Genomic DNA, 260,942 nt, shown 5'->3' with positions numbered 1-260,942 from the left:
GAAGCTCAAACTGCAGAAATGCCAGGATCCCTGATGCCACCGTATGTGTACCACTTAATGACTTACTCCCCCTTGCTGATTATACCCCTCACCGCTAACCCTCATTGCCCTGTTAAGATAATGTGGCTAGTCACTGATGCTAGCACAGGGACAGTGCTCAACCGGACCTCTGGAGTTCACCCTAAGGGTACTTGGTTCCCGGAGCTCATAGTCGACCTACATAATCTGATAGGGATTAGACCCTGCCCCTCAGGGTGGCAGTCATATTAGTCAAGCAATACTATAACCAGGTACTTTTATATCTGTCCCGGTCACCTTCCTAATAAATGTGGAGGAGCAAGTTATATTTCTGTAACTCATGGAACTGTGTTTCCACCGGGCAGTTATGGTGGAACCCCCCGAGACAAGGAGACTTGATCCAAGTAAAGAGGAAGGGTGTTTGGAGAGGGCGCTCCTGTGCAGGAGGCCCCAAACCTGACACAGTCAGTATCACCTTTATGGAGAAAGGAAAGTGAATGCTGGATTGGGAACTCGGCAAATGGTGGGGCATGAGACCGTACGACGCGCACGGTACAGACCCGGGTAACGTTTTCCAACTCGAAATCTTATACACTGCTGTTAATAATAAGCCTGCTGCAGTGGGCCCCAATTTAGTGCTTAAACCTCCCCCTGTAGTCACTCCTAAGCTCCATGACTCCCCTGACTCCCCAGATCAAGCATTCAGTACCCAAAGTCTGATTCTAAACCCCACACCTGTGCCTACCACAGATCCTGACCCACTTTGGAAATTGGTCATTGCTCATACCAAGTCTTTTTTTTTTAGAGACAGAGTCTCACTTTATGGCCCTCGGTAGAGAGTGCCGTGGCCTCACACAGCTCACAGCAACCTCCAACTCCTGGGCTTAAGCGATTCTCTTGCCTCAGCCTCCCAAGTAGCTGGGACTACAGGCGCCCGCCACAACGCCCAGCTATTTTTTGGTTGCAGTTTGGCCGGGGCCGGGTTTGAACCCGCCACCCTCGGTATATGGGGCCGGCGCCTTACCGACTGAGCCACAGGTGCCGCCCCATACCAAGTCTTAAATACTTCCAGACCAGACCTTACTAAGTCCTGTTGGTTATGTGTAGAATCCAGACCCCCATACTATGAGGGAATTGCCCTAATAAGCAAACCTAGGATCAGCTCCCAGGCTAGCGACTACCGTTGGCAACAGTCTAAGCCCCGAATCACCCTATAGTCCATTATAAGACAAGGAACCTGTATGGGTCAGACACCCCCCACCCCCACCCAAATACCAACATCTATGTAATCAAACTCTCACCTGGAATAGAACTGGATATATAATTCCCACCAACAATTCCTGGTGGGCTTGCTCAACAGGACTCACCCCATGTCTACATGGGGCAGTCCTTGATTTAACCGGGGGCTTTTGTGTCTTAGTGCAGCTAATCCCCAAACTGATCACTCAGAGGAGGACTTATATCAGGCATACGAGTCAGCTGCAGGCACACTTACAAGAACCAAGAGAGAACCAGTCACAGCAATAACTCTAGCCATGCTCATGGAACTAAGTATAGCAGCAGCAGGCACAGGAATCTCCTCCTTAGTCCTACAAGACAAGAACTACTGAGCTCTGCACGCTGCAATAGACTTAGACATAGAAAGAATAGAAAACTCCATTTCCCACCTTCAAGAGTCCCTAACTTCCCTCTCTGAAGTAGTACTCCAAAATAGGTGGGGGCTAGACTTACTGTTCCTCCAGCAAGGTGGATTATGTGTAGCCCTAGGAGAAGAATGCTGTTTTTATACTGACCACTCAGGAGTAATCAAACAGTCCATGGAGTTAGTGAGAGAAGGTCTCCGCAAAAGAAAACTCAAGCGGGAACAGTCTCAGAGCTGGTATGAATCTTTGTTCAGCAAGTCACCCTGGCTCACAACTTTGATTTCAACCATAGCAGGCCCACTTGTAATCCTATTACTGCTATTAACTTTCGGCCCCTGCATAATAAATAAATTACTGGCTTTCATCCGAGCTAGAATTAATACTGTTCAATTAATGGTCTTACAGGCACAGTATACCCGCCTCACCACTGAACGCACCAGCAATGGCATAGAGCTAGGGCTCGTAAAATGCACTGAAGACCCATGATTGGATCATCTAGGCACAAGATAAGGGGGGGAATGTAAGGACCAAGTTAACTCCATTTTGTTAAGACTAACTTCATCTTGTCCCTCAGTCTTCATTTTGCAGCTGCATACCAAAGGTGTTAGGCAACCTGCTTCCTCCCCCACCTCGCTGTCCTTGCCCCATGATCCGCGCCCTTGCACAACGTCTGCTCGGAGAGATAGCAACCCTCTCCCAGATAGCCAAGGACAAATACTGCTCGGTCCCCTAGACCCCTATCAGCTCACCCCAGCCGCTCACCTCACATCCCCTCCCTTTTCTTTCCTTCCTGTACCCTTAAAAACCTCCCTCCTTTTCGAGATCGGGGCTTCTCTGCTCTCCTGTTGTGCCAGGACCAAGAAGCCCAGGCTGGAGCTTGTAAATAAACAACCTCTTGCTTTTGCACTGGACTTGGTCTCCGGTGATTTATGTGGGGGATCCCGTGACTTGGGCACAACAAACAAATGTATGCCTTTCCTACATTTAATATAGTATAATGCTGACTTTGTCAGAGGCCATTCAAATGGCAACATCAACTGTTCAGAACACAACTGAGGACCAGAAGAGACTTTCAAAAAGACTTCTAGGGAAGCACCTGTGGCTCAGTGAGTAGGGCGCCAGCCTCATATATGGAAGGTGGCAAGTTTGAACCCCCGGCCCCAGCCAAACTGCAACAACAACAACAACAAAAATAGCCAGGCATTGTGGTGGGCATCTGTAGTCCCAGCTAATAAAGAGGTTGAGTCAAGAGAGTCCCCTGAGCCCAAGAGCTAGAGGTTGCTGTGAGCTGTGACACCACAGCACTCTACCAAGGGTGACAGAGTGAGACTCTGTCTCAAAAAATAAATAAATAAATAAAATAAAATAGGGCAGTGCCTGTGGCTCAAGGAGTAGGGCACCGGTCCCATGTGCCGGAGGTGGTGGGTTCAAACCCAGCCCCAGCCAAAAACCACAAAAATAAAATAAAATAAAATAAAATAAAAAGACTTCTAGATAAACACAATTTGTGTTACAAAATGCATACATCATGGATTGTAGTCTTGCCTTGTATGAATAAAAGAATCATTCATCCTTTTGCTCAGGAATAAGCCATAGCATGGTAAAGGGTCAGGTAGCAGGAGGACAAGTCGTGGTTCTCCTACTTACTAATGGTGTGACCTTGGGCAAATGAGGTGAGTTAAAAGGCAGCTTAAAGGTGGAGAAGGGGGAATCCATGACTGAGCAATTTCCATATCAGAAATAATATAAAATATTTATTTTCTCAATAAATAAATAAAGTAAAAATAAATAAATAAAGTTAAAGCGAGTATGTAAAGAGAAGGAGGAAGTGGAGGAGGGAGGTGGCCGAGGCTGGGGTCAGGGAGTTATCAGGCCTCAGCGTGTGGCCTTTATCCAGCTGAAGAAAAGCAGTCCAGGCCCACAGGATGGCTTCCCTGAATATGAGGGACTGGACAGGCAAGTCTGACTCACCAGGGTTACAAGGCACGAACCACTAAACTTTTTCAGCCCTGAGTGGGGAAAGGGAAGAAAAGTTTTAAAAAGGTGAGAGAGGAGCTATATACAACTGCTTATGAGGCCCAGAGATGGAGGGAGAGGGAAAGAGGACTTGGAGTGGGGAAAAAGACAGAAAAGTTAAAAAAGATCAGAAAGAGGTTCTAGACAAATGTTCACCTCAGCATTAAACGGATGAATTTTCGGCAGGGGTCCGAGGGTTTCCCCTTTTCCTTTCATCTCTTGGAACAAGAGTCTGTCTAGTTGAGTCCCACAGGATGTATCTCGGCCACCCCCAGGGGGATTTTTTTCCAGTTCCAGGTTCTCAGCACCAAAATGAGAGGTCAAAGACCAAAATTAAAAGGTTTTTCTGAAACGTAAATGAAAGGAAGTAGAGTCCAGGTTCTGTGTGGGCAACGTGGACTTTATTTCCACCCGGGTGTGGGCCAGCTAAGTTCCAGAATGAAGTCAGCACGTGGGTTAAGGTGGATGGTAATTTAAAGGGTCGGAGGGGTAGGGATTGGTACATTCACTCTTTCATGGGTGGGACGGTTCTGTTTGGGAGGAAGGGTGTCTCTATTTGGGCCGGTTGGTTCTATTTGAGTGGGTCCCTCCATTTGACTCTATCATTACCATCAAAGCAAATCCAGCTCCCCAGAACCTGAACTGAGTTGGGGGAGAAGGAAATGGATTTGAGTAGTGTTCAGACACCATGGCCATGTGTTTGTTTGTTAAGTTCCCCAGGATGCTGAGACCCTGACTCCACCTGTATGGGAGGTTTTCAGGCCTCCTTGTGTTTGTGGCATCAGTTTGGGAGTGGAAGCCCTGAGGTTGAGTGGAACTAGGGAACCTGGTTTGGATTGAGCTCATCTGTGGCTCCTAGGTAGTGATAGGGGTGGGGTGGGGAAGAACTTGACTACCATTTGGGGCTGGTTTTGAACCTTACAGCCTTGTGTTTCACAGGGCTTTTGGGGTGGCATCTGTCTCCTTTGGATTCCCATTTGTTTGTGAAGGAGCTAAGGAAATTTTACCTCAAAACATCACTACTTAACATAAAGAATATTTTGAATTAAAAACCATTCATAATCAGAAAGCACTGGAGAGGCCTTCCCTCTATCTGCCTAAAACTCGACTAACCTGATTGGGGATCAAAAAGGGCTGCTGACTTCCTTTTCTGAGTGCTAGCTGACCTGGCCCCAGATCATTTAAAACAAAATACCTGTCTGTCAAGTTAATTTACAAGTCAATCTGTTTCCTTCCCTCTATACATCCCCTCCCCTCCAGCAACCTCTTCCTGCACCTAACTTTTCCACATTCCCCATCCCCTTTTTTTTTTTCTTGCATTTTTGGCCGGAGCTGGGTTTGAACCTGCAACCTGCAGCATATGGGGCTGGCACCCTACTCCTTTGAGCCACAGGCACTGCCCTCTCTACATCCTTTTTAAAAGGCATTATGGGGGGGGGGTGCCTGTGGCTCAAAGGTGTAGGGCGCTGGCTCCATATGCCAGAGGTGGTGGGTTCAAACCCAGCCCTGGCCAAAAACTGCAAAAAAAAAGGCATCTATGAAAGTCTTTGACCATTATTGAGACATGGGTAATCATTCTTATGGTTCCCCCCATGTGCATGCTATTTGAAAATAAACTTTTCTCTTATTAATCTGCTGTAATTGTGAGTAGATCTTTCAGTGAACCAACCAAAGGAAAAGGGTGGGTGACTCTGTGATCCCTACAGTTGATAGGCCTGGCATATTCTTCTCAGAATTCTTCGTAGCATCTGTGTTTGTTATTTTTTAGTTTTGTTGCAACATAAGGAAGCTTTATATAAAAGTCCCTTGGGGAAAATTTTGGCTGTGAACTAACTCCGAAGAGAATGGTTTCATTGTAATCTGAGGTGGTACTGTGTCAGGGCCCAGGACTGGCCAAATCTCGAGCCCGGCTTAACTAAGTTCCGGACTTGGACCGCTAAGCTACCTTGTTCAGGAACAATTTCTCTTAGGTGCCTGAGGTCTATCTACTTCAGCAGGAGAGAGAGAGAGTCTTAGAGAGAGTAAAGCAGTCTAAGAATAGATAGATTTTAGTCTTTAGTAGAGCTTGGTAATCTTCAGCAGAGAGATGCCATACTGGCGTTCTGTAGGCAGGAGAGGAGACAGAGTCAGAGTAAGCGGGTCCGTGATAGAATGTGCATCCTCCCGGCTGCCTTCTCCTCCAGCCTAATATAAGGCTGATCGCGTGCCTCTCACCACAGGTGTAGAGACTGCCAATTCACCAATGCTCTCATCTCACAAGCGTCTCATGCTTTTTAGGAGAGCTAAATCCTTCTCCCTGCCCCTTTCACCAAGGTGTTCCATTATTGAGCTATACAGATATTTCTTTTTTTTTTTTTTGCAGTTTTTGGCCAGGGCTGGGTTTGAACTTGCCACTTCCGGCATATGGGGCTGGCGCCCTACTCCTTTGAGCCACAGGCGCCACCTCAGATATTTCTTGTAATTCTCACTCCTCCTAGCCATAGGCTATATGGGCTGCTACAGTACTGGAGTGTGAGAAGCCTTATAACTGAAATTTTATTTTATCAAAGATCAGGTGTAAATAGGACAAGATCCTGTATGTATTGGGCAATGTCTAATTTCCTTAAGTTTGATTCAAAGTTGGATATTTCCTGTTTAATGACCTGATACAATCTTACAGGCCTAGGATAAAGTTCATGCTACAAGAGAGACCTCTACTGGTGGTGGGTGGGATAGTCACGATACTTTGTTTTCATTAAACATTTTCTCAGGTAGGACACCAGTTCTGTGCTGGCATCCCTGCAGCTAGGATGATCCACGGACAAATATGTGCTTGTGCATGCACTTATGGGTCTCCCCCACACCCCACTAAAGGCTCGCAGCCAGCCCAGGACAACTGCCACTCACCACCACCATCTTGTCACTGGGGAGGGTGCAATCTGAATTTGAAGAAACCCTAGACTGTGGTTCTGTTGCAGGAAAACGAGGCCCAAGGGAGAGAAAGAGCACCAAAACACCATGTTTATAAGAGGAAGGGCTTTATTCACCGGCCAGGAGCCTACTGCGTAGAAGAATTCCAAATGGCTGCGCTCCCCAACTAGCTTGGTCCTTCCCTTTTTATCTATAGTCAAAAAGTTCCAACCCGGGCGGCGCTGTGGCTCAGTTGGTAAGGTGGCGGCCTCATATACCGAGGGTGGCGGGTTCAAACCCGGCCCCGGCTGAACTGCAACCAAAAAACAGCCGGGCGTTGTGGCGGGCGCCTGTACTCCCAGCTACTTGGGAGGCTGAAGCAAGAGAATCGCTTAAGCCCAGGAGTTGGATGTTGCTGTGAGCTGTGTGATGCCACGGCACTCTACCAAGGGCCATAAAGTGAGACTCTGGCTCTACAAAAAAAAAAAAAAAGTTCCAACCCATAGGTACCCTTCTCATTAGCCAGTTTGAATCAAGCCGAAGATGCTATTCCAGCCCTCACAGAATTACAGGATTTCACAGAAGTGGAAATTTCCAAGTTCCATGAAGTTAAATTTACAAATTCCCAAGAGCTGAGTCACCATGGAGAGGACCCTGCAGGTGTATCCTTGTGGCTTCCTTAAGAGCACTTGTCCTCCTAGCCCTCACCCTTCTTTCTCAGTTCCTTTGCTTCTTTTAAAAGGCAAATGGGGCTTGGCACCTGTGTCTCAAGTGGCTAAGGTGCCAGCTACATGAGCTGGCGAGTTCGAATCCAGCCCGGGCCTGCCAAACAACAATGACGGCTGCAACCAAAAAAAATAGCCAGGTATTGTGGCAGGTGCCTGTAGTCCCAGCTACTTGGGAGGCTGAGGCAAGAGAATCGCTTAAGCCCAGGAGTTGGAGGTTGCTGTGAGTGGTGAGTTAAGGCACCATTCCCAGGGCCACAGCTTGAGGCTCTGTCTCAAAAAAAAAAAAAAAGGAAAATGGAAAGCAAATCCTTTTAGAAGGAGGAAAAACAAAGAGAACAAGTTGTCTGTGATTTATGATGCATACAATTGCAAGTATCTGTGTAAATGGAAAGGTTCAAAGGCATGCCAGGTTTGCTAGGAATCCAGTTGGTTATGGCCAATTTTTTTTTTTTTGTAGAGACAGAGTCTCACTTTATGGCCCTCGGTAGAGTGCCATGGCATCACACAGCTCACAGCAACCTCCAACTCCTGGGCTTAGGCAATTCTCCTGCCTCAGCCTCCCGAGTAGCTGGGACTACAGGCGCCCGCCACAATGCCCAGCTATTTTTTGGTTGCAGTTTAGCCGGGGCCGGGTTTGAACCCGCCACCCTCGGTATGTGGGGCCGGCGCCTTACCGACTGAGCCACAGCCAATTTTTTTTCCTTTGAGACAGAGTCTCACTTTGTCTCCCTTGATAGAGTGCTGTTGCATCATAGCTCACAGCAACCTCAAATTCTTGGGCTCAAGTGATTCTTTTGTCTCAGCCTCTGGAACTCTAGGCCCCCACCACAAGGCCCGGCTGTTTTTTAGAGGTGAGGTCTCTAGCTCAGGCTAGTCTTGAACCTGTGAGCTCAGGCAATCCACCCGCTACAGCCTCCCACAGTGCTAGGATTACAGGCATGAGCTACAGTGCCTGGCCCTCTATTATGGCCAATTCTTGTGCATAAATTTTTACTGACGGGCAAATTGCATCAGGAAAATTCAGAGCTCAAATGGTCAATCTGCCACTATAGAGTTAAAATGTTAAGTCTCTCAAACTCTCTCTATTTTTCTTTTTTTGGTAACTTTTTCTAATATTGAGACAAACTCATTGTTTATGGTATGGACAATTGAAGACTACCTGGAGATATTATAGCCAGGTCTAGCTAAAATGAAAACTCATTTTAAACTGAAGAGATAAAACCGATGATGGTGGTGGGGTGGCGTAAAAAAGGTTTTCTTTTAAAATCAAACTGAAGGTGTCTTTGAAAAGCAAAAGGCAGCCTCTGTCTATTACTCAGAGGGAACTCTAAAGCAGAGAGCAACCCTGAGGGAAATTGTTAAAATTGACAAAACAATGCATAGGGCCAGAGAAGATTAAGTAAGAATGAAATTATTCAAAGACAGACAGAACTCCAGGGCAGGGGGCACCTGTGTAGACTGAGAGAGAGTTGTGAGAGAGAGAGTTGTGAGAAGGTGCGGCAAGTCCTTTCTCTCCCAGAGTGAATGATGCAGTGTCTGAGACTGATTCCACACCAGATGTTGATCTTGCACCAGAGTGAAAGCACATGTAGTGAGAATTAGATGGAGCTAAGGCCAACATGATACACCTCATCTGGCCAGTTTAGGTCCTGCCTGACTGTTACAAGATGAAGAGGGTCCGGCTGCCTGTCCCTTTCAGCCATTATGTGGAGACAGGGTTAGCTCCACCAAACTTTATTTGTCAGAAGGTCAAGATTCTGGAGAACAGTGAAAGGAGGTTCTCCAAGACCTTTCTGTTCTTCCATTTCCAACATTACAGGGCTTTTTTTGTTTGTTTTTTTAGAGACAGAGTCTCATTTTGTCACCCTCGGTAGAGTGCCTTGGGGTCACAGCTCACAGCAACCTCCAGCTCTTGGGCTTAGGGGATGTTCTTGCCTCCACCTCCCGAGTAGCTGGGATTACAGGCACCAGCCACAACACACAGCTTTTTTTTTTTTTTTTGTAGAGACAGAGTCTCACTTTATGGCCCTTGGTAGAGTGCCGTGGCCTCACACAGCTCACAGCAACCTCCAACTCCTGGGCTTCAGAGATTCTCTTGCCTCAGCCTCCCGAGTAGCTGGGACTACAGGCGCCCGCCACAACGCCTGGCTAACAGCTATTTTTTTATTGCAGTTTGGCTGGGCCAAGTTTGGACCGGCCACCCTTGGTATGGGGCTGGTGCCCTACTTGCTGAGCAACAGGTGCAATGAAGATCAAGTTAACCCTTATCTTATACAATAATCAGCAAAAGAACCCATGACCCATAGTAAACAACAATCAGTATTAACTCATGACCCCAAACAACATTCCAATTCAAAAGTTATTCTCCTAAATTAATACCTAAACTACTTAAGATAGGCATCATTTTTTTTTTTTGAGACAGAGCCTCAAGCTATAGCCCTGGGTAGAGTGCCGTAGCATCACAGCTCACAGTAACCTCCAGCTCCTGGGCTTAAGGGATTCTCTTGCCTCGCCTCCCAAGTAGCTGGGACTACAGGTGCCTGCCACAGTGCCCGGCTATTTTTTGATTGTAGTTGTCATTGTTTGGTGGGCCTGGGGCAGATTCTAATCCGCCAGCTCTGGTGTATATGCTTGGCGCCTTAGCTGCTTGAGCTATAGGCGCCACCAAGATAGGCATCTTTAGGGTAGGAGCTAAATTTACAAAACAGTAGGAATGGGAGACAGAGCATAAAGGTCAGGCAGAACTTAAACAGCCCAGACCAACTATGTCCTGTCTGCCCCAGCCTGACAGACTCCATCTTGTTCTCACTACATGTGCTTTCAACAGGATTGCCTTTGGCTGAGATGGGACAGCAGAATTATTATCTACAGCTAAATGACAATAGCCTAGAACTGAAACACCTCCCTTTAAAAGTTCTAGATTTCTGGGTGGTCCCTGTGGCTCAGTGAGTGGGCCACCAGCCCCATATACTGAGGGTGGCGGGTTCAAACTCGGACCCTGGCCAAACTGCAAAAAAAAAAAAAAGTTCTGTATTTCTGCTCAAGTTTAAGATAATGGCACTTAGGAGTCTCCACCTTCCTCATTTGCTGGCAAATTAATAAACTCGTCTCTCCTTCTCCTCAAACCACTTGTCTTCATTCTTATGCCACCTTGAGGACAAGCACCAACCTTTCACTAACAAAATGACAGCAAAGCATTTAGAATAGACATAAACTAACAGCAGGGTTTGAAAGATAAAGTAGCAGCAGGTTCTAAAGACATTCCACTGTGGGTAAAATGCTATCAAGCGGCATGACCCGCTACAAAGAAATCTTTCAGGAAGTGGAGACTCAATCGATGTGGCAGACTTCATTGATGTTTTATTTTAAAAAATTGCCACAGCCACCCCAGCCTTCAGCAATCACCTCCCTAATCAGTCAGCAGCCACCAAAATCTAGGCAAGACCCTTGTCAACAGAAAGAACCTAAACTCTGTAAAATAATTTAAAGAGGTTTATTTTGAGCTGAGTATGTGTATTCATTGCCTGGAGCTGCTGCCCCAACTCCCAGGCCTCTTGTTAGGAAAAGGGCCACCCAGCAGTCGGTGAGTGGTGGGCAAGCGAGTGAAGTTTCACCTGTCTTTACAGCCGTAAGAGGTAGAGTGGAATGAAGTCAGGGTATCTCTCCCTCTGAGAAATAAGGCACTAGTGGAGGCACTTTTCAGAGTGTGACAGAGTTACAGAAACTTCATTAAGGACAAGAAATAGAGATGGTTAGAGCTATCAAAATATCACAGTAGATAAATGTATACTCAAAATACGAATTCAGAGCAATAGCAGAGAGACTAAGAATTGTCTAAAAATTGTTTTTTTAATGTCTGAGCAGGAGTGTGGCCATTTCAGCTGTCTGATCTGGGATGGCCAGATCCGATGAGGAAACAAGGCCCAGCCATGATTATGATAGAAGGAAAATCCAGAACAGACTGGGACAGAAAAGTTTTACTTCAAACCACCTAGATAAGGGCTTCATTAGTTTCTAGAGGGTAAGAATCAGAAGTTAACCCCATAAGGCAGGGGTCCTCAAACTGCGGCCCGCGGGCTACATGAGGCGGTGTGATTGTATTTGTTCCTGTTTTGTTTTTTTTACTTCAAAATAAGATATGTGCAGTGCGCATAGGAATTTGTTCATAGTTTCTTTTTTTAAACTATAGTCCGGCCCTCCAATGGTGTGAGGGACAGTGAATTGGCCCCTTGTCTAAAAAGTTTGAGGACGCCTGCCATAAGAAGAGCATAGCACTTGTACTTTGTTAAATTTCAATTAAAAAAATCTTTCTGAGGCTTACACAACCTAGTCATGAACTGCTTTGCTCCTTTCCCCACTTCAGTGGTAGTGGAGAATAAGAAACCCCTTGGGAGACTACAGGGTTCCTCTTAAAGCTTGGGGTACTCTGGTACTCACCTGGGGGCCAGAGTCTACCACAGACACAAAAGAACATCTTAGCAGCTGGCTCACTCACACAAATATCAACCAGTGTGACAGGGAGAACAATGATGTAGCCCTTCAAAGCATCGTCCAACTCAAGCAAACAGTGTGAGGCTAATTGACACAAGTACCATCTGCCATCACCAAAAGTAAGCTCGGGGACCTAATTCACTACCCACTGTTGAGAAGAGGTGAAGTCAATAGGTCAGAGGTAATCTGAGAGGTTCATTACACCCTCTGGAGTAACCCAAAGGCAACTGAAGACCAGCATTCTTCTCCCTGACACAGTCAGGGACTGATCTTCAGGGTCTCAGAGACAGGCCTATAAACCACCCTTATACCCTTGGCTCTCAATTGAGAGGCCAGATGAGAAACAGTGAGAAAATTCCAGAAATACAAAAAATCAAAGTGAAAGGTCAACCCCTAGAGAAAATAACTCCTTACCAACAGATACCAACCTAAATGAAAATATCAAAATGACAGATGAAGAATTTTTAACATGGGTTGTGAGAAACTTCATGGAAATACAAGAGAAAATAAAAACCCAACACACAAAAAAGCCACAAAGACAACGCAGAAAATGAATGAAAAATTTGTTTAAAGAAATAGAAGTATTAAAGAAAACCAAACAGAATGTCTGTAAATGAAAAATTTATTCAAGGAATTACAAAGCACAGTGGAAAGCCTTAAGAATAGGCTCAATTAGGAGAGGATAGAATCTCAGAAATTGGGCGGTGCCTGTGGCTCAGTCGGTAGGGCGCCGGCCCCATATGCCGAGGGTGGCGGGTTCAGGCCCCGCCCCGGCTGAACTGCAACCAAAAAAAAAAAAAAAAAAAAATAGCTGGGCGTTGTGGCAGACGCCTGTAGTCCCAGCTACTAAAAAAAAAAAAGAATCTCAGAAATTGAAGATAATGCCTTTGTGGCAAACAAGTCAGTTGAAGAGGAAAAAACAGAGGAACAAGAGGAACTAAGAAAACCTATGAGAAATGTGGGACTATGTAAAGAGGCCAAACTTAAGAAACATAGGCATTCTGGGTGGCGCCTGTGGCTCAAGGAGTATGGCGCCAGTCCCATATGCCAGAGGTGGTGGGTTCAAACCCAGCCCTGGCCAAAAAAAAAAAAAAAACACAAAAAAGAAACATAGGCATTCTTTTTTTTTTTTTTGAGACAGAGTCTCACTATGTCGCCCTCAGTAGAGTGCTGTGGCATCACAGCTCACAGCAATCTCAAACTCTTGGGCTTAAGCGATCCTCTTGCTTCAGCCTCCCAAGTAACTGGGACAATAGGCGCCCACCACAATGGCTGGCTATTTTTTTATTTTTTTGCAGTTGTCATTGTTGTTTTACCTGGCCCAGGCCAGGTTCGAACCCTTGGTGTATGTGGTCGGAGCCCTACCCACTGAGCATGGGCACTGCCCTATAGGCATTCTTTTTCTTTGAATGTTTTATGATGAAAAAAATATGAAATGCTTCATGAATTTGCATGTCATCTTTGTTCAGGGGTCATGCTAGTCTTCTCTGTGTTGTTCCAATTTTTGTATATGTGCTTCCAGAGCGAACACAAGAATCCTAGGCATTCTTGAGAGTGAAGACAAAAATACACAAGGTTTGGATAATTTATTTTGGGGAATTATTGAGGAAAATTTCCCTGGCCTTGCTAGAAATCTGGATATCTAGGTATAAGAAGGACTCCTAGGGGATTCATCATAAAGAGGCAATCACCACGACACATAATCATTAGGCTGGCCAAAGTAACACAAAAAAGACACTACTGTGAGCAGTAAGTTGAAAATAACAGGTAACGTAAAAAGGAAAGCCCCAGTCAAACTAACTGTAGACTTCTCAACTAAAATCATGTAAGTTAGTAGGGAGTGGGGACCTATTCTCAGCTTTCCAAAACAGAATAATGGCCAGCCTAGAACCTTGTATCTTGCAAAACTAAGTTTCTTATACAAGGGAAATATAAAGATTTTCTCAGGAAAGAATCACTATGGGAATTTGTGAAGAACAGACCTGCCCTGCAGTACTAGCACAATAGATACCAGTTTAAAACCATTCAAAAGCTGAAGTTCAGAGCCCAGGCACCACAGTGGATCAAGAGATAAAACAAAGTAATAAGAATCTACCCAACAGGGGCGGCGCCTGTGGCTCAGGTGGTAAGGCGCCGGCCCATATACCGAGGGTGATGGGTTCAAACCCGGCCCCGGCTGAACTGCAACCAAAAAAAAAAAATAGCCGGGCGTTGTGGCAGGCGCCTGTAGTCCCAGCTACTCAGGAGGCTGAGGCAAGAGAATCGCTTAAGCCCAGGAGTTGGAGGTTGCTGTGAGCTGTGTGATGCCACGGCACTCTACCAAGGGCCATAAAGTGAGACTCTGTCTCTACAAAAAAAAAAAAAAAAAAAAAGAATCTACCCAACAGGGAGAACAGAAATCCACCACATACATCAATAAACAAGAATGACTTGGACTCACTACTGAAGAGACTGGTTGAATGGGTAAAAAATAGAAACCAAGTATTTGATATTTCCAGGAAACACATATAACCTGCAAGGATTAATTTAGACTCAAAGTAAAAGGATGGAAAACAATATTCCATACAAATGGAAACCAAAAGAAAGCTGGTTTAGCCATTCTTATATCATAGAACATAGACTTCTCAAATCAACAGAAGACAAAGATGTTCACTGCATAACAGTGAAGGGAACAATTCTACAAGAAGATTTAACAATGCTAAATATTTATGCACCTAACAGGAGTGTCCAGATTTATAAAGCAAATTCTATTTGATCTGAACAAAATGATAAACAGCAGCATCGTAATTGCCAGGGACTTTGACACCCCACCGATGGAACTGGATAGATCCTCCAAACAGAAAATAAAAGAAACAATTGATTTAAACAGAACTCTAGAACAAATGGGCCTAACAGGTATTTACAGAACATTCTATCTCCAAACTACTGAATATTCTCATCATGTCATGGAACTCTAAGATTGATCACATCCTAGGTCACAAGACATGTCTTAACAAATAAAAAAAAAAATAGAAATTATAACATGTATCTTCTCGGACCACAGTGGAATAAAATTAGAAATCAATTCCAACAGAAACACTCATTCCTACACCAAGTCACGGAAACTAAACAACCTATTGCTGAATGATAGTTGGGTTAATAGAGAGATAAAGATGGAAATCTTTGAACTAAATGATAAGGGAGACACAAATTATAAAAAATCTGTGGGATACAGCAAAAACAGTGCTTAGAGGAAAACTCAAAGCCTTAAATAACCACGTCCAAAAGACAAAAAGATCCAAATCAACATTCTAATGAATCATCTCAAGGAACTGGAAAAGGAAGAGCAATACAATTGCAAACCCAGTAGAAGAAAAGAAATAACCAAGTTCAGAGCAGAATTAAATGACATTGAGAAACAAAAAACTATACACAAGGTTAATGAAGCAAAAATTTGCTTCTTTGCAAAGAAGCAAAACAAACAAAAGAAACAAAATTGACAAGCCTTTCATTACATTAAACAGAAACAGAAATTAAAAAACTTTAATAAGCTCAATTAAAAATGAAAAAGGAGAGTCAGCATGGCAGCTCATTCCTGTAATATTAGCACTCTGGGAGGCTGAGGCAGGAGGATCACTTGAGCTCAAGAATTTGAGACCAGGGTGGCACCTGTGGCTCAGTGGATAGGGTGCCGGCCCCATATACCGAGGGTGGCAGGTTCAGACCCTGCCCTGGCCAAACTGCAACAAAAAAAATAGCCGGGTGTTGTGGCAGGCGCCTGTAGTACCAGCTACTTGGGAGGTTGAGGAAAGAGAATCGCCTGGGCCCAGGCGTTGGAGGTTGCTGTGAGCTGTGTGACGCCATGGCACTCCACCGAGGGCCATAAAGTGAGACTCGTCTCTACAAAAAAAAAAGAATTTGAAACCAGCCTAAGCAAGAGCAAGACCCCATCTATACATAAAAAGAAAAATTAGGGCAGCGCCTGTGGCTCTGTGAGTAGGGCGCTGGCCCCATATACCGAGGGTGGCGGGTTCAAACCCAGCCCCGGCCAAACTGCAACAAAAAATAGCCGGGCGTTGTGGCGGGCGCCTGTAGTCCCAGCTACTCGGGAGGCTGAGGCAGGAGAATCTCCTAAGCCCAGGAGTTGGAGGTTGCTGTGAGCTGTGTGAGGCCACGGCACTCTACCGAGGGCAATAAAGTGAGACTCTGTCTCTACAAAAAAAAAAAAAGAAAAATTAGCCGGGCATGGTGGCAGTCACCTGTAGTCCCAGCTACTTGGGAGGCTGAAGCTGGAGGATTGCTTGAACCCATGCAGAAATAAAGAAAAAGGAGAAATCACCAAAGATGGCAAGGAAACACAAAACATCATCCCAAAATATTTTAAAAATCTCTATGCTCATAAACTTGAAAAGATGGAGTAAATGGACAACTTCTTTGAAACACACAACTTCCTAGGCTCAATCTGGAAAAAATAGAACCCCTGAATAGACCAGTATCAAACACTGAAATTGAAGTGGCAATAAAAAATCTTCCAACAGGGTTGGTGCAGTGGGTCATGCCTGTAATCTTAGTACTCTGGGAGGTCAAGGTGAGTGGATTGCTTGAGCTCAGGAGTTCTAGACAGCCTGAGTTAGAGTGAGACCCCATCTCTAAAAATCGCCAGGTGTTGGGCAGCACCTATGGCTCAGTGAGTAGGGCGCCGGCCCCATATGCCAAGGGTGGCGGGTTCAAACCCGGCCCCAGCCAAACCGCAACAAAAAAATAGCCGGGCATTGTGGCAGGCGCCTGAAGTCCCAGCTGCTGGGGAGGCTGAGGCAAGAGAATCGCTTAAGCCCAGGAGTTGGAGGTTGCTGTGAGCCGTGTGACATCATGGCACTCTACCGAGGGTGGTACAGTGAGACTCTGTCTCTACAAAAAATAAATAAATAAAAAAAATAAAAATCGCCAGGTGTTGTGGCAGGTGCCTGTAAACCCAGCTACTTTGGAGACTAAGGCAAGAGAATCACTTGAGCCCTAGAGTTTGAGGTTGCTGTGAGCTATGAGGCCATGCCACTCTATCAAGCTGGGACCAGACAAGGTTATCCACTTTTCAACAGCATTCAACATAATGCTGGAAGTCATAGCCAGAGCAATCAGACAAGAGAAAAACATCAAGGATTAACAAATGGAGAAAGAAGAGGTCAAACTATTGCTCTTTGCTGATGATATGATCTTCTATCTAGAAAACTCCAAAGATTCAACCAAGAGACTCCTGGAATTGGTAAATAAATTCAGCAAAGTTTCAGGTTACAAAATCAAGGTACACAAATCAGTAGCTTTCATGTACACCAACAACAGTCAAGCTGAGAATTAAATCAAAGATGCCTTTCATAGTAGCAACAAAGAAAATCAAATACCTAGGAATATATTTATCTAAGGAGACGAAAAACCTCTATAGTGAGAACTGTGCAACACCGAGGAAAGAAATTGCAAAAGATGTAAACAGATGGAAAAGCATACTGTTAGAATCAACATCATTAAAATGGCTATACTATGCAAAGTGGTTTGCAGATTCAATGCAGTCCCCATTAAAATACCAATGCCATTTTTCACAGATATAGAAAAAATAGTTCTACACTTTGTATGGAACCAGAAAAGGCCCCGAATAGCCAATGCAAACTTATGTAACAAGAATAGAGCAGGAAGCATCACTTTATCAGACTTCAAGCTATATTATAAAGTTATAGTAACCAAAACAGCATGGTACTATAACAAAAATAGAGATACAGACTTACGAATCAGCACAGAGAACCCAGAGATGAAATCATCCTCATAATCCCAACTGATTTTTGGCAAAGCAGATAATAACATACACTGGGGAAAATGATCCCTATTCAATAAATGGTGCTGGGAAAAGGATAGCCACATTTAAAAGACTGAAAATAAAAAAAATAAATAAATACACACACAAATAAATGAAAGACTGAAACAGGATCCACACCTCTCACCACTCACAAAAATCAATTCATGATGTATAAAAGACTTAAACCTAAGGCATGAAACTTAAACCTAAGGCATGAAACGCTAGAAGAAAATGTTGGAAAAACTCTTACTAAGGTTGGCTTAGGGTAAGAATTTATGAAGAAGACCCCCAAATCAATCACAGCAACGACAAACAAACAAATGGGACTTTGATGAAATGGAAAAGTTTCTGCACAGCCAAGGACACAATCAAAATAGTAAATACACAACCTATAGAATGGGATAAAATATTCGGATCAACTTTCCAGGCCAGGCGTGTGGCTCACACATAATCCCAGCACTTTGGGAGGCTAAGGTAGGAGGAGTGCTTGAGCCCAGGAGTTCCAGACCAGCCCGAGCAAAATAGTGCAACTCCATTTCTACAAAAGAGTAGAAAAAATTAGCCAATGGTGGGGGTGCATACTTGTAGTCCCAGTTACTCCAAGGTTGAGACATGAGGATTGCTTGAGCCCAAGAGTTTGAGGCTGCAGTGAGCTTTGACAATGCTACTGCATTCTAGCCCACCAGGAAAGCAAAATCCTATCTCCAATTAAAAAAAAAAAGGAGGGCGGTGCCTATGGCTCAGTCGGTAAGGCGCCGGCCCCATATGCCGAGGGTGGCAGGTTCAAACCCAGCCCCGGCTGAACTGCAACCAAAACATAGCCGGGCGTTGTGGCGGGCGCCTGTAGTCCCAGCTACTCGGAGGCTGAGGCAAGAGAATCGCTTAAGCCCAGGAGCTGGAGGTTGCTGTGAGCTGTGTGATGCCACGGCACTCTACCGAGGGCCATAAAGTGAGACTCTGTCTCTACAAAAAAAAAAAAAAAAAAAAAAGGAACTAGGAATCCAGGTGTAGTGACTTCTGCCTGTAACCCTAGAACTTTGGGAGTCCTAGGTGGAAGGACTGCTTAAGACCAGGAGTTTGAGACCAGCCTGAGCAACTCGAACTCGTGAGCTCAAGCTATCCACCTGCCTCGGCCTCCCAGAGTACTAGGATTATAGGCGTGACCTACTGCACAGGGTCAAGAGTGTGACCCTGTCTCTAAAAGTAGAAAAATTATCTGGGTGCACTGACAGGCATCTGTAGTACCATCTACTTAGGAGGCTGAGGCAGGAAGATTGCATGAACCCAGGAATCTGAGGTTGCTGTGAGCTAGACTCATGGCCATGATATTCTAGCCTGAGGCTCTGTCTCCTTTTTTTGTTGTTGTTTCTTATTTTGTTTTTTTGTGAGACTTTGTCTGAAAAAAAAAAAAAGAGAGAGAGAGAAATAATTATAACACACACAAGAATGTATACACAATTTAAGAAAGGAATTGTATTAAAATTGTAATAGTCGGGCGGCGCCTGTGGCTCAGTCATTAAGGCGCCCACCCCATATACCGAGGGTGGCGGGTTCAAATCCGGCCCCCAGCTGAACTGCAACCAAAAAATAGCTGGGCGTTGTGGTGGGCGCCTGTAGTCCCAGCTACTCGGGAGGCTGAGGGAAGAGAATCGCTTAAGCCCAGGAGTTCGAGGTTGCTGTGAGCTGTGTGATGCCATGGCACTCTACCGAGGGCCATAAAGTAAGACTCTGTCTCTACAAAAACAAACAAACAAACAAACAAACAAATTGTAATAGTCGGCCAAGTGCAGTGGCTCATGCCTGTAATCCTAGTACTCTGGGAGGCCGAGGCAGGTGGATAGCTTGAGCTCACGAGTTCGAGACCAGCCTGAGCAAAAGTGAGACCCCGTTTCTACTAAAAAGAGAAAAACTGAGGCAAGAGGATCACTTGAACCCAGGTTGGAGGTTGCTGTGAGCTATGATGCCACAGCACTCTACCCAGGGTGACAGCTTGAGACTCTGACTCAAAAAAAGAAAGTACAATAGTCAAGTCATATTTGACTTCTGCATTTACAAGAGATATAAGATACACATAAAAGATAATAAATATTATTAATACATAATAAGTGTGTGTCTGGGTGTGTATAAACATGGATTGATTTTTGAATCTTGATCCAACCTTAAATTCTCAGAGAAAACCCACTTCTTCATGATGTGTTATTTCTTTCTTTTTAGAGACAGAGTCTTACTATGTCGCCCTCGGTAGAGTGCCATAGCGTTACAGCTCACAGCAACCTGCAGCTCTTGGGCTTAGGTGATTCTCTTGTCTCAGCCTCCCCAGCAGCTGGGACTACAGGAGCCCACGGTAACGCCCAACTAGTGTAATTCTTTTATATTCTTTTTTACATTGCTGGATTAGATTTGTTAATATTTTAGGGATTTTTCCATTTATGTTTATATGAGATATTGCTCTTTAATTTTCTTTTCTTGAAATGTCTTTGTTTTATAGTAGAGTTGCCTCACCCAATAAATGATATTCTTTTGTCTATTTTTTGATGAGTTTTTGCAGAATTGGTATAATTTCTTTCCTAAATGCTTGGTGGAACTCACCATTGAAATCATATTGGCTTAGAGTTTTCTTTATTGGCATTTTGAATGAAAAATTAAAGTTTGTTAAAATGCAACTATTAAAAATTGTCTGTTTTGAACAGGCTTTGTTAGTTTGCTTTTAAGAAATTTATGTATTTCACCTGCGCTATCAAATTTATTAGTATGTATTTTTTTCACAAAATTATAGGATCTGTAGTGATGCATGTCCTTCAATTCTGGATATCTACACATTATGTTTTCTTTTCTTCTTGAGCCCCTTGGCTAGAAGTTTATAAATTTTCTAGATCCCCCTGATAGAATCAGGTTTTGGTTTCATTGCTTTTTCTCTATTACTTTTCTCTTTTTCTGTTGCACTGAGTTCTTCTTCTCTTTATATTTTATTCTTATGTTTGCTTTGAGTTTACTATGTTCTTTTTTTTCTAGTTTCGTTTTTGTTGTTGTTGTTCTTACCCTTGGTAGAGTGCCGTGGAGTCAAAGCTCATAGCAACTTCAGACTCTTGGGCTCAAGTGATTCTTTAGCCTCAGCCTCCCTAGTATCTGGGACTACATGCACCCACCACAACACTTGGATTTTTTTTTTTTTTTTTTGTAGAGACAGAGTTTCACTTTATTGCCCTCCGTAGAGTGCCGTGGCGTCACACAGCTCACAGCAACCTCCTATTCCTGGGCTTAGGCGATTCTCCTGCCTCAGCCTCCCGAGTAGCTGGGACTACGAGCGCCCACCACAACGCCCGGCTATTTTTTTTGTTGTTGCAGTTTGGCCGGGGCTGGGTCTGAACCCGCCACCCTCGTATATAGGGCCGGCGCCCTGCTCACTGAGCCACAGGCGCCGCCCCTGGATTTTTTTGTTTGTTTGTTTGTTTAGCAGGCCTGGGCCAGGTTCTGACCCAGCAGCCCCAGAAGCATGTGGCCGGCACCCTAACCACTGAGCTATGGGCACCCAGCCTCTTTCTTTTACTTTACTTCTTTTTTTTTTTTTAGAGACAGTCTCACTTTGTTGCCCTCGGTAGAATGCGGTGGCATCACAGCTCACAGCAACCTCCAGCTCTTGGGCTTAGGCGATTCTCTTGCTTCAGCCTCCCAAGTAGCTGGGACTATAGGTGCCTGGCAGAATGCCGGCTACATTTTTTTTTTTTTTTGAGACAGACTCTCACTTTGTCACGCTCATAGCAACCTCAAACTTTTGGGCTCAAGTGATTCTCTTGCCTCAGCCTCCCTAGTAGCTGGGACTATAGGCACCTGCCACAAGGCCCGGCTATTTTTTTTTAGAGACAAGGTGTCATTCTTTCTCAGGCTGGTCTTGAACCTGTGAGCTCAAGTCAATCCACCTGCCTTGGCCTCTCATAGTGTTAGGACTGCAGGATAAGCCACCACGCCTGGACTTATTTTTCTAGTTTCTTAACATTATTGGCTCATGATCTTTCTTTTTCTTTTTTTTTTTTTTGTAGAGACAGGGTTTCACTTTATGGCCCTCGGTAGAGTGCCGTGGCGTCACACAGCTCACAGCAACCTCCAACTCCTGGGCTTGAGCGATTCTCCTGCCTCAGCCTCCCGAGCAGCTGGGACTACAGGCGTCCGCCACAACGCCCGGCTATTTTTTGGTTGCAGTTTGGCCGGGGCTGGGTTTGAACCCGCCACCCTCGGTATATGGGGCCGGCGCCCTGCTCACTGAGCCACAGGCGCCGCCTGGCTCATGATCTTTCTTCTTTTTTATCATAAGCCTTTGGCTATAAATATCCCTCTAAACATTGTTAGCTGTGTTCTACAATTTTTACATTTCAAATTTCATTCAATTCTAAACATTTTAAAGGTCTCTTTGTCATTTATTTTTTGACCAGTGATTTTTTAGAATTATATTTTTTCCATGTATTTATGAATTTTACAAGATAACTTTCTGTTATTACCTTCTAGTTTAATTCCCTGAGGTCACAGAGCATATACAATCTATACTAGTCTTTGAAAATTTGTTAATGTTTATTTGATGGCCCAAGATATGATGTCTTGTGGAATGTTTAGTGTACATTTGAAAGGAACATGTTCTCCTGCTATTGAATGATGTGTTCTCTGTATGTTCATCAAGTAGAATCATCTGATAGAGTTTTTCAGGTCTTCTATAGCCTCACTGATTTTTTTTTTTAAGAGTTTTTTTATTTTTATTATTTATTTATTTATTTATTTATTTTTTTTGTAGAGACAGAGTCTCACTGTACCGCCCTCGGGTAGGGTGCCGTGGCGTCACACAGCTCACAGCAACCTCCAGCTCTTGGGCTTACGCGATTCTCTTGCCTCAGCCTCCCGAGCAGCTGGGACTACAGGCGCCCGCCACAACGCCGGGCTATTTTTGTTGTTGTTTGCAGTTTGGCCGGGGCTGGGTTTGAACCCACTACCCTCGGCATATGGGGCCGGCGCCCTACTCACTGAGCCACAGGCGCCGCCGTATAGCCTCACTGATTAATTTGTTTCCTTGTTTTTATCAACTACTGAGAGGTGAGTGTTGAAATTGTAACTGTAATTATGGATTTGTCCATTTGTTCTTTTAGTTCTCATGATTTTTGCTTTATACGTTTTCGAAGTTTCATTATTAGATACATATGCATTTGAAATTGTCATGTCTTCTTTATGAATTGACCTTTTTAACATTAAGTTTTGTTCCTTCTGGTTCTTGATAACATTCCTTTTTTCTTAAGTCTTTTCAGTAGTGCTTATGTGGGACATCCTTTCCCATTCTTTTATTGTTAACCAATGGAATTTTGTAAATTAAAGAAACCCAGAGAAAGTAGCAGAGGAATTTACTAAGGAGGATCTCAAATATCTAGCTAATGTAATTAACTGGAGAGTAAAACCTCTCATAGAGATAGAAACAGGTTTAAGAGGGAGAAATGAAAGTTCAGAATTTGATCTGTTCTGTTTGCAGTCTTTTTTTTTTTTGGATAGAGTGCTGTGGCGTCACACGGCTCACAGCAATCTCTTAACTCTTGGGCTTACGCGATTCTCTTGCCTCAGCCTCCCGAGCAGCTGGGACTACAGGCGCCCGCCACAACGCCGGGCTATTTTTGTTGTTGTTTGCAGTTTGGCCGGGGCTGGGTTTGAACCCACTACCCTCGGCATATGGGGCCGGCGCCCTACTCACTGAGCAACAGGCGCTGCCCTGTTTGCAGTCTTAATTGGATATCTATTTAAGGACGTATGCAAGGGGAGTTGAGTCCTGGAAGAGATACATGCCTGGAAATACACATTTGTGAGTCAACGGGTATAAAGAAAAAAAAGATCCAAAGTTAAAATCCTGGGCGGCGCCTGTGGCTCAGTGAGTAGGGCGCCGGCCCCATATGCTGAGGGTGGCGGGTTCAAACCCAGCCCCGGCCAAACTGCAACAAAAAAATAGCTGGGCGTTGTGGCGGGCGCCTGTAGTCCCAGCTGCTCGCGAGGCTGAGGCAAGAGAATCGCGTAAGCCCAAGAGTTAGAGGTTGCTGTGAGCCGTGTGACGCCAGGGCTGTCTCTACAAAAAAAAAAAAAAAAAAAAAAAAAGAAAAGAAAAGAAAAAAAATCCTAAGAAATAAGAATATGAAAGGTTCTGGAAAGAGAAGAAATCAAGAAAGAAGAATGAAAAAATAGTGAGTTTTCTGAGTGCAAAAGAAAAAAGACAGACAATGCTGACTTATATGCTAAGGAGAGAAGAGTTTTAAAAAGGTGGAAATGGGCCAGGTGTGGTGGCTCATGCCTGTAATCCTAGCACTCTGGGAGGCCAAGGCAAGTGGATGGCTTGAGCTCATGAGTTCGAGACCAGCCTGAGCAAAAATGAGACCCCCTGTCTCTACTAAAAGTAGAACTGAGACAAGAGGATAACTTGAGCCCAAGAGTTGGAGGTTGCTGTGAGCTATGATGCCACAGCACTCTGTACAGGGTGACAGCTGGAGATGCTCTCTCAAAAAAAAAAAAGGTGGAAATGGTCAGAAACTTTGAAAAAAGTCTGCAAATATGGGGTAAGATGAAGTCATTAGAAACTTTCGGTTTCATATTAAGAATATAGTAGTGTAACCTGATTGAAGTGGATATGAGACTAAATGGGTGATGATACAATACTAACGTAGGTTACTTTAAAAACGACTTTGACAATGAGAAGAAAGAGAAAGAAAAGAGGAAAAGAAGGCAGTACAAATTATGTCCCTCATCCCCTTTTCTGCCTGGTTAACTCCAAATTCTCCTCCAAGATTCAGCCATAGAAAAGGTTTCTATCAGAAAGTCTTAGGTCAGGCGTCCTCAAACTTTTTAAACAGGGGGCCAATTCAGGGTCCCTCAGACCATTGGAGGGCCGGACTATAGTTTAAAAAAAAAAACAACTATGAACAAATGCCTATGCACACTGCGCGTATCTTATTTTGAAGTAAAAAACAAAACGGGAACAAATACAATTCACACCGCTTCATGTAGCCCGCGGGCCGCAGTTTGAGGACCCCTGGTCTTAGATAATCATGCATTGTGAATAGATGAGCTCTATAGTATTCCATATATGCATTTGTCATGACACTTATCACAGTATATTTTAATTATGTCTTCTTTTTTTTTTTGGAGACATAGTCTCTCTCTGTCACCCTGGGTAGAGTTCTGTGACATCTTAGCCCAAAGCAACCTCAAACTCCTGGGCTCAAGTGATCTTCTTGCCTCAGCCTCTCAAATAGCTGGATCTACAGGTGCCCACCACAATGCCCAGCTGGTTTTTCTATGTTTAGTAGAGATGTGGTCTCACTTTGCTTAGACTGGTCTCCAACTCCTGAGATCAGGCAATCCACCTGCCCTGGCCTCCCAGAATGCTAGGATTATAGGACTGAGCCACCACACCCAGCCAATTGCATCCTCTTTATTTTTCCTACAAGATGGTTGGTGAGCGCATTTTTGGGGGGACCATTTTTGTAATTCCAATGCCTACTTAGCATGATGACTGTCACATAGTAAGTAAATGGGGAATTTAGGTATGATAAATGAATGATAGATTCAGGTTTATGTAGGCTGAGAAAAAGGAACCACTGGTGAGAAAGAGATTAAATACGCAGAAAAGGAAGAGAAAGAGATTAAATATGCAGAAAGGGAAGTCCAGATGTAACTGGACTTTGGAACAGAGTTTTTAGGTCTGCCAAAGAGCATCAGACTGTGTACATGTGGAGTGACTAGTTTTGTCTACAGAAAAGAAGCCATATTCTGTAAAATAATTTAAAGAGATTTATTCTGAGCCAAATTTGAAGACCAGGATCCACACCCAAGAAGCCTTGAGCAAGAGGACTTGCTGTGGAGGGGTTACAGTTTGGTTTTAAACATTTTAGGGAGGCATAAATTATAGGAAAAGTCATAAATCAATATGTGGAAGGCATACATTGGTTTAGCCCAAAAAGGTGGGACATCTCAAGGTAGGGGCTTACAGGTTATAGATGGGTTTAAAGATTGTTTAGCTGGCAGTTGGCTGAAAGTGTTAGGCATTATTTAATAGACCAGGAATCAGGGAATATGAGTTAATGAGTTCATGAGTCACAAAAGACATCTCTAAGCCTGCAGGGGGACGTGAGGCATGTCTGATCAGGCTCCTTTCTCATGGCTAGCAACTCAGTTTTAGGGATCCTCCAGCTCAAGAGGGGGTCCAGTCAGGAGCTGAGGGGGAAGCCTTAAGAATTTATTTTATTTTGGGCGGCACTTGTGGCTCAGTCCGTGAGGCGCCGGCCCCATATACCGAGGGTGACGGGTTCAAACCCGGCCCCGGCCAAACTGCAACCAAAAAAAAAAATAGCTGGGCATTGTGGCGGGCACCTGTAGTCCCAGCTACTCGGGAGGCTGAGGCAAGAGAATCGCTTCAGCCCAGGAGTTGGAGGTTGCTGTGAGCTGTGTGAGGCCACGGCATTCTACCGAGGGCCATAAAGTGAGACCCTGTCTCTACAAAAAAAAAAGAATTTATTTTATTTTTATTTATTTATTTTTGTTGTTGCAGTTTGGCCGGGGCTGCGTTCGAACCCGCCACCGTCGGTATATGGGGCCGGAGTCCTATTCATGAGCCACAGGCGCCGCCCAAGAATTTATTTTAGTTCACAGTCTTAAAAATGAGGAAGGAGTATCTGTACATCTCTAATTGTCATGGAAGTGTGAGAAGATGAAGGAATTGGTACTAAGTGCATCAGCTTTTTCTTCCTCTTTTTTTCCTGTAAAGGGGTGGAGAAGGGCGGTGCCTGTGGCTCAACGGAGTAGGGCGCCGGCTCCATATGCCGGAGGTGGCGGGTTCAAGCCCAGCCCCGGACAAAAACTGCAAGGAAAAAAAAAAAAAAGGGTGGGGGTGGGGGAAAAGAGTAGGGTGGCAAGAGGAAGAGGAACGGAGAATGAAGAGTATGGCAAGGACTTGGAATGAATATTTTGGGAAATGAGAAAGAACCCTGATCACGAAAAAGTAGAGGAATCGCCAAGCAGTGGACAGCAACCAGCTGAAACTAGAAACTCCATTTTTGTAGGGGCATGGAAAGGTCATGTGATTTCCCCCCCACGCAGCGCTCCCCACCCCCAGCCTCCAGATTTTAGAACTTGAAGGGATTTAAAAGACTGATGTAGAGTTAGTGGCTTGCTGTGCAGATGTGTTACAGAAAGAGAGGTGCACAATTGAAAGGGATTTGTCTTAGAAATAAGGGATATGTCTGAGTGTTGAGATGTTGCTGTGGGCATGTAAAATTTGAAACAATAAGCCGTTGAGTAAAGAAAGAAAATGCTGAGGTATCCCACCATCCCTTCACGTCTCCACTTTGTATGATAAAAAGGGCGTGAGAAGACCAAGCCATCTCCAGCGTAGTGTGGCTGTAATAGTTCTCACAAAAGCTAGAAGGTAAAGGAGCCAGTGCACAAAGAGAGTTAGTTGTAACATCTTCGGTCTCTGCAGCGACGGAGAAGGCAGTGCTATCCCCTAATCTTCACCCACCCGTCAGCTCCATGCATTCTAAAGGGGCCAGAATCTAGATGGAGTCTCTCTCCCCCTCCGCAGCAGAACAGCCTGACCCGGAAGCTTCTCTGCCGACCCGGAAGCGGAGCTGTACGGCGGAGCCGCCGCCGTGGAGCCACCGCCCCCTCGCGGCTTTGCAGCTGCGTGGGGAACCTGGACCGCGGCGGCGCGGAGTTGCCCCGATGGTCCACGGCGGCCGGCGGCAGAGGCAGCGGGAGGATGACTTCTTCCCGGGAGCGGGGTGCCGACCTGGCCCGTTTCTATACTGTCACCGAGCCCCAGCGACACCCACGGGGCTACACAGTGTATAAAGTCACCGCCCGGGTGAGTGCTGGTGTCTCGCGTCGGTAGGAGTCTGTGTCGGGACCCGAACGGAGTCCCTGACCCTGGGTCAGAGTAAGGGTGGGATTGGGTGCTGTCGGGACACGCGTCGGAGGAACGCTAGGGTAGTGGCTTGGTGTAGAATGCCCAGGGCTCCCCTGGAGTAGGTCGCGGTAGAGTCCGGGTTCCGGGGTGGGGCAGTGGTTGATGATTTAAATTTGTTGACTCAGTCCCCATCCCATTTGGACTTTTTCTTTTGAGTTCGAAATTTGCAGTAGTGGTTTTGCTTGCGCCAGGGAATAATGCAGACTTAAAAATGTTAATTTGTGTATTATTTGGCTTGTGTAATAGAAGACATGTAATATTTTATCCTTTATTCAGGATCAGGTTTGCTCTGAGGAAGATAGATCCTTGGGAAAGAGGTCATTATTAGGCCACCAACCAGGAAGTTCTGGATTTGGGCTGTGCCTAGAAAAAAGCAAAAAAAAAAAAAAAAAAGAAAAAAAAGTTGGGAAACTCATTTTCATTAACTAAATGACCCAATTTTCATTTTATTTATTTTTTTTGTTTATTTTTTTTTTGAGACATAGTCTCACTCTGTGCCCTGGGTAAAGTGCTGTGGTGTCATAGCTCACAGCAACCTCAAACTCTTGGGTTCGAGTAATCCTCTTGCCTCAGCCTTTTTTTTTTGTAGTTTTTAGCCGGGGCTGGGTTTGAACCCACCACCTCCGGCATATGGGGCCATCGCCCTACCCCTTTGAGCCACAGGCGCCGCCCCTATTTATTTATTTTTGAGACAGTCTTAGGACGTCACCCGTGGTAGAGCTGTCACAGCTCACAGCAACCTCAAATTCTTGGACTCAAATGATTATCTTGCTTCAGTCTACCAAGTAGCTGGGACTACAGGTGCCCGCCACAATGCCCCGCTATTGTTGTTGTTGTTGTAGTTGTCATTGTTATTTTTTAGCAGGTCCCAGCCCGGCTCAAACCCGCCAGCCCCAGTGCATGTGCCTGGCGCTGTAACCACTGAGCTACAGGCCCGAGCCTAAATGACGCAATTTTTAGTATCCACTTTGTTTATGTTTCATTGCTCTTGTCTTGTGTTCTGCATCTCCCCTCTCAGAAAGTAAGAATAATAAAATAAGCCTATATGCATGCAATGGATGTATATTATGTGTGTATACTTGGCATTTTGTACACATCACCCAATTTAATTCACATTTTAATGATGAAGAAACAGATTCAAGGAACATTAGTAACATTGCAAGGCAGTAGTAGATTTGGGATATGAAACCAGTTCTGCCTAACTCTAAATTATATAAAATGTTAAGAATTAACTCTCATTTTAGAAGAAGAGAGGTGCAGATTAAATAGTAATAGTATAATAATATATATTTGGAGGATCATATGTGATTGAGAGCTCAGGAAATGAGAAGACCTTAAAGGTAAAGTAGATTTAGATCTGAGTTTGAAGCATGAGTGAGAGTGGCACATTGCAAATGGAAATTGCGCTTGAGTCAGACAAAACAGGTAGGATGGATGAACAAGTTCCTCGAAATGGAATGAGATGAACAGACCTGATTATTGCAGATTTCTGTACCAAGCATAGGGTCAAGTTTGCTTCTCCCTGTTTGCAAGTAAGATTGTTAAATAGGTGGAGTGTTTCAGGTTGTGTAAGAAGTTTTGTGATATTAAGGAGCCCTTATTACACCATTCTTCATGCCTTTGTAGTCATTGGACCAAACATCTAGGCTCAGTTTCCTAAAAAACAGTTTGTGGAATCAGAACAATTTTCCACATACATAACATTCTCCTCACAGCATCCTACTTATCCCTTATTTTAACACAAAAATTATATGTGTGTTGTATTAATCTGCTTACATGTGTATGTCTGTTAATAGATACATATAGAGCATTGGTATTTGTTTCCCGTATATGAACTAATGAGGCAGTGGTTCTCAACCTTCCTAATGCTGCAGTGTATTTTCATTGTTAAAAAGGGGTTGTGACTGACAGGTTGAGAACTGCTGTAAAGGCAGTGTGCCTAAAAACATAGTTGAATGCTTTCTTCTCTATTGTAGGCAGCACACCCAATAAATGTTTAGTTCCAGACACTATATGCCATGAGGGGTATAAGGCTGAATGGACCTTTCTTTCAGGGATTCTCATAGCAGATGAGAGTTTGCTGTCTTTAAAGAAGTGTAGTATAGGAAAGAAAAATGTTAAGTGCCCTAAAGTAGTAACTACAGAAAAGAGCTGTGGAAATTCAGATGTTACTCTAGGGATCAGGGAATATGTACTAGTTAAGATAGGTGGTGAAAGATGGAAGAAATCTAGAAAAGGGGAGTGCATCAAAGTTAGATATTAAAAGGGTAGAGGCCATAAAGGCCTGGAGGTATGAATGTGTGTGGAACTTGAATAGGAAGCACTTGAGGATGGCAGTTACTGGTATTCCTACTTTACAAAAGAAAAGTTTAACCAAATTAGATCTTAAAAATCTAAAGCTGTGATCCATTTACTGAACTAACTGTTTTTGTGTGTTTGTTTTTTATTTTTTTGAGACAGAGTCTCACTCACCGGCCTTGGGTAGAGTGCCATGGGTAGAGTGCCATTTTATGACAATAAGTTCCAGGATAAAGTAGCATTGCCTTAGAACTAACTAAATCCATATAATATGCATGCTACATATTGCTATGGTTATATGAATTTAAATATTGCTTATATTGCTCTTTTACCTCCCTATGAATGTTTATGTCATTTATTGCTTATGTTACAGATTTTGTTTAAAAATTTAAGGTTTGAGGGTCAACAAGGAGATAACACCATAACTGTCCTTATAAATGAGTAAAATATTTACTTTTTGAGAGTTATGGAGAAAAACATCTTTTCTCAGGAGAACTAACCAGGTAAGTAGCATTAAGATAAAGATTAGGAATATGTTCTGTATGTTTCCTACTACTGATATAACTCTAGCTTCAAGAAACAATTTCTATATTTTTGATTCTTGTGTTAGTGAAGGGAAATCAGGAAATGGAGTTGGTTAGGCTAAAATAGGAATGGTTAAAAATTAAAAAACTACATGACCCTCCCCCCACCCCCACTTAAGTAACTTTCTTTTTCCTTGATGTTGCCAACCTCCAGACCCAGGCCAATAAGGTGTGTATCTTAAGGAAGTGAGTGAGTAACAACCCAGGAGGAAAAAGATAGTGTTCCATTATTAAAGTAAAGATTACTTTGATGTTGCTGTAAATTAAGTTTTGGATTACAGTTGTAATTCCCTAGTTCCTTTTCTTTGTAACTTTCCTTAAAAACTACTGTGTTTGTAGCTAGGGCAAAACAATCTTGGAGGGGCTATTCTTGCCATTCTTCAGATTGCTGGTTCTCTGATAATAAAGTTTGGTGGATGTGTCCTCCATCTCTGCATCTTGGCTGAACAGTGACGGGGGCTGGACCGCTTTGGTAACACTTGGAGTGTTATTTCTGTAGCAAGAGAATTAGAATCTAATGTTAAATTTAGTATAGCAAAACAGCTTTTTCATCTTCTTAAGTTTCCTTTTTTTTTTTTTTGGCAGTTCTCTGGAACTTGGCTGGCAAGCTTAGATAATTTTGTGACTAGTTTCAAATGTGCTGACAGATTGATTAGTCAAACTCTGTGTGGTTTGTGTTCTTACTTTATAAAAGGAAAGGTTAAGTTTTTTTTTTTTCTTAGAAATGGGGTCTTACTATATAGTTCAGGCTGGATTTATGCTCCAAGGGCTCTGGGATCCTACCACTTGAGCCTCCTGAGTAGCTGGGACTACAGGTACTTACCATGCCTGCTGCTGCTTATTTTTTATCTATAATAAGAATCTCTATTGTGAATTGGAAAATATTTTTGTAAATTTCCTTTGATTCCTTAGTGGGAGGAGACACAGGTATGAAAGAACCATCAGTAGCCAGGCCTGGTGGCTCATACCTGTAATCTTAGCACTCTGGGAGGCTGAGGTGTGTGGATTGCTTGAGCTGAGGAGGCCAGCCTCAGCAAGAGTGAGACCCAGTCTCTACTAAAAACAGGAAAACTACCTGGGCATTGTGGCAGGCACCTGTAGTCTCAGCTACTCAGGAGGCTGAGACAAAAGGATCGCTTAAGCGTAAGACTTTGAGGTTGTTGTAAGCTATGACACATGGCAGTTTAGCCTGGACAACAAAGGGAGACTCAGTTCTTGAAAAGAACCGTCAGGCCTGGCATCCTGTAGTTCAGTGGTTAGGGCACTGGCTACGCACACACGGGTTGGTGGGTTCCAACCCGGCCTGGGCCTGCTAAACAAACAACAACAAAATAGCAGTGTTGTGGCATGCACCTGTAGTCCTGGCTACCAGGGAGGCTGGGGCAAGAGATTTGCTTGAGCCCAAAAGTTTGAGGTTACTGTGAGCTGTGACGCCATGGCACTCTACCCAGGGCAATAGCTTGAGGCTCTGTCTCAAAAAAAAAAAAAGAGGCTGGGCATGGTGGTACATGCGTGTATAATCCAGCACATTGTGAGGCCAAAGTGGGAGTTCAAGATTAGTTTGGGCAGTGTTCAAAATTAGTTTGTGAGACCATGTCTGTACAAAAAAATAGAAAAAATAACCAGGCATGGTGGTTAACTGCCTGTAGTCTCAGCTACTTGGGAGGCTGAGGCAGGAGGATCACTTGAACCTGGGAATTTGAGACTACAGTGAGATAGGTAGGATTGGGCCAAGGCACTATGGCTTGGCCAACAGAGAGATACCCTATCTATAATAAATAAAATGACTTTAATGAGATTAAAAATTTTATCTTTAAATTTGTTTCTATAGCCTATCCTCTTTTGAATAGCTGTCATGTGCAGCTCATAATGGTTTTAACATTATGTAATGTTCAGTTCATAATGGCACTTGTCTTTTAAAAGATAATTACTTTCATACATGCATCACTCATTTTTCCCTTATCCCTTGGCAATGTCGGACCACCATCGTTTGATATATTTTTAAAATGTAAAAATGACGCTTTTTTCCTCCTAACAGAATTATTTATGTTCATTTGTCAAAATCAAACTACAGAGAAGTAAAAAGTATAAGAATTAAAATCATCTGTAACCTCACTAGCCTGAGACCTTCTAGTTTTCAGTTGTTGCTTTCTCCATCATGTAGTTCCTCTTGTTTTTTAGTGCAACTGTTGGTTCTGTGTATCAGCATTTGTCTTATTCACTTCCATTTTAAAATAAAATCTCTTCTTCTATCTCAGTGGCCCATCTCATAGCAAAGCCAAACTTCTCAAACACTTTGTACTTAGTTTTCTTTTCCTTACTTCTGCCTGGTCCTTCAGGTGTTAAGGGTTCCCTATCATTCTGTTGTTAGGTTCCTCATCTTAGAATGAGGAAGGCTCCAGAGGAGCCTTTTCTGAGTGATTACACCTATCTGCTCATGACTCCCAAATTAATAAATCTTCCTTCTTGCTATTAGACCCAAACTTATCTTATGGAACAACTCCAATTAGATGTCTCATAAGCATCTACAATGAATATGCTAAAAATTGAACTTCTGTCTTGCCTCAGAACTGCTTCCTCAGTCCTCACTGCAAGGACTGGCCCATCATTTGCCCAGTTGCAACTAGTTTTTCCAGTGGGAATGTATAGAACATTTGTTATAGAAAATTATTTTTGCTGAAGAGGCAACCCACAATATGGGAGAAATACGGCACTCTACAGAGAACGACAAAGTGAGACTGTCTCAAAAAAAAAAAAAAAAAAAAGAGCCATCAGCAGTTTTGGTGGTTTCATGCTAAGTTTACAGAATTCTTATATACTATATAGATTTCTCAGCAAAATATAGCGAATGGTGATTTTTGCCAGTATTTCCATGAGTATGAAAAGCAAAAAGGTAGGCTTTTATTCTTAAAAGATAGTGCTACCACAGGTGGCGCCTGTGGCTCAGGGAGTAGGGCGCCGACCCCATATTCCCAGGGTGGCCGGTTCTAACCCAGCCCTGGCCAAACTGCAACAAAAAAATAAAAATTAAGGGTGGCGCCTGTGGCTCAGTTGGTAGGGTGCCGGCCCCATGTACCGAGGGTGGCGGGTTCAAACCCGGCCCCGGCCAAACTGCAACCAAAAAATAGCCGGGCGTTGTGGCAGGTGCCTGTAGTCCCAGCTACTCAGGAGGCTGAGGCAGGAGAATCGCCTAAGCCCAGGAGTTGGAGGTTGCTGTGAGCTGTGCGAGGGCCATAAAGTGAGACTCTGTCTCTACAAAAAAAATAAATAAATAAAAAAATAAAAATTAAAAAAAAAAAAGACAGTGCTACCTTATGTCTTTATTTTGTTCACATTGAGGCATAATTTACATACAATAAAATTCACCAATTTTAAGTTTATGATTTGATGAATTTTGATAAATGGATGTAGTTGCAGCACCCACCACCACAGTCATCAGTGCACAAATTTCCTTGAGCTCCTTTACATTTTTCTCTTCCTACCACCTGTCTCTAGGCAACCACTACTGGTTTGATTTCTGCCATTATACATTAGATTGCATTTTATATAAAAGGAATCAGGCAGTATGTTAGTTTTTTAGGTCTGATTTCTACCCAGCATGATTATTTAAGATTTATCCATGTTGTGTATTTTCTTTCTGGTTTTTCTTTCTTTTTTTTTTTTTTTTTTTTTTTTGAGACAGAGCCTCAGGCTCTTGCCCTGGGTAGAGTGCTGTGGCATCACAGCTCACAGCAACCTCCAACTCCTGGGCTCAAGAGATTCTCCTGCCTCCAGCTCCCAAGTAGCTGGGACTACAGGCGCCTGCCACAATGCCTGGCCATGTTTTGGTTGCAGCCATCATTGTTGTTTGGCAGGCCCGGGCTGGATTTGAACCCGCCAGCTCAGGTGTATGTGGCTGGCGCCTTAGCTGCTTGAGCCACAGGCGCTGAGCCATTTTTTTTTTTTTTTTGAGACAGTTTTGCTATGTCACCCTCTGTAGACTGCTGTGACGTCACAGCTCACAGCAACCTCAAACTTGAGCTCAAGTGATTCTCTTGCTCCCAGCCTCCCTAGTAGCTGGGACTACAGGCTCCTGCCACAATGCCCGGCTATTTTTTGGTTGTAGTTGTCATTGTTTGGCAGGCCCAGACTGGATTTGAACCTGCCAGCTTTGGTGTACGTGGCTAGCGCCTTTAGCCACTTGAGCTACAGCGCCCAGCCTCTTTTTTCTATTTTTAGTAGGGACAGAGTCTCACTCTTGCCCAGGCTGGTCTTGAGCTCCTGATCTCAAGCAGTCCTCTCACCTTGGCCTCCCAGAGTGCTAGGCTTATAGGTGAGAGCTACTGTGCTGGCCAGCCTTGTTTATTGTAGCTTTATACTAGGTATTCTAACTTTTTCAAAATTGTTTCAGCTATTCAAGATGGTTTGCATTTACATATAAAATTTATAATCAGCATTTCAAAAAAAAATTTTTTTTTGAGACGGAGTCTGACTATGTTGCCCTCAGTAGAGTGCTATGGCATCACAGCTCACAGCAACCTCAAACTCTTGGGCTTAAGTGATTCTGTTGCCTCAGCCTCCCAAGTAGCTGGGACTGCAGGCGCCCTGTCACAATGCCCGGCTATTTTTTTGTTGCAGTTGTCATTGTTGTTTAGCAGGCCTGGGCTGGGTTTGAATCTGCCTTGGTATATGTGGTTTGCACTCTAACCACTGAGCTATGGGCACTGAGCCCACTTTTTTTAAAATTGAGACAGAATTTCATTTTTCACACTTGGTAGAGTGCTGTGGCATCATAGCTCACAGCAACCTCAAACTCTTGGTCTCAAGCTATTCTTTTGTATCAGTCTCCCAAGTAGTTGGGACTACAGAAGCTCCCCCCACAATGCCTGGCTATTTTTAGAGATGGGATCTCACTCTTGCTCAGGTTGGTCTTGAACTCCAGAGCTCAAGCAATTCACCCACCTCAACTTCCCAGAGTGCTAGGATTATAGGCAGGAGACAGTGTGCCTAGCCTACCAAAAATTTTAGTTAATGGATTTTTAAAAATGTAAACCATTCCTGTTTTTATCTTGTTTATTGACAACTTGTATGCTCAGATATTAAGATTTTGTGTTAAATTACAGGCTTTAACGATAAGGATTTTGATTTTTCTTGAACCTTGATTGGAAATAGCTTAGAGTATTGCTAAATTGGCAAAATTTGAGGTGAGAAAAACTTCAGTAAACATTTATTGAAGAGGTAACTTGCTGTTACAGTTTTTTTATTCTCTCTTGAGATATTGGGATTTTGATAATCTTGTAAATCACAATTCCTGGCTCTGCACCTGTAGTTTAGTGGCTAGGGTGCCAGCCACATACATCAGAGCTGGTGGGTTCAAATCCAACCCGGACCTGCCAAACAATGACAATTGCAACCTAAAAATAGCCGGGTGTTGTGGCAGGCGCCTGTAGTCCCAGCTACTTGGGAGGCTGAGGTAAGAGAATCGCTTAAGCCTAAGAATTTGAGGTTGCTGTGAGCCGTGATGCCACGGCACTCTACCCAGGGCAACAGCTTGAGACTCTGTCTCAAAAACAGACAAACAACAACAACAAAAGAAAATTACAATTCCTAGTTGTCTGTCAGTTTGGGCTATTAGAACAAGGTACAATAGACTAGGTGGCCTATAGCCTGTTGGGAAGGAGAGCTTCATCTGTATTTATAGCTACTCCCTATCGTTTGCATAACCCTCTGAACTTTGCCTCCAGTTTGCGCCTGTCAGATCAGTGGTGGCATTAAATTCTCACAGGAGTGAAAACCCTACTGTAAACTGCATGTGAAGGATCTAGGTTGCACACTCCTTATGAGAATCTAATGCCTGGTGATCTGAGGGGAAGCTGAGGCTGTGATGCTACTGCTGGCACCTTCTAGTTGCAGGAAGACAAGCTCAGGGCTCCCACTGATTCTGCATGGTGAGTTGTATAATTATTTCATATATATAGGTATATTATAGTGCAATAATGAAACAAAGTGCACAGTAAATGTCATGTGTTCGAGTTATTCTGAAACCAATCTCTTCAACCCCCTACCCCTCATTGGAAAAGTTATTTTCCATAATAGGTGGTCCCTGGTGCCGACAGGGGCTATTGGCTTAATCAGTTGACATTTTGTTCTCATAATTTTGGAGGGTGGGAAGTCCAAGGTCTAGATGCCAGCAGATCAATGGCTGATAAGGGCCTTGTTTGTGATTTGCAGTCAGCCTCTTTGCTTTATCCGGTCATGGCTGAGAAAGAGAGATAGCTGTCTTTTTCTTTTGAGACATAGTCTCACTCTGTTGCCCTGGGTAGAGTGCTGTGGTGTCGTAGCTCACAGTAACTTCAAACTCTTAGACTCAAGTGATTCTCTTGCCTCAGCTTCCCAAGTAAGTGGGAACTGGGACTACAGGCGCCCACCAAAATGCCTGGGTTTTTTTTTTTAATCATATCTGTATACATTAATGCATTTATGGGGTACAATGTGCTGATTTTCTATACAATTTGGAATGCTTACATCAAACTGGTTAACACAGCCTTCACCTCACTTAATTATTGTGTTAAGACATTTATACTCTACACTTAATAGATTTGACATGTACCCTTGCAATGTGCAACATAGGTGTGGCTCCCCCATTTGCCCTCCCTCCATCCATCCTCCCTCTTTCCCTCCATCCTGGACTCTAGTTATGTTTTATCTTTCATATGAAAGTGTGGGTGATTATACACTGGTTTCATAATATTACTGAGTACTTTTTTTTTTTTTAGTAGAGATGAGGTCTCGCTTTTGACCCGCTTCACCTTTTAGAGTGCTAGAATTGCAGGTGTGAACCACCATTCCTGGTCTTTTTTTTTTTTTTTTTTTTTTTTTGAGACAGAGCTTCAAGCTGCCACCCTGGGTAGAGTGCTGTGGCACCACAGCTCACAGCAACCTCCAACTCCTGGGCTCAAGCGATTCTCTTGCCTCAGCCTCCCAAGTAGCTGGGACTAATAGCACCCGGCTATTTTTTGGTTGTAGTTGTCATTGTTGTTTGGCGGGCCCGGGCTGGATTTGAACCCACCAGCTGAGCTGTATGTGGCTGGCGCTTTAGCCGTTTGAGCCACAGGCGCCGAGCCCTGTCTTTTTCTTATAAGGGTCCAATCCTTATGACCTAATTACCTCCCAAAGGCCCCACCTCCAAAAACCGACATTGGGGATTAATGCTTCAACATATGAATTTTGAGACAGACACAAACATTCAGTTCATAGTACTTACTGTCAACATAACTGTTTTTATGAAAATTTGTTAGCATGTTGAATATCTAAAATTTGTCCCACTGGCTTATCTGTCTTATGTGCGAGTTCTTTCACTCCAGAGAACTAAAAAAATGTCGTAAAATATATAATTATAGTTTGTGCAGGTGCTGCCTCTTGTGTCCAGACTACCTGGCTGGGTGGTGATAACCAGTCCAAATTTTCTTGCCAACCAGCGACACCTGTGGCTCTTCAGGGACACGAGGGCTAGAGGAGCTGAGATGCAGGTGATGGGGTGAGAGGGAGGTTGAGTTTAGTAAGAGGACAATTGCCTATATGAGCTGGGTGCTTTGACTTACTCTTCCTGTCAGAGTTGTGTGTGTTTTATGTATGAAATGCAGTTTAAAGATGTCAGCATATTTATCTGAAAGTATGAATTTTATGAACGTTAATGTTTGGGCTCAGCGCCTGTGGCTCAAGCGGCTAAGACACCAACCACATACACCTGAGCTGGCGGGTTCGAATCCAGCCCGGGTCCGCCAAACAACAATGACGGCTGCAACCAAAAAATAGCCGGGCATTGTGGTGGGTGCCTTTAGTCCCAGCTGCTTGGGCGGCGGAGATAGGAGACTTGCTTGAGCCCAGGAGTTGGAGGTTGCTGTGAACTGTGATGCCATGGCACTCTATCCAGGGCGACAGCTTGAGGCTCTGTCTCAAAAAAAACAAAAAAGAAAAGAAAAAGAAAGTTACTGTCTAAAAGTCAGGATTGCATTTGTTATATTGATGAACATGCCATTTGGTTTACTTAATCACCACATTGAAAAATGTTAAGTATAGTGTAGCCTTACATTTTTGTATATTTGTATCTTATTATTCCTGCACTACATTTAGATTCAGATCTTTGAAAATTGAAAAGAATGGGTATGCTCTCCTCTTTTTCATAGTGTATCTTGACATTTAGTGTTGTTATGAAATATTACTTTTGTTATTTGTTACCTCTGCTGTTACCCTAACCTAGCCTTGGAACATTGATGGTGATGTAGCCATCAGAAGACTTGACTATAATTAAAGTTACTTAAATTAGCTCCCTAAAATTTATATTTATCATATCTATACTGTGGGCTTATTTTATCATCATTTTTTTCCTAGGAAATATTAATATGATGGATGGATTTTTATAGTTTTGTTTCCAACATGGGTTTAGCAATCTAATTAGGAACCCTCCTAATCTGAAAATTTAATATCTGACATGCTACAAAATTTGAAACTTTTAAGCATTGACATTTCCACCACAAGTGGAAAATTCTTCACTTGACCTCACGTGACTGGTTGCAGTAATGAACAAAATTATTAAAATTTTATAATATGTAAAATTACATTCAGGGCTGGGCGTGTTGGTGCAGGCCTGTAATCCTAGCACTCTGGGAGGCTGAGGTAGGGGGATTGCTTGAGCTCAGGAGTTCCAGACCAGGCTGAGCAAAGTGATACCTCATTTCTACTAAAAATAGAAAAACTAGCTAGGCATTATGGGAGGCTTCTGTAGTCCTAGTTACTTGGAGATTGATGTAGGAGGATCGCTTGAGCCCAAGAGTTTGAGATTGCTGTGAGGTCTGACACCACATCACTCTATCAGGTTCACAGAGTGAGACTGTCCCCCCCACCCCCCAAAAAATTACATTCAGGTTATGTGTATAAAATATATATGAAACATATATAATTTTCATGTTTAGGCTCGGTGCCTGTAGCTCAGTGGTTAGGGTGCTGGTCACATACACTGGGGCTGGTGGGTTCGAACCCAGCCCAGGCCTGCTAAACAACGATGACAACAACAACAACAAAATAGCCAGGTGTTATGGTGGGTGCCTGTAGTCACAGCTACTTGGGAGGGTGAGGCAAGAGAATTGCTTAAGCCCAAGAGTTTGAGGTTGAAGTGAACTGTGACGCCATGGCATTCTACCGAGGGCGACGTAATGAGACTCTGTCTCAAAAAAACATTTTTTTCCCCATATTTAGACTTGGGTCCTATCCCTAAGATATCCCATTATGTATATGTGAGTAGTCCAAAATAAAAAAAAAATGCAAAATCTGAAACATTTCTGGTTCCAAGAATTTTAGATAAAGTATACTCAACCTGTAGCTACTGTCTTAATCTTAAGAAAAAGACAACGTTTTGTATATGTCTGAACTAACTGTAGATTCACATACAGTTGTTAGAAATAATGCAGAGAGGGATGAGGGGGGTGTCACAGTGTATGATGCACCTCTTGGGGGTGGGGCACAATTATAAGAGGGATGTTATCTAACAAATGCAATTTGTGTAACCTAATTCTTTGTACCCTCTATGAATTCCAAACAATAAAAATAAAAAAAGAACTAATGCAGAGAGATCCTTAGTATGTTTTGCCCAAGTGCAGTTTCTTTTTGGATTTCTAATTTATATGTAGGATGGAAAGGTGAATAGACAAATTTATTAGAATTAGGTTAAACTAAAAGTGAAGGCCAGAGGCATTCTCTTATGAATATATTAAATAAGCTTAATTTTAGCTGGTTTTTTGCTTAGTTTTCAGTATGTATTTCAGATAGCTAAGTTATATATATAGTTGAGTTTTGGTTAAATAATATAGTATTTATTTTCTTCTAAGCAAATTGAATTTTTCATAGATACTGTTGAAAGTAATTATACAAATGTAAAATTTTAAATTTTAATAATGATTATAGATTTCTGTGTATGTTTTGTTTTAGGTCGTTTCACGAAGAAATCCAGAGGATGTCCAGGAGGTAACATATTTATCTATATGAAAATTTTATTTTACGTATCTGATAAACATTTTTAAATGCTTTATTGAGGAAACTGCTTGAATTATTTATTTGTATGTCAATCTTTGTATTTGTATGTTTGTGTGGAGATTGCCTTCAGCTCACAAAATAGGGCAGTTGAAGTCCTATTTCAGACCTGCTAAGTAGGTATTACATTTTAATGGATGTTAACTTATACAAGAAATTTGAGGGATTATGGTACTATTTCATAAATAATTGTTTTAGTAACTAGTTAGTGCTCATAAGATTTCAGTATTAGTTAGGGGCCTCTCTGTTTTACCCATTTAAAAATCATGATGCCTGTGTAGTAAAAAGTATTTGTAACTAGTATTAATTTTAAGAATTATAATAAATTGTGGTCCTTTATCTATTTTTATTTTTATATGAATTGACATGTTGACATCTTGGAAAACTGGTTTAGGGATAGATGTTTCTTTTTAATTTTTTAGTTTAGTAGTTCTTTTGCAGATTCTTCAATCTTTTCATTTTTTTCTTTCCTTCTTTCTTTTCCTTTTCTTTTTTTGAGACTGAGTCTCAAGCTGTCACCCTGGGTAGAGTGCTGTGGCATCACAGCTTGCAGTACCCTCAAACTCTTGGGCTTAAGCCTCCCAAGTAGCTGGGACTATGGGTGCCGGCCACAACGCCTGGCTATTTTCTGGTTGTGGTTGAAATTGTTGTTTGGCAGGCCCAGGCTGGATTCGAACCCCCCAGCTCCGGTGTATGTGGCTGGCACCCTAGCTGCTGAGCTACAGGTGCTAAGCCTTCTTTCTTTCTTTCTAAGATAATATGAGCCTGTTAATGTTTTTGTTTAAAATATTGTTATTGCCGGGTATGGTGGCTTATGCCTGTAATCCCAGCATGTGGGAGGCTGAAATGGGTGGATTGCCTGAGCTCACAGAATTCAAGACCACCCTGAGCAAGAGCAAGACACCATCTCTAAAAAAAAAAAAAATAGCCGGACATTGTGGCAGGTACCTATAGTTCCAGCTACTCGGGAGGCTGTGGCAAGAGGATTGCTTAAGTCCGAGACTTTGAAGTTTGTGTGAGCTGTGACACCACAGCACTCTACTGAGGGCAACAAAGTGAGACTGTCTCTCCACCAAAAAAAAAAAAAATTGTGATATTATCTATTGGTATTTTTACTCTGTTTGTAGTGTAGTGTATATCGTTAGGAATCTTTACTGAGGAACTTGCTTCTTTTAATATTTCTTGGGGGTTTAATTTCATTTTGCACTCTGCTCATTCTCATTAAGGCCAGAGTGATATATATTGGGGATATTTTTTTCTCACTAAATTAATTAAAACAGATGTTGTAAACTTATACTTATGATTCTGCAACAGTTTTTGTTTTGTTTTTTTTTTTGCTTTTTGTTTAGACACAGGTCTCACCACTCCTTACTGAATATACCTGGCTTGATTCATACATTTAAGCTAATTGGTACTGGTTGGTTTGAGTGTGTGACCTCAGGTTTAGATAATATATAAATTTTACACATTTCCATTTTTTTTTTTTTTTTGAGATAGAGTCTCACTGCTATCCTTATTTTATTTTATTTTTATTTATTTTTTATTTTTTTGCAGTGTTTGGCCGGGGCTGGGCTTGAACCTGCCACCTCCGGCATATGGGGCCAGCACCCTACTCCTTTGAGCACAGGCGCCTCCCTCTCACTGCTATCCTTGGTAGAGTGCTGTGGTGTCACAGCTCACAGCAACATCAGGCCCTTGGGCTTAAGCGATTCTCTTGCCTCAACCTCCAAGTAGTTGGGACTACAGGCGCCCAGGCTATTTTTTTTTTTGTAGAGACAGATTCTCACTTTATGGCCCTCGGGTACAGTGCCGTGGCCTCACACAGCTCACAGCAACCTCCAACTTCTGGGCTTAAGCGATTCTCTTGCCTCAGCCTCCTGAGTAGCTGGGACTACAGGCGCCCACCACAACGCCCGGCTATTGGGCTATTTGTTTTTTAGAGATAAGGTCTCACTCTGTCTTTCGCTGGTCTTGAACTTGTGAGTTCAGGCCATCCACCCACCTCGGCCTCCCAGAGTGCTGGGATTATGGTCGTGAGCCACTGCCCCCAACCCTACATTTCCATTTCTTGCCACATCTGATCTGGTATTTGTTTTTGTCCTATCATTAAGAAGTTTATAAAAAGATATAAAAATATTTTATACTCTTCCTCATGGTTTTTTTTTTTTTTTTTTGAGACAGAGCCTTAAGCTGTCACCCTGGGTAGAGTGCTATGGCATCACAGCTCACAGCAACCTCCAACTTCTGGGTTCAAGTGATTGTCCTGCCTCCACCACCCAAGTAGCTGGGACCACATGTGCCTGCCACAACGCCTGGCCATTTTTTGGTTGTAGCCATCTGTTTGGCGGGCCCTGGCTGGATTCGAACCCACCAGCTAAGGTGTATGTGGCTGGCTCCTTAGCCGCTTGAGTCACAGGCATTGAGCCTTCCTCATGGATTTTTAAGACAACATCCCCATCATAGGTCAGGAAGAACATTGTAATATTATCATTTTGGAAGAAAAGGACATGTACACCTGTGAAAATAATTTGCATTATTGATTAATTAAAGTACTGTACTTTCTCTGCTTAAGAGGTATCAATGATTAATATGAACAGTTCTTTTCAAATTAATAGTCAATATCAGGCTATTTTGCTTTTGAAAGTTACAACTCTGTTAAAGTTGAAAATGGGGGGTGGCGCCTGTGGCTCAAGGAGTAGGGCGCCAGTCCCATATGCCGGAGGTGGCAGGTTCAAACCTAGCCCCGGCCAAAAAAAAAAAAAAAAGTTGAAAATGGGTTGTGTTTCCTTTGAATGCATTGTCTGATTGCTGTGCTGTAGTTTGTAGCTTGATGTTCCCATTTTCCAGGGAGAATCCTGAACCAACCTATCCATGAACATACTCTCTGCCATTTCCTTAATCCTTTTTTGGGGAATACTCTTTTATAATAACAACTGTTGGTGAACCATTCATCAGAAAACTCTGTAAGTGTCTTTTAGTTAGACAATTGCATGGTCCTTTGTTAGAAATGGTATAATTAAAAAAATTTTTCTATCTAGCAGGCATCTTAGAATATAAAATAACATTGAAATTATAATAGTACTTTTTTCTTTTTTTTAGTATTTCACTTAAACGTAATTCTCATGTAGGAGAGGAATTCACCATTTAGAAATTTTCATTTCCTGGCTCCGTGCCTGTAGCTCAGTGATACACACTACCGTAGTGCCAGCCATATTCATGGAGGCTGGCGGGTTCCAACCTGGCCTGGGCCTGCTAAACAACGACAACTGCAACCAAAAAATAGTCGGGTATTGTGGTGGGTGCCTGTAGTTCCAGCTACTTGAGAAATTGAGGCAAGAATTGCTTAAACCCAAGAGTTTGAGGTTGCTGTGAGCTATGATGTCACAGCACTCTTTACTGAGGGCGACATAGTGAGACTCTGTCTCAAAAAAAAAAAATTTTTTTCATTTCCTTTTTCTTCACTTTCTTTTCCTATTAACTTCTTTAGTTACTGATTTAGAATACAGTTAGGCTTTACCAGGGTATTGAGGACCAGATGTACTGTTAGTTTAACTAAGTACTGGGCTAATAATATGCTATCCTTATAAAACTGCAGAAATTTTGTTGTTTTCTTGTCACATGCCACCAGATATTTATATTTTCTTCCTAAAAATGCTAAAAAGAATACTCACTTGGAGTAATTTAAAATTATCTAAGATAGCTTTAAAATTCTTTTTTTTTTTTAAATTTCCTCTGAAATTTTATTTATTTTTTTGTCTGGGGCTGGGTTTGAACCCACCACCTCCGGCATGTGGGGCTGGCACCCTACTTCTTTGAGCCACAGGCACCACCCTGAATTTTTATTTATTAAGAAAACATGGGTGAATTTGCTGGGGGACAGCAGTAGTTAATCTGTGGCCTCTCCTTTAGTAGATTCTCTAGAACAGTGGTCCCCAGTCTTTTTGGCCTCAGGGACCAGTTTCATAGAAGACAGTTTTTCCATAGAGGAAGCAGGGGAGGTAGAGCCGCAGGAGGTGATGTGAGTGATAGAGAGTGGCTATAGATACAGAAGAAGTTGATTCTGCTGGATCACCTGCTGCTCACCTCCTGCTGTGTGGCCCAGTTCCTAAGTTTGGTGGAAGATCATTTTTTTTCCATGGATGTGTTGAGGTGTGAAGGAGGGGGATGTGGAACTCTTCTTTGTGCTAGGGATTGGGGACCTCTTTCTCTAGAATGTGAGTCCTGCAGAGAAGTGAAGAAAGAGATGGTGTGCTGCCTCTCCCTCCTTTAAAAAAAAGTGACCTATAGCAGTTTCTCTAGAGGTAGCATATTTCATTGGTGAAATTTGGGAAGAAAAATGGAAGTAGTATTATAGTGATGTTGGTTGTAAGAAAAGATAATAGTAAGTCTTTAACACTGTATGAGAGTAAAAAAGAACAAAGTTAATTAAATTGTATAAACTAATAAAATACAGGTGTCTTAAGATTTTTTGTTTTTATGAAATGTGATTATTTGAAAAGGAAGCATTACATGTAAAATATTTAAGGGAATGTTTTCAATGAAAATTAAGGCTTTTATTAAATTTATAGTCTGTGTTGCTGTTACTGAATCAATATTTCATTGGCAAATTTTCTTCAGAGTGACTTTAATGAATAAATTTATGCATATTTACTTCCAAAAAGAACTAGGTGTTATACAATTATTTTTTCCAATGTGAAAGTATTGAACTTTTTTTTTTTTTTTTGAGACAGTCTCAAGCTGTCGCCCTGGGTAGAGTGCTGTGGTGTTATAGCTCACAGCAACCTCCAACTTGGGCTCGAGTGATCCTCTTACTTCAGTTTTTCTATTTTTAGTAGAGACGGGGTCTCGCTTTTGCTCAGGTTGGTCTCGAACTTGTGAGTGAACTTAAGCAGTTCACCTACCTTGGTCTTCCAGAGTGCTAGGATTACAGGCATGAGCCACCACGCCTGGCCAAAAGTATTGAACATTTAATTGTAGAAAGTAATTTTAGCTTGTGTCTTTGAGAATTTTGGGTGGCTTGGATATAAACATCAGTATTTGCTAATGTTGTAGAAATGTGTACTCTTGTTCACTTTTTCACTTAGAAGTTTCTGGAAACTTCAAAGCTTAAGAGGAGTGACAAAAGGCGGCGCCTGTGGCTCAGCGGGTAGGGCGCCGGCCCCATATGCCGAGGGTGGTGGGTTCAAACCCAGCCCCGGTCAAACTGCAACAAAAAAATAGCCGGGCGTTGTGGTGCGTGCCTGTAGTCCCAGCTGCTCGGGAGGCTGAGGCAAGAGAATCGCTAAGCCCAGGAGTTGGAGGTTGCTGTCAGCTGTGTGAGGCCACGGCACTCTACCCGAGGGCGGTACAGTGAGACTCTGTCTCTACAAAAAAAAAAAAAAAAAAAAAAAAGGAGTGACAAAAAAAGAAGGCAGTGGATGTGATATGTTTCTGTGCTTTTGGGTGTTTTGATTCTGTATCCCTAACGTTGAAAATGAGGAATATGAGTGAATAAATTAGGGCATGGTGAAGAAACACAGATTCTAATCTTGGGATTCTAATTCTTGCTTTAATAGATTATTGTTTTATTTACCAAAGTATTTTAATCATGATTATGATTAAAGTTTTACATTTTCCTTGTTAAGTTACTTTTATGTTATTTAAAAATGAGGCTGGGTTGGCTTGGCACCTGTGGCTCAAGCGGCTAAGGCGCCAGCCATAGACACCTGAGCTGGCGGGTTTGAATCCAGCCCAGGCCCGCCAAACAACAATGACGCTGCAACCAAAAAATGGCGAGACGTTGAGGCAGGCGCCTGTAGTCCCAGCTACTTGGGAGGCTGAGGCAGGAGAATTGCTTGAGCCCAGGAGTTGAAGGTTGCTGTGAGCTGTGAAGCCATGGCACTCTACCCAGGGTAGAGTACCATGGGTAGGCACTCTACCCAGAGCTTGAGGCTCTGTCTCAAAAAAAAAAAAGAGGCTGGGCATGCACATTGTGAGGCCAAAGTGGGAGTTCAAGATTAGTTTGGGCAGTGTTCAAAATTAGTTTGTGAGACCATGTCTTTACAAAAAATAGAAAAAATAACCAGGCATGGTGGTTAATTGCCTGTAGTCTCAGCTACTTGGGAGGCTGAGGCAGGAGGATCACTTGAACCTGGGAATTTGAGACTACAGCCAACAGAGAGATACCCTATCTATAATAAATAAAATGACTTTAATGAGATTAAAAATTTTGTCTTTAAATTTGTTTCTATAACCTATCCTCTTTTGAATAGCTATCATGTGCAGCTCATAATGGTTTTAACATTATGTAATGTTCAGTTCATAATGGCACTTGTCTTTTAAAAGATAATTACTTTCATACATGCATCACTCATTTTTCCCTTATCCCTTGGCAATGTCGGACCACCATCGTTTGATATATTTTTAAAATGTAAAAATGACGCTTTTTTCCTCCTAACAGAATTATTTATGTTCATTTGTCAAAATCAAACTACAGAGAAGTAAAAAGTATAAGAATTAAAATCATCTGTAACCTCACTAGCCTGAGACCTTCTAGTTTTCAGTTGTTGCTTTCTCCATCATGTAGTTCCTCTTGTTTTTTAGTGCAACTGTTGGTTCTGTGTATCAGCATTTGTCTTATTCACTTCCATTTTAAAATAAAATCTCTTCTTCCATCTCAGTGGCCCATCTCATAGCAAAGCCAAACTTCTCAAACACTTTGTACTTAGTTTTCTTTTCCTTACTTCTGCCTGGTCCTTCAGGTGTTAAGGGTTCCCTATCATTCTGTTGTTAGGTTCCTCATCTTAGAATGAGGAAGGCTCCAGAGGAGCCTTTTCTGAGTGATTACACCTATCTGCTCATGACTCCCAAATTAATAAATCTTCCTTCTTGCTATTAGACCCAAACTTATCTTATGGAGCAACTCCAATTAGATGTCTCATAAGCATCTACAATGAATATGCTAAAAATTGAACTTCTGTCTTGCCTCAGAACTGCTTCCTCAGTCCTCACTGCAAGGACTGGCCCATCATTTGCCCAGTTGCAACTAGTTTTTCCAGTGGGAAAGTATAGAACATTTGTTATAGAAAATAATTTTTTGGGAAAAGGCAACCCACAATATGGGAGAAAATATTTACAAACTATCCATCTGACAAAGGATTAATAACTAGAATATATAAAGAACTCTAATAGGTCAATAGGATAAAATCCAATAATCTAATTAAAATGGGCAAATGATCTGAATAGCTTTCTTTTTTCCCTTTTTTCTTTTTTTGAGACAGAGTCCCACTTTGTCACTCCCCATAGACTGCCATGGTGCCATAGGTCACAGCAACCTCAGACTTTTACACTCAAGTGATTCTCTTGCCCCAGCCTTCTGAGTAGCTGGGACTATAGGTGTCTGCCACAGTGCCCAGCTATTTTTTAGAGATGGGGTCTTGTAGCTCAGGCTGGTCTTGAACTTGTGAGCTCAGGCTCACAAGTGCCTCTGCCTGCCTCAGCCTCCCAGAATGCTGGGATTACAGGCGTGAGCCACTGCACCTGGCCCTTGAATAGACATTTTTCAAAAGAATATGTAAACATGGCCACCAGGTATATGAAAAAAATTCTCAACATCATTAGTCATCAGAGAAATGCAAATTAAAACTACAATGAGATATCACTGTAGTTAAAATGGCTTTTATTAAAAATTTAGTCAATCATAAATGCTGGTGAGGATGTGGAGAAAGGGAAATCCTCTCACACTGTTGGTGGGAATGTAAGTTAGTGTAACTACCATGGAGGACAGTGTGGAGGTTCCTCAAAAAACTAACAAGAGAACTGCTATATGACTCAGCAATTCCATTGCCGGTTAAATATCCAGAGGAGGTAAATTCAGTAAGTCGAAAAGATATCTACACTTCCACGTTTATTGCAGTGCCAGTCACATTATGTCAAGATTTAGAGTCATCCTAAGTGTCCATCACCAGATGAATAGATAAGGAAAATGTGGTACATAGCCACAATGGAATATTACATAGTCACAAAAAGGAATGAAATCTTGCCATTTGCAACAACATGGTGGGATTGGAGAACATTATGTTAAGTAAAATAAGCCAAGCACAGAGAAACAAATCTTGCATGTTCTCATTCATGTGTAGGAGCTGTTTAAAATAATTCATCTAATGGAGATAGAGAGGAGAATGATGGTTACTGGAGGCTGGGAAGGATAGTCGGGAGTGGGAATAAAGTGAAGATGGTTAATGGGTGTAAAAATACAATTAGATAATTAGGTAGAATAAACAATGTTTGATAGCTCTACAAAGTGACTGTCAGCAGTAAGGTAGGACATACTTTAAAGTAACAAAAAGAGTGGAATTGGAATGTTTCTAACGCAAAGAAATGCTAAATACCTGAGGTGATGGGTACCTCATTTGCCCTGATTTGTTTAACTCACATTGCATGTCTGTGTGAAAAACATCTTATGTACCCTGTAAAGATAAACAACCATTACCCATAATAAGTAAAAAAAAAAAAAGGAAAAAATAATTTTGCATTAGGCATCTTTCTCTCCTTTTAGAAAAGTCACCCTCCAAGCACCTCCCCTTTACATTTTCTTTTGTCATTATAATGACTACCTCCTTTCAGGACTCCTACCTAAGATGATACTTTCTGTAAAACCTTCTCAGAGCCATTGAGGTGCTCCTATCTTAACACTCTTGGGCTGTCCCTCTCAGCCTTTTTCAAGCTGTCTTATGGTGTATTTTTGCTGGTTTATTTTTCCTAATTAGACTGTGAACTCTTTGAAGGCAGAGACTGTTTTCTCATCTCTTCTACTTGGTGACAGTGTAATCTAGTCCCAGCACAAAATAAGGCCATAAAAATAGACATATTTGTTTTGGTAACTGTTTTTGTTGTTGAGTAAATGAATGGAAGGGAAGAAGCAGTTTTTAAAAATGAATTGATATTATAGTCTGCTTAGCCTCTTAAGATTATAACCATATTAAAGACAAACAAACGAACAAAACAAAACGTAGAGTTTGTTAGAATTGAGGTGAGTAGGCTTTTCAGAAATAAGTTCCCAGTATACTAAGTAATGGAATTAAAGACTCAGTTTTATCGTATTTTAGGGAGTTTTAGGGGCTGGCTGAATCAGTGCCATGTGTCAAGTTTTTTCTTTACAAAGTGTTTTTTACCCTAACTTAATCTGAGGAGAGTTAAACAATAATTTAGACTAATGAAGGTAAATTTACTTTTAATATGTTGTCTAATCTAGATGATTGTTATTTTAGTTTTTGAAATATGCTAGTTTCAGTGATAACTCTGATTGTGATTCACTTTGCCCCCCAAATCTTATTACTAGTTTATATTGAGATTTATGAAAAAGATTTATGAACTATAAATGTGCATGTTAATTTCCTGCTACACATCCATTTCTTCTTTAGTGTTACTCAGTTTATTTTTTAGGCAAATACTGAGTATGTCTTTTTGTTTAAAAATTGCCTAAATTATTTTGTGTTTATAACTGCTGTTCTTTTTTTTTTTTTTTTTGAGACAGAATACATGCTATGACCTGTAGCTAGATTCCAGGCCAATAGTATTTGGCTTTGGAAGAGATTAAGTGACGTTTTGTATAGTATAGATCTTTTTTTGTACCAAGTTAAATATTTTTGCTAGTATGAATAAAATTATACTTGTTTAAAATGAAATTTAAAAACCCAAACAGTAAGAATGGCTGCTTTATATTTTTAAAGCAAATATTATTAGTTAATTTCAGATAGTTAGCCATATTGTTAGGACATGCATTTGCCTTTGCATGAGAGTTTTGAAGACTTTAATACAAAGATTGTTTTTTAGATAGCTGAATCTAAATGTTTTTACTATGAGATACACATTTAACATTTGTTTTTCCTTTAGATAATCGTGTGGAAGAGATACAGTGATTTTAAGAAACTACACAAAGAACTATGGCAAATTCACAAAAACTTATTCCGACAGTCAGAACTATTTCCTCCATTTGCTAAAGGAATAGTGTTTGGTAAGTGGTTATATTGAAACTGGAATTTTAAATGTGATGATTAGCCAATTATGTGTATATGCTGTACCCCTGACTTTACTATGCTATTAAATTAAGTCAGAAGCCCTTTTTCTTATTAAGATAATTCGTATCAGTCAGCAAGCGCCTGAAATTGTTTTTTCATGTTCATGGTATAATTTTGGTTACTCAGAATACATTTCACTCTTCCTTTCCATGAAACAACAACCTCTGTTCCAACTAAACCAAAAAACCTGTAGAAACATAGGAAAGACAATGTTTAATTATTCTTATAGTTCTGAAATTCTTTCTTTCTTTTTTAAGTAAGTCTCTATTTTGTATGTTTTTCTGACACCTGTCTCATAGTTGTAGTTTGAGAGATACCTTGTCTAAATATGGACATTTTGGAATGATGCTCTCGGTAGTTATTGATTGAGTCACAGCTGTTAGATTTCTAGTGTTTCTGAGATCAGTCAAATGAAAAAATACATTTGATAGAAATAAAAAAACAAGGCTGGGCGCAGTCGCTCATGACTGTAATCCCAGCACTGGGGAGGCTAAGGCGGTGGATTGCCTGAGGTTCGAGACCACAGGTTTGAGACCAGCTGGAGCAAGAGTGAAATCCTGTCTCTAAAAATAGCCGGGCGTTGTGGCGGGCGCCTGTAGTCCCAGCTACGCCGGAGGCTGAGGCAAGAGAATCGCTTGAGCCCAAGAGTTTGAGGTTGCTGTGAGCTGTGACATCATGGCACTCTACCAAGGGTGACAAAGTGAGACTCTGTCTCAAAAAAACCCAAAAAACAAACAAAATCCCCCAACCATTTTTGTTGTTTGTGATAGTATTTTGTTAGTATGTTTGATATAGAAAAGGTGGAAAATTTGAAAAAACAAACTAAAAATAATGACAGTGAGAGTAACAACAATCAGAAAAATCATGTTTATACTCCATATAAACATGGTTATATGATTGACATCAAAATGGTCATACCAGTCTTTTTCTTCAGTGTAGCTTGTATATATACATATTAATTTTAATTAAAAAAGTTACATATATTGTTTTGTAAGTTGCCTTTTTAAACCTCTCAATTTCTTGGGAATACTTTGCTATGTGGCTTGTCTTGTAGAACATAGTGGTGAAATATATGGATTTATGATTTACTTAATAGTCCTTTGGATAGATCTTTGGGATGGTTCTAATTAGTTAAGAGCCTGAGCTTTAATGTCTTTTGGACCTAGAATTGATTCTATTTTTGCTGTTTACTACCTGTATAACCTTTATCAAGTAACTTGTCCTTTGTGAGCCTTTGTTTTTCTATCTTTAAAATGAGCATAGTAATATGTGGATTAAATAGGTAATGTGCATAAAGTACTTAGCAGTCTGGCATATACTAAGGGTCCAGTAATTGGTAGTTGCTTAATTTGTCATTAGTATTTTTGCTGGTTAATAAATCTTTGGTCTCTTAGATTTACACTCATTCTTTTACACTTGTTTTGTAATCTTAGAGTTTTTTTGCTAGATGGTTTTCTGTTAGTCTCTGGTTAAGGGGGCATTAGAGGAAAGTTACATTTCTGGAAGGGCTAGAAGAAAAGACCCATCCTCACACCCCTCCCACCCCTGTTTCTTTCTTGGTCCTCTCAGCATGAACCAAGCAAACTTTTTCACCCTGGGGTAGTCTTCGTTTGTTTCAATAGCAAGAGTTGATTTCCCCTTGTAGTTTTCCTATGCTTCTAGAACTAGTCTCCTTGAGTCATCCCTCTGCCTCTGTAGTACACGGTCCTTGCCTCAGTGGACATCATCTCCATAATGTCCTCTCAGAAGTCTCAGTTACAGCTCTACCTGCTCCTCTAACTTAATACTTTCATGCTTTTCCCTTTATTTCACCAGAACCTGAGATAGTAGTTGTTGCTATTGCTGCTTTTTTTTTTTTAAATAAGCAAAATTAAAGTTAATGGGAAAAATGCAAAGTACTATATTTAGATAAGAAAAAAATGACACAAATATGTAACCTAGAAGCTTGATGGTTTGATACTAGTTAGAATTAAAAACCAATAATGAAAAAAACAATAATTTAGGGTATTTAATTGAAATAGATCAGAATTAGCCAATAGTAGGATGGTGTTACTATTAAAACATTGACTGCCACACTAGGAAAAAAATTTATTTTCCTGGGCGGCACCTGTGGCTCAAGGGGTAGGGCGCCGGTCCCATATGCCGGAGGTGGCGGGTTCAAACCCAGCCCCGGCCAAAACCCAAAAAAAAAAAAAAAAAATTTATTTTCCTTTGGGGCCACGGTGTTTTATTAGGTCAAGCTAGGTCAAGAGACGTGTGAGTTACATATGCTTCACAAGGCCCTGAAGTCAAAACTAGCCTAAGTTAAATACAACTCACATGGTACACTCAACTTAAGTGTATTGCATAGTGGCATTACGTACATTCACATTCTTGTGCAATTATCACCACTGTTTATCTCAGACTCTTTTCATCTTGCAAAACTGAGTTTCTGTAGCCACTAAGCAATTCCCCATTTCCCCCCAACCCTAGTCTGTGGCAATCACCTTTTTATTTTCTTTGGGTTTGAATACTCTCGGTACCTCGTATAAACAGAGTTAGATAGTATCTTTTTTTTTTTTTTTTTTGAGACAGAGCTTGAAGCTGTCACCCTGGGTAGAGTACTGTGGCATCACAGCTCACAGCAACCTCCAAATCCTGTGCTCAAGCAATTCTCCTGCTTCCGCCTTCCAAGTAGCTGGGACCACATGTGCCCACCACAATGCCTGGCTTTTTTTGGTTGCAGCCGTCTGTTTGACGGGCCCAGCCTGGATTTGAACCTGCCAGCTCAGGTGTATGTGGCTGGTGGCTTAGCCGCTTGAGCCATAGGCCCTGAGCCCGGAGTTAGATTATATCTTGACCTTTTTTGACTGGTTTAATTCACTTGGCATAATGTCCCTGAGATTAATCCATGTTGTAGCATGTGTCAGAATTTCTTTTCTTTTTTTTTCCTTTTCCTTTCTTTCTTTCTTTTTTTTTTTTTTTTGAGACAGAGTCTCACTGTGTTGCCCTCGGTAGAGTGTCGTGGCGTTACAGCTCACAGCAACCTCAAACTCTTAGGCTTAAGCAGTTCTCTTGCCTCAGCCTCCCAAGTAGCTGGGACTATAGGTGCCTGCCACAATACCCAGCTATTTTATTGTTTGTTCCAGTTGTCATTGATGTTTAGCAGGCCTGGGCTGGGATCGAACCTGTCTGCCATGGTGTCTGTGGCCAGTGCCCTAACGACCAAGCTACAGGCACTGAGCCAGAATTTCTTTCCTTTTTAAGGCTGAAAAATTTGTTTTATGTCTGTATGGTCATCTCTTGGTTTGTGTGGGAGAATGGTTCTAGGACCCGTACTTTATACTAAAATTCATGTATGTTTAAGTGTCATATTCAGCGTTGTGGAACCTGTGTATATGGTAAGTCAGTTCTCGAATTGACCCCTTTTGTACATGCATTTTGCATTCCACAAATGCTATGTTTTTGATTCCCATTAAATTGAACAAAGTCCATATTTAAGTGGACTTGTGTTGCTCAAGGTCAGTTGTATTGCATTTTGTTTATTCTTTCATCTGTCAAAGGACTCTTGGCTTGCTTCCACCTTTTGGCTATTGTGGATGATGGTACTGTGAAGATGGGTACACAGTTACCTTTTCAGGACTTTGCTTTCAGTTCTTTTGGGTATATACCTAGGAGTGGAAAATCATTAGATTATGTGGTAATTTTATTTATCTCTCTATTAATTTTTATTGATATATAGTATTTGAACCTATTTATGGGGTACATGTGATATTTTATTACATGCATAAAATTTGTAATGACCAGGTCAGTGTATTTAGGGTATCTGTCACCTTGAGTAGTTACCACTTCCATGAGTTGGGAATATTTCAAGTCTTTTCTTCTAGTTATTCTGAAATACACAGCGGGGGCTGAGCAAGATGGCAGACCAGAAGGATTGTTCAGTCGAGTGCTCTTAGTACCCCTGGGGAAAAAAGAGAAGAACCCAGCCATATCTGGTGTGGGGACCTTATCTGGAGTTGAGGCTCAGGGAGCAAAAAGAGGAGATTGTGAGCTGGATAAAGCATGTGATCCAGAGCAGTGGAAATCTGTCTCACTAGGCAAGTATTTGTGACCCACTGGGATTGGCCAGTCCCCCCAGAGAAGTCCTGGATGGGAGGAAGCCCTTCTGGAGTTTTCGATTTTGGGGGGAAGCTGCGTATTGATTGGAAAGCTTGGAAGAGTGGGTGGACTCAAACAGTATACAGCAACCAGCTTTGAATAACTGGTTGGAATGGACTTGCCATCCATTTGGTGGCTTGAGAGACAGGCATACTGGGAAGGTCTTGGTGGCCACGGGCCTGCCATTGAGGGAAGGTTGTGAGATCTTAGCAGGGGCCTAAAGTATAGCCATCTTAATTCCACCTGCCGGAATCAGAACTCCACTCTTGGGACAGACTGAGGAATTCCTGTACCCCACAGGAACTGAAGTCAGGGGGCACTGTGAGACCTGCCCTTGAAGGAGTCTGGAGAGCTTTAAGATCCCAAACCGGCAGGGTCTGAATGCTGAGGAAAGAATCAGGTGATCACCAAGGGCAACTAAATTAGGAATAAGAACCACAAAGGTTGCCAGCTGTGTTCATTGTCTCCTAAAAAAATCTGGTGTCCTGGGGCATAGGGGCATAATATATTCCTATTAAAGTTGGACCTTTCTATACTGTGTGTGTGTATGTGTATATATATATAAAATTTTTTAGATTTTTTTTTTTTTTTTTGAGACAGAGTCTTACTGTGTTGCCCTCAGTAGATTGCTGTGTCACAACTCACAGCAACCTCAAACTCTTGGGCTTAAGTGATTCTCTTGCCTCAGCCTCCCATGTAGCTGGGACTACGGGTGTTCACCACAACGCCTAGCTGTTTTTTTGTTGCAGTTGTCATTGTTGTTTTAGCTGGCCCAGGCTGGGTTTGAACCTGCCAGCCTGGTGCCCTACCCACTGAGCTATGGGCGCTGCCCTTTTTTTAGTATTTTTAAAATGTTTTTTTTCTATTAAAAAATACTTAAAAAATTTTTTTAAATTTATTTTTACTTTTTTATTCTTTATTCTTTTTTTCATTTTCTGTTGCTGAGGTTGCTGCGGTTTTTGGCTATTTGAGCTTTTTTTTGTTTTATTGTGTTTCTTTTTTTAAATTTCTTGGGTTGGTTCTATTATATTTTTACTTTCATCAAGAGGAAGGACTCCTATATTTTTGGACATGGTATTTTAGCCTCATTTTCTATTTCAATCCTCTTCATTCTCTCTTTTAATAGCGACTTTCTACTTGCCTCATGTTTCCCACATAAATCTCTCATGCAACAGCTAAGGTATCACCTCCTTTTTTTGGTCATTCTTCTTTCAGTTTTCCTTTTTCCTCTCTCTCCTTTTTGGATACAACTGTATTTTTTTAATGTTCTTTATTCTTATTCTTATTGTTATTTTTTTCCTTTTCTTTTTCATTTTTTCTCTTTTTGCTGAGTGCTGGGGGTGGCATGACTGAGGTCTGGTGAGGAGGTCATGGCAGTACTCTGGCTCAAGGAGGCCAAGAGATTATAATCTAGGGAGCCCTTCCATCTTTGGCTATGGGAAGACAGTATTGGCAAGTCCATCTATTTCTTTTTCATTTTTTTTTATTTGTTCCTTCTTGTTTTGCTCTTTTCTTTTCTTTCTATATTAGGCAAAGGAAGAGTTTGGCTTTGCTCAGGCTGTTAAGGAACTCCTGATTTCAAGGAACCCACCTAGCCCAGCCCCTCAGAAACCTTGAGTTGCAGGCATGGCCTTAACACTGTGCCAAATAATACCATTTCTTCTGTCACTCTCATACTGTCTTCCTGTCCTCATTCTCTCCGGTTCTTTAATTCTTTTTTCATCCTCATTCCTTTTGTTTTTTTTTCTTTTTCTCTTAACTTCTTTTTTCTTCTTTCTTTCTTTTCCTCTTGTGTCTCCCTGCTTGCTTGCACTGACCCTTCTCTTCCTTTTCACCTAAGCTCTGAGACAAGGTAATTTGAAGCAAAGGAGGAAGTGAGAAAGAAAAAGGAGGATAAAGAGGTGAACGAGAAGGAAGAACACATGAAGAGGAACCAACAGAAAAATCTGGGCAATATGAAAAACCAAAACATAACAACTCCCCCAAGGGACCATGAGGCAACTACTATAGAAGACTCTACATGTAAAAAATTAATGGATTTGACAGAAAGGGAATTTAAACTATGGATGATAAAGATAAAAAAAGGAATGGACAAGAACATGGAAAGATAGAACCAGAAGTTGGAGGAGAGATATGTAGAATATAGAAAGGATATGGCAGAGCTGTAGGAAATGAAAGAGACGATCAGGGAATGTAAAGATGAGTCAAAAGTATAAAAAATAGATTAGATCATGGAGAAGAAAGAACCTCAGAGCTAGAGGATAAAGTTTTCGAGTTAACCCAGGTAGTCAAAGGCAGAAAAGAAGAGAGAGAAAGCAGAACAGTCACTTATACAACTATGAGACTTCATGAAGTATTTAAACATATGAATAATAGAAATCCCCAAAAGGGAAGAAGATTGTCCCAAGGGAATGGAAGCCCTACTGGAGACTATTATAAATGAAAACTTCCCAAGTTTTACTAAAGATCCTACACACTCCTTTCAGATGGATATCGAACCCTTGGTCATACAACTTCAATTGTAATGAACCTGTCGAAGTCAAGATGAAAGAAAAAATTCTTCAAGCAGCCTGTAGTAAGTACCAGCTGACCTACAGAGGCAGAGCCATTAGGATGATGGCAGACTTTTCAACTGAAACTTTCTAAGCCAGAGGAGAATGGTCATTCAACTTTAACATTCTTAAACAGAACATTTTTTAGCCCAGAATTCTGTATCCTGCTAAAGTAAGCTTCAAAATTGATGGAGAAATCAAATCTTTTGCCGATATACAACCACTGAGGAAATTTGCCACAACAAGACCAGCTCCGTAGGAAATACTTAGACCTATTCTGAACACCAACCATCACAATGAACCACCAGTGAAGTAAACATCCAGAAGCTAAAGGGGCCATAGTGATCAAAATGGCATGGTATTGGCACACAAATGGAGAGATGGACGTTTGGAACCAAGTAGAAAACCATAAGATGAAACTAACATCTTATTGCCACCTGATATTTGGTAAACTACACAAGAATATACACTGGGGAAAGAATCCCTATTCAGTAAATGATGTTGGGAGAACTGGATAACCACATGTAAAAGACTGAACCTGGGGTGTGGGGGGAGACTGCATGTCTTATCACTTTCAAAAATTGATTCTAGATGGATAAAAGATTTAAATCTAAAGCATGAAACAATAAAAATTCTTGAAGAAAGTGTGGGGAGAACACTTGAAGATATCCACCTGGGGAAAGATTTTATGAAGAAGACTTCCATGGCAATTGCAACAACAAAAATAAACAAATGAGACTTAATTAAACTGAAAAACTTCTGTACAGCTATGGAAACAACCACGAAAGCAAGTAGACAATCTTCAGAATGGGAAAAGATATTTGCATATTATTAATCAGATAAAAGCTTGATAACCAAGATCTACAGAGAACTCAGCAACAACAAAAAAAAGACTCAATAATCCCATATGTCACTGAGTGATAGACATGAATAGAACCTTCTCTAAAGAAGACAGACAAATGGCTAACAAACATGATAAAATGCTCATTGTCCCTGATCATCAGACAAATGTAAATCAAAACTACCCTGAGATATTACCTAACCCCAGTGAGAATGGCCCACATCACAAAATCTCAAAGCTGCAGATGCCAGTGTGGATCTGGAGAAAAGGGAACACTTTTACACTGCTGGTCGGACTGCAAACTAATACAACCTTTTTGGAAGGAGGTATGGAGAAGCCTCAAAGAACTCAAACTAGACCTGTCATTTGATCCTGCAATCCCATTACTAGGCAATCTACCCTGAAGGAAAAAAAATCCTTTTATCATAAGAACATTTGCACTAGATTGTTTATTGCAGTTCAATTTACAATTGCCAAAATATGGAAACAGCCTAAATGCCTACCAACCCAGGAATGGATTGACAAGCTGTGGTATATGTACACATGGAATACTATCCAGCCATTAAAAAAGGAGACTATATATATATTTATTTTTTTGTTGCAGTTTTTTGGCCAGGGCCGGGTTTGAACCCGCCACCTCTGGTATATGGGGCCGGTGCTCTACTCCTTAAGCCACAGGCCCACCCTGTATCTTTTGTATTAACCTGGATGTAGGTGGAACACATTCTTCTTAGTAAAGCATCACAAACTTTGAGAAGCAAGAATCCAATTCTAATATGAAGGCAGTAAACGAGCTAATCCAAGGTATAAGGTAGGGGAATGAGGGAGAGGGGAGGTGTGTGGGGCATACCTCTTGGGATGGGACACAATTATAAGGACTTAGCAAATGTAATCAGTACAGCCTAGCTCTTTGTACCCTCAATGAATCCCAAGCAATATATAGGAAATACACAAAATACTGCTGTTAACTATAGTTAAACTATTCCATTAAACAGTAGAATTTAGCCTCTAATAGGGACTCTGAGCAGGGGCTATTTCTGGCACTGGCACGGCTCCAGGAAGGCATCCGTATTTGTTACCAGTAGCAGTCGTGGTGGAGGCAGGCCTGTCCTCAGGCCCGGCATGATGACTCCCAACAGCCCAAAGCGCGCACTGCAGGCTGGCCCTCAGGCTCATGGATCCCAGCCATCACTCTTCCACCTAATCGTAGAGGAGGGAAGATGAATGAATCCAGCTCGAAGTCTAGCCAAGCCTCTGGCCTCCCGCTGGAAAAGGATGGCACTGAGAAGCGAGGTGGGGGCAGGCGGTGCAGGCAGCCTCTGGTGAGTCCGGGCACAGCGCTGGTAGGGAGTCCTCAAAAGGAACCCAGCGAAGTGCCAACATCTAAGAGACCTGGGGGCCGACCCAAGGGAAGCAAAAACAAGGGTGTAGCCAAGACCCAGAAGACCACCACAACTCCAGGAAGGAAACTAAGGGGCAGACCCAAAAAAACCGGAGGAGGAGGAATAGGAGGGCATCTCGCTGGAGTCCTCAGAAGAGGAGCAGTGACGGTGCCTGCAGCCTGCTACCTTCACTGAGGAGCAGCTGCTTTCTGGGCCTGGACTGCTTTGCTCTGCTCCCACTGCCCCTCCCCTCCCCCAGGCCCCCATCACCATTGCCTCGGCCAGCCCCCACCACTACACAGCACACCAGCTGCTGTGGGGCCCCTCTGGACTGTGTGGGGAGCAGTTTTCCCCTGGCCTAGGTTCCCAGCCAACCCTCTAACTTGTGCACACACACTTGCCCTCCTGGACAAGGCTAACATCCTACTTAGATGCACTCTGTGCCTGCTGTGTCTCCATTCCCTCAGCAATGGGGACACTGTTCTCTGGGCTCTTGGTTTGGGGGCCCTCTCTGCTCCTAACTGTTCCTTTTGGCTTCCCATAGAGGGGCCTGGGAGGACGCCCTGGCCTGAAAAGGGGCCCAAGCCCCATCTCATTCTGGCATGCCCCCCTCCACTGTCCTGGCAACAGGTGTGGCTAATGGAGGGGGAAGTCTCCAGGAAGCCCCCAGCTAGCCTGTGTCTTTGTGACCATGTGGGCCTCATACCCACTTTTCTTCTTTTTTTTTTTTTTTTTGTAGAGACAGAGTCTCACTTTATGGCCCTTGGGGGAGTGCCGTGGCCTCACACAGCTCACAGCAACCTCCAACTCCTGGGCTTAAGCGATTCTCTTGCCTCAGCCTCCCGAGTAGCTGGGACTACAGGCGCCCGCCACAGCGCCCGGCTTTTTTTTTTGTTGCAGTTTGGCCGGGGCCGGGTTTGAACCCGCCACCCTCGGTATATGGGGCCGGCGCCTTACTGACTGAGCCACAGGCGCCGCTTCCCCACTTTTCTTCTTTCCCTACCTTCCCTAGTCCCTGTACTAGATTGAAGAGCCCCTTGGGGTACAGGAAGGAAGGCGGGATGGGTATGAGTCCATTCCCTCTTAAGACAGGGCTCCTAGCCTACCTTTCTTTCCGCCTGGGATCTGAGACTATTGGAGTCCTGGAGGAAGTCACCCACCGCTTTTCCAGGAGAGGCCCAGATTCCCTGCGGCAGCTATATAAGGTGGACTGGGTCTGCTTGCTCTACTCTATCTGCTCTGAGTCCCCCTACAGCTGGGGCTCACCCTGCCCACACCCCACCCTCTTGCTCCTCCCCAGCCCCCAAGGTTCTGGTTCCATCTTTCCTTTGTTCACAAACTACCTGTGGACAGTTGTGTTGTTTTTTCCTTCCATGTTCCATTCTTCAGCATTCTCATTGCTGCTACCAGAACCAAATGGTCATCTTCATTGCCTCCTATTCTGCCCACATCATCCCCTCCCCCAAGATACTATTCTTTATGGGGAAGGGGGGGCTTCCCTTCCCAGCAGGGGAGCCCTGCCCTAAAGATGCTACCGCACAGTGAGGAGGGGGGCCTAAACTGACCATGAGGGTATAAGGGCCACCTTCTCCCCCTGTGGGGGAAGGGGTGACCATTATTTGTCTCAGCCTGGTTGAGGTTTCCTATTTTCATTACTTGAACAAAAAATATCTTTTTCTGGCTTGGCGCCTGTAGCTCAAGCAGCTAAGGTATGAGCCACATACACCAGAGCTGGCGGGTTTGAATCCAGCCTGGGCCTGCCAAACAACAACGACAACTACAACCAAAAAATAGCCGGGCGTTGTGGTGGGCACCTGTAGTCCCAGCTACTTGGGAGGCTGAGGCAAGAGAATCACTTAAGTTCAGGAGCTGGAGGTTGCTGTGAGCTGTGATGCCATGGCCTTCTACCCAGGGTGACAGCTTGAGACTGTCTCAAAAAAAAAAAAAAAATCGGTTTATTTATATCTTTTTCTGGAAGAAAAAACATTAGAACTTATTCCTACACCTTTCCCAGTCTCTGGTAGCTATCATTCTACTCTCTACCTCCTTGAGATCAACTTTTTAAGCTCCCATGTTTGTCTTTCTGTGCTTGGTTTGTTTCACATAACGTATTAACCTCCACTTCCATCCATGTTGCTGTAAATAACATGATTTCATTCTTTTTTTATAACCAAGTAGTATTCTGTGTGTGTGTGTGTATATATACTGTATATAACCACATTATCTTTAACCATATTCATCTGTTGATGGACATTTAGGTTGATTTCCTATCTTTGCTACTGTCAATAATGCTAAAATAAGTTTGGAGGGGCAGGTATCCCTTCAATACACTAGTTTCCTGTCCTTTGGGTAAATACCCAGTAGTGGGATTGCTAGGTCTATTTTTAGTGTTGTTGAGAAATCTCCATATTGTTTTCCATAGTGCCTGTACTAATTTACATTCTCACCAACAGTGTATAAAAGTTCCCTTTTCTTCTCAGTCTCACCAGTATCTGTTATTTTTTGCCCTTTTATTAATAGTAATAGCCCTTCCAACTGGGGTAAGTTGTAGTTTTGATTTGTATTTCCCTGATTAGTGGTGTTAAGAATTTTTTCTTGGGCGGCGCCTGTGGCTCAAGGAGTAGGGCGCCGGTCCCATATGCCGGAGGTGGCGGGTTCAAACCCAGCCCTGGCCAAAAACCAAAAAAAAAAAAAAAAAAAAGAATTTTTTCTTCTTTTCTTTTTTTTTTTTTTCAAATTAAGTTAATTTTTTAATTTTTTTGTTGTAGTTTGACCAGGGCCCGGTTTGAACTTTCCACCCTTCGTATATGGGGCCGGCAACCTACTCACTGAGCCACAGGCTGTGTTAGCCATTTGTGTGTCTTATTTTTAGAAATGTCTGTGAATGTCCTTTGCTCTATTTTTAGTGGGATTAGTCTTTTTCTTTCTTTCTTTCTTTTTTTTTTTTGCTGTTAATTGTTTTGAGTTCCTTATAAATTCTGGATATTAGTCCCTTGAATAGTTTGCACGTATTTTCGCCCATTCTGTGGTTTCCTCCTCACTCTGTTGTTTCCTATGTTGTACAGAATCGTTTTTCGTTTAATATAATCTCATGTGTCTCTTACTTTCTTTTATTTTTTGAGACAGGGTCTCACTTCATCTCCCTGGGGTTGAGTGCCCTGGCATCAGAGCTCATAGCAACCTCAAACTCTTGGGCTCAATCGATCTTTTTGTCTCAGCCTCCTGAGCAGCTGGGACTATAGGTAATCACCACCATACCTGGCTAGTTCTTTCTATTTTTATTAGATAAATAGCTCTGCTCAGGCTGGTTTCAAACTCAGGCTCCTAAAGTGTTAGGATAACAGGCATGAGCTACTGCACCTGGCCTCCTTTGTCTCTTTTTGTTTTCATTGCCTGTGCTTTTGAGGTCTTAGCTGCCAGTGTCCTAAAGTGTTTCCCTGTGCTTTCTTCTAGTGGTATTATATAATAGTTTCAGGTCTTACATTTAAATCTTTATCTTGAGTCAATTTTTATATATGCTGAGAGTTGGGGATCCAGTTTTATTCTTTTGCATATGGATATCCAATTTCCCCGGCACCTTTTTTTTGTAGAGACAGAGTCTCACTGTACCGCCCTCGGGTAGAGTGCCATGACTAGAGTGCCATGACGTCACACGGCTCACAGCAACTCTAACTCTTGGGCTTACGTGATTCTCCTGCCTCAGCCTCCCGAGCAGCTGGGACCACAGGCGCCCACCACAATGCCCGGCTATTTTTTTGTTGCAGTTTGGCCGGGGCTGGGTTTGAACCCGCCACCCTTGTCATATGGGGCCGGCGCCCTACTCACTTGAGCCACAGGTGCCGCCCCCCAGCACCGTTGTTTGAAGAGGTTGTCCTTTTCTTAATATGCACTCTTGGCATCTTGTGAAAAGTCATTTAACTGTAAATACATTCATTTATTTCTGGGTTTTCTGTTTTGTTCCAGTGGTCTGTATGTATTGAAGTCAGATAGTGTTATGACTTCAGCTTTGTTCTTTTTGCTCAGTATTGCTTTGGCTATTAATGCTTTTTTGGTTCCGTATGAATTTTAGATGTTTTAAAAAAATTTTTGTGAAAAGTGACATTGGTATTTTGACTGGGATTGAATAAAATCTATTGCTTTGGGTAAGGGTCTTATAATGATATTCTTCTGATCAAAGAATATGGGCTATCTTTCTGTTTGTTTGTGTCTTCGGTTTTTTTTTTTTTTCTTTTTTTTGTAGAGACAGAGTTTCACTTTATGGCCCTCGGTAGAGTGCCATGGCAGGCATCACACAGCTCATAGCAACCTCCAACTCCTGGGCTTAAGCGATTCTCTTGCCTCAGCCTCCCGAGTAGCTGGGACTACAGGCGCCTGCCACAACGCCTGGCTATTTTTTTGTTGCAGTTTGGCCGGGGCTGGGTTTGAACCCGCCACCCTCTGTATATGGGACCGGCACCTTACCGACTGAGCCACAGGTGCCGCCCTGTTTGTGTCCTCTTTTAATTTCTTTCATCAATGGTTTGTAGTTTTCCTTGAGATCTTTCACCTCCTTAAGTATATTCCCAGATATATATATTTTTTCCTCCTGGCATTGACTTCTTGATTTCTTTCTTTGCTAGTTCTTTATTGGTATATGTAGAAATGCTACTGTTTTTGCATGTTTATTTATGTCCTGCAACTTTATTGAATTTATTTACCAGGTTGAAGAGTGTTTTGGTGGAGTTTTTAGGTTTTTCTGTATATAAGATCATGTTATCTGCAAAGAAGGATGGTTTGACTTCCTCTTTTCCTGTTTAGATGCTTTTTCTTTTTTTGTCTTTGACTTCTCTGGCTAGGATTTCCAGTACAGTGTTGAACAGGAGTGGTGAAAGTGGGCATCCTTGTCTTATTGCAGTTCTTAGAAGAAAGGCTTTCAGCTTTTCTTCATTAAGTGTGATGTTAGCTGTGAGTTTGTCATATGTGGCCTTTATTATCTTGAGGTACATTCTTCCCATGTCTAATTTGTTGAGAGTTTTTATCGTGAAAGAATGTTGAATTTTATCAAGTGCCTTTTGGTACTTATTGAGATGATCTTATTGTTTTTTGTCCAAAATTCTGTTGATATGATGTATCACGTTTATTGATTTGCGTATGTTGAGCTATCCTTACATTGCTGGGATAAGTTCCACTTGGTCATGTGGTCTGTCTTTTTGATGTGTTGTTGGATTTGGTTTGCTAGTATCTTGTTGAGGATTTTTGTTTCAGTGGTCATCTAAGATATTGACTATAGCTTTCTTTTGTAGTTAGATCCTTGTCTGGTTAATATTAGCCCCAAAGAAGGAGTTAAGGAAAATTCCCCTTTCTTCACTTTTTGAAAAAGTTTTAGGTAGATTGGTGTTATTTCTTCCTTGTAAGTTTGTTAGAATTTGGCAGTGAAGCCATTCAATACTGGAGTTTTTTGGTTGATAGACTGTAATTGATTCAGTTTCATTACTCATTGTTGGTCTTTTTTGTGTTTTCTGATTCTTCCTGATTCAATCTCAGTAGGTTGCTACGTATCTGGGAATTTATTCATTTCTTCTTGGTGTTCTAGATTGTTGGTACATAGTCGTTCGTAATAGTCTCTGGTAATCTTTTGTATTTCTGTGGTATCAGTTGTAATGTCCCTGTTTCCTTTCTGATTTTGTTTGGGTCTTGTCTTTTTTTTTTTTTTTTTTTTTTTGAGACAGAGCCTGAAGCTTTCGCCCCTTGGGTAGAGTGCTGTGGCATCACAGCTCACAGCAACCTTCAACTCCTGGGCTCAACTGATTCTCCTGCCTCCACCTCCCACATAGCTGGGACTACAGAGGCCTGCCAGGATGCCTGGCTACTTTTTTTGGTTGCAGCCATCATTGTTGTTTGGCGGGCCCAGGCTGGATTTGAACCCGTCAGTTTAGGTGTATGTGGCTGGCGCCTTATATAGGTATAAGGTGTATGTGACTTGGCTTCTTGAGCCACAGGCGCCAAGTCTGTTTGGGTCTTTTCTCTTTCTTTTTTCCCTTGGTTAACGTAGCTAGTGATTTATTGATTTTGTTTATCTTTTATGAAAAACCCCAACTTTTAATTTTTCTATTCTTGGTATTTTTTTTAGCCCCTGTTTTGTTTAATTCTGCTATGATGTTTAATTTCTTTCCTTCTACTAATTTGGGTTTGGTTTGTTCCCTCCTTTCTAATTTCTTTGAGGTGCATTGTTAGATTGCTGAAGTCTTTTTTTCTTTTTGATGTAGGTATTTATTGCTATAAACTTCTCTGTTAGTCCTGTTTTTAGTATATCTTAAAGGTTTTGTTATGTTGTGTTTCAGTTTGCACTTAAAAATTTTTTTTCTTTTTTTGAGACAGAGCCTTACTTTGTCGCACTTGGTAGAGTACTGTGGTGTCATAGTTCACAGCAACTTCAAACTCTTGGGCTCAAGCAATTCTCTTTCCTCAGCTTCCCTACTAGCTGGGACTACAGGTGCCTGCCACAATGCCCCATTTTTTTTTTTTTTTTGAGACAGGGTCTCACTCTGTTTCAGGCTGGTCTTGAACCTGTGAGCTAGGGTAATCTACCCATCTTGGTCTCCCAGAGTGCTAGGATTACAGGAATGAGCCACTGATCCTGGCATAAAACAATTTTTTAAAAATTTCTTTCTTCATTTAGTAGTCATTTAGAACTATATTGTTCAATTTCCATTTATTTATACAGTTCCTAAACTTCCTTTTCCTGTTGCTTTCTAATTTTGTTCCATTGTGGTCTGAGAAGATACTTCATATGATTTTGTTTTTTTTTGTTTTTTTTTTATTAAATCATAACTGTATACATTGATATGATCATGGTGCATCATACACTCGCTTCATAAACCATTTGACACATTTTTATCACAGTGGTTAACATAGCCTTTCTGGCGTTATCTCACTGTGCCAAAACATTTACATTCTACATTTACCAAGTTTCGCAAATACCCCTGTAATATGCACCACAGGTGTGATCCCACCGATCCCCCTCCCTCTACCCACCCCCCCCCCTTTTCCACTTCCCCCTATTGTTAAGTTGTAGCTGGGTTATAGCTTTCATGTGAGAGTCCCAAATCATGGAATACTATGCAGCCTTAAAGAAAGATGGAGACTTTACCTCTTTCATGTTTACATGGATGGAGCTGGAACATATTCTTCTTAGTAAAGTATCTCAAGAATGGAAGAAAAAGTACCCAATGTACACAGCCCTACTTCATATGATTTTGATAATTTAAAATTTATTGAGATTTATTTTGTGTCCTAAGATGTGGTCTTCCCTGGAGAATGTTCCATGTACTGATGAGAAGAATGTGTCCTCTGCAGCGATTGGATGAAATGTTCTCTCTTTTTTTTTTTTTTTTTGAGACAGAGAATCAAGCTGTCGCCCTGGGTAGAGTACCCTGGTGTCACAGTTCACAGAAGCCTCCATCTCTTGGGCTTAAGCTGTTCTCTTCCCTCAGTCTTCCAAGTAGCTGGGATTATAGGCGCCCACTACAATAATGTCCAGCTATTTTTTTGTTGCAGTTGTCCTTGTTGTTTTAGCTGATCCAGATCTGGGTTTGAACCTGCCAGCTTTGGTATGTGTGGCTGGGGCCCTATGTGGCCAGATGAAATGTTCTTTAAATGTCTGTTATGTCCTTTTGGTTTAACATGTAGCTAAAATCCAGTGTTTCTTTGTAGGATTTCTGTCTAGGTGATCGTGATCTGTCTGATGTTTTGAGGGCTATGTTGAAATCCCCAACTCTTACTTGTATTGTGATCTAATACTATTGTTATGTATATCTTAATGCTCCAATGTTGAGTATGTATGTGTTTAGAATTATTACATCTTCTTGCTGAGTTGATACCTTTATCATTATAAAATAGCAATCTTTGTCCCTTATTACTGATTTTGACTTAAAGCCTGTTTTATCTGATATACATGTAGCTATTCCTACTTGCTTCTTGTTTCTGTTTGAATGAACTATCTTTTCCCATCCCTTTAACTTTCAGTTTATATGTGTCTTTATAGGTGAGATGATTTTTTTAGTAGGCACTATGTAGTTAGGTTATGGTTTTTTTTGTAAATTCTTGTGGTAAGTTTAAATCTTAAAAGTGAAAAGTTCATTACATTTACATTCATTATTACTGACATGCAAGGGTTTATTCCTGTCATTTTATTGAGTTCTGATTATTATATTTATCTTTTTTTCCTTTTTTTCTCTATTGTTTGTTGTGTGGTTTGGTGGTTTTCTGCAGTGGTAACATTTGAGTCTTTTCCTTATTTTTGTTTGCTGTACTGGTGGATTTTAAACTTTTTTCATGTTTTTTTTTTTTTTGCAGTTTTTGACCGGGGGTGGGTTTGAACCTGCCACCTCTGGTATATGGGGCCGGCACCCTACTCCTTTGAGCCACAGGCACCGCCCAAAATGTTTTTATTTATTTATTTATTATTTTTAGAGAAACAGTCTCACTTTATCACCCTTGGTAGAGTGCCGAGGCTTCACAGCTTACTGCAACCTCCAACTCCTGGGCTTAAGCACTTTTTCACGTTTTAATGATGGTAGATATTGTCCTTTCATTTTTGGAGTAGAACCCTCTGTGCATTTCTGGTAGGGCTGGCCTAGTGCCTTGTCTGGGAAAGACTTTATTTCTCCTTTATTAATGAAGGGTAAATTTCCTGGGCATAGTATTCTGGTTGGTAGTTCTTTCAGTATTTTGTATCATCCAGCAAGTTTTCTGCTGAGAAATCCATTGTTAGTTTGATGGGGGTTTCCCTTAAAAGTGACTAACTGCTTTTCTTCTATTGTTTTTAGAATTTTCTCTTTGTCTTTGACTTTTTATTTTTTAGAAACAGATTTTTTTCTGAATCCTTTTTGTCATTTCAACAATGTTCACAGCATCTTCACCAAGAGCAGATTCCATCTCAAGAAACCACAGACGAGCAGCTCCTCATCTGTTTATGTTTGGTGATGAGATTGCAGCAATTCAGTCACTTCTTCTCAAAGTCTACTTGTAGTTTTAAATCTCTTGCTGTTTCTACCACATCTACAGTTGCTTCCTTCACTGAAGTCTTGAAACCCTCAAAGTCATTCATGAGTGTTGGAATCAACTTATTTGAATTCCTGTTAATGCTGATGCTTTGATCTCCTTCTGTGAATCATGAATGTCCTTAATAGCATATAGGGTGGTGAATCCTTTTCAGAAGGTTTTCAATTTACTTTATTTGTATCTACCAAAGGAATCAGTATCTATGACAGCTATAGCATGATGGAATGTATTTCTTAAATGAGAAGACTTAGAAGTCAAAATTATTCCTTAATCCATGGGCTGCAGAATGGATGTCATGTTAGCAGGCATGAACACAACATTCAGCTTTTTTTTTTTTAGACAGAGTTTCACTATGTCGCCCTCAGTAGAGAGCTGTGGCATCACAGCTCATGGCAACCTCCAACTCTTGGGCTTCAGCTATTCTCTTGCCTCAGCCTCCCAAGTAGCTGGGACTACAGGTGCCCCCATAGCGCCCAACTATTTTTTTGTTGTGGTGGTTATTGTGGTTTAGCAGGCCTAGGCCATGTTCGAACCCACCAGCCTCCGGTACTTGCGGCTGGTGCTGTAACCACTGAGCTACAGGCACTGTGAGCCCGTTTTATCTTCTTATACATCTCCATCAGATGTCTTTGGTGACTAGGTATATTATCAGTGAGCAGTAATATTTTGAAAGGAATCTGTTTTTCTGAAGGGTAGGTCTCAACAGTAGGCTTAAAATAGTTAATCATGCTGTCATCCAGGCTTTGTTGTTCCATTTATAGAGCACAGGCAGGGTAGATTTAGCATAATTCTTAAGGACCCTAGGATTTTGGGAGTGGCCAGTGAGCACTGGCTTCACCTTAAAGTCACTAGATGTGCTAGCCCCCTAATAAGAGAGTCAGCCATGTAAACCTAAGAAATAATTTGTTTTTCATTTTCTATCTTTACCTGTAATTTTTCTACTCTGTTCACAGGAAAATAAACATTGGCACTGTGAATGAAAATTCAAAGCTGCAAAGAAGCACCTGATTATGATTTCTCATGTTGTTACAGGCTTTCAAGTGGAATTTTGATTATATTTAAGGATAAACAACTAGAGACTAGCCACAGGGGTGTTGTCTACTGTTAGGATGACTGTAGAGTCTTGCTACTCTTTTTTTTTGGCATGTAGTGAAAAACTTTATTCCAGGTTTTGAATTTATACTCTTCTAGTCACGTAAACACTTAATCTATTATCTGTTATTTTCACCATTACCTCAATTTATCTATCTGAGATCAGCTAAAAAGGAAATATCCTGTTACCACATTAACACAATCACTTTTGCAGTAAACATCTTCTTCTAAACACTGACTAATTTCTGGGCAGGTAGGTAAACAAAATCATAAAGAAGAAAATAAATAAGGGGAACAGAGTTAATGGAAAAATATTTTTAAGCATTCACTCAGTTTACTCAGTATGAGGTAATGACTGTGTCTTCTCCTCAGGGCAGAGCACCTATAGACCTCTGACAATATGTTGTAAACATAAGTCAACCCTCTGGCCCATATCTCTGAGGAAGGGCGGCATGCCCTTTGATCTCAGACTTCACGGGTTGTACAGCTTCAGAGAAAAGGCCTAAGGAATTTTACAACTCCAAAAAAGCCTAACTCTGCGTGTAACCCAGGGGGGTCCAAGTTTCTTAAACTTCTGGAAGAAAAGCAAGTCATTTTAAACTCACACTGAATTCACTTTGTGTGCTTGATGTAGGATATGTTTCTTTCTTTCTTTTTTTTTTTGTGGTTTTTGGCCGGGGTTAGGTTTGAACCCGCCACCTCCAGCATATGGGACTGGTGTCCTACTCCTTGAGCCACAGGCACCGCCCCAGGATATGTTTATTTCTAAATATTATCCTACACACTTAAAGATCTGGGATTTCCCCTAGCTAAACTGCTCTGTGACCTTGAGGAAATAAAGAATGATTACCTTATTTGGAGTCTTGCTACTCTTTAAAAAAATTTTTTTTAAATTAGGTGGTCTTTCTGAAATGTAGAGGGCATCTGCATTTTTTTTTTGCTTATGCTACCAATACTATTTTTGTTGTTACTATGAAATATTTTTTGTAGAGACAGAGTTTCACTTTATCACCCTCAGTAGAGTGCCATGTTGTCACACAGCTCACAGCAACCTCCAACTCCTGGAGCTTAGGCGATTCTCCTGCCTCAGCCTCCCGAGTAGCTGGGACTACAGGTGGCCGCCATAACGCCTGGCTGTTTTTTTGTTGCAGTTTGGCCAGGGCCGGGTTTGAATCTGCCACCCTCCGTATATGGGGCTGGCGCCCTACCCACTGACCACAGGCGCCACCCTACTATGAAATATTAAAAAAAAAAAAGTATGTTCCTTCATTGTATGTGTCCCGATGATAGAGGTCAAAGTAATTGAAGCTTTTAATGCATAAGCCTTTATTTTTAGATGCACTCAACTCTGAAAAAAATGTCCTAATTCATTTCTGCTTTCCAAGGTTAGTAGGTAGGATAGAAATGCATAGAAGTACAATACATACTTTTGATGTGTTTATTTCATTTTTTTTTTTTTTTTGTAGAGACAGAGTCTCACTTTACTGCCCTCGGTAGAGTGCTGTGGCGTCACACGGCTCATAGCAACTTCCAGCTCTTGGGCTTATGTGATTCTCTTGCCTCAGCCTCCCGAGCAGCTGGGACCACCGGCACCCGCCACAACGCCTGGCTATTTTTTTTTTGTTGTTGTTGTTGCAGTTTGGCCGGGGCTGGGTTTGAACCTAGCACCCTCGGTATGTGGGGCCGGCGCCCTACTCACTGAGCCACAGGCGCCACCCTTATTTCATTTCTTAAGCTTTTTAATCTACTGTGGGGTGAATCACACTAGGGTTAAAGCCCCCATTTTTTGTGTGTGTCTAGGTAGAAATAAGATCTTTTTAGGATATCACTAAATTTTAAGAGGTCTTCCATTGAAATTTCTCAGCAAGTAGTTAATGCATTTAAATATTTTATAAGTTGGTGGTATGGGTTGGAGCATAAAATAATGTGTACATTCTGGGTTTCTGTTGTAAGATAGATGTTTACAAAATTACAAATGTTAATTCACAGATCCTAGAATTTACTTTTATTTTAATGATAAATATGTAGACTGTATTAATAAGCACGATTCTTGCTTTCTTGTTTAGGCAAAAGAAGAAATGAGCATTTATCCTGTTTGGTCTTGGATTTTTCCAGTGATTGAATAATTTAGATTGTTTTCAGGCCAGATAATTTGCTCTATTTATTGGGGTTCTTAGAAGTTTGTTTCCAGATAACATTGGTAGGTAAGTTAGTAGTGTCAGATGTGTTATTGTCATTGGGAGAATTGAGTTTAATATAATTGTTGTATATGAACTGAGAAGTAATAGAAAAACAGATGAAGCATAATGGATTATATTAGGTTTGGTTACTTGTGACAAAACTTAATATAAGATAGAAGTCAGGCTTGGTACCCGTAGCACAGTGGTTATGGTGACAGCCACATACACCGGGGCTGGTGGATTCGAACCCGGCCTGGGCCAGCTAAACAACAATGACAATTGCAACAAAAAAATAGCTGGGTATTGGGTAGGTGCTGGTAGTCACAGCTACTTGGGAGGCTGAGGCAAGAGAATTTCTTAAGCCCAAGAGTTTGAGGTTGCTGTGAGCTGTGACACTACGGCACTCTACTGAGGGCAACATAGTGAAACGCTGTCTCAAAAAAAAAAAGAAGTCAATTTCTTCCATATAGCAGAAGATCTGGAAGCAGCCTAAGGCATAGCAGCTGCATAGTGAATAGGAAGCCAAGCTGCTGCTTTGTGGCTGTGCCATTTTTTTTTTTTTTTTTTTAAGAGAAGGTCTTGAGGGCAGCACCTGTGCCTCAAAGGAGTAGGTTGCTGGCCCCATATACCGGAGGTGGTGGGTTCAAATCCAGTCCTGGCCAAAAACTCCAAAAAAAAAAAAAAAAGAGGGTCTTGATATGTTACCCCAGCTTGCCTTGAACTGCTGGGCTCAAACCTTTCACCTCAACTTCCCCAGTAACTGGAACTCCAGGTATCTACCACTATGCTCAGTTTTTGTCATTTTTAGCCTTCTACTTCATTATTCTTCCTTTTTTTTTTTTTTTTTTGTAGAGACAGAGTCTCACTGTATGGCCCTCGGTAGAGTGCTGTGGCCTCACACAGCTCACAGCAACCTCCAACTCCTGGGCTTAGTCGATTCTCTTGCCTCAGCCTCCCAAGTAGCTGGGACCACAGGCGCCCGCCACAACGCCCAGCTATTTTTAGGTTGCAGTTTGGCCGGGGCTGGGCTTGAACTCGCCACCCTTGGTATATGGGGCCGGCGCCCTACCGACTGAGCCACAGGCGCCACCCTCATTCTTCTTCCTGAAGGGTGAAAGGGATGAAGAAGAAAAGGAAAGAGAGGGTACATATCTACTGTGTTTTTTCTTTTTAGATGCAGAGTTTTTCTCTGCTGCCCAGGCTGGAGCATAGTGGCCTAGTCATAGTTCACTGTAGTCTCAAACTCTTGGGCTCAAGCAGTCCTTCTGTTTCCCGCCCAAGTAGCTGGTATTACAAGTGAATGTCATCACTCTTGGCTAAGTTTTTATTTTTATTTTTTTGAGACAGAATTTCACTGTGTCCCCCTTGGTAGAGGGCTGAGGTATCATAGCTCACAGCAACCTCAAACGCTTGGGCTCAAGCAGTCCTCTTGCCTCATCCTCCCAAGTAGTTGAGACTACAGGTACCCGCCACAATGCCCTGCTAATTTTAAGACGAGAGCTCACTCTGACTCAGACTGGTCTTGAACTCCTGAGCTCAGGCAGGCCACCCTCCTTGGTTTCCCAGAGTGCGAGGATTATAGGTGTGAGCTGCTGTGCCTGGCCTCCCTTGGCTGCATTAAAAAAATTTTTTTTTTGTAGAGACAAGACGTCACTATGTTGCCCACTGGTTTTCAATTCATTGTCTCCAAAATTGCTGGGATTTCAGGTGTATGGCACCCAGCCTCAGCTGTATTTTAAAGAGATTTCTGGAAAGTTACAGTGTAACTTTTGTTTAGATTTTATTTGCTAGAATTTAGTTCATGTCTGCACCTAAACTGCAGAGCTGCCTTGTGCCCAATTGAAAAGGGGGGAGAAAGCACAAACAGATATTTGGATAGTAACTGACAACCTATTCCATAGTAAATAAAGCAGTATCTTGGATGTTTGGAGTCCTCTAATTGACTGCCACTTGCCTGCTACTAACCTATACTGAGCCCTGGGCTCTTTGAGGATGCTGAAAATCATAGGAAAATGTAGCTGTCTTACAGTTCTGTAGGATTGATGTTTCTGGAACCCATCCGTGAATTGTAGCCTACAGGGCTGTATGTGAACCCACTGTTAAGATCTGCTGTTAGAATGTTCCATAGTATGACACTTCTTTTGGGGGGAGGGGGGGAAGATTTTCTAATTTGTCTTTGTTTTTTTCTTTTTGAGATAGTCTCACATTATTGCCGTGGGTAGAGTGTTGTAAAGTCTTGTTGTTTCACAACAACCTCAAACTCTTGGATACAAGCAATCCTTTTGCCTCAGCCTCCCAAGTAGCTGGAACTACAGGCAGTTGTCACAATGCCTGGCTATTTTCTAAAGACAGGATCTTGCTGTTGCTCAGGCTGGTATTGAACTCCTGAGCTCAAGCAATCCATCCACCTCAGCCTCCCAGAGTGCTAGGATTATAGGTGTGAGCCACCACAAGGGCATCTAAGTTTTCATTGTTCATTTACACATATTTTGCATGCTAGTTAGGACACCATGTGTCTTGCGTGGAACTATATCAAGTGTTAGACATGATCGAGTCTCTCCATTTTACAAAGGAGGAAATAATGTGCCTGAGATTTTACAGCTCGTGAATGATAGAACCCAGGTCTGAAGCCAAAACTTCTTTTAGTTATCATGAAATACACTCATCATGAGCATGAGACACACTGAGTGGAGTATTTTAATGGTTTAGTTTCAAATTCTTGACTTGGGTTATATAACTAGGGATCTTTTGTGCGTTGGCTTTCTGTTAACACTCTACAAACCCTTAAAATGTTTAAGTATGTGATGATGCTACTCTTTTGATTCTGTATTTTTTTGAACCTATATAGCAATTAGCGTGCTACATGACATGTGATAAATGCCAACTGGTTGTGTAATCCAAGAGTAGTACAAAATGATCATATTTGAAAATGTCTTATCAGCATTCAAATTGTGTATATCATTTAAAAAATTCTATGAAAATCACCTTTCGATCACCCTATAAAGCAGAACTATCTGGTGCTGGGTGTGTTTTCTTTTTCTCACAAGTGTGCTGTCATGTACGCTGACAGCATCACACGTGGAGTTTAGCATAAAAGCTTTTTGCTTCAAGCTGAGGTCTTTGACCCCACTGATAATACAGATGTTCTCATAATTTCCTCTCTTCTGCCCCTTTATAACTCAAAAAGAGTAAAAAAGGGAAAATTATGTGAGTAATTATAGTATTAAATTACCATAGAAAACCATTTGAGTTCTTTAAAATTCTCTTTTCAAATTTGGTTTCAAATCACGAGCTTCTAAAACTGAAGGTTTCTTACATTGACAGGTCCTAGATTATGAATGCACCATTTATTTATCAGTTGCCACCTCTGCTTCTTGTTTTATCAGAAACATATTGTTTTCTAGTGAGAGTACTGCTGATTCTAATTGTAGAGACTAGATTTGACTTTAGAAGTTTTCATAAAAGTACAGCAAATAGGCAGCAGCAGGCATGTTGCTGTTTTCTAATCTGTGGATGTGAACTGTCATAATATCAGTGTTCGATCATTCTTTCCTTAAGTGCTGGTTCTTATTTAACTCTAGGGCGATTTGATGAAGCTGTTATTGAAGAGAGAAGACAGTGTGCTGAAGACCTGCTGCAGTTCTCTGCCAATATTCCTGCTCTTTACAACAGTAAACAGCTTGAAGATTTTTTCAAGGTTTGAAATTATTAAATACTATAATAATTAGTAAATAATATTAATATGAAATTAATAAATAATATTAAAGTATTATTAAATATTTTCATTTTCTACTTTGTGGTAAGTGAAATAGAAAATGTCATTCACTAAAGTAGAAAGTAATAGCTAGATAACAATGTCTATGGACTGTCTTCTGTTTTTAGTGTAGAAATGTGTTTTTTCTTTTTGTTTTTTTTTTTTGAGACAGAGTCTTACTTTGTCAGGTGCAATCATTGTACACTACAGCCAGGAATTCTTGGGTGCAAGCAGTCCTTCTGCCTCAGCCTCCAGAGTATTTTTGACTCATAGATTTTAAAAATATTATTATAAAGAGCTTAGAGATGATCTAATTCACTCTATTGTAATTGCAATAGATTTAAGAAATATTAGATGCCCTTGTGGTGGCTCATGCCTATAATCCCAGTACTCTGGGAGGCCGAGGTGGGTGGATTGCTTGAGCTCATGAGTTCAAGACCAACTAGACCCCTCTCCAAAACAATAGCCTGGCACTATGGCAGGCGCCTATATTCCCAGCTACTTGGGAGGCTGAGGCAAGAGGATCACTTGAGCCCAAGAGGTTTTTTTTTTTTTTTTCCTTTTTTAAGATAGAGTCTCACTTTGTTGCCCTTGGTAGAGTACCGTGGTGTCATAGCTCACAGCAACCCTCAACCCATGGACTTAAACGATTCTCTTGCCTCAGCCGCCCAAGTAGCTGGGATTACAGGTGCCATTCACAACGCCTGGCTGCTTTTAGAGCCAGGGTCTCATTCTTACAGGTTGGTCTTAAACTCGTGAGCTCAGATAATCCACCTGCCTTGGCCTCCCAGAGTTCTGGGATTACAGGTGTGGACCACCCCACCCATCTGCCCAAGGGTTTGAGGTTGCTGTGAGCTGTGATGCCATAGCACTCTACTGGGGGAAGAAAGTGAGACTCTGTTTCAAAAAAAAAAGCATTATTACGTATCATGAAATTCCAGCAGTTATCTTCATTCTTTGAGGTGTCTTTTGGTGGTATATTTCCCTTTGGAATATAAACAGTTTATATTCATATTAAATTTGTTATAATTATATTGAGTTGTTTAAATATATAACAAAAAATGGTCACTGCACAGTTTTAGAGAACAGGCCAGTCAGTTCAATTTATAGTACCTGAGATCACTGGGTATTAGTGTTTTTAGTTTTCTTCTAATTCCTTTACAATTTATATTAATAGTTTTCTAACTTATTTGAACTGAAGCTGTGCAAGTTGTCAGTTGGTGTCATGGTCTTTACCACATTTTTCTTCTCACTTTTCTTTTCTTTCTTTCTTTTTTTTTTTTTTTTGAGACAGAGTCTCACTTTGTTGCGCTGGGTACAGTGCTGTGGAGTCTTAGCTCACAGCAACTTCAAACCCGTGGGCTCAAGCAATCTTCTTGCTATAGCCTCCCAGGTAGCTGGGACTATAGGCACCTGCCACAATGCCCGCGGCTAGTTTTTCTATTTTTAGTAGAGACAGGGTCTTGCTCTAGCTCAGGCTTGTCTAGAACTCCTGAGTTCAAGTGACCCAACTGCTTTGGCCTCCCAGAGTGCTAGGATTACAGGCGTGAACCACTGTGCCTATCTGCACCACATTTTTCTTGTACCTAATTAGCCTTTTAGAAAAAAAACTACGTAATTATGCCATAATTTTTTTCTTCTTTAACTAAAATCTGCCCATTTGTATAAATTTTCTTAGAATATGTAAGCAGCAAAATATATGAGTGGTGGGATATTTAATTTCCTTGATCCTGTGGGTCTCCTCCACAAGGTATTTATTTTTATGGTTTGTTTTAATTTATTGATGTAAGTTGATCTTTTGAAAGACACTGCAGACTTATGACTTATAGTAATAGAAATAAAAATAGTAATAGAAAAGCTCATCATAACATAAGATTCCTGATGGCTGACCTAGTTGCTTCATTTTTCCATTACTGTGCAAACTTAGACTGAGAGATCATAAATTTGGGTTCTGCTTATAACTTAATACAGATTGTTAGGACAGGTCAAATTGATAAGAGTATTTAGCTCTTTGCTGTTCTCTGTTATAGTTGTTTCTATGTGGCAGGAAGTCTGTGCTTACAGAAAGAGGCATTATTATTAAGCAAGAAGGATATTACTATATGGAAATTATGAAAAGCAGTCATGCGCATTAACGTGTCAGGGGGCTAAAACAACTTAGTGTACGGATTATGGGAGTCAGATTGTACCTTAAATAATTTAAATAATAGTTACCTGTTTATTCTGTTTTTCCTGGATCCATGAATTCCTGTTGATTTTAGACTTCGTGAAATGAGACATTCATTTTTACAACCCTCATTTTTAGGGTTGTAAAAGATTGGACAGTTTAAGAGAAGTCAAACTAATCTTGAAAAGTATCTTGGAACTAGCTTCAGGACTGTGCTGGGCAGGATACTGATTTGGGAATGTCAGAATGTCACAAAAGTAGAGATAAGAAAATATGTTCTATGGGAGTTATTTAGCTGCAAAAAACTAAACAAAACGATTCACCATATTAGCTTAAAGAAAAAATGGATTTGTTTCATAAAATAAGAAATATGAGCAAAGGAGCATAGTCCCAGGTTGGTACAGAACCCAATAATTTTACCAAGGTGCTAAATTTCTGAGTTTGTGTGTGAAAAGGAAAGGGCTAAAAGAAATATGCCAGTTTTTTTTTTTTAGAGACAGAGTCTCACTTTATCCTCCTCGGTAGAGTGCCATGACATCATAGCTTACAGCAACCTCCAGCTCCTAGACTTAGGTGATTCTCTTGCCTCAGCCTCCCGGTAGCTGGGACTACAGGCGCCTGCCACAATGCCTGGCTATTTTTTTGTTGCAGTTTGTCCGGAGCCGGGTTCGAACCCACCACCCTCGGTATATGGGGCTGGCACTCTACCCACTGAACCACAGGGACTGCCCTAAACAAGCTAGTTTTTGAAGAGCTTTCCCAGAAACACTATCTAGAGATGGCCCTTCTTGGATTTCATTGGCCAGAACTGGGTCACATGACTAGCTTTACTTTTGGAGGACTCTTAGCTTTCTAGTTCTGCTCATGGATAGAGGTAGTGAGGGAAGGTATTTGGGTAGTAAATACCTTCCACAGGTTATGCTCCAATATCACTTGTTATGCTACAAAATCACTTTTTTTAAATTTTTCTCTGTAGGCACACTGATGATACCATACCAAATAGCCACTTGCTTAGATTGAATTTTTTTTTTTTTTTTAAACATACATAGATGGTTTGGTGCCTGTAGCTCAGTGGCTGAGGTGCCACATGCACTGGGGCTGGCGGGTTCAAACTTGGCCTGGGGCCTGCCAAACAACAATTACAACTACAACAAAAAAATAGCTGGTGTTGTGGTGGGCCCCTGTAGTCCCAGCTACTTGGGAGGCTGAGGCAAGAGAATCGTTTAAGCCTAAGAGTTTGAGGTTGCTGTGAGCTGTGATGTCACAGCACTCTACTGAGGGCGACTTAGTGAGACTCAACACATAGAGTAGAATAATATTGTAATCAACCTCTATTACCAGTCACTCAGCTTCAGAAATTATCAGTATATTGCCATATTTGTTTCATCTGTACCTTCCAACCCCATGCTATTAATATTTTTAATTTTTATTGGCATGCCCTAAAATTTACTGATTGTTAAGTGCAATTCACTGACTTTCAGTACATTTTAAAGAGTTGTGCAGCTGTCACCACCATCTGATTTTCGTGATTTCTGTTACCTTAAACAACGTTTTCCTGTGTCCACTTGCTAGTGCTCTCCTTTTCTACCCCAGCACTGGGTAGCCACCTATTTCTGTCCATAGACTTGCCTTTTCTTGACATTTCAGATAGACGGCATAAGGCAATATGTGGGCTTTGGTTCTGATATTTCTCACTTCCTAGCATAATGTTTTTGAGCTTCATTCTTGTTACATCATGTGCCAGTATTTCATTCCTTTATATTACCGAGTAACATTTTATTTTATTTTATTTTATTTTTTTTTTTTTGTGGTTTTTGGCCGGGGCTGGGTTTGAACCCGCCACCTCTGGCATATGGGACCAGCGCCCTACTCCTTGAGCCACAGGCGCCACCCGAGTAACATTTTATTATACATATTATACCACTTTTTATTTATCCATCAATAAATTGGATATTTGGCGTTTGGATTGTTTCTAATTTTTGTCTTTTATGACAAATGCTGCTGTGAATATTTGTGGATATGTGTTTTCTTTTCTCTTGGGTACATCCTGACGAGTGGAATTACTGGGTCTTGTGCTGAGTTTATGTTTTTTTTTTGTACAGACAGAGTCTCACTGTACCGCCCTCGGTAGAGTGCCGTGGCATCACACAGCTCACAGCAACCTCTAACTCTTGGGCTTACGCGATTCTCTTGCCTCAGCCTCCTGAGCAGCTGGGACTACAGGCGCCCGCCACAACACCCGGCTAGAGTTTGTTTTTATTTATTTATTTTTTTTGTAGAGACAGAGTCTCACTTTATGGCCCTCGGTAGAGTGCTGTGGCCTCACACAGCTCACAGCAACCTCCAACTCCTGGGCTTCAGCGATTCTCTTGCCTCAGCCTCCCGAGCAGCTGGGACTACAGGCGCCCGCCACAACGCCCGGCTATTTTTTTGTTGCAGTTTGGCCGGGGCTGGGTTTGAACCCGCCACCCTTGGCATATGGGGCCGGCGCCCTACTCACTGAGCCACAGGCGCTGCCCTAGAGTTTGTTTTTAAGAAAGCTCCTATCACCGGGCGTTGTGGCGGGCACCTGTAGTCCCAGCTACTCGGGAGGCTGAGGCAAGAGAATCGCTTAAGCCCAGGAGTTGGAGGTTGCTGTGAGCTGTGTGAGGCCACAGCACTCTATCGAGGGCCATAAAGTGAGACTCTGTCTCTACAAAAAAAAAAAAAGATCAAGAAAGCTCCTGTTTTCCAAAGTAACTGTGTCCTTATATTAGCCAACTGTGTATGAAAATACCAGTTCTTCCACAACTTCATCCTAATGTCTGAGGATGTTGAGTCTGTTTTCCTGTGCTTATTCATGTATCTTCTTTGGTGAAATATCTGTTAAAATCTATCCACTTTTTAATTGGGTTTGTTTAATTGAATTGAAAGAGTCCTGAATATATTCTGGATAAAAGTCCTATTTTTTTTTCTTCCAGAAGTTTTAATCTTACATTTAGGTCTGTTATCTGTTAATTTTTGTGTGTGGTGTGAAGTTAATCTTCTGGCATGTGAATATCTAATAGTCTTAGCATCACGGAAAAGCAAATCCTTTGCCATTGAATTTTTTTTGGCATTGTTGCTAAAAATAAATTATAAACATGATAGCTTATTTCTGGACTTTTTTTTTTTGCAATTTGGCTGGTGTCAGGTTCGAACTCACCACCCTCAGTATGTGGGGCCGGCGCCCTACTCACTGAGCCACAGGTGCTGCCCCTTATTTCTGGACTATTGATAATGTTCTTTTAATCTGTGTGCCTTTTTTCATGACAGTACCATACCGTCTTGATTTCTGTAGGTTTGTAAGTTTTGAAATCAGGTAGTGTAAATTTGCCCACTTTATTCTTTTTCAAAATTGTTAAGGCAATTTTGAGTCCTTCAAGTTTCCATAAAAAATTTTAGCTTCATCTTGTGCATACGAACAAAAAATTCTCATACAGTTATGATTGGAATTATATTAAATCTATAGTTGAATTTGGAGAGATTTGTCATTTTAAGAAACAGTGTTGTCTTCTAAAACATGATCATGAAATGACTCTCCATTTATTCAGATGTTCTTTAATTTCTCTCAGCAAAGTTTTGTAATTTTCAGGGTATAAGCCTGGAGCTTCTTACACTAATTGTGTTACTACGAATTTAATCTTGTGATGCTATTGTGAATTGAGTTGTGTTTTCTTCACTTAGTATTATGCTTTCCTTATTCATATTTTAGCATGCATCAGTACCTGATTCCTTTTTATTGCTGTATAATATTTCTTTGGATGGTTATGGATATACTGCATTTTGTATATCCATTCATTAGTTGGTATACACTTGGATTGTTCCCCTTTTGGTTATGATTACTGGTAGATAAGGGTTTTGTATGGATATATCTTTTCATTTCTCTTAGGTATGTACCTAGGAGTGGAATTGTTGTAGGAATATTTTATTTTATTTATTATTTTTTTTTGAGAGAGAGTCTCAAGCTGTTGCCCTGGGTAGAGTACTGTGGTGTCACAGTTCACAGCAACCTCCAACTCTTGGGCTTAAGTGATTTTCTTGCTTCAGCCTCCCAAGTACCCTGTTTTCCCAAAAATAAGACATCCTCTGAAAATAAGACCTACTTACAGGAAAGATAAGACGTCCCCTGAAAATAAGACCTAGTGCATCTTTGGGAGCACACCTTAAAATAAGACTCTGGGATTGCAGGCGCCCGCCACAGCGCCCAGCTATTTTTTTGTTGTAGTTGTCATTGTTGTTTGGCCAGCCCGGGCTGGATTTGAACCCACCAGCTCCGATGTATGTGGCTGGCGCCTTAGCCACTTGAGCTACAGGCACCAAGCTTGTTGTAGGAATATTTAAAATTCTAATTCAGTTTATTTACTTGTTACAGGTCTGTTCTGATTTTCTCTTCTTGAGTGATCTTTGGTAGTTTGTGTCTTTCTAAGATTTTCATATAAATTGTGTATTAATGACATAAGTTTTTCATAGTATTTCCTTATAATGCTTCTGATTTCTGTAGGGATATTAGTTATGTCTCCTCTTTCATCCATTATTTTGGTAATTTGTGTCTTATCTATTTTCTTTTTTCTTGGTCAGTCTAGCTAAAACTCTGATATTTCTGTTTACTTTTTTAAAGGACCAATATTAATTTTCCTTGAAAATTTTCTATTTTCTATCTTTTTAGTTGATTTTTGCACTGATTTCCTCCCTTTTGCTTGCATTTGGGTTTACTTTGCTCTTTATCTAATTCTTTATCTGATTTCTTTCTTTCTTTTTTTTTTTTTTTTTTTGAGACAGAGCCTCAAGCTGTTACCCTGGTAGAGTGCTGTGGCATCACAGCTCACAGCAACCTCCAATTCCTGGCTCAAGTGATCCTCCTGCCTCCACCTCCTAAGTAGCTGGGACTACAGGCACCCGCCACAACACCCAGCTATTTTTTGGTTGCAGCCCTCATTGTTGTTTGGCGGGCCCAGGCTGGATTCGAACCTGCCAGTTCAGGTGTATGTGGCTGGTGCCTTAGCCGCTTGAGCCACAGGCGCCGACCTCTTTATCTGATTTCTTAAAGTAGAAGCTTATTCATTTGAGACTGTTCTTGTCTAATACAGTGACTTACAGCTATAATTTTCTTCTTAGCACTGCTTGAGCCTAACCTGTAAATTTTTATATTGTTTAGTTTTCATTCATCTTCAGTTAAATGCATTTTCTGAGTTGTGATTTCTCTGTTGATCCATTGGTTATTTAGAAATGTATTCATTAATTTTCACATGTTTATGGATTTTCTGAAGTTTCTTCTGTTGCTGGTTTCTTTGTGGTCAGAGAACATATTTTGTGTGATTTCAAACCTTTTACATTTCTTGAGACTTGATTATTCCTTAACATATAATATATCCTGGAGAATGTTCCATGTATACTAAAAAGACTACATATTCTGTTGTCAGATGGGTTTTATTTTAGAGACAGAGTCTGAGTTTGTCACCCTCGGCAGAGTGCTGTGGTGTTACAGCTCACAGCAACCTCCAGCTCTTGGGCTTAGGTGATTCTCTTGCCTCAGCATCTGGAGTACCTGGGATGATAGGTGCCTGCCACAATGCCTGGCTACTTTTTTTGTTGCAGTTTGACTAGGGCCAGGGGTGTGAACCCGCGGCCCTTGGTATATGGGGCCAGCGCCCTACTCATTGAACCACAGGCGCTGCCCCAGATGGGGTTTTATATAAATGTTAGTTCAAATTTGTTAATAATGTTGTTCAGGTCTTCAATATCCTTCCTGATTTCCAATCTAATTATTTTATCAATTACTGAGGTTGAGGTATTGACATCTCCAGTTATTACTGATGAATTTTCTATTTTTCCTTTTAGTTCTTTTACTTTATATATTTTAGAACTCTGTTGTTATATGCATATAAGTTTTTAATGGTTAGATCTTTCTGATCAATTGATTTTCTTAGCCTTATGAAATGTCTGTGTCCACAATTTGACGTCTGTTTTGTTTAATTTTAGCATAGCTAGCATAGATGTGTTATAGTTACTATTTATGTGGTATCCTTTTCATTTTCTCCTTTCAGTCTATGTGTGTCATTGAATCTCTTACAGTACATTATATAGTTTGATCTTGTTTTTTTAAATCCAGTCTTAGAAGTGCTGTTTTTGGGGAGTGTTTAGTTCATCTTCATTTATTTATTACTGTTTTTTTCCATCTGTATGTAAAGTAATTATCAATATAATTGAATTTATGTCTGCCATTTTGCTATTGGTTATATGGCTCATTTTTTTTGTTTGGTTTCTCCTTTATACCATCTTTTATGTTAAATATTATTGTTTTATTTTATCAGTGTGATTCCTTTTTTATGTATTTTTTTGAGTTATAATCTTTGTTGTTGCTTTAGGGATTAAAGTAAGCATCCTCATTTATGACAGTTTGCTTGAGGTTTATACTATTTACACTCTCTTCTTTATGTTATTTTTTAAAAATTTTTTGTTTGTAGTTGTTGTTTGGCAGGCCCAGGCTGGATTTGAACCCATCAGCTCCCATGTATGTGGTTGGCTCCCTAGCTGCTGAGCTACAGGTGCCGAGCCCCTTCTTTGTGTTATTATCATATATATTACCTTAAAAATTTTGTAAACCCAACAGTACAGCCTTATGATCATTATTATTTATTCTGATGTCTTTTAAAAAAGTTAGTAAAAAAAACAGAACAAGCATTTATGTAATATCTGTTTATCTTCATATTGACTTTTTTTGGTGTTCTTTGTTTGTTGAAGGGGATTTGAATTACCATGTTGTTATCAGGTAATTTGAATTACCTTTTCTTTCAATGTAGAGGATTTCCCTGTATATCTGTATGTGTGTGTGTATGTATGTATTTGTTAAGTCATATTTGCTAACAATAAATTTTCTCAGTCTTCGGAAATATTTTAATTTTCCCTTCACTATTTTTTAAATGTTTTTTTATTTACAAGTCTGTAAAACTTAAGCCATCCTAAGACTTCTTTTATTCCTGAAAAGTTATTTTTGTTTAATATGTTGAATAATTGATGGGTACTTTTTCTTTTAGCAATTTGAACATATCATTCCACTGCTTTCTGTGTTCTATCATTTTTGATAAGAAGTCAGCTGTCAATTTTACTATAGTTCCACTGCATAAGTCTTTTTCTATTACTCCTTTCAAAATTTTGCCATTGTCTTTTTTTTTTTTTTGATACAGAGTCTCACTCTGTCACTGTGGGTAGAGTGCTGTGGTATCATAGCTCACAGTATCCTCAAACTCTTGAGCTCAAGAGATTTTTTTGGCTCAGCTAAGAAACTGGGACTACAGGTTCCTCCATAACACCTGGCTAATTTTTTTATTAGAAACTGGGTCTTGCTCTTGCCCAGGCTGGTCTTCAGCTGTTGAGCTTAAGCAATCCACCTGCCTCTGCCTTCCAGAGTGCTGGGATTACAGGCGTGAGCCGCTATGCTTTTGCCTTTGTTTTTTAACAGTGTGAAAGACGTTCTCTTTGTGTTTATCCTAGTTAGGGTTTATTTATCTCCTTGCATTTATATATTAATATTTTTTTGTCAAATCTCTCATTACATGATATGCTGATATTGTCCCATGGTTCTCTCTGGTTCTGTTTATGTTCTGTCTTCCCCCCACCCCCCACCATGATCTTCATATTATTTTGTTTTTATTGATTTTCAGGTTCATTGATTCTTTCCTCTTAAATCTGTTGTTGAACACCCTTGGAGTATTTTAATTTTATTACTGTGCTTTTCAACTCCAGAATTCCCATCTCTTCCTTTTAAAAAATTGATATAATTAATAAAGTATAAAATTTACCATTTTAAAATATATAATTCAGTGGTTTTTAGAATGGTCACAAGATTATGCAGCCATCACCATTGCCTAATTGTGGTACATTTTTATCAGTCCATAAAAAAATTACACATCCATTCACACTCACCTCTTCCTCCTCTACTTGCTTCAACCTCTGACACCTACTTTGTGTTTTTATAAATGTGCCTGGCCAGACATTTCACGTGAATGGAATCATAACATATGTGGTCTTTTGCGTCTGGCTTTCTTCACATAGCTTAAACCTTTCCAATTCAATTTTTATGCTACCTGCATCCACTCCAGGACTTAATTATTATTTTTTGGTGCGGGGGGCGGGGAGAAGGTGATATATAACTTGTAATTACTTGTAAGTGTCCTTGCTGTATTACTTGTAAAGAGAAAAACATAAATATGAACTTACCTGATGATTTTATTATCTATTTTAGATATTTTATTAATAGTGTTTTTGTTTATAAACAAAAAAAAGTCATTATGTCTGACCTCATCTGACATAGGATCAGAAAAGGTTAATGCTTTTAAGGTTCATCCACATTGTCAGTAGGTCCTTTTAATGGCTGAATAGTATTTTAATGAATGGATATAAACATGCCCTGTTTGTTTATCTTCTCCTTAGTTGATAGATATTTGGGTTATCTCTGCTTTTGGCTGTTATGAATTAATACTTCATTTGGTTCTTATTTCTTTTTATTTATATTTGCTGTTCTGTGAATGAGTCATCATCCTTGTCCTTTTTTGTTTTGTTTTGTTATGGTGTCTCTCACCCTGTTACCCAGGCTGGAGTGCAGTGATGTTTTCAAGCAGTTTTCCTGCCTCAGTTTCCCAATGGCCTACAGGCATGTGCCATCATGCCTGGCCAATTTTTAAGTGTTTTTGCAGAGAAGGGGTTGATCCCATTATGTTGTCAGGCTGGTTGTGAACTCCTGGGCTCAAGTGATCCTGCCACCTTGACCTCCCAAAGTCCTAAAATTACAGGCATGAGCCCCTGTGCCCAGCCTCATTTAATTAATCAATCGTGTTTTCTTTTGATTATTTGAACATATTTATAATAGCTGTTTTGAAGTTTTTGCCCTTTAAGTCCAACACCTTGGTCCCTTCAGAGCTAGATTCTACTGTCTACTTTCTTTTCCCTGTCTATGAATCAAGCGCTTTCTTGTGCCCTGAATTTTTTTGTGACAATTGGACATTTTGGATAATACATTGTAACAACTCTAGTTCCTAATTTTTTTTTCCTCCTTGAGGTTGTTGTCATTTTTTGTCATTGTGTTTAGTAATTAGCATTTTGTCTCGTCCATACGAAATCTGTGGAGTCTGTTTCTGTGAAGTGTGTGATTGCTGATTTCTTTGCTCAATTTTTAATTTTTATTTTCTTTTTAAGCTGGTTTTATAGGGATTAGCTGTATATCAGCATAGCTAGTGGTCAGCCAGTGCTTGGTCATTGCTGTTGTTGAAATCCTGTGCCAGTATATGCTTCCCCACTTAATGCTGATGATTCTTTATGTGTTTTCAAAGCCTAAGCAGTTTTTAAGGTTGCCTTGGCTGTTCATTTCTTTCAAGGTCTCTTGTATTGTATTTCCTCTGCGTCTGCCCACCCATCTATCTCATGGTTTTCCAGATGGTTGTGGATAGCTTGTTTCCTCTCTGGTCTCTCTTATTGGATGAGTAGCCAGCTTATTAAGACCCCCATAGCTGTGTTGTATTCTGGATCTCTCTGTTACATGACTGGTCTTTTGCTGATTTCAGCTTCAGCCTTGCTGAATCAACTAACTGGTCCTTGTCATTCATTTGGTCCTGAGATTGCTGCTATTACTGACCACATTTGGGATGGATTTTTTCCTGTGCTTCAATACAAATCATTTCAGCCTCCTCTGGAAGTGAATCTGCTCATTTTCAAGACTTGCCATCATATAATTGCCATGGCAACCCAACTGAGATGGGGGATGGTAGCAGCCCCAGATGAAAACATGACAGACATGCATAGTTCTTAACTGTGGTTCTGTGGTTTTTCATGAGTAACCACTATTTCATTTGCTTGCTTTTGTCTATTTCCAGAGCCATCAGCGGTTATTTTGGCATATTTTTCTAAATTTTTCATTGCCTGTTGGGGAAAGCATTTGTTAATCCACCTAGGTGGACTTTTCATTAACAAAAAGTTTGAGATGCTGCATATGTAAAGTGAGATTTTTTTTTTTTTTTTTTTACTGTGTACTAAGTTCAGATTTTTGCAGTTTTTCTTTTGGCCAGGGCTGGGTTTGAACCCACCATCTCCAGCATAGGGGGCCAGCGGCCTACTCCTTCGAGCCATAGGTGCCGCCCAGTGTGTACTAAGTTTATTCAAGATAAACCGTCAGGGAGATTTCTGATTAAGTAAGATTCATTGAGTTCTCTGTGCTGAGGAAATGAGGTCTGTAAATATTTTGTGTTGCTATTGGGTAGTAATGTTTGGAGGCATAGAACTGTTAAATGGAAGGTAGAAGGAAGGATATTAAGGAGCACAGGAATTGTTATTTTAATTATTTAGGGACCGTAAGCTCTTGATCTGTGAATGGTGCATTCCTTCACAAAGCCACAGTACAAAATCATAACACCACTGTGTTTGATGACAGCGTTCTCTCGTTGCAGATAGAGTAAGAAAAAATAACTTCTGAGGCATGAATTTGCAAACCTAAATATGAGATTTAAATAATGGTCATATGGGGAAATGAATTTTATATTTATCTTTTACATCTTAAGAAAAGTTTACTAAAATTACCTTACATTTCTTTAGTTTTACCTGCATTGTATATAGATTGTTCTCAAACTTAAATGGCTTCTCAGATTACCTGAGATGCTGTGTACTATATTGTAGTTTATAATTTGATAAAGCTCAGTGACTTTCTAAACTAATTAAAATGACCAGTTTTTAAGGATGTTCAACAATATTGTTTGGTTGGTAGGTGTTTTCCTCTTCTGCATTTAGTTTATGAATATTTTTGATAGATTTAAAATAATATACTTTTATGAAGATACACATATCATCATCAGCATGGTAATATTACTGTTACATTTTAAATAATAGACTTTTTAAAGCAGGTTAGTATTGCAGAAAATTTGTGCAAGAAAGTACGGTTTTCCTAGATCTCCTTTCCTCACCCTTGCCCCTCCAAATTTTTCCTGTTATTAACATCTTGCATTTTGTGGTGTATTTGTTTATAATGAACCAACATATTGATATTTCTATGCATTTCCTCCTCCTCACCCCTGCCCACAGTTTTCCTTATTATTACCATCTTACATTGGTGTGGTGTATTTGTTGCAGTTAGTGAACCAGTATATTGATATACCTATTGATTTTTTGAAAGCAATTGTAATCTAGTTTTATAAATTAATATAGTAATTTCTGTGAATCCACATATGTACTCAGTTGGGATAACTTGTTTATTATTTTTTTTTACTCTCAGTGAGAGTGAAACACAACTGTTCTGATCTTTTTTAGGGTGGAATAATTAATGATGGTTCTGAATTAATTGGTCCTCCTGAAGCTTATTCAGATTCCCTCATTGATACCTTTCCTGAGTGTAGTACAGAAGGTAAGAGATTTTTTTGTTTAAACTTTTATATTTCAAACGTTTTGGTTGCAAGAGACTATAAATCTTATCTGCATTGCAGAAAACAGATGTATGTAGGAATTTGGGGGATATTTCACTGATGATAAAGAGTTTTTTTTCCTTATACATTTTAACATCACTGATACTGGGTGCATCATATAGGATCAATGATATCTCACATTTAATTGGCAGTTTTTTTCTTTCTTAGTAGTATATAAAATAGTGATTTATTCTGCAGTTAGTGATGTCTTAGGTTTGATGAAATACAGTATAATGAATAGTTTGTATTGTCTAGTATGGAGGTACCTTCCTGAAGTTTATGTAGTATCATGTGACTTTTAGGCAATGAATTTCAAGATTGGCTATACAAATTTTATCATTTACCCAGAAAGAATAAACCTAAGGTAGTTTTAGTGTTTTTGATATGTTTTCTAATAACATGAATCTAAATCAAGGTACTTTTTGTACTTCTCATCACTTTAATTCAAGAATGTTTAATCTCTTGTTTTATTCCTCTATTAAGCTGTGCTTGAATTTATAGGAAGATTTGAACATGTACATCTTAGCTGTTAGATTTTCATAACTAGTTTTCTTTCAGGGAAGATAATGGAATTAAAAAAAGAGAGATCTGGAGGTAGGTGGGAGGGGGTCCTTAAAAATCAAATAGGTAATTGGATTTGTTTCAGGTGGCTTAGAGTTGGTTTATTAAAGGTAAAATAATAGGTGAAATAATATTTCTTGATCTCTTTGACGAGTAAGAGTTTATGGCAGAGGAGGAGGCTTTATGACTCTCTGCGGAAGGTAGCATGTCTCATTGTAGTGCTGTTTTAGTGAGGGTTTGTAGTGCTGTCATACATCAGAAGCCACGTTGGCATTGATCTGTTGCAGTGAATTCCCATCTTGATCTGGTAAGAGCAACAAATTCCTATCCATTCTGTGGGCTGATGTACTTAAATTTTTCTTTCTTTTGGTCTTACCACATTAGAGAAATAGTTAACTTTTATATTTTCTCATTTGCCTTCCTTTGCCTTAAAAGCAAAGTTTATTAATTTAACCTAGGGTTCTGTGTAATTCATGGGGGCCACATGCTCCATCCTAGTTCTGTCAGGTTCATAGAAAAATATTGTTGCCAGTAATTTTACTTTATAATCTGTCATTTTTTTTGGTGGTGGTGGTGGGAGAAATATCTATTTTCTATGATCTGTTTTAATCAGAGGTCCTTGCTATAGGGTTTGGGAAATCTAGCCCCTACTTGGGATCCCGATATAATTACAATTTTAGAACTAGTTTCCATGGAAGTTGACTTTTCTGGGTTATTTGATCTGGCTGCTGCCTCATTTCCCCTTCTCCTGAGGAAGGGGAGTGCACATTTTCCGCTTGTAAAACCATACTGATCGTGTGTGATACCCAATAGAGAACGAATAGGAAAGTGTATTTAATGAGGACTACAATTCTTAGAAATATGGAACGTTTCTTTTTTTTTTTTTTAATTTTTGGGTACAGGAATCAAAGATTGTGTAATGTGGGAGTGGTTACATCCTTTTTATATCCTTAACAAGCCTTTATTATTAGGTAGGAGTCAACCATGGTGAGAGAACGGTGAATACTCAAATGGGGGGTAGTATGGAGATCTTTTTGTCCTTTACTACAGTCTATGAGAGAATGGAAGGAACATTATTATTAGGAATGACTTTTCTTGGGAGAGTGTTCTAATGTATTGAAAGCTGTTCAAGGTGATCAGGTGACTGCATTAATGTTAAGGGAGATGTACCCTAAATTACATGCTCCCTAGGGTAAGCATGTAATTTATTGTACAAACTAGGACACTTCTGAGAATTAGATAATGCTGTTGATAATTATACCAAGACCACAAATGTGATATAGGACTGTCTCAGGCATACTGAGCCATAAGGGTGATCCTACCTGAAGCAGAGCTTAGCTCTGAAGTTTCAAAAAGGTGTGTTTCTTTGGAAGCCTTTACCTTTTAGTAATGTGCTTTTATGAGAGAAATTGGGGCCAAAATTTCTGTTAAAAACACAGAAGAAAGACTTTAGGACGCCTAAAAGGAATGTTGACATTTTATCCTGTTGGTGCAGTTGAATTTTTCAACTACATTACTATCTCTCAGACACACTGTGATCCATGGAGAATGAAAAACATGGAACTGGAAATGCTGTTAATGCTTGTGTTTTTTCTCTCCTCCCTTTCAAAGCTGTTATGCTTGGCTAATTAATCCTGCTAAAAGATGCCAGGTTGACAAATACAGATAGATCAAAGTGTCAAATTCACTGCAAATTCATTGTTATTTGAGAGAGAAAAAGGCTTTTAAATATCATGAGATCACCTGGCATAGTGGGAAAGTGGAAGATTTACTTTACATCAAAAGGTCTGCAAACTCCAGGGACAGCCAGGGGAGAGGGCATCTAGTAGCACAAGAGCAGGGAAGCTGGCAGCCAGCCGGGGCCCACAGGTATGCAGAGAAATGGAGGCTTGTGGAGGGACTGTGGTGGCAAATGATTGTGGTTTGGATTGAAAGCCAAAATGTGAGGAGGTGATTCACTCCATAACAGCTCCTCTGAGCGTACTATTTTCAATGTGTTTTGAAGGTGGATTGTCATTTTTCATACTGTGATTTAGTTTGGCGTTGAAGTGAGCCAGAGGGGCAAATCTTAATTAGTCTGCTGTTTCAAGGTCCTTCAGTTACAGTTAGAATGACAAGTTTATCACTTCTTTGAGAACAGATGTAGAAGCTAGGTGATCATTATTTTTGTTAGTACTTAAAAACTCAGTCAACTAATATACTGTGAAATGTAAGTTTTCTGAAAAAACAGGATATGGATTTCTGTTTTTTAAAATTACAGTTAATTTCTAGTAGAGTGGGCTAGAGAAACCCCTTTAAATTTTCATAAAATCAATAATTTGGCGATAAACTGGTAAATTGTATTTAATATGAAACTGAAAATTAACAAAATTATTCAGTAGGTTTTTAGACAAAAAATTAATGTTGTTTTATATTACTTAAATGAAATGCTGGTTACTTTTTATCTCCTTTGTTCAAAGAAATTAAACTATATTTTCTCAAGGATGAAAGAAGATCTTTTTGATTGCTAACATCTTATTTCCATTTTAAACTTGTATCTTTTTGTTGAATTAAATTTAGCTATGAAGTTACTGTGGTATTTGTGGAAATCTGCCCAAATCGGTGCCTGGGAATTGAGCTTCTTGACATGTTTCTCTCATCTGTTGGCCTGTTTGAAGGATGTAGGTTGCTTTGTTGCCATCCTGGCCTTGATACCAGGGCCTTTGATGTTGGTATACTCTCATCTGGTAACCTGTGTCATTTCCTTTTCCTAATACATTACTTGATTTCCTTTTCTGTTTTGGGAGGGACGTTTTCCAGGTTCATCCAGCAAATAAGAGAAAATAATTTGGTGATCATAACTACAAACAAATTGAGAGATCAGCTTCTAAGATGTAGCAGATCTTAAGAGTGAATATTCTTAAATTAGTCTCATGGAATAATAAAAAGTACCCTTTTTTTTGGCTGTAAATTGTGGAATAAGAACTCCTCAAGTGTTCATTGTGACAATTGTAGGGATAAGAAAGGATCTATTAAGCTGTTCTGGATTACAAATTTTAAAGAAAATGAAATATACATTTTGAGGATAGCATCTGTTGTGGTCTTTGTAAGGGAACCATTAAAATGAAATGAATCCCAAGATTTATAGGTTGATTTGATGTCAGGGTAATAATTCCTTTCTGTTGACAAACATGAAGATTATGGCTAAACTAGTAAAAGCAGTGGTATAGATTATATTTAAAACATTATGGGGATTAACTGGAAAGCTATATAGCTATTTAAGTTTGAAAAATACCTCTCTGTCAAAATACCATTTATTTTCCCTTTTTATTTGTGTTATTTTAATTTAATGGATTTAAAGTTGATGCTTTCAGGAAGGACTGTTTTAAACAGGAGTATTTTCAGGTGATTGGCTAATTTAAACCAAATCTATTTTTGAGATAAAGTCTATTCACTACACAATTTAGTGTGAGATGACAAAATATAGAAAATCTAATTAGAAGTAATTTAAATTTAAAGTAGAATTTAGTACAAATGTCCACTAGGTGGCACCATGAGAACTCTAAATCTTGCTGCTGAGCTTCTTCTAGGTTTTCTATTATGTGGGTTAGAGTATCTATTGCTTACTCAGCTTGAAGAAATTGTTTTTTCTCTTAAGTGCTTATTTACTCTGTTTTATTCACTGCCCCTTATTATTTGAATTTGCTTTGGTGGAGGAGCTTAAAAAGGAAAAAAGAGCAAGCCATTTTATTCAAGATAAATACAAATGAGAATGTGTCAATGTGTGTAGCCAATAAAACAAATGCTACAAATTATAAATATTGACTCTTAAAAACCCTTTGGATATTGAGAATAAACATCGGACATTAGAAGTTTAGGGATTGTGTGGCACAAATAACACAAATTTCATGATATGCCTGGGAATCAGGGTTTTAGGGTAGAAGGGAACATTAGAAATGATACAGTTAAATCTTTTATTTTACAGGTGAAAAGGTGGAAATTCAGGGAAGTTAAGCCACGTGCCTAAGGTACTCCAGGTATTTGATAATCCTCACAGAACTATATTTTGAAATGAAAAGAGTTGATTTTGTGGTGGGGACGTAGAAAGAATACATATTTAGTATAGAAAGCTCAGCGTGAGCTACTTGTACGCTGGTAACAGGCTGCATGTCCTGTAGCCAGACAAGGTATGAAGAATAGCAGGATAAAAATTCACTGGGTGAAAGGGGAAGCCAAGTGATAGATATTTATTGTTCATGGTAAGATAACAGTATTAGGGCTGTAATTATGACCGTTTGTGTTGGTTTCTGAACTTATTCTTTTTGCATCAGATATACAATAGCTATTCTGATGTTCTTTTTACGAAATTTGAAGAGTGAGGCATAGACATGTCCCAAGGATGTTATACAAATGTGGAACATCAAAGGAATGGTTCCTTTTAGTAACAGTAGCTATTACTAAATGATGAGTGGGGAATCAAGTACAGGAATCTTAACTAGCGCTAAGCTTTAGATTTAGGTATCCATTTAATATCATATTAATAAGAGCTTTCTTAATGGAAACAGATATGTATGCCTTTTACCTCAGGGTAACCTTTGTTCTGCTGGCTAGATACCTTGCTTTGTGCATGAAGCATGAGTCATTGCTACTAGGAAAAATAGAAATTCCCTTTTGTTGACTATGGCAATATTTGAACCTCAGAGCTCAGTGAAAGCTATCAGCTAATAATAATGAGGCCAGGTATTTTATATATAGTCACCCATGAGAGACCACCTGTTGTTCTAAAGGAAACTGATCTCTTTTTACAGATGGTCTTCAAATACAGATTTTTGATAGTTTATAGTATAAAGATTTATTCTATGGCAACTCAACCTTTTCCCCTGGGGCCTGTCTTTCAGAGATGGTGTCCTAGACAGATTTCACTATACTGCCCTACTCTGAGCAGTTCAAAGCACAGAGGTAAGGGTAGGTAGGTGAACTGGGATGCTAAATAAACCCCTCATGTCTGTAGCTGCTTTTTAACAAGTCACCTGGGGCCCTCTAATAGCCCTGAGACTTGAATCTCTGTGATATGAACCTGGAGGCAGAACGCTTTCATAGAACCTTTGACTTTTTCCCCTTGTATCACTTCCAAAAAAAGCTTAGGTTTTTGCCTTGATGGTGTTGGTGAAGGATGCACCTTTTACTCTCATGATGGCCCAGAGGGCCCCTTTAAGTATGGATTGACTTCAGTTTGGTTTAACTTTTGACAAATAGTCTCTACATTGTATCAGATGTCAGTGGTTGCCCTGGCTTATCCACAGTGCCTTTCTTACCTACCTAAACTGAGAACCCCTCACTTTTGTTGTCTCTGTCTTACCTGGCAACTAACTTTCTGGGTTTGTTAGTTTTAACTAACTAACAATATTTACGTATAGTTTTGTATAAAACAAGTTGAATTGTAGGACTTTGATTTTTAGAATTTGAACAAGGTCTGTATTAAGCAGATATATTAAGAATATAAGACAAATAAACTGCATGTTGAGTGTTTACATGACACACACATACACACACACACACACACATGATTCATTGCTTTGGTGGTGAAAGGCGCTTTAAAATGTTATCTTCCTTTCCTTGAGTTGGTTGGAGAATAATCATTGAGAAAAAGTGAATTTAGAAATTGCTTAAATATGGAAGAGAAAAATATTAGTGAGTACTAGAAGCTAATTGATTAGTTGCCGCATAGGTATGGTCTATACTGTTGGGCTTTTTAGGCATGGTGGGCTGCAACTTAAGAGGAGAATTAAAGGATTCATCTAGGCAAGGAAGAGGTGTCAGGGCTTAGCCTGCTTTAAACAGATCAGTCTTTGTAATCAACTTTTTTCTTTTTTTTTAATATTCTGACTTGTTTCTTAATTAATGAATTCCTTGTCATTGGCTATATAGGTTTATATTTCATAAATGATATAACTTTCTTTATATCCAAATTCTTAATTTCAGCTTTTGCTGGGGTATCATTCAGTTATTGAACTTAATCACCTATAATCCTACCATACCTAGAAAAACACTATTTAGTGTCTCTTTTTATGCTTTTTTTCTGTTTGTTTTTAAATTAGGATTCTAGTATACATACTCTTTTCTAGTTTGTCATTTTTGCATACTATATTATAAATACTTTAGCATTAAACATTTATCTATAACATTACAGCTATATGATATTTTATTATAGGGCAGTATTATAATCTTTGTTAGGAATTTATCTAAAATTCCTAAATCATTAGGAATTTATCTCTAGATTTTTACTAATTTTTGTGATAGAGATTCTTGTATATAGATTTTTTTTTGTATGTCTCTGTTTTGGGCAAAAATCACTTGGATTTCTGGGTGAAAGATAAAAGGCAATTTTTGTGCTTTTGATATGAATTGCCAAATTGTCCTCCCAAAAGTGTTAAACCAGAATTCTTTTTGCTTCCCTTTGCTTTTCCTGATTTGGCTAAAAAACCCTCTCTTCCTAGCCCACGTGCTAGGTTTTTTTTTTGTTTGCTTGCTCGCTTTTAAAGATTTTTCATTTCGAAATTTGTTAAAACTTGAAAAGAAAACACTGTGTAGAATGCTTATTTATTTAACTTTACTATCTGACTTTCTCTCCAGGTGTTCTGATGGTCTTACTTTTTTGATCTAGTTTCATTTAATGATGATTCTCATTGCTAATAAAATAAGATTGGAAAGGTAAGAGGAAATATGACTATGTAATTAGATTTTTGTGGTCAAAAGCCAAGAAACTGAGGATACATAACTTTATCCTCTTGCCCTTTGGTATTATTGTTCTTGTTAGAAAGGAAAATCAGGCAAAGCATGAAACAGGACAGAGTGATAGATGGTGTGAAGGTTATAGTGACAAGACACTGGAGCACAGACAAAAGATCTGTAACACAGCATTTCCTTTCTTTTGTGATCAGCTGTATAAATCAGAACTTTTTTTTCAACTTTATCTATTTGTTAATTAATTTAATGGACTTTACTAGGTTATATAATTGTACCATTTAAGGAAATAAGGTTGCCTTGAAATAGGTAAAATATTTTAAAATTATTTAAGAAAAATCTTTATAAATTTTACATATAGTTCTCAGAAGAGTGGATAAATAACTTTATAAATTGCCGTGGAAGATTTTGGTTATGAAGTACTGTCTGGCTGGCTGAAATGTCAGAAAAACTGAAAAGATAGCCACTAGGTTGGATGGATGTCATTTGAGATTGTGGGTTTAATGAAATGTTTCTTTTTGGGACTAGAGTTAGTTCTTTTGGGGCATTCTAAGGATTGGGAAAAAGGTTGAAAATGAGGATCTATTGGCAGGGTGCCAAAGTAGTGTCTAAAGCTGATTTAAAATTTGAGCATAGCTACAGGGACATGTTTTTACTGTGACTTACTGTATTTAATGTGAAGTCAGCAATTTGAGTCTAAAACAGGGTTTGACAAACTATGGCCCACAGGCCAAATCTGGCCTGCTACTTGGTTTGGTATGGCCTAAAAACTATACATGGCTTTTGTATTTTTAAATGGTTGAAGAAATTAAATGAATATAATTTTGCAATGTGAAAAGTATATGGAATTCGAATTTCAATGTGTACAAGCAAAATTTTCCTGGAACCCAGTCATGCTTATTCATATTTATGTATTGTCTGTGGCTGCTTTTGTGTGATAGCAGAGTTGAGTAGTTATGACTGAGATCATAAATAGCCTGCAAATCCTATAATATTTACTTTTTGGCCCTATATTGGAAAAGTTTGCCCATCCCTAATTTAGAATTATATAGTTGAATCTACCTCTAATTTTGATTTACTGTGTAATCCGAAGGAAGTTATTTTCTTTTTAATGTGTTTTTTGAGAAACTTGGCAGTTAATACTCAGTGTGATGCGGATCTCGCTGTTCTCTGTTTTTTTGTGTAACCTATTGTCAATCTTATTTAATGATACAGATCAGTGGCTCTGACATTGTCATCTTCAGATCCCAGGGTATTCCTCAGATCTTTTCAGGGGGTTCACAAGGCAAAACCTACCTTGATAATAATGCCAGGATATTCTTTGCCTTTTCACTGTGTTGACATTTGCACTGAGGAAGCAAAAGCCATTGTGGCTAAAATTGCTGGGTCCAGGCATGAGTCTAGACAGTGGCACCAAGCTGTGACAGTACTCAGTGTAGGTACTTATAAAACCAATACTAATTTTTCCTAAGAATGCCCTTGATAAAGCAGATAAAAACTGTTAGTTTTATTCAATCTCAACTCTTCGTACATGTCTTTTTAATACTCTTTGAAAAATAAGAAATATACATAAAGAAAGTATTTTGAACTCCCATGATTATCTTGAGGAGAAGCATTTGTGTAGTCGTTTAAGCCATTTGCTGAGCTAACTGCTTTTTTTCATGAGGCACTATTTTGCTTGAACAAATGAGAAGCTAATTTATTCAGAGTTGGGTATTTGGTCAGTTTTTTCTTGGAAGTGGATGAAATGAGCTGACACTTTAAGGAAAAAACTGATTGTATTTCAGGTAAAATTCAGATTTCCACTGAAAATTAGGATTTTTAGATAATTTTTAACTGTCATTTAGGTTTGGCAGTTTCCCAATATTTAAATAGTTTTCTGATGAGATTGGTGGTGATATTAACAAACATGATTTTTTTTTGGGGGGGGGGATTTAATACTAAAATGTGGTTTCAACATTTGGAAGATCTGTGTAACTCAGGGAACCAGTATTTTAATTTTAATTTAATTAATTAATTTATTTTTGAGACAGTCTCACTTTGTTGCCTTGGGTTGAGTGCTGTAGCATCATAGCTCTCAGCAACCTCAGACTCTTTAAGACTCAAGCAATCCTCTTGCTACAGATGGATACCACCATGTTTGGCTAGTTTTTCTATTTTTAGTATAGATGGGGGTCTTGCTCTCTTACTCAGGCTGGTCTCAGACTCCTGAGCTCAAGCATTCCAAATGCTTTCAGCCTCCCAGGGTGCTAGAATTACAGGAGTGAGCCACACTGCCTGGCCAAAACCAGTATTTTCAAAATGAACCAATATGTGATGTTACAAACTCATATGGGTAAAAGCTCCATTGAGTGCAAAATAGACCAAGGGATTTTAATGTTAACAGAAATGGAAATTTATTTATTTATTTTGAGACAGAGTCTCATTATGTTGCCCTCCGTAGGGTGCTGTGGCATCACAGCTCACAACAACCTCAAACTCTTGGGTTTAAGTAATTCTCTTGCATCAGCCTCTCAAGTAGCTGGGACTGCAGGCACCTGCCACAATGCCCGGCTATTTTTTTTTTTATTGTTGCAGTTGTCATTGTTGTTTACCTAACTTGGGCCGGGGTTGAACAGGTCAATTTTGGTGTATGTGGCTGACGCTGGAACCACTGTGATACATATGCCAAGCCAGAAATGGAAATCTTGTTGCTAAGATTTGTATTCCACGTTGCAACTTGCTTTAAGAAACTGCTATTTTGGGCGGCGCCTGTGGCTTAGCGAGTAGGGCGCCAGCCCCATATGCCGAGGGTGGCGTGTTCAAACCCAGCCCCGGCCAAACTGCAACCAAAAAATAGCCAGGCGTTGTGGCGGGCGCCTGTAGTCCCAGCTACTCGGGAGGCTGAGGCAAGAGAATCATGTAAGCCCAAGAGCTGGAGGTTTCTGTGAGCCGTGTGACGCCACGGCACTCTACCGAGGGCCATAAAGTGAGACTCTGTCTCTAGGAAAAAAAAAAAGAAACTGCTATTTGTAAAATTTTAACTAGTATTAAAGATATTTCCACAATTATATGAAAAGGTAAACACTTGTTTCTTTTTTAGTTATATATATCATTTTCTTATCTTCCAAATAAAACAATATATGACAATAGATTGTGAGTGGAATCAGATATGAGAATCTATCTGATTAATGTCTTCCATTAAGCCAGACATTAATGAGATTTAGAAAAATGTAAAACAGTGCCACTTCTCTCACTTTTGAAAATACAATTTTTTACATGTTTACATATAATGGGCTTTAATGTTTCATTTAAAAAATTTTCTCAGACTTATTTTCTACATATCAGTATTGGTAAATGTTTACAGATATAATCCATATAATAAAAAAGTTTGTAGTCTATGATCCATGTTTTCAAGGGTGAAAAGTGAGGTCCTGAGACCAGAAAGTTTGTTAAGTGTCATACATTATGATCTGACCATGAAGTTAGTTACATGAACTGGGAGAAGGAATTTTCACTGCTAAAAAAATTCAGTAGCAACTATTATTCATTTTGTCTGAAAACTAAAATGCAAATACAGACCAAATTTCTTTCCAAATGTTTATGGAAGAGGCTGAGACAAACATTTCTAAAAATTAAGTCTTTAAAAAAAAAAGCTGCATTTTTTCCAGATATGGATGGTTACTTATAAGGGACACCTTTGAAGATGCATTGTATAATTATTATATAATTAGAAATTGATTGTTCCTAATTAAAAAATCTGAAATCTGAAACACTTCTGATCCTAAGTATTTTAGATAAGAGATATTCAACCTGTATTATATAATTGTTTTAATAATTATGATAGTCTGTTATGCTTTATATGCATAAGCTCTACTCCTCATTTAAAACTTTGTGTAATAAGTATTATTAAGTAACTTACTGTTGGTCTTTAAGAGCCAGGATTCAAGTATTTTATTTTTTTGTCTCACTCCAAAGCTTTTACTCATATCCCTTTATCCTAAAGCGATTCTCTACAGCTGCTGTGTGTGCAAGCAACAGTTTTCTGTAAAGAGTTTATAAGATCTTGTGGCAAAGGCTCTTTTTGGCAACAAGTCTAGATAAAGCCTTATTTTCAATTTTAGTTTGGTGATTAAAGCAAGGAAATTGTCTTCCATAGTTACAGAGACAAAGTGCAAAAGTGAATGAACTAAGCTGAGACAAATTGCTAGACACTGGCTTCCATCAGTAAATTACAGCCTTCCTAATTGATTTGGATAATATGAAAAAAATGAATAATTAGCATGATTTGTATGCTTTTGGCTGATTCTCAATTTAATATCTATTTACTATTGTGATTATATTTCTAGGCTTCTCCAGTGACAGTGATCTGATATCTCTTACTGTTGATGTGGATTCTCTTGCTGACTTGGATGATGGAATGGCTTCCAATCAGAATTCTCCCAGTAGAACTTTTGGTCTCAGTCTTTCTTCAGATTCTTCAGCACTAGGGGCTGTTGCTTCTGACAGTGAACGGAACAAAACAGAAGAAGAACGGGAAAGTCGCAGCCTCTTCCCTGGCAGTTTAAAATCCAAGCTTGGCAGGAGAGATTATTTGGAGAAAGCAGGAGAATTAATAAAGCTGGCTTTAAAAAAGGAAGAAGAAGATGACTATGAAGCTGCTTCTGAATTTTATAGGAAAGGAGTTGATTTACTTCTGGAAGGTGTTCAAGGTACAGTTTATTAATATGTTTTGGTATATTCTTATGTTGATATTTGGGAGAAAAGTATATACATATATCCTCTGCATGGTCCCATATAGAAATCAGACTGAAATGAGAAAATACTGAAGCTTAAATGACATATACCTGGTACTTTTAGTTACATGAGATATTAGACATTATCAGAGGTACTTTTCTTCCTACTTTTGTCAATTAATCTACAAAAGCAGGATTAAAAAAAGTCAACAGGTATCTAAGTCTCTTATATGAATAACAATCTTGTTTCTGATTTGATCACTCTATTCATCTGCCTTCACTTCCTTCAAGAATAATTCACGGTGCATTTACTCTTTTTTTTTTTTTTAATTTAATGACATTTTATTTCTTCTGAGTACGTAATGTATATCTTTATAGTTGTGATGTTTTGATACAGGCATATGATGCGAATTAATCAGTTAATCAGATCAGGGTAATTGGGGTATCCATCACCTCAGGCATTTAGCATTTCTTTGTATTAGGAACATTCCAATTCCATTCTTTTAGTTATTTTGATTATAGTTACTTTGTTGTGCTATTGAATATTATTCCTCCTATTTATCTAACTATATTTTGTATCCATTAACCATTCGCACTTTATCCCCCCTTCCCTGGTACCCTTCCCAGTCACTAGTGGCCATCATTCTACTCTCTCATCTCCATGAGATCAATTGTTGTTAATAATTGGCTCCTGTATGTGAGTGAAAACGTGTGAGAAACGTGTGAGAAACGTGTTTGGCTTATTTCACTTAAAACGATGTGTTCTCTAGTTCCTTCCATGTTGTTGCAGATGGCAGGATTTCATTCTTGTGGCTACATAATATTCCATTGTGTGTATGTACCACAATTTCTTTATTTATCTTTTTTTTTCCATTCATCTGTTGATAGACACTAAGGCTGAGTTGCACTGCAGTAAACATGGGAGTGTAGGTACCTTTTTTTTTTTTTTTTTGCAGGTTTGGCCTGGGCTGGGCTTGAACCCACCACCCAATGTCCTACTCCTTGAGCCACAGGCACTGCCCAGAGTGTAGATATCTTTTCAATGTGTCAGTTTTCTTTCTTTTGGATCTATATCTAGCAGTGGGATTGCTGGGTCATGTAGTTGTTCTATTTTGAGTTTTTTGAGGAACCTCCATACTGTTTTACATGGTGGTTGTAGTGCACTTACTCTTGGTGATCTGAAGAGAAAAAATGAGATGGGCTTTTAAACTAAAGCATAAAAGATTCTTGGATTTGCCTACTGTTCTGTTCTTAATTAGTTGTAGTGGTGATCTGAGGCATGTAGAGCTGAATGTTGCTGAATTTCTGTAAGTAGAACGTACTTTTTTTAAAATAAGAATGAGCTTTTATTTTAGTCCTTTGCTTTTTCCTTATAGAAACATTTGGAATCTGTTAGCACAGTTTCAAATAATTGATTCTGATATTCATTTCCTATTAATTTTGTTGTCTTGATATGATGTTATAATTTTAGTTGTCACTTTTAAGGTTTCTAGTTGAGGAAAACTAATTTTCAGTTCTCTTAGTCTCATGATTTGATTGATTGATCATTTTGATCCTAATTTTGTTTTTCAAATGCTTTCAAAGTCTGTTGGGTTTTTGTTTGTTAGTGGATCATTCTGGTCTTAAAGGTCTACTCACTTTTGTTCTTTGCCTCAACTCTCATTTTGAGTTTGGAGTATAAATGGGGATAAGTTGTAAAAAATCTGCTCTGATATTTTTCCCTTTTGTTCCAGATAATTATGTTTATCAGTTGACATAGATAAAATAGATCAGTGTGGCATTTTTTCTGTCTAAGTTGTTTGCTTTTGATCTTAGAACATCATGTTACCACTTGATGGCACCAGAAAAATACAAATCTTTGCATCAAAATGAGAATTATAGATGCATATCAGCAAATAACATGATGTTACCACTTGATGGCACCAGAAAAATACAAATCTTTGCATCAAAATGAGAATTATAGATGCATATCAGCAAATAACAAAGACTATATCATTTGGTTAGTTACTTTGCTGATTGGGGTGGTGAATTATTTTTCCATGAGAACTTCATACCAAACCTGCTAGACCTCTGTCTTAGAGAATATTACCATGTAAGCATATTTCTCGTATTTAATTTATGTCTTATCTTTTTGAAACCACAATACCCTTTCCTACTCTGGATTGTGGTTTTTTGTTGCTAATTTGCTATCAAATCCAAAAAGTTAATAATTGACTAAATTGTTTTCAGTCTTTTATTTTTAATTCATAATATGATCAATTTTTATTCAGACAAACGACAGGAATCACAGTCATTGAATTCTGATTTTTAACCAATGTGTAAAAGAGCCTGTTTCAGTCCTCATGGTTGTACATTTAACATAAAGTCATCACAATGCTTCCAGTCCATGGATTCTATTTAAAAGCATACTCATCACCACCTAACAAACACATTGACATTACCCTTTAATTTGGGGGCAATTGGGAGCTCCAGTTTATGGGCTTGATTTGACATTTATGCTCAGAAGAATGCTTCCTTGGGAAGAGTTTATTCTAGCCTGACAGAATTGTTACTGAAACATCACTATAACCAGTATTACCTATAAATTATTTAAATTTAACTATTTTTTACAATAGTTGTTCCTGTGACTGGGGTTTAAATTGACATGCCTTTTTTTTTTTTTTTTTGTAGAGACAGAGTCTCACTTTATGGCTCTCGGTAGAGTGCCGTGGCGTCACACAGCTCACAGCAACCTCCAACTCCTGGGCTTAGGCGATTCTCCTGCCTCAGCCTCCCGAGTAGCTGGGACTACAGGCGCCTGCCACAACGCCCGGCTATTTTTTTGTTGCAGTTTGGCCGGGGCTGGGTTTGAACCCGCCACCCTTGGTATATGAGGCCAGCGCCCTACTCACTGAGCCACAGGCGCCGCCCAATTGACATGCCTTTTAATTATTTCTGGATATCTGATAATCCAGAGAAAATAATCTTTGAGAGCTGAGTAAAAGTGCTTTACAAAATTCTTATGGGTTGACAAATTTTGTTATTTTATTACTAAACTATTCATCTTAAAGATATCATCAGGGTTAGTAGATCTGATAAAGGTGACCTGATTTTTTTCTTACTTAACTGGCATTTCTACAACTGAGACTAGATGCAAAATACAATACCTGCTGTTCTATTTGCCCATCCAGCAGAGAACAAGCATACTATGATAGCGGTAACTTTGAATTTTCTTTTTGAATCTGATATTTCATTTATTCCTTTCTGGAAATAGTTCTTGAAATGAATGTTCCTTCTGGTCTTCTAATTTCTCATGTATTTAAAGATTTAGGAGAGAAAACCCAAAAGTGAAGGTCGAAGGAATCAATCGAATCTTTGAAAAGAATGTTGCAGTGCACATCTTCCTCTCATGTCCTCCATATTTGTATCTTACTGGATGTGGTGGACAGGATTAATCTCTGAGTGTGAGCTTATTGGAATAGTTGCCACTCAATGGATGGCAAATGGATTACATAAAAATATTAATGAAATGTTTACATGTCAACAATTTATTACATCCCTATCACCATGGACGTTGTTCTTCTTACATTATTTTTAATCTTCAGAATTACCACATAAGTTGAACTGTGGCTGATCATACTGGGCTTTGTCTAAGGACACCAACATTTAGAGGGTGCAAACATTTAATATAATGATTCTAAAAGCTTGGCACCTAGTTAGCAAGAATAATTATTTAAAACAGGAAGCTACCAGATGGCGAGCATTGTTAGTAACACCCATCTGTGGGCTACATTGTGAATTACAAAGTTGATTTGAGAGCTGGTTTTGTGTAGTTTGTTCCAGAAGTGCTGGTTTGTGGTCTAAGTAAGGTAGATATGTGATCCCCATTTTACAGGTGTAGAAAACTGAGATTTGTATAAATTAAGCAATTTACTCAAGGACACATGACTGTAAGAGTTCAGCTGGAATTTTCATCTAGGTCTTTTCCAATCTAAATTTTGTCATCTTTCCACTGTGCCATGCTACTTCTCATACATTTCCCCCTAATGAGATTAACTTTAAAATGGAAAGGTAACAAATTTTTTTCATTATTAAATATTTAAAAACTTTATTTTGAATATTCATTATTTTTGCTTCTACCATTTGTTCATTCAGCCATCTATTTTTCTTCGTTCAGCCATCTATCCATCCGGTTGATCACTAAACAAGCATTTGTTACTTGTATGTACCAGGCACTATGATGAGGGTATAAAATACTTTTTTCCAAAAAAATACAAAATAAAATTGATGACCCCTCAAAATGAGATGTTTCTGTCAACTCAATAGCATATTAATAAGGCCTATGATTATATGGTATATATCTTGTTGACATTATCTGATAGATTTGTACCTCAGCCATATCTCTTGTTGCCTCAGCTACATCTGTTGTTGCTGATGCTGTACTTTTCTAATCCTCCACTCTTTCTCCTGCCTTCCTCACTCATATTCTTTCCTCCCTTCCACTCTCATTTCCTCCTTTCCCCTTTCTCCTTTTCTCTTCGCATCCCTCTCCTTTTCTTCCTTCCCACCTTCTGTGTACATTATGAATTAGTTCCTAGATGTTGAAGATACCTAATTTTTCTTTGAAAATTTTGTTGATCTTTTTGACCAGTGAGACTATTTCTGTTTTTTTTTTTTTTTTTCTGTAGAGACAGAGTCTCACTTGTACCGCCCTCGGGTAGAGTGCTGTGGCGTCACACGGCTCACAGCAACCTCTAACTCTTGGGCTTACGCGATTCTCTTGCCTCAGCCTCCTGAGTAGCTGGGACTACAGGCGCCCACCACAACGCCTGGCTATTTTTTTTTGTTGTTGTTGTTGTTGTTGCAGTTTGGCCGGGGCTGGGTTTGAACCCGCCACCCTCGGCATATGGGGCCGGCGCCCTACTCACTGAGCCACAGGCGCCGCCCAGTGAGACTATTTCTAATATTAATAATCCTCACCCAAGAGATGAAGACAATCTTATATCATTTGTTGTTGTTGTTGTTGTTGTTGCAGTTTGAATCTGCCACCCTCTGTATATGGGGCCGGCGCCCTACCCACTGAACCACAGGCGCCGCCCCATTTCCATTCTTTTATATAGTATAATAAGTAACACCAAGCCATTATTCATAGTTTAGCCCAATCTTAGGTATAGATGTGTGTTAGGCTCTTGGGGGCTATCTAGACATATTTCAAAAATTATGACCTTGTATGCAGTGTGAACCATTGATTATTCCATGAGTAAGAGCTACTCAAATATTAGAAAACCCAAAGGATGATCTTGTTTGCTTTGGAAATAGATAAATATATGACAAAGGTAATAAGCCTAATTTTGATAAAGGAAGCAAGTTACGTTGTTTTTCTACTTGCTGAATTTCAGAAATGAAAATATGTAACACTAAAAATAAAATGTATTGACTTGTATATAGTGTTTATTAATTCAGAAGATAATATGAAAGTATTTTTCAGTTTCCTTTATTGTTAATTGATTGTCCTGTTTGGTACAAAGTACATTATCACATAAGGCTAGCAATACCAAAGCTGTATTTTTTTTTTTTTTTTTTTATGAACCACTTTGAGAACTTTATTCTTCTTTTTCAATGTTGTTTCGACAATTTAGGGCTCTTTGACTTTTATATAAAATTGAGAAACAGCTTTTCCATTTCTATAAAAATGCAGCTGGAATTTTAATTGGGATTACATTACATCTGTGAATGAATTTGATGAATATTGCTGTCTTGACAGTATTAAGTTTTCTAATCTATGAATACAGGCCATCTTTCCATTTATTTAAATCTTCTTTAATTTCTTTTAGTAATGTTTTATAGTTTTTAATGTATGAGGCTTTTACCTCTAGGGTTAAATTTATTTCTGGATATTTTATTCTTTTGAATGGTATTGTAAATGGAATTGTTTTCTTAATTTTCTTTTCGAATTGTTCATTCTGGTGTGCAACTGAGTTTTGTGTGTTGATCTTGTTCCCCAACAACTTGTTGAATTCATTTACTAGCTCTAGTATTTTTTTTTCCCCCCTTTGGGGTGTGTGAGTTTGTATTGTTTGGGATCTGTGTATATAGTCAGCCCTCTGTATTCATAAATTCCACACCTGCAGATTTAACTGGCTGCAGATCGAACTAACTGCAAATCAGAAATATTCAGAAAATAAAAACCCAATAAAACATAACAGCGTAACAAGAAAAAATAAACAAAAAAGTATAACACCTATTTGTATAGCATTTATATGGTTTTAGGTCTTACAAGTAATCTAGAGATGATTTGAAGTATACAGGAGGACGTGTGAGGTTTTATGCTTATTTTACTACACGAGTGGGTGTAAGGGAATTGAGTATCCACAGATTTTGGTACTCAGGTTCCTGGAACAAGTGCCCCCTCGAATGATGAGGGATGACTATATAGGATTATAGTATTTGAGAATAGAAGTAGGTTTACATTTTTCCCTTTCAATTTGTATGTCCTTTATTTCTTTTTCTTGTCTAATGCTCTGGTCAGAACTTTCAGAAAGCAAGCATCCTTATCTTGTTTCTGTTCTTATGGAGAAAGATTTTCTCACCACTGAATATGATGTTAGTTATTGGTTTTTTATAAGTGCCCTTTATCATGTTAAAAAGGTTTCCTTCTATTCCTAGTTTTCTGGATGTTTTTATCATGAGCGGGTATTTGATTCAGTCAAATGATTTTTCTCTATCAATTGACACAATCACATTTTTTCCTCCTTCCTTCTGTTAATCACATTGATTTTCTTGGGTAAATCCCACTTGCCACAGATTTTTATCTTAAGTTTGAACCCAGTTGTGCCTTTTGGACTTCATTTTGTATCTTGTTCTTCATTGTAATGTAGTTGAGAAAGAAGGGCTGCTCAATAAAGTATGAGGAGGCTTCCGTCCATTCGTCTGGAATTTGAGATCTTACTTTTCAAACAATAGCATCATAGAACAAACTCAGGATATTTCTATTATGAGAATATTCCATAGCCTTTTTTCTGTTTTAAAATAAAATATATACTCTGTACTGTAATAAATTGCCTTAGTTGAGCATTTTTTACATCTTAACTGTTTTGAAACTGACTAAAAGAAACATTTTAAAGTGGTAAAATTGAGGTTTTTAAAAATAAAAATTTGAAATGATTTAAATATGCTACTGATTCTTCCTTTTTTGTCTCCTCATCAGCATTCTGCATTTTCCATTCTTTAGTTGTTACAGGAAGTATATGTCAATAGGAGAAAGCAATTATTAATGTAGTGAACTCAGAAGGGACTGCTTTATTGGTTCAGAGAGAAGTCTTTAGATTCCCTATTCTCTGTGTTCAAATATGAAAAGAGAATTACATTTTATTTTGTTTTTATTTTTTGGCTGCAGTCGGTAGGAGAGGGACAGAGGCTGAAAAGGTGAAGAGTTGTTTTTTAAATTTCCCTGCACTCAGGTAATTTCCTGTTTCAGGTTTTGTGTTAAAACTGGAATCTTTCATTTCCTGGTAACAAAAACCTAACCAACTCAAAGCTAACAGAGAAAATAGTGTTTTAGTCCATTGACTAAACCTGTACAGAAACAAAATATGTAAGCAAAACATATGTACCCCCTAATATTCTGAAATTAAAGAAAAAGAAAAAAAAAAAGAGAAGTGTTTTAGAACTGGGCTTGCTGGCTGGTGCTTGTAATACCCACAATTTGGGAGGCTGAGATGGGGGAGGATCACTTAAGCCTAGGAGTTCCAGGCTGGAGTGACCTATGATTGTGCTACTGTTCTCCGGAGTAGGTGACAGAGTGCTCTAACCTGTCAAGCAAAAGACCCTGTTTCAAAAAAAAATTGTTTAAAATGTTTTAGCCCACATAAATGGGTGGTTCAGTGGTTATACATAGCTTGATTCAGGTGACTGAGGAATTTCACTGGTCTCTGTCTTTCCATTTGCCTCTGTTCACATGCCATACTTGTGATCCCCTTTCTCTGGTTAGATTTTATCATCTTGGTGTACAAGATAACTCTTTAGAAGCTCTAGGTTTGGGAAGGATTTCTCCTCACAATTGTGCAGGATTCCTCCATAGCTCTAAAGAAACATCTTGGGGAGGGTTGGCCTGGCATGGATCGCGTGCTTCTACTTCTGTCTTTCCACTTCTGTTTAGGCATAGCTTATTTTGTCATCCTTGCGAAGGTGGACACTGGTGAACCCCAAGAACTGTAGAATGTGGGAGGAGTGCTCCCAGACGAGGGAGGAATATTGGGCATAAATAAACAAAATACATCGAAACATCATCTTCTACTGATTCTTCATGACCCAGCAGTGCCATTTATTATTTTTTCTCTGTCCTCCTTAAAAAAAAAAACAAAAAAAAAAACAGGTTGATTATTCATATGTTTTCTCTCATGTTGGGCTATAATTCTTGGGTTATAATTCTCTAGAGAACAGGCTTCATACCTATTTTTTAAAACTCTTAATGGAAATATAACTATATGTGTAGAAAAGTACATAAGTTTATAGCTGAATGTATTTGCACACATGGGACACTCTGATATAACACATGTGGATCAAGCAGCAAAATCCGACCAGCACCCTGGGACCCTCCACATGTCCCTTTCTGGTTGCTGCCTCTTCAAAGCTAATTATCATCCTGATCTCTAAAGTGTTGAGTAGATGAAGCCTCCTTTTTTCTAAGCCTGTTCCTTGCAAGTACAGGGTTCTAGTTTGAGAGTGTCCTTTCTGTTGGTTTGGCCCTCTTCAGTGCAATTTCTTGTATGGATGATGGATGATGAGGGTAGGGGTTGGTGTCTCGTTCTCTTTTATTTGTGTAGGATCCTAACCCTTCTCTCATTTCCTTCTTTCCTTTCACTGCCACATCTTGAAGAGGTATCACTCTTTCTCTGTGTGATTCTTCCCCAGGAGGAAAGCTTTACTCAGGCTTGGTTCAACTCACTTTCAAGCCTGTAAATCGTGGGTTTCGAATTATCAAGTGCCAATCCATGTTTAGCGTCTTGGCATTTAGTTGGACTTTCTCTTTCTTGGGGTAGTTTTTTTCTTGTGCTTTTGCTTAAGTTCTGTGTGCCCCTCTGTATGTTTTTTCTGCTCCTGAAAGAATGTTTTAAGCTCTTCCTTTTCTAGTCTCCATGTGCATTGGCTTGCAAAAGGAACTAAGAGTTCTGTTGTAATTTATTTTATTTCCTTCTTTATAGTAATATGAAGGTTATGATGTTCTTTGTTTCTTATGAATGCTGAAAATGTGGGCTATAGGTAGATGTATTTGCTCTCTTGATCTTTTATTTGTCTTTGGAGAGGTTATGTGAGGAGATTTGATATTGGGTGGCTGCCATTATCCTCTGGGCCTGAGAGTCCACACAGATTGTTTTTTGAATGTTCAGCAACATTGGCACTCCTGAAATAAACCTTATTCTGTTGTGACATACATTACCCTTTTTATATATCATTGGATTTGATTGCTAATATTTATTCATAGGCAGAGCATGATGGGTTGTGCACTTTGAGAGGTTGAGGTGGGAGGATTGCTTGAGCCCTAGAGTTTGAGGTTATAGGGAGCTATGATCAGGGTACTGCACTTAAGCATGGGTGACAGAGCAAGACCCTTTCTCTTTCTTTTTTTTTTTGAGACAGAGCCTCAATCTGTCGCCCTGGGTAGAGTGCCGTGGCATCACAGCTCATAGCAACCTCCAACTCCTGGGCTCAAGCGATTCTCCTCCGCCTTCCAAGCAGCTGGGACTACAGGCACCTACCACAACACCCGGCTATTTTCTGGTTGTAGCCGTCATTGTTGTTTGGCAGGCCCAGGCTGGATTTGAACCTGCCAGCTCAGGTGTATGTGGCTGTGGCTGGTGCCTTAGCTGCTTGAGCCACAGGAGCTGAGCCCCTTTCTCTCTCTCTCTCTCTCTCTCTTTTTTTTTAAAATTATAATTCATGTACAGGCATACATGTGTTTTGCTTTATTACACTTTGCAGAGATTGCCTCTTTTTTTGCAGTTTTTTGGCCGGGGCTGGGTTTGAACCCACCACTTCCAGTATATGGGGCTGGTGCCCTACTCCTTGAACCATAGGCGCTGCCCAAAGAGATTGCATTTTTTATAATTGAAGGTTTGTGTTGAGCAAGTCTTTTGGTGCCCTTTTCCAACAACATATACTCACTTCATGTCTCTGTGTCACATTTTGGTAATTCACAATATTTCAAGATTTTTTACTATTATTATATCTGTGATGGTGATCTGTGCTCAGTGATCTTTGATGTTGCTACTATAATTATTTTGTGGGCCATACATTGTGCTCTTACATGATGGTGAACTTAATAGTATTTTGTATGTTCTGACCGTTCTAGTGAGTGGCCATTCCCCTGTGTTTCTTGCTGTCCTTGGGCCTCCCTATTACCCGAGACACAACAATATTGAATTAGGCCAGTTAATAACCCTATTTTGGCCCCTAACTGTTCCAGTGAAAGGAAGAGTTGCATGTCTCCTTCTTTAAACCAAGAATTAGAAATGATTAAGCTGAGTGAGGAAGGGATGTAGATAAGCCGAAAGGTAGGTCTCTTATGCCAAATCCTTAGCCAGGTTACGAATGCAAAGGAAAAGTTTTTGAAGGAAATTAAAAGTACTGCTTCAGTAAACACACAAATGAGGAGAAAGTGATACAGTTTTATTGCTGATAGGAATAAAATTTTATCGGTTTGGATAAAAGATCAGACCATCCACAATATTCCTTTAAGCCAAAGCCTAATCCAGAGCAAGACCCTATTTCTCTCTTCAATTCTGTGAAGGCTTAGAGCAGTGAGGAAGTGAAGAAGAAAAGTTGACACCTAGTACAGGTTGGTTCGTGAGGTTTGAAGAAAGAAGCCATCTTTATAGCATCCAAATGCAGGGTGAAGCAGAAAGTGCTGATGTAGAAACTGCAGCAGGTTATCCAGAAGATTCAGCTAAAATCATTGATGAAGGTGGCTATATTGAACAACAAGTTTTCAATGTAGACAAACAACTTTATAAGGACTTCCATGGTTAGGGAGAACAGCTCATGATTGGCTTCAAAGCTTCACAGGACAGGCTGTTTTTCTTTTTAGAGGGCTAATACAGCTGGTGACTTTAAGTTGAAGCCAATACTCATTGGCCATTTGAAAAATCCTAGGTCCCTTAATAACTGTGCTACATCTTCTCTACCTGTGCTCTATGAAGGGAAGAAATGGAAGAACAAAGCCTGGATGATAGCACGTTTGTTTACAGCATGGTTTACTGAACATTTTAAGCCCATTGTTGAGACTTACTGCTCAGAAAGACAAAATTCCTTTCGAAGTGTGACTGGTCATTGACAGTGCACCTAGTCGTCCAAGAGCTCTGATGGAGATGTAGAAGGAGATAAATGAGGTTTTCATGTTTGCTAACAACATCCATTCTTCAGCCTGTGCAATAGAGAATAATTTTCACTTTCAAGTCTTATTTAAGAAATATTTTGTAAGGCTGCAGCTTCCATGAACAGTGCATCCTCTGATAGATACGGGCAAAGTCAACTGAAAACTTTGGATCCTAGGTCCCTTAATAACTGTGCTACATCTTCTCTACCTGTGCTCTATGAAGGGAAGAAATGGAAGAACAAAGCCTGGATGATAGCACGTTTGTTTACAGCATGGTTTACTGAACATTTTAAGCCCATTGTTGAGACTTACTGCTCAGAAAGACAAAATTCCTTTCGAAGTGTGACTGGTCATTGACAGTGCACCTAGTCGTCCAAGAGCTCTGATGGAGATGTAGAAGGAGATAAATGAGGTTTTCATGTTTGCTAACAACATCCATTCTTCAGCCTGTGCAATAGAGAATAATTTTCACTTTCAAGTCTTATTTAAGAAATATTTTGTAAGGCTGCAGCTTCCATGAACAGTGCATCCTCTGATAGATACGGGCAAAGTCAACTGAAAACTTTGGATTGTCTATTGTAGATGCCATTAAGAACATTCACAGTTCCTAGGAGAGATCAAAGTATCAACCTTAGTAAGATTTTGAAACAAGTTGATTCTTACCCTTGTGGATGACCTTGAGGGGTTCAAGCCTTCAGTGGAGGAAGTAATTGCAGATGTAGTGGAAACAGTAAGAGAACTAAAGTTGCAGGTGGAGCCTGAAGATGTGACTAAATTGCTATAATCCCATGATAAAACTTGAATGGAGGAGGGGTTGCTTCTTATAGATGAGCAAAGAAAGTATTGTTTTTCTTTTTTTTTTTTTTTTTTGGAGATAGATTCTGCTCTTGGTGCAGATACTGTCAGTATTGTTAAAATGACAATAAAGGATTTAAAATGTTATATAAACTTGAATAGATAACGCAGTGGCAGGGTTGGAGAGGATTGACAGGGTTTAAGAGGATTGACTCCAATTTGAAAAGAAGTTCTACTGTGGGTAAAATGCTGCCAAACAGCATTGCATGCTACAGAGAAATCTCTTGTGAAAGGAAGAGTCCATGAATGTGGCAAATTTCATTGTTGTTTTACTTTAAGAAAGTGCTGCTTTAAGAAAGTGCTGTGGGGGTGCAGTGGCTCAAGCTTGTAATCCTACCACTGTGGGAGGTTGAGTGGGTGGACTGCTTGAGCTCAGGCATTTGAGACCAACAAGAGCAAGACCCTTTCTCTACTAAAAGTAGAAAAAGTAGCCAGATGTGGTGGTACACACCTGTAGTCCCAGCTACTTGAGAGGCTGAGGCAAGAGGATCACTTGAACCCAGGAGTTTGAGGTTGCTGTGAGCTATGATGCCATCGCACTCTACTTGGGATGACAGAGTCAGACTCTGTCTCAAAAAAAAAAGACAATCACTGTCCCGATCAGTTGGCAGCCATAAATAATTGAGGCAAAATGATTATTACTTGGAGCGATGCCTGTGGCTCAGAGGAGTAGGGTGCCAGCCCCATATGCCAGAGGTGGGGGGTTCAAACTGAAAAAAACTGAAGGAAAAAAAAAAAGATTATTACTTGTTGAAGGCTCAGATGATTGTTAGTATTTTTTAATAATGAAGTTTTTTTTTTTAATTTATGAGTTGAATGAAAATATTTTAAATTAAGGCATATACATTGTTTTTAAAAACATAATGCAGAGACAGTAGACTATAATATAGTCTAAACATAACTTTTTTGTACTGGAAAACCAAAAAATTTGTGTGACTTGCTTTATTGCAGTATTCAGTTTATTGCAGTGGTCTAGATCTGAACCTGCAATATATATCTTAGGTATACCCATATATGTATTTTTATTTTATATATATATATATAGATAGATAGATGATGTCATATTTCCAGTACAAAAAAGTTATGTTTTTTCTATCTATATACATATATATATATAGTCAATTTAAAAGTAAATTACAGGCCGGGTATAGTGGCTTAACTCCTGTGATCCCAGTACTTTGGGAGACCAAGAAGGTGGGTGGTTCACTTAAGGCCATGAGTTTAAGACCTGCCTAAGAAACGTAGTGAGATCCTGTCTTTACAAAAAAATTATGGTGGTGTGTGCCTGTAGTCCCAGCTACTCAGGAAGCTGAAGTGGGCAGATTGTTAAGTCCCAGAGTTTCTAGGCTACATTGAGCTATGATTGTACCACTGCATTCTCAGCCTTGCGACAGAGCAAGACTCCATCTCTGAAAAATAAATAAATAAAAAGTAAATTATAGATATCACAGCTCTCACCTCTGTGTAGTTTACATCTCCAGAAAATAGGGTCTTTCTTTTATATATCCACAATACAATTACCATACTTAATAAATTTGTCGGGAAGAATAATTCTATGGCAGGGGTTTTAATAGTGAATTCAATTTCTTTAATATAGGTATTCAGCTGTTGGAATTATATTCTTTTGTCAACTTTGCTAAGGTTGTATTATTCAGGAAATTTGTCTATTTCACACAAACGATGGAATTTATTAATTGTGGAATTGTTTGTTTATAATATCTTCTAATCTTTTTGATGTTTTGGGGTTTTTCTTGATTTTGGCAATTTGTTATATTTTTCTTAGTCATATTAGGGATTTATCCATGTTGTCAATATTAAAATTAACTTTATTTTAGTACTATATGTTTGCTATCTATTTTATAGGTTTCGGTTTATTTCCTTCTACTTATTTATGTCTATTTTATTTTTTTGGCATTAGAACCTCACTTTTTAAGTTTTAACTTTTTATTTTCTCTGTATATTTGGAATAATAAATTTTCCATTAAGTACTTATTTAGCTACTTTGTATAGGTTTTACTTCATCATACCTTAATTACCAGCAGTTCAAAATGTTTTCTGTTTTTCTTATTGATTTTTAAAATTTATCCCATTTTATTAGTTTTCTATTGCTATTGTAACAAATTACCACAAACTTAATGACTTACAACACAAAATTTTTGTTTGTGGTTTTGTAGTTTATAAATATGACATGAGTCTCACTGGGTTAAATCAGTGTGTGAGCAGGACTATGTATTTTTTTGGTGACATAGGGGACTGTCAAGTTCCTTGCCTGTTCTAGCTTTGAGAGGGCACCTGTATACCTTTGCTTCTGGTCCCCCTTTCTCCATCTTCAAAGCCAGGAGTGTTGCACCTTTCTGACTGTTCCTTCATAGTTACATTTCATGCTGATCCTCAGCCATTAACCGTTGTCTGATTTTTAAAGATCCGTATGATTAACAAGCTGTGGTATATGTATACCATGGAATACTATTCAGCCATTAAAAAAAATGGAGACTTTACATCCTTCGTATTAACCTGGATGGAAGTGGAAGACATTATTCTTAGTAAAGCATCACAAGAATGGAGAAGCATGAATCCTATGTACTCAATCTTGATATGAGGACAATTAATGACAATTAAGGTTATGGGGGGGGAAGCAGAAAGAGAGAGGGAGGGAGTGGGGTGGGGCCTTGGTGTGTGTCACACTTTATGGGGGCAAGACATGATTGCAAGAGGGACTTTACCTAACAATTGCAATCAGTGTAACTGGCTTATTGTACCCTCAATGAATCCCCAACAATAAAAAAAAAAAAAAAAAAAAATCCGTATGATTCAGTTGGGCCCATCTGGATAATCCATGATAGTTGCCCCTTCTCAAGATCCTTAACCTTAATCACATTTGTGAAATTCCTTTTGCCATGTAAAATAACATACTCACAGGTTTTGGGCTTAGGATATCTTTAGGGTTGCAGTCATTAGTCTGCTTACTGTATTTATGAATTACTTAGATGCATATTAGAAGTATATTGTTTAGTTTTTTGGCAGTTGGAGTTCTTTATCCTTTTGTTACGGATTTCTAGCTAAATTCCATGGTGTTCAAAAAAACTGAATATTTTCAGTATTTTGAATTTTTTTGAGGCTTTCTTCATGGCCAAAATTTCTTACCTTTTTTTTTTTTTTTTATCATTTTTAATACAAAGCCTTGAAACAGGGATGTTTGATACATTTAAAAAATAAAATGTTTTCATGATTTTTTTTTTTTTTTGAGATGGAGTCTCACTATGTTGCCCTGAGATGGAGTGCTTTGAAATCACAGCTCACAGCAACCTCAAACTCTTGGGCTTAAACGAGTCCCTTGCCTCAGCTTCCCAAGTAGTTGGGACTACAGGCGCCTGCCACACGCCCAGTATTTTTGTTGTTGTTGTTTGTAGTTGTCATTGTATTTAGCAGGCCCAGGCTGGGTTCCAAACTGCCAGCCTTGGTGCATGTGGCTGGTCCCCTAACCGCTGAGCTATGGGTGCCGAGCCTGCCTTTTTTTTTTATTAAATCATAGCTGTGTACATTAATGCGATCATGGGGCACCATGCACTGGTTTTATAGACCGTTTGACACATTTTCATCACACTGGTTAACATAGCCTTCCTGGCATTTTCTTAGTTACTGTGTTAAGACATTTACATTCTACATTTACTAAGTTTCACATACACCCTTGTAAGATGCACCGCAGGTGTAATCCCACCAATCACCCTCCCTCTGCCCACCTCCTCACCTCCCTCTCCTTCCTTTCCCCCTCCCCCCTATTCTTAGGTTATAACTGGGATATAGCTTTCATGTGAAAGCCATAACTTAGTTTCATAGTAGGGCTGAGTACATTGGATACTTTTTCTTTCATTCTTGAGATACTTTACTAAGAAGAATATGTTCCAGCTCCATCCATGTAAACGTGAAAGAGGTAAAGTCTCCATCTTTCTTTAAGGCTGCATAATATTCCATGGTGTACATATACCACAATTTATTAATCCATTCCTGGATTGCTGGGCACTTGGGCTTTTTCCATGACTTAGCAATTATGAATTGGGCTGCAATAAACATTCTGGTACAAATATCTTTGTTACGATGTGATTTTTGGTCGTCTGGGTATATGCCTAGTAGAGGAATTATAAGATTGAATGGCAGATCTATTTTTAGATCTCTAAGTGTTCTCCAAACATCTCTCCAAAAGGAATGTATTAATTTGCATTCCACCAGCAGTGTAGAAGTGTTCCCTTTTAACCACATCCACGCCAACATCTCTGGTCTTGGGATTTTGTGATATGGGCTAATCTTACTGGAGTTAGATGATATCTCAAAGTAGTTTTGATTTGCATTTCTCTGATGAATAAAAATGATGAGCATTTTTTCATATGTCTATAAGCTGTGCGCCTGTCTTCTTCAGAGAAGTTTCTCTTCAAGTCCCTTGCCCAGCCTGCGATGGGATCACTTTATCTTTTCTTGCTTATACGTTTGAGTTCTCTGTGAATTCTGGTTATTAAACTTTTGTTGGAAACATAACCTGCAAATACCTTCTCCCATTCTGAGGGCTGTTTGCTTGCTTTTCTTACTGTGTTCTTGGCTGTGCAGAAGCTTTTTAGTTTGCTCAGGTCCCAGTAGTATATTTTTGAAGCTGCTTCAATTCCCTGGGGAGTCCTCCTCATAAAATAGTCACCCAGACCGATTTCTTCAAGGGTTTTTCCCTTCACTCTCTTCTAGTATTTTTATAGTTTCATGTCTTAAGTTTAAATCTTTAATCCAGTGAGAGTATCTTAGTTAATGGTGAAAGGTGTGGGTCCAGTTTCAGTCTTCTACAGGTTGCCAGCCAGTTTGCCCAGCACCATATGTTAAATAGGGAATCTTTACCCACTGAATGTTTTCAATTGGCTTGTCAAAGATCAAATAATAGTAAGTAGCTGGGTTCATATCTTGGTTCTCTATTCTGTTCCAGACATCTACTTCTCTGTTTTTGTGCCAGTATCATGCTGTTTTGATCACTATCGGTTTATAGAATAGTCTGAGGTCTGGTAGCGTGATTCCTCCTGCATTGTTTTTATTTCTGAGTAATGTCTTGGCTATTCAAGGTTTTTTTCTGATTCCATATAAAACAAAGTATTATTTTTTCAAGATCTTTAAAGTATGACAGTGGAGCTTTAATAGGGATTACATTAAAATTGTATATTGCTTTGGGTAGTATAGACATTTTAACAATGTTGATTCTTCCCAGCCCTGAGCATGGTATGTTTTTCCATTTGTTAACATTTTCAGCTATTTCTTTTCTTAGACTTTCATAGTTCTCTTTATAGAGATCTTTCACTTCCTTTGTTAGATAAACTCCCAAATGTTTCATCTTCTTTGGCACTACTGTGAATGGAATAGAGTCCTTGACTGTTTTTTCAGCTTGACTATTGTTGGTATATATAAAGGCTACCGATTTATGAATGTTGATTTTGTAACCTGAGATGCTGCTATATTTCTTGATCACTTCTAAGAGTTTTGTAGTAGAGTACCTAGTGTTTTCCAGATATACAATCATATTATCTGCGAAGAGCGAAAGTTTGATCTCTTCTGACCCTATATGGATACCCTTGATCGCCTTTTCTTCCCTAATTGCGGTGGCTAAAACTTCCATTACAATGTTAAAGAGCAGTGGAGACAATGGGCAGCCTTGTCTGGTTCCTGATCTGAGTGGAAATGGTTCCAATTTAACTCCATTCAATACGATATTGTCTGTGGGTTTGCTGTAGATGGCCTCTATCAGTTTAAGAAAAGTTCCTTCTATACCAGTCTTCTTAAGTGTTCTGATCATGAAGGGATGCTGGATATTATCAAAAGCTTTTTCTGCATCAATTGAGAGAATCATATGGTCTTTGTTTTTTAATTTGTTTATGTGCTGAATTACATTTATAGATTTACGTATATTGAACCAGCCTTGAGACCCTGGGATAAAACTGACTTGGTCATGATGTATAATTTGTTTGATATGTTGCTGGATTCTGTTTGTTAGGATCTTGTTGAATATTTTTGCATCTATATTCATTAGTGATATTGGTCTATAATTTTCTTTTCTTGTTGGGTCTTTTCCTGGTTTGGGGATTAGGGTGATGTTTGCTTCATAGAACGTGTTGGGTAGTCTTCCTTCTTTTTCTACATTTTGGAACAGGTTGAGTAATACTGGTACTAATTCCCCTTTAACGGTTTGGTAGATTTCTGACGTGAAGCCATCTGGTCCCGGGCTTTTCTTTTTAGGGAGGTTTTGTATGGTTGATGCTATTTCAGAACTTGACATGGGCCTGTTCAACATTTCTACTTGATTCTGGCTAAGTCTTGGAAGGTGATGTGCTTCCAAGTATTGGTCAGTTTCCTTCAGATTTTCATATTTCTGAGAATAAAATTTCTTATAATATTCATTAAGGATTTTTTGGATTTCTGAGGAGTCTGTTGTTATTTCGTCTTTGTTGTTTCTGATTGATGAGATTAGAGATTTTACTCTTTTTTTCCTGGTTAGGTTAGCCAAAGGTTTATCTCTTTTATGGACCTTTTCAAAAAACCAAGTTTTTGATTTAATGATCTGTTATATAATTCTTTTGTTTTCAATTTCATTTAATTCTGCTCTAATTTTGGTTATTTCTTTTCTTCTCGGTTTGGGGTTGGAATGTTCTTCCTTTTCCAGTTGCTTGAGATGTCCCATTAAATTGTTAACTTCCTCTCTTTCCGTTTTCTTGAGGAAGGCTTGCAGTGCTATAAATTTTCCTCTTAGGACTGCCTTTGTGGTATCCTAGAGGTTCTGATAATTTGTCTCTTCATTGTTGTTTTGTTCCAAAAATTTGGCAATTTTCTTCTTAATCTTGTCTCTGACCCAGCTATCATTCAGCATAAGGTTATTTAACTTCTGTGTTTTTCTATGAGTATCCAGATTCCTGTTGTTACTGAGCTTAGCTTTTATTCCATGGTGGTCTGAGAAGATGCAAGGAATAATTTCTATTCCTTTAAATTTACTGAGATTAGACTTGTGACCTAAGATGTGATCGATTTTGGAGTATGTGCTGTGGGCTGATGAGAAGTATGTGTATTCAGTTTTGTTGGGATGAAATGTTCTGTAGATGTCTGCTAAATCCAAATGTTGGATGGTTAGGTTTAAAGCTAAAATTTCTTTGCTCAGCTTCTTATTGGTGGATCAATCCAACACTGCCAAAGGAGTGTTGAAATCTCCAACTATTATGGAGCTGGAGGAAATCAAGTTGCTCATGTCTGTTAGAGTTTCTCTTATAAATTGAGGTGCATTCTGGTTGGGTGCATAGATATTAATAATTGAAATCTCATCATACTGAGTATTACCCTTAACAAATATGAGGTGACCATTCTTGTCCTTCATTACTTTTGTTGGTTTAAAGCCTATAGTATCTGCAAATAAAATTGTAACACCTGCTTTTTTCTGATTACCATTTGCCTGAAGTATGGATGACCATCCTTTCACCTTGAGTCTATATTCGTCTTTAAAGGTAAGATGTGACTCTTGTATGCAGCAAATATCTGGCCTGAGTTTTTGTATCCAGTCTGCTACCCTGTGCCTCTTTAGAGGACAGTGTAAGCCATTCACATTAATGGAGAATATTGATAAGTCTGGTAAAATTTTGGGCATCGAGTTTTTTGAAAGTCCAGTGGACATTTTTAATCATTTCAACACTGTGGAAGTTCGGGTTTGATCAAAAGTATCTGAATGAGTTTACTTTTGTGGTAGAGGATTGGGGTGGTCATTATGGAGGATATGTCTGAGAATATCCTGAAGAGCTAGTTTGGTTATGGTAAATTTCTTCAACATGTGAATGTTATTAAAGTATTTAATTTCTCCATCATAAATTAAACTCAGTTTAGCTGGATACAGGATCCAGGGTTGAAAGTTATTTTGCTTTAGGAGATTAAAAGTGGATGACCACCCTCTTCTGGTTTGAAAAGTTTCAGTAGAGAGATCTGCAGTCATTCTAATATTCTTCTTTTTGTAGGTAATGGATTTCTTACGTCTGGCTGCTTTCAGAATTTCTTCCTTCATATTAACTTTAGTGAAGTTAATTATGATATGCCTGGGGGATGTCTTAATTGGATTGAATCGTGCTAGGTTTCTGAAACTGTCTGCTATCTGAATTTCAGAATCTCTAGTCATGTCTGGAAAATTCTCTTTCATTATTTCATGGAGAAGGTCCTCTGTGCCTTTTGAAGCCACTTCATCGCTTTCAGGGATTCCAAGGAGGTGGATATTAGCCTTCTTCGAATTATCCCAGAGCTCTCTGAGAGAATGATCCGTTTTTGCTCTCCATTTCTCTTCCTCTTTGAGAGTTCAGGAGTGTTCAAAGGCTTTGTCTTCAATGTCAGAAATCCTTTCTTCTGCTTGCTCCACTCTGTTACTGAGTGATTCTACTGTATTTTTCAGATCTTTGAGGGCTGCAAATTCTTGCTTCAGTGCATCAAAATCTTTGGTGGTTTTGTCGTTAAATTCTTGAGACAACTTTTGAATTTCTCCTAGAATTTCTAATTCCGACTTTTGAATTGCTCCTCAAATTTCTAATTCCAAATTTTCCTCCATTCTATTAATCTTGTTTGCAATCCAAATTCTGAATTCGATTTCTGACATCTTGGCCAGCTGTTTATGAATGGGATCTTCAGTTACATCTTGCATATCTTTCCTTGGGGGGTTGATCTATTCTGGTTATTCACGTTACCAGAGGTTTTCCACTGATTCCACCCCATGATTGTTTTACACTGTTTGATTTTTCCCCTGGAGCTTTGTCGAGGACCCGTACAGTGCTATGGCCTGAGAAACTGGGGACCTGTTTGGTGTGGTGGGGCTAAGTGGTTCTGTCTTGTTTTCAGCTGGTCTCTCTCCGACCCCATTGAAACAGTTACTCTGTGTTGAAGTCTCAGCTGTGGAGAAATACCAGCAATTAAGTCACCCGTCCCCCACAGGCAACAATTGGAAAAGGAAAATTAAACCTTCCTACAACCACACACCCAGGGCCCCACTTGAATAGTCCTTGGGCGATTGGCTCAGTTCAAAAGGTCCAAATCAGTTGTCTCAGTCAGTAGCTGTCTCAGGTGGGAGAGTTTCAAAGGTCTCTGGCAACTGGATCACGGGGGTCTGGTGACAACTCAGATTTGACTTGCTCCGGTGCTCTGTGAAATCAGGAGGACTCACCCAGCAAATAGATTAGTCTGGGAAGGTTGATGCCTCCTTCCCCACCTTGGACCTCTGTCACACCCAGTCACAGATAGTCCCGCAGGGCTTTGACCCAGTTGCCTGTAGTGAATAGATACTCCAGGGGTTTGCACTTGTGTTAATCACAAGGAAATCTATTTCTGCTCAGCCAGGCCACTGCGCTCTGCCTCCGTCTAACAGGGGGAGGTGAGGCCTGACAACCTTGGGCGGTTGATGGAGTCTAGGGGGTGTCACTCAGTTCCAGCCCCGCCCCTGATTGATGTTCCTGACAGAATAGAACAGAACAACTTTGCAGGCATTTGTTTCTGTCCCTGCTAAATTCCCCTGCAGAAGAGAAGCTGTTTTGAGTTCCCAGAGTCTGTGCTCCAGGCCCTGTCTTTGCTCCTGCAGGTTTGTATTCGGTTACCTGTTAGTTCTAGCCTCCTGTCTTCCTTTGTCTATAGGCTGATGATCCTCTGAAGGCTGGGTGTGTCTTAGGCTCAGGAAAGCTGTCCTCTGGGTCAGCCCCACCCTGGGAACTTCCTGGCTCTGCGCGTGCATTTCTAGTCCCCACGACCAGTATTGCCTCAGGCAAACCCTTTAGTCACGGGGCCTGCGTTTCCGTCCCAGATCTGTTCCATGGTGGTTGCCACCTGAGTCGATGCCCGACCTCCTCTGGTTGCCCAGGGAGACAGGGGATGTGGCCTCAGAATATCCATGAGTGATCCCTATTGTTGCTAAAAGAGGCTGCTGCTCTGTGCCTCAGGGCACCGCCGTTCTGGTGTGGTTCCCTCTCAGCTGACCGTCCTCTCATCACTCCCGTGCCCCAGAGTCAGCACTGACCAGCTGCAGTTTAGGGGCTGTCCACACCCCTTGAGAAATCACCCGTGAATCTGGACTCCTGGGGGACAGGCCTCCAGACCTCAGAGTGAGAGTGGAGGGGAGTGCTGGGAGCTCAGAGTTGCAGGTAGAGAATATATACAGTTTTATACAGTTTTATGCCTGGCAGGAGAATGCTGTGGCACCCTAGTTGGGGAGGTTGGTCCAGTTTTTAGAGGGTCTGTCCCATGTAGTGTAGTTGGAGGACCTTTGAACTCTGCTTGTTTGTTTGTGGGGCACTCCAAGCTGTTCTCATCCGGGAGGGCGACTCCCGTCCTCTTGGTGATGGATTTTGTACCTTTTGTTTGTATCCTTGGGGTCGCAGCTTGCCTCAGCGGGGTTGATGTGCATTCTTCAACCTTCTCTCTTATTGCAGCTCAAATACACCTGGTTATCTGTTAAATTTCTGTCCTTTAACTCTCCTTCTGGATGGGGAGCTTCTGTCCTGCCGCCGTTGCTACCGCTGCCCCCGATCCCCCGGGGGTGCCGTTGGGCTGCCATACAGCGCCCAGAGCCCCATGTTAGGAAGGAGGATCGGGGCCGCCAGCACCAGCACCACAGCCTGCAGGACCCACTTCTCCTTACGCCTTATCAGGGCAGGTCAGCCACGCTGCGCCCTGCCGGCACTGCCGCACCACCCCCAGCTCCGAGTGTCCGCCTGTCTGCCCCACGGCGACAGCAGCTCGGCGAGTAGAAGTAGCCATAGCGCCGGCCCCGCTCCAACCGCCGAGCCTGCTTTGATGATTTCTATAGCATCATTACCCTCTTTGTGTTTGTAGTAAATTTTGTTACTTTTGGCAGTCTCTGTCTTAATTTTGGTAGTTATTTGATCATTCCTTGATTATAGAATAAGCATAGGCACATTAAATTGATTTGTGAATTATATAGGATTAAGTTACTCTCTGATTAAGCCTATATTATTGGTTCATGGTAATGGGGGGAAGTCCATAAATACATTAGAATCTTCCTGTAAAATAGTTACCTTGAATGACTCTAGAGCAGTGATAGCCCTTTCCCCTATAAAAGAAAAGCATAGTGTAAGGCAATGAAGAACAAAGACTTTCAGTACCCAGGACAAATAAAAGCAGATGTTAGAAACAAAGAACTCCAAGTTGGATTTTAATTGTAGTAGATTGCTTTGATACTTGGAGTTGGAATAATGCTATTGATAAAAGGTATGTCTTTACCTAAGTCACAGAAAGTTAGATTAGAAGGACTAAATACTAAGAAGAGGCAAATAATTGACAGTACATGGTAATAATCTCTTTTAATGAAGTCATCTAGTGATACAGGTATAAAATATAGAATTTGTATAGTAAAATCTAGCAAGCTAGGTCAGTTCAATTCCAGACCCAGGCAGACACTTGAGCAGGTGTGTCGAAGAAACCACATGTTTTGGAGAGATTGATAACCACAAAGAATTTGTTGTTACTAATCTTAACTGGGCCCTTAATACTATTACTTATCATTAACATTCTTTTAATGCACATGTCTATAATATGCAGTGATTGTTTCGTATATCATCTACTTCTGTTATTCCAGTGACATCACACTGTCTTGTTTTACTGCTTTTCCCTAAAAAAGAAAAAGACACTGTGGTGCTTGTTTTCTTTTTGTTTTTCCACATTCTGGGCCTTTCTCTGTCAATTTTGCCGGCTCCTTTCCCTCCTCACTTGATCTTTAAATGCTAATGTTTGAGACTTGGTCTTCCATCTTTTTACTTTGCTCAATTAGTTTTAGCATTACGTGACTTGAATAATTATTTACAATGCACCGTACAATATAAATATAATGTAAGACACATATGTAACCTTAAATTTTTTAGTAGTCAGATATAGAGCAGATTTCTCCTGCTCATCAAGATGGGTAATGGGGACTATATTCACCTTCCTTCCTGAAGCAATTAAAAATATTAATACCAGACAAAATATATTTAACAGTGGTTTTCAAGGAGCTAGACATCAGGCAATGAAAGACAGTGATTTCTGAGAGACAGGAAACAAATGAGGTGTGGCTCATGATTACCACAGCTTACTGTCTTGAAATTTTAGACTTTGGTCCAGGGAGAGGGAAGCTATTTAGATTCTGGCAGAACCTCTGAGTTAAGGAAATGGATTGAGAGACTAGGAAGACAAAAGCTTTTAGAGCTTGCAGGGTAGAGATTCAGGATCATTGCCTGATATTCTAGTGTATTCGAGAGAGGAAAACTATATAGAGAGTGGCAGGGTATCTCCTGGAAGATTCAACAGAATACTGTTGGCACATGCATATGGAGGGACCATTGAAGGCCAACAAAAGATGTATCACAAGGATAGGGGAAGTAATTGTGATGTTCACACAGGGCTGGGAATAGTGTCTGTTTTCAAGATGTGGTTTCAAAACCTGAATCACGGGACATTGGGTAGAGTACTCAGAAGGACTAATACTAGTGCAGACTAATAATTAGCTCACTATAACAAATCTTAAAATAAGAAAAATGCAAAAAGAGCACCACCTAACCAGGTAAAATTCAAAATGATTGGCATTCAATCACAAATTATTGTTCATAAAGGGAAGCAGGAAAAAGATGACTTTAAATGAAGGGAAAAATGGACCAGTCCAATAATATCTATCCCACCTGGAAGTGACATAGATGTTATTATAGAATTATCAAACTAGAACTTTCACAGTTATTATAACTGTATTTGTTATGAACTTTAAGGGATGAAAGGTACAGTATCAGAAAAGAAGCATGTAAGGGGTAGGATTAGTGGTAGATTAGATTTTGCAGAAGAAAATATTAATAATGAGATTGAGGGCATAGCAATAGGAACTGTCTCTAAAATGAAGAATAGAGAATAAAATGGCTTTAAAAAATGAAAGCAATTTCATTGATCTATAGAATAATTTCTATATATATATAATTGGAGCACCTAAAAGGGAAGAGGACAGAATATTTGAATAAATAATGCTTGAAAGCTTTCTACATTTGATAACAACAGTTTTCAAGTCCAAAAAGCCCAACAAACTCCAAGCAAAAAAAGTGAAAACTGCACTCTGACACGTTATAATCAAATTGCTTAAGTTCAGTGATAGAGAGAAAATCTTAAAATTAAAAGCAGGTAGAAGAAAAAAGACAGGTGATGTACAAAATAAAGATAAGACTGATACCAGGTTTCCTGTTGGAAAAAATGCAAGCAAGAAAATAATTGATCAGTATCTTTTTTTTTATTATTAAATCATAGCTGTGTGCATTAATGTTATCATGGGGCACCATACAGTGGTTTTATAGACCGTTTGACACATTTTCATCACACTGGATCAATATCTTTAATGTAGGAAAAGTGGCGAAATGAAATCTGTCACCTGAGAATTTGAAATCTAGTCAAAATACCTCTTAAATGAAGGGACAATAAAGAATTATTAATTAAGAGTCATGACTATGTTCATCGTTTTGATTGTGCTATCTTCTCTTGGTTTTTCTTGGTCTAGATAAAGATTTGTCAATTTTGTTGATCTTTTTTAAAGAACTAATTTCTGATTTCGTTTTCTCTATATTCTGTTTCTTTGGTTTCTTATCCTTTCCCTGTTTTCTTTTTGTGTCATTTGACCTTCATTTTTTAGATTTTTATCTTAAAAGGTGGAAGCTTTAATTATCAATTTTGAGATCATCTTTTCAGTGTAGACATCGAGAGGTATAACCATAGTTGTCTAGTTTCCCATGTTTCCCTGTTAAATTTTGGTTTGACTGTTGTTTGTCATTGATTGATGTTGCTTTTCAGTAGAGATCCAAGTCAGGTGAGCCCTTCAAACAACAGGAAGGAGGTCCTCACACACCCCATCCCACCATGCTGTCAGGGCAGGTAGGAGTAGCTCCGCATTAAAACACCACAGACCTTTGTTTCTCTTATTAAAGTTCTGCACTTTTTCTTATGTAAATATTTTTCAATTTTTTTAATGTTTCCAGTCAGTTTTACAGTCATTATGATAATTTTTGTCCAGTTTTATCTGGAAAAGGTTTACTTAACTCCTAACTCTTGAGATCCTGAAAGTAAGTCCTACCTTCTGTCATCTCTTACAGCTTAATAATTGATTTTACTATTTCTGTAAAACTGTTTGATTCTATTTATTTTTTCTGCTTGAGTAATTTTTAAAGAGTAGAATTTAACCATGTCATTCCCTTGCATGACAAACCCATTGCTTTTAGAATAACGTACAGAGTTAATAGGGCATAATTTGGCTTCTGGCTCCCTCTCCAGGCTCATTTTGAATCATTTTTTCTCATGGAGGGCATCAAGGTCCTTTCCATGTAGGATCTATGATCTTCTTGGAGTGCTTTTTTGTGTTTTTTTTCAATTAATAACTCCTTGTTCATCACATCTGAATTTTAATGGCATTTTCAAGAAAGCCTTTCCTCACTTTTCCTGAGACCAGAGTAGATATTACTGACCTTTGTTGTCTTTACACACTGTTTACTGTGAATTAATTAATTAATTAATATTTATGTTTGAGACAGAATCTTACTCTGTTGCCCTAGGTAGAGTGATGTCATCATAGCCACCACAACTGCAAATCCTGGGCTCAAGTGATCCTCCTGCTTCAGCCTCCCAAGTAGCTGAGACTTCAGGTGGACACCACCATGCATAGCTCATTTTTTCTATTTTTGGTAAAGAGGGGGGGTCTCACTTTGGTCAGATTGGTCTCAAACTCCTGAGTTCAAGCAATCCTCCCACCCTGGCCTCTCGGAGTGCTAGGATTACAGGCATCAGCCACTATTCCTGCTATATATAGTGAAATTATTGTTTATTCTGTTATTTATTAAATGACTAAATCTTCATTTACTTATAATGTCTTTGAAGACAAAGCATTTCTTTTGTGCACAGGAAATTCTCTATAAATATTTTTGAATAAGAGAATGATTCTATAGGTCATTTAATGAGCACCTGACCAGGGGGAAGGAGAAAGCTCATAGGAAATCTTTTTTTTTTTTTTTTTGAGACAGAGCCTCAAGCTGTCACCCTGGGTAGAGTGCCATGGCATCACAGCTCACAGCAACCTCCAACTCCTGGGCTTAAGCAATTCTCTTGCCTCAGCCTCCCATGTAGCTGGGACTACAGGTGCCCGCCACAGCACCCAGCCATTTTTTGGTTGCAGCCGCCATTGTTGTTTGGTGGGCCTGGGCTGGATTCGAACCTGCCAGCTCAGGTGTATGTGGCTGGCGCCTTAGCCACTTGAGCTACAGGCACCGAGCCATAGGAAATCTTTCTGGAAGGGGGTGATAAATCAGTTGAATGCTAAAATTTGTGTAGTAAACTGCCACTATTCAGTAAGATAGCTTCTGAAAGTACCACATATATTTAAAATGCTTTTTGTTTGGTATATATTATAAATGCTCCATACAGACACTAATATATTTTATAAACGTTTGACAATGTATAGAATTAAGCCACTTGAAATAGCATTAATTAAATGCATTATTACATTTATATTTGTAACTGCATAAAAAGTATAACTTAGTATTGAGAACTTATCTGATTCTGTGTTTGATTTTTACTCTTAAAGAATAAGCTCTATCTTTCTCATTTCCATGTCTAGTTACCCTTGGAACTTGATCTCTGTTCTGTATTTATGAGACCCACTTACAAGTTCTCCCCAAAAATTGTTTGACCTAAAAGCCAGGTTTGGCAGCTGGGAAGCTCTCATTTGATTTGTTATAATACATTTCTGATCTTTGTGGAAACATTGTGGGGTCAGGCAGAAACTTACTGATATTGTAATAACTAATGTTGAGGGAAGCAAAGTTAAATCAATTTTAGTATATTCTATTTAGGAGTGGAGTAGCTCAGTTTATAAAGATTTGTACTAAATTAAACAGTTAAGGACCCCTAAGAGCTAATTCTTCACTATCTCTAAAAAATTAGGTTTTGAAAACAGACAGAAAACTTTGTTCTCTAGAGTCCCTTATTATCAAGGTTTTTCGGTACTACAAATAGTACATTAAAAATTGTCCTTTTTATTAAAAAAAGGGAAATACAATTCTGGGAAAAGAATACAGAGCTGTGGTTCTTCCTTAAATTTTCTTAGCTATAGAAATAGAACTTTAGAGATTACTTATCTTGGGCCTTCAGAATTGTTGGTCTCAGAATGATTATTGGCATACAATATTAGTTATTGTATAATAATAGTAATAATGCTTATGATGATCTCATGTAGTCAGAATTCAAGTGGGATAAAATGAATATGAAACACAGTATATTTTGGGAAGGAATTGGTTCTTCATTTGTCATGTCAAAGATATATGTTTGGCGGGTCTAGATGGTATGGATGTTGTATCATTAAAAACAACCATGCACCTTAAAACCTGTGCTGATGCTCAGCAGGCTTACCGTACTGTAACCTATTTGGCATAAGTGCAGAAGTTCCCACAGGGTTACAACTTATGGAAGAGCGTGTGGATGAGTAGTTTGCTGGCATATGCTTCTTGAATTGTTAGGTATTTTGGTCTCAAGTTTTATGTTGAAGAGTTTCATGCTTTAATGACAAAAATACTTACTGGAAATTATAGCTTGGGAAATAGAGCCACTTTCCTGTTTCAGCAAAAGCTAGGTAAAGCATTGGTGGTGGGGTAAAGTAGCTGTGGAGTTTTATATTCAGATTGTATGAACAGTAAACAGAGCATCTAAAATAACCACTTGCGCATTGCAACAAACACATCATCATTTGCTTAAAAAAGAGTTATAATTACAGTTGACGAAGCATGGACACCACAAAAAATGCATTAGTTTGGCTTGACACATTAATTACCTGTTTTTGCAGATGTTTTTATGTATTGTTGTGTGAACAGTTTACAAAATAATTATGGGAAAGTCATATGGAAAATAAGCTAAGTGGGTGGTTTCTCATCTAAATATTTTCATTCATGTGAATCTCTGTGAGGCACAGCTGCTCTGTTGCAAAAGCAGAGAAGATGAGGCTTTTCGAAGGGTTTTTTATTAGATGATCTCTGTCATCAGCATCACCACATTTTTATATCTTTAGCAATGTAGTTTAAAAACATTTAATTGAGAGGGCTGGCTTAATCCTTGTGGTTATTGAAAAATCCTTGATTCTGATCAGAAGAAATGTAGATATCTATGATTATTTTAAAGTAAACCAGAGGAAACCAAAAAAGCCTTCCAGGGAAAACTAATAATTTCTTAGATACCTTGAAATACCTTGAGAAAGAGTTGATCATTATTTTATAATTACTTGAATCAGACAGTTTTATGTAACTTATAGCTTATTATGTCTTTATAATTAAACTTTAAGCTGTACATTTCACAGTTCAGCTTATCTGTTCTTTCTTAGAGGTATTGAAACTGCAAATCTGCTTTTTCTCAGAAGCTTTCTGTGTGCTGTTAATGGTCTCAAAGTGGGTTTCATTTGAAAAATAACCAGGTCATTGTGCAGACACATTGTTCCTTTACAAACTGTTAAGCAGCATACCTTTCAAAATTATAACCGTCAAGCAGTGAAAAGATAGTTTGCAGACTTCATTCTACATACACAGTGGTTTATAATTAGAATATCTGTGCTATATTTTTCTCATTGATACAGTTATGGGTGGTTTTTGTAAAATTAAATCCAAAGCAGATTTCCTTTTTAGTCCAGTCATGCTGCTTTTGGACTGTGTTCTATATTCCTTTTGTGTGCATTTCAACTACATAGGTGATAAAGACAATAATTATACATAGCTTCTCTGACATGAATTTTATATAATTATTGTTTAAGTTACAGAAAGGCCCCGCATTATAGAAAGAGGTAATTGACACATCTGTATGCATGTAGGTATTGTTATCAGACCTTGTAATAGTAGTGGGAAGTAGTTCATTTACTTATCCATTTATTTAACACAATTTTATTGAATGTCTTTTACATGAAATGTTCTGTGACGGTGGTGAGATGACTCTAAACGCTGAAGTGTCCATGTGCCTGGAGCATAATACATAGCTCAGTAACTATTAGGCATCTCTCCTAAAGAGGGCAGGAAGGCAGGAATAAGCGATGTGGAGCCACTCTGATGGTTTACTTGAAGAAAGTTAATTGCTGGGGAGGGTTTTCTCTGTTATTCCAAAATTGACTTCACATGTGATACACTGTGAGGGTATTGCTTGATACATTGTTTGAATTGTTTAAACTTGGAAAAATATATCTTCATATTAAAGCATTCTGAAGAAACATGGAATGGAATCTGTTCTGATTCTGATATATACTAAGTCAATTTAATTTTTAAGGTAGGATGCACTGTGAAACTTATATGGATGAGATAAACTGCTCATAGTCACTAATTCTGTTGATCTCTTTATATCATGTCAAAGGAAAAATAATGTGAATCAATATCAAGAAAACAATTGTTGCACTCTAGATTCTTCCATACATTTGGTTCTTCTCTCTGTCTTTAAGACGAACTCTTGGTCTGTCACTTAGGCTGGAGTGTAGTAGAGTGATCATAGCTCAGAATAACCTCAAATACCTGTGTGCTCAAATGATCCTCTTGCCTTAGACTCCTGAGTAGCTGGGACTACAGGTGCACACCTCCACACTGGCTAATTTTTTTTTTTTTCTACAGTTTCCTTCTATCGCCCTGGGTAGAGTGTCAGTGGCATCATAGCTCACAGCAACCTCAAACTCCTGGACTCAAGTAATCCTCTTGCTTCAGCCTCCTGAGTAGTGCCCACCACAATACCTAAATTTTTTTTTTTTTTTTTGGTGGGGATAGAGTCTTGCTTTTGCTCAGGCTGGTCTCCAAGTCCCAAGCTCAAGCAATCTATCCACCTTGGCCTTGCAGAGTGCCAGGTGAGCCACAGTGCTTCACTCCCAGCTAATTATTTATTCTTTTCTTTTCTTTTTTTAGTTTATTACAGGTACAGAGTCTCACTATGTCACCTAGGCTGTTTTTGAACTCCTGGCCTCAGGAGTTCAAATCCTTCTGCCTCAGCCTCCCAAAGTGCTGGGATTACAGATGTGAGCTACCATGTCCCGCCACTGCTCCTCTTAAGATATCTTATTGCTGGTGAAGGAATGAGCAAAAGCCTTCTGGAGGATTGAGGACATATTGACCAGTGTAACACCTAAAAATTTCTTAACCTGTGTGGAGTTGCATTTCCAAATTTTCCTGTATTTTTATTCCATTTCACTTGATCTTAGCCAAAAGGCTGAGAAGCAATTTTTATTTGTTTCATAAGGCAAAAATTTTAGCTTCTTAGCTCTAATTCTTTGTTTCTTTTTCCTTTGGTATTCCTCATTAACTGTTTTTAATCTTTTAGATACCATTTACCTTTAGCGCATAAAGGAAACTTAGGAGACTATTATATTACTGTTACTATTTGGACAAGAGTTTATTATCACTAAAAGATTAGCCAGGTAATATTATTTTGAAGTCTTTTTTGAGTGTTTTTGTTTTAAAATTGCAAAACAGGGCGGTGCCTGTGGCTCAGTGAGTAGGGCATGGGCCCCATATACCGAGGATGGTGGGTTCAAACCTGGCCCCTGCCAAACTGCAACAAAAAAAATAGCCGGGCGTTGTGGTAGGCACCTGTAGTCCCAGCTACTTGGGAGGCTGAGGCAAGAGAATCACCTAAGCCCAAGAGCTGGAGGTTGCTGTGAGCTGTGATGCCACAGCACTCTACCGAGGGCAACAAAGTGAGACTCTCTCTAAAAAAAATAAAAATAAAATGCAAAACAAAGGAAAACAAGTTGAGGAAACAGATTGTTGACTCTAAGTCAAGAGAAGGCTGTCTTTGTAGGTAGCCTAATACTTGATGAGCTAATAATGTACTAGTTTTCATTCAGTGATAGAAAAACTGCTAAGCAGCATTGAAAGCAATCATAAATGAGGCAATGCCTGGGCATGAATATTATTATGACTTCTGCTTTTACTATTCTTTGATGACTCTTTGAACTTCTAGGGGGGGTCACATGACAGTTGGTTTGAGAAAACATTAATATGAGGTTAGCTAATGTAAGTGGGAAGCAGATTCCCTCACTGACTGGTTCATGTTATACATATAAAGGCTGATGGCTTCAGAGTTGTGGTAGAGTGTAGAACCATCAATTACTGTTCTCCTCAAGGTTGCCTTTTGTTGTCAGAACACTTAGCATAAGGCAGAAATGGTAGGCAATACCTGAAAAGAACAAAACACCATTAAATATAATAAATCAGCACTTAAAAAAAACTACAACTACCAAGGCCATCTCGAACAAGTATTCTTTATATGAGTAAGTTGTAAAAAATATAAAGCAATAACAAACAAAAACTTGGTCTAGCAAACCCATTTGATCTGGATGTTCTTTCTAATGTGATAAATCTGAATGAAACCAAGCATTATTGAAGCTCCATGGTACAGAGCTATATTAGAGACTATTTGTGGCCTAGACAAATAGTGATGTGAACGTAAGATGTGACTAAGATGAGTCTTATGTGGGGATTCAGTTCTGCACATGTGGCAAAAATCAAGTATAGTCAAAATGCCCTTAAAAAATCTTTAAAAATTTCCCATGAAATACAGATACAGACATACTGTTTTCAAGAAGTCTGAACTGGCCAGTTCTTCCTTCGGCATTGCTGTTCTTTTGTTGAACAGATAAGATGATGAGGGGATTAGCTATATTCTTTTTAGTGACTAAGGAAAGAATAGCAGAATCCAAAAATGACTTTTTATTTTAGGCTATAAAGCTGATTTTTTTACTTTCATGAATAAAAATATCTTTTGATTTTTTTCTTTTTAAAAAATGGGTAAATGAGAAAAAGCTTGTTTTCCAAATAAATCCTTGGGTACCAAAGATGTTTGGCATACCAGTTTTTCTCAGAAAGGCCTATTCTCTTTCACATAGCATGAAACATACCTTTAAATGTAGCTTTAATTTTCTCGTGTGTTTATCTGTCATTTCTTTCCATTCTCATTCTACTCTGCTATGTTGCCTGACAGATTCCTATAGGAATTTGTTCCCATAGTGACCCATACTTGTCTTGTGCTTGGTGTTTTTCCTGTTCTGCTCAGAAATAGTACTACAATCAAATTCAAATTCAGTTACATTACTTTTACTTATATTGAAAGATAGCTTAGTATAAAGGCAAGTACTCTGAAGTATGGTGTAAGACCTGGTTTAGATTTAGGCTCTTCTTATGTTAATTAGTAACTGAGAAAGATGTTTCACATCCCTTAGCCTTATTTGTCTTAATTATTAGAAGTAAAGATAGGGTGACACAAAGTACATCTTTTAGGATGCACTGGCTGTTTTGGACATAAAGATTGTTAAACAGTGGGAAGAATTTTTCTTGTGAATGCCAGAGCTCAGTGGAAATTCTTGCTGTATTGAATGGTAAACAGAAATGTAGAGAAACTCATTGAAGGTATTGGTTTATTTTTAGGTAGAGTGTACACTATATATCCACTTGGAAAAGCACTGAAGGATCTACCTGGCCATATTACTGAAGAAATAATAGCCAGCCATATGGCCCAATATGGTATCGAATTCTGGATGCCTAGTTTTTCTTGAATAATAATCATTGTGGACTGTGTGTGTGTGTGTGTTTTAAAATGAAGAACAAGGTGAGAAACCAAGGAGGTTAGAGTCATTTATACATATATTAATTGATTACACGCTGTTAAGGTCACATTTATCAATAATTTGATCCGTTGTATGATCCAGGAAACCTATAGATTTATCTTTTATTTCTGGTACTCACAAACCTCAGTAAGCATCCAGCAGTAGAAGAGGGGGTTTTCATCCTTGTCTGCTATTGATAAGCGATGGTTGTGACCTCCTTTTAAAGGGCTAATAAGGAAGGAATCATTATATATACATATATTTTTTATTTATTTATTTCTTTACATTTAAAAAGACCTCCAGGGCGGCGCCTGTGGCTCAAGGAGTAGGGTGCCAGTCCCATATGCCGGAGGTGGCGGGTTCAAACCTAGCCCCGGCCAAAAACCACAAAAAGAAAAAAATAAAAAGACCTCTAGGATTTGCATCACTTCATTGTAGTTTCCATGGAAGCGGAACTACCACCATCAGCAGGAGTCCATTTCAACTGCTGGCTTTCCGGGGCTTGTTTTTCTGTTACTATGGAGACTGCCTAGAAAGCAATAGAAAAACCAAAAGTTTAAAAAACAGTGATTTGATTACAAAATATGGTTTTAACTCGGGGTTTAACTAGGTGTCCCATAATCTTGGCATTTCTGAATTCTGAATTATTTTGTGAGCTAAGTTGATTCCTTTTGAACAAAATATATTTTGAAGCTTTGTTGAAGCTTAAATACATTGAATCAAAAAGTCAATTTCTGCAGTTTCTATTAGAGTTGAGCCTAAGGTGAATCAAAATTTTTAAACGGGGATTTAAATTAGGGCTTGAAAGGCATAACCTGAGGTAAGAAGAGCTAATGATAACGGAAGAGCAGACTCCAGAATAAGTAGTGCAGAGAAGCAGTGAATAGCTGTTATTTATACTGCACATTTTATCTTCAAAGCATGCTGCAGTTATTAGGTTATTTTTACAGATTATACCTATGTTTCACCTGAGTATAAAGTCCTTTAAAACTTTGAGTTTACAAAGTGAAGTCAATTTTAAGGACAGAGGTGGAAGCGCATCAACATGTTAATTGAGGTTTGAGGAGTTGGAGAGTTAATATATATTGTTCCACAATTAGAAAGCAATACAGATTCCCCCCCAAGACAAGTTATGTTTGTGAAAGAGAGAAGAGATGGTCTAGTAATGTAAAAGCTTTGTAAGGAAAATTATTTAGCAGTTACAGTCTCATCCTTGTCACAGTTTTTCTCTGAGGTTTGTATTTGGTTAGGATTCTTTGGTTTGCATGTGCCAAAATCCTAATTTGAGCGACCTTAGGCGAAGAAGGACAGGAATGTAGCTTCAACTAAGTCAGGGACCCCAGTAATACTTTAGTTCACCTGAAATTGGAGCCTAGGGCATCCCTCTGCCCCTTCCCTCCCTCACTGCCCAGCCACCCTCCCTCTTCTCATTGCTCCCTGTCCTCCACCCTACCACATCTGCTTCTCTCCTGTCAAGTTCCTTGTCTAGGATTGGCTTTTTTTTTTTTTTTTTGCATTGACAGAAACTGCCGATAGTTCCCACTGCTCTTATTTTAGCCTCTATAACAGAGCGAAGTCCAGTTTGTGTTATGCTTCCCTTCTCCAACTGTGGTTGGGAGGGCAGGGTTCTATGATTGGCCCTTCTGGTGAAGGGAGGCCCACCCTTGGCTAACGGCTAACTAGACCTTGGCAGTAGAAGGACTGAAATCTAAAACAAGATACCAGCTTTCATTCAAACCTCTTGGTTAGGGATGAGGGGCTGGAGTAGATGAGTATGAAGGGGGAGGAGAAAGAGGCATTTCCCAGAAGAAGCAGGAGATGATGTTCTGGCAGAAATAAAAAGTGCTTCCATTAGCAATATTTTCAGCAAGCCAGAAAACATTATTTTGGCCAGGTGCAGTGGCTCATGCCTGTAATGCTAGCTTTCTAGGAGGGCGAGGCAGGTAGATTTCTTGAGCTCAGAAGTTCGAGACCAACCTCAGCAAGAGCAGTACCCCATCTCTCCTAAAAATAGAAGAAACCAGCCAGGCCTTGTGGCACGCCTGTAGTCCCAGCTACTTGGGAACTGAGGCAAGAGGATCGTTTGAGCCCAAGAGTTTGAGGTTGCCGTGAGCTATGATGCCACTGTACTCTACCTAGGGTGTTGGAGTGAGACCTGGCTTTGAGAGAAAAACCAAGGTTGAAAACTTTACATTGTGCTGTTCTTCCCGTTGGAGTCTCCCTGTTGCAGTACCTTTTGTGTATGTGGTCTTTTAATCTTCACAGTCATTACAGCTGTGTATTTCCATTGTATGGAATGAGGCAGAGGTTCAGAGAGCTAAGCTGACTTATCATAGGTCACGTGACTAGGGAGAGGCAGACCCAGAATTCTTTCTCTCTTTTTTTTTTTTAAAGAAAGAATTTCACTATGTCATCCTGGGTAGAGTGCCGTGGTGCCACAGCTCACAGCAACCTCAAACTCTTAGGCTAAATTGATTCTCTTGCCACAGCCTCCCAAGTAGCTGGGACTACAGGTGCCTGCCACAACGCCCAGCCAGAGCCAGAATTCAGATGACTAAACAGGGTTTCTGGAAAATAATCCAGAACACTTCCCACTATACGATAATTGCTTTTTTGTCTATGGCCATGCAATTCTGAATACGCTGATCTCAGCTGATCTCAGAAGGGTTGGGTCTGGTTGGTACTTGGATGGGAGATACTTGCTTTTTGGTTATCCTTGTTCAGAAGATGCATAGAGTTAATTATAAAAACAGAATAATCTATTAAGTGCTTTGGTAAAAATGAGTCATGAATGGCATAGACCAGTGGTTTTCAACCTTCCTAATGCTACGACCCTTTAATACAGTACCTTCTGTTGTGGTGACCCCCAACCATAAAATTATTTTCGTTGCTACTTCATAACTGTAATTTTGCTACTGTCATGAATCTTAATGTAAATATCTGATAATGCAGGATGTATTTTCATTGTTACAAAGGGGTTGCAACCCACAGGTTGAGAACCACTGGCGTAGACTATTATAGAATAGTATTTATGAAAGGAACCTTAGTGATTATATAGTTCCCTGGTTTTCAAACTTTATGATTTTCAGCCATGAAATCATTTTTTCATATGAAATCCTTTATCTAGTCAAGTATTTGAATTGGTCAGCAATCATCCCATTATGGAGAGGAGAGAGTCCAGTACTCCATGTGCTTAGTCACCTCTTTTTTGAAGTCTTTTTTTTTTTTTCTTGAGATAGAGTCTCACTATGTTGCCGTTGGTAGAGTGCTGTGGTGTCATAGCTCACAGCAACCTCTAACTCTTGGGCTTAAACGATTCTCTTTCCTCAGCCTCCCAAGTAGCTGGGAGTACAGGTGCCCACCACAACTATTTTTTTGTTGCAGTTGTCATTGTTGTTTAGCAGGCCTAGACCGGGTTCAAACCCATCTGCCTTGGTGTATGTGGTCGGTGCCCTAACCACCGAGCTACAGGCACCGAGCCTCCTTTTTGAAGTCTTGAGGAGTTCTTTGGAGGCCACTTTGAATATGCTTTGTTTAGGGAAACTAAAACCCAAACATGCTAAATGATTTTCATATAACCTTATATTACAGGGAGATCAATCATGCCTTATTTTCACTTGTTAGGTGAGTGATAGTTTGTTGCTAATGAAAAAAACATGAAACTTACAATAATCAGAGTGAATCCAGGTTACCCAATAAATAATTTTATTCTCCAGTTTGTGGTAGCTTTACATAGTACATAGCATATCAATGCTAAGTTGCAGCTCTTATTTACCATTTGTTGGATTTGGTCCTATGCGTTCATTTGGACAGCTGGATACTATGTGGACCAGGTTAGTCTTTGTCTTCAGAGTTTTTTTTTTTTTTTTTTACTACATTTCTTATATATTTAACTCATCCTAAAATGAGGCATTTTAAATACATTAAGTTTTCAATATGTAAGGAGAGTGTTAGAATTTAGGTAAATGAAATTCTTGGGCTTAATATTTAGACGTTGTCAATATTAATAATTTTTATCTTTTCAATTTTGAATATCTCTTGAGTTAGAAATACAAGTAAGCAGTGAATTATGTGAAAGGAAGTTAATCTTTAGATGGGATGAAAGAAAGTTTATTTTTCACATATCTGGAATTTTGTTTTCTTCTTTCAGGAGAGTCAAGCCCTACCCGTCGAGAAGCTGTGAAGAGAAGAACAGCAGAGTATCTCATGAGGGCAGAGAGTATCTCTAGTCTTTATGGAAAACCTCAACTTGATGATATATCTAAGGTATGTCGCATATTTTGTTTTGCAGTTTCTTCCGCCATTTTTTGCTAGCTTATCTCAGCTTTAATTCTAATTAGAATGCTTGAGAATTTTAATGTTTGGAATTTTCTCAGTAATTTTCTTAACATTATTAGTGGAAAGAAAACCTTTATTGCAAACTACCAAAAGTGGAATAAAGTGGGACTTGCTTTCGTCTTTTCTTGGCCCTGTGTTAGTTTCTTAATACACCTTTAATCTCCCCATCTATGGATTGACATCCATTTATGCTGTTGTAATGTATAATGTTATTTTTTTTTGTATAATTCTTATATAGTTTTATTCAGTGATGACTATCTGGATTTGGCAATGTCAGGAAGAAACTTCTGTTGTATTTTTTTCTTTGTATTAAATTAAGTTTTTGGCCCAGTGCAGTGGCTCAGGTCTGTAATCCCAGCATTCTGGGAGGCTGAGGCGGGTGGATTGCCTGACCTCATGAGCTAGAGTGAGATCCCGTGTCTAAAATTAGCTGGGCATTGTGGCAGCACCTGTAATCCCAGCTACTCAGGAGGCTGAGGCAAGAGAATTGTGTGAACCAAAGAGTTTTAGGTTGCTGTGAGCTATGACACCATGACACTCTACCGAGGGTGACAAAGTGAAACTCTGTCTCAAAAAACAAAACAACCCAAGTTTTTCTGATGGCAGCTTAAGAGCTGTATCATCTGGAGGTGGGAAAAAGTATTTAGTTTATTTTCTTACTTGAACTCAGAGTCAGGCAGACTTGTTTTTATTGAATTCTGATAACCAAAGCTGTAGAAGATTGTACAAAATACCAAATCCAACTTTTTTTTATATCTGAATAATGAGGATAATAGTAATTCCTTGCTGGGATGTAGATATTAGTATTAAATGAAGTTAAAAAAAAAGATCACTCATGTATGGACACACCCCAGGTGCCTATGTAGCACAAAGATCAGCCAAGGAGCCAAAAACTGTCTTGTAAGTTTTAGCCCTCATCTGCCCCTTATTATGCTGTTTTGTATACTTTTCCCCATATTTTTTAATGTGTTATATCCTTTTTTAATAATTAAAATAAGTCTCAAGTTTTGAGTTTAAAAATAGCCCATTATTTAACCTTGACTCATTTGACCATTAACACTTTTTGTTGCTAATTTTCTGAACTATTTTTATTTTCTGTATAATCTTTTAAAAGAATGCAGTTATCAAAACTATACTGAGTATAAGACATTATATTCCCATGATTTTTTATATTAAGTGGCCATGTCTTTTTTTGTCTTTTTTTTATTTTTTTGAGACAGAGTCTCGCTACATCGCCCTGGGTAGAGTGCTATGGTGTCACAGCTCACAGCAACCTCCAGCTCTTGGGCTTAAGTGATTCTCTTGCCTTAGCCGCCCAAGTAGCTGGAACTATAGGCTCCTGCCACAACACCCGGCTATTTTTTGGTTGTAGTTGTCATTGCTATTTGGCAGGCCTGGGCTGGATTCAAACCCGCCAGCTCCAGTGTATGTGGCTGGTGCCCAAGCTGCTGAGCTATAGGCGCTGAGCCAAGTGGCCGTTTCTTACAGAACAAAAAATTTTATTTCACCTTGGAAATAATATACTTCCATTACTTGTTCTAAACGTTTAAATAACATCATTCTGCTGACTCACTTTCAGATTATGAATTACTGTGACTCTTCTTCTAGTCTGTATTCTGTTTGCTAATCTTTTCCTATTCTCTGTCATTGTTGTTTTAATTACATTAACTTTTTACTATCAAATTTTATTTATTTATTTTTTTTTGAGACAGAGTCTCAAGCTGTCCCCTTGGGTAGAGTGCCATGGCATCATAGCTCACAGCAGCCTCTGACTTTTGGGCTCAAGGGATCCTCTTACCTCAGTTTTTCTATTTTTAGTAGAGATGGGGACTCACTTTTGCTCAGGCTGGTCTCGAACTTGTGAGCTCAAGCAATCCACTAGCCTTGGCCTCTCAGAGTGCTAGGATTACAGGCATCACATGCTGGCCAAATTTTACCTTTTTAAATGAAATTTTTCTTTTCTTTTTTTTCCGAGATGGAGTCTTACTCTGTCACCCTGGGTAGAGTGCTGTGGTGTCATTGTAGCTCACAGCAACATCAGACTCTGGGGCTCAAGCAGTCCTCCTGCCTCTGCCTCCCGATTAGCTGGGACTATAGGCACACGCCACAATGCCCAGCTAGTTTTTTTTTTTTTTATTTTTAGTAGAGATGGGGTATCATTTTTGCTCAAGCTAGTCTCAAACTCCTGGGCTCAAGTAATCCACCTGCCTTGGCCTCCCATAGTGCTCGGGTTATAGGCATGAGCCATTGCATCTGGCCCTTGAATATTTATCTAAGCATTGCTTTAATTTCAATTCCTAATTTCCATGGGGTTGGGAACACTCTTTGTGTGCAGCCATATGTGTACATTCTCACTTTCATTTTGAGAGGCATTGCTGAAACTATTAAGTAACATGGACCCCTGCAAACTTGTTTTACTATTCTGAAAGTTTTAAGGCTTCAGAATGAATAGTATTCTATTCATTCTATTAATGTTAACTTCTAATGTTCTACTATACTTATTCATTTATCCCCCTCCACTGATGCATCCCTATTTCAGTTTCTGTAGGCACATCTGTGAAGCAGTAGTTCCTTTGACAAATACATATATAAAGCTTCCTGTATAGTTTTTTTACTTGAAGAATAGAACCATGAAGAATGTCAGTCAGAATTTCCCTTTAAACATAGTTTCTAATAAAAATAAAACAGAAGAGATCTAATGTACATCAATAAGCATCTGTTAAGACTCTAGATATACTTTGGAGCTATACAAACGATGATGACATAGTTTCTGCTCTTGTAAACCCTATAGCATAATCGAGGGCCCTAATACGTACATAGCTGAGGAAACAAAAGTTAAAGAGACTGGTAAGAGATACGTAAAGTAATGGGAAATTTTATCAGAAAGGGTAAAAGGCAACTACTGAGTCTGATTTGGTTTGTGGAATTTTTTTCAGTTCTTAGGCAAGGAGGCTAGAAGAGAGTAGGCATGACATTTTTCTTTAATAGTAAGCATTTGCTTTTTCATTTTTACTGCATATTATTCTGTTAAGCCAGATTTTTATTAGTCATAGGCATGCTTGATTATTTTCTTACCTATAATTTAAGTTAAATGTCTTTCAGAGGCTTGTGATTAGCTTGTTGAATTCATTATATCTCTTGTTTAGCCACTTTTGGGCCTGAATTTCAACCAACACAGTGAGAAAATTTGTATTAATGATTTCTAAAGGTCCCTTTAGCTCATGTTCTGTGGAAAGCAAAATTAATCTCTGATTAATCAGTGTGCAGATATTTCTTTACCACCTGGTCTCTTAAGAAATCTGGCCAGGTACAGGGTGGCTCCTGTCTGTAATCCAGCACTTTGGGAGGTTAGGGCGGGAAGATCATTTGAGGTCAGGAGTTTGAGACCAAAGTGAGCAATGTAGCCAGACTCTACTTCTACAAAAAATAGAAAAGTTAGCTAGATGTGGTGGTGTGTGCCTGTAGTCCCAGCTGCTTAGGAGACTGAGGCAAGATGATTGCTTGAGCCTGGGAGTTCAAGGTTGCTGTGAGCTATGATGACACTATTGTACCCTAGCCCAGGCAACAGAGTGAGACCCTGTCTCAAAAAGAAGAAAAAAAGGAAAGAAAGGAGTTCTTTTGGCTTTAAAAATTTTTGTTGATTATTGCACCTTTGGTGCAGTCTAAATCATGATTCCCTTTTCACCCAAGTGTTCTGGGATGGTTTAAGCATTTGCTTTATTAAACTTTGTAGACTCTTACATAGTAAATATAACAGTTCTAAATTTTCCATTCATGTTACTATCCTTTCAAAAACAAGAGCAGAAAGGAAATAAAGTACTTTCCTACTCTTTTCTTCATTACTAAATGTCTCCAAGAGAACTTAGGAACAGATTTCAGATGAAAGGAAATGAGGTTCGTTTGAAGTAAAGGTGAAATCTTAACTGAAGGAGACAGATTTCTTATTTTTTTTCTTTTTAAAATTATAGATGACTTTGAATGATTTAAGAATTAATATTAAAAGAGGATTTCCCTGGAAAAGGCTTAGATATATTTCTGCTTTTTTTAGCTACAGGAATTTTAAATTCAAGATCACTGAAATTTAGAAAAAGATAATAAATGATCTAAATTTAGAACGTATAAGATTGTGTAGTCTCTAAAATGTGAATACATTTTTATTATGCAGTTACATGGTGTGAATGAAAATTAATATGTAGGCTTGGTGCCTGTAGCACGGTGGTTATGGCGTGCCAGTCACACAACACCGAGGCTAACAGGTTCGAATCCAGCCCGGGCCTGCCAAACAACAATGACAACTACAACCAAAAAATAGACAGATGTTGTGGCGGGCGCCTATAGTCCCAGCTACTTGAGACTATAATAAGTAGAGAAGATCGCTTAAGCCCAAGTGTTGGAGGTTGCTGTGAGCTGTGATGCCCCAGCACTCTACCAAGGATGACATAGTGAGACTCTGTCTCCAAAAAAAAAAAAAAGAAAATTAATATGTAGAATTTATGCCTTTTTTGAGTATTTTATAGATTTGAGTATAACTGCTCTAATAATATTGAAAGTACTTTTTCTGCTGTGCATTTTATTTGCTGATATTGATATTTTTCTGTTCTTTTTTAGAAAACATTTTTTAATTTTAATTTTTTTTTTTTTTTAGTTTTCATTTTAGGAAACATTTTAAGGTTACTATTGTTTCACCCTTAGTGAGACATGAGCTAGTAGAGATTGCAGTTGGAGTATTCTAAATCAGTAACAGGTCTGCAGTTAAGTGTCAGACTTGAAATGTGACCTAAGCGAGACTTGGGAGACCAAGTAATTAGGATTAGTAGTTATGAAAGTCTTTGTAAAGCCAAAAATCTGTGGATGAAGCCAAGCTTAGACCCTCTGGGGGTAGTTAGATAACAGAGTTCAGAGTGTGGTTTCTTGATGTGTTTTTTGGGGTGCTTGCTTTTGGCTCTTGATTACTCATTCTCCCCCAATAATGGTGACTGCTTCTGAAGTTACTTGAAGAATTGTAGCTACTCCAATTAGATGGAGTGGTGAACCAGTGTAGATGGTTGGTGAACCAGCCACATCAGCATCATTTAACAGCTTGTTGGAAATGCAGAATCTCAGGTCCCCATCTCAGACCTTACTGAATCAGAATCTCTAGTTTAACCTCAGGTAATGTGTATACACATTAAAGTTTGAGAAGTACGCATATCAACAGATTGATAAGAATATAGATAGATCTCATTGAGAAGAGGGTACAGTATTATGTGAAAAAGACTGGGAAGGCTAAATACCAACTTAAAAAGACAACTCAAAACAGAAACAAAGGAAAGGTTCACCTAGCCTTTTAGAGAATGTAGAACATAACTTGTGCTAACTCTAATCCACAAGGAGTGGCTGCCACGAACTTTGTACTGAGACATGTTATAAGACATGGGGTGGGGGGAGGTTAACAGTGATGTTAGCTATGGGTTTGATTAGATGAATGATAAATACTTGCCATCTCTAGTTTTGAAGATTGTTGGGTCATCATATATTCTGGCCTCTTTCCCCTCCTCTGCCCTTTTCTATAGTCCTGGTATAGATGAATACAACTACTGCTCCTCTGGGAATCTTCTGGTATAATAGCTAATAAATGTAAGCAGAAATCTGATTTGTTTTCATGAAGAAGATCAGCCATGTTGCCTAGAAAGACGCTGTGTACCCCCTTCTCCCCATACTGACAGGCTCAAGTTTCCCCTAACAATGTTATTTTATGAGTAAGATTTAATCTTTTTTTGTAATCTGTCATTTTATATTGCTTAACCTTGCTGCTGCTCAGTTTTCTCATCTGAAAAAAAGTATGACAGTGTTGGACATGAACTGTAAGTCTTTTCTCTTAAAATTCTGTGGATTTATATTTCCTTTTGCCATCTGAAGAAGGGTATTGGATCCATAAGATTCTACCGTACTTAAGCACTGCATATAAGACATACAGTTTTTTAATTGATTATTTCATTTCTTGATTTTTTTGTTCATTTTTCTAATCTTAACCTTTCATAGAAGGTTAAAGTAGAGAGAGAACTTTAATGATCCCTTTGCCTTTGGTTGTTCACCATTACGATTTCCCCATTCTCATCTTTGCAAGAGTAACCTTACTAAATCACTGTTTTTGTTGGGTTATTTTTCATACAGAAACTTGTTGTCTAGAGTTTTGGAGAATATAGTCAAGACATTTCTTCTTGGCAGTCAAGGCCTGTGAAAACTGACCATAAGTATGTAATTTTATTTTCCTCTGTTCTTCAGTTTGAACATGTTTTTCCTGCCAGGCCAAGTTCTTTCCAGTCCTATATATGATATTCCTTTCCTAATCTTATTTCCACATAGCATTTTAAAACCACCTTCTGTCCTTTTCTTTCTGAGACCACAGTTTTTTTTATAAAGCACTGACTAATGACTTATCTCTATTGACTTCTATTTTTATGAGACTGTTTTGTTACTTAACTTTTAATATATATAGCTTTTCTTAAATAAAGAACTCCTTGAGGTTAGGTTAGAGACTATGTCTTTTCATGATATATATCCCTTTCAGATATTATGCATGTAGTGGGTACACAGTAATTCTTTTTTGAAAGGTATAGTAGATATTTGTAGTTTGCTTTGTTGTTGAAATTGCTGATGTAAAGTAGTAATTTTCTTTGGAAACTGAAAGATCCAATAGCATCAGTGAATAAGAACATATAAATAGATAACAATGTTAGAGGCATTTGGCCATATTTACAAAAACAAATACAATGGAAAAACGGTGTGCAGGTTATTTGAGGCCTCTTTTGTTTATCTGTGGTATCAGATATTGCAAAATTATGCAGAGCCTTTTTTTTGGCTCATCAGCTTTCATTAGTATTTATACATTTAATGTGTGGCCCAAGAAAACTCTTTTTCCAATCTGTGGCAGGAAAAAGAAAAAAGATTAGACACCCCTAAGTGCTTTTATTTTATCTATAACTTTTTTCTAGCATAACTTTTTGCCATAACACCTGCATTTTGTGCTCCTTCTTGATAATGTAACAGGAAAATGAATTTTCAGTTATCAGAATATAGTGTATACTAGAAAGACTATAAGCATTAGTGTAAGGAGTTGTGATTCTGGTCTAGCATCTTCCACTGTTTTCCTTACCACAGACAAACACCCATCCTTCTGAACATCCTTTATTCATTTGTAATAAATAACTTCACACTTGGGGAGAGGTGAGGGACAGAGATGAAATAATATGATATGAATTAAGATAGAAGAGACTATTCTGTTACATGTCTGTCCACAGGTATAACATTAAAATACCTTACTAAATGTTTTTACATTCTTAAAAATTTCCCTTAAATTTAAGTTCTTAGTGATACAGAGGTGTATTTCTTTTTTATGGCATCTAGCTCTGTACCTCATGAAGTGAGATGTTAAATAAGTATTTTTTTTAAACATTCAAGAACTACAAATTAAATCAATTTTAAAGATTATTATCTAGTCCAGTTGCCACTACTGCCAACTTTTCCAAGTGTTTTCAAGAAATGAAAAGTCTCTTTTTAAAATGAATTATCACCATTTCAGGAATACTGAAATTAATATTCGCTTGCTAAACTTGAAAACAAAACAAAATTGGAAGCATTTGGAATTTCTGCTTTTAGAAAATTTTATAAGTGGTAGTTTTCCCAGGTGTAAAATAACACTAATTTGTCCAGGGAATTTCTCTCCCTCAATTCCCTCGTTTTTTCTTGCCCTTCTTCCCCTTATTTCTGCTTTCTCTCACTTTTTCTGACTGAACACTAATAACCTACTAGGCACAGTGACTACAGAGATGAGTAAGGTACACTTCCTGTTCTTAGGAGCTGTCTGGTGATACTGGTCTGCATAGGGACTTGAAGTGTCAAAAGTGGTATTTTAACAATTCTCTTGCCATGGTGTTTGATCAGGATATTTTGTCTTCCTCTCAGGACATCAAAAATGTTGCCTCAGTATTCTGATAATTTTTTTTATAGCGATAAGTTCTGCTCTAAGTGTATAACAAGGCTTTGGGTCTCGTGTCATCCTCTGTATCATTGCCATTTTAAAATAAGGATTACTATAACAATACTTCCTGGTTATAAATACCTAATATAGGGAAAACCAAAGCAAAGATAGAAGTTGAGATCATTTTTTAACTGTGTGTGGTACTGAAATATCCCTTCCTATATTCACTGATCGTTTTTGATCTTTTGCATCTAACAGACTGTTTTCCACGTAATAGTTGTTCAAATATTTAAGGAAAAATTCCTTTCTCCTATAAATAGTCTCTTAAGTAACCTCACTTTTAATAATTATTGGTTATATGATGAAGTTTCTTAATTTTTCACCATTATTGGTAATTTTTCTGGTTGAACTTTAATCTGCCCATCCCTCTTAAAACACGTAGTGTATATTTGTGACATTAAAGGACTGTATTTCATAATGAGATAAATGGCTTGTGCCATCCCCGCCCCCCACTTTATCCTTTATGACATTGCTTTTTGGTTCTTCTCCTTCTAAATTACTTTGGAGTTGTCTAGGGTAAATATAAAGCTCTGATTGATTGTTGACTTATTTATCCATTTGTTGCAAAGTTACATGTTAGCTGTACAGTTCTGAACTAAATTATTGCTCTAGAAACTATCAGCTCATTAATTTTTCTTTTTAAAATTTGTTTTTAATGTTAGGGTTTATTTACTTGCAACTGTTTTCTTCCTTCTTCTTTTTGATTTTCTTTATTCTTAATTTATTTTATTTTATATTGCAGACAAACAGAAACTTCCTCCTTTCATCTTTCCATTCTCTGATTTATGATAAATTTAGTTTCCTTTGGCCTGGCATTTGCTTCAGCAGGCAGCCTTCCTTCAAGTACCTCCCTGATTGATGTATAATCTTTGATATCTTCCATTAGCCTCCAGGATCACTAAGTTCAAGGCCCCCTTGGAACCTAAGGAGCCCTGCCGAGGAGCTGAAGGCCTTCAGAGTCCTTGGGGTGATTGACAAGGTAATTCTTCAGTGTCTCTTCAAGAGTTCAGTCATAAATCGACTGCATGCTGACATTCTGTCTTTGAAGCTTTGGATCTTAAGGATATGAAACAAAAGGAGAAAATGACTCAAGTGCATCTACACTTTAAAATAACAAAAGCGGAAGAGGAAAAAGCTTTTATCTAAGCAATTCATGTAAGGTCATGCAAAATATATTTGAGCTAAAGGAGAAGGTGCATATTTGTTGGCATTAAGTGGAGTAAGAGGTTTGGTTTTAGGAAAGTGTTACAGAAGGGTAAAGACACACTTTATCTTGGTTAAACTTTTGAGTCAGTGGTTGTTCAGCTTTAACTGATACGGTCATTCTAATAGTCAAAAAGAAAAAAATGGCTTTCATAATAGCTACCATTTATTGAACACCTACTATGTGTCACACTTTGTATTTAGCATTTTATATAAAATGACTTACTTAATCCTTCTTACATTCTCTTATTATTTGCATCTCAGTAGGAAAGTGGTGCTTAGAATAAGTTAAATAGCTTGCCTAGAAGTCACACAGCTAATTTAGGGTAGTGCTGGGGATTTAGACATCAATCTTTGTGACTCCAGAAGCTGTGCTTTTTGCCTACACTAATATCCCCTACACACACACAGTTTTATATTTGGAATACGAACGCTGAGCTCACAGAGATAACTGCCATTGAGTACATGCAAATTTGGTGATACCTCATATATGCCAAATATCTATAGTATTTGGTCTGTCAGGTAGCTCACAAATGTAATTTTAAGACCATAGACAATAAATCATGTTTTAAATATATTTGCTCAGCCACCACTTTATCATTCAAAGCAAAAGCAATTAATTTAGGCCTTTTTCATCATTAAACATCTTTAATGAAGCAACTTAATATTCATTGAGTAATTTTTGTGTTCTAAAGAATACGTGTGATTCCATGCTAAAATTGAACAATATGCAGTCTATTTCTAGCAATTTGGACAGTAGCTAATAGTTTGAAACATTCCAAAGGGAACATTAAGTTGGATGTTATGTGAAACTGACAGTGTCTTACAAGCATCATTTTTCTCACATTTATTTGACTGAAGTTTGAACATACAGTAATCTAGACAGTGTGACTTATCTTTTTTAAAAGCCTAAAATATTCCTATAACCATGTTTGCTCTGGCTTTTCCAATTTGGGGAACATTCTGTTTGACAGCAGATGGAAACAAAATAGTTAATAGAGGCCGGGTGCCGTGGCTTACACCTGTAATCCAAGCACTCTGGGAGACTGGGGCAGGAGGAGTTTGAGACTGAATGAAAATGAGACTCAGGCATGGTGGTGCAGCTATTCAGGAGGCTGAGGCAGGAGGATCGCTTGAGCCTAGGAGATAGAATTTGCACTGAGTTGAGATGATGCCACTTTAGCCAGGGTGACAGGGAGATTGACTGTCAAAAAAAAAAAAAAGTAGTCGAGCAGTTCCTAGGTTCTTGGATTTCTGTGCAGGCAAGTATACCTTCTTGATGTACAGTGTCTGCTCCTTCTCTTAGATCTATTTCTTTTGACAAAGTGTGACCTTTCATTGCTATGCTGTAGGTGTGAACAAGTCACCTTGAAGTCCTGGAAATAGCTCTGAGTATCACAGGTTTGTCTAAAGAAGGGCTTTTGACAGTAGAAGAATTCGTAAGTTCTGTGCTGATGAATAATTTGATTATGTCTTAACTCTGTTTACCTCAGAAGTGTGTTTGGTATTTAGAAGGTGACATTTAACTTTTCTTAGAAGAGATAAAGAAATACGTATTTTGGGAATTAGTAAGCTTTGTAAATAATCTTTCAAAGTTTATAACTTGGACCTACTGGTAATAACAGGAGTACATAGATTTTTAAAAATTTGAATTATTTTTTTCCTGTTCATCATTCTGAGGAATACCTAAAATTTGGGTTTTAGAAACTTGAACTATAGAAGAGTAGGGTTGCATGCATTTTTTAAAAAAGCAAAATACACAGATATATTGATCAAGCTCCTACAGAACACAGTTTGATTCTGTTTCACTATAGTATTTTTTCTTCGTGAGTTATTTCAAATGTTTTTTTTTTTCTTTTTTTTTTTTGTTTGTAGAGACAGAGTTTCACTTTATTGCCCTTGGTAGAGTGCCGTGGCATCACACAGTTCACAGCAACCTCCAACTCCTGGGCTTAGGCGATTCTCCTGCCTCAGCCTCCCGAGTAGCTGGGACTACAGGCGCCTGCCACAACGCCCGGCTATTTTTTGGTTGCAGTTTGGCCGGGGCTGGGTTTGAACCCGCCACCCTCGGCATATGGGGCCGGCGCCCTGCTCACTGAACCACAGGCGCCGCCCTATTTCAAATGTTATCTATCACCTTAGAAAAATGCAGTTCTGAACTGAACTGTATTAGGATTTTGCAAGCTTTTATATAGCAAGTAAATAAAGCATTTGTTTATTAATACATAGATAGTAAGCTTCATAAAACAGGATGGTGTCTTTCTTGCTCACCATCATATTCTCAGCACCTAAAATCATGGTTGGCACATAGTGGGCGCTCAATAAATCTTTGTTGAATAAATGAATTTAAACTTAAATAATTTTAAATATATGTAGAGGGACACCTACTGGTGTAATGTGAGACTGCTATTTAGTACCATTGTTATGAGATGACTATTCAGAAGGTGTTTATCTAGGGGGACAGTAATTCTACAGTTATATGTTGGTCTGGTATTCAAAGGAAAGCAAATACATTTCTATTCTTTAAGTGGGATTATGAAATCCCCTATTAAAGTAAATATGCAACAAGGAATTTAAGCATTAGCATTCTTGGAACATAAATAAGCTGGTGTGCATTCAGAAGCGAAAATGATTAGGCTTGTGAAGGCTCTCAATCATATCATATGAAGAACAGCTGAAAAACGAGGAGATGTTTGATAAGAACACGGTGGTCTTCAGATATGTGAGGGCTGTCTTGAATAGAGGAACTATATAACAATTTGTTCAGATCTTGTGGGTGATAGAAGTAAGTGCAAAGTATGATCATCTCAGGCAAACCACGATGTGTATAGTTGTCTTATGAGAAAGGTATTGAGGGGAAAGACCTACTTGTTAATATCTGCCACAGGATACACCTAGAGCCAACTGAATACAAATTCAGGGGAAACCGAGTTATGCTCAGAATTCCTAGAAATACCTTTCAAGAATTAGTATATTGACCAAAGGTGGACTGAATTCCTTTAGATAGCTCTGAGTTTCTTGTCATTAGAGATACTTAAGTAAAGGCTGAAAGATCAATCATTAGTGGGGATGTTATAGACAGAATTCAAGCTTTGGAAGGATTTTTACCTTAGGTAAATTTTAACAATGTCTTTTAAGCCCCCAGTTTTATTTGGACATAGTCTTTGTGTAGCAATAGCAGGGGAAAGTAGAAATCAGTGAAAAAACTATGGTGGGATGAGGAGGATGGATTACTATTATTTTTATATAAGTTTTTACAGACGTAGGTATAATTCTTTGATGTGCATGTGGTATAAGTATATGGTATATGTTTATGTTTGTATGTGTTTAAAGATCATCTGTATATGGTAATTTGCAATTGAGTCTAGATTAGCAATTTGGCTAGTAGTAGGATGTCCAAGTACCAGGAGAGTAGAGGAAGTTCATTATTGTATAATTTATCTATAAAAAGGATAAAGAAGCCCATAGTTTTACAAACAGTAATATACCAGTGTCACTTTCTTGGTTTTGACATAGCTATACATTAGGATTATATAAGATGGCATCCCCGGGGGAAGCTGGGTGAGGGATACATGATGAGACTCTTTGTACTGTTTTTGCAACTTCTGTGAGTTAAAACATTTTTTTTTTTTTTTTTTGTAAAAAGTTTGGGAGAATACCACCTGGGTAATGATACCAAGATTTGATTTCCTGGGCGATGCCTGTGGCTCAAGGAGTAGGGTACCAGCCCCATATACCAGAGGTGGTGGGTTTGGGTTTGAACCTGGCCCTGGCCAAAAACTGCAAAAAAAAAAAAAAATACATTTGATTTCCTTGTGGCTAGTTAACTGTGGTTTGTGTGTAGGCAGAGAGTCATTCTGTGTGTGGGTGTGTGTATGGTGTTCACAAGGAAGACCAGTGAAGATTGTATAGCTAGATTGCTCAAACTTATTGCCAATCTGTGAAAAATGACTTAAATATGTTGCTTTGTAAGTCATTGTGTGAAAGATGCAACATACTTTGTAAACCTATTATTATTTATTAGGTCAAATGCTTTGGGATTTTGTAATCAAGATAGCTTCCCAACTGTATCTAACATTCCACAAGAAGATTTCTAAGATTGACTTGCCTTTGAAAAAATGCGGAAGTTTGCATTAGCTAAAATATCATTGAGAAAATTTATGGAGATTGTTCAAATCAAGTAAATGTTGCAAGATTGGTTCTTATTTTTTTAAAAGTACCTAAATCATACTGTCTATGATAATGTAGGGAAAAATTGCCCTTGTTGAGAACATGGAAGCATCACTATTTGTGTATGTTCAGGTCGAGGGAACATTGAGTTGAACTGTGTTAACCCAAAAGGATTCCTGTTTTGTACATTCTCTAAATAGTGTGGCAAAAATATTACCTAGTATCTTTAGTATCACATTACAGCATGTTGGACTTTTGCTTCCTGAGAATGGAGTAGAGGTCTTTTTTCTTCTGTTAAGTATAGCTACAAATTCTGGACATTGTGATTGAAAAGTGAAGAAAAGAAGGTAGACTGACTAGTGACCACGGGACCAAAGAGCTGTAGTTAATGTATGCTGGTAAGTTCCCTGGGGCTTTTTTTTTTTCCCTCCTTTTTTTTTTTCTTTTTGCCTCATGTATATCCTAGACTGAGTGTTAGGAGAAACAGTCAATTTGGCAAACCCAATAGGTGTAGAACAAAAATTTAAAAACCTAACAAAAGACTCTAACCTGTTCTTTTTAGCCAAAGGACTGGGAGAGGAGCAGCTTAGCAAGATAGAAAACTTTTATACAGTAACCATTCTATTCCAAACAAGCACCACAGAAAAGCTGTGGCTCCACTTTCATTCTTCCTGGCTTGCCATCCTTGCCAGCTGTACCAAGGTGTCCATGCCCCTTGCTGGGATAGTGTAAGAAGAGGCCTGCTGGAGATTTAGCTCTTTGGTTGCTGCCCAGTACATATGGAGCCACCCCCATTTAGTATAAGTGGAGGTCATGTGAGGATCAGTAACAAGGCACTCCTGTCCTTCCCAGCCAGGGTCCTATGAGCAGAGGCCTGAGCTCCTACCCTAACCCAGCAGTAACTAGGAGCCTCACTTTGAAAAACAAATCTAATTTGTTTTTCTGTTTTTAGTAGAGATGGGGTCTCGGTCTTGCTCAGGCTGGTCTCGAACTCTTGAGCTCAAGTAATCTACTGGCCTCGGCCTCCCTGAGTGCTAGGATTATAGGTGAGAGCCACCATGCCTGGCTTGAGAAGTATTTTAACAGAGCAATCGTAAAAATACTTCCATGAGCAGTTACACAGACACATGAAGCAAATGATGCCAGGCGTGGTGGCTCATACCTATAATCCCAGCACTTGGGAGGCTGAGGTAGGAAGAGCACTTAAGACCAGGAGTTCAAGACCAGGCAGGGCAACATAATAACATCCTAGCTCTACAAAAAATTAAAAAAAAAAACAAAACCAGGCCAGGTGTGGTGGTTCATGCTTATAATCTAGCACTCCGGGAGGATGAGGCAGGAGGGTCACTTGATGTGAGGAGTGTGAGACCAGCCTGAGTAAAGCAAGACCTCATCTCTGTTAAAAATAGAAAAATTATCTGCGTGTAGTGGTGTAGGCCTATACTCCCAGCTACTCAGGAGTCTGAGGCAGGAAGATTGTTCTAGATCAAGAGGCCATAGCACTTTAGCCTGGGCAACAGAATAAGATTCTGTCTCAATAAAAAAAGCAAGAAAGAAAACCCAAACTAATATTCCTGGAGCAGTTAAATATTCTTTGGCACACAAATAAACCTTGACCTAATCCTCATATCGTATACAAAATTTAGGTCTGGTTGAATCAAGCTTAAAACTTTACAACTTTGAGAAGTAAACAGGAGAAAATCTTTAGCACCTAGGCTTTCATTTATAATAGTTTTAGATACAACACCGAAAGCATGATCCATAAGAGGGAAATTGGTAAGTTGGACTTCATGAAGATTCGAAGCTTTTGCTTTGCTAAATACTCATTCACAAGATGAAAAGACAGGCTACAGATTGAGAGAATTTATTTGCAAACTGCATAGGTGACAAAGGTCTTATCTTGAGTATATTAAGAACTCTTGTACCCCAACAGTGAAAAGACCCAAACAAAATCCATTAGAAAATGATTAAAGATGAAAAAAGATTCACCAAATTAAATAATGGCAAATAAGCACATAAAAAGATGCTTTACATTACTGAAAAATACAAAGTAAGACCATAGTGAGATATCACTGTACACCTATGCAAAAACTTTATTTGTAATATCCTCAAACTGGAAACAACCAAAATGTCTTAAAAGAGGTGAATAGCTAAACTGTGGTTTATCAATACGATGAAACAATTACTCAGATAAAAAGGAGTGAACTGTTGATGTGCACATCAATTGGGATGGGTCTCAAGTGCTGAGTGAAGAGCCAGTCTCACATGCTTGTATGCTGCTTTATTCCGTTTATGTAACATTCTCAAAATGACAAAACTCTGCAAGTGGAGCACAGATTGACGGATGTCAGCGTTTAGGGATACTGGGGGAGAAAAGGGTGGGTGTGACTATTAAAGGAAGCAGCAGGGAGAGCTTGGTGGGGACGGAACAGTTCTGTGTATTTATTGTGCTGCTGGTTACACAAATGTACATGTATGAGAAGATGATGTGAACTATATACATACGTTGTACCAATGTACTATAAATGCGTAAGATGTAACCATTCGGGAAAACTGGATGAAGGGTAAATGGGATCTCTCTGTACAATCTTTGCAACTTCCTATGAATCTATAGTTATTTAAAAATAAAAGTTAAGGCCGGACACAGTGGCTCATGCCTGTAAGTCTAGCACTGTGGGAAGCTGAGGTGGGAGGAACACTTGAGTTTAGGAGTTAGAGACCAGCCAGAGCAAGAGCGAGACCCCTCTCTCTATTAAAAATAGAAAAATTAGCTGGGTGTTGTGGTGGGCACCTATAGTCCCAGCTACTCAGGAGGCTGAGGCAGGAGGATCACTTGAGCCCAAGAATTTGAGGTTGCTGTAACCCAGGGTGACAGAGTGAGACCCCTTATTAGTATAAGTTAATATATGACAACATTTTTAAAACTACATCAGTCAAAACTGCCCTCCTTGACTAGTATGATTTAGCAATAATTAATTGAATGGCTGAGTCAGGGTCTCATTTTATCCTTAGTGACCTAGTTTCAAAGTGTACTCTTTTAAAGGCAAAAATATTAAATTTTGATTCTGTTTATTGATTTAAAAGTTAGAAATTCAAATAGATATCATTATGATTTTTAATATTTGAATCTCAGATTCTATTTAATCTAGTTGAGAAATGCTGTTCTAAATTATTCTCTTTAATGGTCTCATACTATTCTACTGTATGCTGTAAGTTACTTAATTAGCTCCCTATTGTTTGTCTCTTTAGATGATTTTTCCACTTTTTTTCTCTGCTACAATGAGTATTCTTAGAGATAAACCATCTTCTGTTATGATTCCTTTACATGTACTTTTCTAGAGTTGGAGATCATAAGGTCAGATAATACACACATGTGTATTTTAAACTCTCCAGAAACACTACACTGCTTTACATTCCCACTGGTAATACAGGTTGAGAATCCTTTATGTATGTGAAATGCTCACAACCAGATATATTTCAGATTTCAGATTTTGGAGTATTTACATTATATATACTCACTGGTTGGGTATCCTAGGCACTAAACTTCAAAATCTGAAATGTTCCAGTGAACATTTACATTGAGTATCACATCAGCACTCAAAAAGTTTTAGATTTTGGAGGGCAGTGCCTATAGCTCAGTGAGTAGGGTGCAGGCCCTATATTCTGAGGGTGGCGGGTTCAAACCTGGCCTTGGCCAAACTGTAACAAAAAGTAGCCAGGCGTTGTGGTGGGCGCCTGTAGTCCCAGCTACTCGAGAGGCTGAGGCAAGAGAATCACCTAAGCCCAAGAGGTGGAGGTTGCTATGAGCTGTGACGGTACAGGACTCTACTGAGAGCAACAAAGTGAGACACTGTCTCTAAAAAAAATAATGTTTTAGATTTGGGAGCGTTTTGGCTTTCAGATTGGGATGCTCAGCCTGTGCATGAAAAACTTATATCCTTATGAGCATCTTTCATTTGCTAGATGAAAATTTGGGTTTCGTCATCTTTTTCATATCAATTTTTTTTTTTTTAGAGACAGAGTCTCACTTTATGGCCCTCGGTAGAGTGCTATGGCATCACACAGCTCACAGCAACCTCCAACTCCTGGGCTTAAGCGATTCTCTTGCCTCAGCCTCCCAAGTAGCTGGGACTACAGGCGCCCACCACAACGCCCGGCTATTTCATATCAATTTTAACTGCTAATGAGGATCTGTTTTTTCAGATGTTTATTGGCTGTGTTTCTTCTTTCACGAAATACCTGTTTTTTATACTTTTTCCATTTTCTTATTAGAGGTTTATGTTTTCTTATTGATTTCCAAGACTCTTTCTATGTAAATCTTTGCCTTTTATATGCAAGAATTCTTTTTCTTTCTTTCTTTTTTTTAACATAAAAATTTTCTAGGCTCGGCGCCTGTGGCTCAAATGGCTAAGGCGCCAGTCACCTACACCTGAGGTGGCGAGTTTGAATCCAGCCCGGGCCCGCCAAACGATGACTGCTGAAACCAAAAAAAAAAAAAAAAAAATAGCCAGGTGTTGTGGCAGGCACCTGTAGTCCCAGCTGCTTGGGAGGCAGAGGCAGGAGAATTGCTTGAACCCAGGAGTTGAGTTTGCTGTGAGCTGTGATGCCACGGCACTCTACCCAGGGCAACAGCTTGAGGCTCTGTCTCAAAAAAAAAATAAAGAATAAATAAGCTAACATGAAAAAGGTATAATTCATCCATAACCCTGCCACCCACTGAGAATCATTTTTACATTTTCGTATATACTCTGCCTGTCTTCTTCCTGTGCATTTATGCCTAAGAAGGCCCCCAGTAGCCTGTGTTTTCAAATGAGGTCATAACAACATTATCATCTAAGTTACAATGACATGGTAGCTTTTACCCTCATAATAGTGTATTTTCTCTTTATCTTTCGTACCTCAGAAGTATTTCTGGGAGTTAATGGTCTCATAATAGTTTAAGAAAGAATGTGCCCTTCCTGGAAGGTCCTGTTCATCTGGCAGTTTTCCAGTCCTCCAGTAGTTCCCCGATGCGCCCCTATCTGAATCAGACACCATTTCTGTGCCATTAGCATCGGTAATTCTTCAGCACTGTGCCCAATTAAACTGTCTTTACTTACCCTCTTCCTTGTTGAACTTTAAGCTCTTACAGGGCACAGATTGTATTTGTTCATCATTTTCCTCTCCATGTCTAATACTGTGCCTGCACTTAACAGGCACTCGGTAAACATATGTTCGGTTGATTTGTTGAATTCTAATATGTGATTGGAGCGTTAGACTCCTACTCTTTTCTTTCTTTCTTTTTATTTTTTTTTTGTGGAATGCTAACAATGAAAGCCTTTTAATTTTATGTATGATGTAAATTTTTCTGTTACCTTTTCATTCTTTTCCTTTATAGTTTGCCTTTGGGTACTGTTCAGTTAGTATGTTTATAATCACCAGAAAGAGAACTTTTTGTACCCTTTGTATTTTTGCAGCACAATAAAGTTTATTTTCCATTTTAGTATTTGTGAGAAGTCCCATTTTAGCATTGTTTGGGCATACTGGAATAAATTATACAAATAATGCTGAACTCTTTCTTCTAGCAGCCCAAATCTGCAAGTGTGGTAAAGATAACAGTTTTTCATAATTTGCTATTAAATAATTTTAATTTAATTGTTACTTTTATAATAGATTTTAGTGAGTCCAATTGCTTTGAAGATACAGTGGCATTTGGCACATGAATATACCTCATTTTTAATACTACTCAGACTGTTTTGAGCATTGTGAACATTACCAATCCCAGGCTGCTTATGATGTGAGTTACAGTATCTGATGCCTCTTTTTGGATCTATAATTTAAGTAGAGTTGTAGTCCATCTATCTTTGGACTACTATCTATCTAACACAGAGTTGGTGTCAGAATGTACTTTCTGCTTTTTAGGACACTGCTAATTCATTAGTACACAGCCATGATTAGACACTTGCAATGCTGTGCTGAAGACAGTTGTTACAGGTTGAGAGGAAGGATAGAAGTTGAATAGACAGAAGTCGTCCTTTTTTTTTTTTTGTAGAGACAGAGTCTCACTGTACCCTGTACCGCCCTCGGGTAGAGTGCCGTGGCGTTACACGGCTCACAGCAACCTCTAACTCTTGGGCTTATGCGATTCTCTTGCCTCAGCCTCCCAAGTAGCTGGGACTACAGGCGCCCGCCACCACACCCGGCTATTTTTTTGTTGCAGTTTGGCCTTGGGCTGGGTTTGAACCCGCCACCCTTGGCATATGGGGCTGGCGCCCTACTCACTGAGCCACAGGCGCCGCCCAGAAGTCATCCTTTTAAGAGTACCATAAAACTTCAGTCATTGCGAATGTTGGAAAGTCACAGGACACGTGCATGAAGCAATTGGGAAATGGCTGTGGTGTGGATGGTAAGAAGGAGTCCTCTTAAACCTTGAAGAATGACCAAGAGGCTAAGAAGTAGTTACTCATTGCGTCAGATTGTGTAAGTACAAACTAATTCATGTATATTGTAGAGAAGGTAGCCTATCATGAGTTTTATATGTAGACTAAGAATAGTCTTTGATTATAATTAATAACATCATCTTTAAGGAACTACATCTAATGTACTTATTTTGAAAATATGGGGCAACCACATGTGTAAGAGATATAAACAGTTATGCCTTGATATCTTATTCTAGCTCATTATTATTTTTTTTTTTTTTAATTTTTTTTTTTGTAGAGACAGAGTCTCACCTTACCGCCTTCAGTAGAGTGCCATGATGTACACAGGACTCACAGCAACCTCTAGCTCTTGGGCTTCCGCGATTCTCCTGCCTCAGCCTCCCAAGCAGCTGGGATTACAGGCGCCTGCCACAACGCCAGGCTATTTTTTGGTTGCAGTTCAGCCGGGGCTGGGTTTGAACCCGCCACCCTCGGTATATGGGGCTGGCGCCTTACTCACTGAGCCACAGGCACCACCCTCTAGCTCATTATTTAAATACACATCTTATATGTATAATAGCTAAGAGTATATAGATTATATTTTAATCTGAAATCTTTGGGACCAGAAGTGTTTAGGATTTTGGAATACAGAGAACCTCTATAAGTTGACCATCCAAGGGACTGTAACAAACTGGCCAACATAAAGAGGTGGTCATCTTAAGGAACTAGGCCTATGGTACATATCTGGTCTGTAAAGTTAGGTCATCTTAAGGAGTTGGTCAACTATGGAGGTGCTACTGTATTTGTATTTTGCTTACTAGTTGAGAACTTTAAATCCAAAAATCTGAAATCCAAAATGCTTTATTGATCATTTCCTTTGAGTGTCATGTTGATGTTCAAAAAGTTTTGGAGCATTTTGGATTCAAAATTTTTGAATTTGGGTTGTTCAACATGTGTATGTGTACATATGTGTTTATGTATGTATTAGTTGCAAAACCCATGATATATATTAACATCTTGGTGTTTATAAGGTGTTTTTATTCTGAAAAACTCAAATTCTTTCGGTATTTAAAAAGTTTGATTTCCTAACATTTTTAGGGATAGGGTTGTGTGGCCTGTTTTATATTAGGAAAACATAATTTTGAAGTGAAGGGACTAGTTTCATTTTATTTATTTTTATGTTTTCTATTTTTTTATTTTTTGTTTATTTATTTATTTTTTTGTAAAGACAGAGTCTTACTGTACCGCCCTTGGGTAGAGTGCCGTGGCATCACACAGCTCACAGCAACCTCTAACTCTTGGGCTTACGCGATTCTCTTGCCTCAGCCTCGCGAGCAGCTGGGACTACAGGCGCCCGCCACAACGCCCAGCTATTTTTTTGTTGCAGTTTGGCCGGGGCTGGGTTTGAACCCGCCACCCTCGGTATATGGGGCCAGCGCCCTACTCACTGAGCCACAGGCGCCGCCATGTTTTCTATTTTCTTTGAGATGAAAGTCTCTGTTGCCCTGGGTAGAGTGCTATGACGTCCTAGCTCACAGCAACCTCAAACTCTTGGACTCAAGAGATTCTCTTGCCTCAGCCTCCCAAGTAGCTAGGACTATAGGTGCTCGCCACAATGCCCAGCTAGTTTTTCTATTTTTAGTAGAGACAGGGTCTCAATCTTGCGTAGGCTGGTTTTGAATTCCTGAGCTCAGGCGATCTACCTGTTTCGGCCTTCCAAAATGCTAGAATTATAGGCGGGAGCCTCTGTACCTGGCCACTAATTTCATTTTAACTCCTATGGCTTGCATTATATACTCTCAGTGCTAGAAAAGCCTTTTAGGTCATCTGATGCCATGCATTGCAGATCTTGTGGTCTAATTACAGTGCCCCATTAAATAGTTATTTAGCTTCAGAGCCTTTTTTTAATCAATTTAACAAACATCTTTTGAATGTTGCCCCGTTGCCAGCAGTGTGTTAGGGGCTGGGAATATTACACTTGGCAGACATGTCTCTTCTCTTTGATCTAGCTGGAAAGGTATAGGAAAGTACATAAATGGTAAAGCAGCGTGGAAGAGGCTATAAAGAAGCATCAATAAGGATAGAGCTACTAGTGTCCCAAAGTCAGTCATTCCATTTAAAACTCTTAAACTCTAGATAGTGTTTTTTCTCTTGAGCCAAATACTGCTTCTTTAATTCTAAATACTGCCCTTTCCCAATGACCATCTTTCATTTATTTCAAGATATTTATATTGTCTTTCTGATTGGTATTGTTTTTATGTTTATTTCTTTTAAATATTCTCTTGGGTAAAACTGGCCTAAATTCTTGTCTGTTGAAATTCTTTTGGATCTTTGTACAATTTTGGTTTGTTTTTTTCCTCGGGCAATTTAATAAATTGCCTCTGTAGGAAAAACTATTTTGCACCCAAATATACTTCTTTGGCATTTTTGAGGTGGCTATTCAGAGAGGCTGCAGAGCTACCCTTTGGTGGGGAGATTTACATCTGTTGTGGAAATCTGCATTAGTGAAGTGAACAGAGGATGTGAACAGGCATTCTCTGAGATCCCTTCCCTGCTTCATTCAGATCTAGGAAAAATTAACTCTCAGGAAAAGGAGACTACTGGTTTGACTCATTTCAAGTTCTAACAGAGAGACTTTCACCAGAGGCTACCATCTATTGTTTCTGAGGGCTGCTACCTGAGAGATTTCATCGGTATAACAGGACAGCCTTTGCTTACCGTGTGTTTCCTGCCCTCACCCTTCTATACCTGGTCATCTCTTCCTAGGAGCCCCAACCCATCTCTTTCTATATCGTAAAAGAACTTCATTCATCTGGCCCTTGTTAGAGGGCCATTCATCTGGCCCATGTATTTTGTGAGGCTCCCATGCTCATGTGCGTGTTAATAACTTTGTATGCCTTTGCCCCTGTTAATCTGTTGTCTGTTTTATAGACACAAATTAGCAAACCTCTGGGTTGGGGTAGGGAGGAGTAATATTCCCTTTACTCCTATACCTCATTTTCCCCTCCTTCCTTATTTTTCTTATGTACCTATCACCACTCCCAAACTCCTTATAGAACTTTAAACTACCTCTCAAATCCAAACGCCTTATGGAATCCATCAGACCCCTAGTTTTCTCAGAGCCCCCTCGTGTATTCCCTCGTTATCCTGCGTGCACCTGCGTCCATTTGCTCTGTGGGCTCACTACCCAGCTCTCCTCTTTACACTTCCATTTCTTGGTTCTTGGGAATCTCTTCACTGGTCTTCAGTGTGCTTTCTAGTCCCTGATTCTTTGTATGCAACCTCTTGTTCGCCTTCTCTATCTTTCTGGAGGCCTGTAGGATTTTCTCTTTGTCCTTAGTGTTCTAAAATTGCACAATGGTATGTTGTTTTTGTGTGGGACTTGTTTTAATTTGTTGAGCTGGACAAGTGTTACTTTCTTCAATTTGGGTAACAATCCTTTTTTTTGTTTGTTTTTGAGACAGAGTCTCACTCTGTTAGAGTGCCAGGGCATCAGCCTAGCTCACAGCAACCTCAGACTCCTGGGCTCAAGCAATCTTCCTGCCTCAGACTCCTGAGTAGCTGGAACTACAGGCGCCTGCCATAGTACCTGGCTAATTTTTCTATTTTTAGTAGAGGAGTCCTTGCTCTTGCTTAGGCTGGTCTCAAACTGCTAAGCTCAAGGAATTCTCCCACCTCTGCTTTCTAGACTTCTAGGATTACAGGAGTAAGTCACCACACCTGGCCAAGCCAGATGTTGTGTTGGGAAACTTAATAAATGTCTGTATTTGTATATCTTATCTCTTGGAGCCTATTGCTTTACTTAGAAAAGAAGCTTACGGTCTCCTGCCTTTGGAGTTAGTTTGAGACCAGCAATATCATGGGGGTCTAGCAGTGGAAGGGGGAACGATGCCCTTACCATTTGGTGTGCAAGTTTTCACATAATGCCCCTGATTGCAGCACCATTCCTCAGTCCTACCTTTGGCTGTTTGTATTACCTCATTCCCCATCTTCAGAGGATGAACCTTAACAGTTTTCTGCCAGAGTGGAAAAGGGCAGCTGCCTGGCTGGCTGTGCAGTAGCATAGTGTATGAGATTTTTTCAACTCCTCTTTTTAGGAAATACCTGTTACTTCTGATTTCTGGGGTTCTACAGCAAGAATTGGCTTGCTTTTTGTTCATTTTTCTATCTATACATACTTAGCATTTGTTTACTATCTTCTAAAACTTTGTTAACTTTTTTCATCTCTTTTTTTTTGTCTTATAGATATCATTCTATATCTTTTAAAATTTCATTATTGCTAATAAATGGAATTTCTAGAGCATGCAGTGATGCATTAAGAGAATGTTAAATCTAACACATTATGTACCCCTCCCAGCTTCATGCCATCTATAATTTTAATTGAAGTCTTTGTTGACTTTTTATAAGTTGTTTATTTAAATAGGGTTGAGTCCTGTAGGTGATATATAGGTAGAATAATTGTTCACTTTCACCCAGTAAGTACCCTCTGGGAACTGATAGTTATATCCAACTCGGTTTTCTTTCATTTGTGTTTCAAATTAAAATTCAGGCATCTCACATCATTTATAAGTTAAAGTTTATATAACATTTTTGTTATTCCCTTAACCCCCCTTTTAAAATGTAGTCTAATCTGATTTTTTTCCCAGTTTATCATCCACACTATTGCTACAATCATTTATAAAACTGATGCTTTTGAAGAGTGATTTTCTAAAACTAATTAGCTTTCTTGCTGAAGAGTCTAAGGTATTTTCATAGTTTGAAGGATAAAGCACAGACTTCTAGCCAAGCCTTCAGAAACCTTTGTGATCTAGTCCCTTTTTTATTGATTCTTAACTTGGTTCTTCTCCTTCTGGATGAACCAAGACCAGCACAACATATTGTTTTGGCCACAGCCCTGTTGAATTTGCAGGTATACAAAGGCATCATATTTCACCCATGGTGTACCTCTCTATCTGTAGTGTTTTCTTTTTCTTTTCTTCCTTACTTTATTTTTTCTCACTCTTAGTTTGTGTCTTCTCTTGCAAGTTTCCCTTGCTTTTCTTTACTGTCTGATTTAAATATCCTTTGCTTGTGTTCTTTTACTACCTTGAACTTATTTGCCATAGCATTCAATGATATTTGTACAGTAGTTTTTGATGTTATTTTTGTGCCTCTTCCAATGGGCCTTCAGATTCCTTAATGACCAGGCATACTTGCTGAGCAATTTTGAATGGGCAAAAAAAAAATTTTTTTTTTTTTTTTGAATAGGACAAAATACCAATATACATGTTTTGAGATTTCAAGTAACTTTCTACGCTTCCCAGGATAGGGTCCGTAAGGCTGTTTTGTTCTGAATTTCCGTGGTAACTTAAAGGGAAACTTTCACAATGTCTGGAGCCCTTGATGTCCTACAAATGAAGAAGGATGATGTCCTGAAATTCTTTGCAGCAGGAACATACCAACCTTGACTTCCAAATGGAACAGTATATTTACAAAAGGAAAAGTGATATGTATGGAAAGCTCAGCTGGTGCTATGCGTGAAAGGAGAAAAGAATCTAGGCCAATGTAAGAACATAAAAGTGTAAGTTTATATCTTCATAGGAGGGGAGAAAATTAAAAAGAAAAGAAAAAATAAAATAAAAAGCATAAGTTTGTATTAGAGGGAAGAGAGTGGGGAAGGCAAGAGATGGGCAAGAGAAGAGATCAGGGAGTAAGAGAGAAGAAGATGGGGGTGGTGAGAAAGGCATGGCACCCCAAAGAAGGAAAGAAAGCTGGCATTGAGGCCCAGTGGGTAACTGAATTTAAGGGGGACAAAATATTAATTATAGTAGAATCAACAATGTATTGTGAATATGTGTCTATTTTTCCTCTGCCAAGTTTGAAAGGAGACATTTTTCTAGGCATTCCCAGTCCTGAAGCCTGACTGTTCATATTCCATTGTTCCTCTTGGACACTCAGGAATCATGTGAGGCTTAAAGGAACAAATTCTAAAACACAAAATGTCACGGACCAGCCACGACACGCGGTGGATTTACTTCCTTGTGGCTTGATGGTGCGAGGAGACCGAAGAAAATTATTGGTAGGAATTATAGAATGTTAGTATAGAGAAATAATAGACTTAGACAAAGAGATAGGTCTTAATGTAAACAAAGTCTTGATAAGGAAGTCAAGGATCAAATCCTAGCTGACCCACAGTCACACACCACAGATGTGATGTTTTAATACTCTGACAGCCCCATGTCCAAACAGATAGACTCTTCTGACCCAATTAAGGTGACAGAAGAAAAGAGATCCTCCTTCTCCCTATCTGGTCTAGAGCAAGTCTTCCTGAGTTGGACAAAGTTTAAAGAATTCACATTCTTAACTCCCAAAACCACTCCCTCAGAGCACATAGCATTGCCCTGGCAGAAAGCAGCTTCAAAGCCTCCCGCTAGCTGCTGCACAGTACCTATGAGGGGAGGGGGTATATACAGCACACCAGGCTTCAGAAAAATTAAAATGACAGGATCTCGCACTTTGTGCTCAGAGCCAGGAATATTGGCCCAAATCAAAACGCTAATAACTATCTTCCTTTGTCTAGACTTTGTTCCCTATTCCTAATAATATTTCTAATCCAGTAACAGTTAATAATTGAGTATTAGTTTCAAACTTATAAAATCGTTATTACTAGCAATGCAAGCACATCAAGGTATGACTCCTCCCATGTCTTCCCACATGCAAGGAGCTAGGGAAAAGTAAAGGGAAATAATTTACTTTTCTTTTGTTCTGTTGGGTTCCTCAGTGGTTTGTGAAAACAGAAATCCACAGGGCTGGGGTGGGGAGCTGCTGAAAAGAAAAAGAAAGCAAGCAGAGAGATAGATTTGAGTTCTTATTGAAAAACTACAAGGCATCAATTTTTGTATTCTTTCACTATGACCATCCTTACAAAAGTGATGGCATCTACCATCTACCATCTACCTCTACTGAAAAGCTTCTGTTGGCAGCTTGTGCCATTGTTGTCATTGAAAACCCTGTTGATATCAGTGTCACTGGAACCTTCACTAACCACAGCCAGGCAGCATTCTGGGAGCCGTGTCTTCTGGTGGTTACTGATCCCAAGGCTGACCGCCAGCCTCTCACAGAGCTGTCTTATGTTAACTTGTCTACCACTGCACTGGGTAAACCAGATTCTCTGCATTATATGGGCATCATCTCATGCAACAACAAGGGAGCTCACTCAGTGGGTCTAATATGGTGGATGCTGGCCCGGGAAGTTCTCCACATGTATGGCACCATCTCCCGGGAACACCCGTGGGAGGTCATGTCTGATCTCTACTTCTACAGAGATACTGAAGAGATTGAAAAGGAAGAGCAGGCTGCTGCTGAGAAAACTGTGGCCAAGGAGGAATTTCAGGGCAAATGGACTGCTCTGGCTCCTGAGTGCACTGTTACTCCACCTGCGGTTGCAGACTGGTCTGAAGACTGCGGGTGCCCTCTGTGCCTAGGCAGCAGATCCCCACTGAAGACAGGAGTGTCAGCCTGCCACAGACACTGCTTGGGCCACTGAATGGGCAGAAACAACCCCTGAGTGGTTGTAAATTGTTCTTCCACAAGCTCCTAAACAAGATGGAAATAAGGTTGACAGAAAATAAACATGAGTTTCTTAAAAAAAAAAAAGAGACTTCAAATCTGTGAGTATGTACCTCAAAATATTACACCTATAGCATCAGAGCAAGAGGATGTTAGGAATTGAAAACTGCCCAAACATTCCTAGCCCTCCCACTTTCTCACAGAGTGCACCTGTAGCATGATGCCAGAGTACTTTGTGGCAGTCAATGATATTGTTAATTTGAGAATGAGTGTTGTGCCTTTGAGTTTCGTATGTACTTTAAAACATTTTGGAATTTTCAGAATATGAACATGTTGTGTCTTTATACTAACTAAATTTTCTAGGTCATATTAAAAAACTGTTAAATTTTAATCAATATCAGTAGTTTGACTCCATCTGCTACAGAAGTATGAACTCATTAAAAACATTTTAAAATAATAGCATTTAAAGCTTCCTTGCTTTAGGGGCATTTTCTTCTCAATTGGAATTTGGCTACCTGTGATATGGCAGCTTAGTCCGGATATGTGTTGATTGAGTTGAGAATGCTGCCTCTCATTATGAGAGCAATTGTTAACTGGCGACATGCTGCACTGATTCTGAACACTTCATAAAATAAAACTATGTAGGTACATTTGATGCTTTTTAGAGACTTATTTTAAGCATCTTTATAGAGCACATGTAGCACCAGAATGAAAATATTAAACCAGGGTATGAATGGACAGTGAAATAGTTTAACATCACCATTAGAGTATTGGGTTTTTCTAACAAATGCAAATAAGTATCTAAAGCTAAATACAATAGACAATACTTTTAATTGAATTAATAATTCATTTAAATTTAACAGTGTCAAGTCATCTTCCCAAGTGAACTTCAGAATTCAAACCAGAAAAATAAAGTGAATTCATTGTGAAATTGAATGGCGTGAGCTGAACTTGAGCCCATAAGCCCAGAACTTTATAGTTTTAACCTTTTTTTCCCCTGGATAATCTCTTTATGGCCTTTGGCAAGTTCTTCACAAAAACCCAAACTCATAATCAAAATGAGAATGACAAAGGTGTACAGATCTAGCTTTTAAAGCATTTGGATCTGAGAAGAGCCTCCTAAGTGGTTGTTTTTCTTAGCTCTTTAGCAATTCTGTGAAACCTAATTTATCTCTCTTTTGTATTCTGCTTTTTGCTATATTTATATCCAGTTTCCTTACAAAGACACATCATGTTCTTTGGAAGCAGTTTTTATGAAATAATAGATGTATAGACCTAGGATTTGAAAAATTATGCAAAGTAAAACTCCTTTTTCATGTATATAAAAGACATTGCTGTGATAGGTTTATTGTTCCTTAAATCATTAACCTCATCCTAGTATGAGACATCATTGAGGAATGGGTCACATTCATTGACATTTGGCTCATAAGGGCATAAGAGATTTTAAATTTGTGTTTGTGGCTGAAATAATTAGTCCTTGGATTATTTACTGGAGAATAACCTGTATTTTGTATTGTTCTAGGGCTGGACTGAATTTAGTTATTTGTCTAAAGATGTGTAATCCAGGGGTTTGGCCAAATGACTTTTAGGTGGGAGTTGGAGAAGCATTTTATTGAAAGTCTTATTTTTTTCATGGCAGTTTGAGATTCACAGCAAATTTGAAAGGTACCGAGATTTTCCATGTACTCCCCTTGTTGCCACCCAGCCAGGTCCATCTGGCCTGCTGCCTGAGAGAAAGCCGATGTCCAGAGATAGCAGGGTCTGCAGCAGAGAGAGGGTTTGTTCCACATAGCACTAAGAGGCGGGACAAGAGAATTCTCCTAAATCCACCTCCCCAAGAATTGGGGGCCAGGGATTTTAAAGACAGTTTGGTGGGCAGAAGATCAGATAGTCAGGCTCTGCTAATTGGCTGGTTTCAGGACAGAGCTGTCAGTCCTTTGGTATGGGCGGCTGTCTGGGTGGGTCAGTTACTGGAATGCAGGACCCTGGATAGAGTGAATCTAGGGATAGAGTGAACCTAGGGGTAGTTACTGGAATGCAGGACCTTGGATAGAGTGAACCTAGGGGTAGTTTTTGAGGTCTCTTTCAGGTCCTGCATTCCAGGAAGGACCCACCTAGACCAAGGAACTGACCCAACTGGTCTTAGACACTTCCTGGCCCCTCAGTTCTTGGGGAGGTGGATTTGAGAGAATTCTCCCATCTCACCTCTTGGTCTTATGTGGAGTTAAACCCTTTCTATGATATAAATCTGCTGTCTCTGGATATTGACTTTCTCTTGGGCAGTGGGCGGCAACAATTCCTTTGTATTTTTATAAATATTGTATATTTTATAAATATTTCTTCCAGGCAGGTGGCTTGTTTTCTTATTCTCTTGACATTATCTTTTGCAGATCAGATGTTTTTTAATTTTAATGAAATCAGTCTTACTAGTTGGTTGTTTCCTAGATGGTTTAGATGGGTTATGCCTTTGATGTGTTACCACCATACCCAAGGTCATCTATGTTTTCTTCTGTGTTATCTTTTAGGATTTTTATAGTTTTGTGATCCATTTTGATAGAATTTTGAGGGTATCTAGATTGACATTTTAGTGTGTGTATGTCCAGTCGTCCTACCACTATTTGTTGAAAAGCCTGTTTTTGCTCCATTGTATTGTCTTTGTTTCTTCATCAAAGATCAGTGGAGTGTATTTATGTGGACCTCTTTCTGGACTTGCTGTTCTCTTCCATTAATCCATTTGTCTACTCTTTTGCCAGTGCCACACTGCCTTGATTACTATTGCTTTATAGTAAGGAAGTCTTGGAGTTGGATAGTGTCAGTCCTACAACTCTGTTCTTCTTTTTTTTTTTTGCATTTTTTGGCCGGGGCTGGGTTTGAACCCACCACCTCCAGCATATGGGGACAGTGCCCTACTCCTTTGATCCACAGGTGCCGCCCCAACTCTATTCTTTTTTAATATTGTGTTAGTTATTCAGGTCTTTTGCATCTTCATGTAAACTTTAGGACCAGTTTATTGATACCTACTGGAAGAGTATTTTTTAAATTATTTTTAACTTTTTCTATCCTGATATAGTTTGTCAAAGAAAAACTTTGTCAACCATATCTCACTCTCCCTGTAGAAATGAAAAATGTAGGAATGATTAACCTTTGAATTTTGAGTAAATCTTACTTGTAAATATCAATATACTTATTTTATTTTCCTAATATTCTTCATAGCATATTTTGGAAGATAAAGTTATTTTGATAGCATTTTCTGAGTTTTTGCTATTCTCACAGTGACAAACTATTATCTTTAAGATATCATTGTGATTATTAAAGTTACTGAGTATTCAAAGGTATACATCGAGTTCACATGGGGCTACACATACAATATAGTATTGTGTTAGATTATAGAAACCAATGACTTGTGTTCAACAGGTCATGTGGTTTTAAGTTTAAATAGAGGGTGGGATAAATGGGCTTTATTATGACAGTTTGTGTGGTATGAGAGTGTTTAATAATGCCCTGGTTTTAGATTAGATTATAACCCATTTTCCTGTGAAAGCTTTCAAGAATCTTTAAAAATCTGGATTAAGATTAGAACTAATACAAACTGAATACGTCTGTTGCCATTTTAAAGCCAAGAATTAAAACATGGTTTTTGTATACTTTTCAAAAAATATTTTCTAAATTTATTTTCTTCTAATTACATTTAAAACACAGTTTTAAAAAGCAGAAACCAAAGATAAGGCAGAAGAAAATTTCACATTAGTGGATTTCTTTTATGAGAGTATATTCCAGTTTTTCAGTATTATAATTGAATATACTTTCTTAGATTCTCTGTTTTTAAAAGATACTATAGTATTTTATTTTTATATGAAATATTGTCATAAATGTAACCATTACCTTAGATAAATGACATTGTCGAGTAGCCAGGAATCAGGCTTTTAGGTGGTGTTTTGTGGATTGTGTTAAATCTGTCTCAGAGAACATTGTCCTTGTGTCACATTTGCAGTATAGGTATGGTAATACCCAGAAAAACAAGCCTTTTAAAACTAAGTATCCTATTTTTGTGACTGCATAAAAAATAATGTACTTTTATTATTATTCAAAACATACTGAAAAAAGCAACTTAAGTTTACATGTGTTTATTTTGAATAAAATTATAGGTGATTTTAAATATGGATGGATTTTTTTTTTTTAAAGAAAAATGACACAATGACTTAAAAATATTCCATTAGAAGTAGCTTTTTTTTTTTTTTTTTTGTCTTTTTGTTCAGCTGTTGGAGTCCCCTGTGACCTTGGGTACTTTTTCCATGAAGTGACTGATGGTTCATGATGCTGTGTATTTTCTGGTCGCTTGCCTGTTGCCTGCCTCTGGCTTTGTCAACCCCCTTATGCTGACTTAGGCAGTATTTCTTCAGTCTCTTATCTTGGGGCTTTGATGCATATGTTCTGAAGGTGGCCACAGTGACTTTGGGTAGCAGCAGATGGCAAACCTTCAGGCTGCCACCGGCTATACTGGTGTTAAGTTGGGAAGTTAACGTTTGATGAAGAATCAGTAGTGCATATGAAAGAGCTTTCACTGCTGAAATATCCTTTAATTAAAAATTAGCATACTAAAACCTTTGCAAATGTCTGGGCATTTAAAGAAGTCTAAAATCAGTTGTTTTCTTGTAGACGAAGTAGGTATTTACCAGCTTAGTTTTATGTTATTGTGCTTCCTAACCTAGTTCTCCTCTCTTCCTGTCCTAGTCTGTCAGTAGTTAAGGTAGAAAACTACATAAATTAAAATAGGGGATATTTTTAGGAGTCACAGGTGTTTGCATAAACATTTATTTTTCATTTGATTTTATTTTTTGTCATCAAAAATCTTTATTTTCCAGACAGAAGTTACCATGGGTGATTATAAAAGTTTTGAGATACACAGAAATTCAAGAAATATAAACTCCACATGGATGGAAACAAATGAAGCCCTCCTGGTGATTCTGATAAGCCAAGCAAGTTGAAACTTGCATGGGTGAAATCAGAAAGCACGCTGTCAACTGGGTTTTCTGGAAGTGAAATAATGAACCGTAACACAGTCTGTCTCAAAACTTCTGTAGTGACTCATGTAGGATTCTTTTTTCTTTTTCTTATTAAATCATAACTGTGTACATTAATGCATTTGTGGGGCACCATGTGCTTATTGGTTATAAAATGTGGAATGCTTACATCTATCTGATAGACATAACCATCTCCTCGCTTACTTATTTGTTGGGGTAAGACATTTATACTCTGTTAATAGTTTTGAAATGTATCATTGCATTATGCACATTAAGTGAGGTCCCCCCAAATACCCTCCCTCCTCCTGACCTCCCCTCTTACTCTTCTTCCCTCCTTCTTTCTGGACTATAGTTAAGTTTTACCATTCCCATGAATATATAGGTGATTACTGATTTCATAGTAGTATTGAACACATTGGATGCTTTTTCCCCCATTATTGAGATACTTTACTAGGAAGAATATTTTCCAGCTCCATCCAAGTAAACATAAAAGATTGAAGTTGCCATCTTTTTATAGCTGCATAGTATTCCATGGTATACATATTCCACAATTTGTTAATCCATTCGGGCTGCTTCCATGACTTGGCAATTATGAATTGGGCTGCAATAAACATTCTGGTGCAAATGTCCTTCTGTAAAATGATTTTTGATCATCTGGGTATATACGTAATAGAGGAATTGCAGTATCAAATGGTAGGTCCACTTTTAGTTCCTTGAGTATTCTCCAAACTTCTTTCCAAAAAGGCCTCATTAGCTTGCATTCCCACCAGCAGTGTAGAAGTGTTCCCTTCTCTCCACATCCATGTCAACATCTGTGATTTTGGGATTTTGTGATGTGGGCTAATCTTACTGGAGTTCGATGATATCTCAAAGTAGTTTTAATTTGCATTTCTCTGATGATTAAGGATGATGAGCATTTTTTCATGTGTGTAGGCCATGTGCCTGTCTTCAGAGAAGTTTCTGTTCAAATCTCTTGCCCACATAGAAATGGGTGGGGTTATTTGTTTTTTCTTTCCTTTTTTTAAATTAAGTTATAAATACATAAATCATATATACACTAATGCATTTATGGGGTACAATGTGCTGATTTTCTATACAATTTGGAATGCTTACATCAAACTGGTTAACACAGCCTTCACCTCACTTACTTAATTATTGTGTTAAGACATTTATACTCTACACTTAATAGATTTGACATGTACCCTTGCAATGTGCAACATAGGTGCGGTTCCCCCATTTGCCTCCCTCCATCCAATCTCCCCCCTCTCCTTCCATCCCCTTCTGCTTCCCTCCTTCATTCCAGGCTATAGTTGTGTTTTATCTTTTTTTTATTATTATTAAATCATAGCTGTGTACATTAATGCAATCATGGGGCACCATACACTGGTTTTATAGACCATTTGACATATTTTCATCATACTGGTTAACATAGCCTTCCTGGCATTTTCTTAGTTATTGTGTTAAGACATTTACATTCTACATTTACTAAGTTTCACATGTACCCTTGTAAGATGCACCGTAGGCGTGATCCCACCAGTCACCCTCCCTCCGCCCAGCCTTCCCCTTCCCCTCGTGTTTTATCTTTCATATGAAAGTGTGGGTGATTATAAATTGGTTTCATAATAGTACTGAGTATATTGGATACTTTTTCTTCCATTCTTGAGATACTTTACTAAGAAGATGTTCCAGCTCCATCCAGGTAAACATAAAAGAGGTAAAGTCTCCATCTTTTCATTTATTTATTTATTTATTTATGAGACAGAGCCTCAAGCTGTCACCCTGGGTAGAGGGGTGTGGCATCACAGCTCACAGCAACTTCCAACTCCTGGGCTCAAGCGATTCTCCTGCCTTTGCCTCCCAAGTAGCTGGGACTACAGGCGCCTGCCACAACACCTGGCAATTTTTTTGGTTGTGGCTGTCATTGTTGTTTGGTGGGCCCAGGCTAGATTCGAACCCACCAGCTCAGGTATATGTGGCTGGTACCTTAGCTGCTTGAGCCACAGGCGCCGAGCCTCTGTCTTTCTTTAAGGCTGCATAATATTTCATGGTATCCATATACCACAATTTATTAATCCATTCATGGGTCATTAGGCACTTGGGCTTCTTCCATGACTTGGCAGTTATGAATTGAGCTGCAGTAAACAATCTGGTGCAAATATCTTTGTTGTAAAGTGATTTTTGGTCTTTGGATATACAGCTAGTTAGAGGAATTGCAGGATCGAACGCCACGTCTACTTTTAGATCCCTAACTGTTCTCCAAACTTCTTTCTAAAAGGAACGTATTAGCTTGCATTCCCACCAGCAGTGCAGAAAGTGTTCCCTTTTTGCCAGATCCACGCCAACATCTGTAGTTTTGGGATTTTGTTATGTAAGCCACTCTTACTGGAGTTAGATGATATCTCAGAGTGGTTTTGATTTGCATTTCTCTGATAATTAAAGATGATGAGCATTTTTTCATGTGTCTGTAGGTCATGCTCCTGTCTTCTTCAGAAAAGCTTCTGTTCAAGTCTGTTGCCCACAATGAAATGGGATCACTTGTTCTTTTCTTTTTTAGTATATGTGCTGCCGAAGCGAGCACACTTGTTCTTTTCTTATTAATAAGTTTGAGTTCCCTGTGGATTCTGGTTATCAAACCTTTGTCAGAAACATAACCTGCAAATATCTTCTCCCATTCTGAGGGCTGTCTGCTTGCTTTACTTGCTGTGTTCGTGGTGGTGCAGAAGCTTTTTAGTTTGATCATGCATAAACATTTAAAGTATAGTGTGTTTTGAGTTACAGTTTAGGATTTTACTAACGAAAAAAGAAATGTGGATTTTGAGCACTACCTTCGTATAATCCTGATAGATTTGGTCTGTTGTTTTTTACCTTTGAAGATCTTTCAAGATTCAATAAAAGCCTAAAAACCTCAACCTGCCTCAAGAGATAATTCACTTTGTTCTGATTTAGTTGGTGATTCTTGACTTTACCATCTGTCCACAAAGCAACACCCTTTTTGGACTGTTTGTTTGTTCACTCCATGATAATGTGCCATGTTGGACATTCTAACATAAATGGAGCACTGGTAAGGCTCCAGAGGGTTTTGTGTTGTCATTGTTCCCCTTAAGTACTAGGAGTCCCTTTTACAACACCTTTCTCTACTGAAAATAGAAAATGTTCTTTAGACTAGAGTTACAAGTATCTATGTTGGATTTTATTCTTCATACTTGAGTTTCCATCAGTGAAACAACTTTTGTGAAACCATGAGCAGATTAGTTTTATGGTATAACATGAGAGAAGTGTCTCTACACAGTCTGTTCATGCTCCTGCTCTTGACGCTAGACTAAAACTACAGGTGCAACATCTTTTGCTTTTGGAGTTGCTGGGCAAGTGGTACAGGGAACATTGCTAGCCTTCTGATGCCAAAGAAAGAGAAAATTGGACCCCAGAGGGGGAAAATTGTTGATATCAAAGGTCGCCTAGTATTATTCCTTGTTTTCCAAGTAGTTGAATTTTGATAAGAGATACCTGGTGAGAATAACATATGGAATTAAACATTAACAGTTGAAATGCCTTGTGAATATTGTAAGAATACAAAATCGATGGGTTTTTAGCAGAAAATATGAATAACATTTGATTATTATCATGTGGAATTAGGGGAGGAAAACAAGTTTTAGTGCTCTGTATTTGTGGTTCACAACCATTTCTACAGAAGGATAACATTACCAGCGCTTGTTAAGGTTGTCAAGAGTTTAGTCTGGGCTATTTTGTAAAGAGATTATAGTAAGTCACATTCATCTGAAACTATGTTCAGGAAAAGTGTCTTAATCTGCTCAATTGGGCTTGTATACTTTGGCTTCTTCTTTATTGTCTTGTCCTGTTCTTTCTTGGATGTTTATTTATGTGTGAATTCCCAGAAGTATAACTTCCACACTTGAAGTCTCATTCATATTGCATCCAGCAAACACCATTAAGGGACAGATTGTGTGTCCAATATGACTATCTCGGTTGGCTTTTCTTAAGCATTTATTTTAACTTTTGTTAACTGTTCTGGAGTTCTGAAAAGTCCAGCAAAGTAGAGACAGACCTTCCCTCAAATTTCAAAGGTAATCTTTCTTTTTAAAGGAATTGGAGCAGAAGTTGCTTTCAGAGAAATCCAGACTTCCAATGTCAACATTTAAATTAAATATCTAAAAAGGTTCAAGAATGGGTTGACACTTAACCTCCACTGAAGGGAACTTTCCATACTTCTTCACCATAATCATAATATCTGTGTAATAGCACATCTCTTTTTTCTTTTCCAAATTTATTTTTCTGTATGTGCTTAAAAAAATTATCGTTTATGTTTTGGCGTGCTTGGTGCCTTTGCAAAGATGGTTGCCTAGTTTAAATATTAGACCTTTCTTATTGTAGTTAACAAGAAGACCTCCATCTATAATCAGTTGTAGCTTTTCCTACTACTGTTATGAAAGAAGGTGGGCAAGTTTTATTATCCTGGTGGAATTGAAGAACAGATGAGGTTAATCCGTAAGGAATAAGTTGTCTGCTTTTTTTTTTCACGTTAGAAGCAGTGGTTCTATATATTAACATGGGCAAAGATGGAGTAATCTCTTCTGTTAGACCATATGCTAATACAGTGCTGATAAGTATGTGTGAAAAATGAAAGAGGGAAGCACATTAATTGTATTCTTTCAATAAGGTATGCTATGTAAGGTAATTATTTCATGACAGCTTTAGTTATAGTACTTGTTTTATCATGAAATAAAAGATGGTCTTAGGAGCCTTTTATTGTTGGAAAGACAATTGTATCAAACTCATACAAATTAGATTTTTGTCTTTATAAAGGTGAACAAACCCATGAGCAGTTTTTAAATCAATGTGTTCTAGTCTAGAAATGAACAAATTCTGTTTGAGGGTTAAAGAAGCTATTATTTTGTCCTTTATGCTGACAGCTTCATTACAGATTGGCCTACTGTTGGCATTAAAAAAATGTTTGGCTCCTTATGATCTCTGTGCATGCAACTATAATATTAATGCAGCACCATAGCACTGTTCATTAAGAAATGACTTTAAATGAGGTTGAAGCGTGTAAATTTGGAAAGATACAGATGTTAAATTCAGTCGTTCCTCTTTGTGTACAGCGTATGGCTAATAATTTCCAAGTGGCTAAAGCTCTTGTTAGCAGGAGTGCTGGTGTGTTAAGAATGGCTCTATAAATAACTTTAAGAACTGAAGTTGAAGGTGCTTCTTTTAAAGACTATTGTTAACTAAACATTATTGCCAAACAGATGGAAAGCATTCACCAGCCTGATGTTTTTAGGTCTAATTATATTATCACCAGCCCTGTACGGCTCAGTTGAAGAGGTGTATCCAGAGGCCAATTTATAATCATTTAGCCACCACCTGTTTGGGAGAAATTGACAGTCAAAGGGCACATTTAAAAAAAAAAACGCATATGTTCTTGTGTTTATTACCTCAATGTGAATGTTGTCTAGTTGCAAACAAACTTGGAGAAGAAAGTAAATATAAACAAAGCAGCATTTCCTAGCCATCTTTATCTGTCTTAATTTGGTCTTTTTATCTGATCTGCTTTATGCTTTGTGGCTAAATGAGACCAGCAAAGAGATACCATTTCTGATTTATACAGATATATTCTGTGTAGTCAATTAAGAGGCTTTGGTTAGGAAAAAGAAGCTCTTTAATTATACAGCTTCCAAATCTTTTTGGAAGGTGTTTTCTATTTCATATAGATGTATCTTATTCGAACAGGACTGGCTTTCTGGTGAGTGACTTAGAAGAGTCACACCTGATATAAAACCAAATGAGACTTAAAGAACACGAAATGTCTTTGGAGATTCAATAGATGTTCAGTGAGCCTTCCTTTGTACAGACAGGGCCATTTTGCCTCCTTTTGCACTCCTGATATGTTAATTTAAACTTTCAAGGTTCAAGTTCTGTGAATGTGTTTCCATAACTTGGTGGTTCAAGATTTGTGATAAATATGGCTCAGAGGGCAATTCTGGGGAGAATAGGTCTATCCTATCTGAAAATAATAAAAATCCAAACCTTTTTTTGAACCGATGATCCCACTAACTCTTTCATTTTAATGGTCCTTCTTCTTACATACTTCACTATTGAAAGATTTATATATGTCACCTCCATTCTCTTACCACCCATTATTAACTCAGGGCAGTCTGGCTTCTATCCTCAGCAGTTCACTGCATAATACAATATTGAAAGTCACCACTGACTTCTGACTAACACACCGCGATCATTTCCCAGTCCTCATTCTTCATAGTTTCTCTTTGTTGTTTGGTACTGATGATTACTCTCATCTTAAGCATTCTCTCTCTCCGACATCCAAACCATTATGTTTTCTTTTTGTACTTTTCTCTCTCTAGTTTTGATTGCTGTTGTTTTATCTACCTAAAACATTCCAACTATGTATGGTTTTCAAGACTTAGACATAAATAGAATAGCTTAGCAGTCAAGGAGGAACAAATCTAGAGCCAGACTGGCCAGGTTTGCATTTCCCTGGTTTGCATTTCCCAGGTTTGCATTCTCCCACTTCTTAGCTTTGTGAGCATGGGCACGTTAACAGTTTTATTTTTGTTTCCTCATCTGTAAAAGTGGTTAATAACAGATACCTGCATCTTTGAATTGTTGAGGGCATTACATGATTTATTATCATTCTTTGAAGCCCAGCACAGTGCCTAGTTTAAAGGAAGCATTCCAGGGGGGTACGTTCTCATGTCTTCAGCTTTTATCTTTATGCAGAATGTTCAAATATAAATCTTTAGCTCCTGACTTATTTTCTAAGTTTCCTATATCTCCACCTACCTTAAGGATTTTTAGATTTGAATCCACTGACCATATGTTTATTGAACATTTACTATGTGATAACAATGTTATATAACAGAGAAATGCATTCTTTTTCTGTTAGTTTTCTACTGCTATCATGACATTACCACATTTAGCAACTTAAGACAACTGTATTCATTATCTCAAAGTTTTGTAGCTCAGAGGTCTGGCACAGGTTTCACTGGGCTAAACTCAAGGTGCTAGCAGTACTGCGTCTCTTACTGGAGGCTCTGGAGAAGAATCCACTTCTAGGTTTATTCAGGTTGTTGGTTGAATTCTGTTATTTACAATTGTGGGACTGAACTCTATATTTCTTTTTTTATTTATTTTTAGTTTTAGTTTTTGAGGTAGAGTCTTACTTTGTCACCCTCAGTAGAGTGCCATGGCGTTTCAGCTCACAACAATCTCAAACTCTTGGGCTCAAGCAATTCTCTTGTCTCAGCCTCCCAAGTAGCTGGGACTACAGGTGCCCACCACAATGCCCAGCTATTTTTTTTTTTTTTTTAAGAGACAAGGTCTCACTTTGGCTCAGGCTGGTCTTGAACCCCTGAGCTCAGGCAATTCACCTGCCTCGGCTTCCGAGAGTGCTAGGATTACAGGCGTGAGCCACCGCGCCTGGCCTTAGACTCTCTATTTTTTTGCTAGCTGTCAGCCCAGGGCTGATTTTTGCTCCTCGAAGTTACCTGCTATGAGCTCCCATAAGCCTTTCTCTGGTTCTTGCATGTGGGTCTCTATATCTCAGGGCCAGCAGCTGTGTGTCCCTTTCATACTTCACGTGTCTCTGATTTTCCCTTCTGCCACTTCTCTTTTGTGCCTTTCATTTCTTCTGATAGGAGACAGTTCTCTGCTTTTAAGGGTTCATGTGATTTGATGGAGCCCACCCAGATAATCTAGCATAATCTTGCTGTATTTTAATTACATCCCCATGCTTCTTTCTGTAAGTAACATGACATATTCTGAGAGTCTTAGGGTATGAATATCTTTGGGGGCCATTATTCTTCCTAAGGCATGCTCATGAAAAGCTTAAAGTCTTGTCGGGAGATAAACAAAAGTAAATTTAAGGATTAGATGTACTATGTTAGAAATTGATACTGTGTAAAATGGGAGAACAAAAAAAAGGAAGAACATATTCAGTGTTACTAAGAGAGTGACTCTTGTGCTAAATATGGAAATATGAGTGCTTGTTTGATAAATGTCTGGGGGAACATTTCAGGGGAAGAAGAAATAATAGAATAGCAATACTACCAACTGGCTGTACTTTTATAAACTTATCTCACAGAAATCCTAACTACTGGTAGCTACTATTATTATCCACCATCATAGCTTCTACACATGAAGAAATGTTCTTGTATGTAGAATATGAATGGCAAAATCATCTCATTGGGTTGTTGAAAGGATTAACATTGGTTATACATGGCTAAAGCATAGCACATGGTAAACGCTTAGAACACAGTAGATGAGAGGGAATAGAGGGTGGATCAGAGAAGTGCTTAGGAGGAAGAATTGATTTGTCTTGGTAGATGGTTCACAGTGACTCATGGAAGTCTTTGGCTTGGGAAGTTGCATGGAGGGTGGTGTTATTCAGTACTGTAGGAGGAAGAGCAAGGTGTTTTTTTTTTTTTTTTTTTTTTCTGAGGGCAGGATTTTGGGAAGAGGAAGGTGTGATTTCACGAGGTACCTTAAATATAAATTTAAATTGTATAGGATAGGCTAAACACCCAGAAGAAAGGTCAAAGATGAAATTGTTACTATTTCTTCAAATTCATCATTTATAAAATGGAATTTACCATCTTCTCAAACTTGTTTCTCATCTTAACTTTTTTGTTTCTTCTCACCATTCTTTTAATTTTTCAAGCTTTACATATTTTTTTCATCCTTAACTCCTATTTCTCCTTACCCAGAGGTAGGCTGGTAAAAGTTTGACATTCAGCTTTCTGGAGGCAGGGGAAGGCCTCATTTGCAGTATTTGCTGATTTCTGTGGTGCAAATCTATCCTCCATGGCCAATTTTAGGGGATGGCTGCTTTTGTTGTACCGTGGCAGAAAAGTGCATGGGCCTGCAAGCCTAAGATTTTTATTATTTATTCAACTTTTGCTGTAGTGTTTCCAAAATAATAAAAATGTAATAGGGTAAGATAGTTCCTTATTTTCTTTACTCTTCTATCCATCAAGATAGAGGTTGAGAGTGGGCAGTTCAAGGGAGCAATGTGTGATGTCATGAACTTAGGCTCATGGACATTATGGACTTAGTCAGTGAGATGAGAAGAGTGACCTGTTCTAACTTGTATTTTAAAAAGAAGACCCTGACTGCTGATTTTAAGGTACACCATAGGGTAGCAAAGATGGAAGCAGGGAGATCAGTTGGAAGACTGATTAACATAAGCAAGGTAGGAATTTGTATTTGCATAGATCAGGGTAGTAGTTGTGGAAGTGGTAAGGTTGAGTTCACATACTGGATACAGTTCGAAGATACAGATGACAGGGTTTGCTGATGGTAAAAAGGGGACTTAAGGATGAGTCCAAGGTGGAGAAGCAGTACCAAAAGGCATCCTTTTGCTGTAGGCTATAGCTTGAGTTATTGAGATTGCCTTATAGCAAGTTGCTTCGTAAAGAGGTTTTAGGAAGAGAATGGAGACTTCAGCATTTTTTTTTTTTTTTTTACTACTTTCTCTTAACCTTACATATTCCATGAGGAAAAAATTCTGTGTCTACACTAATATTTCCTTCACTTTTAAGAAATATTTTTAAATAAATCTAGGAAACATAGTAATGTTTCTTAAAGGTGGCACTTTTAGAAAAAGAAACTATAATGAAACCAATTTTGGGTAAGACTGTTTTGATCTTATGATTGGTGATTTAAAAAATATTTATTCAGAAATTAATAATTTTAGGGGAGTTGATTCCAACCTCTTCTTTTAAAACCCTTAAAGGCTAGTTTCCAGAAGTTGAGTTAATCTCTCATTGTATTGTAAATAAAGTATTACTCATGTCTTTTATGTAGGTTTTACTTGTAATGGACACAAGGACAGAGCAGACATTCATTTTAAAAGTAAGTAGAATTTGTGTGTTTAATGAGTTAAAAATTTTAATTTCAAATTATGCTTCTGAAAGAAAATATATTTAATATTTTTCCCTGGGTACTTAAATGTTCTTTTGTGTTTTGATGATTCCTCCCTCCCTCCCTTTCTCCCTCCTTCCTCCCCCCCATCTTTCTTTTTCTCCCTTTCCTTCTCTCCCTCCTTTCCTTCCTTTCTTTCCTTCCTTCCTTTTGACATGGTCTGACTGTGTTCCCCAGGCTAGAGTGCAGTGGTGTCATCATCACTTGCTCTGACCTCAAACTCCTGGGCTCAAGTGATCCTCTTGCTTCAGCCTTCTAAGTACCCGGGATTATAGGCACATGTCACCTCGCCCTGCTAATTTTTATATTTTTTGTAGAGACAGGGTCTTGCTTTATTGCCCAGGCTAGTCTTGAACTCCTGGGCTCAAGCTGTCCTCCTACTTTGGCCTCCCAAAGTGCTATGATTATAGACATAAACCACCATGCCTGGCCATTTACTTACAAGGCTGGACAATTAAGTTTGTGAACTCATCCTAGAAAAGGTGCTACATACCTCATTGCTGAATATACCTCACATTTGAGGTACTCTCCTTGGGAAGCTGTGCACCAGTGCCAGTGCCTAGTCCACCCTTCAAAGCACTTTTGTTTAGAACTCTTTTTCTGGAATAGCCATCAGAGTTTCATTGTATGAAGTTTGACAATTAAGTTTGCAAACTTGTCCTAGAAAAAGCAATACAGACCTTATTGCTGAATATCACTGTGATCACCAGATGGCCAAGGGGGAGTGCTTGAAATTTTGCCTATAAGTCTTTGTTACAGGTATTTGGGGGAAGGTTACTTACATTCTGGCTTTCTTTTTGACTTAAATTTAATTTTGATTATATATAACAATTTATAGCTAAGTGACTGAAGAGAAAAAAACCCTTCAAATTTGTAATTTTTAAATTGTATTTGGAATGGATTGTGATAGTACATACTCTAAAATATTCTAATTTAAGTATTTGCACAGCATTCAGAAGTGAATTGATAAGATTTATATTTCAGCTTCTGATACTTTCTTTTTTGCCAATGAGGCATAGCAGCAGGACACAGGCACAGATACAGAAACACATTTCTTTTTGTGAATAATACCCTGATCTTTCCCTTGTTTTTAAAACCAGAGGGTGACACAAGCAAATGCTCAAACCTTGTTTCTTATGAGAAGATATAATAATCTTTGTTACTTTGGGGGGATAGGATTTTAAAATGTCTGGTTAATCTAAGAGTACTTTTGAATTGATCTCACATTTACTGCTTTAAAGACATGTCTGAGTAAAATGAAACTTAAGAAAAGGTCATAGAGAAATAACTGTGTGTCATCCTGATGACTTACTTTGAGAACATCTCTAATAAAAACACTGACCCACATAATTGATTTTAATGGCAGCTTTGTGGCATCTTCCGTTCTCTGGACTCACGCCAGATGCCATCAGCAGAGCCTCCAGGGACTGGGGGGCACAGAGCAGCAGATGAGTAGTTTCTCTGAAGCCCAGAGTAACTCGGATAGATTAGTTTGGTTGATAAACACAGAGCACAGCAGGCTCCAAAGGCAACTGAGGATACAACTGACCTTTTTGTTCTCTGTCAGGGTCTAAGGAAAAGCAGTGAATACAGCAGGAACAGAAAGACCATCATCCCCCGCTGTGTGCCCAACATGGTGTGTCTGCACAAGTACATCATCTCTGAGGAGTCAGTATTTCTTGTGCTACAGCACGCGGAAGGTTGGTTTATGGTTTAGATTGTTTACGGAGTGAAGAATGTCACCTTCTTAGCTTTTCGGTTTCTATAATGTCCTTTCTTCTGTCATTTCATGAGAACAGATAAAATATATGAGACAAATGTAAGAAACTATCCCTCTGCTGTACCTCCCTGTGTTGAATTGCAAGGGAAAAAGAAAACCCAGCTGAACAGTAGATTTCATTTGAACTATAGCACCCTTCTTAGATATGCTTAACTGTTTACTTTCTCACTGAATTTATCTACTATCAGAGAACTTTAATGTGAATACATGCTAAGAGAGCTCGGTTTTATATTAGGGATATTTGTTCTCTTGTTCTCTGCTAAAAAGATACATTTATGTTAGATGACTAAAATGAAAAGCATCCCCTAAAGAATTAATTAATTACCTCCTTTTTTTAGAAGGCAAGGGTGTTTGTTTAACATTTGACATTACCTAGTTATTCTGATCTGAGTTTTTATGAATACAGCCATTGGCACATCACATATGGGTACAAAGCCGAAGCACAGTGCTCTGCCTTCAAACTATTTATGAAATTTCAGCTCTTAGTAGAGGGAACAGGTGGCAAAGAAAATATTATGTTTTGATTTGCTTTTGCCCTTTAACACCTGAATTTAAATAAATCGTCTTTTACTTAGAATGACAGAACAAAGCGTATAAATATAAATTCACTTAACAAATATTGCTTTTTGGCTTTTAAGAAATGTTCTTAAAATAGTAAAAAAAAATAGTTGTTTTCCGTATTTCATGAAGACATTATTATTTTTATATTACTGAGAATAAGGAACTACTGTGCTTTACTAATAGGCGTAACATCTGAATTGAATACATTTTCCCTGGAAAAAGAGTCATTGCTTTTTGGAATGGGGTCTCTTATGATAACTAATGCAAGATTTTTGATGGGGGCAATAAACTATTAATATTGTTTATTATGAAGTATAGCACAAGATAACTACAGATGGAGGGAAGACCTCCATATGCAGTATTTAATAGGAAATTCAGAAGGGACTCCATGGTCTCTCAGGTATTAAGAGAGTTAATTGCGTGTGTGAATTGGATAACTAATTCACCTTTGTTCAGACATTATAGACAGCTTTTATCTGAGGATACCAGTGCATTACAGACATTATTGAGTTAGAGGTCATGTCATCTGATAGCAAAATACAGCCACCTCTGGTGTGGAACAAAATAACTTGCGTAGTAATAATCCATAATAATTTAGAACAAGGTCAGTAGGATGAATGTAATTATAGTCAATATTCTATTACCCAGTGTGGATTATTCATGTTGGAGATTATCTGTGGCAAATTTTCAATCCTAGCTATTTGTAGCTTCACCTTCCTTTTCCTCCTCTTCCTTCTCAAGTCATTCTTCAGTTTTTCTTCTGCTAACTTCTCACATTCCCACATACCTCTCAAAGCTATGTCTTAAAGTTATAGAGACATGACTCGATTTTTCCAGTTTTAGATTATCTTTACCAAGTCTCTTTCCTTTACTGTTGACCACATCTAACTGAATGGTCACATGACTGTAGAATTTGTCTCTTTTGACCATTCATTTCAGATGTCTATTGTTTAGTTTTAGGAAAGTTTTACGATAAGAGACAGTAAGTTATAGTGCAAATAGGGGCTCTGGATTTATTTAATATTCAACAAATTTATTGAGCATGTACTATAGAGTAGACTTATTTTTTAGGTGGACAAGCAGGAAAGGAGCTTGCCCTTTTGAAACTTAAATTCCTGTTGTGGAGCGTCAAAAAACGAGAATATTGGATAATAATGAGGCCTTTACTGATGTTTAATGCAGGGAGATTTAATAGAGAACAAGTGGGGGAACAAGGAAGCCCTCTTTGAAAGTGACATTTAGGAGGAGTTCGGAATGGAAAGAGAAGCAACCATTTCAGTGTAAGGTGCAGGAGTCATTGTAAAATGGATGTGGGATATTTGATGAACAAGAAAGGAACCATTTGGTTGGAGTGTAGTAGGTTAGGGCAACAATGGCATATGAGGGTATTGGAGAAGCAGTCTGGAGCCTTGAAGGCAGGGTAAGGAAGGACTTTGGCTTATTCAAATGCGTTGGAAAACTATCCATTTGAAAAACTTTTTTTTTTGTAGAGACAGAGTTTCACTTTATTGCCCTCGGTAGAGTGCTGTGGCATCACACAGCTCACAGCAACCTCCAACTCCTGGAGGTTCTCCTGCCTCAGCCTCCCGAGTAGCTGGGACTACAGGCACCCACCACAACGCCCGGCTATTTTTTTGTTGCAGTTTGGCCGGGGCTGTGTTTGAACCCGCCACCCTCGGCATATGGGGCCGGCGCCCTGCTCACTGAGCCACAGGCACCACCCTTGAAAAACTCTTAAGGAATGACAGGATCTAATTTACATTGTAAAATGGGCCCTTATTTATTGACTATTCACGGGTATAGTTGTGATGTGGCAGCGAATAAAACAGAAGATTTTGCCTACATGGAGCTTACCTTACCTTATGGAGGCAGCACAGACAATGAGCAAATGCATAGTAAATCTATGTCAGCTGGAGAGAAATGGTATGAAGAAAAAGTAAAGGAAGAGGAAAGGGATACCAAAGGGATGTCGGAGTTGCTATTTTATATACAGTGATCACTTTATTGAGAAGGGATGTTTGGCCAGAGACCGGAAGGAAGCAAGAGAGGGAGCAATACGATATGTAAAGAAAGGCTGCCTTGAAAGAATGTACTGAGGCAGGAGCAAGCTTGTTGCACAAGGAATAGCAAGATCAGAGTGGCTGGAGCAGAATGGGATGAGTGGCAGGAAGTGAGCTTTGAGGAGGGAAGAGGCAGGCAGATCCTATGTGGTCTCATAGGCCAATGTAAGAACTTAACTTTTATTCTGAATGAGTTAGGACGTCATTGGGGTATGCCAAGGAAAGGAGTGCTGAGATAGGGATCACGCTGGTTGCTTTGTGGAAAATAGGATATAGGAGGGCAATAGAAAGGAGATCAGTTTGAAGGTTGTTGCTGCAATCCAGGTGAAAATGAGGGTGGCTTAAACAAAGTGTTAATGGTGAAAGTCATGAGTAATAGTTATTAGAGTCTGACTATATTGTAAAGGTATACGTAGAACAGACACAATTCTGCCTTGCATGGAAAGTTTTTTTACTTAAGTTATTGAAAGAATGGAGTTTCCGGGCAGTGCCTGTGGCTCAGTCGGTAGGGTGCCGGCCCCATATACCAAGGGTGGCAGGTTCAAACCCAGCCCCGGCCAAACTGCAACCAAAAAATAGCCGGGCGTTGTGGCGGGTGCCTGTAGTCCCAGCTATTTGGGAGGCTGAGGCATGAGAATCACCTAAGCCCAGGAGTTGGAGGTTGCTGTGAGCTGTGTGAGGCCACGGCCCTCTACCGAGGACCATAAAGTAAGACTGTGTCTCTACAAAAAAAAAAAAGCAGAAGAATGGAGTTTCCATTTACTAAGCTGTAGGGGGAATAGATTTAGAAGGAAAAATGAGGGATTCAGTTTTGGACACCTGAGTTTGAGATTTTATTAAATGTTCAGGTGCTATTGAGTAGGCAGATATACTAGAAAGGATTGTAGGAGAGAGGTTTACAATGTTTATTGTTCCTTTGAATAAATCTTTTATTTTAACTCTGGATGAAGGAAAGTGGGGAAACATATTCAGGTTATGAGTACTTAAGTTTTTAAGATTCAGGATAATGTAATATTCATCATAATATCTCAGCAATTAGCACAGTGCTTGGTATATAGAAGGTGTTCAGCGTATAATTGTTGAAGACTAAGCCAGTCAGATGAAAGACCAGGTTAAAAATGTCAGAAAAGCCGCTTACTGTGGATGTGGCAAATTGAAGGTGGGGAGGGGTGAGAAAGAATTTCTCTCTAGGCCAGTGCAGTGACTCACGCCCCCTATCACTCTGGGAGGCCTAGGCAGGAGGATCTCTTGTGTTCAGAAGTTTGACACCTGAAAAAAAAACTAGCCAAGTGTTGTGGCAGGCACCTGTAGTCCCAGCTACTGGGGAAGCTAAAGCAAGATGATTGCCTGAGTCCAAGAGTTTGAGATTGCTGTGAGCTATGATGCCACTACACTCTACCGAGGGCTACGGAGTAAGATAGAGTCTCAAAAAAAAAAAAAAAAAAAAAGTTTCTCTCTAAAGTTACTTAGGGACCCAAGAAGTGAAATGATTCTCTATTAACTAGTTTCTTAAATTATAGCACTAATGTATAAACAAATAAATTCAACCTTTACGGAAGTACATAAAATAAAAATTCTCTCTTTTTATTCACTTTAATGCCTAGTTTTGTTCTTTAGAAATAGGTACTCTTTTTAACAGTTTATTTTGTATTTTCCCCAAATTTTCTACGTTTATAAATGTACATAGGGTACTCCCTACCTGTCTGATACATGGGGATTTTTGGTTGTTTTTTTTATTGTTAAATCATAGCTGTGTACATTAGTGCAATCAAGGGGTACAATGTGCTGGTTTCATATACAATCTGAAATACTCTCATCAAACTGTTCAACGTAGCCTTCATGGCATTTTCTAAGTTATTGTATGTAGACATTTGTATTCTGCCTTTAGTAAGTTTCGCCTGTACCCATTCAAAGATGCACCGTAGGTGTGGCCCTACCCATTACCCTCCCTCCACCCTAACCTCCCCCCTCCCTTCCCCTTCCTTGGCCCTTTCCTCATAGTCTTTTGCTATAGGTGGGTTATAGCCTTCATGTGAAAGCTGTAATTTAGCTTCATAGTAGGGCTGAGTACATTGGATACTTTTTCTTCTATTCCTGAGATACTTTGCTAAGAAGAATATGTTCCAGCTCCATCCACGTAAACATGAAAGAGGTAAAGTCTCCATCTTTCCTTAAGGCTGCATAGTATTCCATGGTATACATGTACCACAATTTGATAGCCCATTTGTGGGTCGATAGGCACTTGGGCTTCTTCCATGACTTAGAAATTATGAATTGGGCTGCAATAAACATTCTGGTACAGATGTCTTTGTTATATTGTGATTTTTGGTTTTCTGGGTATAAACCTAGTAAAGGAATTATAGGATCGAATGGCAGGTCTATTTTTAGGTCTCTAAGTATTCTCCAAACTTCCTTCCAGAAGGAACATATTAACGTGCATTCCCACCAGCAGTGTAGAAGTCCTTTTCTCCACATCCACGCCAACATCTCTGGTTTTGGGATTTTGTTATGTGGGCTACTCTTACTGGGGTTAGGTGACAACTCAAAGTAGTTTTGATATGCATCTCTGATGATTAAGGATAATGAGCATTTTTTCATGTGTTTGTAGATCGTGCATCTGTCTTCTTTAGAGAAGTTTCTCTTCAAGTGCCTTCCCCACCCTGAGATGGGATCATGTGTTCTTTTCTTGCTAATACGTTTGAGTTCTCTGTGGATTCTGGTTATTAGACTTTTATCGGAGGTATAACCTGCAAATATTTTCTCCCATTCTGAGGCCTGTCTGCTTGCTTTACTTACTATGTTCTTGGCTGTGCAGAAGCTTTCTAGTTTGATCAGGTCCCAGTAGTGTATTTTTGATACTACTTCAATTGCCTGGGGAGTCCTCCTCATAAAATATTCACCCAGGCCAATTCCTTCAAGAGTTTTCCCTGCACTTTCTTCAAGTATTTTTATAGTTTCATGTCTATGAATCTTTTATCCAGTGAGAGTCTATCTTAGTTAATGGTGAAAGGTGTGGGTCCAGTTTCAATCTTCTACAGGTTGCCAGCCAGTTCACTCAGCACCATTTGTTAAATAGGGAATCTTTTCCCCACTGAGTATTTTTAATTGGCTTGTCAAAGATCAAATAATGGTAAGTAGCTGGATTCATCTCTTGGTTCTCTATTCTGTTCCAGACATCTACTTCTCTGTTTTTGTGCCAATACCATGCTGTTTTGATCAGTGTTGATTTATGGTACAATCTCAGGTCTGGTAGCATGATTCCTCCTGCTGTGTTTTTATTGCTGAGTAATGTTTTGGCTATTTGAGATTTTTTCTGATTCCATATAAAACAAAGTATTATTTTTTGATCTTTAAAATATGACAATGGAGCTTTAATAGGAATTGCATTAAAATTATATATTTCTTTGGGTAGTATAGACATTTTAACAATGTTGATTCTTCTCAGCCATGAGCATAGTATGTTTTTCCATTTGTTAACATCTTCAGCTATTTCTTTTCTTAAAGTTGCATAGTTCTCTTTGTAGAGATCTTTCACGTCCTTTGTTAGGTATACTCCCAAATATTTCATCTTCTTTGGCACTACTGTGAAAGGAATAGAGTCCTTGATTGTTTTTTCGGCTTGGATATTGTTGGTATATATAAAGGCTACAGATTTATGGGTGTTGTTTTTGTAGCCTGAGACATTGCTGTGTTCCTTGATCACTTCTAAAAGTTTTATAGTAGAGTCCCTAGTGTTTTCCAGATATATGGTCACATCATCTGTGAAGAGTGAAAGTTTGATCTCTTCTGACCCCTGATCGTCTTTTCTTCCCTAATTGCAATGGCTAAAACTTCCATTACAATGTTCAAGAGCAATGGAGACAATGGGCAACCTTGCCTGGTTCCTGATCTAAGTGGAAATGGTTTCAATTTAACTCCATTCAGTACGATACTGGCTGTGGGTTTGCTGTAGATGGCCTCTATCAGAGGCCATATTAAGAAATGTCTCTTCTATACCAATTTTCTTAAGTGTTCTGATCATGAAGGGATGCTGGATATTATCAAAAGCTTTTTCTGCATCAATTGAAAGAATCATGTGGTCCTTATTTTTTAGTTTGTTTATGTGTTGAATTACATTTATAGATTTACGTATATTGAACCAGCCTTGAGACCCTGGGATAAATCCCACTTGGTCATGGTGTATAATTTTTTTGATATGTTGTTGGATTCTGTTTGTTAGGATCTTATTGAGTATTTTAGCATCAATATTCATTAGTGATATTGGTCTATAATTTTCTTTTCTTATTGGGTCTTTCCCTGGTTTGGGGATCAAGGTGTTGTTTGCTTTGTAGAACGTGTTGGGTAGTCTTCCTTCTTTTTCTATATTTTGGAAGAGGTTTAGTAATATAGGTACTAGTTCTTCTTTAAAGGTTTGGTAGAATTCTGACATAAAGCCATCTGGTCCTGGGCTTTTCTTTTTAGGGAGATTTTGTATAGTTGATGCTATTTCAGAATTTGATATAGGCCTGTTCAACATTTCTACTTCATTCTGGCTAAGTCTTGGTAGGTGGCATACTTCCAGGTATTGGTTGATTTCTTTCAGATTTTCATATTTCTGAGAGTAGAGTTTCTTGTAGTATTCGGTAAGGATTTTTTGAATTTCTGAGGGGTCTCAGAAATGTTATTTCATTTTTACCATTTCTGATTGATGAAATTAGAGATTTTTCTTTTTTTCCTGGTTAGGTTGGCTAAAGGTTTATCTATTTTATTGATCTTTTCAAAAAACCAACTTTTAGATTTATTGATCTGTTGTATAATTCTTTTGTTTTCAATTTCATTTAATTCTGCTCTGATTTTGGTTATTTCTTTTCTTCTGCTGGGTTTGGGGTTGAAGTGTTCTTCCTTTTCAGTTGTTTGAGATGTCCCATTAAGTTATTAACTTCGTCTCTTTCTGTTTTCTTGAGGAAGGCTTGCAGTGCTATAAATTTCCCTCTTAGGACTGCCTTTGCAGTATCCCAGAGGTTCTGGTAATTAGTGTCTTGATTATTGTTTTGTTCCAAAAATTTGGTGATTTCCTTCTTAATCTCGTCTATAACTCATCTATCCTTCAGCATAAGGTTGTTTCGCTTCCAGGTTTTTGTATGGGTATGCAGGTTTCTGTTGTTACTGAGTTCACTTTTATTCCATGATGGTCTGAGAAGGTGCAAAGAATAATTTCTATTATTTTAAATTTGCTGAGGTTAGATTTGTGGCCTAGGATGTGGTCAGTTTTGGAGTATGTTCCGTGGGCTGATGAGAAGAATGTGTATTCAGTTTTGTTGGAATGAAATGTTCTGTAGATGTCTGTTATGTCCAGATGTTGAATGGTTAAGTTTAAATCTAAAATTTCTTTGCTTAGTTTCTTTTTGGAGGATCTATCCAGTGCTGCTAAAGGGGTGTTAAAATCTCCAACTACTATGGAACTGGAGGAAATCAAGTTGCTCATGTCTGTTAGAGTTTCTCTTATAAATTGAGGTACGGTCTGGTTGGGTGTATAAATATTAATAATTGAAATCTCGCTGGGTGTGGTGGCTCACGCCTGTAATCCCAGCACTGTGGGAGGCTGAGGTGGGAGAATCGCTTGAGCTCAGGAGTTCGAGACTCGCCTGAGCGGCAGTGAGACCCCGACTCATGAAAAAAATGGAAAAACCTAGCCAAGAGCTGCGGCGAGCACCTGTAATCCCAGCGGCTTCCGGAGGCTGAGGCAGCGGGGTGCCCACAGCCCAAGTCTGAGGTTGTGGTGAGCTACCATGCCCACTGCACTCTGCTCAGGGGCATAGGGTGGGACCCTGTCTCAACAAAGAAACAAAAAAATAAGTAAATAAAAAATAAGCAACGAAATAAAATAAAACCAAAAAAATAAAATAAAATAAAAAACAACCCCCCCCCCCAAATAATTGAAATCTCATCATATTGAGTATTACCTTTAACAAATAGGAAGTGTCTATCCTTATCCTTCCTTATTTTGGTTGGTTTAAAGCCTATTGCATCTGTGAATAGGATTGCAACGCCTGCTTTTTTCTGCTTTCCATTTGCCTGGAGTATAGATTACCATCCCTTCACCTTGAGTCTATATTTGTCTTTTAATGTAAGATGCAATTCTTGTATGCAGCAGATACCTGGCTTGAGTTTTTGTATGCAGTCAGCCAACGTGTGCCTCTTTAGAGGACAATTTAAACCATTCACATTAATTGAGAATTTTGATAAGCCTTTCGATAGTCCGGTGGACATTTTTAATCCTTTTGCAACTGTGGAAGTTGGAATTTGATCACAATACTCTGGGTGGGTTTACTTTTGTGGTGGAGGATTACACTGGTCTTTATGAAGGATAGGTCTGAGAATATCCTGGAGAGCTGGTTTAGTTATGGCAACCATTTCTTCAACATGTGAATGTCATTGAAGTATTTAATTTCTCCGTCATAAATGAAACTCAGTTTAGCTGGGTACAGGATCCTGTGCTGAAAGTTATTTTGTTTTAGGAGATTAAAAGTCAGTGACCATCCTCTTTTAGCTTGAAAGGTTTGAGCAGAGAAATCTGCAGTTATTCTAATATTCTTGCCCTTGTAGGTGATGGTTTTCTTTCGTCTGGCTAGTTTCAGAATTTTCTCCTTCATATTAACTTTAGTGAAGTTGATTATGATGTGTCTGGGGGATGTCTTATTTGGGTTGAGTCATGCTGGAGGTCTGAAACTGTCTGCTATCTGAATTTCAGAATCTCTTGGCATGTCTGGAAAGTTCTCCTTCATAATCTCATGGAGAAGAGACTCTGTGCCTTGTGAAGCCACTTCGTCGCTTTCGGGGATCCGTATAAGATGAATATTGATTTTCTTTGAATTATCTCAGAGCTCTCTGAGAGAGTGATCTATTTTTGCCCTCCATTTCTCTTCCTCTTTGAGAGTTTGGGAGCGTTCGAAAGCTTTGTCTTTAGTGTCAGAAATCCTTTCTTCTGCTTGTTCCATTCTGTTACTGAGGGATTCTACTGTGTTTCTCAGATCTTTGAGGGCTGCAACTTCTTATCTGAATGTGTCAAAATCTTTGGTCATTTGGTCTTTGAATTCGTTGAATTCTTGAGATATCTTTTGGGTTACTGCTTGGAATTCTAATTCGGTCTTATTTGCTATGCAGGTTCTGAATTTGATTTCTGAAATCTCAGCTATTTGTTTGTGCATGGGATCTTGTGCTGTGTCTGCCCCATTGATCCTTGAGGGAGTTGATCTACTCTGATTATTCATATTGCCAGAGTTTTTCTTTTGATTTCACCTCATGATTGTTTTTCACCTTTGCCTCTGGCCGTCCTCAGAGTTGGGGAGGTGTCTCTCCAAGATTAGACCCCAGTGGGATTACTCTTTTGTTGCTGGATCTTTGTAGGGAGTGACCCTGTGTAGTTCCTCTGTGGCTGCCCCAGCCAGGGAGTTCTGGTTGTGGAAGTAGCTCTGGAGTTTGACACACCCAGATCCAGCAACAGGGCGGGAGGTGGTGTGCATGGTTCTGGGAGTGTCTGGCACCCAGTGACTTTGGCACAGAGAGCCCAAGGCTCCAGCAGGCTCTGGCCAGGAGAAGGGCTCTGTGCAGAGGCAGGGAGGGCTCCTGTGGGCACGCGGCTACCAGTGTCCCTGGCCAGATGAGCGGGCCGGTGTGGAGGCAGGGAGGGTTTCGGAGGGAGGACGCAGGGTTGCGGGGCTCCTGTAGTTCCTGGTCAGGGCATGGGGAGGCCCGGCGGCTGTGGGTCACATGTTGGGGGTCACGGCGCAACTCTTATGCAGGTCCGGGAGGCGCCAAGCCGAGGAGTTTGATGTTGCTATGAGCTATGACGCCACGGCACTCTACCCAAGGCAATAGCCTGAGGCTCCAGTGTGCCAAAACCGGTCTCACTCTGCCCCTGAGGGTTAAGGCTGAAAGGCAGCTCAGTCCGTCTTTAGGCTGCTCAGTCACTAGGTCTCTAGCTCCCACCCGATCCTTGCTCTGCAACCCTGAGGGCGGAGCTTGCCGGGGCAGTTCTCTCACAATGGCTCCCTGCGGTCCACAGCCGAACACTGTTACCTCCGTCCAGCTCAGTGGCTCAGTCTGGGGCCCTAGACAATGCCCAAAGTTCTCCACACTCCTGCTCAAGCTCTCGCCAAGGCAGTTCAACTGAGTGCCAATTCCAAAAACACTGAGACACTTCACAGGTAAGGCCTTTCCAGTTTGCAGTCTCACTACTGCTTATACTTACAGCTGCTGGCAGGATTAAGTCGATTGAACACACGCAACCACTTGCCAGTTTTCCACTGTTTTTGTCCTCCTCTTGGGGTCCAGAAGTCCCCTGGTGACTCCTTGTATCCTCAAAGGGATGATTATAGGCAGATCCCACCAGCCAGAGATGCTTGGAGTCTTATCTCCCCAGACTCACGGTGTTCAGTTGCAGGGAAGCTATTACTTGGCGCCCTCTTGCTCCACCTCCTTGTTTTGTTCTTGAGACAGGGTTTTATTCTGTCTCCCCAGGTAGTGTGTAGTGGCATCATCATAGCTCACTGCAATGTCAAATAGCTGGGCGTGAGGGATCTTCTTGCCTTAGCCTCCTGAGTAGCTGGGGCTACACGCACCCCACACTGCCTGATTTTTCTACCTTTTGTAGAGAGAGGTTCTCACTCTCAGTCAGGTTGGTTTCCAACTAAGGGGTCAAATGTTCTGCCTACCTTGGCCTCCCAAAGTGCGAGGATTATAGGCATAAACCACTGTGCCTGGTCCATTAAAAAAAAAAATAAAAATGGGTCTTACATTTTGTTTTTAGCTTGCTTTTCCACCATTTTAACAATCAACCTTGGACACCTTTCCTTATCAGTTGATATAGGTCTGATATATACTGATGATAAGAGAGGCAGTGCAGTGTAGTGATTACAAACAAGGTTTGTAGAGCTAGTCTATGTGAATACAAATATTAGTTCCCTATCACTAGTCCTGTCACCTTGGGCAAGTTATTTAACCTTAGCCTCGGTTTTATCATCTGTAAAACAGGGATAATGAAAATTACCAACCTCACAGGGTTGATGTGAGGATTAAATAGTTGATATATGTAAAGCACTTAGAATAGTACCTGGTGCATGGTAAGCACTATGTGTTTGCAATTAGCTGCTATTTATTTGAGTAGACCCATGTAATTGGTAGATTTAGTATGATTTGTTTAACTACTTCTCTATTAATTGGTGTTTAAAGTGTTTCTAGTACTTGTACATATATATCTTTGTGCATTTTTGTTTTGCTTTGTGTTTTGAGAATATTTATAGGACAGATTTCTTGAAGTGGAATTGCTGAGTCAAAAGATGATTTCCATCATTGTTACAGCAATATTTTGTTATGTATTTTAAATTTAAGTTCTAATTTGGGCCAAGCAAATTAAAAAATTCACTTTACAATCTTGTGGAAAACTGACAGATTAAAATCTAATGAGAGGCAAAGACAAGAGTTTTAACAACTTGTTATTTTCATAGCTTAAAATGGGCCAATATCTACAATTTTATATTCTTCAAAAGGGCTTAGAAAAGTGTCATTATATTTTTAACTTGTTAAAAATTATACATGTTTCAGGTATTTTGTGATTTAGCAATAATGGTTTTTTTTTAAGATTGTTATCACTATTATAATTATAGTGTTGATGATTGTCTAAGTTTGTCCATTGTGGTTGATCTTAATTAACTCTGCAGAAAATAAAAATAGTGCAGAAAATAAAAACACTTTTTGTGTAAGAAACTTCAATGGGAATAATGTGTTCTTGTTGAATATGTAAGTTTTATGATTTTGTAATTTAAAAAGGTATGTGATAGGACCAAAATTTTCTTTCTGTAACTCCAAATTGAAAATGTATGTAACTGGGCTTCTCTTCCATACTGTCCAGAAAATTACGAAAAAAAAAAAATTAGCTGGATACCCAGCAGAGAATGGGGAGAGTTAAAACAATATTTCTTCCTTGAAAATGCATTTTTTAGTATTCATGTTAGGGTACTTATTTAAGCTGGTAACAAATTCCATAAAGAAAATGAGAACAATCACATTCTAAAAGTTTATCTAATGAAACCAATGGGAATTAAATAAATACCATATTTGATTAATCAAATATATAAACTAGCTAACATCTGATACAAGCAAGTTGTTATGAAGATGGCACTGTTGTAATACATTGTTTTTAGAAAAGGATTCTGGTAAAGCGATTTAGCAACACATATCATGCTTTTTGATCCAGTACTTTTATTTCTGGAATTCAACCCTGATTAAATAATCAGAGATGTCAAATATTTGTGAAATTATTTATTATTTTAATTCTAATAGTAAAAGACTGGAAGCAACTTTAATATCCAACAATAGAGGAATGTTTAAATACATCTTAATATCTGTTACATGTTCTTGGGGGTGGGACACAATTATAAGAGAGAGTTTAACAAATGCAATCAGTGTCGCCTAATTCTTTGTACCCTCAATGAATCCCAAACAATAAAAAATATGTATATCTGTTGCATGGTTATACTACATTAGCCATTCAGCTCATAATTTTCATGAAAATTAAAATATTTATGATATAATACTAATTGTGAATAAAAAGCCTGAGGATAAATGTAGTAATAGTTTAATAGTCTTTATCATTAGGTGGTGGGATTATTTCATGGATCAAGAAGGATGATCCACTTTGGATATGTGTTGCTAAATTGCTTTACCAGTGCTATCTTCATAGCAACTTGCTTTTATCAGATATTAGCAACTTTATTTATTGGATTAATAAATATGATACCTTATTTAACTCCCATTGGTTTCATTAGATATACTTTTTTTTTTTTTATTTTTTTTTTATTTTTTCTTTTTTTTTGTAGAGACAGAGTCTCACTGTACCGCCCTTGGGTAGAGTGCCGTGGCGTCACACGGCTCACAGCAACCTCTAACTCTTGGGCTTACGCGATTCTCTTGCCTCAGCCTCCCGAGTAACTGGGACTACAGGCGCCCACCACAACGCCCGGCTATTTTTCTGTTGCAGTTTGGCCGGGGCTGGGTCCAAACCCACCACCCTCGGCATGTGGGGCCGGCGCCCTACTCACTGAGCCACAGGCGCCACCCTAGTTTGTGTTTTTTAATGTGCTCCTGGGTCATTCATTTGGGTGCTCATACACGAAGGGGAAACAGAGATACGAGATGTTTACTTACTTGGTTTAGCCCAGCTCACTTCTACGGCCGTGTGGTTAAGAACTCTCAGCATATGGGGCCGGCGCCCTACTCACTGAGCCACAGGCGCCGCCCCATTAGATATACTTTTTAAATGTGTTTGTGATTTGTGTATTCTGAATTTTTGCTGTTTTCCTTGTTCTTACTTATATTTTCTGAAAATGTTATAATAAAACTATATGTTAGTTTTTAAATAGGAAGAAAATGTGACACACACCCCCCCCATGGCATTATTAGTACTTACAGACTCTTTTCCTTGAAAAGCTTCAAAAAAATTGTAAAAATGTTATCTTTTGGTAACAAGACCCTGCCTCTACTAAAAATTAAAAACAGAGGCAAGAGGATCTCTTGAGCCCAAGAGTTGCAGGTTACTATGAGGTATGATGCCATGGCACTCTACACAGGGCAACAGCTTGAGAAGTCCAAATTCATGGGTTGATATGCTCCCTTACTGAGGAGTTCAAATACCGACTGAAGTTGGTATGTGATTCAGTAGGTGAATTCTTGACTGGAGAGATGATGTGGTAAGATCTGTACTGAATTGGAAACTTAACTGGGCAGCAGTCAGTATGACAGAGTGATACAGGAGGGACTTAACGTCAGGATCCAATTGTACCTATAGTGCCTTCCCAAGAAGCACAGAATGGTAAAGGAACTGAAAGAAGAGAATGGCTGGCAGAAACAGTATAGGTAGATCCTATAGGACTTGGAAACTTTTCAAATGGAGGAAGACCAAGGGAGAGGAAAAAAAAATCTGTGTTTGGTCCAAAGCTTTTGTGCCAGATTTGACTCAGAAGTCAGAGGAAATGATTTTGGTGAACAAAAATAAACAATTCAGGCACATTGGATTTTAGACTTCAGTAGCTTATCCAGGTAAAATTGGCCTAAGAATAATGAAAGTTTTCTTAGAACTTTATTAGGTACTCTTTATTAGGTACTGTTTATTTCTGATCACTGGAACTTTACAGGTGTCAATTTGTGATGGCTCATGTTGTTCTGATGAGTCAGCATCTGATTTAATAAGCATTGTTAAATGTCTTATCATGTCCCGCACTCTATAAAGGCAGCAGACAAGCAAAGATGAAAAAGACTGAGTCTTTTCCTCTAAGGAGTCATCATCTAGGACAACTGAAAACCACACAAGTCATTTTATTTAGATTGCATACAAGACTCTCAGCTTCAGGTTTAGGCATTACTGTTAAGAGTACCACCATACAGGAATTTGTAATAAGAAGAATGTGGTTTTTGTTGTCAAAGACTAAACAATATGGATTCATGCATAGCTCCTTTTGTGAGTGGGTGATTTTCAAAGTCATATATAGTATGAAATCTTAAACTTCAGTGTGACTATGGGGAAGTATGAAACACTGGGTACCCTAAAGAAGACAGAAAGCAGTAGCTTTAAAAAAAAAAAAAAAAGAGGGGAAGGTTATATACTATAATGTCCTATACTGCTGTGATCAGAATGGGGTAGGGTGTTAATTAGATCACTGCTAGAAAGAGATGTATGAAAATCCCAGGATTAATACTATGATGATGACTCTTTTTTTTTTTTTTTTGTAGAGACAGACTCTCACTGTACCACCCTTGGGTAGAGTGCCGTGGCGTCACATGGCTCATAGCAACCTCTAACTCTTGGGCTTATGCGATTCTCTTGCCTCAGCCTCCCGAGCAGCTGGGACTATAGGCGCGCGCCACAAGGCCCGGCTATTTTTCTGTTGCAGTTTGGCCGGGGCTGGGTCCCACCCTCGGCATATGGGGCTGGCGCCCTACTCACTGAACCACAGGCGCCGCGCAATGATGACTTTTAATTGAACATTTTCTCTGTGCTAGGCAGAGTGTTAGATATTTTATGTATTTATTGAATTCTTTGACACATAATGAAGTGTGAAGTAGAGTTTTGGGGGAGGCCTCCATTGACTATCCATTGCAATTGGCTGTCAACAGTTTTTTTCTCAAGATTTAGCTGCCCTTGGTATATGATGTTTTATAACATTTTAAAACTGGAAAAACTGCCTTCTTCATATGAGTAGAGGGATTTATTTTTAATATAATACTCTTAATTTTCTTTTTCTTTTTGAGACAGAGTCTCACTTTGTCGCCCCTGGTAGAGTGCTGTGGTGTCACCTCAAACTCTGGGCTTAAGTGATTCTCTTGCCTCAGCCTCCTGAGTAGCTGGGACTACAGGTACATGCCACAATGCCCAGCTATTTTTAGAGACAAGGTCTTGCTCTGGCTCAGGCTGTTCTCTAACCTGGAGCTTAGTCAATCCATCCACCTTGGCCTCCCAGAGTGCTAGGATTATTGGCGTGAGCCACTGTGCCTTGCCCTTAATTTTCTTTTCTTCTTCTTCCTTTTTTTTTTTTGTTAGAGACAGAGTCTCACCCTGTCACCTTGGGTAGAGTGTTGTGACATCATAGCTTACAGCAACCGCAAACTTTGGGGCTCAAGCGACCCTCTTGCCTTAGCCTCCCAAGAAGCTGGGACTATAGGTACCCACCTCTACCCCTGGCTAGTTTTTCTATTTTTAATAGAGACACAGTCTTGCTCAGGCTAGTCTCAAACTCCTGAGCTCAAGCAATCCACCCACGTTGGCCTGCCAGAGTGCTAGGATTCTAGTCATAAGCCACTAAGCCACTGTGCCTGGCATATTATTCTTTTTTTTTTCTTTTTTTTTTTTTCTTGGTAGAGACAGAGTCTTACTTTATCACCCTCGGTAGAGTGCCATGGCATCACACAGCTCACAGCAACCTCCAACTCCTGGGCTTAAGGGATTCTCTTGCCTCGGCCTCCCGAGTAGCTGGGACTACAGGCGCCCGCCACAACGCCCAGCTATTTTTTGGTTTGCAGTTCAGCCTGGGCCGGGTTTGAACCCGCCACCCTTGGTATATGGGTCCGGCGCTCCACCGACTGAGCCACAGGCGCCGCCCCTGGCATATTATTCTTAATTTTCTAGTTTTAGAAGCTATAGTTAACATATATCTTCTCAAAGTATACTTATGTGGTTACTTTTTTTTTTTTTTTTAAGATTTCTAGTTCTAATTTAATTCTTTCTTGTAATATTATTTGTTGTCAGTATAGCTGTGGTAGATTTTTGATACTTAACTATAGTTTTAAAATTTGTTTTTATATTTATTTATTTATTTTATTATTGTTTGGGATTATTGAGGATACAAAGAAATAGGTTACACTGATGTTATTTGTTAGGTAAAGTCTCTCTTATATTATGTCCCACCCCTAAGAGGTGTGCCATACACCATGACTATTTATTTTTTTGAGACACAGTCTTGCTCTGTTGCCCAGGCTAGAGTACCATGGCCTCAGTCTAGCTCACAGCACCCTGAAACTCCTGGGCTTAAATGATCCTCCTGCCTCGGCCTCCTGGGACTGCAGGCATACACCTGCAGTATGGGACTGCAGGCATACACCACCATCTCCAGCTTATTTTCTATTTTTAGTAGAGATGGGGGTCTTGCTTTTCTCAGGCTGGTTTCAAACTCCTGACCTCAAGTGATCCTCTCACCTTGGCCTCTCACAATGCTAGGATTATAGGTATGAGTCACTGCACCCAGCCTGTAGGCTTTTTAATATACAGGTTTTAATTAGCAAAAAGTGTTGAAGTTTTAATGGTTAAAATTAAACAAAAGAAAAACAGGGTGAAATAATAAATACCATATCAAGTATTGCTAGTAAAATACTAGATTCTTTCATCTTTATTTGATTTCTCTGAAGGTAATTTTTATGATTTTAGTTATAATTTTAGTTTAGTTTTATAACTTTAGTTTTATAGATATATACCAGAAAACAGAAACAATTACTATAGTTCGACTCATTAATGGCTGCCCAATTAAACTTCCTCAGTAGCTTTACTTGCTTGATCTTATACAACACATCACATTGTATGGAGGGTATAAATTAGAAAAATACTAATGTCATCCATAAGGGCATAGTTATATGCCAGATGCCAAATTACCCTTCCAATCTTGGGGCATTTTTCTTTCTTTTTTTTTTTTTTTTGTGGTTTTTTTGGCCAGGGCTGAGTTTGAACTCGCCACCTCTGGCATATGGGACCGGCACCCTACTCCTTGAGCCATAGGTGCCGCCCCTGGACTGGGCATTTTTAAAATGGAATAATATTGTTGTATCCCTCACGGTAGTTTACAGCTTTAAACAGTATTTTATTTATGTATCATTTGACCAAAGGGCCATGCTTGAAAAATGATTACATAAATATATCAGAACATAATCTGATGTTTCTAAGATTAAATACTTAACTTTAAAGGAGATTTTAGCTATAAAATTTTCATATAAGTATTTGTTATAATTAATTTCCCTTCAAAGGAAGAAATGGGTTGTCATTTTAAAAATAATTGCTATAAGGAGCTGTGCTTGAAACCATACTTGAAATAAAAAGACATTTTATTAAATATGCTTGTCTTGGTGTTACACTCGGTATTAATGGGCATTATTGACTTGTTTTTGATTGATTATTAGAATCCTTTTTAAAAGTTTTCTAATGTCTTAAGTAACCATTAATTTGAGGATTTTTGGTTATATTTGTTCATAGGTGGCAAACTCTGGTCTTATATCAGTAAATTTCTGAACAGAAGTCCTGAAGAAAGCTTTGAAATCAAGGAAATGAAAAAATCTGCATTTACTAAAGTTCACCTGCAACAGCCAACTTCTAGTCCTCAGGACAGCAGCAGTTTTGAATCAAGAGGAAGTGATGGTGCAAGCTTGCTTAAAGTTCTGCCTTTGAAGACTAGTCTTACTCCAAGTTCTCAAGATGATAGCAACCAGGAAGATGATGGCCAAGAGAGCTCTCCAAAATGGCCAGATTCTGGTTCGAGTTCAGAAGAAGAATGTACTACTAGTTATTTAACACTATGCAATGAATATGGGCAAGAAAAGATTGAGCCAGGGTCTTTGAACGAGGAACTCTTCATGAAGACCGAAGGGAATGGTGTTGATACCAAAGCTATTAAAAGCTTCCCAGCACATCTTATGGCTGACATTGACAGCCCTAACACTCAGCTGAGAGCTCATGAACTGAAGTTCTTCCCCAGAGATGATGACCCAGAAGCAGTTAGTTCTCCAAGAACATCGGCTTCCCTCAGTAGATCGAAAAATAGCCCCATGGAATTTTTTAGGATAGACAGTAAGGATAGCACAAGTGAACTCCTGGGACTTGATTTTGGAGAAAAATTGTGTAGTCTAAAATCAGAACCTTTGAAACCGTTCTTTACTCTTCCAGATGGAGACACCATTTCCAGGGGTTTTAATACTAAAGAAGGTGTGGTAGAGTTTAAAGCTCAGGACACCATTAGCAGGGGCTCAGATGACTCAGTGCCAGTTATTTCATTTAAAGATGCTGCTTTTGATGATGTCAGTGGTACTGATGAAGGAAGACCTGATCTTCTTGTAAATCTACCTGGAGAAGTGGAACCAGCAAAAGAAGTTGCAGCATTGGGACCTAAGTTTACACAGACTAATATAGGCATGATAGAAAGTAAACTGTTGGAAGCGCCTGATGTTTTATGCCTCAGTCTTAGTACTGAACAGTGCCAGGCACGTGAACAGAGAGGCACAGAGGAACTGAGTGATCCCTTGAGGCCCGAATCCCATAGTATCTCAGAGGAACACTATGCACAGGAAGATCTTGAGGCATTATTTGTAGCAGCTCTTGATGGTAGTAGTTCAGGAGATGTGTCTTTGTTACGTAGTTCAGACCCTGAGATTCAAGGACTTGGAGCGGTTGAATCAGCAGTAACTGCAAACAGCACTGGCGAAGGCTTATTCCATATTTCTAGTCCACTCTCAGGTGCTAATGAATATATTGCAAACACAGACACTTTAAAAACAGAAGAAGTATTGCTGTTTACAGATCAAACCGATGATGCTTTAGCTAAAGAGGAGCCGACTTCTTTATTCCAGAGAGACTCTGAGTCTAAGGCCAAAAGTGGGTTAGTGCTAGAAGGAGACAAGGATATACATCAGATTTTTGAGGACCTTGATAAAAAATTAGCACTAAACTCCAGGTTTTACATCCCAGAGGGCTGCATTCAAAGATGGGCAGCTGAAATGGTGGTAGCCCTTGATGCTTTACATAGAGAGGGAATTGTGTGCCGCGATTTGAACCCAAACAACATCTTATTGAATGATAGAGGTCAGGAACTTTTGCAAATGCATTTCTTTTTATTCGCTGTTGCTTCCAATTAACTGAGTAGGCGTTTTATCTTGTAATTAGTATCTTCATTTCCTGTCTGTAGCTTCATTATCAGTGCAGCAAATTCACCCCCAGTAATAGCTTCTAGTACTTAATGATGCCATTATTCTTAATGATACTGTTTTTAGCTACAAAAGGAGTAATTACAGTTCACTTCTGCAGAAAATGGAAGAGAAAAATGTTTTGATTTCTCCTGTCGTTTTGTTTTTAGGACACATTCAGCTAACGTATTTTAGCAGGTGGAGTGAGGTTGAAGATTCCTGTGACAGCGATGCCATAGAGAGAATGTACTGTGCCCCAGGTTAGAGCAATCTCCTAAAATGTTTCACTTCAAAAAGTGGTTGAGCAGCTCTCATTTCTTTATAGAAGTTGCATTTTTCGTCATTAGTTCACATATGCTTTGGTTTTGTTATCTGTTTAACCCTTCAAAAAAGAAAATTTGGGGCTAAAACCATTAAATAATCTGTAGGTATATATGCATATGTATATGTTTTCAGTATATTAATTGTTAAATGGGTTTATACTTAGAAGAGTCAGTGAATTCTTAAAAATGTCTTAACTTCTTAGTGTTTAAGAAGGACTCTTACCTTTACTCTGACCTTCTTTAGATGGATGATTTTTATTAAGATGTAAGAAGTAGCTGACTAAAAAGGTAAAATTCTCAAACCTGAAACTAAAATGTGCATTTTTAAAAATGCAATGTGATTGTACTGATGAGCCATCCTGGCATTTTAGAACAAAATTTTAATAGTTTTTTCCATATTTGAGAAAATTGAGAAAATATGTATTCTTCCTTTAAAATAACCTAATAGCCAATATTTTACACAACAGGTTTCTCTTGTCCTGACTTGTATTGGCTTTATTTTTTAAAAACTAGAAGTCTATATCTGTGGGTTTTAGATCCTTGGCTGACAATCATAAGTAGCTTAAGCCTGTGAATTGGATTTGAGTTAGTTTGTCTCTGTTATCAGGGCAGAGATGAGACTATAAAATTTGAATCCAAAGTTTGTTCACCTTTTTGGCCAGCACTTAGCCTCTTTGGATGGCCAAAGTCACCCCATTGGCCTGCAAAAGAGTTTCAAGCTGATTATGTTGACATGATCTGCTTCGTTGTTAATCAATATTGTATTTAATGCTTACTAGCTAACCAGTGTATTGATGCTAACCTTGTTTCTCTGCATAATGGGAAATGATTATAATTAGGATCAAAAGAGCTAGGTTTTTGGTTACAGCCTTCATTGTTAAGAATTATTTCTGTATTGGAGAATAGCAAATATTTTTAACCCCCAAAACAAATATCCTAAAAATTTCCTGAAAACAACTGTTTTTTTTTTCTTACCTCCTTCCCTCAAATTAGGACTGATTTTATTTCTTCTTGGAGAGAATAGAGCACACTTATATTTTTAATTATTTTTAAATAGGTAATGTGATACTATGTTTTGAAACCGTATTAGCGAGATTCAGTTAATGGGATAATCAAAAATTTTTATAGTGAAATAACTTTATTGTAGTTACTTGATTCTTTTTTTTTTTTATAGATCTCCTTCCCTCCACTTTCTAATTTGATAAGAAATAATATTTTAGGTACCAATGTACATAAATATGTTTGCCAATTATAATGGACTTAGAGGTTTTTGGATGAAAATTAAATTTGAGAGTTCTTTTGAGTGAAAGCTATTATATCCTAAAGTGAAGGGAAGTGTCAACCACACAACAAAAATCAAATGTTTATGGGTCATTGTTTAGTGTTTATAACTAACTCCTTTCTATTTTTATTACTTTATTATTGAAGACTATAAATTTATACTTTGGTATTCTAGTAGATTTTTTCCCATTTTTCTGAAGCTCAGTCATATTACTTTAAATGTTGGCATCCTGAGAGTTTTAATATATATGAGATAAAACCATACTACATTCATCAACGGATGCATACTTTCAATTTCATGTACTGAAATACTGAAGTTTATGTTCCGAAGTCTTTTCCCAGAAATTATAATTCTTTCAGTTCACCAGCAGGTGGCAGTGTACCATTAATAGATTTTTGCTGTCCTCTCCCAGGTTGTCCTTCATGAGCTTTTGAAAAAAAGCTATAGTCTGAAGAGGTGCTTTGTTGTAATTATTTGCATAAAAGAATTGTACTTTCAAGCTTTGTGAGTTGCAAAAGTGTTTTAGTATTATGGCATGCTTTGCACAATGTGGAAAGTCTCTTCATTGCTTGAGCATATTAGATTTAGCAACAAGGTAATACAAAACCAGTAATGGCCTTAGTAGAAAAGTAATGCTAATGTTTTAATTTAGATCTAAGCCTTGAGTGTTATGGAAGTCAGTTAAGTCTATGTGCTCCTGCCTCTCCTGATAACAAGGGGAATCAGAGCAAAAATTTGTAGATTGCTATTTGTCTCAAAACTATATAGCAGTGCTACTGATAAAAACTATAGATAGGCTTTCCTCTCTTTTCAAAGGGTGGAACAATGATGATATGTTAATATTTCCATGTTAAAAACCCACAAATCAGTGGTACATGGGGACATAGAGCACTTAGCCACATTTGGGTCTACCCTTAGAAACAACTAAGAGTTGAAAGAATTCCCTTGCCATGTTTCCCCTACTGTGTGCCCCCTACCCTCCCACTTCCCAAGTCTGTCCTTAATATTATTGTCCAAGTAACTCTAAAACATGTTAAGCAGCTGATGTTTGGTTAGAAAGTAAAGTTGTCACAAGATTATGATGAGAACAACTGACTCCTGTTTAAACAGCATGCAGCCTCTACCCCTACCTCCAGAATGGAGCTCAGGGTGGAGCTCCCTCTCCACCCTCTTGGGAATCCTTATCACATATTTGTCCTAAAAACATTATCCACCTGCCCTGTACTTTATAATACCAGCAGTGTATCTTTTTATCTTGTGGATGTTGTGCCTTTGTATTTTGAGAAAAATTTCCAGTAACAGATTCGATTTACATGGACAGAAACTTGAGCAAATGCCAGGCTAGCAGGGGGGCCATTATTCTGCTCTATAAATAAGTTTAAAAAAGAAAAAACACACACACAGAAACCTGTGAATCAACATGTTTTGGTCTAATTGAGGGGAAAAGCAAGACAGATAAATTTTGAAATGCAAATGATCACCTTCTGTTATTTAAGTATAGCTTCTGCCAACTTTATGATCTTAGATTTTTAAAAGTCATTGGCATTTCAACAATGTATATTCCCAAGGATGTCCAATATTCACAAGTTTCTACAACAAAACTAAAAACTTTTTTAAAAAGTTGCTACTTTTTTATATTAAAGAAAACAATTCCAACAACAAAAAGACAAAAACCATGGAGCTCTCTCTGTCTACATCTGTGAAAAAGCCAGCACATAAATGGCTGCAGCTGCAGACCCATCAAGAGGGTCTTGAGAATACGAATTCACTGATCAAACCCAGCCCTGTTTTCAAAGTAGATGTCATTCCTTTTAGGTTCACTTTGTATTCTTAGATTATCTAGGATGATTCTTTAGAAAGGTTTTATTTTAAATAAACATCATTCATGGTAAATGGGTTCCTTTCATACCACAGAAACACAGAATGGAGCTCAGGAAGAAAAAAATGCAAAGAAATAGTCCACAAAGTAGGAATAGATTATATAGCATGACAATATAAATACAGTATTGTCTAGTTTCCACATTAGGAGACTTTTAGATACTTTATTAGGAGACTTTTAGACAGGTTTGTCTATTTTATGTCATGAAAGATTACAAAATAAAAACTGGGGTAAATTATTTTCTGATGGTTACTCTGATTTTATTTCTATTTTTATGTTTGACTATACACGAAAGTCATTAGCCAAAGGATTTTATGTGCTTTATCATTTGAGCTATTACCATAATGTAGAGGAAAATTTTGTTACAGCATTTTAGTATAAAGGAAAAAAAAAATCAAGAAAGTTATTTATTTTTTTCCTTTTCCTACCACTGTTGTTTTTCTTGACTCTCATCATTAAAAAGAAGCTAGCAATAAAAACTATACTACAAAGTTTATAAAATTTTAAAAACTGTGTTTGAAAGTTTAATAGGCAATCTAAGACAAGTGAGTAAAATTATTTATATGTCATTTATTATGCTACTGTAGCCACTTAAATTTCCCATTTTAGTTTTAAACAAGTTGATATGGTATATTATCAGTGTGTATCCTTTACTTTATTTTCCATCCTGTTAGGAGCCTTTAATTTTAAATGCTTGAAATTTACATCGATATTTCTCATTGACTACTTTGCAGACTTGAGAATTTACACGTGAAAATGTGTGTAAATTGAAGGAATCCATAGTGCTTTACACTGCAGTCCAATCTCCACGCTCCCAGATGTCAAATGACAGCTTTGCTTCCTCTTTTAGGCGATTTCACACTTGGAAACAGCTCACAGCTGACGACGAAAAGTGAAACATAGAAAAATCATGCTGAAAAGTATCTGCAAAATCCAGTTTTAGAGCATGACATTTATTTACTACTATCCTTTGCTCATCTAACCTGCCTTTATCAAATAATCCATAAATATATTTTTTGGCAGGGGAGTTTCTTCTACCTTCTCCATAAACATGCTTTCTGTTCAATTTTTTTCTTTTTAGGCATGGTACTTGCTCTGTATGATAGTTGTGTATTTGATAATTAAAACTAAGACTTAGGCCATGGTGGTTTATAATGAAATGTTTTGAGATCCTCAGAAGTTTAAGATTTAGACTATTTAGATGGAAGAAAATGATCAAACGTGGATCTTTGTCCTATATCAGGACTTATTATTTGACCTCAGGCAGTTTATTTAAGACTTGGTAGGCCTCAGTTTAATAGTAGTAAAATAGACTTATTGAGTGTAAGTAAAATCACAGATGACAAATCATCTGATACCGTTCTGATAAAGAATTTAGCAAAAATTCAAGCTAATCTTAAAGGAAGTTTTTCCTCTGAAGATAAATACTGATTTCTCATCTAACATTAGTAGGGATAAAAGAACGATTTCATTTGGAGGACTTTCTAGGTATGTATTTTTACTCTTTTTTTTAGAGTTTGTATGTAAAGTGTATAATGTAGAAATGAGGGATTTATGGAAAGTATTTTCATTTAGAGGAATGAAATTAAGAGATAACTTTTGAGTGTGGTAAAAGTTGAATGTCAAGATTCTCAACAAATAAAATTGTTTAAACAAGAAAAAAGTTATTTAGATATGAGAATTTATGGATCTCGGTTAATTTCAGCAAGCATAAGGAATCTAATTTTAGGAATATAAATTTGATAGAGTAATCAAATAAATATAGATGTGTGTGTGTATATATATATATATATTTTTTTTTTTTTTTTTTGAGACAGAGCCTCAAGCTGTTGCCCTAGGTAGAGTGCTGTGGCATCACAGCTCACAGCAACCTCCAACTCCTGGGCTCAAGAGATTCTCCTGCCTCCGCCTCCCAAGTAGCCACAATAGCTGGCTTTTTTTTTTTTTTTTTTTTTTGGTTGCAGCTGTCATTGTTGTTTGGCGGGCCTGGGCTGGATTCGAACCCGCCAGCTCCTGTGTATATGGCTGGCGCCTTAGCTGCTTGAGCCTCAGGTGCCGAGCCAGATGTATATTTTTAATAATCATGATGTAATTAGGAAAAATGGCAATAGCCCTGGTGTAGTCTTTTTTTTTTTTTTTTTCTGTAAAGGAAAAAGAAGAAAAAAGGCAAAAGGGAATTGTAGAAATAATTTAAAAAGAGTAAAGAACTTGTGGTTAATATTTAAATACTATGTTTCAAACAGTAACTCTTTGTTTGATTTACCCTTAAGCAAAACTTCAGTAATAGCTCTCTTAGACACAGTAGATGATTTAACGTTTTCCTTGAATGATTAGCAAATAATGTTTAATCCTTTGCCTATAGTTCTTATTGTCATAAAACCCAAATCTTCTTCAGGAAGAAGCAGTGGATTTTCCAGTTTGCCATAGAATAGTGAACATTTTACATTGAGGAAAATTCCCTGATATACTTCACCTCTATATACTAATGAAGCTTGTGACAAAAGTATATAAGCAAAAAAATTTCCGGTCTACACAAGTCTCACCTTTTCTAGAACAGGTTTTTTTGGTGCTAAGAAGATTGAAGTGTTTCCATAGGAGGATTTGAGGTCTGGAACTATGAGGTCTGAAACTATGGGGTATATCCTGGAACCCTCTCAAATATCCTAACTGTGGGCCAGTCAACCTCATGTACGACGTCAGGTCACATCATATTAAAACAGACCCATCCTGAAATCATGCTTCTCATATTAGGCCAGAATGAGATTTGTCTCTAGTGGTAAGAATGCGACCAAGTAGTAGCAAAGAGTTCAATCCTTGTTATTTGGCATCTTAATGAATGATACATTAGCACCTACCAAGAAAAGTTCTTCAGCTATCGGAACTCGAGAGCTTATAAAGATGAATGATTTGATGATGTTCTGATGCAGAAGAGGTAACATACAATATCTCTATACATTGTATAACACCTCCTTATATCTGGGGAGGGGTCTACTTCAAGCTTTAAATTATAAAAGGAAGTTAATTTTAACCTTTTATATCCTCCATACTTTTTTCTTGATGATCTTGGGCAAATTTCTTTTTCAGAAGAGGAACATGAGAATAGAGGCTTATAGTTTTAAGTAATAGCTACAGTGTAATACTTTCTATTTTTTGTATTTAAATTGATTTTTGGTAACTATTCTGTTATTGTCCTCACTGCTGCTTTATTATAAAGAAGAAAATGAACTTTCTTTTGCCTCTGATATTCTACAAAGAAGATGTAATGCTGAGTCTTAAACATTATGTATCAGAGCAACTGGCTAGCCACTTTGAGCAAATCATCAGTTTCTGTACCCTGTAAACCTTGTCAGTCTGAATCTCCACGAAGTAACCAGGACTTACTCTATCTAAGCAAATCGTCACAAATACGTGCTTCAAATAAACATACAAAAGTGCTAAGATTTTGAAAAATTAATGATGATAAGGCAAGTAGGATTCCTGAAGCTTCGTTAATAGCTGTGCGTGTAGCTCGCTGTTTGCCTAACATGGTAACAGAGCGGCAGAGAGAAAACGGTGCCTGTCGTTCTCGCAATTTTCGGTTAGCCTTTTTCTCATCAATCAACTTTAATGGCTTTGGTTGGGTAACACTGTGACACCCGATGGCTATTCAGGATGGAGTTGTTGTGATATGATCAATGGAAAATGGAGTATGCTGTTGGTTTTTATCCTACTGAAAACTCAGAGTGAGAGTGAGCAAGATTGTATAGCGCTTAGAATTACAGGCCAGCAGAAGTCATACAGTCATTACCTGTTTCTTATTTTATCTCACAAGAAAACGGTGTAGTAATGATACCTATACACTCCCTTGAAAGAGTAATTCTTAGCTCTGGAGTGCTGAATCAAGTGAAATCAAGGAGTTTTGACCCAAGTTGTGCAGATAATTGCAGGAAAGCTCAGAACATGGTTGCCTGGTCACCACGACAACAACAAGTTTAGAGCTGGGTAGTGGGGGGAAAGCAGAATGAGGTGTTTTGCCAAGCCTGGCCTGAACTAGCTGAGTGTGGTCTGTACTCATGTCCAGTTCACCACAATACAGCAGGCCCAGGGGTTCAGGTAATTGAATTACTTGAAAACCAACTGAATTAATAATGAGGGGGAGGCAGAGAGCGAGGCTAAGACAGATGAGCCAAGAAGGTGGATTGTGTGTGAGGTGGAAGGGCACCACATCCCCCCCAGCACCTCACAGCCCAGGGAAGTGCAGAGCCCCTCTGCTGCAGGCTTCTCTCTGGAAAGTGCTGGTTTCTGCCACTGGTCATCTTTGGGTAATGTGCTCGCTAATTAGAGTACTGCGGGAACTTTCAAACAGTTCATACACCTTGCTTGACTAATATGGCATGTGCCTAAGCAATTGAGTACAATGTTGAAGGACCTTATGGAATATAGAATGGATAATTAGGCAGCCAGTATTTTCTGAAATAGTATAAAATAAGAAAAAAGGAGCAAAATGCCCATTTAAAAGGATGGGCTAGGAAATGAAAATTCAGGTTTGTTAGTCTGTAACCTAAGAATTAAGATCTTCTACCTTAATGATGTTGTGAGATCGTAGACAAATAAGGTTCTTCTCTCCGACTTGTTTCAAATACAGGGTCCTTATGAACAGTTGTGTGCCTTTAGACATTTAAACTTGGATCATTTAGTTTCCAGCTATTAAAGAAGCATTTCAAACCTGGAATTAAAATGAAATTTTATTCTCATAGTTGATGTAGCTTTTAGTTTTCTTTCAATTGTAATATTTTGTTTTGTTGTTTGAAACTTTAAAACATTTCTGGGTAGTGTAGTTGTCCCATAATGCATTTAAATGGGTTTGTTTTTGATAAAAGTTAAAAAATATTTCTAACTAATGATTTCATCAGACCACCAGCCAGGTACTATAACCAGTTTACAAATTTGTAACACATTTTATGTAATTAAGTACTTAGATTCTTTAAATTGGACAGGGGAATGGGAAACCTGGATTTCCCCATCCTCTCTTTTCTGCCCCCAAGGTTTTCTAGCTTTCTTGTCTAAGTGTATCACATGTTAGGGAGCAAACAGTGGTTCCCAGGGGCAGACACTGTGCTGTCTGCATAGGGAGCATGAGAAGGTGGCTACTCCACCACCTGTAGATCTGTATGCGCAATGGAATTTTAAAAATACTAATGTGATAAGGACTTTGTAGGTGCTTTGAATGGACAATGCTACAAAATACAAGATTGATATATTTATCCAACAAACATTTGTTAAGTACCTCCCGTGTCCCAGGCACTGTGTCTAGGAGCCAGAAATAAAAGACATAATTGGTATAATATTGACAGATACTCTTAAAGATTTACATAAAAAAGATTTACACAAACAGAAGACATATACAATTGGTTAACTAGGATGTTAATAGACCTTTATAGGTGAATAGTTGTATTTATAGAATGGTAATTTCCTGAGCTAACAAAAGACATGCTTTGGCTGGCCCTCTTTCCACAGTTTAGTTCCATATATTATAGGATACAAAAAAAAAAAAAAAAAAGCTTTCTTCTGTGTTTCTTTCTTTTTTGCTCTTTAGTCATCAGCTGTAGTGGAAGACTAATGCTCAGCCCCTGCATAGAAAATCTTTATACACAGCAAGAGTTGGTGAGAGAAATTGACTAGGATTTTGTAATTCTAGTCCCTTTCAATTAGCAACAGATGCTGCAGGGAAAGATTGTCTGTGTAGGAACACAGTACTGATGTTCCTCTGTCCTAAACGACACGGAATGCTCATTGCAAGAGAAAGATGTTCTTTTCCTTGGTCCAAATGTGTCACTAATAACAGAAAAGATTTTCTTTTCTTTTCTTTTTTTTTTACCTTTCTCCACTCCTGTCTAGATCCATTAATGAAGTCTAGCTTTCTTAGAAGAAAATTAAAAAATTCTTGACCAATTATAATGGCATTTAAAATCTTACTGAACACTTAAAGAATTTATAGCAAATTTAGAAATTCCAGCTTTCTTATGATACTATGAAAGTGTACGTGGTACTTAATTTTTTATGTAAAGTTTGTAAGAATTTGCCTTTGTTCTTAAATTGTCCTAGTCACCAAAGATCTTTCTTTGATTCTAAAAGTTACTATACAGTAGAACCTCCGTATTTGATCACTTACCTACACATGATCACTTACCTACATTGATCACCTCCTTAAGTTGACCTAGTTTTCTTAGACCAGACTTGTACCACATTTACTCAGTGGAAGTTGCTTATGTTCATCACCTTCATGTGGTGATCAGTTTGTTACAGTCGGCTTACAGAGATTCTATTGTATTTTTATTACTTTACAGCTCCCCACCCTGCCCCTATATGCATACACAGAAATTAACAATTTTTTAAATTATTTTGGAAAAGAAATCTTTAAACGTGGTGTCATTATAAAACTATATGTATTTCTTTCTTCTGCTCCTAGTATACTTACTACTGATTATCATTTTAATGTCTTGGATAGGTCTGTAGCTTTAAAATTGGGGCATCATTCTGATACTTGGATAAAATGTCCTTTTATTATTATTTTTTCTTTTTTTTTTTTTGAGACAGAGTCTCACTAAGTCACCCTTGGTGACTGTGGTGTCACAGCTCACAGCAACCTCAACTCTTGGATTTAAGTGATTCTTTTGCCTCAGCCTCCCAATAGCTGGGACTACAGGTGCCCGCCATAGCGCCCGGCTACTTTTTGTTGTTGTTGGTGTTGTCATCAGTGTAGTTTAGCAGGCCCGGGATGGGTTTGAACCCACACCAGCTCTGGTGCATGTGGCTGGCGCCCTAACCACCGAGCTATGGGCACCAAGCCATCCTTTATTATTTATGTGACAAATTCTTTAAGCATCTAAATGTTTGTTTAATTTGAATATTACATAAATACTTTATTTGCAACCAATTGCTGCTCTTTCATGGAATTTTATATGACCTTTTAATAACAGTTTCAAAGTGAAATGAAATAAGGCTTCTAAGATTCTATTCATCAAAAAAGTACAGTCAACCTTTTAGGGGCAAGACAATTGTAAGAGGGATGTTACCTAACAAATGCAGTCAGTGTAACCTGGTTTCTTGTATCCTCAGTGAATCCCCAACAATAAAAATAAATAAATAAAAGTATAGTCTATAGTCAAGAAAATTTAAGAGTAACATTTAGATAATTGTTCTCAATTAAAATAGAATTTCTCTCTATATGAAATTCTCTTCAAGGAAATTCTGAACTTACTATATTTTCTGCTGTAATTTGGATGGAAGATAGGAAGAACAGAACATATTGCCAGAGGGAGGTTATAAAATTGTTGCTGGAGAATTTTGGAATAGAGATAGGTAACTATATTGTTAGTGTTGGTAGAAATAAGGAGAAGGATGAGATTATCTGTTTGAGTCATTCTTAGTGGAAAAACCAGAGAACAGAATCAAATGGCCTTATCAGTCTGAAGGTGTGTCTTAACAAATCCATCTAAATGTGAAATATTAAATCCCCTATTTATTGAGCATTTCAATAGTCATGTCTTTTAAAGAAAATTTTTTTTTTTTTATTGTTGGGGATTCATTGAGGGTACAATAAGCCAGGTTACACTGATTGCAATTGTTAGGCAAAGTCCCTCTGAAAAATTTTTAATTCTAAATTTGGGATGCTATGGGCACGACAGTTGCTTAAAATTCATGATGGTTCTTTGTCAAACTTTATAGAAAGGTTGATTTTCATTTAAAGCTTGAGTTTAATTTGCATTTTGTAGTTTTCTCAATTTTCGGCACAATGTCCAGCTTAATTTTAGTTCTGTCTTTGGTTTTTATTTTTGAGTCACATCTCTAATAAATTCATGTGGTTTTAACTGCAGTCAGTGTAACCTGGTTTCTTAAACAGGCAGGGCCTGTACCCGCAGATAAGTACATGTCATGATTTCAGTTTCAAACTTCCTAAAAGTCTGAAAAAGGATTGCCTTCATTCCCTTATGGATATGGACCATCTTATGGTTGCCTGAGTCCAAACTTTGTGCTTTTTTTGCTCCTTTAATTTTTAGCATCTGAGCTTATTATAGTTACAGTTTTTGAATCAGGTTAAATATATTTTTTGGCTATAAGAGGGAGACTTAGAAGACAGATGATTATAAGTACTATAAAACTCTTATTATTCTGTATTTTAGCAAGCTCTCTGGCAATATGGGCTACCAAGGCAGCATTATTTTTCTGAAAAGTAACCTGGCTTATTGAAGAGTGTTCTGTGAGGTGTTAAACATGAGTAAAACAAAGGTAGGCAAAGCACATTTTATGCTGTGATATCTTTATTTTATTTAAATATGCTTATTCATGTGTGAAATGTGATAGTTTGAATCATTTTCATGAATCAGTGAGAGTTTATGTTGTGGTTAGAATATCAGAAGTGTTAGTACTAAAAGTTCTAAATTTACTAAACTAGTTGCACATATTTGATGTCCTTAATTTTTGGACGAGTGGAAATCCAAGGGAATCTTTGTCTCCCTTACATTAAAAGATGATAATGATTAAATTTTGTGACCCTGATTCATTTCACTTGCCACCAGGTGATTAGTCTGTTAGGGAAGGAGAGGACGGGCTGTGTGTAAAAAGGGGGAAAGGAGGAAGACTGAGGAGTGCTGGCTCCTCTTAGCATAATCTGCTCTTTGGGCATCTTAGGTTAATGACGGGAGAAGAAGTTTTGAGAAAGGCTCATGAGTGCTTTTGAAAACACTTTCAGGATGATAAAATTACAGATTGTAAGAGGTTGGAGGAATGTTAGAGATCTGGCTGTTTTCATTTTCAGAGAAGCTTAGAGACAGACCCAGCCAGGCTCAAACAACAGCATGACTAGAGCCCTGGCAATACATCTGTGACTCAAAGACAAAAATCCAGGATTCTTTGACATTAAAACTCTCTGAGTTTTTGTGGGAATAACCTAAGAAATTGTTTTCTGAGGGAATAGTTTATTTTTCCCCTGATCACTTCGCTTAATTCCTTTAGTACCACCATACTTTGGAAAAAAAGGAGACTATTTTGCCCAGGCTAGAGATTATAGAGTGGAGCGGCAGGGGAAGGGGCCTGCACAGAAAGGGTTTGACAGGGAAAATATTTTGAAAATCATCAAAACAGTGGTAGAATTTATCCTTTAAAATGTTTCTCTGCTTTTTTCCCAATTCAAATTCAAGATAAGAATTGAAAGGGATTTCCTAACTGCAGTATGTTACACTTCTAAAAGCCAAACAGTTTTATTTGGTATTTCTTTTCGTTCTCTACTTTTGACTTCAGGCACATAACCTGGTATTTATAGTAACGTAGCTTTATATATAAATCAGTGTTCTTGGCTTACGCGTGAAATCTTTATGTAGCTTTTGCATGTAAAGCAGTTTTAGAGCAATGGCGTTGACAGCCACACAACCTCAGGCTTTCTCTCTGACAGTACAATTTCAATGTACATCTTAAAACTTTTTTTTTTTTTTCGTAGAGACAGAGTCTCACTTTATGGCCCTTGGTAGAGTGCCGTGGCCTCACACAGCTCACAGCAACCTCCATCTCCTGGGCTTAAGCGATTCTCCTGCCTCAGCCTCCCGAGCAGCTGGGACTACAGGCGTCCGCCACAACGCCTGGCTATTTTTTGGTTGCAGTTTGGCCAGGGCCGGGTTTGAACCCATCACCCTCGGTATATGGGGCCGGCGCCTTACCGACTAAGCCACAGGCGCCGCCCTACATCTTAAAACTTTTAATCTAGATGCATTGGTCCTCAAGGATGTCAAAAGGACAACCAAAGTACTTCTGATAATTAAAAGAAAATGATTATTTCCTGTTTTAAAAGCCATGAAGAGAAATTCTGCAAGTGTTTGTCTTAACCTGTTCTAATTTTTTTTTTTTTTGATACAGAGCCTCAAGCTGTCGCCCTAGGTAGAATGCCGTGGCATCACAGCTCACAGCAACCTCTAACTCCTGGGCTCAAGCTATTCTCTTGCCTCAGCCTCCCAAGTAGCTGGGACAACAGGCGCCCGCCACAACGCCCGGCTATTTTATGGTTGCAGCCATCGTTGTTGTTTGGCAGGCCTGGGCTGGATTCGAACCTGCCAGCTCAGGTGTATGTGGCTGGTGCCTTAGCCGCTTGAGCTACAGGCACCGAACCACCTGTTCTAATATTTAAGCTCCCTCCCTGTTAGAAACTCCTTCTTCATATCTTACCTAAACACAAAAAACTCTTTGTTGTAGCTTAGAGTCATCTATGAAAGTGAAGGACAGTTGGTCAAGATGCCAGTTTTACATTAATTAATGAATCCCGGCTTAATGTGAAGTCAAGGGTTTCAAGCTCCATTGTTAGGTGAATCAATTTAAAACTCGTCCATGCAGGTGTCTGGTTAGCTCAGCTGGGTAGAGCATGGTGCTAATAAAACTTGCTCAGTGTCTTTTTTTCTCAGCTCTCCATAAAAAATAAATGTGCCTATTTACAGTTGGTCTCCTTCCTAGCCCAAACAAATTAAAGATAATAAGTCAGCCCTGTTGCCTTCATGCTCTCAGAAGCATTTTTTCTTAGATGGGACACCAGTTTCTTTTCTCTTTTCCTTTTTTTTCTTAGAGGCTGGGTGTCACTTTGTCACCCAGGCTGGAGTGTAGTGGTGAGATCATAGATTACTGTAACTTTGCACTCGTGAGCCCAAGCAGTCTTCCTGCTTCAGCTTCCTGAGCGGCTAGGAGTACAGGCACATGCCCCTCTGTCCAGTTAATTTTTATATTTTTTGTGGAGATAAGTTCTCGCCATGTTGCCCAAGCTGGTCTTGAACTTGGGCTCAAGTAATCTTCCTGCTTTAGACTTCCAAATTGCTGGGATTACAGGTGGGAAGCATTGCACCCCGCCTTGACAAGCAGTTTCTTCAGGCTTGAGTGCGGTTAGAATGTTGAACTAATCACATTCAAGAGGAGGGAAGAAAGAGAAAATCTGAGGAGAGGTAAAAAGGCAGGCTGTTGGTAGAAGAAGGAAGACGGGAAGAGCAAGGGAAGATGAAAATGAGAGTGAAGGGGGCAGACTATAGTTGACACTGCTGGAGTATCTCCAAGTTACCTCAGTGGCCACTCAGCGAGTTCACCCTGGACCTACTAACAAGACCACTGGGGAAAGGGAAATAAATGACTTTCTGGCCTCTTTGGGTCTCTTCCTGCTGTCTGTGTTGGCTCACATTCTGCCTGGGGCTCAACAGACACTGTGGCAATTCACCCATGAAGCAGTCAGTGTGTTGCCCTTTTCACCTGTTAAGGACCTTGGCAAAAAATGACAAGGGATTTCAGAGCGGTGTAAAACCAGTGAACCTAGTTCTTAGACTCCTTAGTTGAGTAAGTTCACAGAAACCAAATAAAGGAAGACACTTTGTCTATCTTATGAAGTGCCTGTCAGAGTTTTCAGCCCACCATAGTTGGACTATAGAGATGGTGTGAAATAGGTGCCTAAGGGGATTAGTGAAATAGGAAGAGGCTTCTCTGAAGTCTTGTTTATTTTGCACATCTATGTAAATTTTATGTGGTGGTCTGTAAGTGGTCTGTGTTTCTTTTAATAGTAATGTTAAAACAATACCCCACTTCCTCCCACACATGCTGAAATCTTCCAGGCTCAGGAAGATGCGCCGCTGTACTTACCTGGTGGCTTCAAGAACACCCCCTGCCCCCCAACACACACACACACAAGGTAATGGTCACCTGAGGGGGACATTCCTAGTAATAATGAGACAAGCATACCATGTAGCTTCTGATGATCTAGGGTACCTTGGTGATGGCACTTTGGACCTTTTGCTGAATTTTAAAGGTGGCCTCCATCTCAGCAGCACTGCTCAGTTTCCACAGGGAATCTTACTAATTGAGACTTGAGGTGTCACATCTAGAGCTTTTCAGGGCATACTTGTTAGACCCCATAAAACCATCACATTAATTTTCAAATTTCTCTGAACTGACTGGGTTAGATGTCCCTTTTCTCCATAATCACGCAAATAAAATATTTTGTCTATCCCAAAGGCACCTTACTCAAGTAAGTTGTTCATAGGTTGCTTGGGAATTTCAAATGACTCATGTGAAGTGTTACACACAGTTTCTTACATGTGGTAAGCAGTGAATAAATATTAGCTGCTATTTTATTTTTGCAGCTGTCATTGCAATGTGTGCCTACTTTGAGCAAAGTAACATTCAGACGTGAAAAATGAAGCTTGTTGTTAGCACGTTCAAAATAGGTGGCTGATTAGTAACTTGGGATCTTAAGTTGCGAACAGATAAAAGGTAAAATCTTTATGAAACAAAAAAGATGTACTACTTGCTGTATGATCAAAGAAAATGGAGTAACTGAAATCTTGAGCAAAATGATAGTTAAAATAATAAAACCATTAACTAGGCCAGTGGGAAAACTGATCATAGCTTCATGTTATATAGCAGTGTGGTCAAAGCACAGAGTTCTGTAGAGGAATAATGCCTATGTCATGCTGCTTATTGTAAGTAGGTTGAATAAATCAGATATGTTGAGACCTTTTTATGGAGGCTTAATTATACACATGTGTTCACATGCCTAATTAAGTAGGATATTTGAATGTTACTTAGTGGTCAGTGAGAAGCCATTTAAGAATTTTGAACAGGGACATGTATAATCCATTGCCTACTTTAGACTATAAGGAAACGTCCGAAAGGTCATATAGTAGAACTTGTTAAGTTGGCCACCCAAGGGACTGTAGCAAACTGGTAAACATAAAGAGGTGGTCAATATAAGAAACTAGATGTGTTACATGTCTGGTCTATAATTAAGTAACATAAGGAGGTAGTCAATGTAGGGAGGGGGTCAACTATGGAGGTTCTGTTGTATTTGATAAGAGAACTATGGTAATTTTCTTTTCTCTTTTCTGAAGTTTCTAAGAGCACTCTTTTGAAGATGATAGTGGCTCCCTCTGGGGAGGTAAGGGCAGTGTATTTGAATCAGGTAGAGGTGGCATATATACTTGAAAGAGAGCCCTTAGAGAGTTGTCCTTCATGAGAGTCACTCTTCAAGGGAATCCTTGAGTATGGAAATCATAGAATTTAGAGCTCAGTTTAACCTAGAGACCTTCAGCTCTAACCTTTGTGTTGTAGATGAGATGAAGTAAATTACTTAAGACTCAATCTAAGACTCCTGATTCCTAGTCCATTGTTTTTTCTAAAATGCAGTACGTTAAAATACTGTACGAGAAAACTGTAGGTGAACAGAACGGAGGATTAGTCCACATAGCTTTGTTTTCATTGCTCCAAAGTAGCTTTTCCAACAAGCCTTTAACGTTTTCACTTTATCTTGCCTTACTTTTTAGAACTTAGATATTCATGTAGGTTAGTAAGTATAAAAAAGGCAAATCACTAAAATATCTTCTTGTATTTTCTCATCAGTGTTTTTTCGAAATACATACTTTTAAAATTAGAATTCTGTTGTTTGATGGCTTTTTAAAAAAATGTAATGGGTACAAACATTTACTTACATACTTAAATCTTGTATGAAGACATTTAAAATGGCTATGTAGTAGTAATCACCATATAGATATGCTACAGCATATATAATTAAACCTCTGTTGTTTGGCAGGTTAGGTAGGTCTCAACCTTGCAAGTAAGCAACTTTTTTATAAATTCAGGGGGTTCTAGGAAGATTAGGAGACTTTCAGTCATTTGCACAATAGTTTGAATTAGCTACTCTTATTTCTTTTTACCATCTAGCTAAGAGCAGCTAATTGGAGAATGCAAGGTGTGATCTGGCATGAAGCCCTAGGGAAGGGCTGGTTGTGCAGGGGTGGAGGTCTGCATAAAACACTTTGAAACCCAGATGAAGGAATATATAAGAGATTACTGAAATGGAGTAATTTAAGTATTTTGAAAGGAATGGGCCTTCTTTCTTTTTCTGGTCAACACAACCCTGGCTTCAAACCTCCAGTTATTTTGTGAGTTTGGCGGTTTTCCCACACAGTAGATTTACTAAGCATTGGTTAAAAGGCTAGGCACCTGAGTACCACTTTTATCTATTTACTATTACTTTCCTGGATCCATCCTAACTACTGAAAACTTTTGAACATTATTGTTATGAGTCGTGGGCTACCTATAGTTAAATAGGAAGGTGTTTTTTTTTTTTTTGTTTTCAGTCAAAAGGAAATGAAAGGGCACATATTGGTAAGTCTTCGTGACTAATTAGATGCCATTAGGAGAGGACAAGATGACATCATTCCTGCCTTAAGAGCTAAAAGCCTCAAAAAATGGTGAAATGAGGCATTGTTGCTGGTGTGTGCGAGAACCTGAAAGATGATCCCTTAAAAGTCACATTACATTTCTGGAACTTGTGCTGGAAAGAGATAAGGGATAGCACATATAAAATTGTGATTTGTAGATAGTCTAACAGTCCTTAGCCAATAGTTTTATTTGTGCCTAAAAACAATAGATCTGTCTGCACGGCTAAATAACAAAAGTGGAGGGATTTGCATTTCACTTGCACCTTCTTTAGTTGAAAACAATGGAAAGGGAAGATGAAGACCTATGAGTTAAATCTTTGTTCTGCTACTACATGACATTGGGCAGGACATTTCACCTCTCTGGATAAATGGTATTGGTTTAGATAATTTTTAAAGTTCTTTCTGAACTTAAAGAGTCTGGTTGTAAAACAAAAGATGAGGTAGAATTGGCTATACTTCGTCTCAAATTCAAAAAAATTAAGCAAAATGCTGATCTAGTAAGTTCATGTAACTTTTAAGTAAAGCATCTTGAAGGTGTCTCTCTATCAATTAAAGAACAAATGCCTCAGCTTAATATATGACTGCGTCAAAAAAAAAAAATGCAACCACAGTAGGTGACCACAGGGATAAGTAACTTTCAGGAATTTTGAAAGCCCAGTAGTATTTCATATGTGCTCTCTCAGCATTAAAAAGGTCACCTTGTTAATACATGTTAATTTTGAAAGTTTAATTGACCTTTGGAATTTTAATATCAACCTTTTTTGGTGTATTTAGAGGTTGGAGCAATCACGGAAGAAACTGAAGCCTGTGATTGGTGGAGTTTGGGTGCTGTCCTCTTTGAACTTCTCACTGGCAAGGTAAGCAGTGCCCTATGCATTTAATAAATTTACACAGATGCTGCCTTGATTTCCAATTGAGAATGTTAGCCTTTGCCTTTAGTTTTTAGGTCAGGGACTAAGTAAGAAAAGCTTTAATACCAAAAGATAACCAGAGATTTGTAGGTTTATCAAGAGTCTAGATTTTTTTAAACACTGACTATAACAGTATTACATAGTGAGCTATAAGGCCTTTTTTCTCTTCATTTTCTATGATTCAGCTTTAACTGAGTCCAATCTGTGAGATGTGTGTCTGAGACTGGTATGGAATTTTCATTTAAGAAAATGAATATATATGTTTCAATATTATCTTTTTCTCAATACTATTAATTTTTCTTATGTGTTCTGGCTTAAGGACAGCAATTCTACTCGCAGATCAATAACTTTTGAGTATGATGTTTGAGGTTAATAGATTTTAATAAAGTATTGTGCAGATTGCTTTCTGGGAAGAAAGTAGAGGAATTGAACAGTTATACTTTTCTAAGTAGTTGTCTACCTTAAATATACAAATAATACCCATCTAAGATTGTTGTGAAGTTTAAAAATCACGTTTATATACATTTAAACTTATAAAGTGCTGTACATAGTTAAGTATCTACTAATAAATTTTAAACTTTGAGAGTTTTTAGGAACGTAAAAACATTTTAGAGGAATCAAGTCCCTTTTTCATTTTTGTGTATAATGTAGGTTTTCTGTTTTAAGTCATTTATTTTGTAATTAAGGAGAAAAGGACAGCAGCAGAAGCTCACGATGTGATGGTGATAACTGTCTTCATTTTAGTTAGACGTTCCATAGGCTCATAGCCCTCATTCTTAGCTGCTTAGGTGGTGCCATGTTGATACTGTACCTCCAATTAAGATGGTTGTTGAGCTCTCTGTACTTGCTGTCTATAAAACCCGTGATAGGACAAAATATGATGTTATATTTGGGGTAAGAAGTGTACCTGATTGATTGTTTCAGACTCTGGTTGAGTGCCATCCAGCAGGAATAAATACTCACACTACTTTGAACATGCCAGAATGTGTCTCTGAAGAGGCTCGCTCACTCATTCAACAGGTAATTTAATTGACCTATTGGCCAAGTGTATCAACCATGCAGATTAGCAGAGTCTACAGTTCCAAACCTTAAGGAAATTAATTTGAGACAAGAAAAACACATTTAAACTAATTCAAAGACACATTCAGAATTAGTAATTAGTATTGTATATTTTTAGGCTTTTACTATTATCAAAGTATTTGGTGGGGTCAGAGAAGATAGATAAAACTTGTTGGTATTAAATTTTTTTTTTAAGAGTCAAGGCTTAACATTTAGTCAATTTCATGTATCTATTTGTGTAAGTGTGATATTTGAGTACGGCTTTTTGCTTGTCTGGGGCTGCTCTGTTTTTGCTATTGTATTTTGTAACTGTATAAATAGCTATTTTCAATCTTTATTATTTACAAATAGCAATGGGCTACTGAGGTTGTTTAGGAGAGAAGTATTCTTAGAAAATCCTGTCACTCTTACATCACTCTTACAACTTCATCCCTTGGTAGAACTTGGATGGTGTTGTCAAATTGCTTAAAGAAAAAAAATCATTGATAATTAAAGTTCAGCATGCAGAGGCAGGCTTGGAACTCTAGTGACCTTCTTAAATTGATTCCCCATATTTAAAATACCCCCCTAGTTGGGAATTTTTGCTGAGTAGACTGAGGGTTGTATGTATTTTCTTATTTATAGGCCCATAGCAAATGAGCAAGTATTGTCGGGCCTGGGATTCTTACACTTTTATGAAAAACGTAAGAGAAAAGATTATTGAAAAAGATCAAGAACTGAAATTGTTTAATGAAACATGATTTTTTTTTTAAATTAGTGAAAAGAAATAAAAAGAAAGGGGAGGGCAGAATATATGTTAAGAAGAGAATTAGCGGGGTGCGGTGGCTCACGCCTGTAATCCCAGCACTATGGGAGGCTGAGGCAGGAGGAGTGCATGAGCTCAGGAGTTGGAGACTTGTCTGAGCGAGAATGAGACCCCGACTCATGAAAAAAATTGAAAAACCCAGCCAGGCGCAGCGGCAAGCCCCTGTAATCCCAGTGGTTTCGGAGGCTGAAGCAGCAGGATGCCCACAGCCCGAGTCTGAGGTTGCAGTGAGCTGTGATGCCACTGCACTCTGGGACTGTCTCAACAACAACAACAACAAAAGTACAAGGAGAAAAAAGAAAAAGGAAAAAAGAATTACCTAGTATTCTCTTGAAGAGTGATTTTTGGTTCCATTCAACAAATATTACATATAAGATGCAGTGCAATAGGCTACAAAAGTAAGATTACAAATAACTATACCACAAGATAGAATTTAATAATGGCTGTTGAAGAGCTTTAAAAAAAAACACCTGGCAAGTCAGCAGAAGAAAGGTTTATGGTCAGTGTAGTGGTAGTCTTAGGAAAGTTATTGTGAAGTGGATATTATTTTTGCTGGGCCTTAGACAGAATTTCACCCTGGCAAGGTTGGATATGGGGTGATAGCCCACGTAAAATGATGAGTTTGAACAAAGGCAAGGAAGGACTATGAAAGACCTACTTCAGGAAATCAAGAGTACAATTTTCTGGAATAGAAGGATGAATATGGGGACAAGTAATAGCAGTAGGTGAGTGTAGAAAGGTAAGTTGGGGTTCTCGTATGGGGTTCTGTCATAAGCATCAGAGTACAGTGATAGTATTTAATTTGTTAAAAATTTGAGATTTGGGGTTTTTGTGCAGAAGAAGGGAAGGCACAGAGTTGTGTTTCAGGAAGATTAATTTCCCCAGAGTATGTAAAATATAAAGAAACATAATCAGGTTGGAAATGCTGAGATGAGACTACCCAGAGCACTTTGGATTAAGGATTAAGACGTAAGGAAGAGATATATAAAACCTTTCATTCTAACGGGGGAAAAAATAATAGCAATTCACTTGATTTCATCTTAGTTGCTGTGGCACAAGATAAATTCCAAAGTATTTTTTGGCAAATAATTTAAGGAAGACTAGCAGCTGCTCTTTTTGCCTCTCTTCCTTGAAGAAGTAGTCATTATTATGTGATGTTGAAATTCCCCTTAATAATTTATCAAGTTCTGCTCCTCTCTTTATTAGAAATTAGGTTGTAAAGGAGTCAGGGTGTAGCCTATGTTAAGTCCCCAAATGCAGACATGTATAGCTTATAAGTAAACCAGCGTTCTGTCATTGCCCTGCCTAAGGAAACTACCACTCATGTTGAGGAAACATCATCAGGAAAGGGAAAAGGGGTCTTTTGGCATGATTAGCAATTTGTCATTTTGACTTTCCTCTTCCACTACCTCATAGGTCATAGCGGTCACTTGAAAAAAAAAATCACAAAATGATTTATATGAAAATAATTATTCTGCTTGGAGGAAATATTCTCCTCTTTGGTCTTTTGCTCCTTGCCTTTATTCTGATTTCTTAATCCCCTGTTTAGTCATCTGTTTGAGTCAAGTGAATGGTGTTAAAGTAAACATAGTTGCTTTTTCAATGCAATTTAAAAAAATCCTCAGCACATGCATGTTTATGCTAGAGAGTGCATTTAGTTAATTATGGCAGTTGCTTTGTCAATTGAAAGATACTATGTGAGGAAAAGACCTTCAAAATAAATTCCTGTGTCCTCATTGCTCAGCTCTGTTGCCTGTGCTTCAGGAGAAAGGAGGTTGGCAGTGGCTGTCTTGGATTCATTATCTTGAATGTGCCACTGCCTGACACATTTTCTTAAGGCTAAGCTGTACCTTTGTGCAGTCTCTCTTGAGGCCTGTTAAAACATTGAAAATGGCAGAATAAGCAAGAGAGTCATGAGTAAAACAATTATACTTTTGCCTGAAGACTTATACTTGCAAATGGGGGTGGGGGGAGTCCAGGAGCTAATTAAATTGTCTTTAGTAAATGTCAGAATATGAACCTTTGGAATTTCACATGTGAAGTCATGTTTTAGAAAGAATGAGAGTGGGAAAGCCAATAGTTCCCAACAAAGAAGAAATAACTTGTTTATGTTTTCTGATATACGTATATTAAAAATATAATGCTTTAGTTATAGTTGATTCTTACCAATATTTTATATGTTCAGTTTATATTAAGGTGGAATTTTATAAAGGCTAATGTCTTCTGCATTTTAGTTAGTAGACATGAATTCTCTGTGAAATGGGTTTACACATTTAGAATATTCCTATGATGCTTTATTATTTATTTAAATTTATTTTTTGAGACAGAGTTTCACAGAGTGCCATGGCATCACAGAAGCCTCAAACTCCTGGGCTCAAGTGATCCTCCTGCCTCAGCCTCCCTAGTAGCTAGGTGTACAAGCACCTGCCATAACACCCAGCTAATTTTTCTATTTTTAATAGAGACATGGTTTCACTCTTAATCAGGCTTGTTTCCACCTCCTGAGCTCAAGGGAGCCTCCTGCCTTAGCCTCTCAGAATGCTAGGGTTACAGGCAGGAGCCACCACACTGAGCCATGTTTATTTATGTGTTAATAACAACTTTTCTCCTAAAGCAGTAGAGTAACTTATAAAAATTCTTTGAGCAGTTAGCTTTAATGAACAGTAGTTTAGTCATTTTGAGAGCTAGGCATAATAATTTCACATGACTGATAGATAGTGTTTTGAGTTATCACATATATGCTTCGCTCGCTCCCCTTAGGGATTTTATAATGTTTAAGTGGAGTAATAGATTCCTGGTTATTCGCATATCACACAGTGATGAAGCTGTGTAGTGTTGTGGTTAAAGTAAGGATTTTGGAGTCAAGAGTACTTGAATTCAAATCCTGTCTTTGCTACTTAATTGCCTGTATGGTCTTACGTTACTTAATTTCCCTGAGCCTCTATTTTCTCATCTGTAAGATAGAGATAATAATATTAGCTATTTGTACCATTATTACGAATTAAATGAATTAACCTATGTTGAGCACTTAGAATAATATCTGGCATATAGTAAGTGTCATGTAAATCTTTTTTCTTATTATTGATAGGACAGTGTTGAGAGTTCATAATATAGAGTGATTTATAATTCAGTAAAGAATGTCTTTGAATTACAGGGCTAATGTAAGAATGAGGCAACTACTGATGATACAGGTGAAAAGGTCAAAAAAATAGTAGATTGACACATCATAGGAAATCAATGATATTTATATAAATAAATGAGTGAATCATGAATAAAAAGAGAGGAAGAGAAGAAATAGAAGTTTCAGTTAAATCTGAGTATTGGAATTTCCTATATATAGAACCCTTAATACTGTAAAGAAATCTTTAAAATATTTCAGTTTTGGTTATGTTCTGTAAAAGAAATTATTTGCTGTAGGAGTAGCCTCAAATTTCAATGGTGGCGGCTGCAAGAAAAAGTTGGCAAAGTGTCTCATTTAAGAAATTATAAAGCTGGATAGCATTGGTAAAAACAGTTATTTCAGTGCTCTGAAAATTGGCCAAAAGAAACAACCTGAAAAGTGTTTATGCTTAAAAAACAGCTGAACTTTAGGAAAGAACAATGGGACTCTGACTTTCTTTACCAGGTCTGCTCCCATTCTCACCTTCATGCTCCATTAGGAGCAAAGGTTCTTCCAGGTGGGGCAGGCCTTGAGGACCAGTCCTGAGTTTGTATAAGCATGTGTATACATAGGCGTAGGGAAAGGGCCCAGGAGAAAGTGGCCTAAACTTTAAATATGTTCTATCCATTGGCAGAGGACAGAAGTTTGAATGGCTGAGGTATTTGAACACAACTCTGTTCAGTCATTGGTTGACCACTAAGCTATGCAGACACAGTGGTGATGCTTAGAAAGACAACCTTAAAAAAAAAAAAAGCAGAGGTATTAGCTGCTACACATTATAATACAGAGGGCAGTGGCTTAGCAGATTTACAGATCTAGCTGAAGTAAGTTACCAAAGAATAAAGAAACCAACAACAATGATAATCTTCATGGGGGAAGAATCAGACCTCAGAGTTGCTAAAATACATTATCTAAAATATCCTGTTTTCAGTGAAATGTAATGTAAAGCATACCCCTAAAACAACAAAGTATGACATAATCCGGGGGGGGGGGGGAATCAATACAAACTGTCTCTGTGTATACCCAAATTTTGGATTTAACAAACACTTTAAAGCAGCTATTATAAATATTTTCAAAGAATTAAAACTAATTTAAAGAATTAACAGGAAGTATAATAATAATGACCAACAAATGTGTACGATATGTGTACGTATATATCTCACTCTATATGTATGTATGAATAAGTGTACATGTATAACTATATGTATGTCTGTATAAGTGTGTACATGTACATGTATATCTCTATATGTATGTATAAGTGTGTATGTGTATATCTATATATTTATGTATGTATAAGTGTGTATGTGTACGTGTATATCTCTATATATGTATGCATGTATAAGTGTGTATGTGTACATGTATATCTCTACATATGTATGCATGTATAAGTGTATGTGTATGCATATATCTCTATATATGTATGCACGTATAAGTGTGTATGTGTACGCATATATCTCTATATGTATGCATGTATAAGTGTGTATGTGTACATGTATATCTCTATATATGTATGCATGTATAAGTGTGTATGTGTACGCATATATCTATATATGTATGCATGTATAAGTGTGTATGTGTACGCATATATCTCTATATGTACGCATGTATAAGTGTGTATGTGTACATGTATATCTCTATATATGTATGCATGTATAAGTGTGTATGTGTATGCATATATCTCTATATATGTATGCATGTATAAGTGTGTATGTGTACGCATATATCTCTCTCTATATGTATGTATGTGTATGTGTATATCTCTATATATTTATGTATGTATAAGTGTGTATGTGTACGTGTATCTCTCACTCTATATATGTATGTATGTATAAGTGTATGTGTATATCTCTATATATTTATGTATGTATAAGTGTGTATGTGTACGTGTATCTCTCGTTCTCTCTCTCTATATATGTGTATGTCTACTGTATATAATGGGAGTCCCAGAGGAAGAGAAAAGGGAATGGGGAAACAAAAGTATTTGAACAAATTTGGCTGAAAACTCCCCAAATTTGGTGAAAAACGCTAATTTATGCCTCTAAGAAGCTTAAAGTAGGAAACTACAAAGAAGTCCACACTTAGTCAAATTATTGAAAGATAAAAATAAAGAGGAACATTTTGAAAGCAGTACATGAAGAACAATTCCTCTTATAGAAGGAAGCATTCGCGTCTGACTGAAAAATAATGGACCACAGAAGACAGTAGAGTGACATATTCAAAGTGCTGAAAGGAGGTAATGGTCAACCAAGAATTCAGTGAATTCATCCTTCAAAAATCAAGGTGGAATAAGACTCAGAATTGATTGCTAGAAGGCCTACCTTACAAGAAATACTTCAGGAATTCCTTCAGGCCGAAAGGAAGTGATGCCAGTTGAGTCCAAGGAGGAAATAAATGAAGAACCCTGGAAATGGTAGACATGAGTTATTTTTCCTCACTTATCAACTCTAAAAAACAGACAAAACATTGTATGTAGCAATAATCGTAAGTCCATGCTGTGGGTTTATAACATACATAGATGCGATATGTAAATATATATGACATTAATACACAAAGGAAGGTTTTGGGGGTATATTGAAGCAAAGTTTCTGCCTTGTACTGAAAGGAAGGTAGTAATATTCTGAAATAAGTGATAAGTTGTAAGTGATTTATTCTGAAGTGATAAGTGAGACATTCTGAAGTCGTAAGTTAAGATGCATATTTTAACGATACAACAACCAGTTAAAAAAAAAAATAAGTAAAAGAAAATTAGTAGGGGAGCTAAAATGGCATAATAAAAAGCATTTAATACAAAAGAAGGGAGTAAAGTAGGAACAAAAACGAGTAGATGTAGAAAGCAAGTAGTAAAATGGCCAATGTAAACCTACCACTTCAATAATTATGTTCAAAGTGAATGTCTAAACATGTCAAGCCAAAGGCAGATATTGTTAAACTGGATTAAAAAAGATCAAACTATATTCTATATACAGGCGACCCACCTTAAATTCAAAAACCACAAAGAGGTTGAAAGGAAAAGGATGGAAAAGATAAACCATATCAGCAGTAACCCTTAAGAGAGCTAGAGTGGCTATACTAAATACCAGAGAGACGGACATTAAGACAGACTTACTGGAGACTGATAGAGGTTTTCTAATGATAATCGATACATAGGAAGCTAGAACAGTTAACAGATGTCTACACACTAATAATGTCCTCAAAATAATATGAAACAAGGTCCGAATGAATTAAAAGGATAAATAGGCAATTCAGTAATAGTAAATGGAGGCTTCAGTACCTCATTTTCAATAACTGAAAGAAAATTAGCAAGGATATAGAAGACTTGAACATTATTAAACAGCTCTGACTGGCATATATAGAAGACTACCCCCAGTGACTGCAGAATACACATTCATATCAAGTGCACACGACACAATCCCCAAGATAGACCAAATGCTGGGCCATAAAAACAAATTGTAGTATTTAAAAGTATTGAGGGCTGAGTGCAGTGGCTCATACCTTGACCCCAGCACTTTGGAAGGCAAAGGTGGAAGGATTGCTTGAAACCAGGAATTCTAGACCATCCCTGGCAATTCAACAAAACCTCATCTTTATTAAAAAATGTAAAAATTAGCTGGGCATGATAGCATGCACCAATAGTACTTGCTACTTTGGAGGCTGAGGCAAGTGGGTCATTTGGGCCCAGGTGTTGAAGGCTGAAGTGAGCTATTATCTCACCACTGCACTCACAGGATGGAAGTGATAACAATGTACTCTGTAACAGAATCAAATTAGAAATCAACAGGAAGGGATCTGCTAAATTCACAAATATTTGGAAATTAAACAATAGACTTCTTTCTAGGTAACATGGGTCAAAGAAGTCATCCCAAGAAAACTTAGAAAATGTTTTTAAACTAAATGAAAAGGAAAACTCAATATATCAAAATTTGTAGGATGTAGCTACAGTTCTTGAGGAAAATTTGTGATGTTAAACACCTATATCAGAAAAAAAGGTCTCAAATCAAAATTTAAGCTTGTACTTCAAGAAACTATGAAAAGAAGCCAGGCACAATGGCACATTCCTATGGTCCCAGCTACTAAGAAGGCTGAGGTGTGAGGATCTCTTGAACCCAGGAATTCAAGGCCTGACTGGACAGTATAGTGAGATCCCTGTGTCGAAGGGAAGGAAAGGAAGAAAAGAAGTCAGAAAAATAAAAGAAATCACTAAGTTGGTTCTTTGAGACAATCAGTAAAACTGGGAACCTTTAGCTGACCCAAAATTGTACCTGAAAAGGCAAAGAACCTAGAATATCCAAGACAATTTTGAAAGAGAAGAATAAAGTTGGAGGACTTACACTACCTGATTTTCACACTAACTATAAAGTCACAATAATTAAAACAACAGTGTATTTTTAACAAATGGTGCTGGGAAATCAAATATTCACATGCTAAAAACAAAATAAACTCTGACCCTTCATACCATATGCAAAAAATGAACTCAAAGTAGCTCATAGAGCTATAGATGAGAGCTAGAACTATACAAATTGTAGAAGAAAACACAGGAGAAAATCTTCATGATGTTGGGTTAGGCAGAGAGTTGGTGGATATGACACCAAAAGCATATGTGGTCCATAAAAGACAAAATTGATAGAGTGCACTTCAAAGGGCACCATTAAGAAAATGAAGACAAGCCACAGACTGGGAGAAAATATCTGCAAATCAGGTATAGAGGACTTGTGTTCAGAAGGTACAAAGAAATTATATAGCTCAGTAAGACAGGCAACTCAGTTTTAAAATGGGCCATGGTTTTCTGGTTTATCTACAGCAAAAGATAAAAAATTTATTTATTTATTATTATTTGGGATTCATTGAGAGTACAAAGAATTAGGTTACAGTGATATCATTTGTTTAGGTAAATTCCCTCTTCAAATTGTGTTCCGCCCAGATAAAAAATTTTTAAAGATTAGATATTTCATCAAGAAGCTATGTGACTGGTTAATTAGGACGCAAAAAGATGCTCGACATCTTTAGTTGTTAGGGAAGGTTAAACCATGATAAGATACCACTCCCCCAAATATAAATAAACAAAAAAGAGGGAGAGAGTGAGAGATACCACTAATAACCACAAAAAGGGCTATTATTAAAATGGTACCCTAAGTATTGAAGATGTAAAGATACTGGAATCCTGATACATTATTGGGAATGTCAAATTATACAGCCACTTCAGAAAAGTTCAGTGATTTCTTTAAAAGCTTAAATATAAACTCACAATGTGACCCAGGACTTCTAGGAAGTTAATTAAGAGAAATGAAAACATATGGGGTGGCGCCTGTGGCTCAAAGGAGTAGGACGCTGGCCCTGTATGCCGGAGGTGGTGGGTACAAGCCCGGTCCCGGCCAAAAACTGCAAAATAAATAAATAATAATAATAAAATAAAAAGGACGGCATCTGTGGCTCAAAGGAGTAGGGCGCTGGCCCCATATGCTGGAGGTGGTGGGTTCAAACCCAGCCCCGGCCAAAAACTGCCAAAAAAAAAAAGAAAAAGAAATGAAAACATGTCCACACAAAGGCATATACATGACTGTTAATAGCAACATTACTTATTACAGCCCCCAAACTGTTGATAGTTGCTGCAACTCTGTGGAAGAATCTCAAAAACATTATGCAGAGTAAGAGAAGGCAACTGCGGAAGAGGACATATTGTATGATTCCATTTATGTGAAATGTCTAGAAAGGGCAATTTTATAGAGACAGAAAGCCAATCAGTATTTCCCTGGGGCTGGGAATGGGAGTGGGGGATCAACTGCAGATGGCATGAGGAAACTTTCTGGGGTGCTCAGGTGCTCATAGTGTTCTAAAACGGAATTGTGATAATGGTGGCACAATTCTTTAAATGTACTAGAAATCATCAAATTGTACACTTACAATAGATGAAGTTTATGCTGAAGTTTATCAACAGATCTTACGCTGTATGAATTCATTAGAAATTTGAAGGTGTATGAATGTTTCAGGGCACATTTCTTCCAGCATGTCCAAAGTCCCCATACAGTTGTGTGTGACAATTTCTTTTTTCCCACATTGTTAACAATCCCATTGCATATAACATTATAAATTTGTTTTATACATGATTTTTATTTCTGAATAAATCAAAATGTTCCATTCATTAGATAAAATTATTTTATTTGAATCAGCTATGCCAAAGAAAGTGATTTTGGAATACTAATTAGCCTGGTCACACTTCAGGTAGAGCCTCAATGCGTATATAGTTATTTAGAGATTGAAAAATTTGCTGTGCCTCCCCAACATCCTAATCGCAAAGGAAGCAACAGGTGCTCAGAGTTCAGTGCGATATCTAACTAATGTCTCAGTGTACTTTTGGAGTAGGAAATTGGTAAGTGTGACTGTCCTATTATATAAGGATGAAGCAAACAAAGCAAGTCACTTGAGGCCATGTTTCTTGTCATACAAAAAGCCACAAACTCAATTCAGACGTTCTTCATGTTGTAGCTAGACTGCTGTTAGACATAGCTCTCTTTCAAGAAAACAGATGATTGGCTATTAATCAAGTCCATTTGTCAGTGGGATTTAATTTAGAAGTTCTTTCCTTTCATATATTTTCTTTTCCTTTGATTTGCCAGTTGGATTTCTGTTGCTCACTGAATCCTTCTTTTTTAGCTCTTGCAGTTCAACCCCCTGGAACGGCTTGGTGCTGGAGTTGCTGGTGTTGAAGATATCAAATCTCATCCATTTTTCACCCCTGTGGATTGGGCAGAACTGATGAGATGAACACAATTCGGAGTTACCCTCACACCGTCTGATCTTCTCTGTAAAAGGCTTCTCCAGCACAGAGGCAAGTCTGCCTCCTAGTCACCAAGCACCAGATCATTTGGCTAAAGACCTTTGGAGGAACTAGGGGCCGGGGGAGGGCTGCAAAAGAACAATGCATTTACAGTTACTGTCTGGACAAGATATTAGCTGATTTTCCCAGGGGCTAGTATATACACACCTTCAACCAAGGAGTGATCTTAATTTAATCTACGTTTAGTGTTGCAGATGAGTTGTAAACCCAAAAGAAAGAGTTCCTTCAAGAGGTTCCTCTGATACGAAGTTCTACGAAGTTTTACTTGAAAGAAGGACCTTATAAGGCAGCTAACAGTGCTTTCTGCTAACCAGGATTGGTTTATATGATCAAATTAATGTTTACTTAAAAATGCACTAAAAATGCTTCTTACATAATGTCAACTTTGAGGCTTTAAAGTGAGGAAAGAAAGAATATATACATAACGCCTGACAGAAGATGGTGTATAATTAATGTATCTTAAATGTGGTCCCAGCTATCTCTGTGAAAAGAGAAGTCTCTGTGTCTTCACCTTTGTTGGTTGACACCACCTGTTTAGAGAGGGGTTCACACCAGCACTCACTGTGTCTCTCTCCAACCCCATCTTTCTCTCGATCTTTCCCTGTCTTGCACTCTTTGCTCATTCTCTCCTGCTCTGTCCTTCCTATTCCTACTAACACACGTGCAACAAAAAGGGAAGGGGATATTCATTCCCCCCGATTGTATCAACTTAATAAGGACTGAGAAATCATGATCTAAAATAAACATGGTAAAACTTTCAATCTCTCCTTCATTTGGTAGCTTGAGAATTGTTTATTATGTATTTATTTAAGAAGACAGAACTCTGTTCTTTTCTTATAGAACATTATCAGTTTTGGCTGCTGCTGCATATGCTTGATTTCATTTTACTTTTTAGCTTGTTATACTAAGGACCAACAGATCTTATCTAAACGGCATTGAATGGCAATCCTAGTTTATTGCTTATAATTAGATTTCCAGATTTGAACTCCTAATCCACTTGACATTATATAGAATTGAGAATTCACGCATCTCCAGACATTTGTATTTGCTATTTCTTTATGTTGCTAAGGTAGCTCCTGTCATGTATTGTTTACAAAAATTTATAAATGTTTTCAAAGTGTTGACATTTGTTACTTAAACTTTATCCAAAGAAGAAAGAAGTCACTATTTCTAAGTTAGAAGTCAACCAGAAATAATATTTTCTTAATGTTGGAGATCTGTGTGAAAGCCTACTCCTGCTCCAGGAGCTTCCATCTGCCATCAACCAGGTGTTCCCATCCAATTAAATGGAAGCAGAAAATGCTCTCCTGAAACAAAGGAAATGTGCAAGCACTTTTCCTTCTTCTGTTATTCTCCCATTTTTCCTTTTCAGTCCCCTTATAACCCAAACCCCAGCTGAAAGGGCTGCAACAACACCAGGTTGGAAAGCAGGTCACCAGGATCATAGTTCACTCAAGATGACATCACTCCATGGAACTAGACCTCAACTCCCGGGTCCCTGGCCTCATAACAGGAACTCATGCAGGTGAGACACAGTGACTTCCTGTGTAGGTCTAGTAGGAAATCCGCCAGTACTTCGAGCTGGCTGTTACAGAACTTCCTTCCAGAAGTGCCCTATGACACAAAAGTAGGACTTCACAGCTAAGGTGAAGATCCCTGCCCTACCATATGATCTGGGTCTCTGGATTCAGAGGACATTAATGGCAACAGATGGTTGCTATGTCAGCCTGTTGCCACAATTCCATTGCTTTAATTTTTCTTTCTCCCCTGTATTTGATTGGAGCTTGTGCTACTAATATAATCATAATCATGATAGACATGAACTCTTTAGTTATAGACAGGATAAATAACTTTGGGGTATCAAACCAAAGTTGTTTTTGATGACGTGTACATATATTAAGCTCTAATGCTATAATACTGATTTTTGTTTTTTTGTATTTTATTTAAGCAGGGAAGTGGGATATGGGTCAAAATCATAAAAGAAATTGCCACTTAGTATTTCTCATTTGTCTTTTGTATTAGAAAATAATACAAAACATAAAATTCACTATTGAACTATTTTTAATTATACAATTCATTAGTGACATTAAGTACATCCACATTTTTGTGCAATCATCACCATTATCCATCTCCAGAACTTTCTCATCATCCCAAACTGAAACTCTGTGCCCATTAAGCAATAACTCCCCATTCTCCCTCCCCAGCTCTATTAATCACCATCCTACTTTCTGCCTCTGTGAAGTTGAATTTGACTATTTTAGGTACTTCATGTAAGGAGAATCATGTAATATTTATTCTTCTGCATATGGCTTATTTCACTTAGCATCAAGTTTTCAGGGTTCGTCCATGCTGTAGCATGAGAATTTCCTTCCTTTTTAAGGCTTATCCTCAATGTGTGTATTTACTCCATTTTGTTTAGCCACTCATCTGTCAGTGGACCTTTGGATGGTTTCTACCCCTGGCCTGTGGTGAATAACGCCATTCTGAACGCTGATGTTCAAGTATCTGTTCACGTCTCTGTCTTACTTGATTTTACATTTTATTTTTATATGAAGTTAGCAGTGTCATTGAGACAGGTTGCCAATACCATTATGGTACGGTGCCACTTATCCTAAGATGTTATATGAAAGTCTACCATTTCTATTTCACAGATGGGTAAGTTAAGAGTAGAAAAGAATGTTATTTTAGCAATTTGCTTTATGACATGAGTTAATACTATTAGTGACATGGGTCTATTCTAACTTACTTGTTATAATTAACTGAACACTTTTTAGGTTTTATTTTATTTTTGATTGACAACATATATATGTGTAGTAATTGCACACGAACTTTATGTATGGAGTACAATGTGATGTTTCAATATATGTATACATTGTAGAATGATCAAATCAGGCTAATTAACATATCACCTCAAATACTTGCCATTTCTTTGTGATGAGAACATTTAAAATCCACCCTGTTAGCTATTTTGAAATATAGAGGGTGCCCCCCAAAATGTATACACATTTTAAGAAAGGAAAAACCGATATTAAATTTAGAATACTTAAGACATTTGACTTCTGTAATTACAGGAGGTGCTCAATGTGACTTGTATTCATCTTTTGGTATTGGTGTATATTGAGTACTTTTTTTCCTTTCCTAAAATGTGTATCCATTTTTTGGCACCCTCTGTGTACTCATGTTCACTATTAATACACTCACCATGCTTTGCAGTAGATCAACAGAACCTATTCCTCCTATCTGCCTGAGACTTTGTGTCCCATGACCGACATCTCCACTTGTCATGTTCTTCTTCCACTTCCCCTAGGTAACCATCATTCTACTTTCTGCTTACATGAATTAACTGAACTCTTGATAATATATTTAAATCTGTCTTTTAAACAGCGATGATTGCTATTATGTTTTGACAATGGGGATGCTGCCATAGCTCATTCTGTAGCATGGCTTTGGTGGTTATATGGCTATGAAAATTATAAACAGTGAAACATTAAAAGGTTAATTCTCATTCGGCTCTACGCAGGAAAAGGAGAGGGAGGTCCGGATGGAGGCATGTAGGGGTGAAGGGAGGCTGGGGTATGCCTCCATTCACCCACTTCCTAGGCCTTTCTCAGTAACTGCAGTAGCATTCCTACCCGTTGCCTTGATCTATCATATTTTATGTGTTTATTTCACTCAGTCCTTTGGCAGGCATTATCGGAGTATAAAATTGATAATTTCTGTTCTATTTAATGCAGAATCTTAACCTCTACTAGTCGAGGTAATTTGGATTTTTGAGTATTTGATGTCTACTCAGCTCATTTTAAGAATTTCTTATTAAGTCCTCGTGGTGAAGCATTACTAAGTGGCAAAAGCTGTGAAGTCAGCTATTTCTAAATAAAGTTGTAAACATAATAGCAGAGGCAAATGGGAAGCAAAGTTCTACAGGTTTTTGTGGCTTGGCGTCACTTATTTCTCAAGGACAGTAAATAGGATACTGGAGTACAGGTTTCCTTCTTGGTAAGATTTATGATGGTGGTGATACGTAGTCAGATGGCATGACCTTGCATTTTTTGTCCGTATCACATGGCTTCTCCCCTTGGTCTAGGTATCTCGTCTCAGGCAGAAATAGCAGCAGAGAGAATTTTTGGAGGTGTAAGAAAGAACATAGCCTGAATGAGGGGAGCATGGGAAATGCAGCAGAGTGCTTGTCAAACACATTGGCTCAGTAACCTAACAATAGGGTAATAGAGAGCTGCCTTTTCCAGCTGTATTTAAAGTATTAATTCTTTGTTCTTCCCCCAGAAAGAGCTAGGTAGGAACTGAAACTATTCTGACTGTCCCAGGAAAAGAGATGGCTGGCCTGCCTGTTGGGGAAGGATTAAGTGACATGCTTGTCTTGAGTCCATTCTGTCTCCATCTCCTTGCTAGTGTCTATAAAGGGCTGCTGTGATTTCTTTTGGGCAGAAATCCCTCTTTACTGAATGTGTTAAGAAAGGATGACGCATGAGCCAGCTTGGGGGTACACTTAGGATCACTGATACCTTGCTTTTGTAAATCTTAAAAAAAAATTCATACCAAAAAGTTAACTTTTTTAGAAACGTTGATCAATTCCTCTTAAAGCTTGAGTATTTGGTAGTGTTAGGAATCCGCTGGGCAGAAATTTGATCAACTCCACCAAAAGAGGCAGATGTCAGAGGGGAGTGTCAAGAGATTTGAGTCTGTTTCAGTGCCAAGAGAAGGACCGAAATGTGATGTCGCCTTTGTCATGTGGGAGAGTTGTATGAAATTGATCCAGTAGAAACAGGAAATAAGAAAAGGGGGTGTTGGCAAAACATTATAAACGATTTTACAACAGTTCAGTCTTTCAAGATTCTTCTAGAAAGAAGGTGTTAGCAAAAAGATTCTGAAAGACGGAGAAAACGTCTAAAACTGACTCTTGCGGACCACGTGCTCTACTGCTTTCTCACTCCCTTACAGCTCCATCTCCCCTTCCTTCCTTCCGTCATAGCCTTCTCTGGTCACTGAACAAGGAAGTGGTGCCTGCCTTCAGGGATCTTACGAAATGGGAAAGAAGCATAAATAATAAGTAGGGTAAGTGATACAAGGTACAACTAGAGTATGGTGAGCATACAAAGGTCAGGTCTGAGGAGCTGCAGGGAGCCTTCCTGTGTTGGAGCAGCACCTTGAAGTGTAAATAGGATTTTTAAACATAAGATCTTTTTAATCCTTTTAAAAAATATTTTCTTTGGGGAGAAGGTAATGGGACAGGAGCAGAAAAACCTAGTTGTGTACAAAGGCAAGGAAATGGGAAAGTGGAAAGCTGTGTGTATTCTTGTTCTGGCTGGTTTCTAAGGACATGAATTTGAAAGGTAGATGGGGACCAGTTTAAATGCCAGGCTGAGACAGTTGGACTTCATTCTCGAGGATGTGGGGAACTAGTGAAGTTTCTCAGAGAGACTGCATTATTACAGCCTGCTGTTAAAAATTAATTTTAGGGTTAGAATGGAGAATCAATTGGAGAGAGATTATTAGAGGCAGGAAAAGCCGTTAGGGGTTATTTCAGAAATTCAGGCAGGAGATAACGTCCTGAGTTAAGGTAGTAGAATATAAAGGAGGAGGGTACATAATCATCCCCCCGTCTGTTTCTCTCAAGTGTACAGAGTAGAATTTCCCTATCAAATAATTGCTTTTCTTTTTTCTTGAAGCCAGTGTATAGTAGAAGATTATGGTGTTTGTAGAATCACCCCCAAGGAATCACCAAGAGACAAAACAGGAGAGTTAATACACTTTCCCCCCATCGGTTGATAATGATATTCACTATTCAGAGTTTAAACCCCCCTGGGTCCCACTCACTGTCATCATTTGGTGGTACTCCTCACATTTCGCTTTAAATAGTTGGTTTGCTTTCTATTTGGCTAGATTCTGATCTTTGCTCTCAGAAGACATTGCATCCTGCCAGGTGACTTCTCCCTTCGTACCAGACCTCTGACAGACATTTAGCTTAGCTCAGTGGTTCTCAAAACTGGTCCCCAATCTGGGTCAAGGGAATACGGGTGCTTTTTACTCTTCATGCAACTTTTCTTTAAATTTGAAATTATTTCCAAATAAAACATTTAGGCAAATGAAAAAAAAAGTGATCCCCAGACCATCAGCATTAGCATTACCTCAGAATTAGTTACAAATGCAAATGATCATCCCCATTCCAAAGCTACTGCATCTTTCCTCAAAGATGAGGAAAAGCAAGACAGGATAGGCAACTGGATAAAGAGAAAATGAGAGGGTAAGAGGAGGAGCACATGTGGGCAATGATTCAGTTCCCCGAAGACACTGAGCGACTTCTGTCACAGTTGCTGTGATCCAATAACTCCCCCTTTATGGACTGCTTCTCTTATGTCAGATCCATTTGAAAATTTAATGGTGGAAACATCAAATTATAATTCGTTTGATTACTTGTATATTGTTGGGGATTTTGCTCCTTAAATAAAACTGCAGTAGAAATTCAGTCTTTAGCCCCTGCATAGTTCAAAATCTGAATGTGAAGAATCAGGGTTTGAGAAAGATACCAGAGTGTTTTAACTGGGTTCTGACCCTGTAGCGGAGCTGCTCTGTATTTTCTTTATAACTGGGATTGGGGCAGGGGGCTCAGCTGGAATGCTTTCTGGATGACAATTAAGGTTATGGGGGGCGGGGAGGAAAAGCAGAAAGAGGGATGGAGGGAGGGGGTGGTGCCTTGGTGTGTGTCACACTTTATGGGGGCAAGACATGATTGCAAGAGGGACTTTGCCTAACAATTGCAATCAGTGTAACCTGGCTTATTGTACCCTCAATGAATCCCCAACAATAAAAAAAAAAAAAATGGGCATCAAGCTTCACAGTAGGAAAGTGAAATTAGATCTTCCTTGAAGACTGTGTATGTATTGGGGCAAAGAGAAGGTGGGTGATTTCATTATATTTTTATGTTTTAAGGTCTTTTGTATATAAAGTGCCAAGATTATGAGAAGAGATTGTTAATAAAGTATATTTTGACCAAATGTATATTTGACCTCTCAATGATCTAGAGATGAGTCTTTGTCACCCAGGATGGAGTGCAGTGGTCTAACCATAGCTCATTGCAGCCTTGAACACCTGGCCTCAAGTGATCCTCCTACCTCAGCCACCTAAGTAGCTGGGAATGCATGCATGTGCCACCATGCCCAGCTAGTATTTTTATTTTAGAAATGGGGCAGGGGAGTAGGGGTGTGGGTCTTGCTTTATTGCCTAGACTGGTCTTGAACGCTTGGGCTCAAGTGTTCCTATTCCCTCAGCCTCCCTAGTTTCTAGGGTTACGGGCATGAGCCACCACACCTGGTGCAAGACTTTCAGATGGTTTTGTAAATTTAATAGGTGGAAGTTCAATGTTAATTGCTTCATCTATCTGTCTGCTATGCTGGACTCTCAGCCTCATTATAATGTGCTGTTCTTTTTAGAAAATGACACTATTGCCAAAACCACCATTGATAAGACATGTTGCTTTGCACTGGTTTTTCCAATGGTTGGCAGGCATTCCCACTACGTGTTACCTCCCCTGCTAAAATCCCCCACCACGTACAAACACTCTGTGACCAGAGGCACACTGGGTGGTTCTTGTTAGGAAATTCATTATCTGGTGAGCAGAGAGAAGCCGGTTTCACCCTAAGAGAAGCATCCTCCAGCTGGTAAATGACTTTAGGGGCTAGTTCTTAATTTTTTGGCTGCAGAGGCCAGGGTACTTTTCTCCATCCAGTCTGTCCTTACTCATGCTTGCCCTGGTCCTTCAAGTGTAAGGCCCCATGCGACTCTTGGCCACATATGACATGGGATGAATTTGCCATTTACAGAAGGAGGAACTGCTGCTCGCTCTTTATTCTTTGGTCTCTTCACACTCTAAACAAGGTTCAGCCCACTCTTCTGGGCTGTGCCTCCACCTGATGTGACCACAGCAGGACCGGCAGCCTCTCTCTGGCCAGTATCACCTTAGCATCAGGAGTTAATCAGACACGAGGCCTCCTTCTGCCTGCACCCCATCCCTATGATCAGAACACCCCTACCGTACTTTTCTTGATTGTAAGGATCCCCTCACACACTGGGATCTGGATCTTATCCTCACCGTTCCGTTGGCCTTGCTGGTGCGTATTGGCACCCAGAAAGCAGGGAGCAGCAGCCATCCTGATGTCGCCACTCTCCGCACCTCTGCTGCAGATTTAAGCGCTATCCGGTAGCTTATCTCCACTGTGGGCTATCATGGTTCGAGGGAGAGGAGGGGAGAGCTGCCTGCTGCAGCTGTCTCCTTTTGAATCAACCATCCCCACTCCCCAGGTGCCAAAACAACTCACTGGGTTTAGAATGCCCGTTTCTACCTCTGCCGCCCATTGCAGCAGTGGTAGCAGCTTTCCAACGAGTCTTTTGTTGTGGAAGCTCTAAATCCATGGTAGGGAAATTACCAAGAGACTCTTCCACAGTCTGCCCGCCCTCCCTTAGCTCCGGCTTTTTCTTCCCTTCCTTTGTCTCCTTCCGTAGCTGGGGTCAGAATCCCTAGCCAGACTGAGAACATGGTTACTATTCCAGGACCCAGATGCCAATATGTGGCAGCATCTGGCTTATTGGCAAGCGTCACCGGCAGTTGTGCTGGCTGCTTCTAGGCCTGTCACGTGGCCGAGCCTGCTGATGGGGGCCCTGTCACAAAACGGAGTTTCTCTGAGAATATGGTTCAACCAAGGAGCCCACCAGAAAACAATGAGCTGCGCAGAGAGGACATGAATTACCAGGCAGGGTGACTGTGGACTGCGGCTTTGATGCCGCTCCTGGAACCGTTTTGTAAAAATAACAGTTTCATGTTTTGGAGACAGCTCCTTGTTGTAACCTTACCTTCCTGTGCTGTTAGTGTTTCAGGTGCCTTAAGGCATGGAACTCCTTGAAAGAGAAATACAAATCACTAAAAATGTTGAGATAAAATCCTGCTCCTCAGAGGCGCCTGCTTGGCACGGGGAGCGCATGATAACAGCTTGCTTTAGAAAGGTGACATTTCTGCTGAAGGCTGAATAATAAAAAATGCATTTTAAAAACTCAGCTCTTCTGTGTCTTCTGATGGTTGACTTTTGGAGCGAAGGCCATTTCTCCCATGCAAAGGGTCTTTTTGAGGCTAGCCTCTCCAGCCCTCTAGCATGGGCACATTAACTCTTGTCATCGTTGATGAGGCTGTGGGGCTTTTTAAATTTATTAATTGTCACATAATAGGGCTTTAAATACTCTTTTCAAGGTGCAAACCCTGGGTGTTCAGAATGTGTCAAGCACTATTGAGGCCTGGAGGGATAGAGACAAAGATGATGAAAATACGATTTCTGACTTCAAGGGTGCAGGTCAGGGGTGACCAGATTACATATGCTTTCATTATTTCATTTCTTCCCCACAACCTATACAATTAGACAGGGCAAGTAATCTGCTCTGTATTTTACAAATGGAGAAACTAAGGTTCTGAGAAGTTGACATGCCCAGCTGGAATGGCAAGTTGATAAGAGCTGTGATTGCAAACTAGGTGGTTGTAGTCCTATTAAACTAAGAGGATGTGTAATTGAATTCTTGGTAATAAACTCCTAAGGGCAGGAACTGAATCTCTTTTTTGTTTGTTTTTGAGACAGGGTCTCACTCTGTTGCCTGGGTTGTCACATCATAGTTCACAGCAACCTCAAACTGCTGGGGTCAAGTGATCCTTCCATCTCAGCTTCCCAAGTAGCTGGGACTATAGGCACCACCACCACACCCAGCTAATTTTTCCATTTGTATGGAGACAGGCTCTTTTGCTCAGGCTGGCTTCAAACAATCCTCCTACCTCAGCCTCCCCCAATTCTGGGATTACTGGCGTGAACGCAGGAACTGTATCTAACTTTTTGCAACTTTGCCCATGACTGGTAACCTTTGCATACCCATGTGGCCATCCCCACTTCCAAACATACACACACACATCCCCACTGTAACAGGGGCTTTTCGCAAAACTGAGGCTTGTGGCAGGCTGAGGGAAGGAATCAAAAGGATGCTTAATTAATTGAATTAAAAGATGATGAGGATCCTAGAAAGATGGTGGTGATGGCAGTAGCATACTGCCCACATGATCTTACATAAACATGTACAGAGAGGCTAGATAACAAGGTCAAAAGTTCATAGACAATGTTTGCAAAAAAACGAGGTAGCTGGGACTACAGCTGCCCGCCGCAAGGCCCAGCTATTTTTAGAGATGGGGGTCTTGCTTTTGCTCAGGCTGGTCTCTGAATTTAAGCAATCCACCTGCCTCAGCCTCTCAAGAGTGCTGGGATTACAGGTGTGAGCCACCAACTGGGTAGGCTGAGGCAAGGTAACTGCTTGAATCCAAGAGTTTGAGGTTACTGTGAGCTGTGATGCCACAGCACTCTACTGAGGGTGACTGAGACTCTGTCTCAAAACAAACAAACAAACAAACAAAAAGAACTAGGTGACAAGATACCAGGAAACCCAAAATACAAGCAGTTGGGGATAATACTAGTAGCCACAAGATTTAGGTGGTAGCCTCTGACTGGACCTGAGAATAAGAGACTGCCTCAATAGCCACTGTATTCACTGGGAAGCTCAGTGGGTCAATTTGAGAACAGTGGCTGAAGGTAAAAAGTGTTTTGCCCTCTCTAGCACCTGCCAAGTGCTAAAAGTTCACAGTAAGAGGGATTAAGGGGATTGGCCTTTGAACTCTCAAAATTGACTTGCCAGAACTGGCTTCTTAGTCCAGGGTCCTCCATTGAGGAAAAATTGCTGGGAATGTAATTAAAAGGTCTAGCTCAAAGGAAGGGAAGAACAGTCAGGAAATTTTAGAAAGCAAAATGTCATATTTTTGTTTTTGTTTTTTTTAGCACTTCAGAAAAACAACAGAAGAGGGAGCTCTGTGAAATTAGCAACTTTTTTACTTAATCCACTTTCTTCTTATAGTTTAACAGAGCTAATTTCACAGCACGCACAATGAAAAAGAATCAACATCAAGTGTCACACAAAGATATTATTAAAAAAAGAGACTTAGGAATAGAATACTATCCTGACAGACAAAGCTTTCCAAAAGATGGGTTCACTAAAAAGCAAAACTAATTTACTATTTCACAATGGACTGAAAGGCATTGAGAAAGTTGTGTAAGGTATGAGGCAATAAAAATCACAATTGAAAATTCAATAACAAGGTGACAACTCAGGGAACAACTAGAAAGTAAAGAAAAATATTATTTCAGAAATGAAGACAAAACTGGAAGGCCCAAAGAGTGTAAAAGCACAACGGATAATGTCTTAAGAGAAATGTAAGTTGAAATGTATTTGTTTGTTTATTTTTGTCATTTTATTTTTTAAATTTTTTCTAATTTCTTATTAAATCATAACTGTATACATTTATGGAGTACAATGTGATAATTTGATGTACAATGTGGAATGCTTAAATCAAAGTGATTAACATAACCATCACCTCACTTATTTTTTGTGGTAAGACATTTGTAATTTATTCTTAGTTGTTGTGGAACGAACCACCCTTGCATTGTACACATTAGGTGAGATCCCACCAAATGTCCTCCCTCCTCCCACCAATCACCTTCCCTCTTCCCCTTCCCTCTTCCTTCTCTCCTCCCGCTCTTGCTAGGCTATATTTGTGTTTTATAATTTGTATGAGTGGTGTGTTTATATATGGGTTTCATAATAGTATTGAGTACATTGGATACTTTTTCCTCCCATTCTTGAGATATTTTACTAAGAAGAGTATGTTCTAACTCCATCCAGGTAAACATGAATGATGTAAAGTCTCCATCTTTTTAGGGCTGTCTAGTATTCTATGGCATACATATACCACAATTTGTTAATCCATTCATGGATTGATGGGCATTTGAGCTGCTTCCACAACTTGGCAATTATGAATTGGGCTGCGATAAACATTCTGGTGCAAATGTCTTTGTGGTAAAAGGATATTTGTTCTTCTGGGTAGATACCTTGTAATGGAATTGAGGGATCAAACAGAAGATCAGCCTTTAATTCCTCAAGGATTCTCCATACTTCTTACTTTGAGACAGAGTCTCCCTCTGTCACCCTGAGTTGAGTGCTGTGGCTTCATAGCTCACAGCAATCTTAAACTCTGGGCTCAAGAGATCCTCCTGCCTCAGCTTCCTGAGTTGCTAGGACTACAGGTGCCTGCCACGATGCCTGGCTAGGTTTTTGTTTTGTTTTGTTTTGTTTTGTTTTTTTCCTATTTTTAGTAGAGATGGGGTTTTGCTGTTGCTCAGGGTGGTCTGGAACTCCTGAGCTCAGGCGACCCTCCTGCCTTGGACTCCTAGACTGCTAAGATTATAGGTGTGAGCCATTGCGCCCAGGTATAAGTTGAATTTTAAAAAGTTAAAAAGGATTCCAAGATAAAGTGTCCAATATGGAAATAGGCAGAGAAAATGGAACATAAGGTTAGAGGAGATCACCAACAGAACCAAGACAAGGGAACTGAACTAACAAAAACAAAAAAAAAAAAATTTCCTGAAATTAAAAAAAAAAGCTGCATATGGAAAAAGCACATTGTATACTTGAGAATGTTTGCCATATGACTAACACTAAGAAAAACAAGCTTCCAGGAGACAAACAGCACATCATTTAAAAGATTATCATTTAAAAGACACCACCTATGGTCTTGCTAAAGGGACCGAGTCTGGATCTGAACCCCAAGTGGACTGAGCTGCCAATTTTCAGGAGCGGTGCCTGTGGCTCAGCTGGTAGCGCGCTGGCCCTATATACCGAGGGTGGTGGGTTTAAACCCAGCCCCGGCCGAACTGCAGCAAGAAAATAGCCGGGCATTGTGGCGGGCACCTGTAGTCCCAGCTGCTCTGGAGGCTGAGGCAAGAGACTCGCCTAAACCCAGGAGTTAGAGGTTGCTGTGAGCTGTGACACCACATCAAGGGCAATAAAGTGAGACTCTGTCTCCTAAAAAAAAAAAAAAAAAATTATCATTGTAAGATCTTCTCAATAGCACTTACTGAGAGGAAAAAAGTGAAACAATGTATTTGAAATACTCAAGGAAAGGAAGTGAGCCAAGGATTTTATGTACAGCAAAGCTGACTTTACCTATAAAGGGTACAATATAAGAACTCAGGTAATATTTTCCTGTCTTAGTTTGAACTGCTAAAAGTACCACTTTCTGGGTGACTTATAAACAAGGAAAATTTGTTTCTCACAGTTCTGGGTGCTGGAAATCTGAGATCAAGGTGTGATTGGTTTGTGGTGAGGTCCCTCTTCCAGGTTGTAAGTTTACAAAATGAAGCTGGAACAGATAACACGGAAGCTATCAAAGACTTATAGGGTCATGGCAGAAGGATTCAGAGCCTTCTACTGGTCAAAATGTAACAATTTGACCTTCAATACTGATAAAAATCAAAACGTATCATATATGTTTAAATCCATGACTTTATAATGATACTTTAAAAAATTGATCACCTTTGGAGAATTGCAGGGAACCAATTTATTATCTTGAAAACTGGGAAATAAGAGAATCAAGCATTTATTCTGAATTTTATATGAATTGTACCACTGGGCTTGGCACCCATAGCTGAGTGGCTAGGGTGTTGGCCACATACACTGGGACTGGCGGGTTGGAACCCAGCCCAGGCCTGCTAAACAACAATGACAACCACCACCACCACAACAACAAATTGCTGGGCATTGTGGCGGGCTCCTGTAGTCCCAGCTACTTGGGAGGCTGAGGCAAGAGAATCGCTTAAGTCTAAGAGTTCGAGGTTGCTGTGAGTTGTGATGCCACGACACTCTTCCGAGGGCAACATAGTGAGACTCTGTCTCAAAAAACAATAAAATAAAATAAATCGTACTACTGGACATCCAAATAGTAAGTGAGAGACAGTGTCTTGTCTTTATAAAACTATTCTGGCTGCAGAACAAAAAGAATTGATAGAATATCACCAGTGGGTGGATTCAGGCATTAAGCATCAAGGGCTGGTAAGATATAAAATGAAAGACAACGAGACATGTGCCTCTGTAGTACTGCCAGACACCACCTATGGTCTTGCTAAAGGGACCCAGTCTGGGTCGAACCCCAAGTGGACTGAGCTGCCAATTTTCAGGAAATACAGAAGGTGCACAGATATGTTGTTTGCACTGTTGAGTGTGCAGCTAGCAGCAGACCCTATGGGCAATGGGAGGGCAAAGAAATAACCCAGGTTCTTCAGATAATTTGTAAAGAAGTGGGAAAGTGTACAGGAGAAACCAATTGATTAAAAGAGAATTTAGAGATATTAAGAAAAGCAAGACTTGACTAAAGTGCTTGTAGCTCAAGCTTCAGGCTCAAGCCACATACACCAGAGCTGGTGGGTTCACATCCAGTCCAGGCCTGCCAAACAACAATGACAACTACAACCAAAAAATAGCCGGTCTTCTGGATATATACCTAGTAGAGGAATTGTGGGATCGAATGGCAGGTCTATTTTTACATCTCTAAGTATTCTCCAAACATCTTTCCAAAAGGAATATATTATTTTGCATTTCACCAGCAGTGTAGAAGTGTTCTCTTTTCTCCACATCCATGCCAACATCTCTGGTTTTGAGATTTTGTGATGTGGACTAATCTTTTTTTTTCAGTTTTTGGCCGGGGATGGGTTTGAACCCACCACCTCCGGTATATGGGGCCAGCGCCCTACTCCTTTGAGCCACAGGTGCCACCCCAGATGTGGGCTAATCTTACTGGAGTTAGATGATATCTCAAAGTAGTTTTGATTTGCATTTCTCTGATGATTAAGGATGATGAGCATTTTTTCATGTGTCTGTAGGCCGTGCGCTTGTCTTCTTCAGAGAAGTTTGTCTTCAAGTCCCTTGCCCACCCTGAGATGAGATCAGTTGTTCTTTTCTTGCTAATACGTTTGAGTTCTCTGTGGATTCTGGTTATTAAACCTTTGTCAGAGACATAACCTGCAAATATCTTCACCAGAGTGTTTTTTGCAGCCCGATTCATAATTGCTAAGTCATGGAAGATGCCCAAGTGCCCATCGACCCACAAATGGATTAATAAATTGTGGTATATGTGAAAGAAAGATGGAGACTTTACCTCTTACATGTTTACATGGATGGAGCTGGAACATATTCTTCTTAGCAGAGTATCTCAAGAATGGAAGAAAAAGTATCCAATGTACTCAGCCCTACTATAAAACCAATTTATAGCTTTCTTATGAAAGCTATAACCCAATTATAGCCCAAGAAGAAGGGGAAAGGGGAGAGGGAGGGGAGGGGCAGGGGACGGAGGGTAATTGGTGGGACCACACCTACGGTGCATCTTACAAGGGTACATGCAAAATTTACTAGGGGTAGAATATAAATGTCTTGACACAATAACTAAGAAAATGCCATGAAGGCTATGTTAACCAGTGTGATGAAAACATTTCAAATTGTATATAAAACCAGCACATTGTACCCCATGATTGCATTAATGTACACAGCTATGATTTAATAATAAAAAAAAATAGCCGGGCATTGTGGTGAGCACCTGTAGTCCCTGCTACTTGGGAGGCTGAGGCAAGAGAATCACTTAAGCCCAAGAGGTAGAGGTTGCTGTGAGCTGTGATGTCACAGCACTCTACCCAGGGCAACAGCTTGAGATTCTGTCTCAAAAAAAAAAAAGAATGAAAGAAAGAAAAGCAAGACCAAACAACAGTGTCTAGAGATATATAGTTGGGTGATAAGATGATTTTGAATATGCAAAGAAGTGATAAGCACAGCAGCATAATTGTTACTCTGGGGAAAGGAGGGTTATAAATGATTGTGGCATGTGGAGGAACTTCTGGGGTGCCTACACAAAAATATACATATATAAAATTATAAATATATAATTATATAGAATTTTTTTTAAGTGGAAAAGATAGAATGCTGGCTACCTTGTCCTTTTACCAGGTATTGTTTTCTCCAGGGCTTTATTGGTATCTCTGTGCAATTCAGAAAAAGGCTGTCTTTCCTCAAGGCTTTTATGGTTATTGGCCAGTAAACAAAAATATTCAATACCGGGTGGTGCCTGTGGTTCAAAGGAGTAGGGCACTGGCCCCATATGCCGGAGGTGGCGGGTTCGAACCCAGCCCTGGCCAAAAACTGCAAAAAAAAAAAAATTCAATACCTGTGATGTGGCTAGTGCCTCTTTGATGGTGTTCCTTGTGTGGTATAAAGCCTGCACAACTTTATGAAATAGTCTGGAGTCTATGTTGGTTCAAGCTTATCTCTGTTCAGTGTTACTGAGAAAAAGAAAATGTTTTTTTGCAAGCACTATTTTGTTCTTTGAGGAATTTTATTGCAATTTTGCAATCCAGTGGGATAGAAAATCTTGCTCATTTTAGCATGCAGGATCCCTGAGGTAGAATTAAGTACTTCCTGAGATATTATGTAGCATTAGAAATGTTGGCTGGGTGTGGTGGCTCATGCCTGTAATTCTAGCACTCTGGAAGGCCGAGGCGAGTGGATTGCTTGAGCCCGAGTTGGAGGTTTCTGTGAGCTATGATGCCATGGCATTGTACCCAGGGCGACAGCTTGAGACTCTATCTCAAAAACAAAAAACAAAGAGAGAATGTTTAAGTAGGCTGGCTGACTGCTGAGGCAGGAAGTTTCATACTCTGCTGTGGACTAGCACAATGTGGGCTCTAGACTGCACCTTGGCCAAGTCTAGAACTTGATTCACCATAATATGTCAGATTCAGGGGGAGAGACTCACATTAGCAAAAGTTCAAAAGACTGAATAGTGGTTTATGAATCTTTCATGGTAATAGTAACAGCAAAGTGAACCAGAGTACGCCTGGTACTCACGTTAGCTCTATTCTCTCCTTACTAGGCAAGTACCTTTGAAGCCAAGAGGTTGTGTGGTTTGCAAAGGCAGGTGGATGATCCTAATGGTTGGTGACATTCTCGTCACATTCTGATCCACCCATCTCCACTCCAGGGAGATACCTGCCAGCTGGACCAAAACACTTGTGTCAACCGTGTCAACATCGTGAGATACACAACATTTACACATTCTTGCTTGCTAGCTTACCTTCCCCAGCTCTGCAGAGAGAGAGGAAGAGAAAACCCTCCCAGTCAGCCCTAGCACCTGGGTCAACCCTGATGATCAGTGGCATGACAATTGAAGCAGCCAGCTTACCCCTGCATACAAAGAATTTCAGGTGAAGAATCTAAGAATCATGGAGCATTTTCTGTAGACTAGACATAAAGAGGACCAACAGTGGTTCCCGATCTTAAATAGCCTCCAGTCTAGGGGGCACAATCCAAACATTTCCTTCCTGTTTGCTCTTAAATAGCTTATAGCAGTGGTTCTCAACCTTCCTTATGCCACAGCCCTTTAATACAGTTCCCGTGGGTCGTGACCCACAGGTTGAGAACCGCTGGCTTATAGCCTAGTCGGGCCATATGTAAATATTCTTTGCCTGCTTCCACTAGTTGATATTATATAGTTACATGATATGATTGGATCAAAGGAATCATCAAACCAACTTCAGCCTGGCTTGTGTCTGGGCTATTGCAAAATTCAGATTATTAGCTTAATGTCTAAGTTTTATTGAGCCTTATTTCTCAAATGTTGTGTAACAGTACTGAACTATATGTGAATCCTATCCACACATTCTTTTACACTGGATTGGATCTACTGGATCCTATCAGTTGCAGCCTTCTCAGATAGAAGCCTGCTTTCAGTTCTGTATTTAGAGAAACAGGGCAAAGTACTGGGCGACAGGACCTGGTCCTCCACCCTTCCTTTCATGGTGTTGGTCTGCTGATTGGGTTTGATGGGGTTTTGTTTGTCTGTTTGTGTAACCTCACATAGAACGTGGAACTCTTCTTGCTGCTGCTTGAGATGTCCCTCTGAGGTTCAGGTGATCACCATGGTTTGTGACTCTCCCCACCCCATCCACTGCGCTGTTCCTCAGACCCTTCAGCCACACAGCCGCCACGTTATATTCTTACATGCCTGGCACCAAGTCTGGAAACATAGTATTTAAAATTAAAGCGTTCTTTCCATCCTGGAATATTGAACTAACCTTTAGAACTCAAATGAGGGAGGGCTTGGTGATGACAGCAAAAGAATTAATTTAGAGAATAGGATGTTAAAAAAAAAAAAAGACTTAAAGACCTCTTCCCTTAAATAAATTGGACCTGAAGTGGAGATGATTTATGTATATGTTGGATTTAGAAGAATTTTGTAAAGAAAATTTTTTTCCATGACTTCTGGTTTAATTGCCTGGCAGGGTGGGAAATCCCAACACAACAGCGTGGAACTGGGGCATGAAAAGCAGCAAGTGAAACGGATTTATGAAGCCCATAAATAAAAATGAAACTCATTTCATTGTCCAAATTGAGTGGAAAGGCACAATCTATCCCAGTCCTGATAAATGGCAGAATGGGACGCACATAAGGGGAAGTTCTTTCCATTTTAATAAGGCAAGATTATGGGTGTAACACAACTGAGGAATTTCAGAAAAAGGGACATTTCACGTTGCCAGACTTGATCAAGGAGGCATGTTACCCATCTCTGCTTTATGAGAAAAGTGCTCTTTTCCAAAAAGAAGTACAACTGACTGAATATGTAAATCCCATCCAAATGAGTATTCTCCTGTAAAGACAATAGCAGTGAAAGGAATGAGAAGCAAAGGCCAAGGAGACAGCCACGTTAGCTAGTGAATCTTCGTCCTTCTGGAATTTGACGGTTTTCACGATCCTCTCCTAAGATGCACATTGGTACTGAACTTTTTATTTGAAGGCTATTTATTCCTGTACAAATGGATCCAGATAAGACTGAGGTGAGTTGGCTCCGCGTCTGTAGCTCAGTGCCTAGGGCGCCAGCCACATACACCGGAGCTGGCGGTTATGGCCCGGGCCTGCCAAACAACGACAACTGCAACCAAAAAATAGCCGAGTGTTGTGGCAGGCACCTGTAGTCCCAGCTACTTGGGAGGCTGAGGCAAGAGAATCGCTTAAGCCCAAGAGTTTGAGGTTGCTGTGAGTTGTGATGCCACAGCACTCTACCCAGGGCAACAGCTTGAGACTCTGTCTCAAACAAACAAAAAAAAAAAAAAGAAAAGAAAAGACTGAGGTGAGTGGCAACAATGAACAGCTGTATTATAAAAAGGTGGAGGGGTGACAATACGAGGTGCCTAAACTTAGATGTTTGTATTCCATGGCTTCTTGGTGAGATTTAGGTCTCTGCTCCCAATTCCACATTGATTTCCAGCCTCCTTCTGGTATGTCAGTTCAGCCTGTTCTTTTTCCAAACTGAAATCCTAGGTTTTTGTTTGTTTTTCTAGATTTTTGTTTGTAGTTTTTTTCTTTATTAAATCATAACTGTGTACATTGAAGTGTTTATGGGGTACAGTGTACTGATTTGATATACAGTGTGAAATGCTTACATCTAGCTGATTAACACATCCATCACCTCACTTATTTGTTGTGGTTAAACAATTATACCTTTTCTTAATAATTTTGAAGTGTACCATTGCATTATGCACATTAAGTGAGGTCCTACCAAATACCCTCCCTCCTCCCCACCTCCCCTCCCCTCTCCTCTCCCCTCTCCCTCCCCTTCCCTCTTACTTTCTGGACTATAGTTATGTTTCACCATTCATATGAATGTATAGGTGATTATATATTGATTTCATAGTAGGGCTGAGTACATTGGATACTTACCCCCATTCTTGAGATATTTTACTAAGAAGAATATGTTCCAGCTCCATCCAGGTAAACATAAAAGATGTGAAGTCTCCATCTTTTTTATGGCTGCATAGTATTCCACGGTGTACATACACCACATTTGTTAATCCATTCATGGGTCCATGGGCATTTAGGCTGTTTCCATGTCTTGGCAATTATGAAGGCTGCAATAAACATTCTGATGCAAATGTATTTGTTGTAAAATGATTTTTGTTCATCTGGCTGTATACCTAGTAGAGGAATTGCAGGACCGAATGGTAGGTCTACTTTTAGTTCCTTGAGTGTTCTCCAAACTTCTTTCCAAAGAGGCCGTATTAGCTTGCACTCCCACCAGCAGCGTAGGAGTGCAAAAATAGGGGACGCTTCACGCATTTGCACGTCATCTTTGCACAGGGGCCATGTTAATCTTCTCTGTATTGTTCTAATTTTAGTATATGGGCTGCCGAAGCGAGCACTGTTTGTAGTTTTGCTAGTTCACTTTCTTTTCTTTGTCTTTTTTTTTTTAGAATATGAAAAAATAAGTTTATTTTATGTTAGAGAAGGGGAAGAAAGTGAGTGGAAGAGATGAGAGAGAAGAGAGCAGAGAGCAAGAGTGAAAGAGAGAAGCTGGCGGGGGAGAGAGCAAGGTGCCCATCCACTTTCCATCTTGCCCTGGCTCTGGTTGTGACAAGGGCAGGTAGGCGAGTGGGATGGTCCAAATTAAGAGCACAGTCACTGGACACGGAACAAAGAGAAGCCAGTGGACTCAGGCGGGAAACAAACCCAGCATGATCTGATTGACAGGACGCTACAAACCCTCTTGCTGTTCACTCAGTAAACCTTTGGCCGCCCGTCTTGTACTACTCCTTCTGTCAGGCACTGTACCCGATTCAAAGAAGAATTAGGCCTCCTTCCTCATCCCTCCTCTGCCCCGTAACCCCACAGCAAATGGCAGGGTCTTCCCGCCCTTCTCCAGTTTTCATCGGCACCCCAGGCCACTCCAAGAAACATTTCACTTAAGTAGAAATGAACCATTGGCTTTGCAAATGTGGCTTCCTGACAGGTTCTCTCAGGCCCTTCTCACTAGACTGCTCTCTAAACCCGACTTGGATAGAAATTCTAAAGCTACCGCCGCTGCATGAGCGAACCCTGAAAATGCACTCTGGCGACCACACAGCCGCGACCGCAAACCTCCTCTCAGCCGGCTCCTCAGTCCTGCATAATGCACGGCTACGTTCAGGCTAAGGGAAGGGTAGCATTTCCTCCCGCTTCCTTGTGTGAAGTTCTGGAAACATCTTGCCACCTTTTCATAAAGAACCGCCCCTCTGTGCAAGAGGATGAAATCTCTTCAACCGCTGCCTTTGCTCTTGGTCTTCAACAGTCGACCCGCCAGCAACTTAGTCAACTTGATTCTTGAGACACTTCCAGTGCAGACGGAGCCCTGGCATTGACCTTTCCTGTTTGGTGTTCTACTGGATCCTTTAAGGACTGTGACTGTGCAAAGTTTCTTGCATGGTGAGAACCCAGCTAAGTAATTTCCCACAATTGTCTGATTCCTACTGTCAGGTAAAGAAAAACATGTGTCAGTGACCTGGGCGGAGGGGGGAATCTGCACTAAAACTTGGAGTCCAAAGAAACCAAGGTCAGCATGTCTGACGCACCGCAGACACAGGCAGAAGAGAGGCCCAGTGTGTGAGGAGTCAAGAGGATTCGGCCACAAGACAGAGATTCCTTCTTATGCAGATGGGATGCTCCTCCGGGCAGAGCCCTCCCTCACCATCCTGTGCCCATGTTCTGATTTTGTGTTCACCAAGGAGCCCTGAGCAGCTCTGTTCCTCAACATCATTCTGGAAAGATCGCCAGGATAGGGAGCCTGGAGGAACTATCTGAACCCCTTCATTATAAATTAATAAATTAATACGCAGATGTGTTGGTTAATTGTATGTGAATTTGGTTAGCCAAAGATCACCAGTAAGAATATTCAGTGTCTGCTTTGTCAAGTTGAGCATCTAGGTCTTGCTGCTTCAAGTGCTTGAGAAACCCTTTCTGGGGACATCCCCCTGTCATCCTCCTAGGGGCCTCCCCAAATTCCAGCACATGGCCAACCACTTTCCACTCAAGAATGAGCCCCTCCATCAGATGATGCTCTAGTCAGGTTATGGGTTTTAAAGATTTTATGTCTTTCTCTACCTTACCACTTTATGACGGACAATCATTTTCTAAAAGGAAGTGGAGTCCAGGGAATAGGATTATGCAAATTAGTATAATTATTAAGAAACAAAGGAAGAACTGCGGGCCCTCTTAAGCCAAGATTGGGTAATTGTTCCGATTTGCTGATGTAACTGGAATAACACCTCTGCCCAAGGCGAGCTCCCCCACAAAGGGGGAAAAAAAGAAAGTCACCATTAAGACCAGGTTAACCGCCTCTTTGAATAACTCTGACACAGATGAGGGAAAAGCCCAGGAGGAAAACATTTGAAAAGTTTACTTCAGGTTGAAAATTTCTAATTCCACCACTTTTGTGTGTGTGTTGTTGTTTGATAGACATGACAGCATCTCCTCATTATTATGGAAAATATAGGGTTGGTGGTAATTACTATCTGAATATGAATGGGAGCAGAAGTGGGCATAGCCTGCACTGGCCTTTCTTTGACAAGGTATAACTTTCTTCTGAATTTCTGTGTTAATTAATGCTTATTTAAAAACCACTTTAATTGGTAGTAAACACCTCAACTTTTTGTACTCATTAAGATGCAGCCATTGATGTGTGATGGATTTTTTTAAAGCTTAATTAACTTTCCTTCTGTATATATAACCTATAATAATGACAAACATATTGGGAAAAAATTACCCCTGCTTTTTCCCCCTCTCTCTACCCCCATTAGAAAACATTTTTAGCTGTGGATGCCTCATTTTGTTAGGATCAGATGCTATTAATTTGGCATTTTGGAGATGAGTAGGGGGTAGGAAATCAAAGCTGTTTGAGACGGTCATTTCTAAACCATATACTTGCTTATCTGCCGGGGGAAATGGTTATTTTTTGTGAAGTAAAGGAGAAGTTTAGAGAAACTAAGAACCCCAGATGACTCAAGATTTATCTTGAGTATCGTCTTAGAAACATAACATTCTTAAGATGTTCTTGGAAATATTTTTTTTGGAGTTGGTTATAATTGTGTCAGAATTCAGTAAGGCATCTCTCTCACTCACTAGGAGATATAATTAAAATAATATAGCAAAAAAAAAAGATAATATAGCCACGTTAGAGAAAATTTGGAAGATAGGAAACAATTCCTAATAATCTACTGAAACGTGATAGTTTTAAATTTTTCCTAACCCCCTTGCATGTTGGGTATGAAGTTGCTAAACAGTGAAAGCCCAGCAGGTGTAGGAGGAAATCAGCCAGAACATCATTAAGTACCAGAGCACTTCGTTCAGAGTATTGGGGAATGAAAAGGCCCTGATAGCGTGGTTCTGCCTTGGGGAAGAAGGGAAAAGTTTTTATAGATTTTTAGCCAAAGATCTATAAAAGTCAGCTGAAGCTCAGCTAATTTTATTAACAGTTGATCAAAGATGGTTCTCAAAAGAGGAAGAATTGTTCTTGTGGTTTACCATCCATTGAATGAGAAATCTGGGTTTTATCAAGAGAGGTGTGAGAGGCAGACACAGGGGCTGAGTCATACAAGGGCCATAGTAGAACACTGTCCGTCATTTAGGGTCTTTCGCCTTTTGGTAGATGGGAGACTAACCCTTATCATTTGATTAGATTTTTATTCGTTCACTCCTCAAATTATGTAACTCATTGTCAGTAGGAAGCCTTAGACTTGTCAGCAATGACTGCTATCAGATTTGCTCATGAGTTTTGCCTTTGTCATTGAATTTTAATCATTTTTGAGGGGTAGCTGACCAGGAGCATTTAAGACCCTGGAGGGAACATAACGAGTGACTGTGGAGACAACATATGTTAAAATAGTTATCAGAAGGCCTTAGATAATGCCTCTTAGTCAGGATCCTGGCCAAGCGTAGTAATCGCAGCACTTTGGGAGGCTGAGGCAGGAGGATCACTTATAGGCCAGGAGCTTGAGGCCAGCCTTGGTAATATCACAAGACCTCCTCTAGAAAAAAAATTTTAAAAAGTATTCAGGCATAGTGACACTCACCCATAGTCCTAGCTACTCTGAAGGCCGAGACAGAGGACTGTTTGAACCTAGGAGTTTGAGGCTGCAGTGAGCTATGAATGTGCCACTGCATTGGCAGCCTAGGCAACAGAGTGAGAGCCTCTCCTTAAACAAACAAACAGAAAATCCTGCCCTACCTGGGGTCATTTAGAACAGTTTCATTTCCAACCCAAGGAGAAGAGAAGTTTGGTCAGTAAATTTGCCCAACACTTTGTTCATCCTCTCAATTTCCCAAGGTTTAATTTCTGATATCCTGGATAAGAGGATTAGAGGAAAGAATTTTAAGGATCTTATTTTAACAAAGCTTTACCCAACGGAGAAGGGGAAAGATAGTTATGAAAAGAAGAAGGAAAAAGAGGCAGATAAGGGCATGGCAGCCAGGGGTCTTTATTTGGAGGTTATGGGCAAAAGCCGTCATGTCTAGCCAGTTGCTTGTTAGTTTTGATTCTTTGGAAAGCTGTCTCCCTTCTGATGCCGCTGGCTTCAGAAGAATCTTAGGGCATCTCAGTCATAGTCTATTGTCAATGTGGAAGTTCAGAATGTGGGTGTGTAATATCTTGGGAATCATGAATCCAAGGGCAGTGATTCCTTGAAATTTAATGCAGTGTTTGTATTTTATGGGACCTACTGTCCCTTCCGAGAGGTATACCTACGTCTCATAATAAGACTACCACAAACAGAAAGTAGACAGAGCAATTGTGACATCATTATTTACAGATCAGAGTGCTCCTAGAAGGTGAGAGAATTCATGATCTCTAAGATTGTGATGGCTTCTTCTTTGCCAGTTACTAAGACTAGATTTTACCCCTCAATTTTGACAGGAAAGATCTCAGACAGAGAGCTGCTAAGAGATGTCTAATTTTTATGCTCTTTTTATCTTCATCATGATCAAATTTTTATTCATATATTTGAATAGCTTTTTGATAATGAAATTAATTGATAGAGACTAAGGGATCCCGGACTGTATGTTCCAAGGACAATCCTTAATTCTTCGGTGATTTTTTTTTTTCCTTTTTCTTTCAATGCCCTGGATGTGCTAAGATTCAGTAGACTTTTGTCTTTCCCTAAGAGGGGCTAGGAAGTTCTTAACTAGATTGTGCAAATCAGATCTTAACCAAGGATTGAAGTTATAAATCCATTACCCTGGGTCAGTGCCTGTAGCATAGTGGTTACAGTGCCGGCCACATACACCCAGGATGTCAGGTTTGAACCCGGGCCAGCTAAGCAACCATGACAACTGCAACAGAAAAATAGCAGGGTGCATTGGGATGTGCACCTGTAGTCCCAGCTACTTGGGAGGCTAAGGCAAGAGAATCACTTAAGCCTAAGAGTTTGAGGTTGCTGTGAGCTGTGATGCCACTACACAGCTCACTGTGATGTCTCACTCTAGTGAGGGTGACATAGTGAGACTCTGTTTAAAAAAAAAAAATCCATTACTCTTGGGGTTGACCTTCATTCCCACCTGTTTTATAAACATATTATGAGCACATATCATCCAGAGAGGAGCTGTGTTTGGGAAGGGCAGTGGAGGAGAGAAAAGAGTGAAGGAGGAGTAGCAGAGCAAGGAGGAAAGGTTGAGGTTCAGAGAACCACTGGGGCCAAAGTGCAGCTAATTGTGTTATAAGAGGGAAGGGAGAGTTCTCAGTTTGGATTTCAGATCATTCAAGATTTCATTAACCTTAGGGAGTCTCAGTTATAGTCTGTTGTCAATGTGGAAGTTCAGAATGTGGGTGAGACTTCCTTAGGAGTCCTTAAAGGAAGCAATTTTAGAATTTTTCTGTCTTTCAAAGGCCTCTTTATAGCAGTTTAAAATGCTGATAGGTGGCCAGGCATGATGGCTCATGCCAGTAATCCTAGCATTCTGGGAGGCTGAGGCTGGAGGACCACTTGAGGTCAGAAGTTAGAGACCAGCCTGAGTAAGAGCAAGACCCTGTCTTTACAAATAAATAGAAAAATTAGCCACGTGTGGTGGCAAGCATCTATAGTCCTAGTTATTCAGGAGGCTGAGGCAGGAGGATCACTTGAGCCCAGGATTTTGAGGCTGCAGTAAGCTATGATGATATTGCTATACTCCAGTCAAGGTGAAAGATGGAGACTCTGTCTCGAAAACAAAACAACAACAAATATTCAGCTGATCACTGAATGTTTAGATTGTTTGAACCATCTTATTCTAAAGTGCCATGAAAATGGATTATCTTACTCATATCCCAAGTTAATCACTGAAATTCTAAATTATACTTGGCAAAAACCCATCAAAGCTTTAGATATTTGGTGAAATTGGCCCCTCATTTGTACATGTAAGCAGCCAGACAGAGACTTGGAGTCTCACTGAATGGCTGGAGATTGCCTGCGGAATCTCCGTGTTACAGACCCATCTTGTTGAGAACTTAAGTGGTGAAACAAATTGAATGAAAGATTTTTACCAAGGATAATTAAGAGAGAAGAACACAGGCATAGATGGTGCTTTAACACAAAGAGAGCCAACTATTAGTCTGGGGCAGGGCCTTTCCTGCCTAGTCCCTGGGACTTCCAGGGGAAGCTTTAGGGGTCTCCTGTATTCTCTGTCCTCTCCAGAGTGGTCTAGGCTGATCAGCAGTGGGCACAGGCAGTGATTAGTGTCTTGGCATCAAAAACTGTGGAAGATAATTAGCCAAGGCTTCGTTATGAGTCTTTGTTCAGAAAGCTGGCAGCAGGAGGAGACTCCAAAGAATGTTCTTCCTTGGGCAAGAAGGGGGAATGTTTCTGCAAGGTTTAAGCTGGTTTGGGTGGTATTTGGTCAGAAATAGTTCTCAGAAACAGAATGGATTATTCTTGTGTTTTAGTAGTTGTTGCTTGGACAATTCAGGTTTATCAGAAGATATGGGTAAGACGGTTTTAGTTCTTTAGGATCTTTGAAACAAGGGTGTTTACAATGGTGACACAACAAGACCCTGGTGTGATATGCAAGGAGTGAGAGGGGAAGGATCTTCTGGGTGGCCCCTGCTCAGCAGGTGTTTTCTTTAGGGAAGAAAAGGGAGTTATTGATTCTTCCTGATGTGCTTTC

At 39.1% G+C, this 260,942-nt stretch overlaps 1 protein-coding gene, 2 non-coding genes and 1 pseudogene across 9 annotated transcripts; 2 read left to right on the top strand and 2 right to left on the bottom strand.

The window, feature by feature from the left end:
- Positions 1 to 13,209: 13,209 nt before the first annotated feature.
- LOC128597866 (U6 spliceosomal RNA) lies at positions 13,210 to 13,316 on the bottom strand. The gene has a single exon (XR_008383421.1). It is a non-coding gene; the product is annotated as a U6 spliceosomal RNA (small nuclear RNA).
- Positions 13,317 to 27,240: 13,924 nt separating this feature from the next.
- Positions 27,241 to 235,163, top strand: RPS6KC1 (ribosomal protein S6 kinase C1). Of its 7 annotated transcripts, XR_008383087.1 has the most exons (16): positions 27,266 to 27,480; positions 40,428 to 40,463; positions 50,403 to 50,523; positions 75,398 to 75,513; positions 89,048 to 89,141; positions 100,812 to 101,174; positions 139,203 to 139,318; positions 148,297 to 148,389; positions 181,588 to 181,635; positions 183,272 to 183,404; positions 201,875 to 203,473; positions 203,745 to 203,834; positions 215,221 to 215,326; positions 218,668 to 218,744; positions 222,051 to 222,131; positions 223,110 to 223,142. XR_008383087.1 is itself a non-coding variant. In XM_053605714.1 (15 exons), the coding sequence occupies exons 1-15, from the start codon at positions 27,376 to 27,378 to the stop codon at positions 233,966 to 233,968; spliced, it is 3,204 nt and encodes a 1,067-aa protein (XP_053461689.1). In that variant the 5' UTR covers positions 27,241 to 27,375; the 3' UTR covers positions 233,969 to 235,163. The 7 variants fall into 7 exon arrangements, 6 of the variants coding, with proteins under 6 accessions (XP_053461689.1, XP_053461690.1, XP_053461692.1 ...); XM_053605714.1 differs by lacking the exons at positions 215,221 to 215,326; positions 218,668 to 218,744 and adding an exon at positions 233,858 to 235,163 and having other exon boundaries at positions 27,241 to 27,480; positions 222,049 to 222,131; positions 223,110 to 223,205; XM_053605717.1 differs by lacking the exons at positions 27,266 to 27,480; positions 215,221 to 215,326; positions 218,668 to 218,744 and adding exons at positions 43,377 to 43,492; positions 233,858 to 235,163 and having other exon boundaries at positions 40,427 to 40,463; positions 222,049 to 222,131; positions 223,110 to 223,205.
- LOC128596177 (high mobility group protein HMG-I/HMG-Y-like) lies at positions 59,341 to 59,668 on the top strand (annotated as a pseudogene).
- An 18,930-nt stretch (positions 235,164 to 254,093) lies between the features above and the next one.
- LOC128597872 (U6 spliceosomal RNA) lies at positions 254,094 to 254,200 on the bottom strand. The gene has a single exon (XR_008383427.1). It is a non-coding gene; the product is annotated as a U6 spliceosomal RNA (small nuclear RNA).
- Positions 254,201 to 260,942: the final 6,742 nt, after the last annotated feature.

This window comes from Nycticebus coucang, chromosome 10 (genome assembly GCF_027406575.1).
Source record: "Nycticebus coucang isolate mNycCou1 chromosome 10, mNycCou1.pri, whole genome shotgun sequence".
NCBI lineage: Eukaryota > Metazoa > Chordata > Mammalia > Primates > Lorisidae > Nycticebus > Nycticebus coucang.
The sequence above is the reverse complement of the archived record's forward strand: the minus strand, read 5'-3'. Positions and strand labels throughout refer to the sequence as shown.

What these genes read in the sequence shown, in the direction of transcription:
- RPS6KC1 (XM_053605714.1), top strand. Translation starts at nt 27,376, where the DNA reads ATGACTTCTTCCCGGGAGCGGGGTGCCGACCTGGCCCGTTTCTATACT. An exon ending in GAGAATGTACTGTGCCCCAG is followed by an intron (nt 203,835 to 222,048) that starts GTTAGAGCAATC and finishes TGGTGTATTTAG; the next exon opens with AGGTTGGAGCAATCACGGAA. An exon ending in CTCGCTCACTCATTCAACAG is followed by an intron (nt 223,206 to 233,857) that starts GTAATTTAATTG and finishes CTTCTTTTTTAG; the next exon opens with CTCTTGCAGTTCAACCCCCT.